The sequence below is a fragment of the Passer montanus genome, unplaced genomic scaffold, assembly GCF_014805655.1.
Source record: "Passer montanus isolate IOZ18808 unplaced genomic scaffold, ASM1480565v1 scaffold11, whole genome shotgun sequence".
Classification (NCBI taxonomy): Eukaryota; Metazoa; Chordata; class Aves; order Passeriformes; family Passeridae; genus Passer; species Passer montanus.
The window spans coordinates 14,773,558-15,061,915 of NW_024357613.1; the positions used below are offsets into that span (position 1 = coordinate 14,773,558).

General features: G+C 37.9%; 6 protein-coding genes across 20 annotated transcripts; 3 read left to right on the forward strand and 3 right to left on the reverse strand.

The window, feature by feature from the left end:
- Positions 1–24,751: 24,751 nt before the first annotated feature.
- Positions 24,752–48,501, forward strand: HMGN3 (high mobility group nucleosomal binding domain 3). Of its 9 annotated transcripts, XR_005629947.1 has the most exons (7): positions 24,969–25,532; positions 39,463–39,513; positions 43,526–43,555; positions 44,205–44,252; positions 44,666–44,751; positions 46,573–46,645; positions 47,194–47,255. XR_005629947.1 is itself a non-coding variant. In XM_039730130.1 (6 exons), the coding sequence occupies exons 1-6, from the start codon at positions 24,948–24,950 to the stop codon at positions 47,205–47,207; spliced, it is 231 nt and encodes a 76-aa protein (XP_039586064.1). In that variant the 5' UTR covers positions 24,752–24,947; the 3' UTR covers positions 47,208–48,501. The 9 variants fall into 9 exon arrangements, 8 of the variants coding, with proteins under 8 accessions (XP_039586064.1, XP_039586024.1, XP_039586053.1 ...); XM_039730130.1 differs by lacking the exons at positions 24,969–25,532; positions 44,666–44,751 and adding an exon at positions 24,752–24,962 and having other exon boundaries at positions 47,194–48,501; XM_039730090.1 differs by lacking the exons at positions 24,969–25,532; positions 44,666–44,751 and adding an exon at positions 24,787–24,962 and having other exon boundaries at positions 46,573–46,686; positions 47,194–48,501.
- Positions 48,502–55,934: 7,433 nt separating this feature from the next.
- On the reverse strand, positions 55,935–63,836 carry LOC120512074 (translation initiation factor IF-2-like). 4 transcript variants are annotated; one of them, XM_039729996.1, is made up of 3 exons: positions 63,045–63,836; positions 62,599–62,719; positions 55,935–56,602 (listed from the first exon to the last, which is right to left on the reverse strand). In XM_039729996.1, exons 1-3 carry the CDS (start codon positions 63,799–63,801, stop codon positions 56,572–56,574), a joined length of 909 nt encoding a protein of 302 aa, XP_039585930.1. In that variant the 5' UTR covers positions 63,802–63,836; the 3' UTR covers positions 55,935–56,571. The 4 variants fall into 4 exon arrangements, with proteins under 4 accessions (XP_039585930.1, XP_039585953.1, XP_039585938.1 ...); XM_039730019.1 differs by having other exon boundaries at positions 56,566–56,602; positions 62,599–62,681; XM_039730004.1 differs by lacking the exon at positions 55,935–56,602 and adding an exon at positions 60,947–61,116.
- Positions 63,805–171,360, forward strand: LOC120512061 (pleckstrin homology domain interacting protein). 3 transcript variants are annotated; one of them, XM_039729983.1, is made up of 40 exons: positions 63,805–63,940; positions 64,050–64,108; positions 64,289–64,318; positions 64,476–64,535; positions 74,339–74,489; positions 74,603–74,701; positions 85,368–85,528; positions 90,611–90,832; positions 91,398–91,498; positions 97,650–97,720; positions 98,494–98,594; positions 98,711–98,751; positions 99,820–99,918; positions 101,851–102,004; positions 102,949–103,083; positions 118,144–118,272; positions 123,377–123,602; positions 126,531–126,668; positions 127,789–127,972; positions 128,633–128,756; positions 136,502–136,642; positions 137,438–137,514; positions 138,189–138,420; positions 141,434–141,553; positions 145,115–145,222; positions 145,660–145,784; positions 145,991–146,073; positions 149,204–149,315; positions 149,537–149,598; positions 151,158–151,313; positions 153,297–153,417; positions 155,191–155,316; positions 157,327–157,399; positions 157,794–157,844; positions 158,137–158,286; positions 159,763–159,915; positions 161,900–162,063; positions 162,539–162,816; positions 163,216–163,377; positions 165,150–171,360. In XM_039729983.1, exons 1-40 carry the CDS (start codon positions 63,895–63,897, stop codon positions 165,794–165,796), a joined length of 5,472 nt encoding a protein of 1,823 aa, XP_039585917.1. In that variant the 5' UTR covers positions 63,805–63,894; the 3' UTR covers positions 165,797–171,360. The 3 variants fall into 3 exon arrangements, 2 of the variants coding, with proteins under 2 accessions (XP_039585917.1, XP_039585907.1); XM_039729973.1 differs by having other exon boundaries at positions 165,153–171,360; XR_005629932.1 differs by lacking the exons at positions 163,216–163,377; positions 165,150–171,360 and having other exon boundaries at positions 157,798–157,844.
- A 4,083-nt stretch (positions 171,361–175,443) lies between these two features.
- LOC120512100 lies at positions 175,444–186,680 on the forward strand. Of its 2 annotated transcripts, XM_039730046.1 has the most exons (8): positions 175,444–176,227; positions 177,561–177,645; positions 178,155–178,322; positions 179,546–179,635; positions 181,476–181,546; positions 182,321–182,484; positions 184,355–184,465; positions 186,477–186,680. In XM_039730046.1, the coding sequence occupies exons 2-8, from the start codon at positions 177,641–177,643 to the stop codon at positions 186,570–186,572; spliced, it is 705 nt and encodes a 234-aa protein (XP_039585980.1). In that variant the 5' UTR covers positions 175,444–176,227; positions 177,561–177,640; the 3' UTR covers positions 186,573–186,680. The 2 variants fall into 2 exon arrangements, with proteins under 2 accessions (XP_039585980.1, XP_039585986.1); XM_039730052.1 differs by lacking the exon at positions 177,561–177,645 and having other exon boundaries at positions 175,445–176,227.
- A 115-nt stretch (positions 186,681–186,795) lies between these two features.
- On the reverse strand, positions 186,796–199,233 carry IRAK1BP1 (interleukin 1 receptor associated kinase 1 binding protein 1). The gene is made up of 4 exons (XM_039730033.1): positions 198,946–199,233; positions 192,393–192,458; positions 188,291–188,421; positions 186,796–187,293 (listed from the first exon to the last, which is right to left on the reverse strand). Exons 1-4 carry the CDS (start codon positions 199,210–199,212, stop codon positions 187,023–187,025), a joined length of 735 nt encoding a protein of 244 aa, XP_039585967.1. The 5' UTR covers positions 199,213–199,233; the 3' UTR covers positions 186,796–187,022.
- An 18,308-nt stretch (positions 199,234–217,541) lies between these two features.
- On the reverse strand, positions 217,542–218,308 carry LOC120511167 (nucleoporin NUP42-like). The gene is given in 4 exon segments (XM_039727887.1): positions 217,542–217,729; positions 217,899–218,192; positions 218,195–218,278; positions 218,281–218,308. Coding segments are annotated over 4 exon segments (594 nt in total).
- Between the last annotated feature and the right edge of the window lie 70,050 nt (positions 218,309–288,358).

The window sequence follows — 288,358 nt, forward strand, 5'->3', positions numbered from 1 at the left end:
CATTTGGAGACATTGTCAGTGAAACAGTTTATCCTTCTTTTATTCCATATCAAATACATATCAGTTAGCTTTATGAGTGTGTATATTTTTGTTGTGGTATGCCAAGTCATGCATTTTTTACTTACTTTGTTATTTTTACAGATTAAATGTGAAATGTCACTTTAAAAATCAACATAACAGGATCAAATCTATTTTCAGTAAAGTCCTGTTAGCTGGTATTATATTCTCTGTTTTTAATTCTTGATTAATCAAGTCCCATATCAGTCATTCCATTAATTCATCCAGGATTGATATCAGGATGTCAGAACTATAATTAGCTGGGTCATCCTGTTTGGTTTTAGTGTAAAAACTGGTCACACTTTTCTCAAGTTATCATAACTAGATTATGCTCACTCTCTTCAATTGAAGAAAAATTCATTAGCTATGTGATCATTGCTGTAAATCAGAATTTCTTCAAAGTAATCTTCCAAAGCAGAGCTGTATGGTATTAAAGCATCACATTAACTCACAATTTTCTTGTATCCAAGAGAAGCATTCAGGAAGGATGTTCTCCATGCTTAGACTGACAAGGACTTGGCTGTAGCTTCCCTTCACAGCCTTTCTAAACATAATCACTTGTGGCTGTTTGTGAAGCTGTTAAGGCAACCTCATCAAGCACAGAGACTTCTCTGCTCAGCCTGATGAGAGAAGAGACAACCTCGAGAGGCACATTTCCACACTGCAATCCAGGTGCTGCCCCAGCTATCCTTGGCTGCCAAGTAGAATTCAGAAGTTATCTCATACTCATGGTCAGGAACGGACAATGCTTACAGTATCACAGAATCTTTGAACCATTTAGGTTGGAAAGACCTCTAAGGTCTTCAAGTCCAACTGCTAACCCAGCAGTGCCAAGTCCAACACTAAACTATGTCTCCCAGTTTCTTTTAAATACCTCCAGAGATGGAAGTAATCTGCATAATCCACACTCATTGTATCATAGGGTACATCCCTGCCCATTTTCTTCACTGTCTAAATCATGGAGTCATAGAATCATAGAGTCATGATCTGGCTGTCAGATCTTTGGCCTTAATTTGTCCAGCCTCATTTGAAGCTGCCCCCACAGTCCCCTCTAGCAACAGAAGTTCACTACCCAAATATGTAAAGATGTACTTTTTAAAATCTGGGTTTTAAGATGCTTTGTCACTTGTTTCAGTGGATTTCCGTAGTTCTAGTATTGGAGGTTTCAGTGATTACCAGTTCAATTTAACTAACATCTACAAGATTTTTTAAATCCACCTTAGTTTTCTCCTCTCCAGATGGAAAAGTCCTGTATTCTCACAGGATTTTTAGCCTCTGGAAAGGGAAGAATGGGAGGTTTAAGCCTGTCACTCTCCATTTTGTGCCATTTCCCACTCCAGGATGGTCATCCTTTCCTCTCATTCCATGTGTGATGGAAAACCAGATAGCACTGAAGTTACTGGGGAAAGTGGGAGGCAGGGGTTCATAAAAGAGGTTTGACTTTGCCTGTGGTTGTGGGACAGCTCACAGCCTTGTTATGTGCAAGAACCTTGTTGTTGACAAGGCTCCTGTGTATATCCCAAGCTCTGTACCTAATCCCTGCAGACACCTATCCCCACAGGACTGCCGTTCTCAGAGGATTTGTGAAAAGGCAGTTCATTAAACCCAGAATGTTGACATAAGTATGAATGAGAGCCTCAGTACACTCGTTCCCCATCCCCACTCTGACTGCTGAGACTGGAAGCTACTCATGGTGGTGCTGGTATAAAGCAGCTTTTCAAGGGTGACAAGTGAGACTCCTCATAATAGATCATCCTTTGAAAGTCCATCAGTTGAAGATGGATATGCCTCTTTGTCTTTATTTTTTCTTTTAAACTGCTAGTGCTTAATGCTGTCTAGCACGTGCTTCATAATATATTTTTGGCCAATTTTCCGCTTGCCAGTCTGGAAAATCAGCATACAGTCATCTTTCAATATTGAGCTTTGTACACAGCTAATGTTAATGGAAAACAAGGGACTGTTAACAAAGACAAAGAGCATGAGCTGACATTATTTCCTTCAAGCTTCATTCAGCAGGAATGCCCTGTCAAGTGGAGCACATTATTCCCAAAAGCGTTTGGAGAATGAGTGGGTGAACATCCTCTATCATTCTGTAATACTTGTCAAATATTGACTGTGCTGCCAAGAGGGATATTCAACATTAAGGGTGTGGCTAGAGGACTGACACTCCTGGGCAAAGAGCAGCACAATACCTGTAATTTTTTTGCTAGCTCTTTGTAAAATAAATAAAGAATCATTTCAGGGAGTAAAAAGCTAGACAGAATCTGGCTCAAGTTTACAGCTGAAAAGTATGCACAGGGAAAATAGAAGACAGAGTCCTCTGTAAGAAAAATGATCTGCCTGTATTTGTCATTGAATCTGCAGTACATCATTTACAAAAGCAAGGGTCTTACAAATGTTTCCTTAATGGTTTCCTAATTATTCTAATTAACGAGTGTCTAGTAGGTTCCATCAGTCATTGGTGAACTCATGTGATATGTTTCTACTGCTGCTTTGTCTTCAGAAATTCTGTAAGACAAGACGTCAAGAATACAAAACAGTAATGAGGAAGGATATAGTGAGTAGAACTTGACAGAAAAAAAATAAATAAAAAGAATTATCATGATTCAAAATGTAGGTACAGTGGTGGAAAAAAGCAAAACTAGAGAGGAAATGGTTTACTGTCTTACTAACTGGCATGATTAAGTGTGCTGTGGATTTCTTCCCCTTTTTCCTGGTCATAGTGACGACAGAAAAAAGACTTGACAGAGCCTTCTCATTCTGTATATATTAAGCTATAATCTCCCATTTTAAAAACAGCAGAGAATAACATATTACTTGACAATTTAATATCAAATAATGAGCAAACATTTCAGGAATAAATTAAAATCACACTGAACTCACATTGCTGCTTAAGCTGAATAAGCTATGAAAACATAATTATGGAGGAGTTCATCTTTTCTTTCTGAGTAACTCTAAATATGTATTTCACAAATCAATTTATAGTTTGTTTTATTTTCCTTCTTTTAAACTTCCCAAAGCCAACACAATAGAACATGAGAATATGGACGGTATAACAGCACCATGACACATAGACACAAGTTCATGGATTTTTTCTTAATGTCAGTCTAGAAAGAATACTCTATCATGTTACAGATTACTAGGACATGATTGCTTTTCCATGAAATTCTGGTTGTCTGAATCAGTTAGGTGACATCAAGGATTTCCAGATAAATGCAAATCAACACAAAAGGGGAAGATGGTAGTGGAAGAAGTAGGTTGTTAGAGGGAGAAGTTTGGGTCACAGGCTTTCAGATACTGGGGTTCTATGGCATAATTAATCTTCATCTTCCCAACAAAAAGCAGTAATCTGCTGTAAAATACTACTACCTGTTTTTTTCTTTAGGAAGAAAAATGTTCATGGTAGAAGTCAAAAGAAGCAAGGAAGTCATTAGGAGATACTAACAAATTGGTTCAATCGTATCTATTCAGAACAAACCAGCAGTGGGGTTTTTTTTTTGCTTGAAAAGAGAAATGCATTTTTTCCTACAGACAACATCTGAGTCCCTGAAAATCATAGCTAATTGCACAATCTGATCCATATTAACAGTCTTACATGAATGAAATATGCTCCTGAAATTCATGCTGTTAACAAGGGTCCATTATGCTGATCACCTTAGAGAACCTGGTCACCAAGGTCAATTTCCAATTGATCAGCTTAGGCTTGGAAAAAAGACATTATTATACTGAAGTCAGCCTGAACATTAGCAGCACCAATGATATTAATTCAAAATAATGTTACTTGCAAACAAAAGTAGTGTCTCCATGATCTGATCACTGGTGTCAAGAGGACACAGTAAGCATAGCTGAAATTTTAGAGCAGGCAATAGCTCTGTACAGCTCACTAGCTGAATTATTTTCCTTTTAATGTCAAACCTAATGTGCTGCTAGAGGATGCTCAACACAGCAACACTGAACATTGCATTAAAGCTTTGCTTAGCAAAGGCTGAGCCTCCAAAGAAAGATGGATAGCAATAGCCAAGAGGTAGAAATTCATCCCAGTGAAATCTTTCTGTCTGTTTCTCTCCACTTCAGCAAGAGCTTTTGAATTTTAATCACTTGGTCTGAATTTCACACACTCCTCTTTCAGGTTTAGATCAGGACATGCAGCATGCAGGCTGTACATGGCTCATTCTGGACCCCAGGTATAATCCATGGTCTTAGAGACAGACCCATGTCAGTTTTAATTTCTCTATTTTCCTTCCATAATTACCAGCAAAACAATACAGTGATCCTAGGAGTAAACACAATAAAGCACTTCATTTCTGCAAGAACACAGACGGAAACACTCAACAATCTCTTATCGTCTCCTCAGCTTATATGTACCCATTGCCAAAACTGAAGAATTTCTGTGAGGCATCAGCTTCTAGGATTGTACTGAGATGCTACAGTTCTTCATTTTCCTTTTCTCTTGTTTCTTGGGTTTTTTGTTGGGGTTGTTTTTTTTTTGTAATGTACGTTTCTTATATTTGTACAGTTTCTACTCCTGAAAACTAGGCCTGATTACATCTAGCCATTCTAGAAGCTAGAATGATTCAAAAGATTTTAAAATTAATTTAAACAATTTTTAAAATTAATCTCTGAATGCCTCATACTGGGGAACCTTTACATGTATTTGGTTAGAATTAATTACAGCTTAAATGTATGATTCTTGTTCCAAATAATGACTTCACAAGTGACTTCTAAATATTCAGACCTCTGCTGTCCACACTGGTGAGGTCACTGCAGCCAGAAACTTATTAAGATAATGTTGGAAAATTTTCTCTTAGCCAAAAATGTTAAAACTGATTCCACAAAAATCAAAACTGAAGAGGGAAAGGAACATCCTGTATCTCCAAGTTCAACACAGAGGACAGGCTGATACATATGGGTTTGTTAAGCAGCAGGAGGACTTAGGGGATGACCAGGGACTTATAGAGAAGACAGAGTTTTATTCTACATAGTCAGAAATAAATATGAGAGGCAACAGGTACAAAGAACTACAGAGAAAATCTGACTGAATAAAAGGAGAAAAAACCCCAATCAATTCACAGGAGAATGGTCAAGTGCCAAACAGCGTTCCCCAAAGTGGTTGTGGAATCTAATTCCCTGGAGATAATTTCAACTGGACAAAAACCTGAGCAGCTTAATCTAACTTTGAATTTAGGCCTGCCTTTGAGAAGGAGATTGAACTGAGTGGCCTTCAGAGATCTATTCCAATCTGAATTATGGTACATTTCTTCTTATTTTGCTAAGCTACACAAGACAAATGTTTTTGTCCCCCTCTCATAAAAAAAAATAACTTCAGACTCATTATTATCTATTATCAAAATGGTAGATAATATTATTTTCCTGTGTCAATCAAGAATTTATAAAGAATGGGGTGTATTAAACTCATGTAAATGCTTGTAAGGAGTACATTATCCTATTTGTAGGTTGATATAAAATAGAAGCTCAGTAGATGGAGACACTTCACACTAAAATGTATGCAACAGATTAATGACAAAGGGAGATGTTTTACTACATGTGAAGTCAAAGATAGCCTGGTATGTATGACACCTGTTTCAGCAGTGTGACATTTTCAGCCTTGAAAAGGTGACTCTATTCCTAAATCAACAGGATGAAGATCATCTCTTGTACAACTAAATAATTTTTGGTTGGTATTTCTGAATCTGAATGGATTCCCTGGAAACTTTTAAAGAAACAGTGGCTGCAGGAGTTAGGATGGTGTACTAGTAGGTGGGTGCCACTGTGGAACACAATATGTGAGAAAAGCAAAGAGAAAGAATCAGTGGAGAGAGGGGTGCATCTATGCTAGTAAAAAAAGGAGGATTGTGACCAGTGCTTGACCTTGAGGTAGATATTGTGGATTAGTAAAAGAGCAAAATTCCCCACTGTTTAGGTCCAGTCCCCCCTAGAGAAATCAGTTATGTACAAGCTACAGACTGTTTGGCATTGAGTCTCCTCTGTATCTTACACATCACCCACAAGATCTTATGACATAATTATTATCTTTTGTCTTTTTAAAATTTTAATCACAAAGTCTCTGAAATAACTTCAGGACTATATGTCAGCCTGCCACTTTCATGTCACTGGCGTATGAAACTGGAGGGTTTGTATCGTGTTCTCTAGGAAGAGAAAGTGTATGAAGACTATTAGAGGACTTTCTGGGAGCTAAACCTGATAGTCTCATCCTAAGTGACTGCTAGATTGATTTCTGGATTGAGTTACTCCCAAAACTGTGTCTGGGTTTTTATGTTACAGAGAATGAGATAGAGTGGTCAAATGCAGAGCTGGGGGTAAGCTGACAAACAATTGCATATCCACATAGGCACCTTCCCCTTAGTTTCCCTAAAACTTCTAACAGGACAGCCATGGGGTTTAGTGTCAAAGCACACTCCCTGGCCCTGTGTGTTTGCCAGAGTAGAGGAGTGTCTACAAAACTCAGTGTGTCTGCAAAGCAGACTGTTAACAAGAGATTTTTTTTTCTTAGATGTTGTTTTGGTACCAGTAGATTGGATAGTTGCTTTTTGTTTCTATATACCCTTGTAATTGTGACATCTACTTTACATTGGAACTAATAATTTGTCTCTTTCTTTTGACTTACATATGCTATCTAAATAACTGGCTAAAAGTCAGTGGTCCCGCACCTCTTTGATTTAGCAAGACATTCCTTTAGATTGGTTACAAGGTAACTGTTGGAATAAATTGTTTACTTAGGATTTCAGCAACTGTCCAACTTTTCTGGGATAGCCAAAGGAAAAAGAACTGTATCCCCACAGTAGCTGCAAGAGCTGCTTTGAGAGTTTCCATTACTATGCTGGTACTGTCCAGGCACAGAGGAAGCCTGTAGCAGCTCTCCTCACAGAGAATCACTTCCCTGGCTGATGTTTTCCCTCCTCACAAAAAATCAATTAAAGCAAAACCAGCACATGTACAAAATTTACAAAGACCAGGAAAAGTCTCAGTCACAGCTAGAAAAGTTGTCTACATCATAGCGGGGTAGTAGATGCTGATTGCAGAGCATCCACGCTGCCCAGTGAAACCTCCCCAAGCACAGGCTGCTCCTGCACACACCTCACAGTACCTGAGCTGGGTCTCCATGGGGACAGCACAGTGACACTGGGAGTCTAAAACATCACCTCTGTGTGTGTGGGTGGGGGGCAATGAGGTTTTAGCTCCAAGTGTAAGGATTATGCTGAATAGAGCCCACCAGAGTGTTGATTTCAACACATGATTGTGAAAGTACCTATTGCCTGTTCTGGGACTTGGTGTAGCCCAGTGGAGTTTAGGGATGTCTTGAGCCTCCCGGGATAGTGTTGGAAGAATATGAAAACTCAAGGAGGGGAAGCCTGGCAACTCTGTCTGCAGGGAACAACTTTTGTCACAAATGATGACCAGAATTAGCCCAAAGAATAGTAGTCCATCCAAATAATCCAGGAGCAGCTTTGCTGTATGCATTCACATTTCCTGGAATCACATCTGCCTCTCTCATGGTCGTATCAGGACCACACAGTCCTGTGGTCGTCTGATGAACACTTACGTAACAGCAGAGGTTCCTGTTCTCTGTTCCCAAGCCTACTGCTTTGCATGTCATATTGTTACATGACATTAAATGCTCAAACTGTTCTCCAGTTCTCTTTTATGTCCTCAGATTCTGCTTTATACTGTCAATATCCAAATCCTTTTCTATGTTAATGTTACCTCTCAATTTTGCATCATCATCATCATCTTCCATTAGGATATGCACATTTTCCCATGACAATAGATACTACATGATAATATTAAATTAGAGATTCATACGGACCAACACTGTTTTGGAGGAAATTTGCCACACACTTCTTTCTAGTATTATAACTGGTTTCAGCACAAACTCCTGTGATCTGTGTTCTAACTATCCTCTTTTCACTTACACATAGCTTCCTCTTCATAAACTGATGTTTCTCGGAGTGGAATAGAAAGTGAGTAAACAACATCCAAATGGATTAAAGCTATTGCATTTCAAGAGGAAGATAACACAGAGAAAATATTTTTGTCCTCAAAAAATTGTGTTGCCATCATATAATCTACTTCTGATGAACACAAGCCACATTTTGTTTCATTTATCCCAGACATACTGGCAAAAAAGCAAGTAGGATCAGCTTTGCTACAAAAGATCTGCTGCTTTCTTTTCTGTTTCACTTTTTGTTTATAAGAATATATTTCAAATCTACTCTTTTAATTGCTTACAAGATCTTATGCATCTAACATCCAGCAATTTTTAATTTAGTCTACACTTTTTGGTGTCCAGGAAACTGTTCAGTCTGGTTTTGTGTTTAACTAAGAGTTACGGGTTTTTTATATATACTTTTGATGTGGTTAATTGTCCACCTTGATTCTGAACATTTTCATACAAGTTTCTGGTTAAAAAATTCATGCTATTTTTTGCAGCTTTGACTTCAGAAAAATCCAGTTCAAGCATTCCCTTCTCTTAAGCATTCCATCCGTCCTGCCTCACTATATAGTTTTCTCAGCTTATGAAACTTTGCCCATTCAAAATCCTCACTGCATGTACAGATCACTTTTGTTAATCTTTCCATTTCATCATCAGTCTTTGCCACAAAACAATGAGCTCCTTGGTGAATTCTCTTAGCCTAAAAGATGATGAGCTTCGTTAATTTTGGCTGTGGTTTACATGTCCAGATGAATGAGTCTGAATGAAGTCGTTTTACCTGAGGCACCTCCCCTGCATTTTTTTGCAGAGAAGATGAATGCAGTGCCCCCAGCTTTCTTGTCCTACTGGCATGTATAGACGTTTGTTTTAAAATACAAGATCCTGTGGAAGGAGTCTTGTAAACATCTCTGTCTGAGACAGTCACTGCAGGTTGCTCTCCAAGTTCCTGAAGGGAAGCAGAGATTTTAAGGCTGCAAACCAGAAATAAATATTTCTAGTCCTACCAATGACTAATTTTGCATAGAGAGGCCAAACATTTATCTCGGAAGTAGCTTCTACAAGGCACATAACTGCTGTTAAAGGAAATTAATCAAAATGCTGCTCTGCTTTAACCAGTTGCTTCTGAAACAAACTATTGCACCCATTTTAGTGCTAATGAGGTTGTGGATTCTCTGTGCTACCTATTAACACTGCTGGAGACAGGATACTGGTTACTTGGGCCTTTGGTATGATACAGTGTGACTTGCTCTTATTGCAGACATTTTTCAAGATAATTATGTCACTTAGATTTTGGTTCACTGATAATTAATAGTAGTGAGATTCACTTGCTAGATAATAATTAGTATTATCCCTCAATAGTCTTTTATAAATTAAGTACAAAAGACAATGCTTGGTCAAAATGAAGCACTAGTCTGAATACCTGCCTTAAATCATATATTAGATTTTGTACAGAAAGTTATCATATTGGAGACCTCTATAAAAAGTAGTGCATATATGGTGGTGTGTATTTACAGAAGGTTATCTATTAAAGATAAGTTGATGTGCTAGTAAACATACACATATTTGTCTAAAACTTTATAGCTCATTTAAATTTGCATGGCCATCAAAAAAGCTCACAATTGTTTTTGTCACTCTGAGTCATCCTGATGAACCCTGTTTTCTTATATTCTTAGATAAGCAGCCAATAAAAAATCGGAAATTTAACACATCTCCCTTCAAGCCAGGAATGGCTTTTCCTCTGATCATCCATACAAAAACTTATTAATGAAAATAATAGTCTAAGAGGAAATAATGCAATTAGGTCTTGGGTTTTGTTTGGTTATTTAATCATTAGGTCAAACATGTATTTTCTGTATGTCCTGATTTGTCATTAATCAGATATGTAAAGTAATAAACTATTTCTGAAGAAATACATCAACTTGTACTGTAAGGCTAAGGAGAGCAAAGAAAACTGCACTGAATTATTAGATAGTAATGAGTAACCTTGACATCTGAACCACTTTATATACTCTTATGTCTTCAGGCTGACATATAGAAGAACAATAATACCAATACTAAGCAGTATAGATGTACCAAGTGGTACTGACATTTTGACATAAGAAAGCTTAAGGTGATATACAGATACTCAGTGCCAAAAGATTACCTGGTTTCCACAAGCTCAGCTGAGGCAACAATTTAGTGGAAGAAGAGGTGAATTTCCCCAGCAGCTGATGTGCAGTGATGAAAGGAAGGAGGACCACTTCCATTTCAGCAACAGGAATTTCTGCAGCAGGAAAGTTGCTCCCAGACTACTGAGCTGTACAGTCATGATGCTTTTCAGGTAATCATTTTTCATCAGTTTAAGCCCTCCTTATACTTGTGAATATTTTAGCAATATTCATGACAGCATTTAGGTTGCAAAATTTGCAGGGGTATTTTAAAATTCTGATTGATTTTTTTTTCCCACCAAAACTGTGTCTCCATTTTTCCATGTTATAATATACAATATTATAAGCTCACTATTGTCTGGTTTTCCCTTGTGATAGGTAAGTCTTCACATCCTTTCTAATGATTGATTAGAGAGAAAACCTTTAAAACAGCTAGGTAGAAAATAATGGATAGCAGGTACTATTTGGGAAAAAACAGGTTCTTTTTCTATAAACACAAAGCTACATCCATGAGGGATATTCTAATGATTGTGATGAGCATTTCAAGCCCCATTCCTTCAAAAAACATTTAGATTACAAGTCCAATTGCACAAGGCAATTCATTGGAATTTTAAGGTTCATAAAAATCCTTTTCTGTAGCTTTTGGTATAAAACTGGCTTGAACTTGAACATGACATGGAATGAAAGTAGTCAAAACAGATTAGGTTTTATATTTGGTTATATCAAAAAAAGAGTTTAGCCCGAATTATGTGGCATTAACAAACAAAACTCAGAGCTACTTAACATAAATGTGCAGCAACTCTATTACACACATTACATGGTATTTGTCAGTAAGTGATCTTTGAAGATTAGCAGCCAGGGAACTTAACAATCAGATGCATTAAATTCAGCTGTCAAGTAATACAGTGACTCACAAGAACTTAGAACAAATTTAGGAGAAAAAATCCCAAGTAATTCCAGTTCAGTACATGTGTGAGGAACAGCAGACTTCTGCCCATTGTGGCTGTGGTCTCAGGTACTAATCTGAAAAATAAGTGAATACTTTACAAGATTTCTAGATAAGAACCCAGGAGGCTGAGAGGAAGGACAACTAAAGTATTCTATTATTTTTTTTCTCCTCTTGAGTTTTCCTCTGTCTTAAAATACAGTAGCAGTGCCTCAGGCCTTTGAGCATCCTGTCAATTACTTTGAAATTTAACTAAACCAAACAATACAATCAGTTCATGTTTTATTACCAGGTGGTGGCTCCATGCATGTGTCTGTGTGTTATTCCTCTCACCACTCTTCAAAGGGAAACTAACAAAAACTGGGGTGGCAGGAGGGGGGGCCAGGAGGCAGTGCCCCAAACACTGCACAGAGAATACACTCCCAGTTCTGCTGCACTCCAGCTAACAGTCTCCAGAATGCAACCTAGGTTCTCTTAGGTATTGCACATAAAGATATCCTAGGACATACTTGGCTCATGCTATTTATAATTTATCTCACTATGCTACTTCAGGAGAGCTTTGCTGAAGCAGACTCATGTGGATTTACCCCTAGCTGCTTGAAGATAGAAAATAATAATGGAATTCATAATTAGACAAATTGCCAGTTTCATTACTTTTGACCTCCATATCTCAGTTCCAGATAAAAGAACTACTGCTCCATGCTCATAGATGAAAAACCATTTAGATCAAGGCTCAGCAAGAAGCCTTGGACAAACCTGATATATCTATTTAGAGCCATGACAGAGAAGAGCAATTTATCAACATCAGTAAATCCTGATGAATGCCAAGACACTCAAGCCTCCTAAATCAAATGAGGGCTTCAACCAGGTTTTGTCTAATGATTGGTTGCTGAAAGCTGAATGCAAGGTAGGACATAATTAATTGGATTCTCCCTCCCCACAGCATAGCAAAGCCCTAAAGTGCAGACTGTGAAGGTTTAGGATGTCAAACAGGAACAGGAAATTAGCTTGCAGAAGATATAGGAATGGAATTCTCACCTTCTCCAGCAGGTAAGATCATGTGAGACATGATTTTTTTGGATTGACTTTTCCAAACCCCAAAAGTTATTTTGAAAGTCAGGAATTCTGCACTCCATCTGCTAATCCATTGTCCAAATATTGTGAAAATTTTATATCTACTTGGCAAACATGAGAAACCCATATTTGGGTTAGGTACTACATGATAATTAATTCCACCACAACAATGTACTGATCTAGAGATTAAAGGGCTAAGGGACAATTTGGGGCTTATTAAATTAATTGATGCACTATTTCAGCTTGTGAAACAAATTAAACCTTGCTCTGCCAGGGAACAAATGTCATTCTCCATGACCATGAATATATGTAATGTTGGGCAAGTCACTTACACTTTCCTTCTGCTCCCTTTCCTTAAATGGGAATACCACTGCCTGACTTCAATGAATTTATGGACAATACATTTGTTTAAAACTATAACTATGCTGTAATAGAGAATCTATTAAGAATCTTCCACATAGAACAGTGACACTTTTATTTCTCTCACATTTAGCCAATGTACAGAGCATGTGGATGAACCTCTAGGACTTGTGGCATCCAGCAGGTAGCAGGAACAAGTGAAAAAGAGAGAGCCATCCTTATATTCCTCACGTTTCCTTGGGACATAGGTAATACGAGAAAAGAAAATGCTGGGGTCTGCACCTGATGTGTTTGGGTTTTGCCATCAGGATAAAAAAATAACACACAAATACACACACATATCTAGAGGAAGAATTCAAAGAAATAAGTGAGCTTGCTTTCTCTTATATCAGTTTCTCCTCTGCAGAGGGAAATGGAATCCTAAGAAACTCATTTTCCTTTAATTTGCCAGGAGACAGCTTTGCCTGAGAAACAAGCTTTCAAGCTAGAAGGCAGACCAGCTCTAATATTCACCCACCAGTAATCCCCTGTAAGGATTATACATTTTAAAAGGAGAAAGGTGTACATTCTGTGATGATCCTTTTACTTCTCAGCATTTTTCACAGTTGTTCTGTCAAAAAGTACTGCTTCTTTGAGAACACAGTCCTTCTGTAAATGTGCAGGTGACTAAGATTGTTGATGCTTTTCAAAACCCACTGGTAAAAATCCCCAGATCTCAGAAAAACTAATTCCCAGGCACACAAGGCAATAATAGCCAAGATGCAGCTTATGCAGCTTACCTGTCTAAAATGGAGGAGTTCCTGTTGTAAGATTGTTAGTCTCATTCTTGAAAGCAGTCATCTTAGGGAAAAAAAAAAAAAAGAGAGAGAGACGTGATACATAGGCAATATAGTCAAACCTTAATGAATGTTGAATTTCCACTGACTTGTGCCAGCATGTTGCTTGTGCCAGAAAAATGGCAGAAGATGATGTACAACACAATTAGTGCCTAGCTAGTAGAAGAGAGATTAAAAGAAAATTTAGGGAAAAAGCAACTGGTTTTTTATTTTGTGCGTGAGAAAAGCCCATGGAACCCGCGTCTTGTAGCTACATATAAAGTCACTTAAAATTCCTGTACCATTGGCTGCTACTGTCAATAACAAGCAGGACTGTTACCAATATTTCTGCAGCCACACTGTGCTGTGAGAGGTGGGACACTGACATCCTGCCATTGTGACCTAAGTGAAACTTAGGGTGAGTCAGTCCCCTCTGAACGGGAACTCCCCAAAAAGTGTTTGGAGCTCAGTATTGTGGCTTCCCCTGCGTGATTTATATTACCCTTTTCTGGGCTCAGTCAGCTGTACAAGGCAAAAATGAGCATTTTATAGGCTGAGTAAAACCCTCTTTAAAGGGATGAATATAACAACTACTATTTGTTCAAGTTCATAGTTAGGAACTGCACGAGGGGGCTCAGACCAAAACACTGCCACACGTTACCACTCCAAACAAACTGTGCCCTGTGAGATCCCACTCAAGAATTTGAAGTATCTGGGTGGAGGGCTTGTATACGAGGAGTTTCTGTGAGTATTCTTGTGGATATGTGTGGGTGGGACAGAGAGAAAGAAAATGGGAGAGGGAAAGAGAAAGGCAGGAGGAAGAAGCAGGAAAAGAGCAGAGAGGATACGTTGACTTTATTTTTCTTTTTTATAAACAGATGTGAGCTTGCTTTGGTTGTGCTCCAAGCAGGCACACTTGTTGTGCCCACACTATCAGCAAAGGCTTAGCAGCCCAGGCTTACTAACCATGGCTACACTGTTTATGGTTTGGAGCTGACTCATACCCATCCAGAGTAAAGGCTGACAACAATGCAGTTAAAACCATAAGAGATCTGAAAAAAATTCCAGACACAGGGAGAATAAGCAAGTTGTGTCTCCTCAGAAAAGCATAAAGGTCTTAGACTTTCAGTGGGGCGCTGTCCATAAAAGTTTAAATTAATCTTAGCACTGAGCTATGGGAATTCATCTTGCAGTTCTTGTCCTTCAATCCAGTAACTTAGCTACATGTACATTCTGGCAAAACTTCTCTTAAATCTGAAACTGGAGCACACTCTTCAGTTATCTGCTCCATAAGTGAACTAATCCTTATTATTAACTGGTTTTGTTGACTTCAGCTTTCAGCCATGAGATTGTGTTTGTCTCATTTTTCTGTTCTCTGACATTTCATCCATATTCTGTGATGCTGGCTAAATCCAGCTGATGTGCATCAAATCAAATACCAATATACCCATTAAAAAAATCAATTATTTCAGCCCTCAAACTTGGATAAGGTATGTCCAAGTTTAAAATGAAAATGTGAAACAAATCATTCAGCTTTCTTCTGAAGGTGTATGTGAAGTGTAACAGCACCTATGTCACATCTGCACCAGATGAAGTAGCAAAATTGTGATGTTTCTCTATCTCCCCAAGAAGACAGAAGGAATATAGTCAGGAAGCCTAGCTGGCCTTAGAGAAACATCTAAAATCTGCTTTAGCACTCCCTGCATTTTATAAAAAGCAATCAGTGAAGAAAATTCAATAAGAGTTCTTGGAGCAAAAACTAAAAACCTAGATCTTCCCCCATCCTGGGTAAAGGACCTAAGGCTCTGAAGCCTAGGATCACATCTTCTTTTCCACTGGGTGGAACTCAAAGGCTTTTTTCTGGTGCTGAAAAATTACTGGCAGCTGCAACTCCAACAGGTGGCAGATGCTCAGAAAACACAGCTAAAAGACCACTGATTTCAAGTTTGTCAATCAGCTCCTATTCTTAAAAAGACATTTCTGCCACATGTCCTGAAGAGAGGACACATCCCTGTTATAATGTCAAGTACCTAAGTGCCAGAGCAGAACTGGAATTACCATCAGCACTGGTTAGGTGCAGACAAGCCAAAACCTTAGAGTGTACTGCCTGTACCTCCTAGTGCTGCTTTCCTCTGACCACACAGAGCTCAGAAACCTGACATGAGTCCACCCAACAATTTCAGAACTCCTGCACAAGATAAAGGGATTGCAACTTTTTAATGCTGTGATGTTCACTTATAGATACAGATGCAAGCTCCCAAGAAAGATATTGATTTTTCAGCTATGGTGGTTGTATTGCATTTGTCCTGAGAATATATATCATTTCAAGGGCAAACACTACAGGTCTTTTCACATGTTGATATGTCTTATGAATGTTTCTGAACCCTACATTTCAACAACCTTCTCCAAGGACAAGAGTATAATTATTCTGTATCTTGTGCTTTGAAAATTTGAGCCTAAATAATTTAATGAGAGGTTTGGTGTGTCTTTTCTCCTTAGTTTTAATAAGGATAGGATTTCATTCTTCATATGCATCTCACAGAGTAATGGTCAAACCTGGCAATATTTTTAGTCAGTGATGGAGAGCATGTCTATGTGTTCCCACATAATGAGGGGTGTTACATTGGGCTAACAAGCAGAGCTGACTGAAAGCTGGTTGCTTCCTGCTGAAGCAACAGAGGTATTACCTCTGCATTACAAGGCAACAGTGATAATAGCAAATTTCTTTTTCATAATCTTGCTGCATACATAGCTGTAGATAAGGTATTTAAAGGGAAACAAAGCAGCAGACAAAGCTGCAGAGGTGGGCTTGAAGCTGTGACCCCAATAATTTCCTTTCTAAGACAAGCTTTCAATTAAGAAGCCAGAGAAACCTTAAATCAACAACGTAACTTTTTAGCATATATCTTATTTTGTATCTGAAGTGCAATATGTCATATGCAACATATATTACAATAGCATACTACAGTATATGTGAGGTAATATCTCTTATTTTACATTTTCTATTACGTGTATATTTTGTATACATGTGCATATATAAATAATTGTATGCTTAAATATAAAATCAAGTTAATATCCTAATCTAAGGGAAGTTTTAAAGAGAAATGGCACTCAGTATAACTGAACAATATTACCTCTCTTCAAACACGTCTCTGGCATATAGAGGTACTATACCAAAACATTGAGACAATTTGACTTCACAAAGTGTAATGCCAAAATGCCTTCAGAATCCACTAGCACACTACACTCCAGCAGCTTTTATTTCTTCTTACAAGAGTTAAGAAGAAATTCACTTAATCAGTACAGCTAGGCTCAGTTTACCAAGTTCTTTTAATACTTTATCACCTTTGTTGAAAACTGCACTGTGAACCCTCAAAATCAATCATCACAACTCCTGCTGGCAACTAGGATTAAGGAAATTAAGCTCAGGAGACACACTAGTTGTACATACAAAGCTGATCCCCATGGGGGAGATTTCTTCACCTACTAGAGCCTGCCAGAAACATCTCTTAAGGCTTTACATCATCACCACACTGGAAAAAAACCAACAGTTCTATAATGTGGCAGTATGATATATGTTGATATATGTTTTAGGCCTCTGTAATTTTCAGTTAGATGGCTTGGCTTTAGCATTGCTACATCAGTAAAGCCCATACCAGGTACATTGCCTCAGCTATGGTACCTCTCTGTTAAACAGAAATGAAGTAATAAAAAGAGATCATCACTCCTACAGATAATTCTCTTCTCACTAAAGTTCTCCAGAGTTTAAATTCCAGATGCCGAAATTAGCAAGTACAGGATCCCTTCAGCTCATCACTGGAAGCACTTGTTACTCTATTTGCTGACTTTCACTGTTCACCCAGCTGCACAGGTTCCCCTAGGATCACAAGTCCTGTGATGGATAATAGTTCAGCATTTGGGGAATAGAACAAGCAATACAAATTTTCAGAAAGACTGAGTTCTTTTCAGTTCTAGTTTAGATTAGTTAGTTTCAAGGCCTTTACAGAGTGAGTCAGGCAGGTTTGTAAACAGTTTAAGTACCATTCATATTTTCAAATGCTTTATGTCTTTGCAGTTGTCAGGGAAAATATGTATTGAAAGGCTCAGCTTTGGCCTCACTTTTCTTCTGTCAAAGGTAGTAGTTCCAATGTTTTCAGTGGCAGCAGATAGTTCACATGAAATCTTTGGGAAATCCCACTTTGGGAAATCCCACCAATGATGTCTCCTGGGTCTGAAGATGATGCGTGATGTAAAGTTTTGTGGGTTTGTGGGGTGGCGATGCTTGTTTTTGTTTCAGTTTTCTTTGGTTTTACTTATCTCAGGGTGTTAGGAGCAACATATCACAGAAAAAGGATGGACTAATTATATTCTCATATATGGTTTTACTAGAAGCAATAATTATAAGACTAATTCAGGGAAAAAAAAATCTGCACATAACTAAAAAACTAAAGAATGTGTGCAAGCATGATGTAAATAAAAAAAGATTTGTAAAGACAGCCATATCTAAAATGCCAAAATTGTTATAAATATATATGATTAGACTTTGCCATACCTGCATGTATATACAGGGTTTGTTGTTTGGAGTTTTTTTAACAGTGACAAAATTCACCAACAAATGCTTTTTCAGCACAAAGACTGTATACTGTTTACTATACAGAACCATGCATTCCTGCAGTAATGGTTTTCAATGATGACTGTAAAGCAGCACTCTTGAAAATTTTTTTAAAATAAATGTTCAGAAGCTGCAATTTATAAACGCCATAAAATTATCCCTAATCTTTATTTCCTGGGTCTCTTAACTGTTCCTTGGGTGTTATGACTAGACTTTGATATATCAACAAACACAATTTATGACATAATTCATGTCTGGTTGATATGCTTACTTACTGGTTGATATGTTTACTTACAGGTTAATAGGTTTACTTACTACATTATCTAGTAGTTGATTTAGGATTTCCCCTTTAAATTACCCTGTCTATTTAGAGGCCTTATTTGACATTTCCCATTGCATTGTCTTTTTCTTCATGTCAGCTGAATCAATAATTTATTGGTATATTTTTCATTAAATAAACACAAAAACTGATAAGCACAGTTAGCCCAGGAAAACACATGCAAGGAAAATGGAAATACTTATTATATATTTACACTACTTCCTTGCTACAAAATAGCCAGTAAACTAACCTCTACATCCCTAGTGCAGCCTTACAAAAGATTTATTCATATTTCATCTAACAGAAGATTCTTACCCAGAAGCAGATACAACTTCAGTGTAGAGGAAAGAAAAGAGAAGTTTCATTGCTGCAAACTCAGGCCAGACCAGTGCAGCTACAGTTTGTGTTCTTTTGCATTCTCTCCACTTTTTTAGTTTGAGGCAGATGAACAGATCACAGAGAAACTCCAAGCAAAGACTGAAGAGAGCTAGTAAGATGGGATGCAGAGAAACTGCTTTTTTTTTTTAGCTGGTTGAGAATTTGAACAGAACTTTAGGAACATTGACTTGAGCTGTTCAAAGTGTCATTAAATGATGAGCTCAGAAAACATTGTTCCCGTGTTGCAGCATTTTGTCATTAGTCAAGGTGGACTCTCCATGTTTTCAATTAAGATGAGCTTTATACAGTGTGTATATAAAAAACCAAACAAACAAACAAAAAAAAAAAAACAAAACAAAATAAAAAAACCCAAACAAACAAACAAAAAAAAACCCAAAAAAACCAAAACCAAAAATCCCTTACATTTTAGGAACATAAATAAATGTATACATACCACATTTAGAAAATTTTTTAACAACTATTACATTTTAGCTAATCTAATTTGGTTTTAATGTTTCTGTCCCACAGTTTAATACTGTGGGACAGAAACAACTCACTAGTTTGATTTTTTTTCTCATTGTATGTTAAGAAAGGACCTACCATTAACATAAAGTTGTCTTAAAATTTATTAATTTTAAAATTTAAAACACTGTTTTCTCTATTTTTGTCAATCAGATGTATTATTTCAGAGAGCTCATGGAAATGGTTTTCTAGAAAAATAATAATCTAGGTATATTATATTAAATAATATAATAACTTTAATAACAAATTTATTGTGTTATTTAATATAATACATTTAACAATACATTTATTATATTTATGTGGGTTTTACAATTTCAGAGGGTGATTCAGAACCTTAGCAGGATGAAGAATATCTCATAGCCACCCAACTCTCCATGAATGAAAGAGGGTGTTCAGGGATGCTGGTTTTCTGCAGACACACTGTGAGTTCTGGCTGCAGCTAGGCTACCAGAAGAACACTTAGGGAACCCTTAGCTGTTCATTACCACCCCCACCATAGATTTCCACCTTCCAGGTTCTGCCAGTGTAACTTGTCTGGCTGCTCCCCAGCCTGTGTTGAAATGAGCCAGGCCCACTCACTTTCAATGACAGGTCTTTGCAGGTCCACCTTGGTTTGCCCAAACTAACACAGAGAGTGAGTTTTCAAAAGACTGAATTGAGGGCAGCACTTCTCAGAGAATTTTTATGGTCAAAGGGCTGGAGGAGTCCCTTGACCTAGCAGAGCTGCCACTGAAATGGGGCAGTGCTGCAGGTGCCTTATCTGACAGCAAGAAGGCAGGACAAGTGCTGTACTCCAAGTGCAGCCTGATCCAGTAGGAGCTAAATAAGGTCTACTGCTCCAGCTACAGATTTCTTCCCTGTCTCATTAACTGGATCTTAGCATATCCCCAAAACCCACACTGTAACTGGGCTTGCTCTTAGCCTCATTTTTTTAAAGTACTTTGATTAAATACCTCCAAACACTTGTGTTTGTAACCTAACCCACTTTGATAAGTAGTGAACTAGGGTGTGGCCACATAAATTGATATACTGGTAGACCTGATAGGGATCTTTGGTTTCACCTGGTTAAATGGTAGATGAAGCAACACCTGAGACCTTTGTTAAAGCCTTTTGAAGAGCAGTTATGTCTTTTTCAGTCTGCTTGATATAAACTCTCTCCTAGAAATTGCTTCAGGATAGTTCTCTTTTCTAATTTTTTAGCTACTTCATTCTAGAAGAACTTAGACATGTTAGGAATAAATGTGGAAAGTAGTGTATTCCAGCTAAGTTTCCTGCATTTATAAACCAAATACTAACATCACACTGGAAACGTGAGCATATATGTTCAGAAAGGGCTGACACAGAACTAGAGACAGAATGCTGAAGGCAGGGCTACTGCAAGTAGAATTGCTCAACAGAAGATTTAAGATGATAGAATCACTTCTCTGAATTCTTGTGTAACTGAAATGAAACTCTTCCCCTGTTCATCTAGATGAATTCAAGGTTTACTACCTTTAATACTACTTTATCTCAAAAGGTGGAATCTTTCTTGGACCAGCTTTTGCATGCAAGGAAAACAGAAGGTAAGACCTTAGACAAGAGAGAGAAAAAACACTGTGATAATGTTATCTGTCTCAGCTTAGTGTTCATATTAGTACTTGGAATGCCTGGGCTAGTGGTGTTACTGAAGCTGAGACAGATGAAAGCCTTTGCTCTTGCTTCAGCAAATCATGCAAAACAATGAGCTTGTATACAGTGGGCAATGAGTTGTCTCATGGAATTATGTAATAATGTTAGAGAGCTTGAATGGCACACAGTTGCCTTATTTGACAATGGGCTGGATGTGGTGTGCTTCTTACTTAATTTCAATGCAATTGAATGTGGTGTCTGACCCTGCTTTCAATAGAGGGTTGGAGTAGAAAATATGCAGAGGCCCCCTCCCACTTCAGTCATTCTGTGACCTTAAAAGTTGTGTGAGTCTGTGATCTTGAATGCTGACAAATCATCAACTGATCATAGCATGAAAGTGTCCAAAGCAATCCAAGTTCTATGACGTTAGCCCACTTCTACTCCAAACTTCATTGATCTGATTCCTCTTGACTTGTATGGAAACTGTGTATACCAGATACTCTGTTCCTGCTAATAATCAGGAGAAATTAATGGAAAAAAATTAATTAGGTTTCTAAATTTAACTGCCTTTCCAATATGTGTGAAACTGATTGCACTTTTGTTGATTAGTACAGTGGAAAAGTTGGCTTTGTTTCTGTTTTGTAGTAACTAGCTACTAAATATCTGTTTTTTGCTATTCCCTGTAGTATTTGTGCAGAGGACTATTGAATGAAAGTTCAAGAGGTTTAAAGTGTGGTTGTAGTACTTTGAGGTGGTAGAGATGTCCATGAAACAGAGGTAGAAGCAGCTTTGCTGAATACAATGATATGTTCCAAAAGCTTGATAGCTTGAAAAACATCATTATAGTAGTTTGGAGTGCTTGAACATTTGTCTTATTTGAAGATAAAACGTAAAGCTGTTCTGAAATTTATTTTAAATTGTTTCTCTGAATTTCTTCCTACCAATTGAACTGCATGACAGGTTTATTTTCAAAGGTAAATGTCATAGATTATTTTTACTTACAAATAACAATTCTGAAGTAACAGAAATTTCTATACAGCAACAGATGTTGATAATGATAATAAAATAGTTACCAGACTTCAGAGTGCCTATGTTTGAAAGAATGGAACAAGAAGTGTGTTGAGACTGCTTAGTTTGTATCTGTAGCCCCTTATCATCACAATTTGGAATTATTTGCCTTCAGCCACATACTCATTTACGAGGAACTGACAACAATGTCTCTTTTGACGGTTCCAAGGTTATATTTTAGGGTGGCTCTGTAGAGCAACCAGCATACCTTTGACACAAAATGTGATGTAGAGCTAAATTACTTTGATCTGTGTTCTTCTTAAATGTTGTTATAGAAAAGTGATAGTGTGTTACAGTTGCATCCCCTAATTACTAAAAAATAGAAACAGTTGTGAAGTTAAGCAATAAACTAATTTCTATGACAACCAAAAATATGGTCAAAGCATGGCTTTTCTAGCAGAGCCTACGTCTGTGGTACAGAAGTTTTCACCACATATTGGAAAGGAGCATTTTTGCCTTTTTCCTCTGAATTCCTAGAGATCAGTGTTTCTCTTGTTAGTATCAGATCTTTTCAGACCAGAGGCATCTTTCAGTGGGTCAGGTATGATGGAAAAAGACAACAGCTGCAGAAAGATAAAGCTACCTGATAATTCGTGTGTTTTTTAACTGAAAGCTGTAGCAGCAGGCCAGCCAGCCTGAACATAAATTTTGTTACAGAGAAAGTGTCACACAGACAAAGAGGGAATGAGTATATACACAGCAGAAAAACAACTTGCTTCTATTCTCAGGTTTTGGGAATTTCACCTGCAACCTGCCATTGTCCAGAGACCAGATAGGACTTGCAGTCACAGAAAGCAAACAGAAAAAAATAGTATTGATGCAGAAAATATTGAGGGAGTGAAAAAAGAGACCAACTGGACTCTTCTACCCATCAGCAACTTTCCTGAATGATTTCACCCTGAGGTACAATGTTTCCATTGAACCTGAATTTGGTTCAATTGAAGAAAAAGGGCATTTGCAAATAAGTTATTGGCTCTACCAGTCCTTTCTCTTGCTGTCTCACTGCTAAAATTTTCCTTTTCCTTCTTACTGCTCATTAGTTGTAGATAGCTATAAATTAATTGCTTCTCCCCTTTCCATAAATCCAGGGAAAATTACCTCTTCAAGTCTACTGGACTTCCTCTCTGCCTGTTACCAGGCTCCTACTGCTCTCATGGAATTGTTGTTGCTGTCTCCTAGCTGCAAATTTAATGAAACTGAAGTGACTGTGGAAATTGGGTGGGGACAGTTTTAGAACTGAGCTTATGCATATGCAGGGAAAGAACCAGCAAAGGGTGTCTGGAAAGATGATGGAATCTGCTTGCAGAGACATTCTGAACTTGGCAAAGTCTTCAGGTGCCTGCTCTAGAGGGCAAAGTAAAGTAAACCCTCTGCAACAGAGGGTTTTACTTGACGTTCTCCTGAGATTCCTTTCAACCTGAATTATCCTGCAAGTCTAAAAGTAGGGAGACAAAATGGAAAAGACATATAATTAAATAAGGAAGGTAACAATAGAACTAATAAAAAATTCTAATTTCCCCCCCTCCCCAGGTTATTTGGGTTTGGAATGACATGTGAGACTAATCCAAACTTTTCGGATGTCATAGGAATAAATCCCTGCACATGTGCATAATTTTCCTGTGGGTGACATTTCATCTGCATTAATGGAAGGCTAGCTCTGTTTTCTCCTTCTGAATGGATGGTACACAGTGAAGCTGCAGGGGGTTTCTCCCATCATCCATGAATGACTAAAGATACCTGGGAAAAATGGAGAACAGGTGGGAAAAGAAACACGGAAAAGTTAAGTTACGGAGTAATTTTGACCTGTTTCTTTCCTATGTTACTCAGTACCAAGGCAATATACTATGTTAAGGTGAGCCTTAATTTCTAATTAACACAGGCATCTCCTGTTACAGGCCACATTTCCAGTCTTTCTGTGTGGAACTATACCCCTTTGTACAAACTATTTAAATATACATGAATAGCACATAAACAAGTGGGTGTGACCCCCTAATTTGGTGGTTTACACATGTAACTGGGAGCAAACCCAGCTGAGTTTGAGCCCTGGTGAATTATTAGTACAAATTATTTAATTAGTACAAATTGTTTAAGCTCAACAAAGCTCTTGAAACCTTATCAACACTAGGATCTAACCGCTCCTGCTCCAGAGATGCCGTAGTCTGTTGTCAAAATAACATTGTGGGAGAACGAGAGGTATAAGTTCAAATGCCCTCAGGTAAAGAGGGAAAATGAGGTCTATGACTGCTGTATGATGCTCCATGCACATCCTAACCACAGCTCTTGGTTAAAAGGCAGGAGGCCAACCCCTGGGAAAACCTTTGGGTTTTGTTCTGCTTCTTCTGCAGGTACTTGAAAGGGATCGCTTAGTTTCAAGATGTGAACAAGTCAACCACTTGTATTTTTCTCAAAAAAAAAAAAAGGTAGCTGGCATTTTAACTTCACATGAAGAATTGATTGTAATGGAGTGTACAAGAAACACCTTGTAATGGAGTGTTTCTCTCAGCGGCACTGGTTTGTCTTACTACTAGTGATTTATCAGGGCAATGTAATGAGGAGACCTGATAAAACAGCATGCTTGCATCTGGAGCATGAACGGATTTGCACAGCAAAACAAACCCCCGGGTTGAAAAAGGCAGAACAGCAGCGATGGAGAAAGACGGCGGCTGATTTCAGTCGAGGAGGGGAAACCGGAACCTAGCGAGAAAACGAAGGTAAATTCAGACAGGCTGAAATAATGCACCTGTACAAGGACCACTGCAGAGCTTTACGAGCGGATGCTGTTCGCCGCTCACCACACGCAACTTGCCCGACGCGCCCAGACCTCCGCCTGGTTCGCCTTCCCGACGGCTGATGGAGAATCCCGGGCCCGTGATTAGCCGCTGCCGCCGGGGCGGGGGGCGCGGCGCCGCCGGGGGAGCCAATCGGGAGCCGCGGCCGCCCCGCTCCGCCCGGCACCGGGCGCGGGCACAGCTGCGGGCACCAGCCACGCCGGTGTCGCCGCCGCTGCCGCCGCCACCGCCGGGCGGATCCCGCGCTTCTGCCGGAGCTTCTTTCGGTCGCTTTACTTTGGCGGCCCGGAGCAGGGACATTATGCCGAAGAGAAAGGTGAGGCGCCCCGGGGGTGCGGCGGGTCCTGCCTCCCCGGGTGGGGTCGGCGGGGGTCGAGCGGCGGCCGGCGGGTGAAACGCGCGACAGGGGCCGGGGGCGCCCGCCGCTCTCCTGCCGCTCTCCCGCCGCCGCTCCGCGCTGGGGTTCGCGGATGGCTCCCGAGCCCGGGCATTTTGCTGCCTGTTGCAAGCCCCCTCGCAGCCCGCCCCGCCGCTCCCCGCCGCCTGTTTACTTTCGCGGTGCCGCGCGGGGCGGTGTCGCCCCGCTCCCCGGGGGGTGAAGTCGCTATCACAACTCCAGCCCCCACCTTCCTCCTCCCCCTCCGCCGCCGGGGAGAAGCGCTGCAGCGGCTGCAGCTTCGCCCCTGGCCCCCGCGGGAGGAGTTTCCTGCTCGCAAACTCCGGCGCCGCGGCGGGGAGGAGGCAGCCCCCACCCGGGGCGGCCGGATCCCGCCGCCGCCGCTTCCCGCCGCGCCGGAGCGATGTCTCCGAGTAAAAGGGAGGAGGGGAGAGGCAAGCCATGTTTAAAACAAACTACACCCTTCTCCTCGCCTCCCGCGGCAGACCCGTATGTACCAACTCCGGCGCCCATCCGGGCAGGGCCCCCGGGGGCGGGGGGCGGCGCCTCCCGAGGGTGCGCCCGCGGCCCCGCCGCGCCGGGGGAGCCGTGAGGGGCTGAGGGGCCCCGCCGCCGTCCGATTCCTGCTCTCCCGGCACCGCGGGGCGGGCAGCCTGCTCTTCGGGAGGGAGCCGGCCGTGAGACCGCCTTCCCCGAGAGACAGAAACTTGGGCGGCCCCTGAGCCGCCGGGCTCGGTGCCGTGGGGGTTTTTCCGTGCCTCCGTGCCCGCTGGAAGCGGAGCCGGGGCTGCGCGGCCGCCGGGAGCGCTCCGGCGCTGGCAGAGGGCGGGCTGAGGCTGGAGGGTGGCAGCGGCCCCTCCGCCCCTGCAGGGCCCCGCGGGTGGGCGGCCCAGGGAGGCCCTGCTGCTGGAGATCCGCGGCGAGCACTTGCCGCCTGCCTTCCTAGGCGCTAACAGAGTGTAACGAGAGGCTTGACACTAATACATGCAATGACAAAAAAATTATAGCTGCAGTCCTCTAATTTTAACTAGGTCAACCGAGGCAAGGCAATTTGTGTTTTTCCCAAATGTCACCTGTGACCTCCTAATACACCATTTCTGGGCTGGGGCTGAAATCTGTCTCAATAAAGTTACAGGTAGATGGTGCCTTCCAGATAACTTGGTGTTTGCTTGTCCTTTGCTTATTCCTTATGGGAGGTATCAAAATGTCAAATTGTCAAGTATGCTACTGAATTATTTAATTCGTAGTTGAGGGCCTGGTTCTGGTTCTGAAAATGGATACAACTGTGGGGTTGGTTGGAGTAACTGGGCTTGAAGTCAGTGAATGATGGGCCTTTTTTGTACTTGCTCTTCTGTCATTGCACCCTCAGTGCTTCTGTGCTTTCAGTGCTCTTGCTTGTTGCCAGGAGAAACTAGAAAATTATCTTGTATCCATAGGACCCCCCAACTTTTCAAACCTTGTGAACTTCTTACCCCGTTTACTTTGCTCTTCTGCATTCTTACACTACAGATGTTTCTGGCTGTCCTAAGTGCAGGGAGAGTTAAAGATACTCCCGTATGTTTTTGTGGTCTGTTGTGAAGTGTTTATTACGTGAAACTACCTTTCAGTAGTAAGTTCATAAGAAAATGTCTCATTTCTAGAAGATTATTTAAAATAAGTAATACAAAGATTGTATAGGGGATGAGAGCAATGGAAATGAGTTTTAACAGCATAGTAAATTTTATTTTGATTAGCATTGTATTGGTAAAGGTTTATATTTAAAGATTATATACAAAGTGTAGGTTTTGGGAAGCACTGGTTCCAGGAAAAGAGTGTGATTAATGGCTTTGCTTTTTAAGAAAAGTGTAATTGTAGTATTTTACAATAGTCAGTTTTATTCCAGAATAACATCCACAGAGTAAGAAGTTGGTGATGCAGCAGTAACTGAATAATTACACCAGCCAATTTTGACATGGAGACAAAACCATCACATACAACTAATAGTCAGTTCTTCTCTTAAAATTTCTAACTTATAAAAAGGCTTCTAACAGGGAAAATTTTGTAAGGAAATAAACATCAAAAGTCAAAATGAGAAATTTTCACTGTTACAAGGGTAGGTAAGTAAATAATATTGCAGAAAGGGCTTAAACCCTGTATCTATTTTTGTGTATCTGTAGTTATCTAAGCTGTCTGGTCCTTTTTTGTTTGCTTTTCTTTTAATTTCTAATGTTTCTCATCTCTGTGTAAACTCAAGTCACTTGCTAAGTCCCTGGCCCTATGTTCATTATGAATATTATGAACAGAAAGTGTAAGCTGCCTCCCCTTCTCTAGAGGGCTGTGCCGTAGAATATCAGGGTATCATTACTCATTGTTTGAGGGTCACAGAGAAAAGGAAGAACATACTCTGTGTTGAGATGGTGTTAAGTACTGTGCTAAAGCAGAAAGGGGTTGAACTCTGGACTGCTCCTGTCAGGTTCCTGTACCCTTCATCTGTTGTAATAACATGCTGTGGTGTGGACATGGCCTTTCTTAAGAAGAATGGCACGTCAGTGTGGGATAAACCAGAATGCTTGTTGTGGTATTGCTAGAAAGAACGCCTTGAAATGGTTTGCGGTGTTTTGCTTTTCACTTGTCTTTGTGGAATTAGCTCTGGGGTCATACTGACAAACTCCTTGACCTTGAAACAGCCCCAGTAAAAATATCTCAGTGTTATCCATAAAAGGATGAAGAGCCATTCTGTACCTGATGACAAGGAGAATCGTGGTATGGTCACATACAAGTGCATAAGCACACATCAAGATGAATGACACTTCTCTCATGAATGTGCATCATGTCTAAGGGACATTAATAGGTTAGTGATGACTTGTCCAGTAGTGGATGGGGAGCCTGTCATTTAGTTGGGATTGCACTCCAAAATGACCCAACGAGTTCTTTAATCTGAATATCTGAGTCTGCAATACTACCTGCATCTCACTTGTTGTATTGAAAACACTTGGAGTTGAATCAGATAAGAGGACTAAGTGCAACTTAAGTCATCTCTTTTTTATTAATAATTTCCCATCTTTGAATATTGTTATTGTTTCAGGGAAAATAAAAAAAATATTATTGTCTAATTAGCCATTTCAGTTGGTTGTTTGCTGGCCCCTTGTAGTCAGGAATGTAGTTTCTGCAGTACAATTGATGCTGTGAAGATATACTAGAGACCATATGGGACAGGTTCCTGTTCTGCTATGCAAATTCACTTTCTTTAAAGTCAAAGGTACTTGGTTATATTTACTGCTGAAAAACAAACCCACTGAGTATTTTGCTTGTAATGCTGCTTCTTTAGCAGAAGTCAGGAGGGACCACATTGTTGTTCTACCATAATGCATTTAGTTACGTGATCATGTAATTTTTTTGTGAGACCCTTACTGATTATTTTGCCAACCTGGTATCTAATCAATGTATTTTCGAACCTTTGGGGTTAAATGCATGTTCTTACAGGTACTAACTTAGAACTGCTAAATTCTCCTTATGCTTTTTTTGTCTGGACCTAAACCGAGTTCTCTTTCTCTAAATTCTTCTATGTGTTTAAGTCTTTATTTCTGAATTGTCATGAATATTCAAAGAGAATATCAACCATATTTATCCACTAATAGGGGAAATGAGGCACAGAAATAAAATTGCTTAGTTGTTGGAATGGTCCCTTTATCTTAAATTCTCAGGTTAAGATGTCTGTCCTGGTGTTTTATTCCCACTAATAAGCACCTCCTGCACTTTTGAGTGGCACATTTGTTGTTACTTTGCCAAATTTGTCTTCTTGCTTTGCACTGTGTACATAGAAACTGAGGAACTTGCAATAACAACCAGTTCTCTAAAATTTTCTTGGAGCAACTTGTATGAGATCAAACGAGTAATGAAGCTGAAGTCCTGCTGGTGACAGCTCTTTGCTTTATCTCTCAATGATCTTGCTGTTGCTCTGGTCTGTGGAATGAAGTCCAGGTTTGTGCAAAGCATAGTAGCAGCTGAATTTATGTTCATGGTGTAGCAGTATGAAGTATAATCAAGTTCTGAGCAGCTCCATTTCACATCCCTTTCCATGTCTTGATACTTCAGCTGTGATTCAGTCTGCATCATTGTGATATACTATATGTAACATAGCAGATTTTTTTCAAAGGTTCTCTTCATTTTGAAGCTATTTGACAGGAAAGAAGCTCCAGTGATGTTGTGGGACCTGCATCTTCCCAATAAATTGTCGGAAGCTGTTTCTCTGTAGCGAAGCCACTCTTTAGTTCATCCTAGAAGAGAGCACAAGGGAGTCTCTGTTAGCAGTGAGACATAGAAGTGAGGGAGGTTCTGTATTTCATGTCACAATCTGTGGGTGATTATAGAATAGAAAGGAAAAGAGAGTCAGTACCAGATCCAGATGTCTTGGCTGCTGCCCTCTCCCCACTCCTATTCTGTCCTCTTCTTTCTCCAAATTTTTACTTGGACTCGCTCTGCCTTCATGCTGACTGCTTTCTTCTTTCTCCCAGGCCATGAGACTTAAAAGTCAGAGCTCTGAAAAAGGTAGTTTCTCTTTCCACATTTTTGGCAGGTCACTCCTAGACCATTCAGTACCTAACTACTGGAAAACAGGCTAAGCAGCAGCAGAAGATGCTCTTCTTTGCATCTGTCACTGACATGCTCCTGACTTTGACAAATTTCTGTCTAAGATGTCAGCAGAGTCGTCAGGTGGACTTCCACCTTCAGCATGCCTTGCAGGGACAGGTAAAATGATTGCTGTGCAGAAATGCACTTTAAATTCAAGCAAGACAAACAGAGCACCTGTGCCAGAGCATCTTAAAAGGTTGCAGGAACCTAGTAGTGGAAGGGAGAAGGGTCTTTTGCCACTAACAATTTTAGAAATTGTACTGGATTTGTAACTGTTGCAGCATTTTAAACCTTGAGGTGTATAAAAGCAATTGAAAACTGCCTAGTTGGCTTACTTCAAGAAGGCCAACAAAGTCAGTTGACCAGACTGACTCAAAGGATCTACATCTTTCATACAAAAATTAAGCAAAAAAGATCAAAAACTTTTATCTGCTCGTGAAATGCTTGGATACAAAGCAATGTAGCAGTGTTCAGTAGCACTAAAGAAAAAAGATGTTTGAGCAATGCTGCTATGGCACATTGCAGTAAATGAAGTTTACAGGGCTATTAAATACATGCAGCAAATATTTTTTGATTTTTTATATTAGAGACTCTTTAAATTAGAGCTAATTATGTAATCTTATCTATTATTATTGTTGTTGTTGTTATTCACTTATGGAGATTAGAAGGTCATTGACCAAGGATTTAATGATCTAAAACATTTTTGATAAATTTATACCAGTCTGTAAAGATCTGACTCATTTATTAGCAATTGATGGCAATGTATGTAAATTTTCTTCTTAGAATACACTAAAATACAAATGGACTTAATGGGCAACCTAAAAATTCCAAGGTTTTCACTGAATTGTCAATTAAAAATTATTTTTCATGCTTCTTGAGCACATTAAAGCATAGTAGTACAATCTTTGTAAGTCATCAACTCTTTGTAAGTCATCAACTTCAAAATTGACTAGGTGTATGTAATCTTTCTAGATATGGTAGTTCAACACTCAGATATGGGCAGTGTGCTGGAGTATCAGTATTGTTAAGTTTAAAAAATAATGGTAGTTCAACACTCAGATATGGGCAGTGTTCTTTTGTGTGCTGGAGTATCAGTATGGTTAAGTTTAATAAATAAAAAGCCCAGTGTGTAAATGGAATATAGCTATATATGTAAGTAGAACATACCTATGCATTATTTAGTTTAAGGTTGCTTTTCTTCTGTGCTACCTACTAGGAAAACTCCACTTTCTCTGCAGTTTTAAACCCAAACAGTAGCTGTGTATAGGAATGGTGTGTTCCAAGGTGTATCATTCCTTTAGAGAAGTTGCATGAAGTTGAAGTTTGCTGGACAGGATTGTAACATCGTCTTTTGCCTAGAGTGTAAGTAAACCAAATCAAGAGATTTTTCTTGGAAGTTTGTACTTGGTATGATCATCATGGCCACCATCTACTTCCCATTCTTTACCTGCACTATGCTAGCACTGTGATTTATCCCATGGTCCAGTAGCCAAAAAGGTGCTTCAATATGCTGGAATGGCCTTTTGGGCCATGACTCTTAAAGCTTGTCTGCTGAACAGGTTTGAACATGATTTGGATTTTTATTTTTTTTTTAATTTTGGGTGATTTTACTGATCCAAGTTAGAGATGGTGCACAGTGGCACAATGATTGTGTGGTTACCTATTAGAAAGGAATAGGCTGGGAATGAGCAGCTGGCTGCATGCAGGAAAGAGGTATGGTCTTATACCAATTTTATTGTCAGCAAAATTGGCAGTGTGGGACTTCACTGTTTCGACAGCAGTTCAGCAGATACTTCAAACTGGCATATACAGGCCAGAAGCAAAAATTCCAGATGCCCATTCCTGTCCTCATTCTGATTTAACCTGTGGGATATCATATTTGTTTGAGATAGTTTTTGGGCAGATCTGACTGCTGATCTGGTTTCCCATACCGTGACACAAAGAGTTAAGCTGGAATTGGCAGGAATGATTAGGTGGGGAAGGGCAGAATGCTTCTTAGCAGCAGCCAGGCATTCATCTTTGATTTGATTGTCCCTAACTCAGATTTCTAGAGGAGTATTCTTTAATTCATTAGAATAATCAGAGCAACTCAGTGCTCAAATTGTATGCTTGCAGCACCAGAGGGAGGAGGCATCAGGCTTGGTTTTTATTTTGTGGGTTTTTACCCCGTTGGTGTCTTTGGAAGTTACCAGTTTTTGGAGATACAGCTCCTGTCTTCCAATAGTAAAGAGTGGGTGTTCTTGGTAACGGTGAAAGCTGCAAATGAAAAATGCTGTGTTCCCTAAGAACGTTGGAATCTGTCTGCAGAAAAGAATTGTGTATGTTCCCATCACTGCCAGCTTTGTTGGGACTATTGGTCTGTTTGCTCATCTCACATAGCTTTCTCCATTGACCTAATGCTACCTGAGTTAATAGTAGCTTCCATTATTGAAAATTAAGATCTAAGGACATTTTTAGCTCTGCAGTGTTTTGCTCCTCTCAAGCAGGGTTGAGATATGTCTGTGGTCTTGTTTGTAGAAGGAAATCATCCTTTACCTCTGCTACGTCATTTCTTCCTTATCCCACCTGTGTCCACTTTTAGCCATTTTAGTTTATTCTTCTCTTGAAGCTGCATTTTGGTTGCTTGTGAAGCTCTTCCTTCTGGCTGTTGTAGTGGAGCAATACTGCTTTTAATCACAGCTGTAATTATGACTGGGATGTGAGAGATGGGTGTATCTAAAGCTTTGTACCAGTTGTGGTTTTGGTACCTGCTATCATCATCTCAGTGGTTTAATGTTCTGTAGTACCAGTTAGCTGAAACAACAACAAAAAAGGTCCTTTTTCTAGATTATTATGGTTTTTATCACTGTAATGTCCTCTGATAGAAGAGGAATTAAACACCTCTTTTCAGTCCTTCCCAGTATTTTTGTTTGTCAGAAGTGGCTATTTTAGGGAATCAGTTGTTATTGAAAGTAATTATCTAAATGTAATTTCTATTTTTAGATAATTTTTTTTCCAGAAGTACTGTGTGCTAGTTTTACTTTGCAAATCTGATCAGTTCTATTTAAATACAGATTTTGGAACATAATCTTGAAGGTTTTAAAAATTGCCTCTATATGTAGACTTGGATGAGTTCAGCAGCTTCATCTCACTTGCAGAACTGTCATCAGCTTTGAAAGTTAGAGAAGTAATATTAGGGACTGGATTTCATCCATCCTTTTTTTTTGAATCTGCCTTTTTATTTTACAGTGGCAGTAAAATGGTTAAGCAAATATAGAGACCAGAATCTACTCACTACCTAGCTGAATTTTCACATCTGGTGTTCAGGGGTAGCTGAACAATTTCAAATGCTCAGTGCTCTCTGCTCCCATGGCTGATCTGTATTTTTCAAAATGCAGCTGATTACTTCACTGTCTGAAAAGTGAACTGTGTGTCTAATTTTAAATTACAATGACATATATTTTTTTAAAGTCTGAGCCTCTAAAAACTGCTCTTACTTTTTCACTTTGCCATAGGTAGATGTCATGTTCAAAAACTGACTTCAGGGAAGAGAAACTTGGAAGGAAAAATAAAAGCCAAACCAGTTGTGAGATTCTTTAAAAATGTCCTATCAAATATGCAGTGTGTTTTCAAAATGAATTTTGCAAAAATGCAATGCATTTTCAATTATATTTGTCAATCTTTGACCCTCTTTTTCAAATGAAAAATTTTTCAGTGGGAATAGCAGAAGCTTAATGTACAATGAAGGAATTTCCTCTTCTGGAAAAGCACTTATTGTGTCTGGTTTTGGTTATCTGGAAATACCCCATTTTTAACTTGATTTGCTGTCTTGTCTGGAAGTGCATAAAGCTCACAGAAGTCACCTGTCTTAAGAATTAAGAATTAAGGAATTTAATAAACTGCATTTTCTACACCTATTGATTTGATTTATGGACAGATTTTTGTATTCATATTTTCTTGTATATTCTTTGAAAATGCATTGCATGTCAACAAGGCACTCTGCTTGACTTGAATCTTTAAGCAGGAGTGGAAACCTTGATCAGGAAGTGTTTCCCCTGATTTTTCCCAATTAACATGCAATTAGCATATTAATACAAGGGATATTAATGCTTGTCTTTAAATTTAAACCTTTAAGTACCATTCATCTTTTCAGAATTTTATGATCTTGACATTCTCCCCCAAAGAATTAGAAAATTAGGTATTCTGCTCTTAATGGATGTAATATGGAGGGATTTAGATTCTAAAAATGACATTTTATAATATTCTAATAATTATTAACAAAATATTAAAATATTATGTACTTAAATAATAAATACTTAAGCAGCATGGGGTTTTGTGTAGTTGATTTTGTTTGTTTTGAGGGGTTTTTTTTTGTGAAAGACTTATTTACATGAATATACAAGAGAACCCAACCTCATTTCTTGGAAGAGAGCAAGACAGATATAATTTTGGATAAGTATTTAAAAAATCCAGCCTGCCACTAAACAGTTTTATGCTGTACTTCCCTTGTGGTTCTGGCAGAATTTATTTTTTTTAAAGTAGCAGCATGCATAGTTTTTTCCTCATCCAGGATCAGACTTTTGGTAGGAAAAAGAAATTAAGATGTGTCGTATGAAGATTTCTTAAAGCATTTATTAGGGGAAATTAATTTTACTTGCAAAGCTAATTCACATTGGCTTGGCAGTGAGCACTGAAAACAGATCAAAGAACTAGTTGTAAACAAAGGTTAATGATAAGATGTTGGAGGAGCTAAATGAGGAAACAATAGTTAGAAGGGTATTGCAGGAGTTGGTTGGTGTTAAATTAGTCAACATGTAGTCTTCATTAATCTAAACCAAGAAATAAAGAGCATTTTAATTACATTTATGAACTGGCTCAAAATTCAGAGCTGTTCTGAAGATAAATAATTAGAAGATATAGCATGTATGGGGAAACCATTCAAGGCATTAAATTTAGTCTAATGCATAGTTAAAAGCAAATGAGGAGTAGAAAAATTTTAGAGAAAGAGTGCAACAAACCCTGAAAAAGACTTCAGACTTGATACATCTGTTCCTCTTGCAACGTGCTGGTTTTTTTCCCCAAGCTTTTACCTTATTTTAGTTGGTGAAAAAGATTGTAGGAGGAACGACCAAAAGCATTACATCATGGAAATTGCAGCTGCAGGAGTGAGCCAGGAAATCTATGGGCAAATCCCCTTGCAGGCAGTGTATCAAGATGTGGCTGAACCAAACAGCTTGCAAAGAAGGGAGGAAATGCTATTCAGAATGCTCATGTGCTAGCACAGTTAAGGCTTTCTGCCTTTCTAATTTCTAACTTCTTCATGTGGTAGTTAGAATGAAATTTGCATCTTCTTTTTTTTGTTTGTTTTGTTTTCATGGGGGTATGAAAGGACTAATTTCTCTCCCGTCAGAGCCAAGGTGTTGAGTTTCGGCTTGTAATAAAATCCTTTAGAGAATGAACCATCTATTTAATTTTATACCGACCTTCTACTGACTGCTACTTCTCACCTAATTGTATTCTCATTTTTCAGTCTTTTTAATGTACTTCTTTTTAATAAATCCATTCATAATAGTGCAAACAAAATATTCACCCAGAAGCTGGACATTGCAATTTCAAATGTACATCTTTGGATTGCTCAAAAGACATCAGTATCTTCACTGCTTTGGGCTACTGTATTCTCATCATATACTGCTTATATTTCAGGGTTTTGGTGTAAAAAAAATGAAGCTTTATGTTTCTTTTGTGGTGCATCTGTACCAAGTAGCCTTGCCTTAAGAACAGTAAAACCAGGAAATTGACCTGTATTTTCTGTTAAATGTTTACTTAAAACAGTTGTCTCGTTTTCTCTTTTCAACCTAACACTTCTGTAATGATGTTGGCATTGCAGATACTGCAGTATTGCTTTGGTGTGTAGAAGCACTGGTTCTTATTATGTATACTTCACAGCTGGTGAAAGAGCTGTGTATACAAATAATATCAATTAATATTCCTTCAAGGGTTTTTTAGTATTGTCTACCATCTATTAATATTCCTTTGTTTTCTCCAATCCACTCAAAATAATTTTCTAGATTGCTCTTAAAAATAGCTGTGGTAAAAGCAAGTGGAAAAAAAAAAGCCAGTCGCTGTTAGGCAGTCTTATGGTTGGAAAGTTATGCAGCTGTGACAGATCTTGCAGAGCATAGCTACAGCTTAAGTTGCAATCTTATTGCCAGTATTTAGTGCTAATTGAGATGTGACACAATGTGTGGTCATCTGAACCTAAAACTTGCTTGTAGTTCAAATGTCAGAATCATATTTAGAGATAGCCAGTCATCTTCTTTCCTTGTGTGTACCTCCACGAGGAAAAAGGAATGACTGTTGTCTGTGCCCTTATTTGCTTTTTAAATGTTTTGTCTCTTGTAGGCGTCCATACAGTATCACACACAGCAGGCCTGTAGGGACTACTTTATATTTATAATAGACATATGATGGAGTACAGCTGAAGACTTACTGAGGCCGGAGTGCTGCCCTTGTCAAGTGGTTCAGTGCTTGTACTGGTCTTGGGTTTTACAGCACAAAACTTGCAGCGTGGGTATTCCTGCTTCTGACTGGTTTAGGATGTACAGCACGGTATCCAGGGTGCTTTCTAATGTGGCTGGGGTGTCATGTGAAGTATGGCAAGCCATCACATTAGATCATGAGGAAAAATGTGCCAAGGGGAGGGCTTACTTAGTACATTTTGTTGCTTTGAAACCAGAGGTTCTTCAGTAGTTTGTCACTAGGACAAAAAATGGGGGAAGGGTTCCTGTGGAAGAGTTAAGGGCAAGGCTTTAAGGTTTTGGTGATATCTACATAAAAGTCTTGTGACTCCAGATAGGAGTGCAGACAGTCTCTGCTTGTGGCATGCCAAGTTCTTTGGGAACTATGCTTGGCTCAAATCCATTTGTGTATAAATCTCTCTTTTCCCTGGGGAGAGGAGAAAGTATTGCAAAAACTGGTATGAAGAGCCACATCAGCTGGGACTCATCAGAACTCTGAAAGGGGAAAATAAGTTTCTATTCCTCTTTTGACAAATACATTGTAGCTATATCTGACATGTGTATTTTTTGGATGTGTCTATCAGCTGCAATACATAGAATAGATGGAGTCCGAGGCTGCCTGCAGCTGCCCCGTGCCACTGCATTCTTGTCTGTTGTACTGACTCAATTGTTTGTGCAGCTGTGCAGTAAAACGATTCTGCTGGAGCAGGGAAGACTATATATTTATAATTTGTCTATATGTTAGAATATTTATGCATTTGTTTAAGCAGCAGGCTATTTTTCAGCTGGATCAATTACCTTACTCATGACATGGCCTCCCACGCAGCTCTGCCAGCCTAGTGGGGAGCCAGGGCTGGGAGGATGAGCCCAGGCACCAAAGGCCTGGACTTGCAGTGATTGCAGAGAGGAGGGAACAGGTCGGAAATGGAAATGAGAGCATGTCAGAACCCCTTACTGCTTATTCACACCTCTGAAATTACAATTATTCTCCATGGAGAAAAGTTATGTGGTCTTCAGAGTTGCTGTTGGATTTTCTGACTTGGGAAGGCTGGGAGAGCCCAGTGCTGGGCTCATTAATTATCTGACTTAATTGAAGTATGTTATGTAATATATCACAGTAGTTAGTATACAGAGGTTGTGGTTGCATTAAGAATATTTTAATATTATTTTTCCCCCCCTGTGGTTAGCCTCATGAGCAGTTTTTTTAATCTGTTGTCTAGCAGTAGTATTGGCATCTAAAATCAGATTGCCCTATCTATCAGAAATGCGGGAGAATCCTCTTTCATAAGTGTTAGAGAGAATGGGGTAAATTACTGTGAGTTAACTGTGCAGTATTGCAGGTGGAGAGTTAGCTCTTGTGCAATTCCTGCAAGGTTGTTGGCAAGTGGCAGTGCCATCTTGAGATAATTTAGCCCTCTGTCAGAGCTCTATGATTCCTAAAGGTGAAGCTGAGTAAAACAGCCTGATTGTGGAGTATCAGTCAACTTCATTTAGTTTGTGAAGAGCTTTTTAGCTTGGCTTCCAAAGGAAATGGATCATGCAATCTTTCTGTCCCTACCCCTGTAAATCTAAAGTCTCTTTACCACTGCTAGGAAAAGATTATAAAATCTTAGAGAACTTCCATATAAGTAGGTTCTGCCCAGGACAGGAAGGATGCTATTTGAGTTCCTCTTGGGGAAAGGGTACAGCACAAGTTTGTTAGGATTGAGAAAATTCATATGGGAGAAACATCTTATGAACTCATGGACAACAGAAAAGCTATACCCAGAGCATATCCTGTATTGTGAGTCGAAGAGGAAAGTTGTAGAACACAGGACCTGGTTACTGACAGGAATAATGGAAGAGCTTGTTTTTGTTTTCTTTCTGACTTCTGATGCTCCCAGCGTCACAACATGAAGCTGTAGTAACTCCTTGGTAACCAAACTGAGATTTTTAGAAATGCAAACCTGGAACAATCCTGCAGGTGACTGGTGAGGCTGCAGTTGCATAGGGAACAGAGAGGCTCCATTTTGGATGCCTGCCTGTTGCTATTCTGAGTTGCTCTACGCTGTGCGATGCTGCTTAACTTCCTGCTGTTTTCAAGCTACTTACATGATCAGTCCTCGGCTTTTTTTTAAAGCAGCTGCTCTTGTGGTATGCTTCCTTTCTGTCGGGAGAGTGCACAGTAACAAAGCCATGTTTTATTCCCTGGTGGGGGGATGTCTTTCTCTAAGTACGTTAGAGCCCAGTGCCAGGAGAAGGCACTGGTCAACTGCTGCAGACGAGCCGGTCATTTTCTCTGCTCCAAACCACAGCTCTCTCACTCTGAGACATCTTGTGTCAAAATCTGTGAGGAAGTTTGAATTAAAATTGAAATAGAAAGAAAACGGAAAAGATAACTAGCCTATTTCCTTACTGATTGTAAAACAAAACAACCACCAAATTGCCTTCTCTGCTGCCTGTAATGTGCCTTTTTGAAATATGCCATTCTTGTAGTTCTCCTCTAAATGCTGCTGCTTGCTCTTTATCCAAGTATTGCTTGCTCCTACCTAGAAACACAAATGTTTGCAAAATGTGAAGTTACACATCATGAGTTGTAAACAAAAGAGAAGCTTGATTTTTACCTGCCCTCCCTTCTTTAATTTAACCAACCTTTTTCTAGTACCTATGCAAGATTAGTTTTACAACGTTCAAGTTGATACTTTGTTCTTGAGAAGATGCATGTTTGTCCCAAGCTTTCCTGTCAATATCTCAGTATTTTACTGATTTATGCTCTTCTGATGGAGGAGGTGAAATATGATGTAAGGAGGCTTTTAAAACTTCCATATGAGTGAGGCTGAGAGGAAAAAGGAGTAAAAGAGGTAAAGAAATCATTCATTTCAGTAATGCGGTGGTTTTTTGGTTCATCTCACTGCATCTCATAACGGGTTAAATTCACGTTTGGGAAAAAATGTGTTAAATTTCTTGGGTATGTCAAAAGCCATCATAGAGCAAACCTCAGATTTCCAGTTCCTACTGTTCTGCTACCAACAGCTGATGAGATGGAGCTTCCACTGGAGCCTGTGGGTGCTTTAGTTAATGGGCTATGGGAGCTCTGAGGGGTGGTAAGTGATATGATATGTATGTATCTGGTGCTCAGTCCTCAGATGGTTTTGGTAAAGAGACCGGTTTGAGTACCAACTGCTGTTTGTACATACAAAAGCAGATTTGTCAGGTTGCTTTAAGTTGTTGCAAATGAAAGAGCAGTCAGTCTTCACCATAATCTTTATTTTGCTGTTGTCTGCCTGCTTTTAAGTTTGTAATAAAAACACTGATTTAATATTTTGTTTCAGTCTCCAGAGGGTGCTGAAGGCAAGGATGCAGCAAAAGTAACTAAACAAGAGGCAAGTATATATATATATTTCATTTGTTTTGGCATGTAATTATTTAATTGGAGATTTGCAGTCACGTATATCAGAAGATTATGCATTTCTGTGTCACTTCTGGTGAGCTGTTTTCAGTGGGAATAAAGACAGTAAACCACATTTGTAACCTATCTGGCTTGATTTTGTCTTGGTGTACTGAGGATTTATACAACTTAGTAGTACACCAAATAAATTTGAGAAAGTTTTAGGGCTTTCATAGACAAACTCTGGTGGATCTTGTGGTAGTAGTGTTGTATCTTACTGCCTGGAACTGTTGTCTGTCTCTAGTGGGTTGGCAGAAGAGGGTTAATGCACACACCTCAGCCAGTCTACTTCAAAACTATTCTTAGCTTAAGTGACTGATGGGAGGGTGTCTTGAATTAAGATACTACAGTCTGAACTGGAGCAGCTGACACATTTGTGTTTTCTTTGACTGAATTTGTTTAAAGGACACAGTACATTCTGTCAGAGAAGACAGCTGGTGGTATCTTGGTATCTACAATAAAGTTCACTAGTTTGTTTGTCATAGCCTTTAATGTGAATTTAAAAAACAGGTAGAGAATGATGAGAACTTGTTTTCTTAGGTTGCCTTCTTTTGTGGCAGACAAACCAGGACCTTGAGAAGAGTGGGAGAATATTTAATTGCTCTGTTTGTAAATCTTGGAGCACATTTGATCAGGAAAGTAGCAAGTAAACAGACCGTATGCGCTATAGTTTACTTGCATGTAAAAAGCACTTTTTTGTGAGGTTCCCCAAGGATCATAAAGAAACTGGCTAGTATTGAAGATCTTTCTAAGAATTTCTGACATTTAAACTTATGAGAAGAGAATGGAGGAGTGAAAGTTAATTTTCATAAAGGAGGAGATTATCAGTAGAGTATTGGATTCTTTTTTTGGGCTTTTGCTGCTGAATGTGTTTGTTAATGGTCTCTAGGAGAAAAGGTACTAAAGAATTTACAAAGTTTGCTGAAGTTTACTAAAATTAAGAGGCTGAGAATGCCTGTTATGTCATTGACAAATAACCAAGTGATAAAACATCAAAAGAAATTAATTATGGAGAAACGCAAATTAATACACAGGCAGGGGAAGACCCAATGTTGGTCACGAAGCTGTTAATCAGGGGAGAGATTGTAAAATCACAGTGAATAGTTACTAGAAAATGTCAGTAGTTCTAAACAGAAAGTAACTAGAACATAGGAAAAAATGCCAGAGGACAGAGTAAGCGTCAGTGTACCACAAGATTAATTTTTTTGCTCTCAAATAAGGGAGTACTAAGTGAAGCTCTCCTTATAGAGGCCATGGTAGAATTAAAAGGATACCAAGTACAGTGGGACAAATAGAGGATGTACAGCAGCTTTAAAAAAGGGTAAACAACCCAAACTAAAAAACCAAACAACACAGTTTTTCTAGGATTCTTCATCTTTTATATAATGGAGTTGTGACAAAACAATTAGTAACTAAAAGAAAGACAGAGAATTACTTTTCATGAAACCTGTAAACAAGAGGAATCTAATGGAAGTAAGAGGCAAGAAGTTAAAAGGAGGGACAGTGGAGGGTGAAGATTTTGCTTTTTGTTTTCCACATGGTGCATAATCCCATTATGGAACTCATTGACATGAGATGTTATGGAAACTGAAAGCGTAAATGTGTACTACATTATTAAAGAGATTTGTGTAGAAAATAACCCTTGGGGGCTATTTAAACACATGATGTGTATATGATATGCAGGTTGGAAAGTTGGCAGCTTCAGATTGCCAGAAGCTGGTGCAGTGGGAGAGTGCTCAGAGTTTTTCTGTCTGCTCCTTTCATAGATCCTTTCCATAGATGATTGCTAGCAGGCCAGTGTCAAACAGACTCTTGGGTGAGCTGCTAATTTCTGGGTTAGCGCAGCTGTTTGGAGGGGACAGAGGTTCCCAAAGCACATGAAAATGTGACCTTTACTGACTTGGCTCTAGTTCCCTCCTTAAAATCAGATAACACAAAAATACATACAAACCTCAAATAAGAATTAAAATTATTTAGCTGTCAAGCATTTTTGAAGACCTTACGGTTTATGCTGACTTTCTTATGGCAAACAAGTTACGGAACAGGAGGTAGGGGAGAGAATTATAACTTATCTAAATCAACATATTATCCTTTAAAAAGTAGATGCTAGCAAAACATTTCAGTTCCTAAATGTTAAAGGGGTAGAAAGAATTGATTAAGAAAGCAGATTTGTAAAATCTGAGTTAGAGGTTCTTTGATTACCTGACCAGCTGAAATGTTTTTTTTTTATCCTGTTGTAAAATAATGGTAGGCTGCTTCTTAAGTGGTTGATATGCTAAATTGCCAAGAAAAGAGAGGTTTACCTTTTTGCTGTTCATGATGCATAAATATTTCATAGCTGAAAATATCTTTAGGTATTTTTTGATTTCTATTTTGCTGGATGCAGACTTGAACTATTCACTGCTGCTTTCCACGAAGAATTCTTGAATGGCTCCAATGAACACAAATTACAGCATTCTTCAGATATTAACAAGAGCTTTTTCCTGTTGCAGGATGTGCCGAACCATGGTTTTTTTTAGCTCAACTTAAATGCTTAATATGTGATTAGAAGTATTTTTCATTCTCTTTTTAAGCTGAGTTATGTTGGATATTTGTTGTAGTTTAGTTGTCCCTTTATTTTGACCACAGGGGTAATTCTAGTTCTATGAGTAGACCAGACTTCAGCTCAGTTTGTTAACCATGCTCTGTAACTGGGTGAATCTGTTTTAATTAATTAAAAAAAATGTGAACAAACTAACAAGTATTTTTAAGACTTCAGTAATAAATTTATGACAAAAAGCAGGATGAAATGAAATCTAATAGGGAAAGTATGTTGAAGTGATAAAGCTGGAGAAAAGTAGAATCTCTGGCTCAAGTCTTTCCTTTTGAGATTTGTGTTTAAATAGAAGAAATAATTTCTCTCTCTCATCTTGCAGCTGTCTTTGTGCACCTGGACTCTCTGAGCAAGTGTGTGGAGAACTGAGGAAGTGGAAGGACTTAGTTTCATGTTTTGAAATTTTAGCACTCTGATGTCCTCTAGAGAAGGATGTTAACTTTATTCAGCTGTTAATCAGATGGGATTTGTGCCCACTATTAGAAGTAACATTTGCTAGATTCTAAAAGCATCATGCTAAGTCTATATGAAAAAGGTTCAGTCCTTTGCACAGGTAGTCAAGCTTGCTGGATTTGTGAACCTTATATAGACCAGGAAGGGACTCAGAAGTAGTTGTAAAAGGGGTGTGTGTATGTGTGAGGTATTTAACTTTGTGGAGCTTTTGATGCCTTAAAATTTTAGCTTTTATATTTTTCATATATTTGTAATCCTGGAATTCTTTAGTGTATAGCCCTAAACTCCGTATAGGGTGTTAGCTGCTACTTTCCCATTTTGGTCAGACAAAACAATTCCTCTCCAGGCCTGGAAATCAAGGACACCTCACTGTCTCAGGCCCAGAGAAATGTAAACAAAACTGAGTTGGGAAGGAGCAAACTTGGAGTAAATGACTTCATTACCTGAAGCTGTAATTGGAAGATTAACCCCCAATATGCAAATGGAGCAGACCTACAAAAGTATGGAAACCCCTGACCTGTCATCCATTTTGGGTGTAGCCCCTGTCAGGTACATTTTGGGATTTGTCTGCCCGAAATGTACCTGAAGGCCTTTGATAAATATAACAGCTTTTTACTCCCTTAATTTTGTCGGATTTCTGTTTTTAGGTAGTCCCAAGAAAGCATCAGTTTAGATGGTATAATTCCTGCACAACTTTTATTTTTAACTTTCATATCACTCTGTCCCTTTAAAATTTTGATTGTCCAAGGTGAGGGAGATGTGAATTGTGTTTGGCAATAGACACATATTTTGATAGATGCATATTTTATGCTGTCCTGTGGAATGCTGATACTATGTTGCTTTGGATACTTTTTCCTGTAAGCCTGTAAAAATATTCTTTTTTGTCTTTTCTTTTCTGTAGCCCACAAGACGATCAGCAAGACTGTCAGCTGTAAGTATGTATAGTACCTCCTGGTATATTCTTTTCTAAGCACATATGGTTTCTCAGACCAAACAAGTTTTTTACATTTTGCTTGATTCAATTTTTGTTCTTGTCGAGGGGTATTTAAGAATTCTAGCAATGAAGTTATCTTTTGTTTTTTTGGTTTCAGGTTTTCAGGTTGTTCTGACAAAAGATATATTTCCCCACTTGAGTGCAAAACTGTCTGTTAGGTGCAGTATTGACTTTATTTCATTTTGCAGGCTGATGTTAGTTGTGAAAATGCAGCTACTTCTCTGGGAAGGAGAAGGAGCTGTGTTTCAAGGACTGAATTTGATGCCACTGCTAGTACTTGGTTTTAGTTCCTCTTCTCTGTTACAATATAGCTGATGGGGGTTTTGTAACAGGTACTTCTAATCTCCGTGTTTTACTTGTAGAGTGACCCCCAAATTACTTTCAGTTCTAGATGAGTGAACTAATGCAAACAGGTGTGTACAGAGATGAGGTGCATTTGTGCAGTAAGGTTGTTCAGACTTTTTCTAGATGTATACTATTGAGCAGGAAGTAAGGGAAGATGCAGGGTGGGGGGGAAGCAGGGTGTGGAGGAGGCTGGCTTCTGGTGGTGTGTCTAACATGTTGTGCAACTAAAAATGTTTTATAGAAACCTGCTCCACCAAAACCTGAACCCAAACCAAGGAAAACAACAAAGGTAAATACTCTTTCTGGTTAGTTCCCATCTTTTTAGCTCATAGTAAGCAAGTACACTCCTTCTTTATGTTGCAAACAGTTCAATTCACAGCATTTTTTTTTTGAGGCATGGGCTTCCCTGCCCTTTCTGCAGCTCCCTGCCCCCCCTCCCTGGAAAAAAACCGCAAATTAGATCATTCTTTTCTTTCTGTTCCACCCCTTCCTGGCCTCATTACTGGCCCAAAGAAAATGTCTTGCCTGTTTGATATGCAGACCATGTTAGTTTGTAGTGAATTGCTAGTTTTAGAAGAATTTTTACCTTTACTACACCTTTCCTGAAAAGTACAGGCTTGGTTGAGTAAACTCTTCCTGAGACCTAGCAATTTCTACAAAAGCATTTGAGATTACTCTGTATCATTCTGTTTCCTTGTCTAGAGGTGCAGTACTTCATTTTGTACTGAGAAACTCTTATCTGTTCTTGAAGCCTGGCTGCTGCTGAGAATGCACAATTATAATTAAAGGTGAAATTAAATATATTTAAATTGAATGGTTTGGGTTTTCTGGGCCAGTTACAGTCAAATTAAAATCTTATTAGTGTTTGAAATACCTTTTCAGTATTTTTGCATATAAATCATGTACTGCAGAAACTGTAGATTTATTTGTGCCTAAGGGGAATGTTGAATAATAGCAATTGCTTTATTGCGGGAAAAAAGCTCCCATGCTGGACACTGAGTCTAGCACTCCTCACAATTCCATTTTTTTCAAGTGCTTTTATTGTCATCTCAGTTGGGCAAGTGCCAGGATACAAAGTCCACATGTGAAAGTAAAACTCTGACTTTAAACATTGTGTGATTTATCATACAAAATTACCAGTAAAGTCTTGCTGAGTCCATCCTGCTCCCCTCTTAAAAAGAGTATTAATAAAGGAGGGAATGTTATAGCTTCTGTAGCTTCACATACCTGTGGGATGAGCTTGGTGTCATGGACCCCGTCTAAGATGTGTGAGAGGCATTTGAAGCTTATTTTGGGTGTCTCAAATCCTTTAAGATATTACTGTAAGTAACTTTTTAATACAGTAATCCTTTTTTTTTTTTCCAAACCCTAACTGGATCACATTTTTAGGAGTATCTTAATCTTGGTCTCTACAACAGAAAACAGCAAGTGTGTACTCTGAACTTGCTATTAAACAATGAAAGATGGTGCAGATTTGAGATATTTTTTATTGTTAAAAGCTTGCATGCTATTAATTTGCTAAGTCAGTTCCTTAGTTTGTTCTTTCGTAGGTGAAGAGTTATAACTGTGCTCGTACCAGCTGTAAGCTCCCAAATTAAGCTGCTGTGTAACATTGAAGCTGAGGGTCGAAGGAGTAATTCAGGCTGCCCTGGAACTGGGATTACTGGTGCTCTCTCCTCACTGTCCCACTACTGTATGGGCATCAGTGGCGAAGAGTAGTAAACCAAGAAAGGCAGATATTAGGTGTTCAAAGCTACTATTGCCACTTGCATGGAGAATTTGGAGCAAATGGTTGCATGAAAGAATCCAGTGTTTATCAGAACTACTTTAAATACTAAAGTAAAATAGAAATGCAATACCATTTAAATTTTATCCCATTGCACTTTAAATATTTAACCTATGTCTGTGCTAAACTTTAGATCACAAACATAAATAAGTACACAGAGAAAGGATTTATAAAAAAATAGTAGACTGTACATAGAAATTAAGAACAAATCTCAGAATGAAATTGTGGTTATTAAAATAGTACCTTTTGATAAATTCTCTGCTTTGTGTTGCTGCAGATGGACTTTTAGCAGTTTGTCTCCCTAGCGTGTTGGATGGTTCTTTTGTTGACATGGAATGACCATCACAGATGTTATCAAAGTAACAAAAGGACAACCAACAAAAAAAAGCTTAATTTTTAAAATCTAATTTAATATTTTATATTAATTGAAAGTGTAGTGCTGTAGTTACACAAACAGTGTGGTGTTGGTGTTTGGCTGAATAAGCTTTCAGTATACTGTAATTGTGTTTGTTCAAACAGATATCCTGTATATACCTCATAGGACAGCTCTACCAAAGTAGTCTGGCAAGGTTTTGTATCCCTGAAAAAATTTTCAGAAAAACTAAAGAAGGAGACACCACCATTTTCTAGAAATGTTGAGTCTCTATGTAACTTATGTGGGTTTGCAGTTTCCAGGTAGCCTTTAGATGGTTTTCTGTTTCAGTCCAGCACATGAAACTTGCCAAGACTTGCTGTTTAGTTCATATGAAAGTTGTTTTGATAAAGATGCAGGGTTCTGGCTACTCATACAATGTCTATGGCCATGTTTTTAATCTTCTGTCAGAAGGAACCTGGAACAAAGGCCAGCAAAGGTGCTAAAGGGAAGAAGGATGAAAAGCAAGAAGCTGCAAAGGAAGGTACTACACCATCTGAAAATGGTGAAAATAAAGCTGAAGAGGTACTTTCCACACATACCTCCTGCTGATTGAATCAGTGTTTTTTAATTATTCAGCCTTTCAGACATTGTTAGCATGTTCATAATGTTTCTTTTTATTGCCCATAATGTTATTGCAGATTCTCATCTCGCTCAACTGTTAGTGTTTCAACATCCAGAGGTGCCCCACCCAGCACACTGTCAGTAAAAGGGCAGATTGAAACAGTGAAAGTTAAGGGTGCGGTAGAGCATTCAGCATGTGTGCAGTGAATAGGAACAGGTGGTAGTGTGGTGCTTTTCAGTGTGAACGATGGAAGCTGACAGGTAAGGCTTGTATTGCTTTTGAAAAGCTGGGACCCATGAGTTGAGAAAAGTGTGTGACTGTAACTGTTCCGGCTGCATAGATATCCTGTGGACACAGGTTTGGAGCTGTTGCAAGTAAGAAATCCAAGGAGTGAGGATAGCTTGGGCATTTAGGTACCTAATGGCATTTCACTATAGTAATTTAGTTTCTTTCTTTCTTCTCCACAGGCTCAGAAAACTGAATCTGTAGGTGACAAGAATGAATGAAATACCATGAAAATTTTGGGTTGATTTTATGTACCTCTTGGACAACTTTTAAAAGATATTTTTATCAAGTATTTTGTAAATGCTAATTTTTTTAGGACTATGATAGTTGACGTATTAAACTGTATATGAACATTTCCCTTCTCATAACAGTGCTTTTAGAAATTCCCATTGTTGCCAAGTAATATAAATATCAACTTAATATTGCAAGGTATGTGTAAAATTGGATCAGCATTCCATACACTTGCTTTAAGAAATTATGTCTTGTGCATATGGTGATGTTTTTACTGTGTGTATTGGAATTTTTCATGCAGTTTTTCTAGAGCAATAATCAGTGGTGCTTTTGTACTTAGGTTTTATGTGATTTTAATGAAACATGGATAGATGTGGCCACCTGCTGACTATTTTGGGTTCTTTTAATGGATTAAAATAAAAGGTCTCCTTGCCCGCAAAACTAAAGACTCCTAATGTTTTCTCTTAATCTGAGGAATGCCGTACTCACATCTTTGACTGTTACAAGGCACACTAAATGATTTAGTAACAATTGTTTTGCATGCAGTGTGTTTGCTTTTCTTTGCTGATGTCTGATTAAAAACCACACACACAGGAGCAGCAGACTGGGATTTTCAGTGGCCTACAGTTTAGGAGACTTACAGATAAATTCTTCCTAGATACATTCATCAAATACACTGTCACAGGGTGAGTAGAGTTGCCACACTCTGACAGGATATTGTGTCTTCAATGAGCTATCAGTACAGAACAAATTGCTTGATAGAGACGTACAGTAATTTAAAAGTAGCTTTGTTTCTCCCTACTCTCTTTTCATTAATGTGCACTGTAGTCTATGGAAACCTTTCTTTCTATCTGTAGCCTCAAATTTAATATAAATAGTAATTGCTGTTCTTCAGCTGAGGACAGTTGTTAATACATTGAAATCGCTGTTAAACAGTGCTATATATTTGGTACCTGGTGGAAGTGGAACAATGAAAGCTGGTTTTGAGGTAATAGTGGTGATGTGGTGGATTAGCTAATGATTTTTTAGTGTCCATGTTTCAACTCTGCAGCTCATTCTAAGTACCTTTTATGATTTTTCTCCTTCTCTTTTCTCTAGGGGTCCTGGTGTTTCTATTGTTACTTCTGGGATGGGAGGGGTGAAAGAAAAGATGTTCCCTGTTCTTCAGTAGCATTGATTTGTATTGGTCAAGTGGTAGCCATTATGTCTGAGGATACCTTTTGCTTGTTTAAGTCAATAAATAAATGACTGTTGTCTGACCTAGCGTTCTGTTCATTATTTGGGAAGAAGTCTCTAGTTGTCTTTTTTAATTAAAACCAAAAATAAGCCAAGCATATCTACACTTGAAAATTGAAGTTTGATTGCCAAAACTCTCTCTGCTAGCTATAATAAGAGTTAAGACCTGCATTGATATAAATGTCACTTACACTTTTTTGATATGCTTGCTACACCCACAGAAGAGGAGGCTGTTCTCTGCAGCATGAACTTAGTTTTGTTAGAAAATTTAAATCAATGCTCTGCTTTTGGTGGCAGAGGGCTATAACAGAAACTGTAGACAATGAGAAGGGAAGTCCTTAGTGTTACCCAGTGATATGTGTTTGGTAATCCTGCAAATTACTTCTGATTTGCTTTCTGATGGACCCTGTTGAAAATCTGTTGGAGATTATGGTTGTAGGAAGGTGAACCATCTGAACTCTTTCATAGAATCATCAAAGTGCTAGTTGTAAGCATTTTTTCACTTTATGAGTTTCTTGTTCCTCTGTGTGTGTATATACATGCTCCAATAATTTTGTGTGGATCACCAAGAGATTGGTTGCCTAATCCTATCTAGACACTTGAAGCTCTTGAAATGACCCTTTTAATTTAGATTTTAACTTAGGCGTGAGCATCAGAAGACACTTGTCTGGACAGTCTTATTTAAGGAGAGCTCTTTCAGTAAATGGTTAAAAGGTGGGCAAAAGTTGGGTCCTTAAAACTAATTGCACAATATCTTGACCTAGTAATTTTGGCACAAAATTCTTCTGTTGTCCCAACCGGATTAGGAGATTCCGCTCAGTGCCAGAATTCCATTGGAAGCACTTAACAAAAGATCCACTTGGCTAAAGTGCAGTGAAACACACTACCCTGCTGATTCACTTAACATTTGATTTTTCAAAAGTGCTTTGTAAATGTCATGCTTACCTATATTTTTTCTCTACGTGTCAAATTCTCAGAGAAATCTTCAAGGCACTGTATCAAGTTCTAGAACATGTTTTTTTAAAATTAGAATGGTCACACATTCAGACATATGTAGCAAGAGTCTTCGTGGGCAGGTGGTGATCTGCAGAGCACCTTCAGGAACCATGTAAGTATTTTAGTTTTGAAGTGGCAGTTGGAAGTGCCAGGTGTCACATCTCTGCCATAAGGAAACTTGTATCATCAGTATTTAATGACTGACTGCTTCACACTTGAACACAAGGTTTGGAGCGATCCCTGAAAGCAGTATTTGTCCTTTGTGGGATGTAACAGATGGGTAATTCAAGGTACATTAAAAAAAATTGTGAGGATGTCCCAAGTTTCAGCCAAGGACAGGGTTAATGTTTTGCAGTAGCTGTGAGGGGGCAGAGCCTGGAGCTGTGTGGGCAAGTCCAAGACCCAAACTATTCAGTACCATCTTACCTCATGGCCAGGGTCACAGGCTTGGGGAGAAGGGACTCTTGTCTCCTCCAAGGAGAAGCATGTTCCTTTGCAGTGGTGGGCTTAGGGTTCATCCCTCATTGTTTACTTATCTCAGGCTTGGTGAGCATTTTGTGTGTAAATCACCCACTGGGTACACTTTTGTCATTAGTATTGTTGCTGTTACTGTTCTTTTCTTTGCTGTTTCCAGTAAGCTGTTCTTATCTCAACCTGTGATTTTAACCTTTTGTGCCTCCAATTTTCAACTCCATCCCTGGTGTGTGAAGGAAGAGGGGAATTGAGGAGAGTGAGGAAGTGGCATCTGGCTTGGGAGAGTCTCAGTGGGGGCACTGAATTTGGGAGGACCATTCCTAAACCATGGCAGAAGGCCGGCCTTTGTTTTTTTAGGTTTAAAGGAGGCAAATGCATCAGAAACAATGCAATTCCCCTTGGTTGTCACTTTTCACTATTGCCTTATCATTGACTGACCTTGGGCTAACTGCATATGTCAGCACAAGGCTACACTTGGTACTTTGTCTGTTCAATGGCAAAGATAGCTTTTTCTGACCTGCAGGTAAGATGCAACCAATTAACAGAAATCCTAATTGAAAATTAACCCATGTGCTATACAGCAGTTAAAATTAAGTTGTTTTGGTGCATCTTGCTCAACCCTTAAAAGTTTGAGTTATGTGGTCTGTTCATAACTGCAAAAGGAAAAAACAGGGAAAGAGAAAAGGACTAGCAAGAAAATAAAGATCACTTACTAGAATAAATTACATGCAAGTTAAATTTCTAGTGGAATTGGGAAAAGCAATGATTTAGCCCACAATGTCCGTTTATATTAAATAAGACGGTAAACTTCTGCATGTGAATTAAAGCACTAAATATACAGGAGACTGCCTGTAAACAGCTCCAGTACAGCAAGAACTCTTGTCACCCTCCTGGCTCAAGGTTTGTTATCTTTCTTGTATTTGTAGGAAAATGTGAAGAATGCTTTCACTCTTAGTTAAATTGCTGCATACATAGTGGTCAGGAGAGGCATTAGAATGTTCAGTGCTATTATTTTTGGTAAAACAAGAATTTTCTACTCATGTTCTCTCTAATATACATACTTTTTGCTTTATTTTAAAGCTTAGCTATAGCCAGATTGGTTTGCCAAATTGCCAGCAACTGCTTTCTAGAATGTCTGGTTCTGCATTTATAATAGATCAGAATGAAATAGTTCAATGGTTTTCCCATAGAAAATGGACAGTATAAGAAATAAACTGTTTTGACACATTATGGCCTTTGTGATGATGGGGACTAACAGGTGTTTGACTAACACAGCAAAATACCCTCACAATCATCTTCAAAGTGGCTATAAATGAGTTCTGGTGAAAGCTGACTTAACTAACACTAGATTTTAACTTTTTCTATTGATACCAATCATAATATGAGCAGAGAATTGTATTTGCATACCTGCTAAGATAAGGATAAAGCTAGTAATTCAAATCTATGCTCAAAAATTAAACCTGATTGTGTGAGGCCATTGTGCTTAGTTTTAGTACTGCGTTTATGTCACGGTAGTATAACTTGTAGGAATTGTTTTATCACTGTTTCCATTCTCATTCAGAAATAAATTTCAGACTTGAAGCCCATAAAAACGGAATTTATACCGGACAATTTCAGGTACTAAGCTGTTTGATATGAATCTTCCAATAATGAACAATTTAATGGAGAGCAATATAATTTAAGATGACAATGCAGTGACTGGAAAGAGTGATCTTGTCAAAGTCCTCAGTCTATTTCTAAAATGGCTATAAAATATTACTGTAGTTCCTTGCAAAAGAGAGATTGTAGAACAAGAACTTTTGCCCCATTGTAAGACAAAGCTGGAAGGCCATTCTAAGCTTTCTCTAGAATAGTAATAATAATAAAAATAATAAATCTAATTTCTAAAAACCAAACCAAATCCTTCCTAGTTTCTAATGTCACATATATATATGTACATGTCAGGCATATTCTGTAAGAAGTTAGAAGATGTGAACTCTTAAAGGGGTTCATAACTATTGGAGACAAAGCATGTGATGTATGTCAGGTACATCTAGAATAACTGAGTAAGGAGTAGCAGTAGTGGAGAATTTCTGTGATTCTGTTCATTGTCAACTTATAGACAGCTGCACGTTATTCACAAGAGGGAGGAGTGCTGCTACTGCAGCAGCTGGGGGTCATCCCAGAATGAGCTTGGAAGAAAGTTCCCTGGTGGTTGAGTGCAGGAGCAATGTGTGAATACTCCATGGTGGTTGTACAGCAGCAATGCTTTTGGAAGACAGTCTGGATGGGTGGGGGGCAGGGGGCAGAGCTGGGAATGCAGGAGGGAGAAAGTAGTCTGATCCCGTAATCTGGCTGGATGGGTGTGGAGGAAGATATCTTGCACAACATAGGAGAAACATTTTTCTAGGAATAGGAGCAAGAGAGAAACAGCAAATTTTTTTGCATGTGCAAGCAAGCCTTGAATGTCACTAGATTTATTTTTTTCCCCTCGGGTCCTTTATCAACAATCCAGTTACTGAGGGCACAGTGCTTTTGTTTTGTTCCCTCTGGGATACATTCCTGGTAAAGCTTGTAATTGTAGGGGTTTTTTTTTTCCTACTTCCTTAAAGGCATTTTTGCACTTAAGTATCATTTGTGTATTGGTGCCAAATCTCCACCTGCAGGATAGCTACTGGTTGTGTTGATGAACTTCTGGAGTCTTTCAGGAAGCTTTGCCTTCTTTACCCGCAAGGGAAGTAGGTGAGTAAAGGTTTAAATGTATGGTAAATCTGAGCAGCAAGAGGCTACTGGGGAGTCTGCTGTCTACCTCGGTGACAATAGATACCAGAATTTGAGGTGAGATGGAAGAGAGAGAGCCAGAGGAAGGCCAGGTGAGCATAGCACCTCTACTACTGTTTTGAGACTTCTTTATAGTGGCTATACACAAAATGAGGGTTGCTTGGCCTCAGCAGCAGAGGGGAGGTGGGGGCCTCAGATTCACAAGGTGAGTGCAGTGGTAGTTCATCAGAGAAAATGTGAGTGGCGCAGGTTGTTCCAGTGCAGAGTAGCACAGAAGAGGCACACTTCCAAAAAGTTGCATAAGGATAGATTTGGTCATGACATTTTTGGCAGCTGGTTGTCTTATATGACTGTGATGAATCAGAAAGTTGACAGTAGTTATTCAAAAATAGTGAATGTATACAGTGTAAACAGGAGTTAATGACAAGAGATGGCTAATGCTGTGCTATTACATATACTATTAGGACTATGAGAAGTGTATGAAATTGGTTTTAAATATTGAGTTGCAATTGCCAATTATAGCAGCAGTTGAATGTAATTGTGAAGACATCCCAAAAAACGGCAAAAAAATATTTTTATTTCCAAACAGATGTCATCCTCAGTGATGAAACTGCAAGGTGAATCACTGCAATACAGGTTGTAAGCAACTTATGTTAGAGCACTTGTCTTTGGCTCTGTTGAGCCACTGTCCCATTCACACTTGAATGATCACAGGGGTGTCCTAACTTATTTTTTAAATGCTGTCTCCTTTAAATTTAAACAATAATAATGCTCCTCATCTGATTAATGCTTCAGCATCAGCATTGGATCCATCCTTTCATGGTGGGGTGGTGTTTTAGGTTTATAGATCCTACAATGCATTAGGTAATACACAGAAAGAAGCCAGCAGCACAAACATTGCATTCTTACAAAATTCAATGATCAATTCAGTTCATCATTTACAACAATAGACTTGGTTTATACCAAGCATGGAAAATACTGGCTGTCCCTTTATTCATCAAGCAATTAGACAAAGCATTTGGTATCATATATCTCTTAATAGCAGTGCATCTGGCATGTTTAGCAGATTATATTATTGTTGGACCATGAATAAAGGACTCAGTTATATATTACTTCTTTCAAAAAGGCATGTTCCACCTTCCCCTTCATAGTTATATTCACACCAGATAACAAGCCAGTGGCAAGAAGCTTTATGGCCAAACACTGTTTGAGGATTCTTTTCAGTGCTTTCCATGCACAAGTCTTCCTGTTCTCAGTAAGGTCTGACAAAGTCTTTGACAAATTAGAGGACTGGGCAATCACCTAACTGTATGAAGTTTAACAAAGGCAACTGCTGGATCTGTACCTGGGATGGGCAACCCTGAATGTACCAACAGACTGGGAATGAGATGCTGGAAAGCATCACCCTGTTGCTCTGTGGTGACCAGAGACAGGACCTGAGGGAATGGCCTGAGTTGTATCAGGAAAGGTTTAGGTTGGATAATAGGAAAAAAGTTTTTCCCCCGAGGGTGTTTGGGCATTGGAATGGGCTCCCCAGGAAAGCGGTCACAGCACCAAGCCTGACAGAGTTCAAGGAATGTTTGGACAATGCTCTTGGGCATCGATGAGGTATTTGAGGCAGACCTATGCAGTGCCAGGAGTTGGGTTTTGATGGTCCTTGCCAGTCCCAACTCAAGATATTCTATGATTCTAAGATGTAAGATGTCCTTTGTGACATCTCTCAAGCACCTTTAAATAGATTTGTTGGGAGCAACTGCAGCCAGCGCTTGACTACCGCAAACTGTAGGTAGTTATCAGGTCAGAACACTGTAGCAATAATTGAGATATACTGTGAATCTCTCTGACAGATGTTAATTTGTTTACCTCCTTGTAATGTTACATTATTTTCTTTCAACTTCTCATCAGTTGGAGACTTTGTATTTTCTGGTTTGTTTTCCACATCAGCTCTTCCTTCAAGGATCTTTAGTGTGGCCCTGAGAAGCTTTTATTTTCATTTTAAGCATTTTAGCATTTTCTCATTATTTAGTGGACAGAATAAAGTCTCAAGTAATTTGGAGGCTGAGCAAAAGTGAACTGAGCTGTCTTAGGGTTTGTTACAAACTAGCTAGGCTTTATCTCTGCTTCTAGAACTTCCTAGCAAAAACATTGTTGTGGAATGTATTCTGTGTTTTACATACTATACCTTACTATAAAGATATTTCAGTTTCAGAAGTAAAGCATAATGGCAGCTTCAGTTTTGTTTGTTGCAAAAGCTGTGTCTATGCTAGCAAGCTAAAAGGTGCCAGGGCACAGAGCTGCAGACTTGAAGCCCAGAGCTGACACAGTAAAATTGTTAACAGCAGAGTTCCTGCACTAGGTCCAGGACAAGCAGCATTCCCCCAAGCCACCCTTGGCATGGCTCGGGGGGTAGCTCAGGCCCAGCTGACAATGCAGATGCCACTGTCCTGTTTTGGAGGTTGAAAGAGCCCAGTAATATGGATATGGCCACTGGCATGAGCAACTGGCCAGAAATTGAGTGGGCAGTAGTGCTCTTCTGATTACTAATATGGGTAAAATTCAAAACTGAGGAATACAGCAGCAAGAACACCTTACCTTCTGTGTACTGGAATTTGAAATTTTGTTGTCTGCAAATATGTCATGACATGTCCTCTTACAGAGTCCTACGCTATTAGAATTATCCATCAGTGAATGAACTGAAAGGCATACACACCACTCTCCTGGGGGAAGAGAAAAATGTAAGTATGCTGGCTGCTGAAAAATTTCAACTGAAAAATCAGGGTTGGGAGTATATGGGAACAACACAATTCTGAGGTACACTTAATGTGGTGAAATCTGGAATGCACCAAGACAGGTATGTAGTTAAAACCATCAGAAACTGCTATGCAGGGTCTGAGGAAAGCACTTTCAAACATATATGCAAAAAAAAATTTGATACATGGACTAAATAGACATTGCTTTATTATAACAACTATATTAAAAATAAATTCCTATATATTTCTTCAACCTAGTTTTCACAGGATGTGTTTCTTTACATTAGCTGATTGACTTTTAGTGTTATTTGATACTTTATTTATAACGGTCTGTCAAGAGGTAATTATTAGTAGTCAAATTTGATGCTGGAAGATCAAGTTCAATTCCTTTTTTATTCAATCTTGGAAGTTGTATTTAAAAAAAAATTCACACATGCAGAAACTAGCACTATGCTTGTGCTCCAGAGCTTATTGGACGAACACCCATCAGTGATGAGGTGAGAATGTGCATGACACTACACTATAAAATAATCTTTCCATTGTTTTACCATTTGAAATATAGATACGCCATTTTCCAACAGTGAGAGTTTCTGAGTGTCTAAAAACCTTCTTAGTTTGCCCAGCACTGCCTGTTCCAGCTAGGTCATGATCCACAAATCTCTGCTTGTCTTGTTTGTATGCCCTATACATGGATCATTTTCTGAGCATGCTTACCAAACTAGGTCCTAACCAAAGAGTGGATTGTGCAGTTTTAATTTACTCTTGTGTGCAGGAGGATCCCACTTCAGTTCAAATTCTTCCAGGGAAGAGAAATCAGTATTTTGTACCTCAGAACAGACTGAGCTAGCCACCTGGGAAAATATTCTCAAGAGAGGGTTCTTCTTAATCTCTGTTAATTTTCTGTTAAGAAAGCTGCTCCACTCTGCATGAGAAAACTACCGATTAGTCCATCTAGAATGATCACAATCTTTTAATCTTGTGGCAGGGCCTCACCTGGGAAAAGGGAGTCACGTGTGCCAGTCTTCATCTTACATCAGTATTTAGTTAAAAACAAGGAAGCAAACAAAAAATGCAACCAGTGTCACATACATGCAGGGATCATTTGTGGTCTGATCACACTTGTGAAGCACTGGTACTCCACAACCTGTAAAATCAAGAGCTTGGTTCAATTACTTTAAATCAGCAGTTATCTTACACAATTTGTATCTCAATTAGTACACCATGCCTATGTGGCTCACCAGAGCTGGGCAAACTGAAAACATAAAATAATCCTTTCAAGGCACCAAGTAGATGCTATACAAGAATACAAAATGTTGAGAAATCTGGATCAGCAGACCAGTATTTTCTCAGAAGACTGAACAATAAATGGAGATCGGAATCTCAGTGATGCGTATTTCATGGATGACTGACAAATCACATATGCTACACAAAGTAGGCACTGTCAGCCAAATGGCTCAATGCTAACAGCCCTGAATTTTTACTGTAAGTGCAAATATTGGTACTACTCATTCTACATCATTGCTATTTTGGGGAAAGTAGATATTTCAATTGCATAGAAATAAAAATACTTGGTAGGTCTCAAATAAAACAACATTAGAAGGAAACACTTGGGAAAAACTAAGGATGGTCTTTAGGCTGGCAACAGAGCAAGGCTGTGTTGGATCAGACTAATGAGCTTTATAATTATGTATCTGTACTATCACTGGCTGTTCTTACCTGTAGAAGTATCTGTTCTTCTAAGGACTGCTAAAATCCTTGCCATTGAGACTTCTGAGGCAAAAGTGAAGCCCAAATGGCTATATTTTGTTATGAGGAAGACCATAGTTTTTAATTTGAGATCTTGCAAGTGTTTCAATTCTTGAACTATGTCCTAGAGTTTATAGAGGGTCTTGCTTTGTCTTCTCTGAAACAGAGAAATTTTATATGCACTGATTGAAAATTACTTCTTCCATGTATCTTATTCCTTTTCCTTGGTCTTTAATCCTATTCCTAAAGTATTTTTCCTTGATCTTAATTTTCTCCTGAACTCTAATTTTTTGAGATAAGTTGAAAGAATTAATGCAATATTACAAGAGAAGATGTGTTTTTGTTTTTTTTCACTGGCTTCATATTAGAGTTCTAGAAAAAAAATCACCATATTCTCAATGTTGAATATGTAATAAATAGAATGGTCTTTTAAAAATATTTACTACTGGCTATCAAATAGAGGGTTTTTTTCTCCCCCTTATATTGATTTGGAGCCCATAAGGAGCATGAATGACTCATATAATTTCTTCAATAGATTATTTTGCATGTACATCATGAAATTATACCTACATTGTTCTGCTCATCTCTTCCCTCGGTAGATCTCACTGATATTTCTTACAGCCTCCTCTACTTTTATCTAAATTGCATATTAGCAAGTTTATCAGACTGTATGTCTGATAACAATATAACAGAATCCCTTAAGTTATTACATAGATGTAAATCTTTAACAGTATTTTGTATTAACTCAGAGAAATTCCAAGTCTATATGAAAGCTAATGATAGCCAGCATATTTGTGAAAAATCAGGCAAATTACCTCTCATCTGTATTTTTAAAAGTTTCATTTCTAACAGGCACGACAGTAAATGAAAATGTCAAATCCAAACCCCTAATTGGAAATGAACCTCAAACTTGGTTAAATAGGAATCTAAATTTTCGTTTAGAGAAATGGAAAGACAAACAGTAGCTGAAGGCCACTATTAAATTGTGCCTTAACAAACTTTATAATTTATCAATTTAAGTAAAATTTGTCACTTAAATCCTCAAGTAAGTCTTCTTAGACTCAGAACACTAATATGAAACCATTGAAACAAATGAATGATACATGTTATTTTGAGAATCTTCTGTCCAACAAAAATTGCCTTAGCATATTAGAACACTTTACTACAAAGTGAAGTACCAGCAAACATTTTCAAAATGTTTGTAGAAGTAATAATCTAAGCAAATAATTGTCAATATACAAAGCAACATAATTCCTATTTTCATTATGGAGTGGCTCTCCTCTGAAACATATCCTGTGCATTAATTTTTTGAAAGCTTCCCTTAAAAAACTTCTACATAATCCTTAGAAGGCTCAGAAAACTTTGGAGATATCAAATAGATGTGAAAATAGACATGGCAAATATCCAAGAGTCTCTGTGAAGAAAAGCCCAATAGTAAACAATTAAGTGCAGCATTTTAATAATTTTCTCAATATCCTCTGGATAATTAGGGAATGGATTCAGCATAGAAAGTTGAAATGTCAAACAGATCCAGGAAATTTAATTGAAAGTCTTTTACAAAATACAGGAAGACAAATAAATTTGCTTTAAAACAAAACAAACCCAAACAAAATCCCCACCATGAACCAGTAGAATTCCTCTATTCAGTAGGAATAACATAGGCCTTATTCTTAGTTTCTCTTTGTAAGGGAAGGTTTTGTACTCAAAGATATAACAGTGAAACCGAAAGAATGTCAACGCTGGTGCAATTCATATTTATTTGGATAACAGCATATTAAAGAGGTTTTTAGGTTCATTGGATGAACTCCAACAAGGTTCATTTACTGCTCAAAATATAAATGACATGTAGATCTACTTTCAAAAGCCTGATAGTAGATTTGCAGCTAATTATTTGTTTTTACACAAAATTGATAGAAAACATTTTCAGAGGCTAATCTATTTGTGTGCTTTTTATAAAAATGTTAATTTGTCAGTGTTGCTGGTGGTTCGGGTAACACAGGTGCCTAATTCTATGCTCCTCTTCACCACTGGTGAGAAGCAAGCAGGAGTAACAGGAAATATTTTCAAAAATAGTGGAATGGGAAGACATGCACATTCTGTGGTGAAGGGCACACTGAAATGGGAAATAAAGTAAAAAATAGAAGCATACAGTTTACTATTTAATATCTGATGAGGGCAGAATACAAAGCAGCTAAGCACTCTGTTAGAAACTTCATGGTAGAAAGTTCAGGTAGGTTACCAGTGCAGGGTGCAGAAAAGATATGGATGTATTCTCGGCATGAAGCATGAAAAAGTGAGTATTTAAATGAATTTTGATGTAAAGCTACTTAGTTAAGCTCCAAGTTATTGTTTGAAACTACAGAAGAAATTTCCTCATATTAGTATTGTATTTTAGTACGTGTGGTTCTTTCTGCGTGAAGTTAACACAAATGATAATAAAAAAAAGTTGCTGGCCTCACAAGCACTCACTACACGCATCTTGCCCTTGTAAGGTTTATGGTTGGTTTCAAGAGTAAGAATTAACAAGTGACTAGTGGTGATTATTCTCATTTGAGGTGGAAAAATCTCACCAAAAAAGCCCTGTTCAAGTAACCAACCAACCATCCAAACCCGAGGAAAACTTAGTCACTGCTTTATGTTGCTCTCAGCCACCCCCTGCCAATATCATGCTTCAAATATTTAGCTACATTGTTCAGCTTGACAATCTACAAACCCTAAATACTTTCCTTTGTCTCTAGAGAAAAGGAGAAGAGCAAATTTCAAAAGAAACAGAAAGGCTTTTCATGTCAAGTACTGCCACTAGTAGGGTCCAAAAAATGTACTTTCCAGGCACAAGGTATAAAATCATACTGACACAAAAGAACACTGGCTAAAATATAGTAGTAAAAAAACAAACAAAAAAACCCCAACCCCCCAAACCAACTAATCCCAAAAGTGCAGAAAGATACCAGAAAATTCAAGAAGAAACCAAAGATACTACATTCTTATCTGTCAAAGGTAACCAGTAATTCAAGAAAATTCTAATATATCTGTATTTGGATACTTATAGAGCTTATAGCACTTTTTAGGGCGGAAGAGAGGGATGGAACAAAAAATAAAAAAAAAATAAAAAAAAAAAAAAAAAAAAAGGTCAGGTTAGGGTAAAAAGAGACATCCCACACCAGCAACTCTTAGGATCAGTCCATTACTTAGTATACCTGATGTGTAAAATCTCCAGCAACAGGAAAATCTATGAAATATTATTCTTCCTTTTTCTTTTTTTGGTAAAATTAACTATTCTTTCTTTCTTCCTTTTTTTTCCTTTTTTTTTTTTTTTGTAAAATTAACTTAGCAATTTTGTGTGAATATTAACATTTGAAAGTCACAAAAGTCACAAAATGAAATAATTCCATTACTATTTTTTCTTTCTTTTTTTATGAAGATCTTTCAGAGTAATTTCTCTTGAAAACAATAAATCTTGCTGATAAAGCAGGACTGATGTATTTTATTTTAGAATAACGTAAGGTGAAAAAATTGCATGAAGGAAAAGGGATTATTAGAAAGCAAAACAATAAAGATAATAAAAATTCAAAGATTACATTTTTCTTCATTTGTGTACATTATAAAATAAAATCTTAATTTTAACTGAAAGAATAAAAAAACCTTTAAAAGTATCCCCGAGAAATGAATGGAATATTTATTACTGTTGCAGGAATTCAATCTAATGTGTATCACCAAGCAATAATAATTAGGCATTTTGTCTTGTATGTGACTTTCATGTTGTGCCACACATGCACATAAAAATCCAATCAGATTCAATCTGCAAAAAGAAAGTGGAATATGTGTTTGTAAAAGCTGTTAATTAAATATTGCTTGTAGTACTGCAGTGCTCAAGCTCAAGTCTGGGACTATGATTCCATTTTGCTTGGTGATCTAAAAAAATTAAATAAAATACACAATCCTTATTTTATTGTCAAAACACCAAGAACTTCTTCATTCTGTGGGCTGTATTTTGAACTGCAATAGAAAAAGTTATAAGTTGCCAAAAGCACCAGGAGAGTCAATATATCTAGGAGAGTTTTTCCTCTACTTTCAGACTTCTTAACTGATAAAATTTTTCTATTGCTTGGTTTACAGTTTCAGTGATGTCATATGTCATTATACTTTCTTTTATGTAAACATCAAGGGAAATTAAAATGTTAATCACATTATTCATGTAGCCCTTTGTTGTGAGAATCACCTATGAAAGATATTACAATACACATTTTACATGGCTAAGAAAAGATTCAAGTCACTTTATTTTTAAAATCTTTATTAGACATTAAATATTATTTCATTTCCTTTTTGATTATTTAAAGTGTGGATTTAAAATGAAGCTGAAACAGAGTGGTTATTATAACAAATCTGGGGAAAGGGAGATACATGTACATTTTTAAATGTATAGTGATCATAGCTACAGATACAGTGATCAAATCTAGTACATACAGTCTTGCTTTTCTTTTTATTAAAAAAAAAAGAATTTATCCTACAAAATAATTTACCTTAATGATAACAAATTCTAGATTAGGATTTTCATGATTTTTTAGGACATGTGATAATTCTATATAAAAATGCACAGCATCTAGACATCCACTCTATAAATACAGCTTTTGTAATAAGACAATGGAAATAAGTGATGTTTTAGCCTCCTTTCTTTAACCTTTCAGGGTAACATTTCTTCAATAAAGCAGAAGGGTGATTGCAGTGAAGCTTTCTCACCATATCAAGCACAAAGCTCGAGCTCGTACACTGAGCTTGCAGGCCTTGGAAACACGTATAAAAATGCTCAGTGCTGGTTACCCTAAGCTGCACAGAAATGTTGTTCAAATTTAATTTTGTTGAAAGTTAGATAGTTGAGAATTTCGGGGGGTTTTACGTACAGGAAAAAAATAGTTCTTTGTCTAGTTTCTGTACAATTTCAAATATACTTTTGTCTTTGCTTCACAAGTTGCATCAGTTAATAACTGAGGCTAAAGAAATATTTAAAAATTAGAGCTTGCCCTGTTTACATTGATCCCTGCTATATTAATTTTTATTGTCCACAAATACATTCGTTATTGCAAGGCCCCAACTCGACGAGAAAAAGCACAGACACGTTGCAAAACATAAAGACAACGAATCATGCTCCTTTAAATCCCTCATCAGATATGGATTTTTTAAAAAACAGCTAATTATCGGCGGACACCGGCTTTGTTTTTATTTTCTTTTGACTGTAAGGAGCAAAGAAACAGTTACAGCACAAACCAGAAGGTTTTATTCAGTATCCTCAAGGTAGCAAACATTAAGTAAAGAAATTATTTAACCGCTAGCCGGCGTCCGTACAATGTTGCAGCTTTCAGGAACCTTCGGTAGGTTATCGATCCGCTAGTGATTTACCTCCAGTTCAGCCATAGGTTGCAGGCATCACCATCCATCGCTCGTCCTCGCGGTGACAACACTCCTCCTCTTGCCCATCGCTCCTGGAAGGCAGAAGATTCGTCAGTCCCGCATGTCTGATCTGCTTGGCGGCAAGAGCAATGAATAGAATCGTTATCAGCTGTCGGGGTTTGTTTGGTTGTTTTGGTTTTTGTTTCGTTGGGTTTTTTTTTTTCTTTTTTTTTTTTTTAATTTTTTTTAAGGGAAGTTCTCAAAGCAGGCGCCCTGCGAGCCTTTCACCCCCCCAGGCGGAGCCGCCTGGGCAGCCCGGCCGAACAACGGAGCAAGGCGCCCTTCTGGCTGCTGGGGGCTTGCTGGGATTTCCCCCCGCTCCAGACCCACGGCAGGAACCGGGGCGCGATGTTGCAAGAGTAAGAACCAGCAACGCGTGACACTGTGGCACTTACGCGCAGATGCCAAAGCCCCTGGCAGCGCCCCGAGGACCCTGGCTGGCTCCGAGGGAGCCACGGGCCGGGGGTGTGGAAGTGCCGGGCCTCCCCATAGGGGCCGCGCTCCCCGGGGGCATTTTGGCTTCGCTCGCTGCCCATTCTTGCGACGCTGGAACTCGGGAACTTCCAGCGCCGCCGCCGCGGCCCCGCCGCCGCCGCAGCCCCTCCTCCTCCCCGTGCGTCGTATCCCTCCGCGCTCCGGCACAGCGCAGAGAAAGCGCCTTTCAGCCGCCCGCCCGCCGCCTTCCCGCCCACCCCGCCGACATCTTCTGCCACAGCCCGCCCGCCTTCCCGCTAATAAACGCGTAGCGCTCGCCCCTCTCTCCCCTCCAGCGCCGGACAGCGCTGGGGGCTGCCGCGGCAGCGGGGCGGTAGCCGGGGTCAGGAGAGTCCGGCTCCCCCGTTCCTGCCCTGCCTGGCCGCCCCCGCCAGGCAGCGCCGGGGACTGGGGGGGGGGCGCGGGGGAAGGGGCGGCGCGCGGGGCCGTGGGGGCTGAGGAGGGGGCGCGGAGGAGGAGGGGACTCTTTCTCCTGGCGGAGGGATCGCGCTCGCTCGCGCTGGCTGGCTGGCGACGGCGGCGGCGTTGGCGGCGGGCGGCTGCGAGTTGTTGTTTCCTCCTCCTCCTGCTGCTGCTGCTGCTGCTGCCCGTGGGTTGAATGGTGGAGCCGAGACTCTCCCCGGTGAACGAGCAGTGACAGCGACCGGGCGGGCGCATTTCGCTGGGACCCGACGCTGCCGCGGGAGCGCGGCCCGGGCAACCCCCCTTCTCCCCCTTTCCCCCCCTCCCCTCCCCGGTTTTCGCCTCGCCATGTCCGGGGACGGCGGCAGCCGGCACACGGCGGAGCTGCGAGCGGGTGAGTGGTGGCCGGGGGATCCGGAGAGGGGCGGCGGGCAGGGGGAAGAAAGGGAAGCCCGCGGGAAAGAGGCGAGCTCCAGCCCTGACGGCCTCTCCTCTTCCCGCAGAGCTCTACTTCCTCATCGCTCGCTTTTTGGAGGACGGACCGTGCCAGCAAGCGGCTCAGGTAGGGGATGGAGGGATGGATGGATGGAGGGATGGATGGATGGCGCCGCCGGGCCTGGTGGGGAGGGGGCGGCCGGGCAGGGCGGCTGATCGGGCGGCGCGCTGGCCGCCTCGTCCTCCTTCTCCCTTTTCCCCTCTTTTTGAAACCTTTTCTCACGCCCCGCTTTTGTTGTTGCTGCAGGTCCTGATCCGAGAAGTGGCGGAGAAAGAGGTAAGAGCGGCGCCGTGCACCCGGCGCTCGCCCCGCCTGCGGCCTCCCTCCCCCTTCCCTCGCTCTCCCGCTTCCCCCGCCCCATCCCGGGCGCTGCCGGGGGGCTCCTCGGGGGAGGGGGAGCCGCTCACGGGGCGCCCTCTCTTCCCTCCCTCAGCTGCTGCCCAAGCGCACGGACTGGACGGGCAAGGAGCATCCCCGGAGCTACGAGAACCTGGTAAGCGGAGCAGGCGCTGGTAACAGGAGAGAGCGCTGCGGCGGGCAAAGTTGCTTTTCCCCCTCCCTCACTCTCCTTGAGCAGCCCGGTAAAAAAATTGAATTTCCCGCAAAAAAAAAAAAAAAAAAAAAAAAAAAAAAAAAGACAGCAACTTAGGGGGAAAAAAAGCGACAAAACTTTGGATTTTTATTTTTAAATTTTTAAGTTTTTCTGACAGCCTCTGTCCCTCCCTGCTCCCCCTGTCAGTGTCCCGGGGCGGGCTCGGGCCGGGGTCCGGCCGGTGCCCGCCCGAGCGGGGTCAATAACAACGCGCGCGCCGGGCCCGGCCGCGCTCGCTCCGCGACCGCGCACACAATGGCCGCCGCCCGCCGGCCCGGCCTGCCCCGCCGCGGGCTGCCCGCGCCGCTCGGGGGCTGCGGTACGCCCTGTAGCTGCTGCGCGGGAGGAACCGGCATTGCCAGGGTCGCATCACAAATTTGACTTACGCGGATTCTTGATTTGTTATTTTTTTTTTGAAATTTCCTAGTGTGTGCTTTTCACCTCGGGTTAGATCAGTGTTAAAGTGTTGCTCGCAGTGATGTAGCTCTGGCTGTCAGAGAGGCGCCTGGATAGTTTTTATCCTAACGTGTTGTTAACTGCAGCACTTGGGACAGTGCTGCAGCAATTAAGGTGTCTGAATTGTGTCTGTTAGCAACTTGTTGCTAGTATCGTTTTCATTGCAGTTACACTGTTGTATAATTTAGTCTCTGAATTTCTGACAACGATTTAAGAGAAAGGCTGTGCCCTGTTTGTGATGCTCATCAAAGAGAGGTTTCCCTTGCTCGTTGCTTATGGTATTTCTGAGCTCCAGCACTTCTGAAACACAGATACGTTGAGAACTTATGAACTTACAGCAAAGGAGACAGAACCATCTCCATTTGTAATGCCCCTGATAGAGGCTGTTGCCATATAAATGTTTTAAAATTCTACAACCAGTGTTATAGTATGAAGCATAGGTATTTATTGTAGTTAGAACAGGTTTACTTACAGCATTGCTTTTTTTCTGTAGCAAGAGTTGCATTGGCACCGGCATTTTCGTGTGTATGTTGTGGAAGAGTTGACAGCAATTAGGTTGTGGAAAACACAAGAATACATACCAGTACTTTTTAACTTTCTTGTAATCAAATATGAAGAAACTCTTCTGGGAATTTCAAAGTGCATGATATGTTATGCTATTCTTATTTACTTATTTATTTGTAAGGCTGTGAGACTGTTTTAACCATTTCAAGGAGTTGCTTGGTAAAACTTATCAATAACCTTTCTCTTTAATCCTATAAATTGTGAAGACTTGGAGGTACAGTCTTAGTGTAGTATGGACTTGAGTTTCTTCTATATAGTCAGAGTATAAAAGAATGTGAAAAAGTGAAAAGTGAGGAAAAAAGACATTTTAAAATTTGAAGTAAGAAGAGTTGGTGAGAAATATGTTCATTCAGACCCTTTCCAAGAAACTTATTTTCTTTGTGGAATGCAGGTAAATACCAATTTAGTCAGCATAGCTATGTAATGACATAAGATGTGCTTCCCCAAAACTTGTACTGGAGAGGATACTTATACTCAGAGAGGTGATGCTAACTAGGTCCTTTCTCTTTTCCTAGTCTTCTGTTCTGAACAAAGTTTCCTTAGACTTCCTTATAAACATTTCTAAGTGCTTTCCCACCTTTTCCCTACCTAGATTTTGGGGGAGCGTGTGTGTGTAATTGGATACTTTGTTCCTGATGCTTCCCTCCATCCTGTATTTGTTCTTGCCTCAGTTGTCAAAGCTGTGTGAACTTTGTATTACTTGACATTTTAGGCATGTGGAAGCTGGCACGGAAGTGTATTTGCAGCATTACAGTTACATTTTATACAAAAGAAGAGTTTTTCACTGTGTCCTCTTTCATTAAACAAAAACTTATTTGTCTCAAACCAAAGAATTCTTAGCTTTTGAGATAGAGAATGATTGAGCTAACATTGTTTTGTTTATTTTTAGTCTTTCCAGTGTTAAGATGCCAACTCTTCCCTCTTAAGGTGTCATGTTTTGCCATGTTTTGATACCTTTTCTCAGACATGAATGCTGTAAGCTTTCATGAAACTTTGTAGAGAGGTCTGAAGGGATAAAAGGCTAAAAAATAAAATTACCAGTAAATGTAGTGTTAGATGTCTGACTTTTACTCTGGGAAGGAATAAGGGCTCTGTGTAACTGGGATGAAATTTTATCCCAAGCTTCTCTTTCTTTGTGTACAAAATCATGCCCTTTGTTATACCCATATTTTTGAAAAATAATTCCTTTAATGTATACGAACATATTTTCAAGAGATGATTGTTCTGATTTTGTCCTCATTTGAAAGCATTTATTTAAGAATTTTTATTTGAATTAACTTTTTATTATTAGACTGGAATTCACAGCCCTAGATGTTTTATTTCTCTTAATTTGTGCAAATAAATAGTATTAAACGTGGTGTAATTTTAATCTTGCAAGTTACTTTCATTTTTCTGTTTGGCCAGTGAAAGTAAATGTTTCATTTTCTTAAATAAGCAAATACCATGCTGTGCATGCTTGTAATGCTACAGGCAAATACATGAGTTTAGAAATGCTATTATACTTATATTACGTTCTTAAATGATTTTTCTTGAATTTCAGTATTCCTATACTATATTTTTCTAGAGTCAGCGTGTGTGGTTAAATAAATAACTTGAATATGGCTTTGACAGTGTAGCCTCTTATTTCAGAGAGCTGATCTCATTCCTATATTGCCAGTATTAAGATTTCTATTTGTGCTATAACCTAAGACCCTGTGACAATTGAGTCCCTGGTAGACTGCTTTCAACATAAGTCTACCTAGGATGGTGGGACTCCTCAGTAACAGATCTCAGGATGTCTTGTGTTCTTGGTTTTGTTGTGAAAACTTGCAAATTGTAGGATGGCTTCTTTTCTCTCTTTTGAAAGATTGAGGTTTTCTCACTATGGGGAACAGAAACTGAGAAATTTTAACAGCTCATTTAACAGCAGAGCAAGGCAGTCCTGTGAAGTGTTTAGACATTGTGGATAAGATGTTTAAGTGTTGTGTTACATGTTTAAGCTTTTCAACACCTTTGTTAGGGCCTTTGTTACACAGTAAGCTTTGGTGCATCATTTGACTCCAGGGTAATTGTGTTTTTCATGTTGCACTTTTCCTATGGGTGTAGCTGCTCTAATTGTATGCTGTGGATGAAAGCTGTGCAATTCTGCTGCATCCTTTGTGCAGGCACGAGTGCTCATCCAAATGTGTGGTTAGTTGGATGAGGCAGCAGACCTGTCTGAAAAATGAACAGTAATTTCAAGATTGCTCAGCTCTTTTTGTGTGCTACACCATGGATCTTACCACCACCGTGAGGGGGATGATAGGAGTGAGCGTGGAGGGGATGGAGAATGTGTTGCAGTTGCTTCTTTTGGGAGCAAAGTAGACTTCATCTGAATGAAACCAACTGTTGAGATTCACTTTGACAATTTAGAGCTACCATAGGGAATGTTGTGGGTTTTGGAAATTTTTTTGTGTGTGTTTGTCTTTTTTGTGTTTTTGTTGTTGTTGTTTGTTTTGTTTTGTTTTTAAGGTCTTCTATGGTACAAGCATCATAGTGTAGATGATCACAACTATTGTGTAAATTTTCTTATCCAGAATATTAATGTAATTGTCATTCTGTTGAATAAGAATTTTATTCACTGTGGTGATGGTGGTTGAGAAAGGAGAAAGCTGGGACTTCACACCAAATAGGATGGCCCAATATGTTTAATAGGCAGTATGTTTTGGTCTCAGGAACTGTTGATGATTGATTTGCTGACATTTGTGCCTTTCTCTTCTCCAGACCACAATTATTAAATGTGATTTCAAGTGAAAATTACAAAACACTTTTTTCAGGCCATTGCACTGTTGTTTTTTTGTGGTGCAAACCTACATGAAGTTACAAAGAATATTTGTGGGACTGGGACATTGAGTACATTGATACTGTGTTTCTTTGTTCATGTTAAGTCTTCTAGCAGAATTGTGGTTACTATTTAGAAATTGTTTCTTAATAAGTAACCAGATACTAAGTGGTTTATTTCTTTAGGAAAGAAAGCTTGTTCTGTAAGGATATTCAAAGAATTAGGGAGCAAAATTGAGTTGAATCAGAGAGCTGCATGATCACCTAGATTTTATTAACAGTATTTTGGGGACAGTCTATACAATATTCTGGAAGGTGTTCTGAAAAACTTGGCACTGTGGCTAAGAAAACTGAAGTGTTCTGATTGTTATCCTTAGCCAGATTTTTGGTCTCATTAACAATGCTTCTGTTGGACTTATATCAACTTAAAAGATCCCCTCTGAGTTCTAAAAGTTCTTCTGCTCTACAGACTAGTCCCATAGTTGAGAACTTGGGTGATGTTAAAACCTATTCAAACAAGCTATTTATATTTTGATATGGGGAAACACTTGTTTGTCGTGGGTAGCACCACACATTGGTTTGTTCCACAGATAATCAAGAGAATTGGCCAAGCCAACTGTTTTATGCTCGTTCTTTCAAACTGCGACTAAGAAACACCATTGAGAGATGGGATGAAGAGGAATATCAAGTTTCTAAAGTGTAACTTCAGTCTAAAAAACCTGAAACTCAACAAAACCCACAAAATTACGAGCGAGTTTAAGAAAGGCAAACAGTTACAGGTCATTTAACAGTAACAGGCACAGCTGAACATCTTAGTCCATAAGGCAAAAAATGCTGCCTCTGCTCACACCTTCTCATGTGTTAAGCTTGTGTCAGACTGTTTATACTAAGGCTTGAGTTTATCTGCTTTGGCCTCACACCTATTAAATAGCATTAAAAGCATTCATAGTTAATAATTATTAAAAAATAATGTGTTCTTGGGATGGCTTGTTTCATACAGATGTATTTAATTAGAGAGAGTAATCTCACAGTAAAATAATAGTCATTCTAATTGGAAATAGTGGTGAAATATTAATATAGTTTTAGCTCAAGCAGAATTAGAGAGTATACAAGAAATAAATATGTTTTGGGGAAATGGTTCTCCCTCCCTGTTGGTTGTCCCTGCCCTGTCTCCTCAGACCACCCCCCACCTCCCCCCTTAAAAAAAAGAAAAAAGGGAATGAGAATTCTTCAGAGAAAACTACTTGCATTTTGTTGCAATTCCTAATTTTAAAGTGATAAGGCAGTGGCTGATGCTCTGAGTGCTCTATTAGATTGATTAACTGATATAGTACAACAATTACTGTAATTCAGCGTGGGGCTTGTTTTGGGTAACGAGTTACATAGCAGGGTAGTTAAAGTGGAAGAGCTGCTGGTGTTAGTAAGACTGGGCTCTTACATCTTGGAATACAGGTAGCTGACTGCCGCAGGTTTTGTTGTTAAATATCCTTGTGTGGCAACGTATTTTTCTGAAACATATTTACAGCCAAACCTGGTAGTTGAACATGTTGACTGTTAGCAGGGTGAGGGGGGAAACTAACAATTTTTGAGAGAATGTTTCAGTGTGCGGAGTATTTGAAGCACTAGAATAAGGTCATATTTTACTTGACGTCTAAAACGCTGGTGGTGAATAACTGCATTATGTATTGCAAATTTAACTAAAGGCCCTAGGTCAAATCACGATTCTTTTGTTTTATTCATTGTGATTCTGATGCTGAATTATGCTGCAGAGTCATGCAGAATGGAAATCTAAGCACTTAGGTCCATTTCAAAGGTGATAAAGATTTGTACGTTAGTCCAGATAGGTGTGTAGCTGCATTTTGTGTATTCACGTGCTGCTTGTTTGGAATGGGGGTAGTTGGTAAAGGGAGAGGTTTGAGGGTAATGCTGCTTCTGGTTTTCTAGTAAATAATATTTATGCTTAAGGTCTGAAAATTTTGTACTTGCTAACAGAGTTTAATTTATGTTACGGTAATAGTTGAGACGCATTAACTTATGTGGAAAGACTGTGAGAACAAAAAGAGGTTTATTATTTTACCTTAAAAGCACGTCTTCTGTGCGTTTCTTTTGGGAGAACAGATAGAATTAGACACTGAAGAAAGTCTAATAGGACAAGGAAGAAAATCAGCTAGAATTTGAGCTGAGACTGGCAGAGAAAAATTCTTGTGCTTTTTATGCTGTTTGACATCACAGTTTTGGCATATAATTTTAAAATTCCTGTTTCTAGAGTCCAGTTTTCACTTTCATTTAGAGCTGTATGAATTTTAAATACTTGTACATCTGTTATTTTTTTCCTTTTGCTTTCCTTTGTCTTTGAATCAGAGATTGATATCAAACCAAATTTTATTCTGTTCTCATTCTATTAATTTCAAATTTCATTCTGAATTGCCTTTAGCTTTTCTGAGAAAGCTTCTCAAGTTACCATTAAAACAAAAATTTATTTTGTTTTGTCTCAGTAATCTGGCTTGAAAGTAGTCTGGATGTGGATTTTTGTGTTGTAGGTACATTTTTGTTGATTCCAGGTTCTTTTTTCAGTTGTCGCTGCAAGCGTTTTTTCCTGGTAGACTGCACCATGGGACAATCTGAATAATTTTAGTTTAATGTATTGAATAAACTTGTCTTGTCTTGTCCTGTTGCTACCAGGTTGTGGTTATCTCTTCTGCGATTCTCATTTTTCCTTTTTCTAAAGGGAGAAATTGAGTGAATTTCTGTTACACAGTTTTTTAATTAGTGACTTCCACTATAATACTCACACATACAAATTAGCACTGGAACAGACTTCCCAGAGAGACAGTTAAAGCCCCAAGCCAGTTGCTGGCTGAGACATTTGGACAATGCCTCTAATACTGAACTTTAAGTTTTGGTCAGCCCTGAAGGGTCGGGCAGTTGGAGTAGATAAAGCATATCACCTGGAGAAAATTAATAGCCTGTTTTTAATAAGTTATTCAAGTTTCACATTTTACTTTTTTTGTAGAAGAATAAAAGGAAAAATTAATCAGTCCAAAGAAAGACTTTATTAAATAAGTTTTCTTGTGTGATTTTACAGAGAAATGAAGCCTGCTTTTTATTTAAGTTTCTTGTGTGTACTTTAGCTTTATGGAGGAAAATGAGGGCTGAATGTTGACTGTGCATGGTTCATGAAATAGCTCTATAAACTTCCTGCCGCTGACAAGTGTTTAAATGGGCAATGCCACTTCTGTTTTGGCAAAGCCGACAGCTCGCTAAGGATTGTTGAATCAGTTTGTTAATGAGCTGCTGCAAATGCTGCTTAGTAGTGAGCTATGATTACTTAGACAAATACTGTGAAGAAGCATCACACAACTACTGCATAATGTGTCATAAATAGCTCTTTTCACACAAATGGACTTAAATGAGAAGAGACTTTAGTGTGGGTGTAAGGTATATATTGAGATCTTTAATACAGATGATCAAGAACAAAACAGACAGATACCTCTTATCAAAACATTTGCTTCAAAAACTGCAAGAGGAATTGAGCCTACCTAGTTTCTGCTAAAATAAAAAGTGAGCACATGGCTGATGACAGATCATGAGAAATATGACTCAAGATATCAGCTTGCTGTAGTTTTGGAATGTGTCAAAGATTATTTACTTCATTTACTTTAGATTTTGTGCATTTCTTAGGTTGTGTAAAACTGTAGGGTCTTGAGCAGTCTAAAATGACAACTGTGTTGTGTATTTAGTTGTGTTATTCATGGTTAAACCAGAAAAACTCAGTAGTTATTAATCTTTGAGAGATGAAGTCAGATTCTGCAGATCTAATTCTGGTTTCAGATGGAATTAAGCAAAGAGCCGTGCTTGTTAATCTTTTGTGCTCCTTTAGATAGTAAAGAGGAGAACAAAAGCTAAGGAAATTGATCAGGGCTGTTGATGGCAAAAGTGTATACAACTTCATAATTTCTAATGGCTATTTAGATATTTTAAGGCTCTTATGCATTTTGACTTTTAAGTAGAAAAAAACATGTTGATTTGCTATTCTGATTAATTTTTCTTGTCATAATTATTCTGAATTCTTTTTTGCCACTCTTCTCCATGCTTGTCTGATGACATTGAGTTTAGTAATTTTAAATTAACTGATCTTTATGAAGAGCTGCATTTTTATTTAAGTAAAATAAAATTTTAAATATTATTTAAGAAAAGTTTTTTTCACTTGTGTGAATTTGCAAGTTGTTTAACTTTTAGGCAGCCAAATTCTGACAGTTTGCAAGGCTTTCTACAAATTTAATATAATCCACAGAAGGAAAACCCCTCTTTCCTGGAAGCAGATAAACATTTGCTTGCCGATGGGAAGTAGTAAATTAATTCTTATTTTGCCTTGCTTGCTGTGCAGATTTTGCTTTACTTATTCAACTGTTTGTTGTTTTTTGTTTTTTTTTTTAATTTCAATCCACAAGTTGGGTCTTTTACCCATCTGATTTTCTCCACCTTTCCACTGCAGTGAAAATGAGCAAGTGGATGCAGAAGGCTGAACTACCCAGTGTTAGAGCAAGACAGGAGAGAGAAAACTTCCCCTCCTTCACTAGGAGATTGTGGTGGTGGTGGTAGGAATTACTGGTGTAAGCAAGGTTTTTCCAGAAACTCGGTTTCAGACATCAGCACTCTTTATGTTAACGAACTGCTGGAGTACATTAAACGATTGTGGTGTGTCAGCAAGATAGGAGCACATTTGATGAAGAACGAGGTATATTCTGTTAATTGGGTGTAATACAGAAGCATCATTCTGTGTGTCAGTCAAGACCTCCTCTAGTTACAGAATAACAAAACATCACAAGCTTTTTTTTTCAGTATTTTGCTGTTTTTTCTCCCTTTTCTGTGAAAATGTATTTCAGGCTGTATGAAGGACAAAACGACTACCTGCCAAATTCTATACAAGAACTGGATAAATTGAGTCTATTCTCCCTCTTAATTTATTATTTTAATTTGTTTTTGTTATAGTCTGAATTGGCAATAGCTTTTGCATTTTAAAAATGCTATTTCTTATCTAAAAGCCTTATGTTACTAGGATTTTTACTGTTGTCACATACATTTCAAAAGCATTTTTCCCTCATTGTTATTTAAGACAGTTCTCTGATCTAGAATTATGGTAGTTCAAAAGAATAAACTGTTTTTATCTGGCAGTCATTAAAGGTGGTTTATTATCAAGTGGTGAGAAATTATGTAGCTGATAATAGGCGTTTGTTTTCGTACTGTGTAATTATGACCTGTTGCAAAAACTTGTGATGCTTATAGATGCAATAGGGAAGGCATATACCAATTAAAAGTTAAATTACTTAAGCCAGCATTTTTGTTCAAAAGCTTTAGTTGTAAAACAAGCCAGTTGTGAAGTTTCAAGGTGTTTTAACTTGGGTAATGCAGAATGCAATGTTTTTGCATTTTCTTTTACAAAGCTATGTTATTTATTTGGTATTTGTGATTCTTGAAAGAAGTAAATGTTCATGTCTTTACAATCTTGGTCTCATCTTTAACTTACAGTAACTTAAATTGACCAGACCACTACCTAAATGTAATATTGACTATATACTTTACATTTTTTTACTGTGGTTATAAGGGAGCTTATTAGTGTGTGACCAACTGTTCCTTGAAATGAGAAAGTAGTAAATACCGACAATTCTCCCTACAAAGTGGCATGTGCTGAATAAAAGAATTAATTAGGACCAGCTGGAATGAATTATTGTACTTAAAGGTCATTATTTCTTTTTGTCCTTTATTATCCTATGATTTTGTTACAAATTTGTGTAACAATCTGGGGGGGGGAGAGATTAAACTAGTAATGCATCAAAAATATTGTATTCTTTCTCAAATGTTCTGTTTGCTCTTTGTTGTAATAGGTGAAATACTACAGACACTTGGCACCTGATCACTTGCTTCAAATATGCCATCGACTTGGACCGCTTCTAGAGCAAGAAATTCCACAAAGTGTCCCTGGAGTGCAGACATTATTAGGGGCTGGCAGACAGTCTTTGCTTCGTACAAACAAAAGTATGAAAATTTCATGAGAATTTTAAGAGTTCTTGATATTTCATACCTTTCCTGTGGTTTTGCATGAAAAAGCTCATTTGCCTTCATTTTTTGGTGTGATTTTTAACAAACAGGTTGCAAACATGTTGTATGGAAGGGATCTGCTCTTGCTGCACTACATTGTGGAAGGCCCCCAGAGTCCCCTGTAAATTATGGCAGTCCACCTAGTATAGGTAAGTCAATTTTATTCTGGCACTGCCATTTTAATACCTAACTCTTAGGGTGATTGATTATTGTGATGGTGAGAGATAAATAGTAGTTCTGTTTATATTTACCATTGTTAGTGTCACATCCCTTACTCCTAGTGTTTTTATTAAGATGCTGTGTTTCTATATTGCAGCATTTTCTCTGAAGCTAATTTTGTCTTTGAAGTATGAAATTGAATGAAATGTATTTAAACAATGACTACATACAAACAAAATTCTTTCTTAAAGATATAATAAGGCTGCCAGTAGATAATTAGTATTGTAGGGCAGCAAGGCCTATACTCATTGTTAGGAAAAGTAAGTCATGTAGACTGGTAATGGTTTCTTTTGGAAAAAAATTGAGTCTTGTAGAAGTTATTCTTTTTGCTCTCTGGACCATTCACTAATTTTGTAGCTGTCCTTTAGCTTTCTCTGCTGTGCTGTATCGTGAAGGATGCATGTGCTGTCTGTACTGTTGAAAAATTGAAAGCTGGAGGTCAGAGGTATTCCAGTTTTTATTTTTAAGCTCTCACATGGTCACTGAAATGTTTGTTAGCTTTCATGTTTTAAGAACAAAGATACACATTTGTTTAGTTGCTAGAAGGATCAAGATGTGATGTTTAGAAGATTCTTTAAGGAGCACCCTTTCTCTTTTTTTCATGTATAGAAAAATGAGCAGAATCACTGGCATCTTTTCATCTTTCTCTATTGATGTCCACTGAAGGGGGAATGATTAAGTCCAAATTGTCTCTGTGGATGACACCAGAAAAGGGCTGGATTTTTTTACTAAAATGGTAGTTGCAGATAGATGTGCAGTGTTGGATGAGAGTGGGTAGAGAATATCCAGTTGATTGGCTCTGGATCAGGTGCAGCTGCTGCTGCAAAGACAAAGGTTTCTGTCTTGGCAAAAAAAAGAGAAGATTTGCAGATATATTGGGAAACTAATATATAACAAAATATGTAAAAAAATATATTTGCATACATCCTATATAGTATCATGATATAAATATATAGGCAGACACTATTAGGAACAGAGACTTTTTTAATGTGGTAACTTGCCATGGCAATTCTTCAATCTCTAAACTCCTTTTGGAGGCCTTTGGTAGCCTATAAGCTTTTAATGGCTTGAAATAGATACACATAACATGTATAAAATATAAAATCAAGAGAAGTTAATTTGGGCTATTTTTGTTTTTCCTTCAGTTGAAGGAACTCAAAATCAAATCTCAAAATACACACCATTACACTTAATCCAGAGAATTATAGTTCTCCCTCAACAGCTGGAGCAGAACCATGCTATAGCTAAACTCTCAGGTTCAGCACAGCCAATTTTGACTCGGTCGAGGGATGAGTATTTAGTGTCCTAGTAGCATTTCCATTTTAAAGCACAAGTAACATGCTTTCCATGATATTTCTGTAGATGCTTGAACTGTAGGATGAGAATGTGGTTTTGTTTGCTGTTTAGAGCTGAGGTTTAAGAACCCCTCAGCTGGTATGTGTATTGATCAGAAGTGTTCACTTAAACCCCAATGTAGTGCCTGAATCATTCAATGTGGTTTTGTTTAGAGCCACTAGTTTTGCATTTACTTGGAGTGCATTTTCTGTGTTGTGCTCTAGCTGTGTGGGAGAAAATACTTGTTGCTGGTTAGAAAATTCCCTTCTTGAGTGGTTGTGCAATGGCTTGATGATAATAATCTTGGAAAACCTTGAGCTATTTTTGCAAGGTGACTGTAAGACTGAGCTTTTTAATAGCTAAGATTTCTGTAGTGGTTGCTTAGCTTTTCTTGTGAAGAAATTTTAAAATGTTGGAGGACTCTGAAAGACAGAGGACTGTTTTATGTTGTACTGCTTATAGTGTATGGTAGCTGGTGTGTACTTTTTAAAGGGAAAAAGATCAGTGTATGAGATCCATGGTAGCTGAAGTTCAAAGAAAGCTGTAGATCTGCTGTGGTAGTGAAATAAAATGTTAAGAAAAATAACTTTCAGACTCTTTTTAGAGAAGAACAAGTCAGGCTTTCTAAATAAATGTTATTTTTATTGAACCTTTTGCAGAGCACTGAATGTTTGCAAAATTACAGTTATTTCAAATACCACTTTTTTCATGACCAGTAATTTCCTTTTCCAAACATTCGTGTAAGTGCTGGTAACTGAATATTTTCAACTGTGAAGTGTATTTGAATTTTTGGGATATTTGTTTCAGAGCAGTATGCTAAAGCATTTACTTTTGATGTGTCTTATTCTATCTACTCTGATCTCTCAATGAAATAAGGAACCTGAATAACACTTCTTTTATAAATTGAATTAGAATTCTTTTTTTTCTGTTTCCTTAAATAACTTCCAGTTTTCCCCTGGGAAGACGATGTTTTATGTAAAAAAAAAAAAAAAAAAGAACCTACTATTCTTCAGGCTGTATGTATTTCAGGTAGATAACCTACTAATGTTTAAGGAACAGGAACAAAGACACTGAAATTCTTTTGTGTTGTCCAGGAAAACTTAACTTACATTTCAGTGAATGTATAAAGTTGTTAATTTATTTCCTAGCCTTGTTAATCAATGCAGGTATGATGCTGATGGGGTATTATTTAGAATTATTTTTGTGTATGTTGTGCCACCTGCCTTGTAGGTAGTTGGCTTATACCAATTAAAATAGATCTGTACAAATAACGTATTTCCCCTGAAAACTACAGAGTGTCTGTGGATATGAAAAACTTGAATATGGAATAGTCTTTGTTCAGTTGGGCTCACTTGTGCAATATATTTTATTAAAAAGTTGCTGAAGTGCTTAGTAAAGAGCAAAAGCAGCCAAGTCATATGCTAATGTGTTTTGTTAAAGGTTTCATTTTTGTGGATGCAGAAAGAAAAAAGCTCTTTTTCAGTAATTTTTGGGAACTGCTGAAAAGGACTAAACCTAAGCATAAACCTTTGAGAGCTTTGAGCTCAGAACTCTTGGGAAAGCTGACCACTTGGGTGTGAGGATCTGAATGAGACTGGCTGTTTGTTCCAGACAAAGAAGATTTTTTTTTTCCTTACCAGCAAAAATATCTGCCTTCCAAAACCAGTATTTCACAGTTTTGGAGAGTAATCAATCTCAAGAAAAGTTCTGAGGCATTTTACACTTTTTTCAGTATGTTTATTAAGTGGTACTGGTGTTTTGGCTGTAAAGAGAATGCCTGGTTCTGAAAGCAGTGTAAATGTCTATTTTTAGAAATACGTAAATACTTTAGGCCTAAAAACTAGCTTCCCAGTACTTTGTGCAACTCTATTATTCTGTTAACTATAGGAGGAAAATAAAGGCAAAGACTGCATTTCTATTAAAACATCTGTGTCAAAGTAACATCTTGTTGTACATGTTAATTCAAATCTTGAGTGAATTATACTGAAGTAAATGACTTGTTAGTGTGCAAGAATAAATAATCGGTAGAAGTCATGGAGCTTTGAGTAAAGTACCAATGGAACTACATAGTGAAAGCAAGTGAGGTATTACTGAAGTTAGGGAAGTTTTGAAGATTGTGTAGCATTCATTTGTTTTTGTCTTCTGCCTCTTGAAATATCTCACCTTTTACCCCTCTGAATTAGGAAGGGTTGGCAGTTGCTTTCGTCAAGCAAATGAATATTGTATGAGAAGTTTGAGGTGTCTATAGAATTTTTGTGTTTTCAGAAATATTCCAGTTTGGAGTTGATATTCTTTTACCTTCATGATTTGACCAGGGACAAATTTTGGCTTGATAACATAGTGAGCTTAATCATGTTACTTGGCTGACAGTCATGTCTAACTCAAGAGACTTGGAGTACTGTATAGAGTTCGAAAGCTGAACAGAGGAATGGTAGGAAGTTAGAACTCAGTTCAAGCTAGTTTGGTTATTGTTTTAGGTTTTTGGGTTTTTTTCGGGTTTTTTTTTTGTTGTTTTTTTTTTTTTTGGTCTTTGATGTCTTTGAAGAAAGCAGAAAAAAGCCTTTAACAGCACCAAACCGAATGCTTGATACATTAAGTCTTACTAGCCTAGAGAGTGGAAGGAGTTGTCTAGCAGTCTCTACTATTATTTTTAACAGCTCTGAATTCTGTGGTATTCATTAGAGGCCTGTCTAGCCTCTTAAGTTAATGAAACTTGATTCAATAAGGGTAAGAGTTGTAAGTGAATTATATCCTTTGGGTATCCTTCCAGGATTCTTCTGAATCTGGTTCTATTTTTGTGTGACTGGAAGGCGAATGAGGTTGGATTCTGGTTTTAAGAACAGAACTTCCATTAGTTAAATACAACTCCAGAAAGGAAGAAAATGAAACATTGTGTATGCATTTTAAAAATGTAACATATATGTGGTACAAAATTAAGATTACTATCCCCCATCTTTAAGGCATATTCTATATTCAAGGATAAGACCATGTAAATAAGGGCATAGAATTTATCATTTTGGTAAAATTAGAAAGTAAGCCAAATGAAAAATAAAAAGGCTAATACTGCCATATCTTTCAGACCCCCAAATTTATCATCCTTTTTAACAGGTTTCTGTTTTTCTTTGAGCTGCCTGTTCTGTTTGGGGTGTGAATGAGTTAGAGAAGTTCTGAAACTTTGAAGGCATTAATTTGGTGCCTATTGCATGCCTTTTGAGTGGGAGAAAATCTATACTCTTTTGTAAGTTCCACTGAAAACTCCCACCACTTCACTTCCATCAGCTTTGTTTGATTTTTACATTGTTCCACAGGAAACCAAACAAATAAGGTGGTTTTGACGCTTTAAGATGTGTGGTTTTGAGATTAAGATTGTTGGCAGCAGTGAATTGTGACAGCAGAAGCAATATTTTAAGAAACAAATTTGCATTTTAGGTTCCTGGCTGGCCCTTATGGAAAAAAGGAATTTAAACTCTTACACTTAGAGCCTTTTGGTCAAGAATGGCAGGTTTTTTCTCTATCCCACTTGGTTTTTTAAACTTTAGAGATTAAAGATTCTGAGCAATATTTGGCCCTTCTTTCAAAGGAGGGTTAGACTGGATGATTTTTAGAGGTCCTTTCTAACTTCAACCATTCTGTGATTTTGCAGTAATGGAAGTTGGAGTTCTTCTGGCAATAAGTATGGTGAGGGATATGAATCAACACATCAAGAGTTTTTCAGGTCTATCAGCAGTAGGAGGAACAGTAGTCCTGCTGCTGAATGGGACAGGGAACCTGCAGTAGGATGAGAAGGAGACTTTGTAGAACTAAAGGTGGGTCCTCCTCATCTGAGGCCCTGGGCAAGTGATGAAGTGAATATTTCTGGAGGTCAAGGTAGGAAAAGCCAGGTACATGGTTAAAAGTTGTTGCCATTGATCTGTGAAGAAGAAATCATGCCTGATTAGCCCAATAGCCTTTTAAAGGAGATGAGGGGCTTGGGGACTAGGGGACAATAGTGAATGTTACTTATCCCGAGTTGAGCAAGGCTTTCTGAACAGACTTCCATAGCATTTTCAATGACAAACTGAAAAGATATGACAGAACTTCTGGGGTCAAAGGGCTGTGATCGGCAGAGTCAATTCCAGTGACTGGCACAAGAGCAAGTCACTAACGGTGTACTCCAGAGGTTGGTGCAAGAGCCAGTATTGTTCAGCATCTTCATTAATAACTTGGATGATGGAACAAAAAGTTTGTCAAACCTGAAATCCAGGAGTAGTGAATGATTGAGGAGGACCTTGACAGAGTGGAGAAATGGGTCAACAAGAATCTAATGAAGTTTCACAAAGAGAAGAGCAGAGGTCCTGCCCCTGGGGAGGAATAACTTCATGTACCAGTGGATATACTGCGAGTTGACTGTTGGAATGCAGCTGTGGAGAAAACTACCTGGCTGTCCTGGTCCTGAATGTGTCAGACATAATGTGACCTTGCACACAAAACCCAAGCAGCATCCTGGGTTGCTGGAGGGCAGTGCATTGCCATTAGGTCGTGGGTGTTCTTTCCCCTCTACTCAGCGCAAATAAGATCACACCTGGAGTGCCAGATCCAGCTCCTCAGAAAAAGACCTACATGGGCAGTCTGTTAACTGGTTAACATAGCTGTTAACTGGTCTCTCAAAGGACCAGAAAGGTGATGAAGAAATTGAGGTCTCTGTTATACAAGGAGGAGCCAAGAGATCTGGACTTGTTTAGCCTTGAGTGAGAAAGCATGGCGTGGGGCAGGATGGTGGTGGTAGTATTAATGGTTATAAATACTTAAATTGGAGCATGTGATGAAGATGGAGCCAGACTCTTCTCATTGGTGCATTCTGACATGACAGAAGTCATGAACCAAAACTGAAATAGAGGAACTTCAATTTAAACATAAGAGAACAGCTTTGTGGGGTGGTAAGATCTCTGGCACAGGTTGCTCAGAGAGGTTGTGAAGTCTCCATCCTTGGGAGACTCAAAACTGGACTGGATACAGCACTGAGCAACCTGCTTTAGCTGACCTTGCTTGAGCAGGAGGCTTGGAATAGGTTACCTCGTATAGGTTCATTCCCACCTCAGCCATTCCTTGCTCAGAGAGGTTGTGAAGTCTCCATCCTTGGGAGACTCAAAACTGGACTGGATACAGCACTGAGCAACCTGCTTTAGCTGACCTTGCTTGAGCAGGAAGCTTGGAATAGGTTACCTCTCTATAGGTTCCTTCCCACCTCAGCCATTCAATGGCTGGGTGGTAGTAGACCATATCAGTCTTGGAGGCTGGTAATAGTATATAAACATAAGCCCATTTACTAAAAACTAGAAGCCACTTAATTTCGTTTGGAACCAGTTAGTAAAGAATTGTTAGCAAATTAAAATAATAAAATTTGTGAAAAAGTTCTGAAATGTCAACAAATTCACAGCTTTCTCAGACACTGGCTTTCACTGATTATTAAATAAGAAGACTTCTGGTTTTGAAACCAGAATATCATTTGGGAGTAAGTGGTGGTTTATCATACTATGTTGTGTAATAACCACTTAGTTGGTTAGAAAAAAACACTGTTTTTTTAATCTGTTTTCTATTTTATTTATTTATTTTTAAAACAGGACCTTATGTGTAAGTAGAGGATGGGAATTTAAAACTAAGGCAGTATTAATTTCCTTGGTCAGCCAGGCATTGGATAGTTTTTTCAATGCATTGTCCATTTCACAGTTCCCTTCCAGTAAGGACCATGCACTCTCTATTCTGGTATTTTCTTCTTTACAACCCTTCCCTTTTAGTTGGTTGATTCACCCTAGGGCCCAACCAGCATTCTCTAACATCCTGGGATGGCGTATAATCTTCCTTCACTCCCTTATGTACTTTGTGTCTCCCACTGCAACAGTTTAACTACTTATACCTTGTCATTCTTCCTGTCATTAACAGCTTTGTTCATACTCACTCCTTTGTGTGAGGCCAAGCAAAGACAGAAAAGTGCTAATATGGCTAAAACAAGAGAGATTAGACTTGCTGTAGCAGAGATTTCTAAATTCATTGTTTTCCAAATGCAGTTAAAATCAAGCTAAATAGCATAGAGACTTGGCAAGCATTGATGTAACAATTGTTACAAACCCAAGGGCCTGCAATTTGTACAAAGGCATTATTATGAACAGTGGGTAACCTTTCTCATCTTGGCTTGGACAAGAAAAATCAATTTTATTGTTTGAATGCAGGAATTTTTCACACAGGTATTTTTGATTTTTTTACCTATACTCTGGAGGGATAAAAAAATAGCTAGTGTCCTAGCAAAGTTTACAGGTGCTTGGAATAAATGGTGGGAATTGGTTAGAGAAATCAGGATAGGTTGGTGGCACTTGGAAAAGTTCATAAGAGTAAATAGAAAAGTAGGTAAATGAAAGGGATATTGAAAAACAGTGGTGGATGTGAGAATTCCTTTTTAAATAACCAAAAGATACCCCCCAGTTTGAGAAATCATAAAAGTTATGTGCTTATGGATAGGGTTTAAACCTGTGGGAGATTGATTCTTCTCCTTCCCTCTAATAATTGCATGAACTAGGTTAAAAAAAATCTTCCCTGAAACTGGAAGTTCATAATACTGTGGAGGGTTTTTTTCCATGTCAAATTGCTTTTTAATTCACTTAGTTTTATTTTTAACCAATTTTTCTGCACATTTTAAGTTTTGATCAAAGCTAAAGAGTAAGATGGATTCCAGTATTGTTTCTAGTGTCCCAGTATTCCCTTTTATATCCTCTGGTAGATTGATTGTTACTGAACAAGGGGTATTTCACCTGTTGAGTTTCCCAGGGATATGTGAATTAAGAGCAAGTTGCCCATTGGTGATTGGCATCAGCGAGATCATTCTTAGAAATACTAGCTTGTGTTCTGCTATAATTATCTTCTCCAGTGTTACCAAAAACTCCCCAAAACCAAACAACTCACTCCCATAAAGCTTGAAGCTGATCTCAAGTACTTAAGAATTTTTTTATAAATTCAGGTGTATATTAAAAAATGCATTCTTATGTAAAGTCATTTGTTCTTTTATCCTAAAGTCTTCCTGCAATTTTGTTTAATTGACATATCTCTACAAATTAAACTTTTAGTTAAGCTTTTTTTCAGTTTTTGTGAGCTATTGTTTCATTTGAAGGCATTGAAATATCCATCAACCATATCCATCTTATATTAAAAGTAGACAAAAGGTAATTTCTGTGTGGGTTGGGATTATTGTGTGAACTCACTTTGTTGGGACCAAGACCTTTATTCTATTTGTGCGTGTGTACTTGTTTGGTTTCTTTTTTGTGTGTGTGATTTTTTTGTTGAGGATTTTTTCTAAATGTAGGATGATTTTTCAGATACCAAAACTAGATTTATCTTGTGCCTGAACTAATCTTGGTTTCCTGCTGTTCTGCAGTAGGCTGCTGGCAAGGGAAAAATTTGTCATAAAGCATATGCAACTGCATCTTTTTCTGGTGTGAGGGAAGGGTGAAGATACAGTAGAACCTTAAGACAGCAATTGCTCCTTGACTAAAAGTGCCTTGCTCTGCAGCTAATAATTCCATTTCTTCACAGAGCTTCTTGAGCTAGGAAGAAAGCCCTTGAATTAAGGCTAGAGGCTAATGGACTTGGCACTTGGCTATAACACAGGAAGCTTCTAGTTCTTACAGAGTTGCTGCAATCCCACCGTAAAAATTGGCATATCTGATGTAGTTTGACCTGTGCTGGCTTATGAACCACTGTTATGTTGGTCTGGGCCAAACCCGAGCGCTGCAAGGGGTTTATAGCTCTTTTGCAGCTGTTACTAGGGAGCAAGTTGTCCATGAGCCAGCAGTGCCCTTGTGGCCCAAAAGGCCAGTGGTAGCCAGGGATGCCTTAGGAAGACCATTTCCAGCAGGTCAAGGGAAGTGATCTATCTACTCAACCCTGATGAGGTCAGTCTGGAGTGCTGTGTCCAGTTCTGGGATGTCAGCACAAGACATGGAGGTCTTGGAGTAGGTCCAGTAGAGGGCCATGAGGATGATTAAGGGACTGGAGTGTCTCTCTGAGATAAATATGACAGGCTGAGAGAGCTGGGCCTGCTCATTCTTGAGAAGCAGCAACTGAGAGGTGGCCATATTCATGTCTGTTCATATCAGAAGGGAGGGTGTCAAGAGAAAGAAGCCAGACTCTTCACAGTGGTGCTGAGCAGTAGGACAAGAAGGATCACGCAGAAACTGATGCGCAGAAAATTCGACCTGAATCTGAGGAAGAACTTCTTCCCTGTATGGGTGATTATGCACTGGAACAGGTTGCCCAGAGAGTTTGTGGAGACATTCAAGAACTGCCTAGGTGCAGTCCTGTGCCACGTGCTCTAGGATGACACTGCTTGAGTAGAGAGGTTAGATTGGATGACTGCCTGTTGTCCCTTCCAAATTTCTTTAAATTGTCCAACACCATTTCACGTGTGAATGTTATATTACTTGCCTTCTGTAGATTATGAAATTATCACCATTGCCATTCTTTGGTCTGATAAGGATATGGAGTGTGACTAATATTTATGTATCCATGCAGAGAAGTATTATACTTTGTTGCTTTGGTATTGCCTGAATAGCAGTTTGAAATTAATTTCAGTGAGCTTAATTTTCTTCCCTGACTTCATATGGAAGATTTCCATTTTGTTAAACTGAATTCTTGCTCTTGGAACTTGTTATCTTTTAAACTTGAAAAATATCACCAAGTTCTTTGAAACAAAGTTTTGTTAGTCAAAATCAAAAATTTCTGTAAGTTTTCGTAAATTCATTTGTAAATTTTTGTTTGATGGTTTTGTGTGTGTGTGTTTGTTTAGCTTTGGCTTCTTAAAAATGAATGGTCTTACAAGTGATTGGTAAATGTTTGAGCAAACCTCAAGAAGCAGGTTACCTTGGAGAAGATTTGAATGCATGCTGACCTTCAGTTAATAGCTATATGGAAGCTTTTACACTTTTTATATTTGAGGTAGGTTACTCCTTCATGGAGTAAGCTGCCTCAGTACTCCTGAATTTGGACACTTCAAGTTGGAAGTTATAATGCATCTTCGTATTATGCCTTGCAGTTCAGTCCTTTTTCCATGTCTGTATCATAGGCTACTTTTGTATGTATTTTTCTCTAACTAGGGCAAAATGAGAATTGCTATAGTAAGCTGTTCGTACGGGCAGGTGATCCAGTGTTAAAATAAATTTTCCATCCTTGTCAAGTGTTTTAGTTTATGAATGCAATATAAATGTGTCTCTTCTTTTTTCTTTACCCATTTGGTAGTGGATACCCTGTTTTCAAGAAAACTAAATGGAAAATACAGACTTGAACGCCTTGTTCCAACTGCAGTCTATCAACATATGAAGATGCACAAGCGAATTTTAGGACACTTATCTTCTGTGTACTGTGTAACTTTTGATCGGACTGGCAGGCGAATATTTACTGTGAGTACAAAATCTTTATTTTTGTAGATATTTTTCATTTTTAATTACACATAATTTGTCACCTAATTGTTTCCAAAACCTGAATATAGAATAGATACAGTCAGATAGATACTGATTATTAATGAAAAGCAGAATAATTCCTTTACTACTGTTCCTCTCATATTTGCTTTTTAATAGCCATGCTGGTTTACACACTAAAATAGTTTTGGCATATGTATCTGAACATTAGGTGTGATGATGGTTGCTGATGTGTGCAGTTCATTGAGAAAACTGTTCATTTTCAGTGGGAAGGATTTACCCTGTATAGGTTCTTTCTTGTGGCTTTGTTTTCTCTAGCAAAAACATAAGCAAAACAAGGAACTGCCACCACAGAATTAGATTAGGAAGTCAGAGAGGGAACAATCACATGGTGTGTTGCAACAAATGTTGGGTCACAACAAATTGTCTTTATGAGATCCTAGGAACTTTTTAAAAAATGCTAGTTTTTTTAGTATTTTTAACTATTTGCCTTTTTTTTAAATTGTTGTTAAGTCATATATACTAGACAGATGTCTGAAATCAGTACTGAAATTGCAGGTTTCCAAAGGGATGTGATTTATAAAAATACATAGATATCAGTGTGATATTTAGATTTCTTGGTAACTATTCAGTTTCAGTAGAGGCAAAGATTTCATAAACACACTTCATGCCAGTCCAGGATGCTTTGGCTGCATTTATTGCCTTCCTACAGACACTGGATGTGATTGATACCTGTGTAGATTCTGGAACTTGATTGTGTCCTTTTAACCTCATGTCAGTTAGCTTGAACAATGCTGATAGAAGTACAGTTCAGGTTTTTGCTATTTTGCCTTGCAGTCCTAACTTTTAAAATTCTTTCAAGGCAGTTGTAAGTATGAGTCTCCCTTTTGCCCACATATATCTTGCTTTGTCTCATGGGGAAATGTGTAGTTGAAGGAATGGAACACCTTGCAGTGTTCTGAACAGGCCTATTTATTTGTTTACTTGTTACTTCAGTCATAGAAGAGACTCATTTTCATATTTATTTTATTTTTGTCAGCAAGCTAAATCACAGGCATTAAAATCTTATGTCCTGTGGTTTATACATGATTTATTTGCCAGGAAATGGGCTCTGTGTTGTGGGTTTATTTTGTATGTGACATGGCAGAATGCATGAAACATTTTATGAGAGAATTCTCTTAACTGTAACAGCAGTTTTTTTTTGAGGAGAGAAGTAGAACAACCTGAAATAAAATGGGAGATGGAGAGGGGCAATATGTTTCTGTAACCCTGATTTTTGCTGGCATTCCTTTGCTGACTGGTGTCCTGGTCTAATTGCTTGAAAGTTTCCAGTTTAGATCATGATGACTTAAGGTGTTAAATAAAGTGGCCATAGATATTAATTGTGGTTGCTCAATTTTTATTTTGGAGGGCCTAGGACTGAACTTCTTATCTCTGCACTTTTAGATAAATCCAGTATTCTTCATGTTAAGTGGTTGCTGACAAATGGTTGTATTCCACATTTCAGTAAAATCCAAGTTGGTCTAGCTGGCCCTCTAGTCAGTGGATAAACAGTCATGAAACTGTTGTGTTGTAATTGCATCTGTATAATTAAATGGTGCCAGTTCTTTTCAATCTAGACCACTGCAACTACTAAAATATCTAGTGTGGTATGTAAATTTGCATGCATCAGTAGGGAATTGTTCTTGCCTTACATTTTTACTCCGCAACCTTCAGTGTGATGTTAGTAATAGTTGAGTTGTTTTAGATTTGTAGTTGGTTTTGGAAACAGCATCATAATAGTTTCCTGTTCCACCTGACATCTAAAGGATTGAAAGCCTCTAAATTCAAGCTTTGTTCATGTTCTGTTTCAAATTAAAAGGAAAAGAAGGTATTCTCAGCACGTTTTTGAGTCATAGTCATCTGGGAGATATTGTCCTTGCTAGAAAGATGTTACTTCTATTTTGCCTAAAGACAGTGGAAATGGGACAGTATACATTTTTCCTTACTAGCTTACTTGGTCTTTATTATGTTCACTTAGCAAGGTTATGGTGCTGGGGGGGCTTCTGTGAGAAGTTGCCGGAAGCTTCCTCCATGTCCAGCAGAGCCAATGCCAGCCAGCTCCAAGACAGAGCCACTGCTGGCCAAGGCTCAGCACATCAGTGATGGTGGTAATGCCACTGTGATAATGTATTTAAGAAGGAGAAAAATCCCAGGGCGGCTGCAGTTGGGAGAGAGGAGTGAAATATGTGAGAGAAACAGCCCTGCAGACCCTATCATGACTGAAGAAGGAAGAGGAGGAGGTGTTTCAGGTGCTGGAATAAAGATTCCCCTGCAACCTGTGGGGAAGACTGTGGTGGGGCAACTCCCTCCTTGCAGCCTGCAGAAACTTTATGTTCTGGTTCTACTGAAAAGTATGACTTGCAGAACCCATGCAGGGTAATAGAAACAAATACTGTCTTCTCTAATTCCTGCTCTACTTAAATTTCTGACTGCAAAAGCCTCCTGTTCTCCTCACCTTTATTTTCCTGTCTCAGCTAAGATTATTCTTTCTAGGGAATAATAAACAGCATTGTGTAATAGTCTGTGTAAGATTTCCAACCCAATATTAATTTGTGTGTTGCTTGGCAGTTTCACTTCATCCCACAAGTGTGTGTAATGGTAGGAAAATGAGCCAATTTTATTCCATACCTTGGTAATGCACTCATCAGTTCTCTCTCGGTGCTGAAGTTGTTTTAGGATTCACTTTTGACAGATGCTTTTTAATAGATATATAATTTGTAACAGTTGTGAATATAACCTTGGAAACATGACTTGTGGTGTAAGCCAAATGCCCTTGCTAGTAGAATTGCAACAGTATTTTAAGAGTTGTGTATTGTCCCATTCAGATCAGATAGTAACATATGAATTTGTTTGGACTCTAGTATTGATGTCTTGCCAAGGAGCTACAGAATTTACAATTTTACCTTAGTTTTTTTCTCTTTTGTTTTCCTTTCCTCTGCCTTATTTTCCCTCGTTTTTCTTGTTGAGACTTGGCTGACATTATTTTTCCTCTGCAGTGGAGATGTACATGTGCCTCTATAGTGACACTGTAGCCAGCTGGCAGGGGGCAGGCCTGTTTTATGCTGATCTTCTTGCCTTGCTTTGCTGTTACCAAAAAAACCTCTGGGGACCCTCCAGGTGGTATTATGTGCCACAACTATTTTTTTTTCCTTGCTGACCATTTTACATCTTTGTCTGTAACTGATTTCTACCTTTTTTAGTGTTGGTAGTGTTGGGTCTGCCATTCCCTCCTCCTACTTGCAGGTCTCTCTTGAGTGGTGAGGCTCTTATTTGCAGTTTTACAGCAAATGTGTGTGCAGCAAGCACACATACCCTTCTGTCTCAGCTTCTTGGGTTTTTTGGTGGTGATTGCATTTTGAGAAGAATTTGCAAGCTTCTTCATACTGTAGTCTCATATCATGATAACAGAACCGCATGAGCAGATACTATCTTTCAGATAGCTGCAACATCCTTACTGACAAACTGATGATGTACAGGTTAGATGTGTGGACTGTGAGACTGTCAGTTTTTAGGGCATTTTCAGGTTTGAAGGGTTGTGATTAGCAGCTCCAAGTGCAGCTGGAGGCCAGTCACTAGTGGTGTACCACAGGGTTTGGTGCTGAGGCTGGTACTCTCTCGTGCTTCATTTAAGTACCTGGGTGACCGAACAAGAGGGTGCCTTCCATAGATGCCTGGAAGATAACAAAGCCTGAGTGGTGGATACAGCATCATGTTCTTGCTGACCCTGCTTGAACAGGGAGTTTGAACTAGACCAAAGTATCTTCTCACCTCAGCAATTCTGTGATTCTGGCCTCTACTCATTGCTGTAACTCAGACTCTGGTTGTGTTCCCTGGTCTGGCACTGTGGCAGTCTAGCAGTTTAGAAGCAAATGTGTTCCACACAATTTCAGCATGGAAGTTTTATGCATAGGTAGAAATAGTATGGACTATATCATTGCTCTTCTCACCCAAGAGGCAAAAAATATAATTATGAATAAGCTTCTGTAACTATTTCCTTTGCCTAGGAGACCTGGTTCTATTTTATAAAAGGTAGATGATAGTATTGCTATGCCTTCTGCTGTCTTTAAAGTGTAATTGCTAGATTACAGAGGCAGATGTGCAGAGGCACTGTAAATAGATGGAAGAGGAAAACCTGGTGAAATTTTATAAGGGTGGTGTCACATTGTAACTTGTTGTAGCACCTGTGTGTGTCCAGTAGCAGATCAGTGCTCTGGATATTAAAACCCAGCTTTGTATTGCTTCTAAACCTAAGTAATTGAATTAAATGTTTACAATAAATCTTGTCTGTCAGTGTGTGTGCAGTGTTCAAATGTCATGGTATTGAGCCATGGTGCGGTGCAGATGCTCAGACTTTCAGGAAGGCACAGAAATGCAATTAAAAAAATGAAGGAATGAGTTCTGAATTTTTTGTTAGGGCTGGTAATATGTTGTACACAGGCAAGTAGCTGTTAGAATTGTGTGGGAAGACTAGCCAAACTTTAATTAAGTATGAATATGTAGATGACACCTCTTGAGTTTGTTGAGAAAGAATGATCATTTTGATGTTTATGTAAATGTGAATATTTAAGCAGGTTTGTAGTAGTTTGACCTAATAATGGAATAGCTCTTTACCTAACTTGTGGTAAGTATGATGGTGATGAAACTAGGAAGATAAGGAAAATATGTGGGTATAAATGATAGAAAATACCAGTTTATAATTAACTTCCACTTTTAATGTAAATCTTTATTTTAATGTCTTGCAACAGCTTCTTCAGTTTGTGCTGGATTTTTGGAAAAAATGTCTTACTGAAGCATCAACCAACATGCTGTAGGATTTATGATCTGTATTATAAATGCATCACGATTTGTATATACTGTTGAGAATCAATTGTAAAATTGTGTTTTGAATGCAGCGTGGAAAACTGTTAAAAGCATGGGTGGGAGTATCTGCATGTCACTAGTTCTGTTTTTCATTTCACTGCGCTAACTGTAGCATCAAAGCAGCCCATAGTGTGGTTGAAATTATTTCTACCTTACTTCTAGGGGTCAGATGATTGCCTTGTAAAAATCTGGGCAACTGATGATGGAAGGTTGTTGGCTACCCTGAGAGGGCATGCAGCTGAAATATCTGATATGGCAGTAAACTATGAAAACACCATGATAGCTGCTGGAAGCTGTGATAAAATGATCCGAGTTTGGTGCCTTCGAACTTGCGCACCCTTAGCAGTCCTGCAGGGCCACAGTGCATCTATAACGTCATTGCAGGTGGGTTTTTACTTTGCAAAAATGAGACATGAGAATGTTCAGTGTAATAAAAATGCATGCTTGGCAAGTAAGCTTGAAGTGAGAAGGAATTTTCATGGTATGCATAGTGAAAAAGCACATTTATTGTCAAAATGCCTGACCTTTGAAGAATCCCAGACATAATTCTTGTTCAAAAAAATTGCATGACACATGTGGGCAGTTCTGTTTTGAAGTACCATTTCTTTGCAGGCTGTGATTCTGAGCAGAGGTGCATTGATTAAAAACTGTGGTCACTGGCAGTACTGTGGTTTTGTTTGCATGAGTTACATGCTATTGTGCAACTTGGGTGGTGGGGAGAGAGGAGGAACCTGGAGTGCTTTGGCAAGTAACCCAGGAGGGTTGTTCTGGAGGAAGTTGACAGAGCAACATTTTGTTATTTTGGTGTTCATTCCGATCAGTTTCCTTTAAATATGATTTGATGCTTGACTTCTTTTTTTTTGTTGTTGAAACGAATTGTGGAACTCCTTAGCACATCTGGAACAGGTTAACAGGATTTTTTTTTCTTTTTTCTTCCTCCTTTTCCCAGTTCTCTCCACTATGCAGTGGCTCAAAGAGATACTTATCTTCAACCGGGGCAGATGGAACTATATGCTTTTGGCTGTGGGATGCTGGCACCCTTAAAATAAAGTTAGTTGCTATTTTATTTATTGCTACTTCTGTTTATGTAATTAAGAATGATGTACAAATATGGAGAAAAATTTGACTAAACCAAGCTTGTCATTGACTACTTCAGTATATGATTGTTGGGTATGATCTATTTCTGATGTAGCTATAGCTTGCTTGCTTATCTTTTAAAAACTAAGTTGATAATACAACATTTTGTGGAGTGATAATGTGTATCTGTTAATTTAGAAAATGAGTCTACTGTTGGGGTTTTTTGTTTAATATAATGTCAAAGTTGGCACTGCATTATTCTGATGTCATCAGAATTTCAAATGAAATTAAAAATATGTTGATAAAATTATTGCAATTTAGATTGCAAAATTCACTTTTAAAGGAGACAGTAATGTCCTAGTATAAATCAGGATAGAATATTTTTAATGTTTGTTGTTTTCTTACCTTTTCTTAGTTGCTCTTGGCTGTAACATGGCAGAAGGCAGAATTCTTGGACAGCCATGTATTGATGGCTGAAATTGTGCCTGAAATTTCTTTCTTCAAAGATACTAAAAATGTTGTCAGGACTTTCTGACATAGTTTTTATAAATCAACTTGCTCAGCAGCTTTCAAATGTTCTTTACTCTTTATTTTCCTTTATCACTGAAACCTATAGCTTAAAATTGGAAATAGTTGTTTTAGTAATCATCAGTGATTTAGCTTTGATGATGGGATGTGTTCTTATGGATATATGCTCCTTGCAGGTAAGTTCAATTTCCTTGTAGTTTTGGTAATTGCTGCTATAATCTTTTTCTTCCAGTGTGCTGAGGTTATGCAGAGCTTGCAGGCACACTTGCATAGGTACTTTTCTAGTTGTTTGGGCCTTAACTATTTTGATGTTCCCTGGATGTTTTGTCTCTCTTTTTGTACTGTAAATGAAGATGTGTCTCAGGTTCTAACTCCTCCGTTGCCTAGTGCATGCTGTAATCAAATTAAGACTCCCCTTTTCACTGAGGGCAGGAGGAGATAGCTTACATGCTTGTTTTTGTGTGAAGGAAAGCAGTTGCCACCACATTATTTTTCTTAAGGCTTCCTAAGACTGAGGTCTTGTTGACAAGGCTTTCATCTTGTTGACAAGATGAAATTTTAGTCTCTCTGATTGGTAAACCTTTTGAGCCCACATGTTTTTTATTCTTATCTTTCTCTTTTCTTTCTTTTCTTCTCCTTTTCCTAAGTAAAGTTTTAGTCTATGGAATTGATTTTTGAAACTAATTCTGTCATTAGAAAATAGTGAATCCTTGAGAGTTAGGTAGATTACAGTACATAAGCTGGGAGATTAATATTTAGCAATTATGAAAGTTTGAATCAATCATTGAATTGGATGAGATTTGTCTTGAGATTAAGCTTAGAGAGGGAGAAAATTGGTACCAATTCTGGTAGGGGATTCTCCCATGGTGATATATAATTGTAGAATAAAAATTGTTAGTGACATGCTCAACAAATATTAAAAGAGAAGATATCAACATATCAACAGATGTGATTAGACAGGGGCATAGTAAAACAGATCAGTTGAGATGTCTTGTGCAGCACAGCAAGGAAGTGGTTTGGTAACCTAAGTCACGCCAGTGACTCGTGTTGCTTAACAACAGAGAGCAGATTAAAGTTTGAGGCTGGAATTTTTCTACTGCTCTTACCTTCTGTTTTGGAAATACTTTTTATGTTGGGTTTGAGAAGAGAGAAGAAAGTCATTAAGCTGTATTTCTTCAGTCTGGAAAAAAAACCAAATACATGAAGATGAGTAATGTACAGTCATGAGTGTGTTGAAGAGGGAATATAATGAGGAATTTCTTGTGGGCCCTTATGGTTCTATAAGGTATCAAATGAAAGTATCAATTTTTAAACTGCAAGAAGATGGTTCTTTACAAAACTCAGTGCCACATATTAGGCATTGTATGAAGGTACTAAAAGGCATCACTGTGTGCTTTTTCTTCTTTCAGATCTTTGTTTAAGCTTAGTAGAACTGTAATGTATTTGAAGTAATTGATGTTTTTTAATCCAAACTAAAACTTGATAAAAATGTCTAAATAAGAAACAGGTATGTCTTTTGGGAGTGGAGTATAACTCCGTGCCATTTGTGATATCAAAACAGTTGGACACACAGGTCTTAATTTCCTGAATTGAACAGTATACTAGTTTAGGGAAACTGTTAGTTAGGTGAAATTTTACTCAATGTGCCTAAGGTGTAAACTTTTCTAACTGTGCTTATCATGATTGTTCCAGTAAACCAAAATAAATTTTACTGGAAAACTTGCAATCCAGTGTAATTTTTCACAAGGCTGCATTGCATGGCCAGTGCAGCTCAGCAATGGGTGTTTATTGTCAGAACACTTTTCAGTGACATGATTGCACTTCTTACACACTTGGATGTGGTTCTCCTTCCAGAGTTGCAGAAGTGCAACATCCTCTACATCCAGTCAGTTGTGTGCTGGGGGAGAACAAGTACCAGCAATATAAGAGCATCAAGAGAAAGAAAGGTGTCTGTTAATTTTTGTCATAAGGCCTCTTTTGAAGTTATATTAAAAAAATATGATGTGTAGGCCATCTGGAAGAGAGTATCACTGGTAAAGTGGGAAGTTTATCCTTCCATTTATCTGTGTAGTAAAAAATACAGGCTTGCTTCTGTTCAGTATTTTTGAAGAGGAGGAAAGCTGGCAGGGACAGTAAGATCTTACCATGGTTGTTCAGCCTCTGAGCTTGCTGCCCTGTGTCTTGGTTCTAGTACAATTCCCACCACAGGAAGGAGAAACTGGAGCTTTCAAGCAAGACTTAGAGTTCTGAGTGGTTCAGGTGAAAGATGCTGTAACACACTTAAGTCAGGACTTGAATTCACGTTCCTCCTGATCTTGACTGCAGCCTGCTCTACAAGGATGCAATTGCTATCAGTGAGGAAGGTGTGGTACTAAATTACCCAATGCTTCAAATGGGCACAGGTGGTAAAGTCTTGAAATTTTAGCTACTTTAAAGAAAAAAAAAATCAATATATCCCACACCTGCTTTTGGTACTCGAAACTATTTGAATTACCTGGTGCCCCTGGTGAAGGGCAGCCTCATGATGATCATGTGGTTGATTGTCATTTCAAGATGACTGGCAGTGCCATTAGTACTTTGCTGAACTTTTTCATGGAATATGGGAAAGGCAGAGTTGGTATTGTGGTCAGTGTGCTCTCAAATTAAAAAGAATCAGTTTTGTTCTTAACTACACTGAGCTGTACTTTCTGTGGGTTTTTTCTTATCTTTATTATTTTTCTTATCTTTATTATTTTTCTTATCAGATGTTTATTTTGTTTCATTCTCAGATTGCAAAAATCTTGTAACTCAGCTTTGCCAACAACTCTGCTGCGGTTAATATTATTTAATTAATATTATGTCTGAAATTAGGGGCTTCCCATGTTGGTCTCCTATTTTTTGATAACCTTGTTAATTGAGACATGTTCTGTGTTTGTGTCAGACACATAGCCTAGTCTGGAGCTGTTAGTGACAGCTTTGTTTTGATGAACTGCAAAAGGACATGTTACAATAGATATAGTGTTATAGGATGAAAGAGACATTGGTGCAGCTGACCACAAAATTCTCAGGTTGTTCAATGGAAAGTGAGCAACCTTGTTCACATGATTCTGTGATCAGTGTGGATGCATGTTCTTTAGTGTTACAGGGGCACCTGTGTGCTCCTCTTCTTTCCTTGAAGAGATTTATGACCAGGAAGCTATCATGTATGTCTAAAAGCAGTAACATTCCAGGTAGATTAATTCAGTTTCCAAACAGAGGAGGATTGGTTGTTGCTGCAGGCAAGGAATTCATAGAATGTAGCCCAAACAAGATTAGAAAACAATTGAAAATTTAGGCAATCAAGTCTCACCCTGGGTTTAGTCTTCTTTTACTATTCTGGCTGGTGATAGTAAACACAGGAGTTGTTTACTATCAGTTTGCAGTAGGGAGGAGTGAGAAAGTGTGCTTCATCAGAAACAGAATAATCATGTGCTTCATTCAAGTTTAAGGGAGAATTATTACAACTGGTCAGTGCATCACAGTTAAGTTAGTTGCACTGTGAAATATTTGCCTATGTATCCTTTCAGAGGAAGACACTGAGTTTCATTTTTCTTCTGACACCTGTTTGCATCACAAGTTTCCAGTGTTAGTCTGTTACTGACAGACCATATGAGCAAGGCAGCAGAACTGTCTCACAGATTTGAATAGAGGAGCTTGGTGTACTGGTTTTCTTCTTATCTATTTATTCTCCCATAATTTTAAAAAGAGGGGAAAAAACTCAGGAAAAACACACACTGATTTTGACATTCCTGTTTTGGACAGGACACTGATTTCTCAATTATCAGTGTGATGTGATATTTCCTATTTGCTTTCTTATGCAGAAGGCGCTTGATGTTAAAGGGGTTGGTAATATATCAGAACTCAGACATGCTGAGCCTTTTTCATTACCTTGTCAACAAAGGCTTAAGTTAGAGGTTATATCACACGTCTGTTTTCTGTGAAGAAGTCTTCTTTAACTGCTACTTGACCAGAGTTAGGCTAGTTTGCAGGTTAGATTAATAAACTAATAAAACACTTAATAAATGCATTGAAAAGATATTTAAAGTGAAACACTGTCCTGGGGAGAATCAGCTTTTGTCCCCTTTCCACACTTCACAAAAATACTGATTGCCCAACTCATTTTGCAATCTGCTCTATTGTAGAAGAGTGCTGTAATCTCGTCTCCTAATGCCTAAAATAGCACACATTGGAGAGACGTGAGTTTGAGAATTTAAATTGGTTTTCCAAACTAGAATGTAAGTGCATACTTTCTCTATTTTCTAGCTGTCCTAATGCCAAAGGCAGAGTTCACAACAGCCTTTTTATCTATTTACATTTGTTCCAAATTATGTAAACTGTGTATTGAATTGTTTGATAGTTCTTGTTAGTATCTCAGTTAAGGAGCATTTCAGCTGTTTTGTAGGAAAGATCTTTGTCTTGTTTAGTGTATCTTGATAAATTTCCTTGTCACAAATCTGCATGGAGTTACCTTAAAACTCCTGCAGGAAAGGTCACAGAAACAGCCTATAGTGAATGGGTAACTTGAAGAAAGATTTCTTAACTGGTGTTGCTGATGTTTATTACTTTGTTTTATGCATAAACATCAACAAGGTTTAACGCTTATTACGTTTTTTGAGATAGCAATAACTAATTAGTGGAGAAAGATCTCTTATGCATCTGCCTTCAGGTAAAATTAATTATAACAGGCCATTGTGCTTTTAAAAGAGAACATTTTGAATAAGTTCTGAATATACATTCTTTTATGTTAGAGCGAATCTTTAGTGATGACACTCGTGGGTGTAGTGCTGCTGTTCTCTCGTAAGTTAATTCTTTGAGGGAAGATTGCAGATGGCATTCTGTGCAAGACCACCTACTGGTTTGAGGTTGCTGTAATGCATGAACAGAATTGAAATAATGATTGAAGAACTTGATCTGATTTGTTTTGGTTTTACACATCCTTAAAGTGCCAGGTTCACCTAAGCTTTAGTTTTGCTTGCACATGAGATTCTGAAATGCCTAGAGAAAAATGAATACCATAAAGTAAAATCTTTTACAAACTTCTAATCTTTGTCCTGACATTTTGGGTACTGTTTGAAACTAGCCTACAAGGATGTGTGTAATTTGAAGAAACTCTTACATTCTAATACTGTGAAAACCTCCAAATTTATTCAAATTTCTTTAATATCCTTGTCTATATAGAGCACCCACCTCTGTTTCTCTCTTGTAAAAGCAAACATATGCCACAGGAGAAAACCAGTACACCTAGTGGTGTAAAACTGAACATCATGGGAAACTGTCTCCATTCTGCCTTGCTGATAACTTCAGGAGAGTGTTATGTATGGCAATATCAGAAGGGAATAGGATTTAAGTTATGTTACAGCTCTCCTCGATGCATGGATTACTTAGTCCATCTGGATGTCTTAGTTTCCAAAGATCAGACCATGAAGCATAGTCACACAAAATTGTTTATAAATGGGCAGCCATCTGTTCTTTCATATTTAATTTTATCCTTCTGTCCTTTATTTCTAAGATACTGACTTGTTTCTTGAAACCCTATTAGGAAATTATCTAACTGTTTTTTTGGTTTTTTTATTTGTAGTCCAAGGCCAACAAAGTTTACAGAACGTCCTCGGCCTGGAGTCCAAATGATCTGTTCTTCTTTTAGTGCTGGTAAACAACTTCTTTTTTCATCCTCTCCTTGTATGCATGTAGGAAGTCACTTGAAGTGTAAAAAAAAGTACAGTACAGTTACTGTAGCATATTTATTTTTAATGAGATGGATTTGAGTTTAAGTAGCTGTTAAAAGACCCCAAATATTTAAAATAGAAATTCAGAATTTATGCATTAATACTTGCTGCTACAGAAATTCCTAGAAACGGTTAAACATGAAATGTTGTAAGTAAGTCTCTTGTGACTGCAAGTCTTTTCAGAACAGGATAGATATATACCTTTTTTGCAGAAAAATTGGGAGAGTCAGCTTTATCTGAGGTGTAATATATGGGGATTTGTACAAGAAGGGGCTGATTACAGAGTTCTCACGATCTGGGTTTCATTGATTCTAGAGCTGGTAACTGAAGAATGCTACATAAATAATTGGATAAAATACCAAAATGTACTGGAGCTCTAGTTCTGTTTGAATTTTTTTAAGAGGGAGGCTTCTAAGGGCTTAGCTGCAAGCAAATTTCTCTGGTCAGCTAATCTTTTGGATACACCTTCTGATGCATATTTACTGACAGCAAATGTGAGGTAATTCAGCTCCAGTTAAACTTCGGAGTTTCTAAATCTTGTTTTTACTTAAAGGTCTGTTACAGGCATAGTTGAAATGAGATACAGCTATAAATTTCAGAGAATAAATTGAAATATTTGATGTTACATCTCTTTGAAAATACTGTAATAACAGTAGATTGCCCTTTTTTTAAGACTTATCTGTTTGTTTTTCTCAGGTGGAATGTTTTTGGCCACTGGAAGTACAGATCACATCATTAGGGTTTATTTCTTTGGATCAGGTCAGCCAGAGAAGATATCAGAGTTGGAGTTTCATACTGTAAATACATTTTCTAAAATTACATATGTACTCGATTAAAGTAATAATTTGGATAAAAAGGGGATAACTTGGAGAAATTTGATTTCTTTTTCTTTTTCTGCTCTTTTTTTATATAGGACAAAGTTGACAGCATTCAGTTTTCTAATAGTAGTAGCAGGTAAGCACACTATTCAGAGCTAGCTTTTTGACCTTGTAGACATTTTTAAATATCAGTTTCCAGAGAGAGTTGTTAAAAAAAGAGCTTTATTTTGAATTTCATCCAGTAAAATTGTCTATAACTATTGGAATCTCAGTGTTTCTTTTTAATGGTACTCCTTAGTTTCACAGTTTCATTGTGTTGGTAAAATTATGGGTTTAAAAATACTTGAAACTTCTTCCTGAGAAATATGTATGTGTGTGTGCATTCACATAGCAAATACATGTACTTTTAGATACATTTTAACATGTAAACCTTTTTTGAGTTAAGTGACTGCTGCATATAGAGAAATTATTAAACTAGGTCTAACCATGTTTTGTTTAGCTAACCTACTGCTTTTTTTAATGTTTCACTTTAAGTTCTGGATGTTGGATATGAAGGATGCTCAAGCAAATAGTTTGGTTTATTATGAAGCATCTGACACTTTACTCATTTGATGTTCTAATGCACACTTTTATCATGATACAAATAGTTGCAAGCCAAGCTTCACCCACCTCTTTATCCTCCTCCTACCCCTGAACCTCTAAAAGGGGGACGAAAAGGATGGGAGAGAAACTCAGGCTGGGAAACACTTTCTTTGTATAAATATCATAATACCTACTCTGTATACAATGCTAACTTATTTGGAATAGGTTTTGCTTTAATTCATGTCTGTACTTCTACTGGCAGGCCTCTCCTCTTGACCTTGTGTTATGGGGTCTGTCCCTTGAAATGTTCATTGGGTTGTGGTGTCCCTCTGCCAGTGCAGTGTCATAACTCAGCAAGGTGCACCAAAGGTCATAGAACAGTTAGTTTGGAAGGGGCTCAAGACAGGGAAGCAGATTTGTCTTTTTAGAGGCCTTCAGTTTTTTTGCTGGTATGGGAAGTGTTTTTAACCTCAAACCACTTGTACAGCTTTCTGACACTGTTTGGACTTCTTACTCATACCTTCTGGTTTTGAATTCTAATGTCTGGGACTTCAATTTTCAGATGTCTTTTCTGCACAGATCTGCCTTTGATCTCTGAGTAACTTTTCCCCCCTTTTGTTAGATTTGTGAGTGGAAGCCGTGATGGAACAGCACGAATCTGGCAATTTAAGCGAAGGGAATGGAAAAGCATTTTGTTAGATATGGCTACTCGCCCAGCAGGGTAAGTGATGTAAAATGTTCTGCTATCACATAGATTCTTGAGGGCCTTTAATATAATTTGCTGACTTACTAAAAATTTTTTTAAGAAGAGTGAAAGAAAGGAAAAAGAGGAGGCTTAAATTATTATTGCTTAAATGCACAGTATGCTTATCTAGTTCTTGAAATCCAACTAAAATAAATATTTGACTACATATTCAGCTGTGGAAATGAGCTTGTGTCCTGATAATAGTGCCACAGATACTTTGATTAGATTAAAACAATAAAAGATCATAAAAACCCATTGAAGGTCTAATTCATATAGGGTTGTTACATAGATATTTATTTCTGGAGCATGAAAATCAGGGCAGGTCTCTTCTTGAGACTGCTTGTATTTTAGTAATATTTACAGATATTGTGGAACCTGCATGCTCAGAAAAGCAGTATTGGGTCCATTTCATACAACATGCCAGAGCAAAGAAATTGCTGACTCTGTAATAGTTTTGTGTTTGTTAAAACAATATGAGAGTTTACAAGAGTTTGTAGGTATGGGAAACTTCTGTACACTAGAACAAGCAACAAAAGATGCTTGAAGATGGAGAATGACTTAGTAGGAATTGCGGCTTGCACCTTTTTATTTTGGCATGAAGATATTTTTCAGCTGATGTAAATTAAAAAGATTTATAACAGGTTTAAGGAATAAGCCTTTTTCCCCTATGTGAGTGCTTTGAAAAATATTTAGTAAAAAAAAACCATAACAGTTTCAGGAGTAATCTGTGGTAAGATATCTGAAAGACCAAGAGAGGGATGGAAGAGAAGGCTAGATAAGCTGTAATTTAGTTAGATGTTTAGATCAGACATTATCTTTTCAGTTATGGACAGATGCAACAAAACATAGGTTGTCAAACTGTTGGACTAGAGTGTATAAAATGCTGCTACTTTGATAACAGACTGAGTTACTCTCAGTAAAAATTCTCAATTTTAATTGCCACTGGGCAACAGAGGAATGAATTCTTCTTCATTGTGGTTATAAATGCTGAATTTATCTGAGAAACTGAAATACTCTTTGTAAAACACTCTAACAGAATTCTGTTTTGTCCTTTTGATGAGAGGAATAAATGCAATTCCAAATTTGATCTTTTCTGCACAAGAACTGTTTTATCAAAAAAATTAAATCACTACACTGAAAGGAAAGAGTGAATTCAGCTTATAAAGCCTGCTGGATTCTGCATTGAATCTAGAAGGGAATTTGGCTATAACCACATTTTCTACTACTGAGCAATGTGGTGTTGTGCTTACTATATGGAAGATTCTGTATTTTGTCTGCCTACATAGTGGTAACTTGCTATTGTTGCATTTGTTTGATGTTTTCTTAGAAGTAAATGTGCTAGAGAATTCAAGGGTGATTATTCTTTAAATCACACTGCCAAAATGTAATTTTTGAGTATTCTGATATATTATATTATAGATTACTGTTGTTCGGGTTTCGTGCAAGATTAAGTGCCATTATTACCAATAGTAAAGTGATGCCAAGGTAGTGGTGTAGTTCTAAATATTGCCTGAGAATTTAGATAATTTAAAGATATAGAATACTTCTCTCCATATTGAGAACTACTTATTACAAATATTCTTTAGGACAATTTGCTGTTACTTGGTTGATAAATTTGGATTTTTGTTTTTTAGATGTCACAAGAAATACTGTAGCTATCAATTTAAATTAGGTCATGTATCAGATGGGATTTTCTGGAAGTTCCTTTAGTCATTGTTTAAGTATTTACAGTTCTTTGTGATTGTACATGCTACATTATGGAAGACATCTTTAATTTCTTTTAAGAATATTTCTCAAGAAATAGTCTTAAAAATACAGCAAAATATGGAAGTTTTTTCACTTGTTAGTAGTGTTAAACTATTTTGGCAAAGTAGGATTACACTGAAATTTTTTACTTTTTTGTTTTAGACAAAGTTTTCAAGGAGTTGAAGATAAAATCACAAAGCTGAAAGTGACCATGGTGGCATGGGATCGCCATGACAATTCTGTTATAACTGCAGTTAATAATATGACTCTGAAGGTCTGGAATTCTTTCACTGGCCAGCTCATTCACATTCTCATGGTAAGGTGTAGCATATTGATTTATCAATCTTGAATGCAAAATTTATTTATACATCATTGACATTCTTCCTTATGTTTTTTTTTGCATCTGGAAACTGCGGTGACAAATGTTTGCAGATAGTTGAAGTGTAATAGAGATGTCTATCAGCTGCTTATTAGAAAATAAAAGCTTAAAGTTACAAGTAACCACTGCATTGGGTGTTTTTTTTTGTTTTTTTTTTTTTTTTAATGGAGTACTATCTTGAAGGAGAGAAGAAAATGATTGGCTTTTTAATCTTTATTTAATGTGATATTTTAAAATACTGTTAATGGGTAAATTTAATCAGAGACCCTCTTTAACCAGAGACACTTCTGCAATCTAATAATTCCATGAGTACAAAAATTAGTCTTCTAACTAAAATAAATCAACAGTTTTACTAATCTCTGACACTTCTGTAATTGAGAAAATGGTTAACTGTAGGTAACTTGATACTCTGCTTAGAGATGGACATACTTCATGCAAATCTCTAAAATATAGCATTAAATTTGAATATATTGTTCTCTCCTTTAAGTTATATATTTCATTCTTTATGAGTTTAAACTAAATTTTTAACTGATACTCTGCTGAAAAAAATTGGAAATCTGTAGAATATAAGACCACAAGATACCAAGTGTTTTGGACACTAATCTTTTTTAAATCCTGGTGAAAGTATTGGGACATACTTGTGAAGGTGACATACTTGGCAAACTACTTAGGAAGGTAAAATTGCAACTGGAAAGAAAAGAGTGTAATCCACTGCTACCAAAAATAAAGTGTGGTTAAAGTAGTTTTTTTGCTGCGTATTTTCATAGGTTAATGTGGCAGCTGCAGGTTGAGTCCTTGTGTCGTTTTTGAGACCATGTTGAGTCCTTGGGTAAATATTTAAGACAATGCTCTTTTTCATTCTGCTGTGTTTTTATTTTCAGGGACATGAAGATGAAGTGTTTGTGCTTGAACCTCACCCATTTGATCCAAGAGTTCTCTTCTCTGCTGGACATGATGGAAATGTCATAGTTTGGGATTTGGCAAGAGGGGTCAAAATCCGGTCTTACTTCAACATGGTAATTATTGTGCTTTATACAGATATGCCAAAGCAATCATTCTAAACCTTCTGCTTACATTCTTGTGTAAGCCATCTTGAAGTATGATTTCTGTATAGAGCAAGATCCTGTATCTGATGAAGTCACAAAAAATTCCTTTTCTGTTCAGTAGGGCAAAGAGTAAATGTGTAAAATGTTAAAAGTTGTTTCTTTGACTGTATTTCATATGCTTGACTGTATTTCATATGTTTTATTTTCATATGCTTGATCTACACAAAATTGGAATGTTAGTTACATTGTCAGAGGTCATGTGTAAGAGACAGGGTGACAAAGACCCTCCTTTAGTGCTCTTTTTCCTGCCTGGGGAGCCAAGGTGGAACTTGGTTTATTTTTGCATTATTAATTCTTAGTCTGGCTAAAGTTGTTCAGGAGTCCCTGATCTCATACAAAGTTGTTGTATGTTGTCTTGGCCTATTGGATGGAATACTGTCAGTCTCTCTGTGTAGAGCTCCTCCACATGCAGGTTTTAGATTTGGTCTGTTCTGCACTAGACTGATTCTCCTGCAAGATGAATGCAATAGGTGTTTTCATCTGTTTCATGATATTAAGTGGGTCTTAGTATGTATCTTTTTCCACAAAAAGATAATGTATTGTGTAATTCAGACTTCGTCTCATGGACAAAATTACAAAAGCTTTTGTAGAATATCCACAATCATTTGGAATGCTTGAGAGTAGACAAATGGGCTTCAGCTGTAGTGGAATGGCAGTCTTGGAGACCAGCATAAAGAAAATCATCTGAAGAAGAGACCTATCATAGATATATTCACAAAAAGATCAGGGACACTTAGAAATAAACTCAAGCCAGGAAGGTCACTGAACCTAAAGAAAGGGTTTGAGATTTGCATTAAAGTAGAGTTCATAAGGTCTTTGAGAAAATTCAGCCAATCTGAATCAGCAAGAGTGCAACCTAGATTCCTTCAGCAATGGCCTGGGTTAAATAGTGTTCTATCTGCAGTGATTTCTGTAACTGAGCTTATGAAGGATCCATGATAATTATATTACAGCTATGAGCATGCATCTTCATTAGTTGGTGCTATTCATTGTTGCCAGTTGAAGTGTATGTTCTCATTTCATGGTTAGCTTGCATTTCCAGTGCTACTTACAATGGATGTATGATGGTTTTCATGGAGTTTAGGTCAGAAGAGTCTGAGCTAATCTGCTCTTTTTAAACTAAGTCCATTTAAGAGCTATCAGAATCTAAATTACAGATGCCTATGATATTAGGCAGCCCCCAAGACACTGAAATATTTATGTCAAGAGTGCGATGCAATGTAAACACCTAAAAAGGGTAGTAATCACATACATTGTAAGATCTTTGGAGTCAGAGAAATTTGTAGACAATCAGAAGATCTCAGCAGCTAGTAATTCTGTGCTTTATGCTAGAAACTAATATGAGAAAGCCTGCCTGCTCTGTGAGGTGAGGGGGAATTGGAAGTCTGGCAACCAGTTCATCTCAAACCAAGGAATTGCACTGTATGAGCCAGGTATGCAAGAGAGGCATCTCTCTATGGACTGAATATTTCACCACTGTGTTTGATGCAGAAGACATGGGTAGAAATTACAGGTTTTCTTAGGTGATGGGTGGCAGGCAGAGGACATTGAGCAGTCACCTCTGCAGAGCTGCACAGTTTAAGTGCTCTGGTTTACAACAGTGGGGTAAATGAACTCATACAGAGCTGCCAGTCTTCTCTCTTTACTAAATGGCAAATGAAAAATCTCATTATCATTGCCTAGTCTGTGGTAGCAGAAGTAGCACTTAGTGATTTTTTTTCTTAACAAAAGTTCCTTAAAAATGTTGCAGAAGTTGGGGGAGTTGGTTGAATTAGCAAAATCATAGATGGCTGTTGGCTTAATGTTAGTCCAGTCAGGTATTTTTATCCTAGATGGATTGCTTTGTACATCTAAAGCCTTGTGGCAAATCCCTAAAGTAGAGTTGGGGGTTTTTTAATTACTTTCCACCCTGCCTCAAATGCCTTCATTGTCAACATAAAAAAAACCCCCAGAATAAACAAACAAAAAACCCCCAAAATAAGAAAAAAAACCACCAAAACCAAAGAGGAAACAAAACACCTAGGGATGCAAGCAGTGTCAGTCTTAATTCTTTTATCCAGTCAGTGAATATGAAATTGCAAAGAAAATCATAGTAACCAAATATACTGTTTGTTTTGTATTTAACTTAAACTTTGATTCCTCCATTTATTTGTTTCTTGCTGGCTGCAATTTGGTCCCACTAGGTGACTCTGGTGGTCCTGCAGAACATTGTTTTCCAGGTTTTTAAACTGAAGATTTGCTATTAAATTATTTGTCTTAATTGTGGTTAATTTGAAGCATCTTTGGACTGTTTGAAGCATCTTTGGTCTGTTAGCCTGATTTTGGTCTTTATCATTAATAGTCACCCCATACTGTCACATGGGGTGCTCTCAGTAAGTATATATGCTTTATATATTTCATGTTTTCACCTGTAGTCATCATTTCATTTGGTCTAATTGTATAAGTATTGCATAACTTGGTGTTGGAGTCCATGGACATTCAGAACTGGTTTAATTCAGTGACTTGAGTCCCCTACACTCAGGGGGTGTTTTCAATATGCCAGAGAGTGCAGTTTGCCATAGAAATATCAAGAGTGTGAGATGGTTAAAGCATTTTGGGCAATTTTGACATTTAGCAAGATGATGAGATGGTTTTAAATTGCATATGTAAATACAGGTGTTTGGTTTTTGGCCTATGTCATATTCACACCAGGCCTGACTTAATACAGCTGCTAATGAAGATTGTGTTCTTGTTGCAATACTAGGACAGTTTTATCTGCAATATTTCCCAGGTACAAAGAAGCATTCTGAAGAAACAGGGTAATAATTCTTAAGTGGTTCCTTTATCCAGCTGTTTCAGAGTTTATGTACTTCACAAAACAGTGTTGTTGCTACAGAAGAACATCGCAGACTCTTGTAAATGTTTAAATTGTAATTAATTTTGCTGAAGAATGTATGAGCTGTAGGTGTCTTGGTGGATGATCAAGGGAAAAATACACTGAATAATAGGCTGTCTGGTGAAAGCAGCTGCATGATAATGTAACATAAAGATATATTTGAAATGCAGTCCCTTACTCAAAGCTGCAGTGAGGCATCTGGATCCCTTGAATGGTACGGCAAGTTTCCAGCAACCCAGGGAGATCCTTGCTTTCCTAAAGTAGCCTACAGGAGCAGGTGGCACTCATTTTTTGGAATTACCTTGGCTGTTGGAGTCAGGAAATGGAAGACCTAGATTCTGTTATATCCTCAGTAGTAAAGGACTCAATGCAACATCTGCTGCTTACTCAGGAGAGCATCTTAGCCATAAATGCCTAGACAGGACTTCTTCCCAATTTTCCCAAATTGTGCTGCTATGGAGAGAAGTGAACCTGTTGCCTGTGTGTTAGGTACTGGGTAGTTTTCTTGGATATACAAATCATTCTAGGTAAATGAGAAAGTGGTAGAAATTCTTTGCCTTCAGGCACGCTTTTGTATTTGCAGGATTCCTGCTCTGTCAGGTCATAAATAGAAGCTGTACACCACTCAGTTCTTAGTCATAGCATTTGTTTTCTTTCAGGTGTTCCCACTAAATTACTTCCTAGTAGATCTGATGCTGTTGGTTTGTTAGGAATTCCAGGGTTGACACTTGGATGGTATGTGCTGCAGCTTAGCCCTTAGGCTTTAGACAGAAGTTTCTCAATGCTGAGAACATATGAAGGCAAAAAAAACCTACAAGGATATAATATTTCAGATCTGAATGGAGATGTCAGGTAATGTTAAGTGAATGCACAGGTCTTTGGTTTGGTGATTGGGTTTTTGTTAGTATTATAATTTAGACATTAAGTGTTGGTGTTCCTTGAGTCTGACCCTAAATAGGTTTGTGGTGTGATGGTGCTGCCCTTGATTGTTAGTTTTTGGACTTTGGCAGTTTCACTTCAGCACACTTTCCTCTAAGAAGTACCTCTTGGGGATGGGTTCTGCTGACTCAGACTGCTTGCAAAAAGCATTTTGTCTGTGGCCTTGGAGCATAGGTTTCTCCTGGTAGTTCTTGTCCTATGAGTGGGCTGCCCTAGAAAAGAATATTGAAAGATGTTTCCTAAAAGATTTTAGGATATGTACAAGCCTGTAGTTCTGTTCTTCATATTTTTTTGTTTGCTTGGTTTTTTGTTGTTGGTGGGTTTTTTTTAGTGTTTTTTAAAAATTTTTTAAAGAATAATTTGGTTTCTAAAAGATTTTAGGATATGTACAAGCCTGTAGTTCTGTTCTTAATATTTTTTTTTTGCTTGTTTTTTTGTTGTTCGGTTTTTTTTTAGTGTTTTTTTTTAAATTTTTTAAAGAATAATTTGGTTTATAGCATAGATTTATGAACAGTTGCAGGAACATATGGTGACTCCTATTACTTTAAAGTATGTTTTTGAAAGTATGAAGACTGTACTACAGTAGCACGAATGAAAGATTAGGGGAGAGCAGGCATTTTAAAAATGTTTGTTACCATAGAAGATTGAGTAAGAAGTAAGAATTCTTACTGTGTCTTTGAATGTCATTGCTTTACCTGAATCTGATACATGACTAGGCAGATTCTGTAGGTAGGCATTGCAATTACTGAAATAGGAAGCCTGTGTTTTGATAAAGACGAGCCTTATGATGTTTAAGAAATCTTTGTGTAATGTAGAAAATAATCAAGAAGGAATATTGAAGCCTTTAAAGAAAAAAAAAATATTCTGGACAACAGATTTCAGAAAAATACCCAAAGAGAACCAACCACAAAAGATCTTTCATAACTAGGTGTTGTTCTCCTGTCTTATTTGATTGACTCTCATTGTGAGTCACTTCTTTGAGAAGGCAGGTTCAGCTGTAGCCAGCAGTCAGCTTTCTTATGTCTGACATATGTGTGCCTTGGGTGCCTCCTGTGTGCCTGACAGCCTGTCAAGGTCAGCCTTTTGCTTATTTGTAATCTTAATGTGTTGCCAGTTGTGAAGTGTTCATCTGGACTGATTCTTGAGAGATTACCTTAGTGCCTAAGAGAGTCTATCTGAGCACTGTTAGTGTTAGGGTATCCTTAACGTGCTCTGGGTGGCAGTTCTGGAACTCCCTTGGAACTTAGGGCTAAGATGGCCGTAGCTCTTTCATCGTATTGTGAGGAATGCTTTGAAATACTGATACGAAAATAATTTTTTAGCAATTTGGTATTAAATTCACAGATCCGGGTTCTTCAAAGTCCCCCTACCTTTGCGAGCATCTGAGTTGCTGAAAGGCTAAGCCACCTTAGCCTTTGACACACATCACAGTGTGTATATCTCTAACTGTTGAGAATTGTATGATGAGTCTTTTTCTAAAAGGCAAAGCACATTTCATGAGAACATATAGAAATACCAAGGGTGTTTCAGAAATGCATTAAATTTGAGCTCTGAACTAGTCATTTGAAAAAACCTTATGATTCTTTTGGAGGAGGAGGAAGAAAAAAAAAATTCTAACTGAACCTGCTCTTCTCCTTTCCCACGTTCAGTTTCCCTTGAAATGACAAGTAACTCAGTTATATTTGTGAAAGAAAAGCTTTAATCTCTCCCAGAAACACCACTGTTCTCCTCTGTGTAAATGCTCACTCTCCACTTAGTAAATGCTGCTTGCCCTAGAAAGCAGGTTGGTAGTTCAAAAACAGCAGTGTAACTCTTAGTGCTTGAATTGGTGTTTGTCATTCTTATGCCCTCCTCCCAGTTTTATGGAAATGGTCAGGAAAAAGAAATAAAACAAAATAAACCTTTAAAATGACAAGGCCCGAGTGGCAGGCTGGCATGCTTGTTGCATTGCTACTGGAGAAGATACAGGCTACAGTTCTGTTTCTTGGCTGTTTTTGAAAGACTCTGATCCTGGAGGTAAGATATGCACTTTCACTGAGACCTAGAAGGACCACAATGTCTTTGGTAGCTGTAGTTAGCGTAAGGTAGGATGAAGCTTCTTATAGGTCCTAGGGAAAAAAGTAGTTATTTAATTTTTTTTTTATCTGCAGCATATTTTGCTCTAAGTCTTTATATCACAATTCTAGCTGTTTTCTTTGTTTCTAGGCAGTGTTCTGTTAGAAGCTCATGATGAATAGTCCCACACTTTCATTTAAAATGCATTAGTTACATTTTATGTAAATAGACATTGTATCCAGAACTAGAAAGCTTGTGACATGTTGTGATGTACATGTGTTCTTTACAATATGTTTTAATTTTCAACAGGTTATGAAACCTAGACCTTAAATATGAACATTTTGTAAGCAAAGTAAGACTTTACACACTTTTGTGTTTATTTAAAAAGAAGGTTTAATAGCTTATTCCAAGATTTGGTAAGTGTGATGAGCATAGTTTCTCCCATATGTGTCAAAAATCAAATTTAAACAGGTACAATGTAAGCAGCTGAATTGAAAAGTTAGAGTTTTCTAATAAGTTAGTTTTGTACTTGCAATTTTCATATAAATTTAGCAGCACATTATTTTGTCCAACTCCATTTAAAATTGTCAGCCCAGAAGGAAATTACTTAAAATTTTAGGATAAAACTGGATTTAACTCAATTAACAAAGTTGTGATTCTTTTTTTTTGAATTTTTATTCTTTGAAATTAAAATCCTGACAGCTAAAAGAGAAATGGTGAAGAAATTTTATTTCTGAAAGGATGAAGGAACATATTACTAGAACCTTCTGTAAATAGTTACAGATCCTTTCAGCAAGATAAAGTTAGATGACTTGGTATTAAGTTACAACATCGAAACATTAATGAACTCATTCTGTTTAACAACTGTATTAATAGGGAATAGCAACTCTAAAGTTCTTGGTACTGAAAAACTCTTTAAAGAACTTAAATATGAACTGTACAACAGTGCAATATACAGTGCAACAGGTATAAGCTATTTTATCAGATCTAACAAACTTGGAGGGCTGATTTTTTGCTTATGTTCTTGGTTGGAGTTAAAAAAGTACTGCAGAAGTTAATAATCCTTAGGGGAAAAAAACCCCAAGCCAACAAAAAACCCAAAAGAAAAAAAAAAAAAAGAGCTCAGGGTAAAATTGTTACTGACTCTACAAACATTTTATTATTGGATTATAAAATACAAACATCTTCTACTTTTAACTATAGATTTATAAAATTTGAATGTCATATCCTGTCTTACCAACTTGACTCATAGCTTGAGTTGGCTTCTCTAATGTAGTCTCAAATATGATGGTTCAGTGCTTGTTATCAGAAAGATGAAAATACTGAGCTGTGGTTGAGAAAGCTGGTCAGGATTTCTTAGCAAGACATGAGCACCAGGTATTTAGCATGAGTGACTTATTGTAATTGTTTTACCACAAATTCTGGAGAAAATACCCCAAAGAGGAAAATTTACCACAGCTTGTTTATGTAGTTTTCAAACCAACAACTGTTATGCCTCTCTAAGTGCTATTTAATTTTAGTGAAAAGGTTATTGGTACATTAAAAATCAACTAATTGTAAATTAAATTTTTAACATCTATATATCAATGTCAGATACATGAAGTGAGACAGTTGTGTAAATAAATTTTACTAGACATTTTTTAAAAGCTGTGGTGGTTATATCTGGTTATTCCTGAAATACTGTTTGTGAAGAACAAAACATTTACTTTGCTGGGAGATCTCTGTTACTTGAGAAGATAAGACTCCAGCATCTGCTTTTTCACTTTAAGGGTTATAACATGACTATATTTCTAACAGTTACTGCTGCAGAAGTTAGGTAGAAGAAAAGGTGTGTTGGAAGGATCTTGGAATGGTGCAGGACCACTCATTAAAACCTTGTTTACTTTTAGCACTGCTGTAGTAGCTTTCATTTGACTGCATTCAAACTTCTTATGCAGCGAAGAGTCCTTTCATTTGACTGAGAGAATATACTCACAAAGTTGTTTTTAGATCTCTTGATTTTCTGGCCAACCTTGAAGTTAAGACCCAAGCTCTTATGACTTTGCTATAGTAAAGAAAAAACCCTGACTTGTATTGGTCCTTAGTTTTCTTTTTCAGGTTGCTTCTTTGTTGAGAAGCCTTGGGCTGAAGAAACAAAAAATTACCTTGATAAGGTTGTTTTGAAGGTGATCTCTGAAATTCCTTTATTTTACTTGATTGCCTTTGAAAACAATTGGAGCAGTAGAATCAGCAAGCAAATACTAACCTACCTTGTAAGGTCATGCTTGTCTGGTTATGTGAACATTATAGTTGTGTCTCTTTAAATGCTGCTATTATTTAAAACAATGTGGTAGTGAAACAGATTATATTTAGATATGCTGGTATAAAAATCAGGAAATGGGGTGATACATAATTTAACAAAGTAATTATTGTATTTAAAACATTAAACTTGTTTTTGAAAGTGCGTATTGCCATGCATCCAGTGAGAAAGCTTTGAAGCAAGTGAGTACATTCATGCTAATTTTGTTTTATATTCACTACATGAAGTTACCATGGTGAATATATGCTTTTTCATAGACAGATACAAGTAAATGTGTGTAAATGCAGATAAATTTTTTATATTATATATTTAAAAAACCCAACCAAAACACACAAACTCGAAAAAACCTCAACCCTAAAGTCATCTCACACAATGATGTTAAGATTGAAAGTTATGGCTACACAGAAGTTAATGAATAAGATGGCTGGAGGTAATGTCCAAGTGTTTTGTCCCCAAGTCTGTAGTGAACTGATTGTCTAATGTAAAGTTGTCCGGTGCTATTCCTGGTTCCATGTGTTTCTTTCCAGGTCCTTAATTACTTTTCTAGGATGTATGGTAGTTGCATTGCATGATTCTTTTTTAAGCTTATACATTTTCTCCAACTTTGAAACAATGTACCTTTTGAAAAATTTTAATAGAAACGCTTTCTTAGCTTTTGAGAGCTTTTGATATGTTTTGTATTTATTTGGAGTTATTAGCATAAGCAGTGATAGAAGTTGTCATGTACACAACTTGGCCATAAAAAGGTCAAGTTGAAGCAAGCTGCGATAATTTTCCTGATTTCTACTATGGAAATTGTGGAGGGTGTAATTTTGATCCTATTGAAGGATGGTCTGCAGTGCAGTTGAAGAATCAGACTGTCTGGATGCAGTGATGTGTTGGTTGTCTACTTGCCCAGTCTCTCTGCCCTCTTTACACATTTCATGTTTTTTATATAAATCAATCAAAAATATTAGAAACCCCATGGAGGTTGTAGTAGGAATGTACTTCATAATGGCAATGATGTCTAGTTTTTGTGAATTTGGGCACACACATTCCCTGTTAATGACTGTTTTAATGTTTTAGTGCAGTCTAATCCTTGTTTTGTTTAGAATTTACTGTCAGTGTTATGGCATTAACTGATTCAGGTTAAAAGGGTTTCTTCCTGCAAGTTGTCAATCAAGCAGAGACCACTGAGTTACAATTGGATTTTTCTGTGTGCTCTTGCTCCTTCAGAGAGCTGGTTGTTGACTGTCCTTTATTTTTAGCTTTAAGTGGACACTTCATTGCAGGCACTTCCTATGCTATGGCTACTTATGTCTGTGTACCTTAATGTTTTCCCTGCCCCATCTTCTGAAGTCTGATCTTCCACTGATCTGGTTGATGTGGTTTCTTATTCTCTAATGCTTACTTCTACTTTCTATGTGAACTGGCAAACTCTAAAGCCATTACAGCATTATCGTATCACTTACAACATTGTTTCCTTTCCTTTAAACCTATCAGGCCTACCTAGGTCTTTGTTAGCATTTAGCCTAATACTTAATTAGTATTAGGCTAAATGACATACCAAAAGATTGGAAGTTCTTGTCGAAAGATCAGGTTCCATTTAGAACACCTCAGCAGAATGCTCTGTGTGTGGATTTTCTGCCACACAAGGTGATTTTTTTTTGACTAATGTCTCATGAAAGGCATGTCTCTTGCTTATATGAATTTCCAGTGGAAACTAGACATGTGAAAACAATATTTCTTATGTTGTGGCCTTCATAAAGGCTTTCACTTTCAGTGGAATTATGTAGGATTGTATTTTTAGGTCAGGTTTTGTAGTTATGTGAAATACAGAATAATCTAAGTAAGGTTATGGATGCATTATTTTGAATCAGTTTGTCTATAGTCCTTCTGTAATGGTTTGAAATATTTGAGGTTCCACCTTTGAATAGCACATAAGAGCACATCCTGAGAAACAGACTCTGGAGAACAAAACCAGCATAATGCTCTAGTAGTTCAAATAGAAGAAGCCAGTACTAAGTTTGCAGGATGTATAGTAGAAAAAAATCTTTAACAATTACAAAAATGCAGTAAATTTTATATATAGTGCCTTTATATAACTTCAGGCATCCACAGGGTGGGTGACCTATCAGACCTTTTAACTGATAGATTTATTTTTCAAGACGTGCAGCATTCCTGAATAAGTAACTGACTTGGCTTGTTACTGGATAGAAGCATTTTTAGTAAATATATTACTCTGAATTTAATTATTTCTTGTCTTCTTCCTACCATTTCATCTCTTGTTACTGCTCTGGGAGCAATGTAGAAGATCTGCTAGTTTTTTTAAAAAATTTTTGTAAACTGGCTTAAAAAGTAGATCTGCTTTCCACTCCTCCAAATGAGTAGCAACCTCCTTTAACTTTCCAGAAAGTCTGTAGATAGTTTTTGCCTTGTGGAAGCATGTTATGATTGAAGATTTTTCCTTAAAGCAAAGGAGAGCACAAACCTACAAAAGGTTCATCAATTGTAAAAGAAATTTTAATAATAATTAGTGCTGCTTTTTTTGCTAGTTTTTTTCTTTGTTAGAATCTGAATTTCAGTTTTGAAGTTTGGATGTTGCTTGTAACTTATATTCATTTGTTCCTACGCATGTAAGTAGAGAAGTTCTTATCCTCTTTAAGGTCTTTTAGTGTAGTAGTTCTCTTCCTGCTAAAGGTCTTTTAGTATAGTCATACAAAATAGTCCTCTCTCCTTAGTGTTCATATAAAGAAGCTGAGCTCTTAGATTTTGTGTTATCATATAAGTGACTCTGTAGCTGTTCCTCTTGAAACGTATTCATCTTGAACACGGGAAGCAAAAAATATGTACTGCTTTGGAAGATTTTGTTCTTAGCATTGTCTATTTGTCTAGCACATATGCACTTTCTTTTCTAGATGCACTTCTGGTCTGGTTTAGAATTGCAGTTTTCTTTTTGTTGCTGTGTTATATGTAATGTATTGCAAAGAATACACAGTGATCTTTTCCCCTGTATTTCCCACTGATTGCCTCAGTTCCTTAACATGAAGGGTGGATTTTACCTGAGGCTAGTAGAGGTTTTAGTTCACTGATTTTTATTTGTTTTTTTAAACCTTTTTTTTAAATGTGCTGGTGACTAGTGTTGGGAGATTTTTTAGAAATGTGTAGTGTTATTTTATGTAGACAGAGTTTCATTATTTTTTCTGGCAGTAAATGTGCTAGTAAGTTATTTCTAATAATCTTGTTAGGTTCATGCTCTGTTGCATTTTGTCCTGTTGGCTTTTAATTGCTTCAATTGATATCATTTATGCTGTCCCAAATTTGTTCTCTGTGGATGATTCCCTAATGTTCATTTCATCAAAGGGCTCTTACTTTTTCTTTAGTCAATAAGAGAACGGCCTGACTTGAGAAACTTTAGTGATAACATCCTTTTAGCTCTGTATGTCTTTCTGAAATCAATGACTGTTAACCTTTCTTTGTAAAGTTTGCCTACTCTGCATTTCTCCTACTAATCACAGTAATTTGAATCAAATTTAAGTATCATATTATGCCTTTGAAATCTAGCTAGGTTGAATGAGTTATATTTTCTTTGCATTAAAAAAATTGTTATTTTTCTGAAGAGAGTCTGCTAAATTTCTCTGATACTCTCTACTCTATTAATATTTCATCTTACTTGAATTTTTTACTTTTTCTTCCATGTCTTATTCTATTCTTGAAAAGTAGGATTTAGATGTTTCATACCAGCTGTTGATAATGGGTCAAAAAGGCTTATTACTGAGCTTGCTATGTAAGTGTTATTATTTCATACAACAAAAAATTTTTATGCATTTAAGACATTACTTTTTGTACAAGCTTGACAGCTCTATTCTCCCCGGTCTGGGGCAAACAATAAGCTTTCCTCAAAACTGAGAGGAAAAGTCTTCCCTTTTTCATTTTCTTATTTCATCATCATTCCTCCCCTCCCTTCTGGATATACAAATGTCCACAAGTTTTCTTGATAGTGACAATATGAGCAAATGGGGCTTTTAATTCTTGGAGCTAAAAATCTTGATGTAGTCCTCATTGTATAGCATCACTGGTTCTTCCCTGTTTAGCTGAAAAATCCTGAAAATGAAAAGCTTTGCTACCAGGAGTGTCTTGTTCATTTTTCACAGCCTTTTATTGTGATACAGCCTTTGCTGAAGCACTGGAAAAGGACCTAAGAGCAATTGGGGGCTCCCCATCCCAGGGAAGTGTTCAAGGCCAGGTTGGATGGAGCTCTGAGCAATCTGGTCTAGAAGGTATCCCTGCCCATGGCAGCGGTTTGGAACTCTGTGATCTTAAGGGTCTTTTCCAACCCAAATAATTCTGTGATTCTGTGACAGCTCTTAATTAACCAGTGCTTTTTCTGTACTCCTGAGCAGTCTCTTTCCTTCACAATTGATGTTCTTATATGCAGCAGGGGAAGGTTTAAGACAGAATAAGCACTCTAAATGTCTTTACGTAGTTCTGGCATCTTTGATTTAAAAGGGATGGACAGGGGGGAAGGCAGCTTCCTTCTTGCTGAAATTCTTTATCTAGCCTGCTGAAGTAACAGCTTCACTGAATTACTACAGTTTCCCTTTTTGCAACTTAATGTTTAGTTTCTGTTTCAAATGACTAGCTTTTCTGTGTTAGCTTTATTATGGAAAAAAAAAAATCTATTGTAAGTTGTCACTTATTAATCCTGAAATAGTTTTATTGAAAAGAAAATTCTACTGGGTAGAATTTGGTTCTCTGGTCACTCTGGTTGACTTTGTTTTTTAATATAGAATAGTAATTATATCTTGGAAGGTTATCCTCAATGGTAGGTTTTGTTCCTATAAGAATCTTTATTTCGAAGTATTTGTACTTCAGACTTGAAGGTTTGTACTGAAAGGTCTTAGAGTTGCCCTTTCTGGAAGCACTTTTTAAAACCAAATTCTGGGCACGTTTAGATTAAAACTATTTGCACTGTACTTGTCCCCAAATAGTAGAACACTATTCTTTTACTTTACATAAGAAGGGAATGTTTTCTGAATAACACTCTAATTTCCAGGGGTTTCTTGAAAATGGTCCATCTAAACCATTTCCTGGTGGAAAGGATTAAAAAACCCATCATCTTATTGGTTGGATTTCTTTCCTTCTGTTTCTAATTTTTCCCCTCACCATGGTTAGCAAATATTTCTTCCCACAACATGTATTGTTTTCCTTGTAAAACAAAAAGTAGTCAAAACTTAGGCTGAACCGTGAAATTCTATTTATGAAGGACTTGAACATTAGGAAGCTTGATACTGATGTTCCCATTGTTGAAGGAAGGATAAGGGAACAGAAATCTCTATGTATAAAATTTCTTTTCCAATGTTTAACTGTGTTTCTGCAAAGCTTATTATTGTGGTGAAATTCTGTCTGCTTTCCACCTGCTTTCCCAAACTGTCTCCCTTTAATACAGTGAGCTTTCTATATGCAAAAAGCAGCACAAAGTTGTAACTTTGCTGTGGTAGTTGGATCTTGCTTAGACTAAATTAATTCTGCATTCCTGACTGCTGTGATTAGTGTCACTTGCTTGAAGTTCTGTTTTTATTTTCCATCTCTTTCTGTGAGATACTTCTGTTCATTTCTTCTGGAATAATGGGCAAAATAGAACGTAAGACTTGCATTGGTTTATGTTCCTCTTTCACTAGCCCAGAAACTCATTTGACTTTTAGGGAAATTACCTGTAGTGAGAAAGACCTGAAAGCAATAGATGTAGCAGCCTCTCTCACTGGGGGGATGTGCAGGGGTGTGGATGTGTTGTAAGACTGTGGGGAAAAGATTTAGAATTCTTGCCTTTGCCTCACCCTGTAAGAGAGTGAAAACAGTACGTATCTCACAGGATTTTTGAGGCTTTGTTAACTTTTTAAAATAATGCTGATGGCCTCTGCAAGGTGCTGCAGAAGTGCACAACATTACTGTCTGAAGGCTGAATATCATTGTTTTTTGTTTTGGTTTGGGTTTTTTCCCCTTTCCTGGCAATATATAGGCGTACCACAGTTAGGGAAAGAATTTTGTTTGGTGTCTCTTTAAAGAAAATGCAAAAGTGCTTTGCTGGGGAGAATAGAAAGGGGCTTTCTGAAGAGGTGCTGAAGACATGAAAATTCAGAGTGGTGATTGGTCACCTCTGCTTGATTGACAGGTTGCAGGGAAAAACAAAAACCCATTTGTTCTGGCTTAATGGAACTGGAAAACAGAAAATGAGTATCAGGTAAAAATTCCTTTTTTAAAATCTTTGCAGTTCTCCTATAAAAGGTGGAGTTTTTACACAAATTTACTCCTTCCCCACTCCAATAAATTAGGAGTAGGAATTACAGAAACAGGTAGCTGCTAAGCTGTGTAATGTGGGTTGTCTGTCAGTGCGTGTTCCAGGGGGCAGGTGCTGTGGAACACCCCGCAGCAGCCACTGCTACTGGGGTAGCTTAGCAAGAAGGCAGAGGATGGAAAGGGTGCAGTGACTAAGCCCTGAACTGGGCCCAGCTCTCTGGTAGGCTCATTAGCAGGACGTTCAAGGGGAAGCTTTTATTTTCACTTCCTATACTGTGCCTGCTTTGTGGATAAAGTCTGTCCGTTTCTACTGCTATCAATTTGGAATCTTTCATGAGCATTATTATGAAATTCACTGAAAAGTGAATAGCTAAAAAAGTAAGCTTTGTTTTAAAGTAATTTCCATCTAGCAGTATACTGTCATACAGATTTTATAATAAATTTCAATGTCAGCACCACAGTTTTGAGAAGCACAATTGAAAATTATTAATTTCTGTTAATTATTTTGTATGTTGATGTATTTCAGATTGAAGGACAAGGACATGGTGCAGTTTTCGACTGCAAGTGCTCTCCTGATGGACAGCATTTTGCATGTACTGATTCCCACGGTCACCTTCTGATTTTTGGCTTTGGTTCCAGTAGCAAATATGACAAGGTACAGTGCAAGATGTAAATCACAATATTTGTCTGTGTTGAATGCATTTGAGCAAACTTCTTCAGAGCTCCATTTGAAGAGGGCATGTCTTGACACAATTTTGACCCATTAGAATGGGATGTTTTGGGTGCCTTTTGTTGACAATGAGATTTTTTTCACTGTCTTTTTCTTAAATTATAGAAACATTCTGTTAAGCTACTATTTACATGGGAAGTTCAAAATAATAATAATAATTTTTTAATTATTTAAAATTAATAAAAAGTTCAAAATAATAATAATAACTTAAAAACAGAATTCAAAATTAACCAGTCACTGTCTACTCTCTTAAGTGACAAAGTTACAAATATCTACTAATGGATCAACATGGCTAATGGGAATAGCTACATTGGAACTGATAATAGTTATGCATTCTACTTTAATTTTTTTTTCTGCTTCCTACTAAGCCCCAAAAATGGGTGTGTAATAGAACTAATTCCTGCTATCTGTATTTAAATATCGCATAGCCTATGAGAGAATTATTTACAAAAAAGGTGCTATGTTTTAGTTATGCAATTTTATGTCTGTTAATGAAGTACCATCCTGGACACCTTTGTGCTTACACAACAATATTCCACCTTTAGTGTATTTAAATATTATATCTTTATTCTAATGTCTATTATCTAATGTCTATTCTAATAGTCTACATTGTGTATTCTGAGTGTGGGTGTCTTGCCACAGACCCTCATGACTGTAAAGATATGTGGTGTTCTTTATTCTCCTTTGTGGAAGAACGTGCTCTTGGAACAGGTTTGGAGTGTCCACAAGATCTTAGTTCTTCATTTAGCACCCAGGAAAGAAATGAGGTGTGTCTCTTCTCCCTTTTCCTAAGACTTACGTAGACCTATTTGCTCTATTTTCATCTCTGCTTCTGGTAGCTGACACTTGAATGCTGTTGGTAAAGTGCTGTTTTTTGGATCTTGCCTCCTGCTTTGGGTATTTCGGCTCAGACTGGTTTTGAAAGCATTTTGGCAAACAGCAGTGCAGAGGAACCTGAAGGAGGGAGTGCAAAAGGAATTTTAATCTTTATCTTGTAAGCTACTGGATTTCTTTCTGTAGTCTTACAGAAGGATTTGCATTTGGGGATTTATTTTTTTCTCCTTGTTTCTCAACTATGATTTGAAGTCCTCAGTACTAAGCTACTGTTGCTATCCTTCAGTTATTACTATCTGTGCACTTCCCCTTCCATTCCAAATAAAATAAGTAGAGACATCACAAGCAAGGAAAATTAGGATTTTCAGATAATTTTCTTTGTGTTTCAGGATTCTTACCATTCTGGACTTTAAAGCCTGTTGTAATAGGAACATTTTTCTTACTATATCCATGGATTGTTTCAGGTTTCTTTTTCTCTCTAATTGTTTTGGAAGAATGTAGTTCTCTGCTACTTTGAAATGTTGGAAATTAAATTGAAACTGTGAGTCTTTTGGTCTTTGCTGTATAGATCGGAATTTTCCTTTACACTGGTATTTGAGAATTAACCTATGAAGGATTAAATGTGTTTGTAGAATGAATACAAATGAATGAATACAGTTGCTTTCCCCTGCTTGAATTCTACAGGCCCTTGGCTCTCTTGGGGTTTTTGCTGCAGCCCCTGAGAAAAGATTGCTTTTAACTTTTCACTTATTGAATGATTTAAAATAATCCTCTACAGCTGTTGCTGTGCCAATGTTACTATTGGCATTCTTCATCATAGAAGAAATGGTAGCAAATAGGATTTATTTGTTACCACTTTAATCTCAGTCTTCCACTCACAGAAAACTCAGCTTGGAAGTGTCTGGTGTCTTCCATGTGTGGTTTCATCACCTCTGTTTTTGTCTGACCTGATTTATGGGAAAATGCTATTACAGGTAGGTAGGTGCTGGAGATGGGGGTTTTTTCCTGTCTTTCTCCCCTCAGATACTGGGGAGGGCTTCAGACATCTTGTCAGACTATGATCTGGTAGGATATGTGTTTTTTGGCCTTTAAAGTGTTTCCCATCTCTGGGGAAATGAATTTTACAGAAGAAAGAAGTATGGTAACCTGTTCTGTATTCCTGCATTTTGGAATTGACAGTGATGATAGCTGAGCTGGTGTTAATTCTACTGAGAGAACAAGCTCTTATTTTTCTATGTCTTTGTTTTTTCATGTTATGTTCAGATAGTATCTACACTTCCTAGTTGACTGGAACCAATGCCTAGGCTTTTTTTCCTCTGCAGTGTGGTCTTGGCCACAATGAAGGTGAATGGGGTGGGGTGTTGGTTTTTTGTTTGGAGTTTATGGGTTTTTTTGTGGGGTTTTTTTGATGATACATATTTTTGTGAAGTAATTCTTTTGTGGGGGAAAATAAGAAGAATACATGTGCTGCTTGTCTAGGGTTGCTTGAGCCAATCTCCACTGACATCTGAGTGTGTCATCACCAGAGTTGAGCTCAGTTCACTGTCAACAGGGCACGTGCACTTCAGAAATTCTTGATTAGGTGGAAACTTCTCCAGGAGTGACTAGCAGTTCTAAAGAGTAAGGTACTATTCTGTTGATTTTAAAACATAGAATATTCTGAGTTGGAAGGGACCCACAGGGATCAAGACCCTGCTCTGCACAAAGCACATAATGTGCCTGAGTGTATTGTCCAAATGCTTTTTGAACTCTGGCAGGCTTGGTGCCATGGCCACTTTTCTGGGGAACCTGATCTCTGAGCATCTGTTCCTGCAGACTGCCCAAACCACAGTACTTAGCTGCAAGTTGACAGTTTGTGTTTGGTGGATTGGTGCAGTACTGGGGAAAACCTCTTTGTGTAACTGTGCCCATTTGGAGAAGCTGAGCATTCTGAGTGCATGATTGGAGGAGAATCTATCTATAGAGCTCAAACCTTGTGGAAAGCTTTCATGCTCATTCCCAGGCCGGGTTTGTGAAGTCATATGAATAGAAGATTCATATGCAAATGGTGATGTGATACCATCTTATTGTTATTAATTTGATCTCTAATAGTATATAAACAAATAAGTCTCATTGTTAATACTTCTGGCTGGTTTTCTGATGAAATGTCTAATTCTTCTAATTTTTCTTAGGATAAGATATTTTTCTTGATTCCAGTAGAGATATTCTACCTGAGATTTGTTCTGAGCCTGTGTTCTCCAAGAAATGCCACATTATCTTATGGAGCAGAAAATTGTTATTTAGTCTCCTATTATACTTGATTGCAATATAAGGTACACAGAAATGTAATTGCAACAAAGTCCCTTGTGATCTTGTACAAGGTCTTCCCTTTGCTCACAAAACCTGAGATGCAGACTACACTGTACAGCCAAGACACAACATAATAAAACTCCCATGTTGTATGACCTTGCCATTTAAAATTCTTTTTTTTTCTCAGTGTGGGATGTACTTAGTAGGAAGACTTATACTAGGTGTAAGTAATGCATATTCTATTATGATTTCGCAGACATTGTAAGTCCTCCTAGGGGACCTCTGTCTCTATCACATTGAGCTATTGTGAGATGAAGAAACAAAGGTGTTAATCAGGCCTTGATTCTGTCAGTCAGACACATGAAAGCACTTTTATCTTTCTCATTCAGCCTCTGTTAACAAAAAATCTAGCAGCAAGATTTCATCCAGTCAGTTTTTTTACTGCAGTGGGATATCATCTTATCCATATGTATTTTTAAGGGTAGTCTTTTGAATCTCTGAACTTAATTATTTTCCATTGCATCTTTCTTTGTATATTTCAAATTTCTTCCTGTTGTTATTTTTCTGAGTTTTTGTGAGGTCTAGAGCCCATCTCTGATTTTTTTTCCTAATTCTTTTTTTAAAATCCATATCACATGGATGCACTTTCTGATGTTGTAATTGACAAATGTCTGTTGTCATCTTTGTGCCTGGTCTTCTTGCTTCCAGGGTGGGAGGCATTTGTCATTGAGAGACCAGACCTCTGACTAGCTGCTATAATGTCTGCCTTACTGATTTCTACTTAACAAATTACTGGAAATGATGTTATGCATTGGTCATGATAGAGCATACGCTCCAGAAATCAGAGGATGTTCTATGACAACTTGGGCATTCCTCTCTCCATGCTCCAAAGATAAGCTTTTTTTGAGATCTCTATGCATCGAGGCAATCATTTAATTGTTTTCATACTGCACTGGGAATCTTTAATTTGTGTGACTGATGATTTTATGTTTTGATTTTCACTTGTTCATTCAGTTCAACTGAATACATGAGCTGCCACAAGGTTTGCTTGCCAGTAAGTGGTCCTGGGATGTGTAGTATATGCATCAGCTTCTCTCCTATTCACTTTTTCTTTTCTCCTTCAGCTTCAATATCTTTCTTATTGCACAATACTGAGATACCACAGCCAGCGAGGGATGGAGCATACATCTTTTTATATTTATTTGGACAAAAATATTCTTCAGTCTTGAGGGTCTGTGGAAGGTCATCTATAATAAATTAGGAGCAGGTGGACAGAAATAAAAAGAAAACTACAGTTTTTATTTTGAAAAAATAAAGTGAGAAATTCAGTTTTTATTTTGGCTTCATTTTATCAACTGAAACTTTTTCTGATATCTTTATATTATAGTAAAATATCCTTACTATAGCATTATAGTAAGGATATATATATGTATATATATTGATGATGTTAAAATTTGGCAATGTTCTCATGCAATAAATATTTTTCCTAGTCTTCTGCCTGCACCATATCTTATAAGTCTGTGACACAATTTTTTATTAGCAGATAATTTATTCATATATTCAAACTAGAAGAAAATTTATAAACTAATACATTAATGCTGTATTTGGTTAGATGTCTTCTAGTAGTTAAATATTACCCCATTCTCTTATTCTTTAAATGCTTCTCACCCTCAAACATGTAGATTATTCCCTTTTCAGTGCTATATAGAGAAGAGTACTTTGAAACAAAATAATAATGGAATCATTAAATTTTCCCCTTTACACTGAAATAAACACACCAGCTTGTAGCCCTGTTTTTTGCAAAACTGACCATGAGTACCACTGTTAAAAATACTTTTAGCAGTTCTCTTCTGTATGCTTTTGTAATAGGTTCTTTTAAAAAATTACAAAATGACTTTATTTGCAGATAGCAGATCAGATGTTCTTTCATAGTGATTATCGGCCCCTTATTCGTGATGCCAACAACTTTGTCCTGGACGAACAGACACAGCAGGCTCCACACCTTATGCCTCCCCCATTTTTGGTTGATGTGGATGGGAACCCTCATCCTGCAAGGTATCAAAGACTAGTTCCTGGTCGTGAGAACTGCAGGGAGGAACAGCTTATTCCTCAGATGGGAGTGACATCTTCAGGTATGGAAAATTTCACTTCACTGACCAGTAGTCTATCTAGTTACCTTCAGATGTTCTACACTTTCACTTTGTCCTTTTTCTTCATTTATGGGCATAGTAGTTCATGTAGTGTGGAAGAATTGTGTCTTTGGCACTGATTGCTTGTGACAATTTCATTTACAGTATTGTCATCTATCAAGTTGGCACTAGTTGATGCTACAACACCAGTTAGCTTGGAGTTTGTTTCATTACTGGAGCAATGTATAGTGCTGTCTGAGCTCTCAGTTATCTCTTTGGGATAAGATTTCCTGCTTTAGAAAACCTAGGAGATAGACTGGTCTTCCACAGATCAGTTAGAAAAAGTAACACTTAAAAGAACAGAAAAATGAGGAGACATCTGAAAGAAGCAAAATTTTCTTCCTCATTAGTTGAAGACAATCATTAATTTTAAGCTTTGGTAACTTGGTTAAAGAGCTGAAGACTTGAAAAAAATACAAAATCTAGGAAGTTCCTTGAAAGTTTTATTCTCATGCACATGATGTGAGAAGAACATGCATATGTAGGGATAATGTCTGTTTGAAACTGCCTAAAGGTGTTTCACATGGGTAGGGATGGAAAAATAATTTCTACTTATTATATGTTACTATTTTGATATTAATATGAATAAGCAAACAATGGTGAAAGTAGCTTTAAATGTTTTCAAAATAAGCATGTTAACTATTTGGATTTTCTTGAAAATATGTGAAAACTGACTGTTCCTATAAATTGCAGTTTATATGTTCATTATACTTAAACTTGTGGTGTGTCAGACATTCCAAGAAGCATAACTGAGAGTGTTTTTACAAAAAAAATCTCTTTATCCTTATTTGTAGGCCTCAGAATTATAGGGCAGTGAATATTTAAATATTTTTAGGGAAGGATTTCCGTATTCCCTCCAAAATTACAAGAAGTGGTGCTACTTGAGAAGAAACTGTAAGAAGGAAAATATCCTTCCTGGTGAATGTAAATTTCCTAGTTAGTGGCTTTGAAACAAAATTTAGTTTTCAGGGAAGGATGTGACTTTACTTCATTGTTCAAGTGTGAATCCTTTGCATTGTGAAATTCTCCAAATTTGAAAATGTCCTGGGCACATTCTTCAGTGTATCTCGAAATAAGTCAGACTCTGCACACAGACCCAACAAAACGAAATTTAGAAGTGTGTCTGCATGACACATGAATGCCTATAGGGAGATGATATCCCTAACATTTTGTTTAATAGCAGGGAGCCATCCATCAGCTTGACAAGTGGTGGACAGACACAAGACATTTTTCTAGCTTTTTACAATATAGCAACAATGTGGTTGTATGCAGACCTAAACAGTGTTTATATAGTTTATATGTTCCCTTCTACTAAGAAAATTCCTTTTCTTTCTGAAGCTTTGTTGTGGGATTTGATGCATCTCACTCAGAGCACTGGCCATTTATTTCTTGTTAAGTTTTCTGTAGGGACTTCTAAGAGTAGGGGGATTTCAGATAGTTGTACTTCATTTACTGCCTTGATGAACATGAAGCTCTTTTAAACCAGATGTTTTGAAAAAATCAAGTGTACACCAGTGTCTTTATTTCATTTAAGAAGAAACCACTTGCTGTTTCTTGCTAAGGTATTGTCTCACAGGCTAGATACATAAAAGCATTCATTTTGTTTAGAAAGCAGTTTCCTTATTTGAGATCATTCTTGGGTTATTAGTAGTATTTCCTGTTGTTCTCAGTAGACTGTATGTCTCCTCACAAGATTGACAAATTACTGTCTCACTTACCTGACTCAGAAAACATCCAACTGTAGTTATACCAGAGCTCATTCTGTTATTCCAAGGTTCTGCTGCTTTAGGGAAGTTGACTTCAATAACCTTTAAAGCCTGAGAGCACTATCTTAAATATTTATGATTTTTGTGCATACTGTTAAGAGATAGCAGTTTCTGTTCAGCCACATCATCAAAGCTCTTCATTTCATAGCACAATTACTGTAATATCTAGTCTTTGATCTTGCAAAGTGCAGTTTATACTGTGATATTTCTTTGGAATCATGCTGGAAAAATAATTTCTATATCTTGTCTCTTTGAACACTGTTACTGCTCATTAAGAAGTTTTCCAAGTTCTGCTTCTCTTGACTAGAGTTTCTCACCATTCCACTCCACCATCTCACTATTCTGTGTGGAGATGTCTGACTTCTTTTTGAATCAGTACTGTAAACCTTGTATTTTTCTCTATACCTCTCTGTTTTTGGTGATCATTGTAAGTATGAAAACAGGTTTTTTGTTGTTCATGCTTATGTGCTGTGTCTTTTGCTTGCTGCTTAGAAACAGTATTATCACCTTGTAATCACTTTGGAACTGTTTCCCATCTTCTATTCACAGGACCTACTCAAAAGGAGGTTTCTTGACTGTTTTACATACCAAAGAAAATTACCGTTACTTGATCTGTGCGGTCATTATGTCCATGTGGAGCTCAATTAAACATTTTTACTGCTTCATTTTCTACAGTATAGATAATTATTTTCTAATTCAGTTAGACCTTCTTGACGTGGTTCTTTCATTGAAGCTTATAAGTGTTTTTAAATGCATTTGAGGCAGGCTAATCTTGCATTTGAACAATTTGCATTGACTGAGCTGACAAACAACAGTTGTATTAAGCTTCTGTGGCTTGCTGGCACTTGATCAAATTTAACCTTTTATTAGAAATGAAGTGTGGTCATCTTGACCCTGCTCCAGAAAATATAATGCTCTGAAATATACTAAGAAAAGGAGTTGTCCTGTTTTAAGAAATGACTGTTAGAACAATAAGCATTAGCTCATAGTTACATGTGATAATTTTCTGTACTTGTTTCAAAGCTAAAACTTAGATGAGCTGCCTGTAACATTAATTTCCTAGACATTCACGTTTGTGTGTTGTTCTGTATATTTTACTTCACAGGATTAAATCAAGTTCTTAGTCAGCAAGCAAATCAAGAAATTAGTCCATTGGATAGCATGATTCAAAGACTTCAGCAAGAGCAGGACCAGAGACGTTCTGGGGAGGCAGGAACCAGTAGTACCAGCCGGATAAGCAGAGGTACATCACTGCGGGCTGGGTGTTGAGGCTGCAACTTGGACAACTTGGAAAACATAAATCCCTTTATATTATCCATGATCTGTGCATTTTGTTGAACTGGTAGAAAGGAGGTATGGAGCTGTAGAAAACAGTACAGCTTTCCCATTGGGGTTTTTTGGGTGTTTTTTTTTGGTTGTGTTTTTGGGTTTTTTGGTGTTGTGGGTTTTTTTTGGTTGTTTTTTTTTTTTCATTTGCAAAATGTTGGGCTTCTTAACAGTACAGATTTATCTTTGTTATTGTCTCCTCACTCAGGGAAATGCAGCAGCTGCATTCCCTTAGGGGTAACTACCCTGCTGTTTAATCTGGAACTGGCTATCTAGTTTTTTGAAATCTGACTTCTTTCAAATAAGGACACAGGAGGAAGAAAAGTGGAAGGAAATACTTATTTCTCTGCAGAGCTGTTCCATGTTTCAGTGTCTTGCATTAGAGTACACAGTAGTTTTCAACACTTTAAAAATTATAGTTAGCAATCCACTAGAGTAAGCAGGATTAGCTTGTGTGTGTAAGGATATGGAAAAATGTTGATATATTGCTACTGTGTAGGTGTTGGAAGGCTCTTGCATGTGTGTGTGGTTTTGTTTTGGGTTGGTTTGGTTATTTTTAACCTTTGACCGTTTCAGTTTTTTGTCTGTAAATTTTACAGCTTGATTCCTAATTTCCAGGGTTGAGGGATCCTTTTTTTTGAAGGTAGAAGACTGTTTAAGGAGCACACTGAGCACTGAGTCAGTGAGATAGCTCACTGTTTTGTAATGCAGATCTAGAGTGCAGTAGCAATAGTTAGATTTGCATAAATGTTTTCAAAGCTATTTTTAAAGAAGCAAACATTTGCTTCACTTCAGATTGTTGGTACACCTGGTTCTTTTCAACATGAATTTTTGAACAGGGTGCTGCAGCCCAGTAGCTGTTTATGTTGTGTTGTGGTCACTGTAGAAACTGCTGAAATACTTACACTCAGTTAGTATGATTTCTTTTGAAGTAATAGATTGAGTAAAGTTATTCTTTCCATTTCATTCCAAGTCTTTCTGTTCTGATGCTTCCCTAAGAATTTCAGATCAAGAACTATGGCTTTTTAACTTTTTAGGATCTGTAAGCTCTACCTCAGAAGTACACTCCCCACCAAATATAGGGTTAAGGCGCAGTGGACAAATTGAAGGTGTGCGTCAGATGCACAGCAATGCACCAAGAAGTGAAATCGCCACTGAGCGGGACCTTGTGGCTTGGAGCCGCAGGGTGGTAGTGCCTGAACTGTCTTCTGGTGTGGCCAGGTAAATAAAGATGGTGAATTTTACTGTGGTGAACTTAATTAAATGGAACAGTTTTGAAATTCCTGTTGCCATTCTCATCATAATTTGTTTTCTATTTTGTCATCTCAAATTTCTTATAAAATCGGTTTCAGTTTGAAGTCACTTGTTGGTATATCACTTGAAAATTCTTGTAATTCCAGAAAGATTAGGAATAAAAATTGTCCTTTTAATGAATGACACAGTAATTGAACTTGTATAGGCAATGGAATCTAGTTGCTTCAATATCTTCTGACTTGTAGCATAAGATTATATCCTGTCATTATGTGGTGTTTTATCGCTAGAATACTGACCTAAACTATTAGATGCCTGAGATGAATTTTGATTTTCAAACTGGAACTTTAATTTTTTTTCAGTAATTACTTCTTGTGATGAATACTTAAATTAGCAAGTCAAAAAACCCTCCTTGCCATAGTCCAGTATAAGTAGCTCTAGTTTAATGAAATAAGATGAAAATCTTTGTTTGAAAAAAAGCTAATTTTAAAGCCATATGCTAACTGTAAAGGGAAGAACTTCGGCTCAAAGAATGGTGTAGATGTTGAATGTCTATTCCTTGGTTTGGAATAGGCCCTCTTAGTTTTAGTAATGTCCTTTAAATTTAACATCTCCATTTTCTTTTTTCAGTAGGCAAGAAGAATGGAGAACAGCAAAGGGAGAAGAAGAAGTAAGGGTGTATCGATCTGAAGAGAAAAGAAAACATGTAATGAGTCACATTCCAAGAGAAAACAAAATACCTACGTTCTCTAAGGTAAGCAGTCCACCTGTACCTTATCACAGAATGAAGTATAAAATTTAATTCAGTAAGTTGGGTCACATAAATTTACATTCCTTTCCCCAGTTTTAAATTTACACACCAGGATAGGGGAGTTTGTTTGCCTCCCCAGAATGAGGAAGCCTGTCTGTACTGATGTTTCAATATGTTCTTAATAATAAACAACATGGATTGCTTTCAGAAGTGGGGAGAAATCCCTGCAAATCTGGTATTAGGGACATGATTTAGGGAGTCTGTCACTATTAATCAATACACCCTGCTGCTCTTGTCTACTGTTTGACATACTGTTCTGTGGAAAGGTTGTATTAAAACTCAAGTCACAGTTCTTAACTTTAACAGATTAAATACATCTCCAAATAGAGATCGGTATTTTCTTTCATAGTACCCTAAAAATCATATTTTGGGCTGTTATGGGCTATATCTAAGTCATGCTTTTTGATAGAGCTGGGAGTACGTTTTCAGGAAAGATGAAAGCAGGATAGGTTAAGTAGAAGGAAATAAGTTGTATCAAGAATTAGATTGTCATAAGTGACATGGTTTTTTAAAATATCACTTGCAAAAAAATTCAATCTTGTATATTCTTGCTGGTTAAAAAAATTGAAATATATATGTTTTCTGTTTACAGAAATAATTTTAGGTCTTCTTTGTTTAAAATTCGTTTTATCTATTAATTGCACATGCTTATCTATGCTTTTCTAGCTAAATAGCCAACTATGTTTTTATAATAAAGGAAGTAAATTTTAGCAATGGTAAAGGAGAACCCATGCTTTGGGTTTCATAGTATGCTTAATATGGAGGAGACTCTGTTCATCCTCAATCCAAAGCTTGTAAAATACACCTTTCAAGAACACCTGCAAATTGTGGCAATTGCGATTGAAAAGTAAAAATCACTTATGGGATATAAGGTGCAAAAATAAATAAACAAAATGAAATGAACAAGTCAAAAGCCTGAAGCTCTTAAATTCATTAGAGTACCATACTTTATGTCTGTAAAGGAAGGAACTGAGATTGAAAACAATCTGAAAATAAGTAAATTTCAGATGCTTTGTAGTGATTCTGTAATTTTTAATAAAGATTAATTCATTTTATATGTAGTAGAGTAAGTTTGAAATGAACAAGTTTATATTTGATATTAAATTTGAGTATTGTTTTGCTACATTTTTCATAGCCAACCAAAGTAAATATTTCAAAAGAAGTTATGTGAACAGTCCCCTACACACAGTTCCCTAATAACTTTAAATTTCTTTATTAAATTTATTTCTCACTTTTTCCTTAATTCTCTTTTTTGTATTAAAATTTCAATGCATTGCTATCTTAAAAAATGGTGCTGATGCACTCTTTTCAGTTCTGCAGGCACCACCATTGTGTGCTTTTCCAAGATACACTGAAAGAAATTTGTTCACTTTTGTCTCCAGCTTTTATACATAGAGGGGGGAAGCTTTTATGTCATACGACAGGACTCATTAGTGAAATACCAGGACATCAGAAGTCTTTAACTCTTATTTTTCTTTTGGGAATAATAGCAAATGGGCCTGACAAATCCAGATTTTAACAAAGTTTTTTCCAATTCTTGAGGGAATGTATTTTGGTGCTAAATTATACACTTTCTTCTAGTTTAGTTAAACAGTTGCACTGCTCAAGGGTTTCTATTTCTTTTTCCTTGTCTTTCACTGCAGCCTAGTCAAAAGATCCTTCCTGATAATGTGAATTTATACCAAATTACCATTACATTTCTAATTGGGTTACAGTTTTCTTCTAAAATATCACTAGGACATAAAAGTTTAAGAGAATAGGCTAGCTGGTCCAGCATTGTGGCTTTAATAATTACTTTTATGGTATCTCTGAAACAACGAAACTTAAAGCAATTTTTTTTTTAAATCCCGTTTAAAATTTTTTTTTGGTCTCCAAACTATAATAGTAGCACTATATCTTTTGGGCCCCATATTTGTATTCCAGATATTTATGTCCCAGAGCAACTGCTACTTAGGAATAACTTTCTTCAGTTTTATATATTTACACCTGAGGGGTTCTGTGAACTGGATTCTGGATTCTCAGAATGTGAGGGAGATAACTTGGTAAATCCTTTAGTCATTTTCTACCTTTGTTCTGAGGAAATAACGAAAAACCCCAGGCAACTGAGGTCTTTTCATATGAGTATGTCAGTAAATTTTCTACATAAACATTACTGATATACTTAGTAATACCTTCAGACCACTTAAAGCCTTCATAAACCCTACTGAATACTTTTTTATAACATCTTGGCATAAAAAAGTGGTATTCTTCCACAGCTGATTCTTCATTAAATGCATCTCTTTTTGGAGGACTTAGACTGCTGAGAAATGTACTAATTCAAATCTCTTGAGTAAAATCTCAGAGGGATTCAGAAATAAGTAGATATCCCATGGGCTTTAAATAAGCACGTTTCAAGAAGTAAAAGGTGTTTGATCTTGAGTGATTGAATCTCACAATTAAATTAACTGCTCAGATTTTCATGATTTTTGTTGTTGCTTACAGTTCACATGAGCAATACTTCTGCTCAGGAGTGTCTGAGCAACAGGAATAGTGAATTGGAATTGTCATCTTCTGTAGTGTTCACAATAAATTCAAATAAACACCTGGGAAGAGAACCAAGATTGACTGCAATCCAAAAACTGTTGTGCAATATTTTTAGGGGTGTTTTAAGTAGAAATTAATGACTTCAATATAGTTGCTCTTCTGTTGCTGTTCTTTTACAGTGGCAGTGTTATTTGAAAGACAAACTGTGTTAGGGTGAAAATAGAACTGGAAAGCACAGTGTAAATCTTTCTTTTCCTTGAGAACATCCAGTAGGTTTTGATTCTAGGGTGAAAATAGAACTGGAAAGCACAGTGTAAATCTTTCTTTTGATTGTTATTCCTTGTAGTTACATTACAGTACCATTGCAAGACTATAGTCCTTATTGCATAGTGAATTCTTACAGGTTTAACGAGAGAATTTGTGAGCTAAAGGGGATGGGGAACACATCCAACAAAATACAGGGCATGACATTTTCTTCCAGTAATCTCTAGACCTAAGAACTACATCATCAAGAATTCTAGAAAATGTCTCACTCTATAGAACTGCCAGCTTCTCTGGGAGCAGAGTAAAACAAGGCCTGTATTTAACATATTGTCTTCATAGGAAAATTCAGTTGTAATTTATACCAGTAGGAAATACTGGTTTTTGTATCAACTTTTGAAATTTATCGGGTGTATTTGTATAATAATGATAATGATGAAATAATATTTCATCTCTTCCCCTCTTCCCTTCTAACTGAAAGAAATGAAAAGAAGTAAAATGAAAAGATGGGCAGGAATTAATGTTAGCATTTTGGATTGCAAGCTGAAGTATAGGTCAATAAGAAAGAACACAGAGCAACTGTAATTACATTTTGAGGAGATGCCAAAGTCCTATTGCTGATTTTTAATTCAGGGTCATTGTAGGGTGTGTTAAAAGTAGCACAAAATTATAGCTCAGTCTTTCTTCTTTAACAATATCTGCAATTTAAACAGGAGTCACAGAAGTGTTCTGCTATTGAAAGCCCATGTTTCTTTGACACAGGTCATACAGAAAAGTGTTTGTGCATGATTGCTTAAGAGACTAATGGAGTTGTGGGGGAGAAGCTAAAAACTTGGGTATTTTGACCTGAATAGTACTTAGTAAACAGTATTTAGTATCACTGACCTGCAGGCTGAATGATGAACTTGGTTTGACTTTCATAGTCATTGGTGAGGAATAGGGTTTTTTCTATTATTAAACAAAAACACTTAAAGCAAACAGCAGAAACTTGAACATCCAATACATTAATAGAATTTTTACATCTTCAAAATGGAGCTGTATTCCAAATTACTTGTTTTCAGGAGCAGATGAAAATTGAGATAAATAACATGCTTAGGTAAATATTCCCAGTCCAAGTACTTAAGAGGATTAGTCTATTAAACTACTGGGATTAGAGCATTTCAATAAATATTTAAGAGTGAAATTTTTTTACACTAGAGGGTTTATATGATGTGTGTCCTAGTAAAATGTGACAAAAATGAAAATATTCCTCATTATCATTAAGTGGAAATGTTATGCCAAAATTTGCAGGAATTAACATGGGAAATAGTTATGGATGGACAAAAGTAGGCGTAGGCCTCTGTTGTGATGGGTGCAAATGACTGTATTGTAAACTTACTGAACCCAGGGAGGAGCAACATGTACTTTGTTCTCCTGAAAGTGGCTTATTTTTGTTCCACAGAAATAAGTTTTTCTACTTACATGTTATTTAAACAATACTTCAATTAAATCAGCAAGATGTTAAGAGGAAAATAATCTAAAACTCCAGAGCCTAACACTTAGTCCTTAGTGTCTGATATCTTCACTGCTTTTGGAACAGTTCTTACTAATTTTTTACATACATGTGATATGGTAAGAGTAAAAACTAAGTAATTACAGACACTGATTCAGACTTGAAGAGAGTGTGGAAGGGTGCTCTTTAGCCAAAGAGAAAATGCCAGAGCAAGAGACCTATTTATTTGGGTTCTGATACTGCTTGTGCCTTGCCCCTGTTAAACTTCCTAGTAGAATTTAACTTCTGTTGGCATTAAAAAGATTGTTTTTTTATTTTCACATTTTAAAAAAAAAAAAGATTCTGCTGGTTAAGAAATACCATGAAATTGCTACAGCCAAAGCTTCCCAAAATTGCTTCAGCCCTGTGTGAGACTGCAGCAAAGCTGTGCTGCCCAGTGCTGTCAAAGTCATAAGGACTGTAGCATGCAGTGTGGTCTGAGTTGTCAGGACATCATTGGCTTTCCACTGTATCTCTCACAAATGATGTTGCCAAGACCTCCAGCAGTGTCCAGTATCCCTCTCAAATACAGGAAAAACCATCATTTTTATTTCACAGAAAAACTTCTGTCAGGAGCTGTAATTTCTGGTATATCAACAGATGTGCTCTGATACTGACTGGAAGCCTTGGACAAGGTACATGGTACTTGTCAGCATATATGACTGCTCATCCAAGTGTTTAGAGAGAAAGTGATGATTGAACCTCAAATCATAGGTTATCTTGGCTTTATTTCCCAGCCTACTGTTAGAGTTGAGAGTACAATTCCAAGCTCTTTCTTTAGATTACATATTAACATGTTACATATTACATTTTGTCAGAAAAAAACCTATAGTTCTTTATAGTCAAGCCTCTATATTCAAATCCACCCCTCCCCAAATAAATAAAGTTCTGCCTTACAGCTTCTTTTCAGATTTTGAAAAGCTAAGTTGAATAAGAATGATGTTAAAAGGCTTTTTTTTTGCAAGATGAGGCAATTGTATACCATTTCTCTCATCCCTGCTTGGGTAGTGGGTTTAGACAAGGTGACCTCTAGAGATCCTTTTCAACTTCATTCTATCATTCTGTTACTCATGGATAAGTACTTGTGGGTTTGGTTTTTTTTTCCCTGTTTTTCTTTTTCTTTCTTCTTTTTCTCCTGTTCTTGTTTTGGCATTGTATCTTTCCCAAAGCATCACTATGACCCAATTTTTATACAGTGATATTACTTTTTTCCATGTGGGAATGATTGGGGTGGAGGGGCTGTTGTTTTTTCCCTCAAGCTTTGAACTGCCAGAAGAAAAGAGCTCTTTTCAAAATCAAAGAGTAATACAAAGTGCTTCAGTTTTCCAAGCATCGGTACTTCTATTTGAGTAGGGAAAAGCTGTATTTATGGTAACTGTTTGAGAAACCTCACCTCTGAAGAGAAACAGAGAAGTAAGAATTTTAGGACTTTTGTTTCTAGAGAGAAGACCTGAACATTGCAGTCAGGCTGTAATGTATCTTCTACAAAATATGTCCCCTTATTGTAATGGATACTTGACTAATTTGTTTCACAGGGGTTATGTGATGCCATTCAGTTGTCCCTGCTATGTCCCTACTATGTTTCATGGTGAAAAAGGCACAATGCAGTGGCAGAAACAAGTTACTATAGCGCTGGCTTTTGTGACCTCTTTGCTTCAATAATGAATCTTGAGAGCTTGATGAGAAGTGAGCGGCCCCAGAAGGCTGAAGGACAGAAGGCTGTGTGAGGGACTCAGCTACTGGGCTTAGGGCTGCCTTGGAGCTTGAGGACATCTCTTGTGCACTGCCAGTTTGAATCCAGAAGCAGGAATGACTGCCCCAGGTCTCAAAAGTCTTAGGCAATGTTAAAATGTTGATAGCTGAGCAGTGCCATTAGAAGTGTCTCTGGTAACTGTGCTGTCAGTGATAACTTCCCCAACTAGACAGAAGGACAGAACAACAGAAGCACAGTACTCACTGAAATGAGCATGGAGCAGTTTGTGTTAGTCCTCTGTGCTTTGACGAAAACTGGAACACAATTTTACAGAGTGGTGTGCTGGCTTACTTTACTGAACTGTTGCAGTCATGCTTGCAGAAGGTGTGTATCTTCTAACAGGGAGTGTGGGAGAAAAACTAGTTACTAGACTTCTGCACTTCAATGATGATTGTTGTGGCTAAGGAAAACTAAATCTTAGCTAGTGTTGATTAGCCAAGTTTTAGTACAGCTTTTACTGTAAAAAATGGGAGTTATTTTCCTCAAGAAGAAAATTTAACCTAATGAACCAGCTTTTATCATACATGGTAGGAAAGGTATTTTCTTTCCTGCAAAAGAAAAAGAAAAAATCAAGAGGAATAGGTACAACCAGTCTGCTCTACTAGAAGACTGTCAAAATATTAGTACCTTTCTTTGTTTTGTTCCAGTTCTGCATTCTTCATCTCTGGGACTGTTTTTTTTTTTTTTTTTTCAACTATTATCAGCATCTAGTAGATATCCGAGGTTTTTTTTATGGCAGGAGGATAACACTGGAACAGAGGGAAGTTTACCTGTTTTTGTGACACTTAGTAATGTGCCTAAAAAATATTTTGTTGGATTTGAGCTAGGGTGAAGTTCGACTACACATGCCAAAAAAATAGAGCACAAAACTCTTGAAATTGAGATCATGACTCTTGGGTTTTTTTCCCAGTGATTGGAGACTAACACAAGATTGCACACTTGATGTAGAGAGCAAGTGTTTCCATTATATATATTCTAAGGAGGAACAAAATCTCTTAATGCTGTAGCATAAGTATTTCTAAATTACAGCTTTATTTCATTCTTTTAAGCTTCATATTCTTTCAAACTGACTCATTCATTTGAATTCTTCAATGCATCATCATACTATTTAAAGGTCTGTATTTGCTAAGAGTCATCTCTCTATGCTAAGGGTTCTATTACTGTATGGGTTTCTTTTCTAACACATCTGACCCCTTGGCTGCAAAATAACACTCTGGACTTCTGTTTAAGAGTCTTCTTTCCTTAGCCATTTTTAGTGTAATTCTAAGCTTTTACAAGCCCTTAGCAGGCTATCAGTTATTATGTTTTAGACCTTGTTTTAATCCTTATTAACTGACATTTACTTTGCAGAGAATGAATATTTTTAGTAATTGCAGATTTAAGAATTGTTTTTGTGTCTGGGAGAAAATTAATTATTTCCAGAATACACATATCTGTTTGGTGCTTATATTCATTCAGCTATGCATGTGGAGTGTTTTCTTCAGCAGCTCTTTAGTTTTGGACTTGTAACTTTTTGCCAATGCGAAAATTGTCTCCTGGAGTAGTATTATTAAAGAAAATGCTATGTATTAATAAAATTTATACTCAAAATAATGTATTTTGACTTTTATATCTTCACAGAACCATTCTCATGACAATTTACTGGATGCTAGTGACTCAAAGAAACAAGCAGCTAATCAGCACAACTACCGTACGAGATATGCAGCAGAAGAAACTGTAAGACCTGCTGAAGAGTTGGAGAATGGACACAGTTCTTCAGATGTAAGAGCTTTATTCTTGAGGCAGTCTTACATATTCCCTTTCTATGCATTAAGTTCCTGCTTCAGCTAGTGAAACATTGTTTTAGTGGAAACTCAAGTTACATTTTTCATTGGGCGTTTCCTTTCACATCTTAAAAAAATTATGTTGTATTAGGTTTTCACATGCTGTTGTATATGTTTAGCTTTGACTTAAAAAGTAATTGACAAAGGAGAAAAATGCTCATTTGTAAGGGTATTTTGCAAAGTATATGTGCAATTTGTAAGCCTAGTCAGTACTGCCCACATGACCTAGCAATGTGGTCACCAACTTTAGGTGACCCTCTTTGAACAGGGAGGTTGGATAATATGACCTCCAGAAGTCCCTTCCAGCCTCAATTATTCTGTGCTTCTGTAACTATGGTAGAGAATGAGTGACAAGTACATAATAGTTCATACTGGGTTTTTGTTTAATGTTGAAAAGATGTGGAAATACGACATTTAAAATACTTAAAATAATTTTTGAGAAGGTAAACTAATCTTGTCAAATGGTGATGAAAAATGTTGCTCTACACTGCATCTGGCCAGGCACAGATATCTTCATACTTCTTTATATAAGTCCACTAAAGTAAAGGAACTTCCTGCAAACTAAAATTCCTTTTTAACACAAAGCTTCTAGAATGCCAAATGATTATAACACATATAAAGCCTAGAAAAGTTTTCATTGTATTGTCATATATTATAGATTGAGCTCTAAAGAAAATCCTTTATTTTTCTTCCCCCTCTGCCCCTTCCCAATGCCCTCTGCTCTCCTTATTAGGAAGGGGAAGTCGTTGTTGCCAGTGGTGGAACATCAGAAGATGATGAAAGAGCATGGCACAGTGATGGCAGTTCCAGGTAAGTGACAGTGTATATAACATGCAGAGAAAATTCTTGCTAAGAAATCTTTAATAATTTTTGCTGTAAGCAGTTAATGAGTAATAACTAACACTTGTGCAGATTTAGAAGAAAAAAAGTGAACAAACCCACGAAACTTTCAGGATTTAATTTTCTGTCATATTGCTAACTAAAATTTAGGGAAGGTTTATCCTTGTTTGCTAGAAGCAGAATTGTTTTGCAGGAAGGTATTTCTTTTCAGGCACACAAACACTTCAGGCAGGTAGTAGCAGTTTTATATGGCTCTCCATCTAAGCTGTGATTCTTGGTTTGAAATTAAAGAGCAAATAGAGTATCCATTATTTTTTCATGCAAAGCTATTCAAAACCAGAAGTCTTGAAAATAATATCCAGACTTCAGTGTTTATCATCTTGAATTGATGAAGCAAACACAGTATTTAATGGATGCTATAAGTTAAGTTTCTTGCAAGATCAAATGATGTCAGGGCTTTTGGTATATTACCATTTAAATTGTAGATAGAATATAGGGTTTTAATCATCAGGGTTTTAACTATTAAAACTTTGTAGTTAGCTAGGCTGTTAACTGTAATCTTTTATTGGGTTATATTATGTAATCCAATGCACTTTTTAACTTTAAGGGTTTAATTTCTTTTTTCTTTGTTATATCAAATATAGTGACTATTCTAGTGATTATTCTGACTGGACGGCAGATGCAGGAATCAATTTGCAACCACCAAAGAAAATACCTAAAATTAAAACAAAGAAAGCAGAAAGTAGTTCGGAGGATGAAGAAGGACCTGAAAAACAAAGGAAGCAAATTAAAAAGGAAAGGAAAAAGGGTATTGAGGAGAAGGATGGACCATCAACATCACCAAAGAAGAGGAAACCCAAAGAGAGAAAACAAAAGGTTAGATGTTCTTTGTGTATTACAGGTTGCTCATTCCAGCTGACTTAGAAATAAATGGATGAATAATTCAGTTACATATTTTAAATTTTAAAACACAAAATGACTTTTGCTCTTTACAAATGGTACTGAAAGACCTCTTGCAAGACAGATGACTATGATATGCTTTCTGAATGTGATACATTTGATGTAAGGAGCACTTCTAATGTCCTTATTGCTATCCTTGCTCACACCAGAAACTTCCTTTCTGTGGAAGTAGAGTATTCAAATTCCAATACAATTGAGTGTTGTTATGAAGTGCCAGTATTTTTTACAGCTGTGCTGACTTGTCTTTTTATATAATTGCAATTTCTTTTAGATCTGCACAACCATGTAATTTTTTCTGTCAATTCTGTGATATATGATATTTGCATTATATTTGCCAATATTGACTCCATCAAGGGAAATATGACTTGATCAGGATTTTGTTGTTGTCCCTATTTTGTTTGCTTTCTAATATAACATAATTGCATTTAGATCAGTACATAGAAGTTTCCAGTGACTTCAGTTATTTTCAGTGTGTTTTTTGAGAGGTTGTTTTGTTTTTAATTGTCAAATCTGAAAACTTCATTCTTCCTTCTTTCTTTACAGAGACCAGAAGTGATCTATCTGTCAGATGTTAGTTATTTTTGTAAACTTGTAGCTTCTATTTTTCCAGTACCCAAAGAAGCTAACTGTATAATCTAAACTAAGTACCTGTATTTTGTTTATTTATTAGGTTAGGTGTCCTCAGCATTCTTTAAGATAATTATTTCAGTGTTTTAGCCCTCATTAGAAGGTAGACTGACAAAACAGATGTTTGAAAACAGAGGTTGGCACAGTGTCAGTTCAGCTGTGAATCTCTGGTATGGCATACAGGATGTTAGGTGGTAATCTTTATTCTTTGTTTTGGCTACTTTTTCTGTATTGTACATAGTAATTAGTTGCACTGTCAATGCTAATAGTATATTGCTATTTACACAGTCTGAAACCAAAAGAAGGTATCAGAAGGAATAAGAAAGCAGATAAGAAAAATAGATGGTGGGGGACTTTTTAAATGATTGAAACGTCTAGTTTAGCTTCTTATTATAAATTAAAAAAAATGGTTGACAGCCTAGTATTTCCACTTGGATTAAAACTAAATGGAGTGTTTTGGGAATCGTGCATCCATTTCAGTCCCAGTTACTGAGATATGGGATGTGTTTGAATCAAATAGTACCAGGCCTAGATATTTCAGACTTTGAAAGCTGACCTGCTTATTTCTTGAGTCAGAAGAAAATATAAGGCCGGAAGTAATTCCTCTATCCCTAGGTAGCATTAATTATACCTGTCATTCCTGACAGATGTTAGTCTTTGAAGTTTCTTGTGGTGGACATTTGACCTCTTTACTGAGCAGAGAGCTGACAGGCCTTTCTGGTAGAAAGTTCTTCCTCATTCCGATCCTGATTCAAACTTAGGTCTTTCCATTGAGGAAAGAAGTTCTGACTTACTTTGTAGCCACACACAGAATCCTAAAATTAAAAAAAAGGAGTAGAGAAAAATTGACATTCATCTCTATTAATGCATGGGTTTAATGATCTTGAATAGTGCTTACATTTCTAATCCTCCTCTACCAAAAATTAATCTAAAAAATGATACAGCTGTAAAGGACAAGGAAAGATCACCCAGGAAGATCAAAAGTACTGAACTTTTTTTTTCTTTAGATCAGTCACAGAGGCTGACTCTTAGAAGGGAGAGAGTTTGGAAGAGATATGATGAAAAAATTGATATAAAACCATCATGGTTTAGAAAGGAATAAATGCAGAATTATTTCCTTCCTTATTTTGTTACAGTGAGATGTTGCGCCTGATGACAAAGACATAAAGCTCATTTTCCCATTATGCATCTCCCTCCCACCCCAAACCCACTTGAGTGTGTAGTCAGGTAGTGGAACTAATTACTAAAGGATTTAGTACGGTTTCAGAAATTATTTAATAAAGTCACTGGGAATAGTCCCTTCCTGATGAGTAACTAACATCAGACTTGGCTTCCAGAAAGCTTTAAACTGATGATTAATGTGTAAAGTTATAACAAGGGAGGGTTCTCTGGTGAAAGGCTATTTCTTACCTTCCCATAATTCACCAGTTAGCTAGACACTTTGCTCTGATGCAGTCTATCAGTTTTTTGCAAGACAGAGCTGCTTGAACCTCAGAATTCACAAAGCGCTTCTATGTTATTGACTTATTACAATAGAAAAGTTCTGTTTTGATTTTTTTTTTTTTTGTGGGCTTTTGATTTTTACTATATGTGTGGTTTTCCCTGTGATACTCACTGGTGTAATCATCACAGTGCTTCTTGTTGTGTGGAACCACATTTGAATTGGTGTGGCATATCCTATTTGCAGTCTGGAGATGCAGTCCTCCAGCAGTGGCTGTATGAAGTGGATTTCTGTACAGATGTCCAGGGTTGCTTTCTGTACACACACACAAGATCCTGTCAGGAATTTTAAAGCAGGAATTTTAATTTGCTTGAATTGTTTTATCTGCTTTATCTGACTTACTGGATACAGACACACAGTGTGTACCTGGGAGAAGCAACTGCCTTGAGTGTCATTGCTTACAAGTATGTGATGTGGAAATGCATTCTGAAAATGCAGTTCCACAGCACAGCACTTTATAGTAAATATGCTAGTAGGTAATGTGGGTGTGCCAATCCAGGTGATTTTCACATGATTTACTTCATAAATCTCTTCGTCCTTGTTTTTGCAAGGTTCTTTAATTGGAGGCAGCTGTATAATTTTAGTGCCTTTTTTGCCAATGCAACCATGTGAATTTGGTTCAAGAGAATGACATGCTTCCATTTTATCTCTTTGGGCATGAGACATAATTACTGGACTTTTACTAAATTCAGTTTTTGTTAGAGTTCATCCCCACACACCCCCCAAAAAATCTCAAAAGGTAGTTAAGATTAATCCTCACAGTAACAATAATTTTGCACTAATCCTTTATGTTTTCTTCAGAGGCTGGCTGTAGGAGTTCTGGCAGAAAATGGTTTGACGCTGGAAGAATGGCTGCCTTCAGCATGGATTACAGACACTGTTCCTCGGCGGTGCCCATTTGTCCCACAGATGGGAGATGAGGTATTGTAGTTTTTCCCTCTGTGTCCTTGCTTCTCTCAGTTTGTTTTTGCCTTTTATATTTTCATCTGTGCATTTTTTTCCCCAAAGACTTATAATCAAAATATTTTGGATTTTCTTAAAAACATTCTTTGGTTTGGCTAAAATCTTCTCTCACTTCTTTGTACTTAGAAAATATTCTGCATAGTGTTTCTTTAACTTTTTATTATTATTCTATGCTGTTGCAGTAGTGTTCCTTCTTGTATGGTATTCAGTCTGTTGATTTCCTTATGACACCTGTAGACAAGTTGTGTGAGGTGCTTTATGTTGTGAAATATTCCTTAATTGTAGAGCATTTAGTATCCTGAAGAACAGGTAAGAAATCAGATATGAAATTAAGTCTGGAAAACATACTTCAGTTTGGGACTTGAAAAAAATCCCAGGAATTAAGCCTCCTGGGGAAGGCTGTGGGTTTTTTTGCTTGGTATGATTGTTTTGATGTAATTAAAAAAAAAATCATCTATTCTGAAGAAAAACTCTGATATTGTCCTAATCATTGTGTTCCTGATATAAAGAACTTCTTCTCATCACTTAGAATGGAAAACCATGAGAAAAGTTTCGTATATATGTATTTTATCCAAACCAGACTGTAAATACTTTGAAAACATAACCCAGATGTCTCAAAATATGGTAGCAATAGGATACCTACCAGTTTCTATTTTGAAATATGTAGCAGTTGAACATTACAGTGAATTCTATGAATAAGTAGTATTAGGTAGAATGCAGTCTTGAAAGCCAGAGTCTGTGCATGTTTCTTAAAACCCCCTCAGGTTAAAATAAGAGGAAATAGCTGGCTAATGCTGTAATGGGCAGTGTGTGTTGTCTCTTTGGGGAGCAGCATGTTTTCTGAGTTACTAAACAGAATTGTTGTATAGCTCACACCTTCAGAATGCTGTTAGAGAAATACTTGACATGGTGGCAAAGTTGAATAACTTTGTTCACAAGCTAAAGCTTTTTGTGGACACCACCTCAGAAATGGAATCAGGAGCAGAGGCTGCATGTGCATGCAGTTTTGTTTTTGCTGGATCACTTCACTGATCCAGTTCACAGCATAGTTATACTAAAATTACATCAGCACAATCTAGTGAAGGAGGGAAGGAGCATTTCAAGTTGAGAGTTGCAGCTAGAGAGAATGCTTATAGATTGATACCTTCCAGGAAGCATGTTTTGGAGACTCTGCTGTTCAAAAGATCAAGTCCAAATAAATATTTTTGGTGCCTGATACCATCTGGATGCAGTGAAGCAGCCAAGGATTTATCAGTACCATACTGCTCATGAGACTTTAACATTGTATTGGTTTAGTAAGATAAACAATTGTGTTTGATTTGGCACCTGCTGAATACTATGTACAGTGTGTACTAGGAATATCTAAGTAGGGTACATCCTTTTGCTGAAAATGCTTTATGTGGGAAAACAGGAAGTTTTGTGCCCTGTGCCTAGAAAGTAGCAATAATTGCACCAACAGAGAGTATGTTTGTAATCCAGCTGCTCGCTCTGAAATTCCATCTCTGATACTTGTCTTCCCTGGATTTACTTAATATGTGAAAAAAAATTATTCATTTAGAAAGTTACTTTTGAGATTCACAGAAATAAAGGGTTGGTTTCATTAGAGAATGTTGTGAGAAGAGATATTGTGTGGCCTTCAAACACTTTGTTGTATGGTAGGTATGTTTTATAAGATTTGGGGGGAGATACATTTAAAATTTGTTCTCAAGCTGTACAAAGAAGTAAGGAAAAAACTAGTGCTATATTTGGTTACACTTAGTGTATAAGAATAGCACATACCATCCCATTTCCCTTTCTGAATAGTGCTGTTTACAGATCTCTGAGGAATGGTGGAAACACACCAGAGAGATGGGGTTGCAACTTCGCTGTCTGAATACCCAAATATCAGGCATGTTTGTTGGAGTGTTCTGCCCTTAACACAATAAAAACCAGTTTTGTCTGGGTACTACAACAAACATGCAGAAGCAGGAATTCATCAAGAATAAAAATATTATTTCCTGGGAAAGACATGAATTCTTTTTTTTTCACAGATATCTTTCCGGTTTGTTCTGCCAGAGCACGCAATGCTTACAGTCATTTGCAAAATAAAGAGTATTTCACTTCTGTAAACAGTGGGTTGAATTTATGTAGTGGTTTAGCAGAAACACAAAGTGTAGCAGGGATGGTTTGTAGCCTGTGCACTTTTCTTTGTTTTGATACACTGGAACGTATGGGAAACAATCATCACAATGTTTAGACTGTAATGTAAATTTGCCTTCAGATGTGTCTCAGTGGCCTCTGTTCCTTTTCCTGACAGATAGATTCTGACAGTGCCTAGGAGAGTCTCACTGCTCTCACGCCTTTTGTATCTGCTGTACGTTTTGTCCCTATGAGGATATTATTTATATTGAATACTCTAAAAACAGGGATTAAAAAAAAAAAAGTGGTGCTGAGTCCTCTATTTAAAAAAGATAAAATTTGCCACGTGACACTAGGAGTTCAGTACCTGTTAATGTAGAAACCTGGCAAAGAGTTCTTTATAATGTTTTGTGATACAAGAATTTTGGAAAGTAGGTAGGAATACAAATATTAGTGTGTTTATTTGTGTATTTTAAAACTTAAGAGCGATTTCTGCTCTCCTTTTTTTTATCTTGTATTAGACCTTTACATTAAAGCTATCTTTCCTTTGTGCTATTAGATGGAAATCCCATGTTGGGACACTTGAAGAGGATCTTTTATTTGGCATAAATTGTAGCAAGAATACAGCCATTTATCAGATCTTTGTTCTAACTAGTTTTTGGAACCTCTGTTTTGTATTTCAAATACATTCATTGAATACATGTTAATGGGTTTCAGCTTACTAACTCATTAGAGTGATGGCTTATAATAAAAGCATTCATCCATGTGGTATGATATACAACAAGATCAAAGCAGAACTGGATTAGACTCTGGATGTCTGAACCATGGAAATTTATACTAGAAGGATTAAAAAAATTAATATGCTTTGGAAATGTCTATTTTAGTTTGTGGAGGCATTTGTTAGGCTATTTTTTCAGTGATATGGAAGCAAATACCAAAATCTTACCAGAACAATAACAGACTTTTCCTTCTAGAATATATTTCATGTTTAAAAATGATACGCTAGATTTAGTAATACTTGATAATTAACTTAGGGCTGTCCTGCAGTGATGTATAACCAGGTAGATTAGTGGAATTCTTGTTGCTGTCATATAATTGCTCTGTGGTGTAATGATAAATGGATGGGTTTGTTACTGATTTTGTTGGCCTCATTCATGTGTAATTTAGGATATTTTGTCCATACAGAAAATTACCTTCTAAGTATTTTCTGATTTTTTTGGTAATTGTTTCTATAATATTTTTAAATTTTCCTTCACTTAATTTTTGAGAACCTCTGATTTTGGCAGGAAAACAGACTGAAAAGTTGATGAAATAGAAACTACACACATTGTATGGCAGTGACTTTTTAGCATTTCAGCTCCATAGAGTCTTTGTAGGATAACTGTCACATTTCACTTCTAGGTTTACTATTTCCGACAAGGTCATGAAGCATATGTTGTAATGGCCAAGAAGAACAAAATTTATAATATTAATCCCAAGAAACAACCATGGCATAAAATGGAATTGCGGGTATGACGACTTCTTTTTTGTTTGTATCTTAATATTACAAAAAAAAACCAAACCAAAAAAAAAAAAAAAAACAAAAAACGAAAAAACAAACAAACAAAAAAAACCACCTAACTGGAAGTAAGTCCCTGATACAAGTAAATCTAGAACTCTTAATATTGTAAGATAAGGGGGAACTTTTAGTCAAATGAAATCGAACCTTAAACTGTACTACTTTTTGTATCAGCTTGAGCAGATAAAATGGTTATACTTCATAGCAAAATATTTTCAAGTATATTGCATTGTGAAATAATAGCTCGTTGTGGAAGACTAAATTTCAGATTCTTGATTTTCACATAATCTGGCAGAAATATAGTACATTCAATTACCCATGTTTTCATGTTTCAGAAAGCTATTTCAATTAACTTCAGTGGTGGTACATAGTATTTTGTTTATTCCAGGAGCAAGAGCTGATGAAAATAGTTGGGATTAAGTATGAAGTGGGATTGCCTACTCTCTGCTGTCTTAAACTAGCTTTTCTTGACCCGGATACGGGTAAACTGACTGGAGGAGCCTTCACCATGAAGTAAGGAAAGCAATATTGTATGCAAATTGGGGGTTTTCTTGGATGGGGATGGCCAGGGGGGTGTTGAGGTTGAAAGTTAAATGATGACATTAATATTGACCACGTGCTTTTCAAGTGTTGATTTCAAAGTGTTAATTTTTTTACGTGCTTTATGTTATGCTTTTGCTGTTTTATTGCTTAATAGTTGTGTGTTCTGTTGTAATTAGGTACCATGATATGCCAGATGTCATAGATTTCCTAGTTTTGAGGCAGCAATTTGATGATGCAAAGCATAGGCGATGGAATATAGGTGAGTTGTGGGGAAAGTTGTGTGCTGTTGTTTTGTTTGTTTGTTTTTGTAAGTGTCTACCTATTTTCATGATAGCTTTCTTAAAAGTAGGTTATGGTAAAGAAATCCTAATACTATACTGAAGTCAAAGAGTAAGCTCTGCACATAGTTAGCTGGGGAGTTCTACTTAGTCCTTGACCAAAGTGGCAGGAAGCAAGCTAAATATTGCGGGTAATCTTCAAAAGAAAGTGCAAAGAAAATTTCATTTGTATATTTGCAGAGAGAATAGTTAGGGATAGGCTTTAGGAATGTGGTGTTTATTGCTAGCTGAAAACTTCTTGTAACCTATATATTGTTTGTATCTATATTTTTTTTTTTTGAATTGAAGGCCCTCCTACAACTGCATTGCTACTAGGATTGTTTTTTACCAATTTCTGAAATTTCTGCTAAAAACGTAGGAATACTTCTTCAAAAATTGCAAATTGATGTCTAGATTATACAAAAAGAATGCTCTTTCCATCGTCTTATACTTTTGGAATTATTTTCTAAACCCTGTGGTTTAACTTCACTGAAGTGTATATAGTTAAAATTCGCTGCCAGATGATGAGGGAATGACTTGGATTCTTTTTACTTTGCCTGTGCCCAGTTATTTTGGAGTACTGGATATTGGAAAAATGCCCTTGAGTAGCAGGTCCTCCAGTCAGATCTGTTTCCAAATCATCTTATCCATATGATGACAAAGATCACCTTTCAGCCATATAATGAATTAATCTCCTGTCCTTTGATGTCCTTAAGTTGTATGCCTCAGCACTATCCTTAGGTTGGGTACTTTCTAATGTATAAATTACATGATGCCATAGGAATAAGTTCCATATAATTTCATACTTTACGCTGTGTTGTCTGAAAAGACAGCTCATGTTTACTTCTATAGGGAATTCAGTAAAGATCCTAGACTTCTGATCCAATAAGAAATGTAAACCTTGATTTCTTCTCAAAGATCATTTTGGTTTAAAGATCTCAGAAGTGACAAGGTTGATGAAGACCTACTAAAAGGTCACTAAGCTTTGCTCTTTCCTTATGGTTGTGGATCTGTGGTCTTGCCCTCCTCTGCCATGCCATGTTTTTGCACAAAATCATTGCAGCAGCAGAATGATTGCCATTGTTTGTGAACAGCCTAGCCAGGCTTCCAGAGCTCATTCTCTATTTAAGAAATTTGCAGTCTGGAATAAATCCAAGCTACACAGAAAGTATTGGAAGTACCAGGACCTTTTATCAAGCTTCCAATGCAAATAATGTGAATTTTTGTTGTTGTTTCAGCTTTGTTTTAGGGAAGAATATCTGCATATCTGTTATATTTTTAATATTACATTTATATAACTGTATGACTCCTTTTAGAAGGAACAAACAAAATTTGATATTACAGAGTCTTATTTGCATTCAGATTCTATTTACTGCATATCTGTATCTTACTATAGTTAAACTTCAAGTTTAACTATACTAAAATATAGTTAAACTTCTGTAAGCTTAGCCCAGGTATTAAAGAGTTTAATACTTGGGCTAAAAGCTATTCCAGAAGTATTCCTGCAACTTCAGCTGCGTGTCTTGGACAGGTGTGCATGCCTGTCTCTTACATAGCAGCCACTGTGAGTTGCACATACATTTTTTGTTATCTTCAAGTGAACATTATTCAGGGATACTCAGTTCTTGAAAATTGTGCTAGAGCTGCCTTCTTCTGAGACATTTTGGACTGCTCTCTGCATAGATGAGGTAGCACAGAGGACATGGGGAAAGTAGAGATTAAGGAGATGGTTCTTTCACTGATGTTGTTTTCTGCTTTAGCATTCTGTCTGTACGAATGCTGTGGCTCTTGAGACCTTAGAAGCAGGTGCCAGTATATGCCTCTTTAAGTAGTTTTGATCTGCTTAATATTCAGCTCAGTGAAGTCACTCCTAGTTGTACCTATGGACATTTCTTTGTAAAACTGATCACTAGGGAAGGCTGTATTGGAAAACTGTAGTTTTATAGCTCTTCAGAAAATAAATTATTCTTTCAAAATAAAGCATCAGCCCTTATTTACATTTTTGATCTTGCATTTCAGATATTTCTGGTTTACTTGGTTCTCTTCAGCACAAGTAGGATTATTAATAGAAGCTTTATAATTGTCCTGAATTACTAGTGATCCATTAAATTCAATTTTTTTTTAAATGCGGTAAAGAAAGCAGACCATTTTTGAGAATACATTTACTTCCTGTTATTTCAGACAACTTCAGCAAGCATTTGGGCAGGGGGTGGATGTATTGAAATGGAACAAATACTGCAGCAGCTGAGAGTGTGTGTATATTCAAATCCCACATAAAAATGTATAGTTATTGGAATATCAGGCTTAAAAAATGACTTTTTTTCTTGTATTTAACAGAATACTACACTAAAATGGTTTCTTAATCTTGTGGCATGTGTTGTAGAAAATGTTAGCATTTATGATGGTGTGTAATACATGCATTCTCATGTGTAATTTTTTTTAATAATGTTTCTGACCTTTTTTCTCAGCTGTGTGAATGCTTTGTGGTAGTGAAGCCATTGCAAGTCACAGTAAATTACTTTGCTAACCTTTTGAGCAAGCTTTAATAAATTTTATTCTATTATCAGTCAGATTGCCTGCATAGTAAAGAGAATGAACCTCTTGAGTTACATTTGCATTGCTGAAAAAGCACTTCAGAAACTAAGGAGGACGAACTCAGCAGCTTGTAAAATATTCCCCATACAGAAGTGTCATAGTGCTCAGTTATTTTAAGGTAGCATGTAGTATTTAATGCAAGTAGATTTGAGTTTTAAAGGAGTCTTAAAGCATTGAAATGTCTTACCTTTTATATGAAATTAAGAAATAAATTCATAAGTAAGGAATATGTAGGTAGATTTGCAAATCATTATTTTTCTAAAATGCTATATTAACTTTCATTTTGGTTAAAAAACAATTTTCAAAAATAATAGTTTTGTTAGTTTTTAACTAAGCATTGACTGATGCTTGCCTGCTGAGGCTGTAAATATTCAGAAGGATTTCTGTATTCAAGATCAAGCCAGATCTCTCTAAACCTGCTTTTCTGGGAGGGTAGCATGCCTTATATTGACAAAGTTATTTTTTGTTCTTACCTAGGTGATCGTTTCAGGTCAGTGATAGATGATGCTTGGTGGTTTGGAACAATTGAAAGCCAGGAACCTCTTCAGCCTGATTATCCTGATAGCTTATTTCAGTGCTACAATGTCTGGTTAGCAAATTTATCTTCAATCTTTTTTATGTTAATTAGTTACTTCATTTGAAGTACTGACTGAGAAACTTACTTTCATTAAATTCAGTCATGCACCTCACTGTACCAGTTTATTTTTTATAATATTCTGTGGTGTATAAATTAAAGTTTTGTTACAAACATTAAATAATTACATTGTTGAAGCAATATTAGTAGATAATTTGAGTGTGGTTATTTTTAAGCTGGGACAATGGTGATACTGAGAAGATGAGCCCTTGGGACATGGAGCTGATACCAAGTAATGGTATGTTACCTTTTTAATATAATTTGCTTTACAAGTGTATTTTAAAAAGAAAACATATGTCATATGGTTTTACATAAACAATCCTGGTTTTGGGGGGGAGTGGGAAGAAGGCCCACTTTAAATGCAAACCAGTTGCATTTAAAGAATATTGTTAAATTGATTACTAAACGAAAAAATAATTAAGATAAAAGAACTGGGAAAAACCAGCCATGCTAGATAAACTGAGTGATGTTGAAAATAGAAACAATACAAAAATTGCTATTGATAATGTACAGTTAAACTTAAGTCTTTGTACAATTAGGAAGATAAACCCATGCCCTAGGTCAGCTTGGAGAAACTGCTGCTTGAAGATATGTCAGCATTCCTGCAGCTGTTCAGTGCATTACAGATGCAACCTCTGCCTGTGAGAGAGTTTGGTAATAGCAGCATTTTCCTCCCCCTCTGGCCCAGCACATGTAGCAGATACAGATGCTGCAGAGTGGACAGCATAGCATGGGCACTATTCACATGTTCACATTTTTTTGGTTATTTGGTTGGGTTTTTCTAAGATTTCATAGAACTCTTGTTAAAAAGCAAAGTAGAATCAGCATTTTTCCATCTGTTTTCCATGAAACGTTTGATAATATTGTCTCTTGAAAGTAAGCATAAATAATTGATAATTATTTTAATTTTAATTTTGTTCATTTCAAGTTTTTATTTTGGTTCAATCCTTGTTTTAATAGGCATCTCTGTCATAAGTAAAAGAGAGGTGTTAGAATAACATTATTAAAATAAATAATTAAATAGACTGCCCCTGTTTACTTTTTAGTAGAGGGCAATTCCTGTTGTCTTAAGAAAGGAAAAACCATTTTCAGATGGTTTAAGATAACTAAAGATGATTAAGATAACTAAACCTGAATCAGGTTTTTTGGGTTTTTTTTGCTATATTCACTAATATCAACATTTGTTATACTTCTTAAAATTTTTAATTTAATGTAATGCTTAACATTATACTTGAAAAATCTGCTGTTACAGTATAAACTGTCAAAATTGGTAGGTCCTCAAGGATGCTAAGATGATATGACTATTTGCATACTCAGGAACTGTGGTTTTAGTATTTGACCTCAAAACTGTGGCAATGTAGAACCACTACCTGGAGAATGTTTTAGCAGCAATGTCAAAGTTTTCTTAAACTCTGTCTGAAAACCATCTGCCATTCCTTCCCAAAATAACTTATTACCAAGAGTATTGGCTTTTAAACCCAGAATAACTCCAAAACCAAACCACAAGCTTTAACTGTTATAAATGAGTGTCTTAGTTGGTTCTAAAATAAATTTTACAATTAGTATTTGGAAGAGGATAAATCTTCAGGGAGGACCTCTACACCAAACTGCATTGTAAGGATTTAAATGTAACACAGAATAATATACAGGATACTGGATACATCCAAAATGTCTTTGAACAAATCAAGAGCTATGCATTTATAAAAAATTATTTCATGGTATCTTTGATTTACAGGTATATGTATTACACAAGATACAAACATTTATGTTCTATTTCATTTTCATATTACATTCCAGCTGTGTTTCCAGAAGAACTGGGAACTAGTGTTCCTTTAACTGACGATGAACGTAGAACACTGCTCTACAAACCTTTGGATGGAGAGTGGGGTTCCAGGACCCGAGATGAGGAGTGTGACAGAATTATTGCAGGGATAAACCAGCTTATGACTCTAGGTAAATTCTGAATAATATGGGGAATGTTTTTGGTTTATGTTTTTCAGATTATGATCATGTGCACTTCTGACATTACCAAAATGAATGTGATAAAATACACATTTAACCTCTTGATTAACAGTAACAAAACTTTCTCATTGAATATTTTTGAAGTTTTTTTTATAGTGAGTACTTATGAAACCTACATTTTTTCCTGTTTTCCAAAGTAACTGTCGTTTTTTGGTAGATAATTTGACATATGCTAGGGGTTTGGGTTTTATATCTTAAAAGCAAGTTACTTGATTTTTTAACTTTAGCTACCAGAATCTCATGTTGGGGTTAAAATTAAAACCTGTATGATTAAATGAATATATGAATATTAACTAAATTACAGACAGATGGGAGGAGGAGAAAAAAGCATAGATTTACTTAGATAATGAATATCTATATGTGGATTTTCCCTGTATTAGCCTTTTCTAATGCCTGATTTCTTCCCCACATTTCCTTAATTACATAAAATGTTGAGGGAGAAGTTATTTATCTTAGGAAAGCTACTTGCTCTTTGGTTGTGGAGCAATTGTTCTTTACAGGCAGCTTCTGAAAAAATAATTGTTAAAATGTTTAACACATTGCTGCAAAATTTACCTGATCACAGATGGATGTCTGGATGGAGATCCATCAGTAAATACAGGCTGAATTATGAGTCTTCTGTATGTCTTTATGGGGATCAAAAGATGTTCAATCAGCAGTCTTAGGTTTTGGGCTAACAGTGGTCATGCATTAAATATAAAAGTCACAGATACTTTGTTTAACTGAGTTTTGAAGCACTTGATGCAAAGTAAGATTTATGTTTCAAAAAAAGCCAAAATCCTCTTAACTCTTGAAATAATTCTGATTACCTCTATATTCCATATGGTTTCTTTGATGACATACTGCATAAGAAGCCTCCCTTTGCTTCCTAAACAAAGGAGTTATCTGTACAGTGTAGTAGGACAAATTAGAGATTTGTGTTAAAAAACCCCAAAATTGTGGGGAAATGAAATTTGAGCTGTTTTTGCTGTAAGAGTAAGCCAAGGGTAATTGTTTGATATATTGCATTATGATGTGCATGGTAGACCACTTAGTTTGGGATTCGGCTATAGCAGGTGTGGTGCATATCGGTACAAGGTAGCAGTTGCTAGAACATTCAAAAAAGTAAACAGCTTTTAGAAGAAGAGCAGTCTTTTAGCAGCAGCATATAAAGACTTGATACTTTTAAAGGTGTTTTTTTTTTTAATGGTTTTGTATTGCAGTATTTTTTCCTTGAGATACAAGATGCTAGAATGATGTGTCTAAGCCCTCATGATGATTCTAAATACAGGAGGGGAAAAAGCAAGGTTTTTTAGGTGAACAGACTTAAATTACTCAGCAGTTCTCTAGCACTATATTGGATTGGCTTTGGAAGGCTTCTTTGCTTTTAGGTAGGGACAGGAGAGAGTGTTTCTGTACTTTGAGTGTGGATTTTACCCACATCTTACAGAGGCTGAAATAGCACTGTAACTTTTATGGCAGGAATTTAATGTATTGCTTTGTTTAAAGATGTGAGAGTGGCAATATAAAGTGAAATGTTATGAGTCTGTGCTGTAAATAACAATATTGAATTGCATGCCTTCATCTGTGTATAATTTTTATACTTTTCAAATGGGTATAGTTCAAATGTGCACTTGCTATGCCTTTGGGGAGTGTGGTGCTTCATGCATAACATAATGGGAACCCAGTCACTGCAGCAATGGGATCTACAGCACAACCTCAGCAAGCACTCTAAATAGAATATCAGAAATCATTTGGAATATCTAGTTATTGTTATTTTTGGGAAACTCTTGTGCATTTCAAAAGTGAAGAAATGGCTTATGTTGCAGGGGGGGTGAATCTTGAAACTGCTATGGAACTTTGTGGTATATAACACTGGGGGTTTTGTGGTTTGCTTGTTTTTTGTTTTTTGGTTTGGTTTTTTTTTTCATCTAGATATTGCTTCTGCATTTGTGGCACCAGTGGATCTTCAGGCTTACCCAATGTATTGCACTGTTGTGGCATATCCCACAGACCTCAGTACCATTAAGCAAAGACTGGAAAGCAGATTTTACAGGTTAGACCCAATTCTCAGTTCTGCTGTGATCTACTAGCAGCTGTATTTTTGGTAGCTCTTTGTCTTGTCATACCAAACTAGGAGGTGGCTATGGTTGCGTGCTTTTACTTCTTTTCATCTTTTATCCTTGATCTAGGTTTGCGTTTTCTAAAACTCAACAAAGGATTGAACATCTCCAAAATATATTTTCAAACTACATGGCATTTAAATTCCTGATTATGTAAATTACTTATTCCATGTCAGATTCAAATTGCAGGGTTAGTAAAGTGACTTTTAGTCCAAAGGATAAAGTTTCCACTTAATAGTTTTTAAAGTACTTTCAAAGTTTAATAAGAGAAACCTTAGAAATATCTCAAGTGTTTTTTTTTTTGTCCTGATGTGCTTTAAAAAAATATTCTTGTATCACTTAAGCAGCTGCATAGAATCTGACTTCTTGAATTATTGATGTTGAACTTCTGAGTTGTTGTACAACAACAAAAAAAGTTTATACTTTTTGATACTGTTTTGATATTTTCTTAAACTGTGATTTTGAATTATTGATGTTGAACTTCTGAGTTGTTGTACAACAACAAAAAAGCTTATACTTTTTGATACTGTTTTGGTATTTTCTTAAACTGTGATTTCAATTGCTGTGGGTTTTTTCTATTTTTTTTTTTTTTTTAAGTAAATATCTATATGGGAGTATAGTTCTTTAAATTACTTCAGTTTCCTTAGTTTTTGTTCTATTTCTTGTTTTAAAATCAGTGTCATTTTAGTTTCTTTTGAATAAATATGGATAAGATTTTGGTTTCGGCCCAATTTCAAAGTTCATTTTTAGTGTTTTATACACATTAAATGTTTATTACATATACATATTAAATGAAGACTGAATTCTAAACTAAATTTGCTTTTTCATTTTCAAAATAGCGCCTGTTTTTTATCATTCTATTGCAATATTGAATTCCATGTTTATTGTGTCATATGAGGTAATCCAGCTTTCTCTTCTATAATTCACTGCTTTGCTGTCAGATGGATTTTTGCTGGATTTTGTTTCTCTTGTCAAAAGAGAAAGCAATTATTTTTGGTAATCAACACACCTTCAATAAATGGGCTTTTTTACTCTGTACTATTGCTGAGACCTAGTTAGGTAATAACTACCCACATTGTGTTGCGCTTTGCAGTGATTTATATATCTATATATTTGTGGATTGTTCAGATCACTTTTGATTTTTGGTGGTTTTTCATGAGGCTTACCATAAAACTGTAACTTTTATGCCGTCAGTCATTACTATCTTTTTATTTTATATTTTTAAGATTTGGATCTATTTTTTCAGTTATTCTGCTTCTGTGTATAATTTTTTATAATGTGGCTATTCTATAGCTAGTTTATTAAATCAGGGGAAATCTGATTGTTGTCTGTCAGAAAAAGGTATACTCTAAAACATTTTTATTACTATTTTGTTAATCCTTAACTGAGTTCAAAGGTGATGTAGGATGGGTTATATATATCATAAAGGAAAAATAAACACAGCTGAGTTTTCCTGAGGGTTGTCAGCTGTATGTTCTTAAAGGCATTTGTATAGATTACCTCAGAATATAACATAAGAACGGGAAGCCAGAGGAAGCTGCCTGCTGCTGGTCACTGAGGGCAGCGTATCCGATGCGCACATTTTCTGATGTAATGGGAAACAATATGCATGAGAAGAAGGCTGGTTTTTTCCCTGCTCATATACATTGTTAGAAATTGTCCTTATTTCTTTCTCCTTTTCTTTTCTGCCAACTGTTTTGATGCAGGCGCCTTTCTTCGTTAATGTGGGAAGTCCGGTACATCGAACACAATACTCGCACATTTAACGAACCTGGAAGTCCTATTGTCAAATCTGCCAAATTTGTCACAGATCTTCTGCTGCACTTCATAAAGTGAGTTGCTTAGTAGGTCTGTTGTTATTCCTATCTCTTATCAAGGCAAGAGCCTTTTTAGATCTGAATTTTAAAATAAGATAGTTTTACACTTTAAATAAACCTGTTGTCTGCTGTTAGGGCAGAAAAGAATAGAGCTTATGTTGACAAAGAATTCATAAGTTTGAAAAACAAGTTTTGTAATACATTGAGTGGCATAGATTGGCATGGCATTTTGTTTTGAGAGATGTTCTCCTAAATAATAAAAATGGGTTTGAGTTCATGGAGTTACAGATCTTCATGAAGTTACAGATATATTCATTGGTAAGCTAGTAGTTCTAATTTTGAGTTTAATGCTGGCTATGTTAACATAATTCTAAAATCTGGATTACAATTTACAATAGCTTTGAAAATGATGTTTTATATGTTTGCAAAATAAAAATTAAAGGCTTTGCAGACAACTGAAGTTGTAGCTGTCTTTCAAACATTCTGTTATTATCTATAGACAAACTCATTGACAAATATATGATTTTTCAGTCAGTTGACACATCTACAGAACTGAAGTTTGTAAGAATTTACTATGCCCACAGCCTTGGTTTGCTTGTACACAACAAACACTGCTGTTTCCACCTTGTAGACACAGCAAGATACTTCATTAGTTTAACAAAAATTGTGACATTTTTAGTGATTTAGTTTGTCAGTGTTAAATTGAATCAAGTTATTTTTTATTTGTGTGTTCTTAAAAAAAATTAGAACTCTGTTTAGTAATTGGAAATCTAGGACTTTGAGTCCATAAATCAATCTTCAATTTCTCTAGTGCCTGTGATTTCTGATATTTTTTGGAAAATATAAAACACTTAACTGCTTTAGACATTAAAAGTTTTAGTGAAGTATATATTAGGAACAGATACATATCTAAAGGGCTTTTCTGTTACTAATTTTATTCTTTAACATCTTTGTCCTACATGGGTTTTTTTCTGATTAATTAAACAGTTCAGGGTTGTTCAAAGTGTATGTAGCTCAGAGTTTTTCAAAGTGTATGTTATTAATTGGCTTAGTTAAATTAGTGGATGTTCTTGGATATACTTATTTAATAATGGGCTATAGCTGGAGTCTGTTAATATTAATGTGGCTTGAGTCTATTAATTTAAGTGAACTAGCAATTCATGTAAAGCCCAGACTTTATGGTTGTAACTGTAAGGTAGAAGGCCTAGACAATGGAAAGTAAAGCCCATGGTTCTAAGGAGAATGAAATATCTAGATGCCTCTGAGAATATACGTCTTAGTTTCTTATGTTACCCAAGTACCTTAAAGAGCTGAAAATGGGTGGTGGGTGTTGCAGTTAGTTTATCTTTTTTTAACTTCTATCACAGCTGTTCTAGTGGTAATGGCAGTAGCCTGTATTAGGGATTCTGATTCCATGTGGAGTTGCTGAGTGTTTACAGTTACAAGTGGTAAAAGTGTTACAAACCACTTTTCTTCCCAAATGTTTATATTGCTACATAGTAGAACACCTTTGAGCTTTCCTTTGTAGAGGAGTTTTACCTGTTAATCAAGAATTGAGAATCAGTGTGTTTTGCTGATTTCATTATGCAGGTTTATGCATTAACAGTGTTAGTCCTTCCACACTTGCATTTCAAATGTCATACATTGTGAGTGCTAAATTAAATTATTAAATTTCACTTTTGTACAATAAATGTACTATAATGCTCCTTAAAAACTAGATGGGCCTCAAATCTTTCTATATAGTACAGGATTAGGTTTTTCTGATGCTGGCAAATGCACGGTAAAGGATTATGATTTTTAATTTTAAAACATTGACACTGTTAAATGATCTATATTTTACAACTTTTTGAACAGATGGTTAGCTTGACTTAATAGTTCAATTTTCTTAATATTCATATAGCACTAAACACATTCACATTTTATTTGAGAATGGCTTCATAAATATTTTCCTTTTCCTAAGCAAATTACAGTTTATTCCACAGGTGATGATAGAAAATAAACATTAGCTTATGTTTCTGTTTACAGAGACCAGAGCTGCTATGACATAATTCCATTATACAACGCAATGAAGAAGAAAGTGTTGTCTGACTCTGATGAGGTAAGTGGTTGTGTCTTGGGCATTGGCATTGATATGCTGGAGAAACAAGACCACTGTCTGTCCTGTGGAGGATCAAAGTACTGGTTTCAGTCACTGCTGGGAAGTGGAGTGTATTTTCCGTCAGTACAATGTTTCTTCTTGTCAGCTGGGAAACTGGGTGAAAATCCAGCCTCCTGTCTTCCTTTAGTGCAGAGAGCTTTAATAGTTTGCTGGAGAATGCTGCTTAGATTTCTGAGAGGTTCTCAAAATTGACAGTCATATGAAATGCTTCTCAGAGGGATGGGGGTAGGACTGTAAAGACTCAAATTATAAGTTTAAAATATAAAAGAACTTGCCTACTCATATATGCTTATATTTTTTAACCTTTTTATGCGACTCATTATCTTGCTCAAAGGAAGAAGAGAAAGACACAAATGTGCCGGGGACTTCCACTAGAAAAAGAAAGGTAAATGTTTTTAAATTTTTATATTCATATATTTAGTACTACAATTGCTAAAATGTATTTGTAAACAATGGAATGTAAAACTGAAATATTTCTAGTATCAGGTAGTGTCAGCTTTTTGAAGGTTTTGAACTTAGTGATATGTTGTTCTACTGAAGTGTTCAATGTAAAAGTATTTCTGTCTGTGCTGCTGCATGTTATGAATTCATTTATATCCTGTGGGGTAACTCTTCCATTAGATTTTGTAAAAGCAGCTAGTTTATTTAATATACACCAGGCAATATTGTCATTTCAGGACCATCAGCCGAAGCGGCGGCTACGTAATAGGGCTCAGTCATATGACATTCAGTCATGGAAGAAGCAATGCCAGGAGCTGCTGAATCTCATTTTTCAGTGTGAAGACTCTGAACCATTTCGACAACCAGTGGATCTTCTTGAGTATCCAGTGAGTATTTTAGAACAAGATGACTGGTTATTATCCAGTTGTTAAGTGGTGGGTTGGTTTGTTTTTTTTTAACTTTGACCATTCCTTTAGTTCTTTCAATTGAAACTTCAGGCAGCTGTAGTGACAGAATTCTTTTCAGCACTTCATTGTCACTTGTTTAATAATGTTTACTGTTTTTTTCAACTAATTTCAAAATAAATAATACTTCTCTGCTCTCTCAGATACTTTTGTTGGAAAATATTTTATATTCAGGGATGCTTATGTTATTAAGTAGATAGCTTTTAAAGTAAATTACAATTTTTGCAATTAAGATGTCTTTCCTTTTCTGACACAAAAATGGTGATATATATGAAATGCATATATATGGTTGCTGCATGTGATGTGTTGGCAAGGATCATTGGTTTCATTTCAGAATATAAAAACTGAAAGTAAGACTGTATGAAAACTTAAAGTAATAAAGATTTTGCTTGCTTTCCTTCTAGCGTATCTTAAATTGTGTAAAATATGACTCCAGGGTGATTAACTTGGGCAAAATTAACTGTCTCAATTAGAGAAAAGAAATGCTTCTCTTTCAGAAGTCACTAATAGATCTGTCTTTACACTTCTACAGCCACCGGGTACCATTATTTTTTAAGTAACCTAAACTTTATGCTGTGGCCAACTACAAGTGGCCCTATATGTTTGAGATCCTCAAATGAGCTGATAGAGAGCACTCTACTAGGCTTAGGCATGAAACACACTGCTCCCTGGTGTCACAAGCCTGTTTAACATGCAGAGGCACTCCTGCAGGTTCTATTTGCTCTGATGGATGAACTTTTTGGTTAAATTTGGTATTTAAGCTTTTTCTTGTATGAGCATGTCTCTGTTTCTTCCATTGCCTGGAAAAAAAATTTCTGTCGTTGACTTGACTTGAGTCCTACCTAAGCCTGTGGAGTTTTTGATACTTCATTACATTTATAAATTGTCAGGTCTCCATTTGGCAAACTGCTCAGGTTTCAGAAAGGATGTGATAAGCCTCTGATCAGGCTCAAGTATTCAAACTTCATATCTTAAAGCTAATATGTGAGAACAGTATTAGTCTTAGTCCTAAGTTTGAGCTGCTAAGCTGCCCAGAAGGCTTGTAGTCACACTTTCATATCACTGTTATCTTCATGTCAGTGTGTCAGTAATGCAACCCTTGGGACACCAAATTCTGAGCTCTGCGTTTCAGTAAATAGATTTATAAAATCAATTAAATCATCTATCAGTTAACTTTTAACCTTGACCCTGCTGAGTATATACATACTCCTGAAAGGGAGGTATGTTGTATATTACTGGAAAGGGGAAAAATGTCTTCAGCACCCTTCCATACCTATTTAAAGAGGACATTTTGGTTAAACAGGTTTATCAAATGAAAACAGGTTCATCCTAATGAAAATTATATATTAAAGGCTTGGGAGAAAAATTGTAATAAATTGCTTTGCTATTTTCAAACAGGATTATAGAGATATTATTGACACTCCTATGGACTTTGCTACTGTTAGAGAAACACTGGAAGCTGGCAACTACGAGTCACCAATGGAGTTATGTAAAGATGTGAGACTTATTTTCAGCAATTCCAAGGCCTATACACCAAGTAAAAGATCAAGGGTAAGATTTTATTATTTTCCATTGTTGTTGTTTGAAACTGAAAAATATAGGACTGAAAAAGCAGAGAGACAGTGTAATTTGATTGCTTTTAAAAAACAAGTTTATTTCTGTTCTTAAAGTGTTAATATTTCAGAGAAACTATTACAGCTTTATACTTGAAGGGAAAGGAATGTGTGCTTTTTAAATACCAAAAGTTCTGATGTTCTGCATGTGTGTTTCAAAAGTAAATATTAGAAAGTGTGTCTAAATGGAAAACCACACGGATGAATAGTTCTGTAGAAGCAGGAATATGAGTACAATAGTGATATTTAACCAATATTTTTGAGAAGAAACCAGATTTTCAAAACAAATACACAGGGAGCTTCTTTACTTTGAAGGTTGCCTCAAACTGAAATATCCAGATATAGACAGAAGAGGATGTTGAAATTCTGTGCTGTTCACTAATGTGCAGTAGGATTGTAATGAGGCTCTTAGGAGTTCTGGGAAACAGGACAGTACAAACATGACAGCTCTTCATACTGAGATGTCCTGCTAGTAGTAGGTGCAGTATCTGATAGCAGTTAAATTATGGATGCATATTTACATGGGTTCAAAGCTTCTGTGTAGCTTTTCTTCTGCTAATGTGTGTTAGGCTTTAAGACCAGAATTATTAACAGCTTTTAAGTTTGGCTGCTCTAAATAGCAAGTTAATCATTAGGACTTGATTGTTTTAAGACCTAGGCACAAATTTCTTAGTAGGTGACTAGCAGGATTGGTGATTACTCTTCAGTCAGAAGCAGACAGGCCCACTCACTGTTGAGGCTGCCATACCCCATAAAAGAATTACTCTTTCAGTTGCAGCAAATGGCAGGGCTTTTGGGGCAGGTCTGCATTCTTTTATGGTTTTTCTTTCTCTCCTTGACCTCATCATACCTGACATTAGCTTTCTGTAGTTTTATAGATTCTTTTGTTTTTCATGTTTCTTCCAAACTGGTATAGTAATAAATTTGTCTTTTTGTGTTTTACTCAGAAGAGGAAGTGGAAGGTTCTTATGTCAGGAGTCTTAATATTCTAGAATCTATGTGCTTTCAGTGCATACAACATCTTGTTGAATGTGATGTTTTTACTATGTCATGCACTTATATTTTTAGCATCTTACTTGGTGTCACTGATGCTTATTTGAACTGATATCAGTGATGCTTTCTTGAACAGTAAACCTAAAGTCATCAGATTTTTTTTTTTTTTTTTGCTTGGCATATCAGACACACATTCCTTTGTATGCTATCTCCAGTAACATGTGCAGAATCTGTCAAACCTGCTGAGTCTGGTGCTCAGATGGTTTGGTGTGTCATTACTTTGTGTTTCATTGAAGGTGCTGTGTCTCCTCAAAGTACAGGTCACTTTGGTGTTTTTTTCTGTTTCCAGAATTAATAGCAACTGTGCTCAAATAATTACTTGTGATCTAAATTGAATTTGGGAGTCTCTGTAAATCATCTCAGTCTAGAGATGGAAAAAAAAGGTGCACCTGCATAATTCCAATACATTGATTGTACCTCTTGCAGCCAACTTACATGTAGCATCAATTCATCTATAAAAGGAATAGACTGGTGTTCAAATATAGGATACAACAATCAAGTTAATAGAGCAGAAAACAAGATTTCTTGACCCTAGGTATGATACAGCAAAATTACATTAAGGATCTCTCCTTGTGATTTCTGTTGAAACTAGAAAGGGATACATTCTAGAAAGGCAATTGAAAGACTCCTTTTTCCAATTCTTCCTTTTCTGTGTCATCTTCAGTTGTGATACACTTTTCAAAACCATTAAAATAGTTAAAGCAAACCTACACATGGGTTAGCATATATTTATTGAGACAGATTGTAAATTTCCCTCAAACATTTCTATTTTAATCACTTTTTACTTTTCTAGCTATTGTTCGCTGATAAATAAGTAAAGGAACACTTTGGAAAAGTATCAAACTTGTTTACTGGCATTTCTTTTTCAGATCTACAGCATGAGCTTGCGCCTTTCTGCTTTCTTTGAAGAACACATAAGTTCTATTTTATCAGATTATAAATCTGCCCTACGCTTTCATAAAAGAAATACAATAAAGAAACGAAGGAAAAAAAGAAGTAGAAGCAGCTCAGTTTCCAGTAGTGTTGCATCCAGGTACATTAATTCCTTTACAGTATTCATGAAATTATGTGAAATTTTGACATACCTAAACAATAAAACTTAGTGTGTTTTTTTCTTAATACTTCCTTTACTATTCCCTATATTGCAGAATGGTAGCTTTGACATGCAAGTCCCTATGATGTGGAAGAGTTTTAAACTTTACTTAGAGCTATCCTAGTGTAAGTGCTTAAAATTCAAATAACTGCTAAATGTGTACAGTAAAACAGCATCGTTAGGATAGTGATGGCATCATGCTTTATCATATAACTATAGTATTTATTGTAAAGATTCACTTTCCAGAAGCTCACAACTTACATGAATTTCCACAGTAAATGCCATATTTTTAACATACTTCATGCAGAGGTGATTGTTTTACTCCCACAATCTCAGACACTAGCATTTAATTTTATTTATTCCTGTAAAATGACAAGGTGGTCATCCAGGATACAAATTGTTACTCCTTTTGCAGCCCTGAAAGGAAGAGGAGATTAATAAAACCTCAGCTGAAGGCAGAAACTTCTGCCACTTCATCATCTTCTGCACCTGCACGGTCGACAGCGCTGAGACACGCTCCGCCTCAGATGAACGGAAAAGCCGCTGAGGCCTCCCTTGTGCGGACTCGAAGCAATAGGGGGATAACAGATGTGGCTGTTACAGAGCAACCATCTACTTCTTCAGGAGCAAAGCCTTTAACTATAAAGCCTTTAATTACAAAGCCTAATACTACTGCAGGGTCAGGAAAGTCAGGCAAGTTCGGGTGCTTTTGGTTTTGGTTTTCTATTAATTAAGCCATAAATGTTTTTTAAGATAAAACTAGCTCTTTGTAAATCTAATATATTTCTCTCAGTTAAGACTGGGTCTGTTTTCAAACTGATGGGCCTTTGAGGCTCTTCAGAGGGAAAATGAACACGTTAGGCTATGTTGTTTTATCTAGGCAGCTTTCTTCCTTTTGGATCACAGAGTCAAATTGTTTGTAGCAGAACATGAGTTCCATTTTAGCCCAACAATGTAGTGTCAACTACTTAAGTTGACATTTTTTAGAGTCAAATTGTTTGTAGCAGAACATGAGTTCCATTTTAGCCCAACAAGATTGAATGTAGTGTCAACTACTTAAGTTGATAATTTTGTTTCTTTTTATCCTTCTAGTACTGGAGAATTCAACCAAACATTCCAAGAACCAGAATATTGTATCAAACCCTTCCCCATCTGATTACAGTCATAGCACTAGGAATAACTCCACGAAAGAAAATCCCGAGAAAGAGAAGCAAATCAAACGCAAAGTAAAATCTTCCACTGCTAATCCACAAGGTACCAAATTTCTCTGGAACTTCCTCCCCACCCTCAGAGTTATTGATGTGGTGACTATAGTGTTGTACTTTACCTGTGGTGATTTAGGGATAGGGAAATTAGAATGCATTACAATTTAGCAGAATAGGGAAATCTAATGGAACAACTCAGTCACCATTAGTTTCCTTCTTGATGAATTAGCACGGTTTTGACTACTCTTAACACCATTTCCATGATGTGATAACTGTTGTCTAGATGATTTTGAGGTGTTAGCATATCTGTACTTTAATTTAAATTATTACAAATATCATGTTAAAAGTTCCTAAATTCCAAAACATACTTCTGCATGGTCACACTTTAAATCTGTGTGTTTAATCACATAAAACTTCTGTGGCTTGTATTTGGGTCAGTAACATTGAATGTGATAACATTCTGTGCAGGACCAATCATAAAGATCAGAGGACCCCAGCTGCAAATTCATTCTTTCATTTTTTGGCACAGCAAAAAAAAACCTATGTAGTGTTTACTGCTTCTTTTGTTTAGTATATTTGAATGGCCTGCTTGGACCTAGTTCATGAAATCTCCTGAGTGAGCTTGCTTGGTCTTTTGATGTCAGAATACCTTAAAATTCAAAGCTTCTGTGGAGGCTGAAATAAGATCTCCTAGTCAGAAAGCTTTCCTATTTATGAAGGAGTTTTGAACTGATTGGAAGATGCTTGAAGCAGGTAGATCCACTAAACATCTTTTCTCTGAAAATGGGGACACAGTATTCTGCAAATTGTGTCCCATCTAATTAATCTGCCTACTCCTTGTAGTCCTCTCCCCAGGGAGTTCTTTCTTACTCATCCATGCTTCTGAAAAAGTAGCTCATGGTCTCATAAGTTAAATCATCTGTTCATTGCTTGTAAGCTTTCTCACAAAGGCCCCAGCTGTTCCCACACTGCATGGCTAAATATGTTATAGCTGTTAGAGGATGGGATGTCAGGGATTTCTGAACGTTGTTGACATGGTCCTGCCTCCTTGCATCTACTGATAGGACAGAGGAGGCCTGTGCTTTTAGTGCATGATGGTGCACATTCAAACACAGCAGAAGTTGTGAAAGGGCTGCAGAAACTATCATGCTGGCTGTGAGCCTGTTCTTTGCCATATTTTAGGCAAGGCTGTGGTGTCAGAACATTTTTCTAAGAGGTCCAGTGATGTGCCCCTCTGAGAAAGTTGATTACCCCTCATGTAATGAAAATTCATACCCTGTAAAGGTCTTCAAGCAAGTACATTCTGCTGTCTGTTAGTGTGAGAAATCTGTAAAAATTTGATACAAAAGATGCTACCTCAGGTTGAAAGAAAATCTTTATTTCTCTAGAGATGACTTACTGTGAAGCATTCCCAATCCTTGCACCATTCCCAGTGCTTCTTGAGCAACCTTTTGCTATTGCAGATACAAAATAGGAGTTTTGTTCACTGGTGTTGTATCATCTGAGAAAAACCCTTCAGCCCTTCCCTTTCTTCCCCTTTTTTCCCCCCTGCATTTTTCCTGGCTTTTTTTTTGTTTGTTTGTTTGTTTCTTGGGGATTTTTTCCTTGCAGCTACCATGTGCTAAATCCAACTAGTAGTCCTCATTCCATTGTAGAACAAAACTCTGAGCTCAACTTTGGGTTTCTTAGATTTTGACAGATTGGCAATCACTGTGAATCCATTCAGATATTTTAGTAAGAGTTTTATTAAGGCAGTGTGAAAATTAATGTAAATGCAAATCTGTTATGTGACGTGTACATTTCTGTGCCATTTCTTTACAGCAGAATGCAAGAATAATGCTTTGGCATCAGGAAGCATTCAGGTAAATGGACATGGAGGACAGCCTTTGAAACCTCCAGTTAAAAGAGGTCCTGGACGGAAGCCCAAGGTGGAGACTAACAACAGTAGCTGTGAAGTGGTGGTGCACAAGAAAAGGGGCAGGAAACCAAAAAAGCTGCAAATTGTTGAACAGCAAAAGGTTGCAGAGCAGAATACAATCCAGACCACAAGGGATATACCAGAGGAAGCCTCTGTTTCTACTGCATGCAATTCTCTTTCAGAAAATAATGTGAAGGAAGACTTGTTACAAAAAAAAGGCCGAGGGGGTAGAAAGCCAAAAAGGAAGATGAAGAGCTGCCAGCCAGGCTCAGACCTCTTAGCTCCTGCAAATGTTAAAATGCAAACAAGAAGCAGGAGGAAAAAGACACACGAGCCTATGGAGGAAGGTTCTGAAGAGCTTAAAGATTCTGAACCTCACATGAGAACTAGAAACCAGGGTAGGAGGACAGCCTTTTACAATGAAGATGACTCTGAGGAAGAGCAAAGGCAGCTATTGTTTGAAGACACCTCCTTAACTTTTGGAACTTCAAGCAGAGGCAGAGTCCGAAAGTTGACTGAAAAAGCAAAGGCTAATTTAATTGGTTGGTAATTTTTACCAAGGGTTTTACTTCAGAATGCTATGAAGCAGGTACAGTTAAGGAAGAGCAGAACAGACTTCTGCTTCCCTGCTGCTATTATGGGTTAGAAGAGTATGTTCTGATTTGAGGAGAAAAATTTAGCAAAATGATAAACTGAAAGAACATTCTTTGAAAGAAATATATATTTTAAACTTTTGCTATTTATTGCCCTCCAAATAGGTTATACATTTCAACAGTCATTTTGTTCACAGTTAAGAATAATTAAAGCAATTTCTGACTGACGTACAGAGATAAGAGCTACACTGCTCAAGTAGTATGTAATATCTCTACACAATTGAAAAAAGGTAATAGAACTTTTAATTGCCACAAATTGAAAACAGAAATCTATTTTTGACCAAGCAAGATACACTTTGATTGTAAAGTCAAGTCAAGTCACCTAGGAAGGCAGACTTTGGCAAAAAGAGGCAGTAAATTCACTTTCATTTCTATTAATTAATACAATACCAAACTTTGCTAATCTGAAAAAGTTTAATTTCAGTTGTGATGGAATGTTCAGCTGCAAAAGAAGCCTAGCACAGGCCATTGTTTATCCAAGTTCTGCCAAACATAGCAAAAATGTAATCACAAATATATATATCCACATTGGAAAAAGTTTGACTAATGTCTAATTTTTCAGACCTTGATTCTTGTATCAATCACTAAATCTCTGTTTATTGTGCCAAAGACTGAGAATCAGTGCAGTGGAAAACCTTTTTTTCTTTTTGAGTGTCAGTACAGCATACCATTTGCAGTGATAAAAACTGTGTCTTGTTTCAAATAGTAAGTTGTTAACATTGTTCTGAAATGTATCCTTTTGGTACTTCTGGTAGAAAATAATGCACTGGTGGGGTCCTTTGACAGAGATGTTTTAGTCTAAATGTATAATTGGTTAAAGGATTCAAGGAAATTACAGGACAGGTATGGAATTATGATGTTTACTTTCTGATCCAGATTGATTGTTGTTTCTACAACTTTAGACATGCTTAAGAGGCTGAAATAACCTACAAAGAATAGTGTATGTGTATATATTAATATATACATAAACACATATGTCTAAAATATTACCCAGGTATAAATTTTTTTCAGGATTTTTTAGATAGCACTAGAACTGAAAATTTTAAAATGTCATACTTTATAGTTTAATTTTAAGGGGAAGATTGGTTATTTTCAATTATTAGGGTTAAAAGGCCAAATCACTTTTTATGCAATCATGTTTTATACAGTGGTCTCATTGCACATTGTGTTTTTCTGCACTTTTTATGGTATATCACGCTGACATATGTCAATATACACCCTAAAGAAAAATTCCATTTAATGATTGTGCCTTGTATTCTATTATTTCTTGCATCCTTACTAAAATTAAGTTGTCTATTGTAAATGATAACTATATGACTTAGGGGAATGTATTGTTATATGTACTGCTCTGGAAAAGAAAAGCAGTTATTTATTTGTTTATGGTACATTTAGTTGTTTTATACCTTTACAAACAAACCTTAATGCCATTTTCTATCACTTGAAAAAAGTATTGTCCAGTTTCAAGGAAAAAACATACCTAAGTAGTCATATTTACTGAGATCTGGTATGGTACAAAAATGTAACCAAAATTTTCTGGTTATACTTTGTTTTGTTTTTACACATTATCTGCAATGTCTGGAAGGGAAGACATACAGAATTAAGATCTTAAATTTGCACAGATTCTGTGTATGTATTTGAGGCCCGATTCTTCACTCTTTATTTTCTTACCAAAAAAAAAAGTCTAAAAGTTTGAAGAAAGAATATTGGTATTTGCCACCAATAGTAACAGAAATAGGCTACTGTGGGTAGCAGATTAGTATCCACCACCATACCTAGTTTTAGGTAGTTATTGCTACACAAAATGCCTGAGAAAATTTTCCAGATCCTCTTTGAATTGTTATGGATTTTAATTTGGGGGCCAGGGATTAGTTTGTATTTGATTTGTTGGCATATTTATTTTTTCTAACAAGTATTTCTTTATCATCTGATTAAATGGAGTCACTAAACATGTGGTAAGATAACAAGCTACATTTGTACAGTTGCAATACAGCTTCTCTATTCAAAACTGATTGATTCTACTTGTTAATTTTGTCAAATCTCACTGATGAAGGCAATCATTTGAAAATGTGTAATTTCCTGATGTTATCTGCATTGTAATATATAAAATAGATTATATCTAAAATTCATCTTCTGTATTTACTCCGTTTGTAATAATGTTTTATATGGCATGTTTATGTATATATTTATATATCAAAAATACCTTGTGTGTAAGTTTTGGAGACTGAAATAATCTGCGTTCCCTTAACAGTAGGCAGAGGAGTGTACATCTTAATTGTACGAGGGTAGAAGGCCTTACCTGCAGAACATGGGTACTGCTTCCCACCCAGTAATATTGGTGACTTTAGCCAGTAAGTTTTTGATTCTTATTAGACACATTAATGTTTTTTCTTTAAAAATAAACTGTGGATAATTTGGGTCAATTTTTTATAGAAGCAACACTAGACATTTATTAGAAATTAATACCAGATTTATTTAAAAGTTATATTTTTTATAATTTAATTTCACTAGGTTGCAAACTTTATTTATGAGACTTTAGTCACCATCAGACTGTGTTTTGGTTGGGAAAAAAATTATTTGAGGTGGTTGTGAGATACTGTATCAATACAGAAAAAGAGCTTTTGATTACAGAGTCTTAGGTTTTAAATGTGAGCAATAAACTATTGGTCAGTGTTCTGAAATAATTTAAGATCTATAGTTATATGCATGTTTTATAATGCCATCTCAAGTACCTAACAACTGGTTCAGAAAATGGAGTATCAAAACCTCATGTGATTGTTTTACAGTTGCATTGTAAATAACATAGCTTCATAGTCACATACATGCAAATGATCTGGCAGCAATTAATTCAGTTTTATTCATTAAATTCATTTATATTTGACATGGATATAAGGATACTGTTCTGGTACTTCTACGCTATACTGGGAAGCGTTAAAATTGGTATTTGCTGCTGAGTGGTATCTCGGTAACAGTGTGTTCTTTAACTGCCAGTGAGGAAATACTTCTGCTTCTGTCATAAGTGTGCTCTAAATGTTAAACAGGAGTCATTGTACCTGTGCCTACATACTTAACAACTCTTTAGCCACTCTGTTTCTGTTGTTAGTGTGTTCTCTGGGAACTGAACTGAAATCTTACCACTGTAGTGTTCATTATTATTGTCAATATTGAACTAGAGCTCTTTGTCACTTGGCAATGACCAGTGATACAACTTTACAGAGAAATGTCTTCCTCCAGTGATTCGACTGCTGTGATAAAGATTTACAGATGTTTATTTGTACAGTGTCTGGTTTGTACCTGTGATCAGTTTGTTGATAGACTTGTAAGGTTGAGTTGGTTGAGTTGAATATTACTATGGCTTAATATTTGTAAAGCTATTAATTGACAAAGGACCCTGATGCAGCACGTATAGATATTAATATCTATTAAAAAAATAAATTGTAGTGTAGAGACAGCTTATTCACTATACTGCTGTGCAAATATTTTTAAGTACCAATTCTGTGCCAGAGGCTTTTGTCTTACCAAAAAAAGGACTACACGCAACACAAAAAATAGTCTGTCCATTCAGTAATTTCAAGCTTGTTACAATTTTTACATCGCATTTTAAAATATTTTGCTCACATTTGTTGGATCGAGGACTACAAGTAAATGCTTTAGCATGTAATTTGAATTTAGGCACATGTTAAATAGTTGATTGGTTCTATAAAAGCAATAGGCTTAACTGGATGGGACCCTTTCACCCTGTATTTATATAGTGAATTGGAGGTGAGAGGTTTTTAATCTCACTTTCATCAACATTCACAGTTTATTTGTAGCATGTGAATCTTGCTGAGGTGATTTTAACATCACTGGTCAGTTAAAATATACCCATACCACAATATTTACATTGTGTCCCGTCTCCTTACCTTCTTCTAAAATAGTATATTTTGACAGCAGATTGTCAAAGGTTTTTCCTTTTGCTTTTTTAACAGTGTTTTAAAATATTTAATCATAAGTCTGCTACAGTGCTGTGATAGAGAAGGTAGAGGATTTTGAAACCTCACCTAGAAACAGCAAAAGCTCATTTTCTGTTTACGACCTAAATGAAGACAAATGAACTGTGTAAAATGAGTATATATTTTCTTTTATCCCTGAAGTTCTTGTAACAGTTTGGTTTCCAGGGGGACCTAGATATTCAGCTGATAAAAGGGCTGTTAGTTTTCTGCTGTAAATTATTGTTTATACATGTTTGTTCATATGCAGAGGAAAGTGTATTACATTTCATAAATCTGGCCAGGGCTTGACAATGTGTTTCAAATAACAAATCTGGCATTGACAGCTTACGTAGCTGCTTGTTTTTGAATTGTGAATACAGCTTACTCACTTTCTATGATGTCTGGGGGAAAACAGCAGGTAGCTTTTAAACCAGAGCTAACCTCCAGGTGCTCTTGTGTTTCTGCAGATTTTGATGCGGGAATTCGCCATGTCAGTTTTACAGTGTGTTAGAGAAGGAAACATGCCAGGCAGCCAGATTAAAAGACATCTTAAATTGCAGAAAAAGGTGATTAGCTGCTTCCCCCTCACCACCCCTCCTCCCCACTTTTCCCCAAGGTTCTAACAGCCTCAAGGCACTCTAGAGAGAAACCTTATATGCTGCAATAAAATAAGGGTGAGTAAATTTAGCTTTTAGGAGGTATGTAGTGAGACAAATAGTCATTTGGGTCCTTTTTAATGCAGATAAATACATCAGGAAATTCACTTCAAATAATGCAAACAATACATCTTAGGGAAGGAAAGTAGTACTATACTATGACTTTCTACACTGAAAGAGCACAGAATGAGGTCACACAAATTAGGAGTAGAAAGAAATAGAAGTACCTATCATGTACTGTGTGATGTACATGTACTGTTTTGTGGTTACAACTGTGCAGGTTGGTTTGCTAATGCATTGAGACCATACAGAAGTTACATTTTTGGACCATACTAAAACTGCAGAAGTGTGGTGGACAACTGGATAATGATCACGTGTGAATTAAATTCTGTCATAATGTTTCAATATGTATAGAGTGGAGCTCAACTTCAAGTAAATTACCTAGAAAGGTTAATTTTAAAACTGACAGATTTTCAGATTAAAAATTACACTTATTTTGTACAGAATTATGTAAAACACAAATCTGTTGTATGTAATGAGTAACAGTTTTGAAAACAATAATTCTTTAGCTTTATCAAGGCTTTTTTCCTTCCAGAAATCTAGATTATCATGTTATATATAACCTGAAGTATCTCACCAGGATAACAGTGCCCTTTCTTTTTGTACATATGGATTGGAAATTTCTTTACTGTTATGTGGACACTTTCTATGTTAGTTTTGATGCATAATACTTTGAATCCTTTTATACAAACTAGAATGTACGTGTAAGAATTACTGTCACTGCAATGTAGTAACTACAAACTTATTTTTAAATAAATAGAAAACATGTTTTTCTAAGCTGTCCAACAGTGTTTGTTTCTATCTGGTAATTTACTGTGCTATGGGATGATTGGTTGTGTGTTTTTCAGAACTCCTTAAATTCAGCTCCTCTTGATTCCTTCTGGAATATGGAATATTTGTATCTGGTAGAACGGTATAGTGGGTAAGTGAGAACAGATAAAATTGGAACTGGAGCACTTTGATAATCAGAGATCAGAATTTGCTGTTTGGCAGGGGCCTTTGCTAAGCCCTGCAGTTCAAGAGGCACTATAAAGGCAGTAGCGTCTGGCACTGAAGACACCTTGTTGAGTCCTCTTAGCTCACTTTCACGTGTGGACCAGGGCACCTGCCTCTAACCCTCCAGGAAGCCTTCCCTGTTCAGGTGACAACTGTTTGTACCGGAGCTACATCCAGTCCATGGAAATTTCTGCTTCCAACAGCTCTAGAAGAAGCTAGAAACACTTAAGCAGAGAGAATCCCCTGCCTCCCTCCTGTAGAGTACTGGTCTGCAGCCTAGCTGCCCTGAGTGGGTGATGCCAGGAAAGGCAACATAGGATGTGTTTTCACAAAACTGCAGGGTTGGTTTGTTTATTTCTACATTTTTTTTTGTTCAATAGATGAAAGAAAAAAGAAATGTGGATTCTGTTTAATTTCACATTATTTGCTTTGTCAGATGATTTCCTTACGTTCCTTACCTGAAAACCCAAGGAAGTGATGGAAGAGACCCTCACTCACCTCACAGATGAAGGTATGTGTGCTTCTGGGCGACGGGAATGTGGAATGAATTGAGTTCCCTGTGACTTTCTAGACTCCATGTGAAGTCTGGCAAAAGTGAGACTTGTTTTAGCAACTGATGAAAAATCTCTGTCCCAAGTGTGTGAGTTTTGCTCATTGGCGCGTTCTGCTTGGAGAAAATCACTTAAGAATACTGAAAATATGACACACTTTGGTGCTGCTTTTTGTCCTGGAGGTGGTAGTTCTGTTGAATGTACATTTCCAGTATTGCAGCACAACAGTAATAGTGGTGTGCTCATCCAAGCATAAGCCACTCCAGGTCCAGGGTTTTAGTTTTGTTGCTGAGAATAGTCTTAAGCAGTTAACATTTTCTTTGTTTTGAAAATATCTTAAAAAATCTTCTCCTGTGTAACTCTACAAAATACCTAAAATACAATAGTATCCCTGTTCCCATTTCTGTGACAGGTATCTTTTGGAAACCTACTGTAGTTCTTTCACTTTGTGTACAAATCAAGGCTTTGCTTAGTATTAACAGATGTGAAATATTGGTACCTGGCAATGCTGTTGGACCATGTGCTGATTTTAACACATTTTAATTTCAGCAGGAAATTAAACTCCAAACAAGCCACACCCCAGCCCCTGCCCCTTCCAGTAAAGGAGAGACAAAAGAGGAGAGACTATGGGTAGAGATAACAACTTACTGAAACACAAAATGATGGAATAAGACACCCACAGTACAATAAAAAAAGAGAAGGTGCTTTACCCACAGAAAGGTATTCACCACCAGGAACAAGAACAAAGGTGGGGGACGGACACTCCCCATGGGCTGTGTCCATGCGGTTTTTCCAAAGGCAAGAGGATGATCATTCCTGCACGCTGCCCACATGGTAGTTGGGAAACAAAGGCAATGTGGTGGAGGAGCTCCCATGGCTAATGTTTCTCAGCCTAAAATAATGAAAACAGTGATAGACAAACTCCCCTGGAAGCTGAGTCGTCTGAGAACGGATTGCTCTGCTGCTCTGCTGAGCTCAGTTCTGTGCAAGTGCCTTTGCTGCCGTTTCCAACGCTCCTGTACACCGGGGCAGGGGAGGATGGTCCCATTGGGGTGCTGGCTTCCTGCTGTCCCTGATCACTGTCCCTGCAGTGCCACACATGGGAGCCACACCTCAGCCTTGCCTCAGCACCGTGTCCCAGAAAAGTATCCCAGGATGGAGTCTGCAGGTCCTTTGCTGTCACCCTCCTGCTGAAGCAGGAGAGGAAAAAGTGGCCAGCTTCCAGCAAGGGCGCCTGGCTTTTCCTGCAGAGTCCATGTCCCGGTGATGCAGTGTGTGACACAGAATAACAACTTGGTCACACCCACACTGCTGACTCCACCCCCTCTCTAACCAGGACAGACCATAATGCTCAGTAAATGAAGGAAATTGTGTGGTCGATGAAGTTGACCGTTTTGCTTTCAAAGTGAAAAGTTTTTGTGCCAAAGCCTGTATTCACTGCTCTAGCCATCAATATAAGCTTTGCAAAAAATGTTTGTCATTTTTTCCAAAGATAAATGAGCAAAGTATAATGGCTTTAAAAATTAATCAATGTTGCTTGTTGAAGCAAATGTGAAAATAAAGCAAGTGCCAGCAAGCAATGGACAATGTGACTGGAATTTAAATAGCATAAAGTTGAGTTACTGTACAACAAATTATAATGCAAAATATAATTTTTGTGGCTTTTACTACTGTTAACAGGAAACTCAAAGCCCAAAACGTCTGGTTGTTTTTCTAGCTCAGAGAAATATTGTGCAAAGAAATCTTTGCAAGAGGCTTAATTTACTGTTTGACAGGACTGCAGTGAGAATTTATGAATGTTCTCTTATACTTTGAAATCTGTGTGAGTGCTGAAGGGAGGACAGGGTAGAGAATTTGGGAATAATGTTCCTAGTCTGGTAACAGCCATATAAACTTCCTTCATGCTTCCTTTTCTTGTCTCTGAAATGGGAAGATTTTACCTAAACTTGGTCTGTTGGACTTTCATTTTAATTTAGCTCAATACGTAAATACCAAAAAAAACCCCACCCAAATGAAAAACCAAGAAGGAGGAAGCAAGAAGCAGGTAACCAAGTCATTCAGCATCAAATTTCTGCAGAGGCCTATTCCTTGAGGTACTGACTTCAAACAATGTTAGCATTCAAGAGCCAGGAAACCTCAGCTGTTAATTTGTGCTTTGTCTCAGATCTTGGAATCTGACTTTGAACAAGGACATTCAAAATAATAAAGACAGAACTTAAAATGCAAACCTGGTTAGAATATGATTAAAATATTAGAAAGAATTACTGTGTTTGTATTCTGTAGCAGAGAAATCTAGTGGGGTTATTTTTCTGAAATCTGAGCACCTTATTCAAAACTTGAATTCTCTTAACTATTAAGGAAGATGGAGTAAGCTTCCATGAACTGCTAAAAATTGGAATACAGCTGTCAAAAACTTTAAAAAAAAAAAAAAAGCTACTTACAATCCTTAATTAATGATTGCCTCTCAATACACTACCTATTTTTCCCCAGCTAGAATCTCAACATGAGGAGCTGGGTAAATGTGCAGTCTGTACTGCTGTTGTCCTTCACTGACACCAATTAGTCTGCATGCACAAGTACATGGGGAAAGATTAAATATTTAGAACTCAAAACATTTATGCTGTTTAATGCTTGTAAAATGTTTGAGGCTGTAAAATGTGTGCTAATGTTAAACTCTTCGGATAGATAAAGTTTACAAGGCAATCAGTGGTTAAGTTATTTAGGAAAAATTACTAGAAAATTCACATAAGCTTTGTCTTAAGAAAGGGCAGATCATCTGAAATTGTGTTATGGTTAGGATTGTTTATTTTTTCTTGCATGCTAATTTATGAAGTTGTGATTTTCCTCTGGCTTTGGCCTCTTTGCCCCCCTCTGAGTCAGAAGCACACAGGGCTGGTTTCTTTCTGGCTCTTGCACTGAAAATCTCTGCTCAAGCACATGGGGTTTTACAAAAACCTGTTTTGTAAAAGAAGCATCTTCATCTTGCAATTTGATTTACTTTGTATTAAGATGTCTTAATGTTTGGGTAGTAATAAGTTTCTTGAGTCACTTAAAAACCTTCAGCCTCCCTGAGGTAGGATCAGGTGTTTACATGGCTCCTGAGGTTTTGCTCAAGGGAGCTGGTAGGTCCCAGTGTTTACTGCAGCCTGGGCTGGGTGATGCAGACACAGCCACGATGGCCCCAGTGAGTCTGTTCTCCTTGGGGTGGGCTGTGTGGGGCAAATAGGCTGCTCTGAACCACCTGATCTCGCTGAAGATGTCTCTGCTTATTGCAGGGGGTTGGATTAGGTGCCCTTGAAAAGGTCCCTTTGAACTCAAACCATCTAAGATTCTATGATTAAAAAACTATTTTTCTTAGGGTAGAATTTGTATTTCTAGTCTAGGCTAATATTAATGTGAGTTTTAAATTGGGCATTCCTGCCATGTTGCACAAGTTTAAATCTATTAAGAAAATTTCATCCTAGTCCTGGCCTCTTATTTCCCACGTTTTCTAGGCTTGATAACATTTTTGGGTTTTTTTCAGTCTTGTCCTTTGGAGGGCTGTGTTCAGTGAAAAGTGATGGCTAGAACATTTCCTTTCTCTTGGTAAGGCTCAACGTTTACTACTGATGAATTTGTCTTCTTGCCTATAATGTTCCCATTGCTCCGATCTCTCTGGATCATTTGCAGTTTGAGTCTGCCTCCTCTGTTTGCTCCCACTGTGATTTGGGTGCCATCAGCAAATCTGCTTGCTGTTGTACTGGCACCACAGAAATCCGTGACACGGATGAGGCTCCTGGCCGGGTTTGACGCCCCTGCAGCAGCCCAGCAGGGGCAGCCCCGCAGTTTCTGTTGCTGACACGTGCGCTATGGAAACCACTGGGGAGCTCCTGCTTCAGCTGTGCCGGCATCCAGCTGTGACAAAGCCGGGCCAGGGGCTGCACCAGCTGCTCTCTGAAGTACCAACAGCGTTGTGGGAGGCACGACATGAGGCTGGCTTACAGAGCTGTGCTATGACATATTTTGCATAAACTTCACATGAGAGAACTACCACCGGACTTCTATTCATAGCCGGTTCAAGCCACTTGTTCATCCACATTCACAGAAAAAATACCTAGGTAAGGAAATTGAAAATGTTACTTTCTTTGTTAGTCTGAAGAAATAAATTTAAACTTTTTATTTCTTTATTTGAATCTCTCTAAAACTGTCGGAGTGTAAAAAATCTTTGCGGGTGTTTGTTGCGTTTTGAGCTTAAGAAATTCTGAATCCTTCTGCCCTTAGAGCTTTCTGTGTGAGGAAAAGGTGAGAGCCTGGCCCGCGTTCAGGCTCGGCTCTCGCCTCTCCGGGGTGCTTTAGGGAGTTGTTGTGCAGGGGAGGGCACAGTCCTCCCCTCGGGCCCACCTGCAGCCCGCCTGGGCGCGCAGTCGGGCCGGCCCGTGCCGTGCCGTGCCGTGCGGGGCTCAGCGGGGCCGGGACAGGAGCAGAGGCGCTGCGGCTCCCCCGGCGCTGCCGGCTCGGGGCTGCTGCGGCTCGACCCCCGCTCCGGGGTGCAGGCACAACGCGCTTCTCGCGGGCGTTCGGGTGCTTCCAAATATGCACAGAAATGTTTGGATTCGGACAAACTGTGTCCTACCGCATCCCTTCTGAGGGATCCGGCTGCTCAAAATGCCGATTTTAGAGACGGGAGGAAGATGTGCAGCGGCAGAACTTGTACTGCCGCACCGTGTAAGTGCAGAGGGCAGCGCGGCAGCGACCCCCGGGTCGTGTCCAGCCCTCCTGCCTCGCTCATGACTCTTTGGCTGAACTGTGACTCTTCCTCCCCCCACAACACACAAGGCTAACCAAGTACTCTACAGCTACTGATAACATCTAAAAGGCGATTAGGAGATGTTTTTTCTTTACTGGTGGTTCTAAAGCAAATGATGCAGAAGTGAAAAATACAGTTTGTGGTAAGGCTTCATCACACACTAAGATGTTTTCATATTCCTTACAATATTCTTTGAACCTCCTTTGGCATTGTTTTGTGATCTTAACTGCTTTTGTTGGGCAGTTTTCATAAATCTACCTTTTCATGTGCACATGTGCTGCATATATTACAGTAACACAAATTATTTTGCATAGTACATAAATTAGGACAGCAGGATATAGAAGCAACTGGGATCCTGTACTGAATTGCTTCTGCTTGCGGGCTGAGTATTCCACTCCAGGAGAGAGCAGGAGCTGTAACAGCTGCTCCTGGAGAACAGAGTGGGTGAATGCTGCAGTAAACCTGGGTACTCTGAGAACACAAGTGTAAAAGACTAAAGTCTCAAATTTCAGCCCATCTTAGTTCTGATTTGAAAAAGCCTCCCAGATGTAAAGACAGTAAATGCTCCTCAGGTGAAGCTGAATATCTTGATCATTTGGGGAAGGAGGAAAGAGTCATGAATATGCACTGGTATGGTGTTCCAGGTGCCTATGGGAATGAGAGGTGATGCCAAATCCTTTTCTAATCTAGTGGTGGGACTGTGGCACATTATCAACCTGATACAATGTTGTAAGTTGCCTTCAGCCTGAAAGAAAAACCCCTTAGTTCTGTCAGATGTGCAATTATCACTGAATCCAAACAGATTATTTTTGAGGCCATCAATCTGGTATGCCAGACATGTTTAACGCACTGAATCAGGTGACAAAGCAGCACAACAAATTTGGTTTACAGACAGCAGCTTTTTACTGCAAATTGGACAACCATACAAATTCCCAGTTCCTTTTTCTTTTTTTCCCCCCTCTCTGTTTACAGACAAAAGAGATGCCTGTATAAATCTTAAAAGCAGGGTTTTGGTGTCTTGTGTACTTTAGTCTTCTATTAACTTTTATAAGTACCATGAAATTTAATGCAGTTGAAGTGGCCTAAATTAAGTGTGCTCCAGCTGTAACCAAAATGCCTGAGTACAGATTGTACATAATATTGTGAACCAGAAGGAAACTTTTAAGTTCCGCACATCTAGCAAAGCTCACAGCTACGTATTTTGTCTCTTTTTAAAATTTTTCTCTTCCTCTTTTCAGAGTAGGGAGCAGTGAAGTGTCTTTGACGAAACTTCCTGTTGGAATGCCTCACATCAATGCAGCTGCAGCTCTGCAGATTTCCATGCTGCTCTTTGCTCTTCCTGCACAGTATTTAATATCTCAGTGGTACGGAACAGATTCTGCCGAGCGCATCCAAATAACAGAAAGGTTGTAAGGCTCCCCTTGCCTACTGCATTTATTTGTAAGAGAGTTCTCTTTCTCATCCCCAATGACACTTTGTCCTGGAAAGCTGAAGTGTGGGTGGGTTGGCTATTCCTATACAGAACCAACATTTAAATCACACCTCAGGCATTTTTGTGGCTTAATATGACTGTATTTAGTTTCAAAATTCAAACAGCAATTGTTGATTTCTTCACATAAAGATCTTATCACATATCTGCATGAGTGCCTTAACCTCATTATTTTTTGGGACATTCCAATATACGTTACTAAGGGTTATATCCCTTTCAAAAGATGAAAATTAAACATTTGTTTCTAAGTAACAATTGTTCTAATTTTCCATCACCTTTTGACATGTACTGTTATGAAATATTTTCTTGCATAGTATGAGTAGTACAGACTCGTAACCTATAAAATTCATTCACAGTAAGTGACTTAAGGCAGTGACAATGATAAGAGCTAAGTAAGGAGTGCCATTTTGTCTGTGAATTAAGAAGCTGTGTATTGACAGAATCCCACACACATATCTCCAAGTAAAAAGTGGAGACCATTACATCAGGTCCAAATTTTTGATTGTGGTGTCCATTGGCAAACATTGGCATCTTGAAAATGAACCATGCAAAGAGAGACTCAGTTGTACATGTGGCCTGTGCAGTGCACTGCCTGTGTGGTTCACCTGTGGAATTCCACCACATGAAGCAGGAAGAGCAAAAGATTGGTCTGATGAAATGAGAACTAGGCTTGGCTTATGCATAAAAACCCAGAGTGAAATAATTTTCAGGCCTCACAGAATGAATCAACCACTTATTATTTAGATTTATGTAAAAACCTGTAAGCTTTTTTAATAGTCTTTTGATTATGTACACCATTTAAAAAATATCTCATGCTCTCTATTCTCGAATAACCATTGAAGTTGCAGAATCTGAATGTAGTTTAACAATTCCTATGGTCTGAGTACAGGAAGAAAGCAATCTTGTAATGAAAAATGGTATTTTCCAAAATTTACATATGATTTACTGGTACAAGTGATGATTGAAAGAATATTCATTTGCAGTGTTGATATTAATCTTGAGGAGAAATTGTTCATGGTCACTGACCCTTTATTCTCTTTGCTACGGAAGTGAAACTTCTAAGTTTAAATATTAAAAATCTGTATAAGAATACTAGAGAGGGTTTTAAAAACAATATGATGACCATTTTTACTCCTAAAGGATAATTGCCTCTTGGAGCATCTCAACAAGATCTTACTTGCATCTGGATGCGTGGGCAGATTGTTTAAAGCTGTGGCTCTCGAAGACAAGGTAGGGTGTTACTGTCTGCACCTAGGAGATGTCAGCCATGGTCTGTTCTGAGCAGGAAGGTGTGCTGTGGGGGAAGTATCTCTCATTTGCTTCTCAGACTGATCTGGAAGTTTCTACACAACCATCATAACTGAACTCCATGTGAAACTAAATGTAACTCGTGGCAATATTCCTATACATGTTATCCTCAAAATTTATCTGACTCTGAAGGCAGAGCAATTAGCCAAATTAATGACTGTAAGCAACTACATGTTTGTAGGATCAGATGCTTTCGCATTGGATGGATATCTTATGTTCTATATTGTAGTTCAAGAAAATCTGAATTAGGAATCATAGACAGAAAATCTGTGGGCTAAGAAGTAGTGAAATTTTGATTATTGGTCATGTAACAATGATTGGTCTAGAAAAAGTAAAATTATATCCATTCATACATACACACCATTTTAATTTAAGAAGACTTCATGGACTTTCGGTTTGTTGAAGGGCTTATTTGTGAGATTTAATTCTTGTACAGTAGAAATATTCAAAAGGTTTTACTTTGTATGGACCTTCAAAGGTCCTTTATTCTTGATCCATGTACAACAATCAAGGATGTCAAGTCCTCTGAACTGTGAAGCATCCTGACTTAGTTTCGCTCCCAGCAAAACCTAGGGGAATGGTCTATGAATGGAATCAGAAACTGCTCTTCTAAGGTTCACCATACACTGCTTCTCAACTTCATGGAAAGCTCCACGCATATCTAAAGATAAAGCCTGCAAAGATCAAATGATCCATTGATTATCTGTATATAGTTAGAGCTGTTTGTGTCTTCTCAATATTTATGTTTATAAAGAATTGGTTATCCTAAAAATAATGTCATTTGAAACCTTTTATATTAGCTGCTGTTTTAACAAACCTGTTAGACACATTAAGATTTTGCCCATTCCTCTTTCTGTTAAGAGGTACTTGTCAGCCTTAAGTCTTTCTACACATGTAAGCTAAACCAAACTTTTGAAAAAAAAACCAGTTTGCACAGGAACCTGCTCTCACTTTCCTCCAGGCAGGGTGAAGGGAGTGAGACTGAAAGGCACCATCAAAGAGGAAGGAGACAAGGACAACCTGTAGTTCTTTGGCACCAATGGTTTGCTGGCTAGTATGGATGCAGAATGTTACCCAAACACCTCTGCTCATTGACTGCTGCTGTTACATCGACAGCAGAAGGAAATGTTCCACTGTTTTTTTACACATTTACACATTATCTTTATCACTATAGCAATTAAAAATGTTAGTAATTTCCCCTTTCAAACATGTCTGTCCCCTACTGCCCACCTTTTAAATTCAGATGAAATTCAGCCTAGTGCAGAAGGAAAAGCTACACCTACTGCAGCCTTAGGCAGGGACTCATTGCCAGACACCTTGTCCATACCAGTATAAATCAATTTTTGAAGACTTTACAAAAGATACTGAAGAATCATGCTGTTAGAATGCAGAACAGTGTTTTCTCACCTCTATAAAATTAGTTTCCTCTTTTTCCTGTTGAATCAAATTCCTTTTTCTTCTGTATTCCTTAAAAGTGTTTTTAATGTAAAACTCTCGTGCAGGCTTCAAATCAAATGCAGAACAGTGTTTTCTCACCTCTATAAAATTAGTTTCCTCTTTTTCCTGTTGAATCAAATTCCTTTTTCTTCTGTATTCCTTAGAAGTGTTTTTAATGTAAAACTTGTGCAGGCTTCAAATCGTAGAGAAGTTTGTATCTATGGCTTTGCAGTATCCCGCTCAAGATAATAACCTTCTGATTATTATTACAACTCATCTTCTAAAGAACTTGTTTGCATGTTGAGTTATTAATTTTACATTTTAGGAATTGGTACTATGGAGAGAACAAAACCGAAAGCGGTGATGATGAAGCAAAACCCCATTCTTATCTTGCAGGTATTGAAATGTTTGCAATCCTTTTATATTTGACTCATGATGCTGTCTATAAGGCTTCTTAAGTGGATTTCTTTACTTAATTTGTAAATGGCAGACTGTTTTCCTTTTTTCGTCTCTCTAAACATGATTGATAATATTCAGTAAACAAAACAATAAACACAAAATCCAAGACCTCTTTCCCGTATTGTGTAATAGTATCAATATGATGTAACTATATGTATTTTACTGAATACATCAGTGTAAGTATTTTGTACTGACCTATGAAACAGTGGTACAGCTTTCACTTGATCAAATGAACTGATTTAGACCAATTTCATAGAAGGTAAAAGAAATAGCTGACCACTTTGTTCCTGGAAAAAAGCACCTAATCAGTCTGAATACAATAATTCTGTGACCTAAACTGGCAAAAAAGAATGTCACAGTAAGTTACCACATGTAAGCACTGTAAAATACTGTATGTAAGGCTTAAGAAACTGTCAATGCACACACCTGTTAATGCTTTCTAAAACTCTGTTAAGATCCCTATGTCAAATGCATACAAATAGAAAAGTGTCTTTCTTAGTGGATGTTCCTTTGTAAAATATAGTAATTTTATAAAAATATTGTAAAATATAGTTCTGGCGGAAAGAAACAAAGCACCCATTCTTCTTTAATTCCCCTATTAATCTAATTATCAGTTCCCTTCAGGTAGAAGTCAGAATAATTTCTGTTAAAATGTTTAATATATCTGATCAAATTTATATCCCTGCTAAGTCTCTTTTTTTGTTAAATTAGAATCAACTCAGGTTCACAGTCCAAAGCCTGAATATGTTAAGTTCTGTGTGGGCCAGGTAATAATTCACAGAAGATTTGGCTACTCAGGAGTCATTGTCGGATGGGATGTAAAAGTTAACACTCCAGAAGAACAACTACAGCCTAGATATCCTCCAGTGAAACAGGTTTGAATATATGAAATGCTTGCTTTATTAATATATACACAGAATAACTCAGGTTAACATACCCTCAGGAACACTGGTACAGACCAACTTCCTGCTATCCTAGTGGGAAATGCTCCAGAGTTCTGTATCACCTGTGCAGCTGAGTGGTACCTTTGCTGCTTCTGCACTGTGGTCCCAGTATAGCTTGGCTTTTACACCACTGAGTGGCTAAGCTTCGCTGGTCACGACTGTAGTGGCCATATCTCAAATTAAAACTTCTCACTTTGTATTTAAAGTACCAGTGTCAACCTATGACATCTGAATGGATTTCTCCTGCTGTGTCATTGAAGTTGAGAAGCTCTTAAGTCCTTTTCTGGTTAGCCATAATTGGTGGCATCTTCACTGCACCTAAGAAATGCAAATAATCTTCTGTGTTTAATCAATTTCAGTAAGAAAGCAATGTTGTTGAGGATCTGGTTACTTGGAGTGTAAATCTATTTAAAACCATATTTTTAGAATTCTTAAAGCCTTTGCATTTCTCTTGCTTAAGTCCTTGTATTTGAAAATCAGATACTAAATCTTTGTTGACAGTGCTAATCTGGTAATACAGTGCTGCATACTCTGCATACCACCAACATGCTGCTTAAGTGGCAGGACGACACGAATCATTTAATCAGAGATCTGAAAATGAGGAAAATGTAAAAATATTCGCCTATAGCAGAAGATTAATGCTCAGCTGGGAACTGACATTCAGTCCCATTTTGTGCATTTGGTTCCTTCCCTGATGTAATTTTATACAACTATCCCTTATCTTTGGCTTCTAAAACACCTGCATCCTTGCTTTCTTTTCTCCTCTCAGTAGTGTTATCACCACCTGAACCCCCAAGAATTTCCCAGCAGACACTGATTCTTTTTATGTACCTTACATTGTTCTGCTGTCCCAGTGGCCTTGTGTTCATCTTTATTGTTTTAATTTCAAAAGTGATGAAGGAGTGTAAGCATCTTTTGTTGGTTTTGAGGTTTTAATGGCCTTTGCCTATCATGTCATAAGCACTTTGCAAAATGCCTTCTGACATTAGGCTTAGGCTGCAGCTTTCTGAGCTTGATCCTTGTAAATCCCTCAAAACATCAGCCAGGTTTTCAGCCTAACTTTTCCTTGCCTTCCTCTGACTTCCAGGTCTTTATGAAATCCCTGAGCAGTGGCCACTGCCTGTTCATTGATTGATACTGACTGCTTCATAAACTTCATCTGTATTCATCCATCACTTTTTTGTGTTTAAATCGTGGGTTACTTTGGGCTGGAATGTTTATGGATAGCAGTGAATATCATGGCCCATAATCCCTGGCCCAGGATTTGTTTTCACAGGCACTTCTTTGTTGGAAGATCCATGTTTATATACACATAGAAGTTGCCTTAGCTCTTTCCAGGGACCATGGTTGTTGGAGGTGGCACTATGTTCTGAACTTGTCTCTTCCTCTCTTGGAGTTCAGTTGTCACTTGTAAAGTAAAAAGGGTGGTAGCAGATGGCCATTGGGCCTATGTACAAAAAGCAAGGTTATTGTAAGTCTTGTTTCTTGCAAGGTGTGCAAGAAAAAAGGCTAATTAAACTCTTGACTCTTAAAAAATGTTTCAGATATGCCAAGAACTTCATGTGCTGCAGTTCTGATTCTTTATATTTAATTCTGACATTGGTAAAATCATAAAAACTAACTGGATGTGTATATATATATATGCACATATATATGTACACACACATATATATATACATACACACGTGTATCTCAGGTGGATTTAGGTTCTGTAAAGCCACTGAAAGTTAACTGATTATAATATGTAATCTTTAGTCATCATCTCTCTTTGAGGCTATTTATTTTCTTTCTATTTTTACAGGATCTAAAAGATACTCCTCGCTATCGAATTCTAATTAACAAAGCAAATGGATTTGGCAAATCTACAGCTTATGTTTCTGAGGAAGAGATAACAGTTATTATGGGATTAGAGGTAATATTTATTTTTATTCAGTTGCAAATTGATTGTTGTCCTATATGTTTAAAAGTTGGCTGACCTTTGGCTTAATAGATGCTAGCTAGGATGCAAAGTTAGTGAAAACTAATAGAGAAAGCAGATAAACAAATTACTGCTGTACTTCCAAGCATAGGTTTTTAAAGCTGAAAAATGACCAAACACAGGTAATACTCATTTTAAAGTATCCAGCTGCTGAGGTTTGTAAGTGTTTTTGCAACTTGGTTTCCATTATATATAGGCTGTTACAGACAGGCTTTTGTTTTGTGATTTCTGGGGATCTAGCAAAGTATGCTGGTTTCTCAATTCTACACTGAAAAAATCTCCATTTCAAACAGCTCCTGCTCAGCAGCTGCTCAGACTGAAGAATGTCTCCTTTCTTAACTGCAAAACTCTTCGGGAGCCAAAAATTCTGTTTTGTGTATCAGGGTTGAAGTAGCTTTTGATTCCCGGCTTATGCAAGGCACACCTGATTTTTAGACTAGTCTGAGACTCTGAGCCAGAAAAGAGCCTTCAGGCATGCATGCATGCAAGGTGGCTTTTTGCAAGGGACCCCTATGCTGTTGTGGATGCCTTCTCTGTGGACAGTGGCAGGGTCTGTATTTAAAAAAACAGTAAGTATATGAACCATTCATCTAACAAGAGACACTTGGTCTAGTCAAACAGAGCAGATTAAAATTGGCACATTCCTCTGCCTTTTGGGAAAACCTCCCAAAGGAATTGTGTAAGTCAGATTGGCCTGAAGACTCTCCATGCTCTCTCTCAAAACGGTGCTGCTGCACATAAACCACAGTGTGACACAATCACCTCTTATTTAGGCGAAGCCTTAGTTCAGTCCGTTCTGGTGTAGCCACCAATCGTAATATAGAATATGCCAAAATGCCTGAATTTAGGAGCAGAAACTATGCTGTTCTAGATGAGTATCATAAATATTTAAAACTGGATTCTGCCTACACTGTCTAGAAAATGCACTTTCCACTATGCCAGTTAGCTGGCTATGTTCAGTTTCCTTAATACTCCATCAGGAGAAACAGATACTTCATCTTAAATATTTACCTTGTGGAATTAACTTTTAACGTATCAAATAGTTTTATTTGATATGTGGCATGTGGCAGATTAATTCTCCACGCAGATTATTAGAGAAACTATTGGTAACAAACTCACAAAACCAGGTATTTCAAAGTTGTCTAGCTGAGATTAATACCAGATGGTGAGTCATGCCTCAAGTTCAAAAGCTCTGTGGACTGCCCTCACTCATGCCTCAAGTTCAAAAGCTCTGTGGACTGCCCTCACTCAGCCTTTTGTACAGCCTAATAGGCATAGTAATTTCTTGAAGAGTTGAGAGATCAGAAAATGCTTAGACTTGTCATGACCCCTTCCCAGCTGACAGTTCTGAGCCACTCATTGTGGGCTTCCTGCATCAAGACAAGGCTTGGATTGTCCTTGGTGGGTTTGCATCTTCATGTTGGACCTAAGGCCATAACCTGGGTCTGTCTTCATCATTTCCCTCACCACTTCTTTACTGTTCCTGCTGCCTCATTGGATTAGATAACTGATCCAGCTAAAAGAAATAACAAATATCTAACAGCAACACAAGTGGAAACTACTTCAGTAAGAAACAATGCTGATTTTAAACATGGATGCTGGTGTAAATCTAGCTTGTAACATCTCATGAGAACAAATACCTAACAGCAACACAAGTGGAAACTACTTCAGTAAGAAACAATGCTGATTTTGAAACACTGATGCTGGTGTAAATCTAGGTTGTAACATCTCATGAGATCTGTTCAACATTTGTAAAGTACTTGGAGAGAGCTGCTATTCTGATGGTTATGGTTACGGTACACAGAAAATGCCATTGAAATTACCTCTACGTACATTAAAAATTCATCAGGAGTTTTCAAACAATGTAGTAACTTCAATACTTAATTTAAGTATCAGTTTATTGTCAATTCTGATGCTTCTTCAACTTGACATATTTTTTTCTCAGGTGTATCACCCTGATATGGAAACCTACTTCAGTGGATATGATGGATCAAAATACATTATGCAGCCATGGTTGAAAAAACTCTACCCACATGACTGAGTACTTCAGTGTCTGTACGTCTAATGTACATCCATACAACAGAGCAAACAGACACCAGGACAAAATGTATATTTTTTCCTATGATGAAATAAAACATTCCTAAGCAGGTTTTATGTTGGACATTCACTTTTGTCAGAAGCAAACACAATACATGTTCAGTTTGTCATGACTCAGCAATGGGGATTAACTTCCTTCCAGTTTTGGGAGGAAAGGTAAGTGCAGTTTCAGATATAGCACAGTTTCAGCCAGGTCTGCCAAATGTTTGGCACATCAAATATCTTGCTGTTTTACAGGAAAAAAAGAAAAAAATCAGTTGTGAACTGTACTTTCAGAATTAACTGTAACCTTAATTTTAGGGGATAGACTTACCACAAGAATGAAGTAAAAAAACCATCAAAAACCACAAGAAAGCATAAAAATTTTATTAAGATGTGTAGGATTTCAAGGTTTCTAGGGCAACTTGTTTCTCCTGTTTTCTTTTCCCTTTATCTCAAACACAGCAAACACTCTACAAGAAGCATAAGCAGTAGCATTCTGGATTCTTTCTTGCAGAGTCTGTGAATCAGCAGAGAATGACAGGTGACTGTCTATGTGGCCTCCCCATTCTTTTGTTTCCTCTTCTTTTATCAATAAAGGCTTTCCCAATGCCTGGCCAAACAGTCGACAGACTTCCTGGGCTTTCCGGCGCGTGTTTCCAACGGCAGTGACACACACTTGGCGGCTGAGAGGTGGAAGCAGCAGCACAATAACAAGCAGGTTCAACTGATGTACCAGTGTTCCTGCCAAGCCTTTTGTTTTTAACGTCGCGGGTTTTGTAACTGCAGAGATGCTAAGGCACATCACCTTTCCCCAGCTTCTGAGCCACAGCTTGGGTATTGAGGGGACAGTGTGTGGAGCAAATGTCAGCATCCTCACTAATTCCGATGAGATCAAGCATTTCTAACACCTGCATGCTGCAGGCATCCACGCTGAGTTCAACCCTTGCTCCAGGCATTTCAGTGGCTCAGCTGCAAGGTATATTAGCACCTGCTTAACGTCACTGGCCATGTTTCCTGATCTCCTGTAGATACCTCTGACATTCAACTTTTGGCATCTCTGGAACCTTTAACAGCAGCTAATTAAGCTTGCTGCTTGGACCAGGCAGTTCTTTTCTCACAAGAGGCAAAACCCCAACCAAGACTAAACTTCCTTCTGTCCCTCCCACTTAGTGAGAGAAGACTGGACTGTGAATAGTCAATGCTGAAAACAGATCAAGATTGTGAGCTTCAGGGCAGCATGTTTTGATGCTGAGAAGTGCTACACATGGTTCTTTCCAGATCATGCCAGCTAACAGTAATGGGAATTGGCAAAGGTACTTGAAATTATCAACACCTGGTAACACACTTGCACCCTCCTCATGAATAAATACAAATGAAATCTATGCATGATGATGTAATCAAAGCCAAATTCTGTTGACCTAAGATTCACAGCAGATTATACTCCAGTGAAAATCAGTGGGAAAATAATTTTTATTACATTCTGCTTTTGCACAGGGACAAGAACAAATTCCATCTTCTAGGCTGAACAGCATTAATTTATAAGTTATACTTAAATACTGAAATCTCTAACATAAATATTAATAGGTGTGAAGGAAACTACTTGCTCCCATTGCAAACAGCATAAATTATGTATTCATATTAACTGAGGCTGTAAGATTTTTGGTGTGTGAGAGGACTTACCGAAGTGTGTCTATGGCTTCAGGGGTATGGTAGAAATGAGGTGGATTGATGGTAACAGAGGTTCCTAGCTTTTCAATGAGTAGATTGCAAACATTCTGCATTTTTCCAAAATCACTGAATATGATACAGACCTGGGAGTGAGTGAACAGACATCACATGAGTAATATCTTCATTTTCCACTATTACTCAACACTTTTATTTAAATCAGTATAAGGCCAGACATCTACAAGGTAATTAAACATACTAGTGCTGTATACAACTCCAACATTTATGAACTTATAAGACTTTTATATAGCCCTAGAGACTAGCATTAGGTTTGCAACAGAAAGAAGTAAATGCTTTAAAACTGAGGATTAAGAAATCCATTCCTCAGGAAATACAGAATTCTTGGTATGCAGACAATCTGAAGAATGAACGTGCTCTGGTGCACATGACTAGATGCATCCTGGTTTGTCCCTTCTTAGATTGCTAGATATTAATTATGCAGAAGCTCATACAAAATGATGTGGAAAACATTGCACACGAAGGAAAAATACATTTTAATTCCAAGCATTAGATTAAAGAAACCGCAGCTATGAGGTTAAGTTAAGCCACGCCCAGTTCAGCTTGCAGTGGGCTCTAAATCCTGTACTGTCTGAACAGACTCACTGCAGTGCTGAGAGGGAACTGGGCACTTCAGACTTAAAAACAATTTAAACACCTAACAGTCTCTGGCTTTAAGAAGCATTAAATGAAGATACACTAGAAAGTCAGGTCCTTCCCAAATGCTATGAAACAGCAATCACTATCAGCCCTGGATCCAGAGCCCAACAGTTTTCCTGGTGGAAAGTCCAGCCAGGCAGCAACTTTCCAGGCAGAAGCCAGTTTTTCTCTGTGGCAAAGCACAGCTGCCAGGACTGAAGCAATGACACTGAGCTGATACAGCATTGAGGAATCAGAAATCCTGGATCCGTAACATTTTTTTTTTTAAACTAAAACCTCATCTTCTCTTCCAGTACAGCACTCTGACCATGAGTCAGGTTCACCTTCTTTCTTATCCCCAGCTCCATTCTTTTTGCATACTAATACAGCTTCCACAGGAGTGGAAGAAAAAACCTGCAGTAAAGAAAATTCTACTGCCACCACCTGGGACATAGAGTTGCCCCCATGGCTGCTGCAGTCTATGTGACTGCAAGTCACAGTGAAGGGATATGACACAGAAATCCCAGTTACAGCATGTCAGTGGCACTGCAGCAGCTTCCTGTGTGCATACCAGAGATTTACCTTGTGCAGAATGAGGTAATTCAAGGAAGCTGAATCTCTCAGTGAGTGAGGAGGGAGCTACTTCATATGCAGAGTAAGGTAAAAAGTAATTAAGGCTCCCATCTTGTTACCCTTGATAGCCTTTTGGTGCAGTACCTGAACCTTACCCTGCCTTAGATCCTTGCACTGGTTCAGTGGCTCTGAAAGGTGCAGTGTCAATTGAACACAGACTGAAGATGAGGCTACACCTACAGTTTTTTCTTCAGTGGGAGTTTTTGCCATACATATAAAAAGCCTACATCCCCCTGTGATGTTTTGCCAGGAAACTGTCATAGCTGTATTTTGTGGAAAGTCTCACTATGAAGACTGTCATAGTGTTTTCCAGATTGCCATCAGTATTTACAAGATTTATTCCTTCTAGGAGATGAAACAAAAAAATGATGAAACAAAAGAACTATTGGTCTTAAGCAGGAAATAAATTATCAGGCTGGGGCACTTTCTATGAGGACTGTCATAGTGTTTTCCAGATTGCCATCAGTATTTACAAGACTTATTCCTTCTAGGAGATGAAAAAAAAAAGATGAAACAAAAGAACTATGGGTCTTAAGCTGGAGATAAATTGATCAGGCTGGGGCACTTCTGGGCACTCAGGAACTTTACTGTTAAACAAAAAGCATTTGATCAAGTACCCTCAAGAGCAGAAAACAACTGAGCAATAGCTGATTTTGCTGTCCCCCCCCCCCAAAAAAAAAATCACAATTTTCATTTAAAGCTACATCTAATGCATTCCACTTACAATTACAGAGAATACTTCAACATTAAAATGCAAATAACTGTTTTAACTTCATCAATTATTAAGGTTAAAAAGTGTGAAAAAGTAACATGAAGCTATGCAAAACTATTAGAGACATTCCAAGGTTTGGATAAGGCTGCAAATGACAAGAAGTTATGGTTTATAAGGAGGCAAGTGTATTAAGAAATGCACAAAACCAACATAATCTTCCTCCCATGAGAATGTCATGCAATAAATGAACTATTATGATAAAGATATTAAGCTTTGTGATCTTATACACAACTTGATTCTTCTGCATATTTTCCTTTGTTATAGCATGAATTAAAATTATCTCCTTACAGTTGAAAGAATATCTTGAATTCTTCATTATACTTTTAAATAGCTACACGCCTGGGAATTTTTCAGTCTTCTAAAAATTCTTTACAGGAGACAAATGGTAAAGAATTTACAGAATGAAGTAAAATAGCACATCCAAGACTTTACATATAACACAGATATAATGGCAAACTTTAACAGAGAAGTGAATGGAAGTGGGTTTTAAATTCATTTATATTGTTGAAGTAGGCAAATATGCTTGTCAATGGAACCTCACTGGATTATGAAACTAAACTAATAAAACAAGGATATACATACAGGGAGAAGCAAGGAGAGACTGATCTCTGCATTAAGAGTGGCCACACTGCTACCTCAGCGTGCAGGGCAGCCAAAACAGCAGCACTGTGGCTGGATTCTTCCAGTTCCAGCCCCTGGGGTCCCAGGCAACCACAAAACTTTGCAACAGCAATTACGGCTGGTCCAAGCTGCTTACAAATCAAGAGTAAATCTAAGCAAGTAGTTTTCCACATATAATCCTTGTTGTATAAAAACTAATAGCAGAAGATGGATAATTGGTTAAGTGACCACTTAAGACTGAAGTTGTAAGCCTAAGCTTGTCTGCAGCCTAAACAATAATTCATACAATAATTAATAATAGGGTTTTATTAATTTTTAAGTACAGGTCATCTACAAAACACGGTGATTTAAGCTCTCAAGGTAGTAGGTGTCTCCATGAGGAAGATTAAGTAATTCAGAACATAACACTGATGCACACCAATTAAGTATCTTAAGACTCATTTTAAAATCCAAATTTTGTTCTCCAAATTCTCAATCATTTCTGCATTTACTGGTGTTATTTAGATGAAAATATGCCTTAAAGCAAGCAAACTAAGGAGGCTGAACCTGTTTAAGAGGACTCTAAACCACAGCTCTATAAACCAGCTATCATTTTATTGCAGGTTTCCAGGTTTACTTTGTAAGGATCTCTAAATTTGCTGGGTAGTGATTAAAGTTTTATGGTCTAAAAAATACATTAGCTGAACACACATAATTTCCCTCAGTGAATGTTTCAGCACAGCACTTATTTCCTACTATGGCATGAATGTGCAAATACATACTTCCCTTAGCAGATACTGAAGTAAATGGGATTATTCCCACAATATCTACATTTCACAGAGCACTTTTTACCTACAAAATTCTGAGCCAATTACCCAGGAAACAATTACCTTTACTTTACTTAGGCAAGCTGATGGCAGAGTTGCACAGAACAGAGCAAAATCCAGGTGCTCTGCAACTGTGACCTAAGCACAATTTGTATTTGCTCCCAGTTCAAGGAGCTAAAATAATGAAAAAAAAAATAAAAAGAAAGCTGAGCTGAAAAAAAAAAGGTTATTAACTGGGGCAGCCTCCTGAACTCACCAACTCCTTGCAAGAAGCAGAGGGTAGGAAGGGCTATACGTGAAGGAAAGTTCAGAATTGTTGGTTTGCCCATACTGCCCCAGAACCAAATATGCCAGTCTGTAGCATCAGGTAACATTTGAAAAGCACACATTCACCTGAGAAGAAAACAGTTCTGCACACAACACAAGACTGCAGCTGAATTCTGCTATAAACTGCAGTCCTTAAGTAGTTTTTTTGGACTATGCTGCTGTTATGTTCCTTGGTCTGAGAAAAGATAGTCTGCAAATTTTTATAGGTCCTTGACACACTTTTTATTCTATAATTTTATTTTTGGTTAGGTTGAATACATACCTCTGCTTCCATTTGGTAAGTATTTTCTACTCTACTAAAATCTTCTGTTACAGTCATATTTTCTTCCTAAAACAAAGTAGAGGAATATAACCTTAAAAGACAGAAATTAAGCATCTGCTGTATGTACATGGTGTCCTATAAAACCTGAACTGTTTTGGCATATTACTTATGATTTTGCAACAGAAATTTTGAATTTTCCATGCAAGTATCTTCAGTTAAAAACAAGCACGATGTTAGAGATTTCTTGAATTTTTCCAAGTCAATTATACAGTAGCTCTATAATGTGATTTTGCTGCTATTCCTTTGAAGAGAACAATTAGGTCATAAAAGTGGCTGCTAGGTAGAAGCTGTGTGTATTAGTGTGTAACTGTAAATTCACCTGGTACAAGAAATCTAGAAGCTTCAATTGCTTTTAGAAAGTTAGTATGTGAGAAGTGCTTTTTAGGCCCCTATTTTAAGATATTTTAGCAGCAGCAGTAGCAGCAGCTTGTATCAAGGTCATATGAACAAAGATTGAACAGCTATTATTCTGGCATAATGGTAACCCTTGAAAGAGGCTGTTCCACCAGTGATGCCTCGGCATCAACAGCAGCTACATTGGTCAACATAATGGCTGCACAGAGCACTGGCAAATCCTGTAGGACACATAAATAAGATACTGAACTCAGGAAGATACAGAATAACTGCAGTTACATGTGCATATTTGACCAGCTTGCTGCTGGTCTAACAGTCACATATCTTTCACCCACTTTGCTCTGCAGTAAACACTTTGAACGAACAATTTATTATGAAATTACTCTAACATAGCAAAAAAAAGCACAGCCTACAGTTTAACTGCAGCTTTGTGTGTAACACCCATGAACTGTAGTAAAGCAGATACCCAGCCTTCCAATTACTAAAGAAGTTTTATTTACTAGATTTATTTGCATAGGAAATATTTGCCTTCAATGTTGACATTCAAAAGATGCTTTGTGCCGGAGTATTTCCTACAGACGCTCAAGTCTTCAAGTTTATCATGTAGCATGCATAAGTTTATGCAAATGTTATTAACTATGAGAAGCATTCTCCTTTTAAAGTATTATATGGTTTTATTACCATTGAACAAAAGTCTACAAAAAACTGAAATTTCAAAATTTGTACCATGATTGATTGGTAGTGCTCAAATTTAAGCACAACAGTCCTATTTTTAGATATTTTCAGAAAGTCTCTTCTAGTTAGGGCAAGGATTAGCAAGGGCCAGTAGCCCATAAAAGCTGTATTTTTTCTTTTATGTGGCTAGCTGGGATTTGCTAAAGAGTGATCAAGACAGTCTAGCAACAACAGCTCATTTAATTTACAGGATGGAGTAAATCTTACTATTTATGGTAGAATTCAATTACAATTGCCAAGAGAGATTTTCCCCCAGAGGTTTCATGTATCTTATAGAAATTACCACCCAGAAAACACAAACTACTAGAACTCGTATCTTACAGAAATAGCTGCGCTGTAACACAATTGTAAACATAGAAAAAATGCATTTGCTTTCCCCTGTCCCCTCTCCTCAATCCTTTTTTAAAAACAGGTTCTCTTTCCTGCTGAGAGATCCAAGCCTTGGAATTTGGCTGTGCCCTCCCAAAGTTCCTGTGTACTTAAGGACACTGCCATCCCGTGGCACCGAGTGCTATGGCAAGATCAATATGCTATGGAGTGAAAGATAATTTTGCACCATGTATTACAAAATTTCCTTCACAGCTAATTTTAATCCCACCAAATTTGACAGTAGCTGTATGTGCTACTGAAGATAAATAGAAGAAATAATTGCTGAAGTCATAACAAGGTGGCCTTCTGTGATACATTTTCTGTTAGATACTTCGCTTCTGTTTCCGACTGTGCTCACACAAAGATATGGAAAAGACAGGTAGGAGACAACAGAATTTTAAATTGAAATCAAGACTGAGACTACTTCAAAAGCAAAAATTTTTCTTCCCTACTGTTTATGTCTACTATTCATATTTTGGCTGAGGAAATACCGATTTGATTGCAATAGCCACAGAATAAATACTTTTCACTGTGACTTAGGAAAGCTGCACTTCAGGTGTTCTGGACATATGGAATAACTTTCTCCACTTTCTAAATCTGTGGGCCAAGAATCACAGAAAATAATTAAACCAATATAACAATACTGATATCTCAATCACCCCAGAAGCCATTGAACAACTCTTAACAGAATCACACCTGTGAATTCTGCTTATAAAGCTTAATTTTTATGTGGCATGACATCACTGCTTCAGGCACTCTAAAATAAAAATGAAAAAGATAGACAGTCAATATCCCATTGAGCATGTCAAGTCTAGAAATTGCTTTGCTTTATATTTTCACTGTTTTCAACTGAACACAACCTTTTATAGCCCCTCCTCCTACCTGCTACTTCTGAACAATGTCATAGTCACAGGACCATCGTGCCCACCCTCATGACACTGGCTGGTTATAGGAATTACTGCTCTTTTCCCCAGAAGAGAACAGGGACAAAAATAAATGTTAGCAAAAGCACACTTCAAGGAGAGAAATATGCAACAACACACTGAGAGAACAGCCCATCTGCACATAAAATTATGTTCTGCTCCTGGCTAATGACTTAACAAAACTATGAGACCTTTTCTGACACACAAGCCAAGCCTGAGCAAGGCAAAGTGTTTACAGTTTGGAACGTATGCCTGTTGGTTAATGTATGCTGATATGTGTAACTGTAAATAAAAAATACCTGCAGACACTTGAAAATGTCTCTTGCAGTCTACTTGCACATTTGAACTGATATATCCAGTATAACTTCACATTATCAAAAATAAAGCTATCTGAACAATCAAAAGAGTTAGTTTCTTTCATCTGATCATGGCATTTTTGTTCTTGGCACTATGAAAATGGTTAATGAGAGTGTTCATGTACGCTCCTGTCTCCTGACAGTCATCCACAGTGCCTCCAGATAGTTCAGGATGTTGAGCACCTTCTGGGATTGGGTAGCTGTGCTCCAGCCTCTCACCCCCACACTCTGTCTGGTCTATTTGGCATGAGATGACAGAATGATACCCCAAAAAACAATGGTGAAAAAGTTTCTGCTGAATGAAGAAGAAATAACGGAAGTATATGTAACAGTTATTACAAGAAAGACAAAAAGCAGATTTGTACTCAGCAAATGCAGGGTACTCTGGAGATATTTCTTTAAATATGTGGTAATATAAAAAAGGTGATGCCTTACACAGGTTTTTACCTTCAGTCAGGGATAAACTGACATTGGAAGATTTTGCAACTAAGTGAGCAAATTTTAAAACCTTTTTTAACTGATTGTATGGATGTACATCCATAACTGTGACTCCTGAATAAGTTTGAAATATGAAGAATATTGCACATAAATCCAAGGGAGGTATCCCAGTTCAGACAATCTCTAACCCAGAGCCTACCAGATATATTTTGCTAGATGGTTTGCTTTGTTCTGTAACACTCTGACAGGTACAACAAATATTATCACTGCTATTTTAAACAAGGTGCCAATGCCAACAGTTAGATAGAGCCATTAAAGAAAGCAAGTGTCATCTCCACACCACTCCCCAAATAAATCACAGCTGGAAAATATAAAATCTGTTTGCTTCTAGAGAAAGAGAAGAAAATGTTACTTTTGAGCAGCTGGGCTGATTAAGGGAGATTGCTTTGAAGGCCGCAGGGAAAGTAAAATCAATGGGGAAACCACATTCTGTGCTCTGAAGTGCTGCATATACTTACAGCACTCTATAAATAAATGCCACTATGTGCATCTATTTCTGATTAAAATCCTGTGTAAATGTATATGGAAATCAGGTGCTGCCCCCAGGCCTCCTGAGAAGCTGCTAATGCAAGCTCCTGCTGCTGCAAAGGTTATGCACTTCTGATCTCACAGACTTTCTACCATAGCAACAATAAGGGTTAAGAAAATTGTTCTGTGGATTAATTAAAAATAAATATATAGCATAGTTAGATGATTTCTAAAGAGGCCTTAGATAGGCTTGCAACAACTAGAACCATATGGAGACTGTGAAGAGAGATTAATTTTACAGTTGTCTAGAATGGTATTAGCTGCAAGTGAAGTTAGCAAATGCAGTTAAGAACAAATTGCCAGCAGTGAGAGTTGTTAGTGGAAAAGCTGCAAGGCAAATAAAAGCTCCAGTAGAGTGATTTAAAACTGGATGAAACAAAGCACTAAAAATTATACCGTGGGGAACTACTCTGAAAAAAAAATAACTTCATGTTGTTTTTCTCAGAGTTCCCTAGAGCTAACACTTTGCTAACACTGAGAAACACACAACTCAAGCAGCATTTCACAGTCTCTCAACTAAGTGGAAAGAACATTTCCATTCTCCAACACATAGCATCTTAAGAGAAAAAGATTACTGTGAAATTATTGTAACTATAATAAGACACCGAATACTCTCACACTGTAAAAACAGCCCACTCTCCACCCTGCTTGCCTGCTCACATTACTTTTCTGAACTTGACTGTTATAAACCCAAATAAAATCATTTGTTTGTCCAAGTTGTACATCAGTTTGCAATCCCTTTTTCTAGCCTGGAGTGGTGCACACAGCCCCTCTAAAGCACCCTCACCTATTTAACACCCTGGCTACTCTTGTGTGCCAGCCACTACATGTTGGATGCTCCTTGCTGTCCCAATTCAATCAGTATCAAGTCAAAACTGGAAGTCAGTTTTCAGATTCACTGTAGGGTAAATATCTGCAACTTTTTTAATATAGCCACGCTCTGAAGAACTATTTAATTACAGTCAGGACAAAAATGCCCCATAATCTGACAGCTCACCATGGTGGTGGATACAAAGGTCAACATTTTCTCTACTAATAATAATGAATGCATGCTGAATTGCTTTGTCCACTCCCATTCCTCTTAAAATCCACCACTCTAAACTACTGTTAACTAACTTAACAGACACTGAAGGCATTTAACCTGTAATCCCTTTCAAAACTGCACCAGTTTTGGCTGAACGAGTCATCCTGTTGGCAATGGCACCCAGGACAAATGCTGCTGTGACAGACAGGCACCCAGCCATGATCAATACCTTGCCTAAAGCAGCCTCCATGTCCCCTTGTCATCTAGTCCCAGAGCTGCAATATGAGCTTTTTCAGGGGCTAAGTGGTCTTCTTTACTGCCTTCTTTATTCCTGAACAATTTGTATAGATGCTACAGCAACAGCATAACAGTTAAAAAAACCCCATGGAATCCTATTTTGTTTGGGAAGTGAAAAGCTGGTGCCAGTACTTATCTTCAAACGCATGCAGCACCTGAAATGTGGGCATGCAATTTCACTGTGGGCACATCACTGTTTAGGGTGAGTAACTTGCTCTCTTACTTTGCATTTACTAACTCTGGCCTGCACTGTAACATCACACAGTATCAGGAAACCCTTCTGCAATTCTTTTTTACTCCACTGAATAATATGGTGTTAATAGCAAACTCTATAATCTCCCTTTTCCCCCAGCTTAACTGTGAATACACTCAAAAGGCACAAACCTCCTAGGGAACTTCAGTAAGAAGTAACTTTTGAAAACAAATGCTTATTCCATAAAAGACCAGGTTCTTTCTGTTTTTAAGAGCCCTGTGTGTGGAACACTGTCCAAAACTCTTTTGCGAAATCCAAAAGCATCATCAGCACAATTGTTAGGACAAATATCACCCTTATGGAGCATTTACTGTTTGGACACAGCTTTAAAGGTAAGTCTATGCTTTTTTCATTGCTGCAAAATTACTTCCAGAGGCTAAAATACTCATTGTGGTAAAGGAACTTTCTGGGTCCAAAGGGCTTCTGTCACTTCTGGAGACTCCAGAACTTTTCTGAGCAACCCAAGCTATCTTGATCATACCCCATGTTTTCCACACTCTCTACTTAAGTAGAACAAGAAAGAGAGAGAGGAAAGAGCTCTGTATGTATTTGCTGCTAAGCTCTGGTAATCACAGTGACTCTGACACACACAGGTACAGGTCATGCTGCTGTGTACAACTTCATCGGTTTCACCCGCATGCACGGGCGAATACTGTATTACACGAACAAATCACAGAATGAAGTTGGAAAAGACCTCTGGTATGACAGAGTGCACCCTTAGACCGAAAACCACTATGCCAACGAGACCATGGCACTGGGAGCCACGTCCAGCCTTTCCTTAAACGCCTCCAGGGCGGCGATTCCACCACCGTGGGCGTCCAAGCAGGATGGCTTCCACATGCTTAACAAGCAACCTGTTGGAAAGCCCGGGTAGCGACATTCCACCTTTTCCTGCCTGCAGCCTTCCAAAGAGCGGCAGGCTTTCCCAGCGGTTCCCGAGGCACCGAGACCTCCAAACCCGTCACTCCCCTGCTTCCCGCCGGCACCAAGGCCCTCAGGGCCGCTCCGGCGGGAATGCACCGCACCCCGCCGGCTGCCGAGCGGGACCGGGAACTGCCCCGGGAACCGGGAACTGCCCCGCCTGCTGCCCCCCCCCCCTGCCCCGCCGTGCCCCTGGGGACGCCCCGGCGCCTCAGCAGCGGGCCCGTGAGCTCACCGGGACGCCGTGCAGGCGGGCGCTGTGGGCGATGTACTGCAGCCGGCGGGACACGCTGCTCCGCGCCGCCACGGCCGCCTCCTTGCGGCTGCCGAGCCGCAGCGACACCCGCGCCCGGTCCGGGCGGGCGCTGAGCTCCGCGCTGCCGCTCACATGCACCTCCCGCCCGGGCAGCGCCGCAGGCTCGACGCGTCCCTCCGGGGCCGGGGACGGGGCCAGGTCGAGCTCGGCGAAGACGCGTGAGGGGGGCGGCGCGGGCGGCGCCATGGCCGTGGCTATGGCGGCCCCTCACGGCACCATGGCAACCCCGGGGCGCCACGTCACAGCGCCGCCCGCTCCCGTCGGCGACCGCCTCGTCACGGCGTCGTTAGGGGTGGAAAAGACCTCTGGGATTATCGAGTGCGACCTATGACCGGACACCACCATGCGAATTAAACCATGGCACAGAGTGGCACGTCCAGTCTTTCCTAAACCTCCCGGGACGGTGACTCCCACATCTCCCTGAACATTCCTTTCTGGTTTATAATCACTCTTTCTGTGAAGAAATTCTTCCTAATGTCCAACCTAAACCTCATTGGTGCAGTTTAAGAGTATATCTTCCTATCCTGTCGCTGGTTGCCTGGGAAGTCCCTCCGCTCCTCACGGAGGGGGCGCTGCCGTGGCAGTGTCCGAGGGTGGTACCCCGACATGAAAGTGACTAAGCACACGACAAAGGACAAGGTTCATGGCCGGGCCCAAACAGGGGCAGCCACAGCAGGTTGCCTAGGTCCATGTGCCGTTGCATTTTTAATATTTCAAAAGATGGAGACTCCAGAACCTCTCTGAGCAACCCAAGTCAGCGTTTGACCATACTCGGAGTAAAAATGTTTTATGTTCACCTGGAGTGTCATGTGTTTTAATGTCTGTTCACTGTGTCCTGTCACAGGGCAACACAGAAGGCAGCCTGGCTTCCATGTCTTCCATCCATTGGACATCTAAATATAGACTGATGAGATCTCCCTGATCTTTTTCTAGGCTGTGGTTCCAGCTCTGTCAGCCCTTCCTCCTAAGAGAGATGCTCCAGTCCCTTCATCATGTTCACAGCCTTTTGTTGCACTTCCTTCATTATGTTCGTATCTTCCTTGTGTTGGGGAATCCAGGCAACACTCCAGGGGTGCCTCACTAGTGCTGAGCAAAGCGGAAGGATCCTTGACCTGCTGGAAATGCTTCCCCCAATGCACCCCAGAATGCAGCTGGCCTACTTTGCCATGGGGTCCATGATCCACCTGTTGTCCTTTTCTGCTTTCCAGCCAGTGAAGCCCCAATATGCACTGGTGCACAGCGTTGTTCCACCCCGGCTGTAGGTTTTGGTGTTTTCCCTTGCTGAACTTCATGAGATGCTTTTCAACCCAGTTCTTCAGCTGGTCAGAGTGACAACGAAATGAGTAGCTCAGTGATTAGCTCTGTATGTCTAGTCTTCTTGGTGTGAGGATTCTTGGGAAAGACTCTAGTAAACTCTTGCTGTTTACATTTGTGATACGTTGTGTTTTGATTACCTGAAATCTGTAATCTAGCACAGAGACTGGAATGGTACTTTATGTTTGTACAGGGTCTTGCAGCCTTCAGAATTCCCATTCCAAATGTTGGAAAATCTGTGTTACTGTGATAAGTCTATGTCTGATAAATATTGCTATATTCTCCTCCTAGATAAAAACATGACATGCAAAGACATCAAGATCTGATTTTAACACTCAGATGAAGATTCCTTAGAGGTGTCAGGAAGCTGAAATATTGAGGGAGTTGAAGCCCTGTCTTTTGTCCCCTTCATAAGTCTGCTTGGTTTGTGTGTGTGCACTTCATGTCTTGTCATTAGACAGCTTCTGTACAAATTTCCTTTCTTGTCATTAATATCATATATGCCTTAAAAGATGTCAGTGGCTTCTGCCTGCTTCATGACTTTTGGAGTCTTCTGCCTTTGAATCTGGTTTTCTCTCCATATTTGCTGAACACTTAAAGCTTCAAATGAAACAGATTGAACCTCTTAGGTATTCATTACGTCTGGAGATGGCACTCCATGTTTCTCAGCAGGAACAACCAGAAGTAGAGACTCCTAAAATTTTGAGTGCAGCTGACTTTGATCAAAGTTATATGACAAGATAAGGAAGAAGCTTGTAACAGAATCCAAAAATATCAGTGCCTCGTCACTTAAAATAAATCAGTTTGAGAGCTTGTATGAATAAATTCTTGGCACTGCTAACTTTAAGAAACAAAATACAAAAAGGAAAATGAGTACAGGAGGAATCATAAATGTATATTCCTCAGAAATAAATTATTTCATTAGGCAGAGAGTTAAATGCTTTTGAAAGTAGTCTGTCACATCTGTACTTACATTTTTGTTGTTTTGTTTTTGTTTAGCCAAGATGTTTGTAAAGGAATTACTTAAATATGTAATAGTATCAATCAACATACTCTTAAGTATTGAATGGTGCTTATCAAGAAATCATTATTAATGCTTTTAAAGAACTCTTGGATAATGTAATGAAGCAAAATTCTGTACTCCATTTTTTTCATGTTCAAGATAATTCTGATTTAACTATTGGGTAAAAGTGATTTGCCTTCTTATGAGACAGCCTATCTCAAACAAAACATGTTGCAGTATTTATGATACTCATAATATACACTCAATGTGTATATCTGCAGTGAAATCTCATAGGTGCTACGTACTTCAAAATTCTGTGCTGTGTGATCTTTAAATTTTGGGGAACACAGTGTGTCTCATAGAAATATTACATAAAGATATCAATTTAAGAGCTTAATTGGCTGAATCCCAGAAGATCTTTCTAAGGCCACATATCAAATTACCTGAAATGCAAACTAATCTATGGAAAAAGACCTTTCTGTGAAACAAGGTCAAATGTGAGTGAGTGGTTAGTATGCACTATAAGAACATCATGCACCAGGGATCATTTAATTACTGTAGCCACATTTTTGCTTTGCACTCTTTAAAGATACATTGCAAAGCTCAAGTTTAAGTGTGTTGAGAGTCTGTCACTCAGAATTTTAATATAGAGCCAAATCTACAGATAATAAGCTTTTCCTGACTTACATTTTGAGTAGGAGGCATCTTTGAATGTGATAGATTAACCTGTTGTTTTAGTTGGAAAATCTAATTTAATTGTGAATATCATTCTGCTAACTTATCGTTGCATTAAGAAATTGAAAACTTAACTACAGACTGTGAAGAAATAGAGATGGTGCTAAATGGTGTGTGGGATTTGGTTTTTTCCTTGGGAAACAGATGATTTTATGTTTGGATCTATTTCTGTATGGTAGCAGTGAAGTGCAACATTGCTTATGACTTTTAGCAATGGATCTGGATTTGTTTAGTGAGGTAAGACTTTTAAGGCTTGGAATGTGTTTGATGAGGAAATCTCTGTTACAGCTGCTGCCAAATGCTGCTTTTGTGAAAGGACAGTTTGCAGTAGTGATGTTGACTGATGTCTTTCTGTTGTTATGTGTCTTCTGACTTAGTGTGCTGCAAAACATTTATGACACAGGAGGCCCTGTGCCATACTTACGTATACTTGGTTATTCCTTGCAATGTTTTTATGCAAAATCAGTCTGTCACTCACTACTTACATAGCACTGACAATTGCTCTCTAGGACAAATAAATATCTCCTGTAAGCCTGGTTTGTTATCTTTCCAGAACCATATAAAACTTAAAATTGAGAAGGTAAGATCCAAACAAATGGAAAATAATCCTTCAAAATTTAAAATTATTTTAAAGAATAGAATTCTAAATTACTGAATTCTAAATTATTGAATTCTTAACGACAAACACCAAGGAGCTTTAAACTTTTACTTGAGTGTCTTTTAAGAAGAAACATGGAAGAAAAAGAGACCAACACTAGTATCTCTCTCCCTGCTGAGGTTTTATTTTCAAGATCAACATTTACTGGATAAGATGAAGCCAGTGTACAACTTAGATGATTTCTGTAAAATCTCCTATATTAAGGAAATGTGTGTCCTCAGAGGGTTTTTTTCCCCTCATGGACTAATGAGAAAAACACACTTGCCTAGGCTTGAGAGGAACATGCTATGGCTCACAGGAGTTGAGGCTGGTGAGACAGTTTTCCCTTTACAACATACAGAGGTCTACAGAGAAAGGGGAGTGCCTCCAGTCCTCTCACTTTGGCCATGCCTCCAGAATTTCTAAGGGCTGTTAATGATTTCTGTAGCTCACAGTGTCAGTCAGTGAGTCTCTGCTCTGGATGTCGCTTACTGGAAGATACTCCAGAATTTGCAGTCAGAGTAGAGGAAGTAGCTGGAAATTTTTCCAGTATTGCTGGAAAATATGAATGGATTAATCAAATTTTTATTTTACTTTAAAGAGTAGTAGTGATTTGACAAGATAATTTGCTTTGGACGTAACTCCACACAAAGCTACTGTCTCAGGCTGAGTGCAGATGCAATTTGACTTTTTGTAGTTTTAAATTGGTCCTATTAATGCAAGAAGAGATTTCTTTACTCTGCTTTTCACAGTGAACTTTAACATATAATGTTAGCAATTATCTTGTTCTATGATTGTAGTTAGCTGTTGGTGTTGATTTAATCTGCTGATTGAAAGCCCACAGTACAAAAATGTAATTACATCATTCTTGTCCATTTCTGTAAAACTGTTAAAACTGTCTCTTAACATATTTCACTAGCAACTTAATACAGTTGCTAGTGAAATCAGTTAAGAGACTGGTTGTCTTCAGTCATGACTGAATGAAGCCCTAAATCTTGGAACATACTGGTATTAATAATGCTGTCAGAGAGAAAGTTCTGTTTAAGACTAGTAGAGCTAAGATTTAAATCTGTTCTCTCTGGTAGACATCAGTGTCTCATGTTCTGTGTTCAGAAGCAGCTAAAATTTTAAAATGTCACAGCCTCTGTTCAAGGTTATGAACACTACAGAAAGGCTAAGTGACTCCTTGAAGTGGTCTTCAGCATTGCATTTGCAAGGAATTGTTCTCTGTAAGCAATAAATCTTTACCAAAAATGTATGTGTAATATTTAAAAAATAAATTATAAATAAAATCATAACTTGAAGATAGTCCTACAGAATGTAATAACTACAATGTAATTTTAAGATACTGGCTTATATTAAACTCTTCATTAAAATTTACATGCTGAATAATTTTAATACAATTTATTTAAAAATGTTTTCTGAGCTTTTGTAAGTTCTAAAGGAAACAACACATATTTTCTCCAGTCTATAATTTTATATTTTCTTAGAAGCTCACAATAACTGTAAATGAACAGACATGTATGCTTCTCATATAAAAGCACTGCTAAACATCTGGGTGTTAATTTTCCACAAATACTTTTCAGCAAGGCAATAAATCTTGATAATTTCACCACCAAGAACCTGACAGTTACAGCAATTATATGTTCAGAAGGAACATTTTAGAGAAGCTTTGTGGAGACAGCCATACAATTGAGGAGAATTATGCAATGTTGGATTTCAAGAGCAAAAGTAATTCTTGTGTCGTGCCCTCTGTAAAAGGCCATGCAGCTTTCAAAAGTTTAGAAGTGAGTTTACCAAACTTTTTGAAGACTCTGCTGTCTTGATGGAAAGATTTCATATTATGGAATTCCTCTTGATGTTCTTGGGCAGATCTTTATTGATTAATTATTCTGATTGATACAGAAGGATGAAATTATATGTCACCTTATAAACACAAAATGCAGACTAGAAGAGGTTGGAAATTAACAAATCTATTATTTTCCAAGCAGTTCATGGCAGATTTTAGGCTACTCACTTCTAAAAAGAACCTCTGATATTACAGCATGTCCTTATCTGTCCTCACCATCTCGTGTTTGCTTATGTCTTTTAGGTTCAAGGAATGCACTGATTCAGCTCTTAATTATAATTAGCATCAAGGAAGAAACACTGTAGTCTGTAGTCTCCCTCTTTCCACAAGCAGAGGTCCTTAATATCCAGCAGAATTCCTTCTGCACTATTTCTGTGACTTCACTCTCTCACAACTTTTTGCAGAGACCATGGTCCCCGCTTCAAAATGCAGAGGAAAGGAGTTTTTATCCCAAATAGATTTATTTCTGGGACTCAGTTCTTAGACCCTGTTCTTTGTTGATAGGTATAGTCTGATTTGCCAGCAAGCCTTAAACTCTGAAGGGTCTGTTTTTTCCCTAGGTCAGCTTTTATCAGTTCTATTAATGGAATTTGTCTGGTCATTCAGAGTTCTTTTAATGTAATGCAAATGAACACATAGAAAATAGGTAACTTTTAAAAATGAATGCATACATTTGTTTCTTCAAGCTTGAATTAGGAAATATAAGAAAAATTAAAAATCATTCCTTAAGAATTGTTTATTTATTTAACTATACTGAACTTGTTTCTTCAAGCTTGAATTAGGAAATATAAGAAAAATTAAAAATCATTCCTTCCTTAGGAATTGTTTATTTATTTAACTGTACTGAACCTATTCCACTGTCATATCACCATGTCACAGACAAAAAACCAGCTTCTTTTTCTGCAGGGAAAGTTACAGTTTCATGTCTTGAAGCACAAGATTAATTGAGTATAGGATGCAAAAAACGTTGGCTTTCAGTAAATTACCCAGACATTCTTTATTAGATTTTATGCCAAATTTTGAATCTCCTGAATTGAGGAAATCCATATTTTGACTGCACACAGGCTGAAAATTCCCTTTCTATAGTCTTTCTTTTCCAACCTATCAATTCAGATGAAATCTTGCTGTTGCACAGTTGATGGAGGGAAAGGTAAAGAACTGATCACTTTAAATCTAGACCAGTCATTGGGTGATCTTCACCTTTTTTGAAAGAAAAAAAGAAAATCAGAAAGAAAAGAAAATCACACATCATCACTAAATCTAGGCCAGTCATTGGGTGATCTTCACCTTTTTTGAAAGAAAAAAGGAAAATCAGTACATGTAATCAGATCTTTTAAATATTTGCAATAAGATGTAACTTTGGTTTTGTTATGGATCTTCGTAATGACCTTTAGATTACTGTTAATTATGTCTATTGATCTGAAATAATTAATAAACAAAAAACCTGCAAAGTTGCATGTGACAGATACTTCTTTCAAACACAGGCATCCAAAGATCAAGCTGTAGATGATGAAAGAAAGAGATGTGAGAATAGCTTTGGTAGGTGTGACAATTCAGAAATTAGCTGAAATATGGTGTGCAGGAGTTTGGATGCAATGTGGAAGCAGAGGTGGGAGGCTCAGACCAGGGCAGCTGACAGCAAAAGGTTGCATTTGCTTTTATATACTCAGGAAGATGAAAGTTAGAAAGAAGACAGGTAGCAACACAGTGACAGCCTTAAAAGAATAAATGGAATGGTGTTAGAAATGTCTAACTTTTGTGCCAATGCTTTTTTTCTTCACACATTAGAAGTTACTGGAGAAGGCAACAAAAGTTCTTACTCTATTTTTGGAAAGCTTTCATTAATTACCCTCAGATTTTCCATGATGACCCTGTATTTTGTCTATGTCCTCTGGGTTTTGCTTCCCTCCATTTCTTGCTCTCTACTCAATCCAACTGATGTGTTTTTCACCTTCATCTCTATGTTTTGCAGATTTTACCCTCCTTTCTGGAGTTCCCTCAAAGGCTAAATTCACTCTGTTACCACCCTCTTCTTTATGTCCTTCCTCAGAAATTGTTTCCCTGGAAACCCTAACCCTGTCCCTCAGAAAAGTTAATCCATGCTATTTTTCTCTGTATTTACTCTTCCTCTTTTTGTTTTAGTAAGATATTTATTTAACTAAGTTTAGATCTGTGGAGAAAAAATAAAAGCTCCAATATTTTGAATGAACTTGAGTATGTATGACTCTAACATCCTTATTTTACAGGAGGGACCCTATTTTTACCTCAAAAGATGATTTAGAACTTTAGAAAGACAGACCACAGAGGCATATACAAATACTAAGGAGAACAGATAATTGCAAGAGCAACCATATGGTTCTGAATATAGCAATCTGGCATGTTATGGAATTTTTAAGGTTGGATTCTTCACTCTTTCTCTTTGCAACTAAGCAGAATGCAGCCTCCTTTAACTTCAGATTCCAGCACACTGTAGTGTGTCCCAGAGCAGAGGGTCATAACAGGGCCCCAGGATCACAGAATCATAGAATGGCCTGGGTTTGAAGGGACCTTAGAGATTGTGTAGTCCACCACCCCTGCCATGGGTAAGGACACCTTTCATTAGGCCAGATTGCTCAGGGCCCCATCCAACCTGGCCTTGAGCACTTCTAGAGATGGAATATTCTCAACTTCTCTGTTCCAGTGCCTCACCATCCTCACAATAAAAAATGTCTTTGTAATATCTGATCCAAATCTCATCTCAGTTTAAAACCATTATCGCTTGTCCTTATCTTCACAGGCCTTTGTAAAAAGTTCCTCTACAGCTTTCCAACAGGCTCCCTTAAGATACTGGAATGCTGCTGTAAGGTCTTCCTGGGGCCTTGTCTTTTCCAGGCTGAGCAATACCAATTCTGTCAGCCTGTTTCCATGGGAGAGGGGTTCTGTCCCTCTGATTATTCCTATGGCCCTTCTCTGGACTTTCTCAAGCCAGTCAGTGTCCTTCCTATGCCAGGGACAACAGAGCTGGATGTGTAATCCAGAATGGAGAATATCACATCAGTTTGTCCTTTTTTTGGGTAATAGTTGTCTCTCAGGAAACTGAGCACAGAAGAAGCTAATTTTACTTTTAAATAGTAGCATCCTACTACATTAAATAACACTCCTGTGGATGTATTACTGAGATACGGTAATTGCTACATTTTTAGAGAAAGCCAAATATTGGGATATTGGTCCCATTTGACTGTATTGTCCTTGAAAGTGATCAGTGAAGTGTGTTAAAAAGGAGTAGCATGTATTGAAAAATAAATACAAATGTTAGTTGTCTTGCAAAATTGTGCTATGGGATTGTAATAAGTAGGAACAGTTGAAGTTAATGCATGCTACAAAGATGGAGTCTGTGTGTCATAAAATATGATTGCTCGTTATAAACCATTATTTTGCCTTGTGCCTTACTCATTTTGGTGTTCTTTCATTTAGTGCCGTTTCAATCAGCAACTTTAGTAAATTATTTTTGTGCAAACAATGTATACCATGAATCTGGTTTCAGCATTTATAAGGAAGGCATCTATTTTTTTTTTAACAGAAGGAAAACTACAATCCTTTCTTCATTTATTTTGTAATCCCTGAGCAGTACTGGGAACCGTGGAGTCAATCAGTGCAAATGAGTCAAGCCACATATCTGAAAAGCAATGAGCTACTGAAGAAATAGTTTTGAAGAAGTGAGCTTTTTATTAACCTTTCTAACACCACTCTGAAAGGTGCTAGGGATTCTCAGTTCTCATCAACTTCAAAGACAATTCAGTGTTCAATATTTTCTTGCAGAACTGGGGGTGCAGAGATGAGGGCCAGATGATAATGTGCTGAAAAGATCACAAACACTTGTGAAAGGCAACGCTTTATGTAAAAAAGCATTTTTTTTGCCATTTTTTAGCATGCCATGGATTGTGCAGTGACAAAAAATGGCATAAGATGGCAGTAAGAGATTGCAAAATACAGTGTTTTGGTGTGACATATTCCAGTGAATCAACCTACTGTCTTGCAATATGGATGATTGTATAACAGGTGGTAAATGGGGATTTCTGGGCTCCTTCAGGACATTGTTTTCTAACTTTCTCTTTGCATTTTTCTTCTCCTCAGAGGAAGATCTCCAGTTTATTTGGCATTTATACTCTTTTATCTGAGTGTAGGAAAATGGAATCGTTTTTCACACTGCATTGCCATCTGTGTGGAAGTGCTTGAAATTCACTGCTCATACTTTTTTAATCTGTGCTGTATGAAAATCACTCCAAATTTAACATTATATTAAATATGGTTTCATGTGCTGATAGAAACAAAGTAGGAGTGAAACAACCATCTCAGTAATGCACATGCAGCTTTGTAGCCTTGTTAGTGAAGCAATATGGACAAGGGGCTGTTCAATTTATCCACTGCTAAACTCCAGCAAGGAAGACAGGCTGCTTTGGGCCCAGACTGGTGTTGGCAGCTGTAGTCAAACCCCAGAAGGGTGGATCTGGTGAACCCTGTAGGAACTTTTTTAGGTTCTCTCATAACACCAAGGCTCTAGGGTCTTCTCATAACTTTCTAGTCCAGGGCTATGGCCTGGTGACACAAAACTGCCTTCTTTTGGCTAGAGAAATGACTTTCGAATATGTAAATAATTATTGCCTGTGATACCGGTATGAAGACCAGAGAGCTTTATTTCTGGAGGCTGATTCCTGTAAGATTTGTCCAATTTAAGAACTGCTAAGATAAAAAATGTATGGATTATTTGCAAAATATGGGTGTGTAATTTCTCAGTGCTAATGATTTCATTAGGTCTGCGTTTAAATTTTCAGTAACAGCTTTACATTAGTACATAAAGCTATGTTCTGCACCCCCAGTGTATACTTAAAGTTTCTCTGAAATAGAAATATTCACATTTTCTGAATCCTTTCCAGTGGTAGTGATGATAGCATTTTTAGCTAGTGCTTTTTGTCCTTAGGCCTGAAAGTGACTTATAAATGTACATACCTCCGACCAGAACAAGCTTTATGTGATCAAAGTAAAATTAACATCAAGCAACAATGAGCAATAAATGTCTTCTACAGTGACTGGCAAGGTATTGCCTGAGCTCTGATTTAGTGGGGAAAGGTAGATTTGGAAGAGACCTTTATATTTGTCTAAGTTCATTATGACTTTTCCTCGATAAAATTATTCTTTTTCAGCATCTGTTTTAATGTAGTTGCTGGGGAGTTATGTGGTTATGCATGATTTTTATCTGATAGCTAAGCCAGAGGTCAAAGCACAAACCTGACATTTAGAAAGATGATGTGGATTTGTTTTGCTCCCTGAAGGCCTTGGTCTTTAAGCCAGGAGATGGATTACAGGTATGAATAATTTCATCTTTCACTGTAGTTCACATGTACCTGATTGAAATCTTCAACATTTTAGGAGATAAAAAGCCAAACTGAATTGATTTTCTTCTGTGTTCTTTTTTAATAATGATGTTCCTGGGAAGGTGAAGTGGACATTCCATCATATGTCTTTTCAGGACAGCGTTTGATCACATGTGGCATAGGAGCATCTCTGCACTGTAGAACTGGGTGCACCTTTTAAAACCTATGTGTTCATTAAAAGAAAACTAGTAGGAAAAATGAAGTACAACTAGAGGTTTAAATCATCCATTTACTCCAAATTTCTGAGAAAGACAGAGTGGCTTTAGAAGTAATATAGTTCTTTCTTTCCTTTTGTTAATATTTTTGTTTGGTGTTAAAATCCTACTTCATTATAATAGTAAATTCGTAATAATGAAATTATAGTAATGGTACCTTTTACTGCGTCTCTACCCCATTAATTCTAATGAGAAAGTGATAAAGATTCCTCAGTTTTGATTCAATTTTTTAAAGAACATCAAAATTGGGGTTACTGAAGTTCACATTTTTGTGTTGAACTTACATGGATTCATAGGAGCCATTTTCATTTGTAAACATACCTGAACTAAAAGTGTGAATTGTTTTCCTTCAATCTGCTTAGAATTTTTTTTAAATTTTGAATAGGTTTTCTTCACAAAATTGCTGTTATTGTTAATATGGTAGATTTTTGAAAATTCAAGTGCAATGCTGCTCTTTATTGTTATTCTTACCCTTTTGAATCCACAGAATTGGAAACTCTCAGGTAGACTTCCATGGCTTTTTAGGATTTAATTGTTTACTAGTCATTACCCATTTATGAAGATGTTTCCGTATTTCAGGTTCATATTCTGATAATCACTGTCTTCCAATGAGAATTCTGATAATATATGGAAATCAGAAAGTCATCTGTACTTTTTATCATATGTGAAGAGAAAATGGATGCTCTCAAGTCAAGATCTTTCTCTTTTTTTGCCATTTTTGTCGTAATCAATACAGTACCATGATTGACAACTTCTGTCTGCTAATGACGTGTTTTCAAGATCATTTTAGCCTCTGGCTTCTCTTCCCCATAATTTTGAATGATTTTGAATGATTCAAGTATTTTGAAGCCCAACACAAACTATTTCTGATTTCAGTAAGAAATCCTTGCTGTTGCTCTTACAATGGAAAATTTTGGTTTTCATACATTGTCACTGAATGCAGCCTCACAATGATTGCTTTCTTGTGTACTGCTGTGTGATACTGGAAATAGTTGACTGTGGTGAACTGGTTCTCTTGTCAGGAGCGGGCAAAAATCACTAAATTAGTCACGTGATTCCACCTCAATGAACATGTTTTAACAACAACATTTTTATGTATTACCCAAATCTCTTCTGATGAATTCCAGAAGAGAAGGAATTCTAGAATTCAGGTTGAAAGTCCATTTTTCCTCAGACTATTGCAGAAAAACTCTTGCACTACACGTTTCTGAGAGAGTCTTGCACATTTGTTTGGCCTTTTTACTGGCCAGAAGGGAATGACAACCATATGGAGCAATTTTGATGCAGTTTATCAGGTTATGCACAAGATATGAAGTCAAAAACTGCTAGACCTTCTGGACTGAAATGGGATAAGCAATATATTGGCCCTGTCTTAAAGATTCAAGGGAGAACTTTTCCTGCAATGACTGGACTAAACTGTTTTGCTGTTTTCTCATAATCTTGATGAGTGCTTTTGCCCTCATATTGATTTTCTCTTAAGGTCTGATCCAGAGATCGTTCACAGAAAAGAGGATCTTCCAGTGGGCTCATGTCAGTGAGTGAGGTCAGGTCAGGCATCACAAAGCTTGGCAAGAGAGGGAACCAAGTCACAAAGACCACAAAGGCAAAGAATATCCACAAGTGGCATTTCACAGTGTAGTGAAAAATGACACTAAGTCAGAATTAATCTTGACAAAGTCAGACATCGAAAAGTTACCTGTCATATTTTCTTCATAGCCATAGGATAAGAATGAAACGAGTTGTGATTCATTGAACCTGTCTTAGATATCTAGGTTGAGATGAACTGCCTTCTGGAGGTGCCTCTTTCCCTCTTTCAGCTATAAAAGGAGCCCAGGGGACCACCTGACATTTAGGGAGCTGACTTTTAGGTGATAAAGTTAGAAAATTCCTGTCAAAGGAATCTGTGGAAGTATCTCTCTTTTGCTCTCTGTCCTTTACTTCCTCCTACCCATTCAGACAGTATTACAGGCTTGAAAAGGCACCCTCCTGAACCTTTTGTATGTCTGGAGACTATGCTTTCCCCTAGAAAAATCTCAGCTAGGAAATAGACATCACATCCTTTGACCTGGAGTAAGTTTTCCTTTTTCTGAAAATCAGGATTTTTCCAATTCAAGAGTAATATTTACAATTGAATCACTTAAAGTGAGAACATTTACAATAGATCACTTAAAGTGAGAATAGAGCTCAAGATTCAACTGCACCTCTGTTTTCTTCCTAAATAGTATAAATATCCCCTATTATTCCTTCCATCCCTACTAACAATATGTTAGCATGAGTTTAAATAAGGTTTTCCTATATCCCAGCTGCTGCTATAACTACTGCACTAGAGGTAACACATTCTTGTTGAAATCGAAGACTCAATAAGTTGACTTTGTATTTAATGTGTGTCTACAAATCTGGCCCAACATTTCTTCAGGAGAACACATGCAGAAATAATTTTGTTTCTTTCCTCATATTGTTATATAAAACAGAGTATAACTGTGTCCTTCACAGAGAAGAAAAGCACTTCAAAACAAAATGTACCTTCTGTTTAATTCCATAGAGGAGAAAAACTGACACCTAATTTCTTCAGACCCTTTGTTTACTGGGTTGGGCTGAGTTAACTTTTTTCACATTTTCAAAGGAGATATTTTACAAGTAGCTTGGTTCTTAAGGGTATTTGGGTTCAAAAAATATGAGTTGCTCTACAGTGGGGTTTTTTACCTCATACTGCCTTTTTAAGAACCAAAATATTTGGTAATTGATAGTCAATAACATTTAAGCTTCTAAATTTAATAAAAATGTATTTAGGCTATTAAGGGAGTTAAATTTTAGATTATTTGGAAAATTTAGATTTGTATATTGAATCACTTTATGATTTTGTACTCAGTTTTGAAAGAAGGTTATTTGATTGGAAATACTGTTATTTTAAGTGGACCATAATTCTTCATTCAAGAGTTACATTTTGGTTCATTGCAAACAAACGTCTTCAGAAAATTATTAGTGCAATTGGAGGCATCTCTTGTAAGACACTCATAAGCTGTTGTGGAAATGATCATCACTTTAGATACAGACTTTGGTTTCTTTACTTTTTTCCTATTTCTTTTTAATCACTGAGATAGAGAGAACAAAGTGTTTGTTTCAGCAAGGCAAGACAAGAGAAGAAATAACTTCAAATAAAATGCATCTGCTCATGAACTGTGAACATTGTGGTGGGACCATAGGTACTTTGAATTTGTCAATTGCTAAAATATATATGGATCCAGATTCTCCAGAATCAGATATGTAACTTAAAGTTACTGTTTTTGTAGCAAGTGGGGTTGGAGCCTACCTATGCTATCTATTAAGAAAATGTCAGCTCTGGAACAAATAGGAATTTTTAATTTTTTTTATTTATTTACATGTTCAGTGTTTGATTCGTAACCTATGGATATATCAAAAAATAGAGTAAGACATTTAGTATGATTGTGAAGACATGCTTCTTCCTAAAGTTAATATGAGCTGTCTTCAAAATGTGAATGCAAAATATATAAAATTATAAAACAGTCCACTCTGTATTTTAAAATATGTTAGAATGTTATAATTAATTAAAATGCTCATAAGTAAAAACATTTGCCAAACATAAAATTAAGCTAGTTTATTCTCAGTGCAATCCTCTTTTGGGTTAGCCAGAATTTTAAGCACTTCTGGGAATGCTTCAGTGTTAAAATATATGAAGGTGTTTTGCTTTATCTGTTTCATTGTCCTAAGAAAATGCCTAGATTTCTGATCTCCAGAAATATTCTGATTGGTGCTCATCAAAACAGTCTTTTAATATCCTTTCTGAATCCCTGCATTAATTCCTCCAAAGCTTCAGGATTAGCTTGACTAATAAACTCAGTTCTGAATAAACTTAACATTGTTCTTCATTGCTTATAAACCTATCTGTCGACAACAATGAATCAGACAAAAGCAAGAAAGCCAGAAGAAAATTAAAATCCTTTCTCATATTTTATCAAGAAGGAACAATATTTTGCTTTCTCTCTGAAGTTAGTTTTGTGGCTAAGTCTTGAAAAAGTGCTAACAATTCTCCCTGGCGAGCACTCTCTTCCCTGTAATCCATGCAGTTTCTGAACCTGAGAAATACAGAGCAAAGAAGAGCATAATTTACAAATGTAACTCTGAAAATTGCATACACATTTTCCTCCTTGAGTTTGAACTGGAAACTAGAAATATCTTTATGTAAAACAGTTATAGCCATTCCTGTTGATTTGCCACGCTTTACCTCTGGTAAATCTGCAGCATGTAGTCCATGCTGTGTTCAATGAGAAAATTTAAAGAGTTTGCATACTGTTGTTGTCTCTCCCTTGATGGATTTTGACCACAAATACAAACATTTGATTCAAACATAAGCCTGGCACATATCTCCTGCTCTAAGAAAAATGCGGTTGAATAGTTTATTAATAATGTGAACACACAAAGTAAAACTGATTCCAGATGGCTTTGTAAGCTCCAGTAACTCAGTGAACGTTAGATAAATTTTTCTGTTCATTAGTTTCAGTAGATGAACTAAGCTATTAAACAGGAATACGAAAAAAATCACCTATTATACATATAATTTTGTTCTGTTCAGAATTTTCTGCTCTCATGCTGAGCCCTTAGGTTAATGCAAGTGCAATGTTCTGGTGCGGGGGATAGAAGACTGACTCTGCTAGCTTGGTTTTGGATTTCATACTGATACAAACAACCCTGGTTCATAAGAGATAACAATTGGGAGTAAAAGTCACAAAACAAGGTGACTTTGTTTGTTTACAACTTTAATATTCAATATCTGAATATTAAAGTTGTAAACTCCATGAACCACAACTTTTTTTTATGATTACAGAAGCTGGGAGTGAGTATGGTGGATATAATTTACACAAGCAAACATTGTCACCCAAATATTGAATGGGGCTTCATGTACTTTTGTGTCCTTAGTCAAATGCTTGATATAATTCCAGCAGCAGTTTCCCAGCTGGAGGTTTTGACATAAATGACCGCTTCACTTTCTGAAGGTGAACGGAGCTGTGTTCCCTTCTATGTTCCCTTCTAGGAGCACATTCAGGCCTTTGAAATGCAATTTTCATCTTTTGAAACCATAATAGGAAAAGTGTCCCTTTGTCTTTGGTAATGTATATTTTACCTTTAAACTGTGGCTTGAGGAATGCTCCTCTGTGGGCCTTTCTTGATGCTGATGTAGCTGCTGAATTTCAGCCATTCCTTTGCTGTGTCCTGGGTTAGAAAAAGTAATGTTATGTCAAGTTTGCAGGAGCAAGAGAAAGTTCAAGCAAGAAGAGCTTGGTAAGGGACTGTCATTTGCATCAAGCTGGCTGATTCTGTCCTTGCTCATCCAAGGCATACGTCCAGGATGATTTCCCCCAGTGTGTACATTTTTTTACAATCCCTTCTTTTCTGCTGCTAAAACAGTTTGTGGTGGGCTGACAGCTTGGTCTGGGATGGCATTGTTTTCCCTTTCCTTATGACTGTACTTCCCACAACATTTAGGGTCTGTGCACAGGGCACAAAGCTATTTTGTGCCAGATAGCCCAGGTGAAGGGCTGCAGTTTCCTGGGCAGAATAGCTGGGGTGATGTGGGAGCCATTCTTGTTGAGGAGCAGAATATCTAGGCTATGATAATGGTAATATGATCTCACTGTTCCCATTGACCAAGCTAGGCTGATAATTTGGGTAACAAACCCATCTTAATTTGTACCCTTATTCTTTTGCTTTTTAGAATTGTTGAATAAAATTACTGATTAAAAATCCAAGCATCAGTAAGTTGTCCACACAATAATGCATTTAAATAACTATTCAGTCTTAAGTATGAAAGTCAATCCATTGAAAGTGTGATTGCTATGGCTTCTTTAATGGATTTTGCACTTACTGTCTGTAAAACACAGTACCTATCTGTGATCTCCACACAAGGTGTCTCCAGACTCCCAGGGAAGTGATATTCAGCAGTTCATGAACAGGCTCTGCACCCAAATCCTGTATCATGATTTACAATGGACCCAGTGTTAAGTGCCTGTCCTGGAAATATAATTTTTAAGCTCATGTTTTGTACTAAATTTTGTTCTGAATTTAGTAGGGACCCTTGGGTATGTAGGATTGGTATTAGCAAGTGACAGCCCACAGGGATCCATTGAAACAGTCTGTGGAAATTGAATTGTCTCACTACCTCCCCACCCTCTTGATGCTGGGGTAGGAGTGGGATTTGCATCCTAGAACTACTTAATGAGCTCAGGTGATGAGCTGTTGGATAAGAAACATAGGTGCTTATTGGGGAGGAATAGAGGTGCTTTTCCTTTTTGTCAAAATTCAGCACTCAGCCAGGCAAAATGGAAAGCACCCTTCTGCTGGGTCAGTAACCACTCTAAGCAAATGCTCTCTGCAGTTTTCCCATCGCAGACAGACCCCTGGATATCCAGTAGTGTAAGCTTCCAGGGACACAGGGGAAAAAGGGACCCAGCAAAGTTGGGTAATGGTAGGAGCCACAGTTTGGCAGAAAAGTGTCATTTCTATCACTACTTATGTGTTTTATCTAACTGTGTTCTAATTATATGTGTGTAAATATTGTTGGAATAGAGATTATTATTTTGGACTCTTGGACTCTTGACACTGTTCTGGTTTAAACCCAGGTATCAACCACACAAGTGCTCTCTCACTCCCCCATGCAGTCCTGGTGTGGTGGGGAGCAGAATCAGAAAAACAGGTAAAACCCATGGGTTGAGATAAGAACAGTTTAAGACTTCAAATAAAGTAAAATATAATAATACTACTGCTAATAAACATGATAATAATAACAATAAGAAGAACAAAATTTTATTGAAAAGGAGAAAGATGTATAAATAAAACCAAAGAGAAATAAGTTATGTACAACACAATTGCTCTCCACCCACTGACTACTGCCCATCCCATTCCCAAGCAGCTGCCTTCCCCTCCTGGCCAATTCTCCCCAGTTTAGATACTGGGCATGACATTCTATGGTATGGAATATCCCTGTGGACAATTCAGATCAGCTGTCCTGGCCTTGCTGCCTCCTGTCTTCTTGTGACACTCCTCACTGACAGAGCATGGGAAACTGAAAAGACACAATCATAGAATGATTTGGGGTGAAAGGAACCTTAAGGATCATCTTGTTCCAACTCCCCTGCAGTGGGCAGGGACACCTTCCACTAGACCAGGTTGCTCAAAGCCTCATTCAACCTGGCCTTGATATATTTTTTTTTAACCTCAGAGTTTATTACTGCAGAAGACTTAAAGATGAAACAGAAATGAACTGAAATGGAAACATTTTGTTTCATTGCTCAACCGCAAAAATATGTAGTTGAGTTATCAGAGAAAATATATTATTTCAAAATAAACTTAGTCCCAAACATTTAAAAGTTCTACTAGGTGGCTTAAGAGGAATTTTTCCTATTGCAATATTTTTTGTTTCAAATTGTTTCAATTCTTCAGCTGCTCCTTGATTTAAATAACTTGTTTCATGCATTCTGGTTTGTGAGTGCAGAAGCTGCTGATGTGATGTTATGTCCAGATACACTATCCAAATGAAATACTACTGGACTGTGAGGCAGAAGTTTCTACTGCTGCATTAAATGTTCCAAAGATTGTAAGCACAGTGATGCTGGCAGAGTTCACAGCAGAATTGCTAGGCAAAGACAAAGCCTCAAAAGCAGGAGTATTACAAGCAGCAGAAATGCTTTCAAACATTTAGACTTTCCAGATGATGATGCACTGGCAAGACTGGAAATCATTGTAAAGAAGAAATTGGTAGCACTGTTACTACTGCTGTCCATGGGAAAGCTTGGCAGCCCAAAGCTTGATGTTTGCAGTCTTCCAGATCCAAAGGAAGGCAAGGGTTGAATGATTTTTTTCTTTAATTCACATGGCACAGCTGCTTTTGTCAATGTACTTAAAGCTTTCAACCGAGGCAGCTGATTTTTCCATTGTCCATTCTCTTGGACAGAATTTATATAGAGTTCTGAATGTTTGCTGTGCAGTCATAACGCTCCAGATGGAATTGTTCTGGCAAGAAATCTGAGAAGCCTGAGACATTCTGTTTTTCTTTCATTGGTAAGATAAAACTATCCATTGTCCTGAAGATTCCCAAATTTCCATGTCTTTCACTACAGAGTCAAGAAGTCTCTTCATCTTTATAGCCATCAGCAATATGTTGACTGTTTGTAAATGCAGAAAATATGTTCTGTAAAATGTCCTTGACCTAGGGTAAGAACTAAGCAACAACCAAAACATGAGTGTGTTATCAATATTATTCTCATACTAAATCCCAAACCACAGCACTGAATAAGCTACGAAGAAAATTAACCTTATCACAGCCAAAACCAGGACACTCTCAGAGTGTTACTTTACCCAAGTTCCGTGGGATTTATGTCACAGTGTCATCATTCCTGACATAAAAATAGTAACTGAAGAGCAATGATTCAACTGGGGATAAGACTCAACTCTTTTAATGTAAATTGCTTTGGAGTTAATTGTTGAGTAAGAAAGTGATCTAGGCTCTAAATTGTTGAACAGAGAGACAAATTACTCAGCCCATCCTGAAATGGGAGATGCTGATGAATCACTGAGCAGAAGGATACCTATATCAAAAAATACTCCTTTGAGTATGGAGGAAACAGGGAAAATTTGCTTGCCAAAATTTTTGAGCTTGAGGACAGATGAAGTGATGGGAGACAAATTGCATCCCAGGTTTGCTGTAAAGCAGGGTTTGGGTTCCCTGTGAGTCACACCAAGAGTGCCTTAATGTGATTGATTTTAAAGAGCAGATGGGATTTCAAAGGAGGAGTCCAGTTCTGCGAGTGTAAAACTGTCCAATCTTCCTCCTGCATATGTGAAAATTAAATGATTGCCCATGTATGGAGGAGTTGCACACCACAATAGCCTGAACGGCATGGGAAGCAATTCTGGTGTGTACAACAAAGCTGCAGCTGAAAGACCAGGCAGCTTTCAGAGGTCTGGAGAGCCTTTTGGAATGTTAGCCCTTCACATAAATTCAGTATATATATGAGGTGAAGAAAGCCATTATGGTTATGTTTTATTCATATTTATCTTCTGCAGAAAGGTAGCATTTTTAGGAAGTGAGACATGCTGTGCCCCCAGGGAAAATTGTCCTGTAGATATCTCCTGTACGGGCAAGGACAGAGCAAGTCATCTGGTGGTCACACTGCATATGTGCCTTGCTTAGTGGAAAATTGCAAGTTTAATTGGGTTTTCCTCCTGCTGTTTTTTTAATAGTACTGAAGCTGTCACTATGAAGGAAACATTGTATATGAAAAATGTCCAGAAAAGATTAAGGTAAGTGGCATCCTAGTGCATTGTTTAGTGCTTAGGGCATAAATAGCAAATCTCAAAAGACTGACAACAATAGCAATAATGTGTAAAAAACAAAGCAAAAATTACCATATCATATAGCTTAGTTGTATGCAAATCAGGCAGCATTAAATGTCAGTTTCCTAACATTTTTTAACAAAGAAAACACAGAGCCAACAAACAATGTTAAACTTTCTGGTCCCAGTGGTGACAGAAATCCTTTCAAATCCTGTGTGGAACCAGCAGCAAGGTAGACTTCTGTACATTCTACTCATAGTGTGTCAGTACCAACCTCAGGGCCTCTTCAGGAGACACAACACAGTGAAGTGAGCATTGATCTGGGCCCACCAGCAGATTTGGGTGCTGGAAAACTGTGTGTCTCTGTGTATAGTCCAGCTTTAAGGTTCCTACTGCCATACAGGAATCAACAGCCTTACAATACCTGTCCTTTCTACCCCCACAAGGACTGAATGTCTCATAAGGAACCCACAGTCAGCACCTGGAAGGAAAAGTTGTTCTCAAATCACTTTGAGGGGCTATGGGGAATAAGCTTCCTTCTCACATCCTCATCCTTGACTGGACTCAAAGTCATCCTACCTGTACCTCCCACAAGGTTCTTCTTTCCAGACACACTGAAGTAAGTAGATTGTCCCAGAAATTTTCTTTAGAAGTGGAACAGTAGTCACCTATAAGGCAAAACCAGAGGAAATATCAATGACTTCCTTACAGGTAATCTATATAATGTAATTCTGAGTGGGCAGAATACTCTATATGGGATACAATTCCATTCCCTTCTCCACCTGAAATAATTCCAATCGCTTCCCACCACCTAGGTGAATGTCCCAGCTAGCAAGGTATTGGGGCTCTGGCAGATGTTAAAGGAAAGAGAAGGGAGAAGAATAGCAGGAAGAGGGCTGCTAGTTACATTTTTTAAAGCATTACCTAAAATTGAATGGGAGCAACTTAATTTTTGATATTTCTTAAAGGATGAGGGTCCAGGGAAAGAGCAAAACAGCTTGTCCAGTCTGGGATTAGCCAAAGTCACACTTCTGCATGAAAAGCAAAGTTCTTTCACACCGCATTTTCATGAAAACTTCAGAAAACTTGTGAAACATATCCACTTCCTCACAGTTAAAAGATTGTAAGACTTAAACAGCTTCTTTTACTGTCATTCCATTTTTCTGGCACACCTTACTTGGAGATACATGCTGCATAGGTCTCTTCCATGCCCTTTCTCCCTGTTTTTTCAGTGTCTCTGGCTAAAGCTTTTAGCAGTCCTTCCATTCACAGCGCTGTCTTTGATGTCTGTTTATTCCTGGTACCATGCAGTGTCGCATAATCAGATGCAATAATGTCGCTGAACAAATCCTTCCTTCCAAGCAGAAAGTATTTCATGCTGTTGGACTTAGATAAAAGTATACTCTATTTTGCAGGACCCATATTTCCAGTGTCATTTTTGGGCAGCTAGTCCCATAAGGCAAGTTTTAGGAGTCACAGAAATAGTCCCAGATAATGATTTTTTTTTCCTAACACATTTTTATAAGAAAAAAAAAAATAATTTGCAAGTCCAGTGTGAAAATAAAGAGGCCCTAGAGACAAAAGTAGAATTCACAACAGTTGTTTTAATTATTTTTATTATTTTATACTTTTGTCTTTAAATTTTAATGAACTAATAGAAAAATTTTATTATTTAATGTCAAAATAGCTGCTATGGGTCTTCTGATAACTTCATGCCTTTGATTTATCCACAGATCAGAGCTTAGTGGTATGACAGGTGTCATGAGCAACCATAACTGTGTGTTTTGCTCCAGAGAGTTTTTAACTAATGACAAAGAAATAACAGCATGATTTCAGCACATATTCTGCACAAACTTAGGAATTAATTTTATGAGTTACCTGCAAAGAATTTATTATGCTTGGGAAGCTCTATCACTTACAATGTTCTCTGCAGTGGGTACAAACCTGCAAGAGAAATGGATATATGGATATAATACAAATTTTGTGTATAAAATTCACTTCTGTGGAGAAGCCTAATGAGAAGCCTAAATACCACTTCTTGTTTGATATTACAGAGAACTTGAACTTTGTGTTTACTACGTGTTTGTCGTTTTATATTTAGTTAAATTAATATACCTACTGCATGCTATATCACAGGAATGTTAAAATGCTGGGAATTTTCTTCTGCTGATGAAGAAGAATCCCTGTCTGAATGTATCTTTATACACATATGGTTCAGCCATTTGATGTAACGATTTTTTTCATAGACAACATTGATTAAATTTGGAATTTTACTTCCTTCTCTACTTTGTGCTGTTCTCAGATGATGATGGCTTCATTTGGCAAGGGCTGACAGTGTATGTGTTTTATTTCAAATATGCCCAAATATAACCATAATTTGGTTTAAGGAGAAACTGTTACAAATATATGTTTGACCTGCTATTTCTTTATACATACTCCACAAAACAGGCTGCTAATTAATCGATTTCATTTTTCTTATTGCATTGCTTTCCTGTGTATTTTTGTCCACTTATATATCAGCTAGAATCTCTGTAAGGCAGGGACTAGTAAGTTTTTAGGCTGCGCACATCTTGAGATTTTTATCCGTGACTTTATTTTTGTAGCACTCAAAATAATAAGCATAATTTATAGTACTTGTCTGTTTTGCCATGTTGAGTTATTCCATCAGATCTCAATGGGAAAGTTGCTTCAAAATGAAACTGCTGGTTATGAATACAGAAAGTTGTCAACTTGTGAAATGGTTTGACTCCTGAAGAGAACATTCCTGTTTAAAAAATACTTGCATCCTTTTGTAATATTTTTGATCTTATGTTGAAGATTTTAAATTGGCTTTTGAACCCATGTTTGGCATTTTATAGAGCTGAATTAATTGTAAGCTTTAGTTTTTCTTTTTCTTGAAAGATTATTCAGTTCCTTTTTCTCCTTACAAAAATGCCATAAGGGGCTCCCATGAGTCCACAAGAGAAAATGAAAGCTTTCAGTTAATAAAATGCATTTACCTGTGTGTGTAAGCTATGACTGACTGAACTTCCCCCAGCACTGCTGTTATTATATACCATACATCTCCCACAGATATACAAGACTCAGGGTCAGTGGGGAACAAAAGTTTTTGTAGAAATGCTGGTATGCAAGAGTTCTTCATCTTCTGAAGCTGTTGTGTCTGAAGTGTGAAATGGCCATCAGAAAATTTGCTAAAATAACTACTATTTGCCTGTACTGCTGCTTCTCACAGAATGACACTTGCAGTTGCAAAGGGTTTCTGTGAACAGGTGCAAAATGGTTGTGTTTCAGCCCACAGACATTTAAAGGTAGAGGGAAGTAGAGAGAGGAAGGGAAGAGAATCATAGAATGGCTTGGTTTGGAAGGGGCCTTAAAAACCACCTCGTTCCAACTCCCCTGCCATGGGTAGGGACACCTTTCACTAGACCAGGTTTCTCCGAGTCCCATCCAGCTTTGCCTTGAACACTTCCAAGGATGGGGCATCCACATCTTCTCTGCGCCACCTGTTCCAGTGCCTTACCACCTTCTCTATAAAGAATTTCTTCCTAGCATCCAATTTTACCCTGCCCTTTTTCAGTTTAAACCATTTCCCCTTGTCCTATCCCTACAGACCCTACTGAAATGCCTTTCTTATAAGCCCCTTAAGTACTGGAAGGTTTCTCTGGAGCCTTCTCTTGCCACACTGAACAACCCCAATTCTCCTAGCCTTTCCTCACAGGAGAGATGCTCCATTGTTGACTTGTGCTTTAGCAATGACCTGGCAAACTGAGGTTTTCTGTGGAAGTATCGCTTTGTCTTAGAGATGATGATCTGCTTATGTACTTACATCCTTTTTAATTCCTCAAACCTCTTTCAGACTTGATGCATCTCAATTTTTTATGTCCTCCAAAGGCTTCCACACAGTCATTTCCTGATTAGTAATAATTTAAATATAGTAAATAGTACTGGCACTCTGCAGCTACCTTTAAAGTCTTACCATTTATGTGCCTAAATTCTCTGCCCTTTGTATCCTTTAATCAGTTTCAAATCCCACTACAGAGGTTTGACATTTAACCCACAACTAATTTGTTTGCCTAGCAGTCTTAAAAAGAACATAATGACAAATCAAAAAAAAATTTACCATATCAACCTGCTTTACCTATTACTAATATGTTAGTAGAGACATAGCTTTCTCCTGCAATTGTTTTGTCTCTATTGCCTTCCCTCTCAAACACACAAATAGTGGAAGCCACACCTTCAGAATCACTGAACTAATTTCTTTGAAGCTGTGCTAATTTGCATCCATTGAGGACTTGACCAGAAATACACAAGTCTAAGAACCTCATCAAGCAATCCCTTCTCATGCAATTAGTCCTTGACTGTGTGAGTAACCCCGTTTAGGTTAGTAGTGAGATAGAATCATATATTTTGGCAGCTACAGCTATTTTTGTGCTGAGGTGAGTCACAAAAAGGTGCCTACATCTGCAGAAACATTTACTTAGGTGAGACATCTCAGTGTTTCTCCCCCAGTGCTGGTAGCTCTGTGAACTCCCAGAATTTTCCAAGCTTGGTTGTTGTCTGCTCACACTGCTAAGGGATGAGATGCTCAGAATGGAGGCCCTTCTCCCCACCTTTGGCCTTTCTCTGAAGGCTTAGCTCAGCCAATGTTGTTCATTAAGGAAATGGGATTCCCCATCCCACATACCAACTGCTGGGTAGCAGACCTACCCTCTCAGCGCACGCAACCTGGGCTATGTCTCTGACCCACCTTGAGGGAAGCGAGCACTTAAACTTGTGCTCCTGTGATGCCAAGTGTGGATGGGTGGAATGTAGGAGAATAGAGATAGTGATGAAGGTAATCTCACCCCTAAGGAGTTACAGCTGTGCTAATTATCAAGCATTAGGAACAGGCCTGCCCTTAATAGGCCACAGCTGGATCAAATTAGGATGGGTATTGTAAAAGAGTAGGTTGGCTGGTCGAGAAGTTGATGGAGTTTGTTGGCTGTGCTGAGAAGGAGTCAGTGCTGTGTAGCCTTTCCTCACAGGAGAGATGCTCCATTGTTGACTTGTGCTTTAGCAATGACCTGGCAAACTGAGGTTTTCTGTGGAAGTATCGCTTTGTCTTAGAGATGATGATCTGCTTATGTACTTACATCCTTTTTAAATCCTCAAACCTCTTTCAGACTTGATGCATCTCAATTTTTTATGTCCTCCAAAGGCTTCCACACAGTCATTTCCTGATTAGTAATAATTTAAATATAGTAAATAGTACTGGCACTCTACAGCTACCTTTAAATTCTTACCATTTATGTGCCTAAATTCTCTGCCCTTTGTATCCTTTAATCAGTTTCAAATCCCACTACAGAGGTTTGACATTTAACCCACAACTAATTTGTTTGCCTAGCAGTCTTAAAAAGAACATAATGACAAATCAAAAAAAAATTTACCATATCAACCTGCTTTACCTATTACTAATATGTTAGTAGAGACATAGCTTTCTCCTGCAATTGTTTTGTCTCTATTGCCTTCCCTCTCAAACACACAAATAGTGGAAGCCACACCTTCAGAATCACTGAACTAATTTCTTTGAAGCTGTGCTAATTTGCATCCATTGAGGACTTGACCAGAAACACACAAGTCTAAGAACCTCATCAAGCAATCCCTTCCCATGCAATTAGTCCTTGACTGTGTGAGTAACCCCGTTTAGGTTAGTAGTGAGATAGAATCATATATTTTGGCAGCTACAGCTATTTTTGTGCTGAGGTGAGTCACAAAAAGGTGCCTACATCTGCAGAAACATTTACTTAGGTGAGACATCTCAGTGTTTCTCCCCCAGTGCTGGTAGCTCTGTGAACTCCCAGAATTTTCCAAGCTTGGTTGTTGTCTGCTCACACTGCTAAGGGATGAGATGCTCAGAATGGAGGCCCTTCTCCCCACCTTTGGCCTTTCTCTGAAGGCTTAGCTCAGCCAATGTTGTTCATTAAGGAAATGGGATTCCCCATCCCACATACCAACTGCTGGGTAGCAGACCTACCCTCTCAGCGCACGCAACCTGGGCTATGTCTCTGACCCACCTTGAGGGAAGCGAGCACTTAAACTTGTGCTCCTGTGATGCCAAGTGTGGATGGGTGGAATGTAGGAGAATAGAGATAGTGATGAAGGTAATCTCACCCCTAAGGAGTTACAGCTGTGCTAATTATCAAGCATTAGGAACAGGCCTGCCCTTAATAGGCCACAGCTGGATCAAATTAGGATGGGTATTGTAAAAGAGTAGGTTGGCTGGTCGAGAAGTTGATGGAGTTTGTTGGCTGCGCTGAGAAGGAGTCAGTGCTGTGAGGAGCTGCCCATGAGCTATCACCAAGAAAGTATGAAACCTTTACAATAAGATGGCAACAGCCAAGTAAGTGCATGCTTTCTCTATAAATTCCCTGACCCTCACATTGGTTTTGTAGTTTTCCTGTGAGCTGCCTGAGAAGCTTGCAGGTACGCACTAGTTATTAGTGGTGACCAGACTCTACTTGCTTTCAAGATAGCTTTTCTCTGTATTGAGTGTGAAAGTCTTCTTCAGGGTTTTAGCTCAAACCAAACCTGCAAGCAGCATGCTAGTTGTTGGGTTGTAAGAGAGCTATACTGTCAGGTGAAAGGGAGATGTTTCCTTGAACTCTTTATATTTGAGCAGTCTATCAGTGCCCCCAGGGAAGATGAGGCCATTGTGCATGACTAGTCTGTCAGGGGTCTGTTATGTGGACCCCACTAAATAGCACCTGTGTCATAGGGTGGTTTGACCACTAATTCAGGGTCACACGCTGACAGTGTCCTCACTCTTTATGGATTATTATCTGTTTTGTCAAGCATGTCATCCCCTGCAGCAGCTGCTGGCACCCTTGAAGGACTCAAGCTCACACTTTATGGAATAGCACACTTTATTATCAAACACACTGGTAATAGAAGACTGTGATAGGGCAAGATTCAGAGATTGCCATCAGTATGTGTATGTAGACAAGCTCTAATCACCAATGAAAGCTCACTGAGGATAATCATTTGGTGAAAATAAGGTTCTTACCCAACTGGCATCCCTATGGGGACAAGACAGGTTCAGCCCACTGATGGATCCTGGAAGTTACAATGAAATCTTCTCTAATCTTTCCCCTATTTAATCTATATTATTTTTTTGTTGCGGGAGGAGAAAATGTAAAGTTACAGTTTCATGCTTAGGTGGAATTTTGAGTGACTTTACTCATTAGCTTATGCAGGGCATTAAAAGTAGTATGTATTTTTGAGTTAATGAAGCACAGTTCAGCTTTTGATTACTCTCTGGATAATTCTTTTGGCATAGTTTCCCTTAGCTGCATTGTTTTCAACAGAGCATAAGTGCTGTGCTGCTCCATCCTTTGTTTCATATGTGCATTGATTTCAACAGAGCATGACTGCAACACTTTCGAGTCACTCCATCCTTTGTTTCAGGGCTCCCTTGGAGTGATACACCCACCTTTCTCAGAGTTCCTGCCTCAAAGGTATGCAGGCACTTTGTACCTGGTAAACTATAGCCAATACATACACTCCTTGCTGAACTTTGTTTTTTTGGTTTCTCTATATGTTATGTGTATATTTGTGTGTCTCTATATGCTTTTTCCCTCCACTGCTATTTGTCAATACTTGGGTGTGCTCAGGGTAAGAAGTAAGAGCTGTAATTTTGAGTTGTTGATGCCTGAGTGGTGACCCAGGGGATTAATCAGCTTGGTGGTTTTGTGCCTCAAGCTGCTGAGAATGAGCACAACCCCAAGTGGACTTCTTGAGTGGGGGGCCTAACAAAACAGCTTTGCGTTATACAACAACATATCAAATAAAAATATCAAAATGGGTCTGTTTAAAGCCAGAAGTTTCTCAATAGAGAAATATGTCTGAAATGATCACCATCTTGTTTTTTTAAGAGGCCTGGGTAAAATGACCATTAGAGTTGATAGGTCTAGACATAATGCTGCCATAAAATATGTACTTAAAAGTAAATGGTTGCAAATGCTGCTATATGTGTAAAAATATTTGGGGATGATGAATTGTGAATAGAAATAATTTGTCAGCTTCATTATTAAACCAATATCCAATGTTGCTATCTGGTGAAACAAAAAGTGTCTTTGGAGAGAGAGAGTGCTATGTTTCTTTTTTTGTAAGTAAGAGCTACCATGGTGGTGGTAAATTTAGCCAGGATATTTTGTGTAGTTTTAAAAGGATTCTTCAGTACTTTCATTCCTATCTATTGGTTCACTTTACAAACGGCAGCTAAAATATTTTCACAACTGCAGATGAGCAGAGAGCATATGCCATGAAGTCTCTAAGGCAGGAAAAATCACAGCATGTGGCAGTATAAATATGACATTGAACATTTCCTTCTTCATTTAAGACTATACCTAAATAATGTAGTCTTCTAAGTTAAATACATGAGGTCATTTATTTGATTTTTGTTTTTGAGGGGAGGGTGAAGGAACAACTAATTTACAGAAGAGTAAAAGAGCTAACTGTCTTGAATTTTTAATTTGTGGCTGTTATCTTTGGGGTAGTTAAATCTTCTGGGATGCGGTATTCCTACACTTAGGCATAGGATGCTATAAAACATAAGGCTGTGAAATTGATCATGTGTAGGCGAATATAGTCCCTTTTTTACTGCTCAATATTAAAAATAAAAATCTCATAAAGCATAAGACAGAAAACTCAATCAAGTTCATATGTACTTTAAAAACTCCTATGAATATGAATACTTTTCTACCAGTAATAAAAGTCTAAAATGAAGAGGTATGAACTAGAGTAACTGATTTTGAATGAAGATACTGACATCTCAAATTCAGCAGGAGAGAATTAAAGGGAGCCCAGAGAAAGCAGGGAACTAAGCTTAAAATAAATTCTTTTCATTGGCATTCATTGGGGAATATGCCCAACCATAAAACCTTCCTTTATAGGAGGCAAGTCTGAGGAACTGTCTCAATATAAAAAGACACCAGAAGAGGTTTAGAAAATTCAGTGGAAGAGGAAGAATCAAACTGATGGTATCAGGCAGTATGAGCCAAGCACATACCTGTTGAACTTGGGGTTGAGTCTGTTGAAGAATTAGTTGTAGCTTCCACCTTGTTGTTTAAAATGATTTTTCCTTTTGGGTGGTTCAGGAGTGGCAAATGTAACACCAGTTTTTATCAAAGGGTTGCAGAGAGAATTCAAGGAACTACAGAACAGTAGCTCTGACTTTTGTGTTGGACAAATTGGTAGAAACTGTTACAAATGACAGAAAAGAGTAGAGAGGTGAAATACAGCATAGAGGAGAAGGGTCAAAGCAGATTTCATAGACCGAAGTCATCCTTCACACATGTATTCTAGTTCTGTGAAGAATATGTATGTAAGGGTTAATACAGTTAATAAATTTTTTTTAAAAGACTTTCAATGATATTTTTAGCTATGGAGTCTTGATGATATTAAGATGTCACAGATTAATTAATTGGTTAGATGAAAGAAGCCGCAGGGTAAATGATCTCTATGTCACAATAGAGAGGAGTATGCATAGCTCCAGCCTCTGTTCTGTTTAGTGTATTCATTAATGATCTGAGAAAGGAGATAAGTGATGTGGTGATAACTGCTGCTCGAGCAAGCAAAATATTCAGAATAACCAAAAGTCAGACCAACTGCAAAGAGCACTAGAAGGATTTGTTGTTATTAACTGACTGTAAAATAGAAATGGCAGATGAAGTCTAGGGCCCAGATGTTTTGAATAATGCACCTGGGAAAACCAGTCCCAAATATATGTATGAAATTGTAATTTCCCTATTAGCTATGTGAATTTTAAGTTATTATGCATACATTTCAGAGAAAAAAAATCATTATAATAATTATTGATAACTGAAGAGCAAATGGAATCTTGGAAGTCATAAGGAAAGAAATAGAAGATATTTTATCTCTTTGTCACTGTTACATATATGGAGTGTTGAATAGAGAGCTCATTTCTGATCCCTTAGTCTCCAGGGATCTGGAAAAGATAGAGAAAGACAATAAGGTTAACCAGGAATTTGAAATGGCTTCTGCACATGGAGAGATTAAATGAATTATGGCTTTTAGCTTGGGGAAGTGACTACTGAGATGTATAGGGTGCAGTTCAGCTGGAGATGATCATTCCCTTTCTCTCCCAGCCTGTGCAGTATGGAGAGTGTAATGGTGCTATTAGACATCTGGCCCAAAACAAACAGGAGGACACACAGTCTGTAATAGAGCTCAGGAGCTCATTGCTATGGGATGTGTCAGATATAAAGCTAGAAATGCAAATTGGATGGATCTGGAGAATCAAGGCCATTGAGAACAAACTCTGGCACAGAGCAGCCTCAAACACCTGCTTGCTGGGAACATCAGCTGTGGTCAGCAGGGCTCTCTGTGTGTCATGTTCCTGGCAGGAGCATCTGCTGATAGCCACAGGCAGACACTGGCTACAGGAATGAATGGGCCTTTTGTTTGACCAAACTATCTTAAAATATCTGTGCTTATAGCCATTCCATCAGATATATGGAGTTGATGCTGTTCCTCACTATTGACTGTGACTCAAGACCTACTAGCAGGAGGTTGTGGCTCTGCTGAGCTGAGCACTGCTTTCAGGCTTCCCCAGCACTTCTGCTTTGTCACTCTCCTGGACTTTCTTTTTCCCTCCCAAGCCTTGATTTTCTTCACAGATGGGTTTTAAGTTTTGTTCTTTGTAAGGAATACAAGTACAAGGTGGTGCCTTGAGGAGGCACATGAGCATGATTCCTGCGTATCTGTATGTTGGTCTTGTAGCAAAATACCTTGTGTTACTTCCTGGCATGCAGTGAGCAGTGCAAGCTCTCCCGTCAGGATCTTTCTCTGCCTGCTTGCTGTGGAGGAAGGAAAGGTCCCCACTAATGAGACATGTGATTCATTATGGTGTGAAACAGACTAACTAGGGCTCCTTTGTAAATAACTTCTGGCTGTGTTTCCTGTCAGACAGGTGGAAGCCCCTTATTTGTATGCAATAATGACATGTGCTTATCAAAAAGTGATAATGCAAACAACAAAAAAATGACATTTCTAGTATTAATATGTAAATTACATGCTAAGAAGAAATGATCAAGCACTCCTGAAATACAGCAGCAAGCACTAATTGCATTCCTTGCCCTTCAATATGCTGTGTGCTGTAGATAGCACTTTTCCTTAAATGAGCATTTAAAGCTTTAATTTTTTCTGCTTCTTCATGCCTAAAGATTTCAGATACATTTTTTTTTCCAAATTTGTTGCACTGTTTGCATATACTGCTTTACTGTACCTCAGAGAAAGGTGATGTGACCAAAGGTTTGCTAGAACAGCCCTTGTGTGCTCCGATTCCCTAGAAATGTCTGTAAGTTATTCCTAGCTTGAAAACACCAGGCAGAGTGCTGAGGTGGATTTCTGTGTGAGAAACCATTGCAAATAACCCTCTTTTACAAACACATTCGGCCCCATCTTGAAAATTGATTGGGGATTTTTGTTTTGTTCCTAGTACATTTTTTCTGGAAATCTATTCCAGAACTTCAGTCTCCAGATGGCTGGAAATCTCATTTCTTAATAACCATTTTTTCATGTGTCATCACTAACATATGAAATTGGAGAGGTTTTCTCTTGTGCTTTCTCCTTGAAGCATTTGTAGTACAGTTGCACCCTCTATCTGGATGTGGCACCTTTGCTTTTTTTGAGCTGAATAAGTAATTTCACAATAGTGTAATAAGATGAATCCCCATTTTTCCAGTGTTCTATCCACTATTCTCTGAACATGGGACAGTCTGAGTTTCTTTCTTTAACACTGGCTGTTAGGAAATGTATGTGTTGTGTGAAATGAGGCCTTCCTTATCAGAATGTAACCCAATAATGCTGCTCCTCCACTGTCCGTGCATAAGTAGGATGACTATGAATCCTATGAAGATTATGGAGACTTGTACAAAATATCTTTCCAGATCAAGCATGTGAAAAGATCATGGTAGAATAGGAAAAAATACCTCAATATTAAAAATCAGCTGTGTTGTGGTGGATGCTCCAAGTGTGGGGACACGAGGCTTGACTCCATTTTTCTCAGAAGGCTGATTTATTATGTTATATATTATACTAAAATGCTACATTAATACTATACTAAAAGAACAGAGAGAGAAGAACGATTAGAAAGCTATAAGGACCAAGAATAGAATAGAATGCACAACAAAAATCTTGTGACTGTTCACAGCCTTGGCACAGGTGGCTGTGATTGGTCATCAATTGAAAACAATCCACATGGACCAATGGAAGATGCACCTGTTGCATTCCATTGCAGCAGATAGTTATTGTTTACATTTCTTTCCTGAGGCCCTCAGCTCCCAGGAGGGGAAAAATCCTAGGGAAGGATTTTTCATAAAATATCATGCTACACAACTACATGTAGAGTATCCAGAGCCAAACTGAAAGAACTTATGTAGGACAATTCAAGTTCATCCTTGTTCCTGTCCAAGTGACTTATGCAAACCCAGACTATGGCCACCCAGCACGGTGCTGTTTTGGGTGACTCATGACTGGGAATGTGCAGTATTCTTTTTCCTTACTGTAGCAGTGAAGAAGGATTACAAGGGTGAAAGATTGACAACCTCTTCTAGCAGCCACTTTTGTTGGCAGAAGGAGTGAATTGTAAATGATTTCCCAGCTCCTGTGTTCCTTTGCCTGGTCATTGGCATTCACTAAGGAGAACTGGAAAAGGAAGGGCCTGGTGTGTGAGGCTAATCAGAAATTTCCCCTGCAAAGAGAGGGAAATTTGTATTCAAGCTTTATTTATGTTTTTACTTTACACCCTGCTGTTTATTGTTGGAAGTGGTATAAATTGGTTTAAGAGAGCATATTCCTACATGCAAGTAACAATGACAATTAGGCATTGGCAATGGCAAGAAGCAATTCCTACATGAAAGGCACCTGAACTGCTACACCAGCCTTTGCTTTCTGAAAATGTGAGGTACTATTTGCTCCCACTTGTAGCAGGCACAGCGTTGCTATGTGGTAGTAGCAGCTATTCAGAAGAGTAGATTAGATACACCTGGTTTAAGGTAGTTTTAAACCTCCTTCAAGCTCAGTCAACTCATCTCTACTTATTGCCTTTGTGCTTGCTGCCTTAATTTCTTAAAGATGGCTTTTACACTGAGAGACTAATAATTTCCTTTTGCTTTAAAGTCCCACTTCTGAATGTAGCAGTGAGGTGCTAGAAGGAGCTTGGGAGGGTGTTTTATTCATCAAGAAGCTAAAGGGAGACTTGAGGTGATGTCTCTGCCTCTGATGAAATTCATCCCCTTATCTAGAAGCTCTTAAATCATTCCTGGCAGAGGTGACATTATAAAAATAATTCTGAAGAACAAAAGTTCTTGCCCTTGGAATACACTGCATTGCACCAAATGGTGTTTATTGCCTTTTTTTTCCTAGTAGGGAGTCTAGATGGATGCTTCAGTTTTGTTTAGATTTCTTTAATCACTTTTTCAAGCTGAGAGATGTTTTCCCCTCTCAAATGAATACCCTGTGAAATAAGCTGCACAAAGGATAGCCAGAGTGGTGGCTGATAAACCCCAGAGATTGGCTTGGGACACTTTGAGTTCATCCCTGTCCCAGTTTCAGGGGCTTTGGGGAACTCAGCCTTGGCTTGCCATTCACCACCTCTGAAGTGGTGTGATGGCCTTCCTCCTTCTGATAGTATAAAGATATGGAAGCTGACACATTCAGGTAAATTTGTTTCTAGAACAGAGGCAGTTTATTGGTTTGGGTTTTTTTTTTTTTGGTTTGTTTTTTTGCACTGAAAACAATCTTTAAGATGTGCTGAAGGTGAATTATGGGCATGAGGGTATATGGAAAGCCTGCTAGTTAGAAGGACACTGACATCTGTCTCTTTCTGCAGATTATTAAAAAAAATCCCCAGACTCTAGGAGACAGGAAAGAAAGGATGAAGGTAGTGAGTCTATGCCATTATATTAAATAGGGGTCTAATTCATTCTGGATGGTTAGATTTCTGCACAGGTAATATTATTTTGAAGCAATTTATGGTTTTTTGTAGTGATTTTTGAGGACATATTTTGGAATATCCCTTGGTTTGATTTGTTCTGGAGTCATGCCAAGTATGGTTTAATGAGCTGGTTTAAATTCTGGTCAGGAGTTTTCCCCCCCTCTTATAACAGACTGTTTGAACACTTCTATTATGCAAAGCATTTAGTGTGTGTGTGAAAACTTAAAGCTGCTCTGCAGTTCAGCAACAGTAGTAAATAGTTTACTGGTTTAAATTTTGTGTGTCACTAGAGACAGAAAGGGACTTTTGGGTGGCTTATGGCTCAGGTGACAAAGGTACCAGCTCAGATTTTAGTCAGGAAGATGACACCCATTTTAAAGAAAATACACAACTTAGCCAGGAGGCTTGGCTGCAAATACATCATACGGTCCAAGAAGCAAGTAGACAACTAGAATAACCTGATTTCTATAGTTTTTATATTTATATATATATATATTTTAGATCATCAACTTGGTGCAGCTGTTCCTTTTATTATTTTTCTTTATATTGTAATGATTTCTGCCACATAGTTTTGATAATGGTTTCCAGAATACCACAAATTGTTTGAAACAGGAGCTGAGAATGACAATGTCTCAGCCACAGCAGCTACTATTGTCCTCTGAGCAGCTGCTCAGTCTTGGTGACAACTGAGGGGTTCTAACAAAAAAGCCATTTTACTGTGTACACCCCATTAATTTGCCTGATTTCCAGAATGTAACAGGTAATCCTCACCTTCAGATCAGTTTTGGGACATGGTAAGACGTTGAGATGCAGTAAAGGTTTTAGCACAATCTAGCATACAGTATGGGGTGTTCTTCAGCATAGCTTAGCTTTACAAATTGACTGTCTCTGATGTTGATACTCTCTCATCTGGACTGTGATAATGGTGAATTTCAAGAGTACTCCTTGTATCTGATAAGGGAAATGCTATTTGGGGATCTGAGGCCAGTAGGGAACAGAGGTGTCTCCTCTAGGAGACAGCTTCCTGCTGTCTGGACAGTGTGAAACTTTTTTTTCCCCCCCCAGGCATTATGGAATTCAGGTTTGTTCAGGGAACTTCTGCATAGGATGAAAGCATTGCATCAGCTTTACCTGCCTCCTGGTTGCTGCTTTGTGGCCCTCAGTCCTATAGTGGTAGAAGTCCCTGGATACCAGGTGGCTTTGGAAGGGGTGAGAAGGGAGGCTGCTCTGACGTGCATGGCGGTGGAAGAAGGCTGTTCCAAATATTTTGTAAATCTCTACTGTAACCCCTAAACTATACACATTTCAGCTTCACATGGCTGCTTTTGTTAAAAACTGCCGCTGATGTAGCATTCAGCTGGATGTGACACTTTTAAAGAGCTTTCAAGTGGGGAGGGAAAGCAGCACTGTGTTCAGAACTGCCACCAGGAGTCTATCAAGCCTGAAGTCTTAATGGGGCTGAGGCTGTGCTGCTCTGTCCTAAAGGAGATGTGATCATGCATGGGAGAAAAGCCACTGGCAGCCTCCTAAGGAAACATGGGAAGCTGGACATCCAAAAGGAGTCTTGACTGCAGTAGGCTCCATGTAGGGAGTAGCCTGTGGAATAATGCTCTGCACTTGTGAGGGAACGGAGAGCTTGCTGTGTCATCAATAGAACTGCTGTCAAAGACACCGGTGACTTTAGTGGAGTCCTATATGCACATTGGGCCACTTGTGTGAAAGATTTCTGTCCCAAATGTGATAATGAGCTGATATTTCATTATTGTTTAGGTTTAATTTTTGCATACACTAGTGTTTCTGGTTGAATTAATCAAGCCAGATAATGAAACTGAGACCTGGGACCCTGGTCTGTGTCCCAGAACAATGGCCTGGACAAGGTCACAGTGGCAAAATTCCATCTGATTTCAAAGAGGGCTGGCTTTCATCCACAGCAATAAACTACCCCTGTCCCTAGCACTAATAGACTAAAACCATTTTTAGCTTAACTTGTCATGCTTTACCTACCACTTTATTATCAAACATCTTTCATATTGTAAGCAATTCTACAAAGTATATAGAGGTAGTAAAACAAGCAGTGATTCTGTAACTCCTAAAATTGACTTAGAATGATGACATATCATTATAAGTTTTATTTCATGTGACTTCCAAGGGGGAAAGAGCCTTAAGAGTTTTGTGGTTGAATATTTTCCTTAAAGAGAGTTTCTCTGATAGATGTAAACTTTTATTTGATCCTGCTATTTCATTTTCTCTAATAATGTAATTCCCTATATTCAGGAGAACTAATTCAAATCACTTAAAACCAAAATATTCTCCTAATCAGATACTAAAAACTTTAAGATAATTTTTCCTTGTCTACTTTTGATTTCTAAGGCTTAAAAATGCAAATAAAATGTGAATAATCTTGTGTGGGGAAGCTCTGTTGTAGGAAGGTCCAGGTGATTTTTGCGAATGGAGAGGGTATGTGTGGACGTGCAAGACAAGTATGTGTGTGTGTATATATATAATATGTATACACACATACATACAGGGCAGGGCTTTGTAAAGAATGTAACAAATAAGTTTAAAGAGGAAGGAGACAGTAAAGGAGGAAAGAACGTGGGAATGAAACCAAAAGATTATATAAGTTATCTGTAGGCTCAGCGTGGTGTTTATGAGTTATTGCAAAACACCTTTAATAAGAGGTGTGGGTTGTCCCTGACTGCTGTTAACGTGTGAGGATCATTACCTGGCTGAAAGATGTCGCAGCAGAGGTAGGTCTTGAGGAGAGATTTGAAAGAGAAAATTTCTCTCAGATCTTTTTCAAAGGGTACATTTTTTCCTCTACATCGGTTGGAGTTCCCAGAGCTGAATCATTAATAAGCATTTTTTTCTGATGAAGTTCAGAGACCCACGGCACTGAGAGTGGGATGAAAGTAAAGCTTGAGAGATTTGCCATGTACACAACCCCACAAGGGCTCACTCTTCTGATAGTTGCCTTATGTTTTCTGGAGAACTGTTGTGCATAAATTAGTCATGGCCTTGCAGTATAATTCCCCTGCTCAGCACGTTCTTGGGGTGTTTTTCAGGATAACATAAGGCAGGCTGCAGTCATGGGATTGTCCTGAGGAGGTTGATGCTGCCAGTCCTGATAAGCAGAGGGCTGAATTGCTGCAAGTCCTGCAGCAAATCACAAAGTCTGGATGCATGGCAAGGCTTTTAAGTACTTCAGGAAGTAAAACACCATCTGATTTCTTAGGTCTGTGAAAACCCATGTATGCTGTTCTTACAGGCTTGTATCTCAAGAAGAAATGTTGATTTAGTTCAGTCTCCAAATCCCTGTTAAAACTTTGACTTTTATGTCAAGGTGGTAAATTTTAGTTAGAGATGGATGGAGCAAGCAGGAGTTTCTTTTAAAATTGATTTGTTTCTTTTAAATCGGGTTTATGTTTTTAATCTTCAGGATAGGATCTCCTCTGTACAGCTTTAGGGATCAGAGTTTTACAGGTAAATATTTACAGAACTTGCTGAGGATGGTACAAGGCAGGTGTCTACCTATCACTGAGGACATGGATTATAAGTAACACATTTCTTCCTTTCTGTGGACAAAGGCAGGAGATCTACTTGAGCTCACATCTAGCCTTCTATACCTTAACCTGTGTCTGCTCATGCTGCTGAATGAAGGATTTATGGACACCTTTTTTGTCACCACAGCTATCATGCAGTGAAACTGGGGTCCTTTTCTTACACTCCCTGCCTCCATAGGAGGAGAGACTGAGTTCAGCATTTCCAAGGGGAAGTGGGGCTCCTACATTTGGGCTTGGCCTACCAGGACTCACTGTGGAAGACGATTGCTACTCTGCTGTAAAATATTAGTGAGACCAGTCTAGATTTCTGCCTTGAAATTGAGCCTGCTGAAAGCTTAATGTGATACAGATTTTGGCACTAGTTTGGCCCATTTCTAGCTAGGATGGTACTCAGATTTACATGTTATTCAAAGACCCAGATAGGTGAGACTGATCTTAATTATTAAAGTGATAATAAAATGTTATAGATAGATTAATTTCATACAGGCCAGCAGACCAGCACTAACAGAAAATCGATTTGAGTCAGTTATTTCCCAGTCCTCCAAAGGCTTTCTTTTTGTTCTTATTCAATAACAACCACAGTCAAGCACAGTGCAACAGCCAGAGAAACTCTGGAGCACCATTGCCCACTGAGTCAATGATTCTACTCGCGCTGTGAGCAGTGGTAACATTCAAACACACATTTATCATAGAATCATGGAATGATTTGGGTTGGAAGAAACCTTAAGGATCACCCAGTTCCAACCCCCCTGCCATGGGCAGGGACACCTTCTGATAGACTGGTTTGCTAAAAGCTCCATCCAAACTGGCCTTGAACACTTCCAGAGTTGGTGCATATCCTGTATAGGAAGTCCATTACCTCAACTGAATGCATGTTCATGAAAGATGTTGGTTGCTTTCTTTACTCAATCAGTTTATTGGTAAGTAAAAGCAACAGCTCTCTGCCTTCTTCTTTTATGGACCAGAGGAAAGAGAGATGTTATTTAAATGGCAAATGTCTTTGCCTCTTTTTTTTTCCCCTCCTTTGTGAGCTTCAGAAGTTTCCTGAGAATCGTTTAGATGAAAATTGTGCTAACAAATGAGTGACAAGAGAACTTGGGCATAAAGCATCTATTGTGTCTGTGACTCCTATTCTCTCAGCAAGTGTGTTTCAGACCATTTGTGGGGTGGAGGCCACAGAGTTTTGTGTTCAGGCTGCTGGAAAGTGCAGTCCTGCTGTCATTTCCAAAGAACACAGCAGTAGTATTTTTCCCCGTTAGATAAAGAGTTTTTCCCTCTTTTTTTCCCCCCCCTAATCTCTATCAAAACTCTATCTCTTTGAATCCTTTCTGAATAATTTCAGTGTCATCCCACTTCATTTTTTTGTCTATCCCCTACTTCCCCCACCCATTTATTCATAAAAATAACAGCTGTGTCCAACTTTTGGTTCAAATACAGCTTTTATTTTAGCTTGTTTTTTTTCCTGAGCAAATATGAAAACATGCTGCATTTGTCTGGTGATCAACTATCCTCAGTCCTGCTAAGACTGACCCCAGACAGCTGATTTCATCCAAGTTTGTCTGAAATCTAAAGATAAGAAAAATAATAACCACCTATGAAAATAATAAACCTCTGTGTGAAAATAGTTGGTCAGGTAGAGGAGGCAGAGTGTTCATGCCCCATCAGGCCAGAAGCTAATGTGAAATCATGTTGCTTAGACATCAGAGGCTTGAGATGCAGATCTGCAGGACACAACGTTTCATCATATCTGCTGCTTATAGAGTGAGGGATTTGATTTGTCTCTTCTGAGAGAAACACTGAACTACTCTTCTTTACTCCTAGGGTTGCATTTGAATATTTATTTCTTTAATAATTTATGTATATATTTATTGAACTGTCAGTTATGATTAATTTAGGTTTTGTTGATGATGTTCATTGCATAGAAAACTTCTGACTGTGGCATCTACAATGTAGGTGGGCAGGGGGTGTAAGTGGGGCAGGGGACGGAGCCTGGTAACTTAAATCCCTGATATTCTGTAGACACTGGAAAATCACTGGAGCACAAAATTCAGAATTGAGATATTAAAATTATTACAGTAACATTTAACAAAGACAGTACTGATTTTAGCCCAGAACACATGGCTAGAAGAAGTGGAAAATGTCACAACTTTAAGTGATTTGAGAGACCTTTCAGCTTTGAGATGTTTAATGAGATCACCCATTATTGTAGCAGAACAAGTAGTGCCAGAGAATAATCCACATTAGTGCTCAGAGGCCAACAGACACCAGCTCTCCCAAGAGCCCCACAGCTATGTACAACTACCTGTATGTCTCTTGGTGCCTTTAAACCTCAAGACCAGCACTGGTATGGACCCTTTACCATTCATTTTAACTTCACCAGGATTTTAAAGCATTTTGCATTTATTTGGATTTTGTACCAAGGTAAATGAAACTGGACCAATAGGCTAGGAAGTAACATTGGCATTTTTGCAACAAAATTTGTGAACATATGTCTTAAAATGTCATTTCTCCAGAAGTCAACCTGGAAGGGATGGACAGCAATGAGAACATTCAGTTTAATAACATGTACTCATCATCTCTTTTTAGTTCTTCTAGGACATGCAGAGTTCCATAGTATCTTCTAGAATTGTGCAAGTTAATTTTAGGAAGTATATTATCTGCACCAGAAAAACTCCTTGCAAGTGTAGTTTCTTGTCCCAATACATAAGCTTTGCTTTATCTGTTTATCAGCCGTTTTCATCTCAGAAATACTACTTGTTGTACTATCTGAAGACCTAGATCAAATTTGTCAAATTTGAATGGCTCAGATTTGACTCAAATATACATGTCTGGGCAAATAAAGAGATAAACAAAGGTGTTTGAACTCCTGAGCATATGCAGTACCTATTGATTCATTGAGAAGTAAACAGAAGACATTTTATGCAACATTTGTGTGTTTTAGTAATATTATATTTGTGCTGCTAAATTCATTGCTTTATTATCATGAGACAAGGTTTAAATGAGACTTTGTCGCACAAAATATCATAAGGACCAGTGTGCTTGCTATCCCAAAGTCCATTTAAACAACTTTGCATTTGAGTACTTCATTGATCCCTCATATTTATTGTAGGGTTGGATCTGTTTTTGTCAGGTGAACTTTTTTTGCAGGATTACCAATGTGATAAACTGGGCAGTTGGTCTTAAAACCATTGTTTCATACCACAAAAAACATAGATTAAAAACTACAGCAATGATATTTTTGTGTTACAGGCTTTACTTACTGTGAGCACGTGGAGGTCCGTCTGTATAAGGACCGAAGCAGTTAGGGTTTTAAATATTCTTAGTACTACTAAAAGGAAGAAAATAACAGAATTAAAATCCTAACAGGAAAACCCCCCAAATTTAGCCAGCAACCCAGGAGCAATATTTCATTCCAGTAGTTATCCAGAAATCTGGTTTCCTTTGTTTTGTGTCAGGAACTTAGCATTATTGTTGCAGTTAAGGGAACTTTATGAGAATTATTAAAATAAAACTTCTTGGAGAAGAGGTGCCACAAGAGACTGCAGTATCACTCAGGAAGTCATTTATCTACTGTGAAAACACAGGTCTCTCGCTTTATTAAACATCTTTGTACAACTCTCCTTGATGTCTGCAGCCAGATATTCACCTGGCACAGTTCCACCGAAATCAATGGACCCATATTGACTTACACAAGCTGAAAAACTGAACCTCTGAGTTTATTACAACATCACTAAAAGGGGCTGATTAATTGTAGGATGTCATTACAATATGATAATGCTCAGAAACCTCTCCAGAGTGGAATATAAATTTTTTATTTCTTTCTGCAGAGCAATTGTTTTAGGTAATCTACCTCTTTTTCAGTTGTGGGGGAGTTTTTTGTTTTATTTTTGAAATACAGATGGTAATTGTGTTACCATCTCTGGTTTACCCTGCAAAAAACATCATGACGTGGTTGTTTGTATTTCCTGAAATCTTGATTGTCACTGGGTCTCAGGCACACCATAATCCTCTTGGAGAAGAGTATACATTCTCCATTTGACAACATCCTGTAGAAGAGCTGGTCTTCCTGTCCTGCAGCTCATTGAGTCTCAACCTCTGCCCTGAGTGAGGGGCTTGCTGCCTGTGCTGCTGGCCAGTCCTAATATGGTCCAACTGGGACAAAAGATACGCTGGGATCAGGCTTCTGGGGAAAAAAAACTATGCAGGAGAAACATAAACTCTGTCAAGGCCTTTCCCAGCTTTACTCATGCATTTAAGCTGCAGCTGTTTTCCTTGATTCTTGGAGGTATGCCTGTTCCTGGCCAACATCCTGACCTCCTGATTTGACCTCAGACTTTTCTGGACTGTTACAGACCCTGGTTACCATCACCAGACCTGCCCTGTTTGCCTTGCTTAGGCACAGTGAGGCTGACCCTTTCTTATGAGAACAGTGTCCTACCCCCTTGCCATTACCCCAGCTCTGGCTTGCCTTTCCTGCTCTTGTTGCTTCCTGAGAAGATGAACCCTTAAATACTGCACAGACACTGCTACTGCAGCAGGCATAAAGAAAAGAGATACCCTGTTTCTTTTCCAAAACTCAGATAAACAAATGTCCCTTACAGGATCGTTCTTATTTAATAATATATTTAGCAGGAGTAGTAAAAATTGAGCCTCTCTCTTTGTTTTGCTATGCTTATTTCTTTCTGCAGAGCAATTGTTTTAGGTAATCTACCTCTTTTTCAGTTGTGGGGGAGTTTTTTGTTTTATTTTTGAAATACAGATGGTAATTGTGTTACCATCTCTGGTTTACCCTGCAAAAAACATCATGACGTGGTTGTTTGTATTTCCTGAAATCCTGATTGTCACTGGGTCTCAGGCACACCGTAATCCTCTTGGAGAAGAGTATACATTCTCCATTTGACAACATCCTGTAGAAGAGCTGGTCTTCCTGTCCTGCAGCTCATTGAGTCTCAACCTCTGCCCTGAGTGAGGGGCTTGCTGCCTGTGCTGCTGGCCAGTCCTAATATGGTCCAACTGGGACAAAAGATACGCTGGGATCAGGCTTCTGGGGAAAAAAAACTATGCAGGAGAAACATAAACTCTGTCAAGGCCTTTCCCAGCTTTACTCATGCATTTAAGCTGCAGCTGTTTTCCTTGATTCTTGGAGGTATGCCTGTTCCTGGCCAACATCCTGACCTCCTGATTTGACCTCAGACTTTTCTGGACTGTTACAGACCCTGGTTACCATCACCAGACCTGCCCTGTTTGCCTTGCTTAGGCACAGTGAGGCTGACCCTTTCTTATGAGAACAGTGTCCTACCCCCTTGCCATTACCCCAGCTCTGGCTTGCCTTTCCTGCTCTTGTTGCTTCCTGAGAAGATGAACCCTTAAATACTGCACAGACACTGCTACTGCAGCAGGCATAAAGAAAAGAGATACCCTGTTTCTTTTCCAAAACTCAGATAAACAAATGTCCCTTACAGAATCGTTCTTATTTAATAATATATTTAGCAGGAGTAGTAAAAATTGAGCCTCTCTCTTTGTTTTGCTATGCATAAATATTCTGTTTACTAAGAGTTTATACTTTCAGAAGCCAATTGGCAGAGAAAAAATTGCACCCAAAGCCCCTTAGTCTGAGCAAATAATTTCTCTGCTTTTGCTTAATGTACGTGGGTAGTGGCATGTTTCCCACACTGTGGGTGTGTCAGCTGTCCTGCATGAGTGTGAGACACACTGAAGGGTTTACCCTAGCCTATTGCTCTGAGGAGTCCCTGTAGCTCCTGCAGCTGTGACACAGTGCCCCAGTCTCCTTTCCTCACCATGTGTGAGGAAGATACAGAGAGCAAAGTAGACCAGGTCCTGTGGTATAGAAAAGGTTGAGCCTCTTCATGGGACATTCCACACAGAAGTCACAACAGAAGAATTGTTTAGCACCCTGCATCCTTATACCATAGTTCTGTCACAAATACACCTCTTTCTGCAGCATTTCCTTCTGGTTAACTCAGAGATACTCCTTGTTCAATGCTTTTGGTTTAGGCCTTATTAGAGTAAATCAGTCCTTTATCAGATTTAGTTCATATATTTTACAGATAGTTTAGAATTTTTTTGCATCAATGAGTCATGACAACACATATAAGAAATGTTTATTCTTCTGTTCTTTGTTTTGGGAAAATTATTATGTGTTTGCATAACTGGGGTCAATCTGACATCTAACAGGCAATTTGCTCCTACATTTTCTGACCTTTCTGTTAAGTATAAAAAAACCCCATAAAGATACAGTGTGTAGTTGGTTATATTTAGCTGTTATCCTATTTGTATTTAGTCCTTATTCTCAGAATTTTAGATGTATACAAAGGGCAAAATAATTTACACAACAGAAGCTTGAAATTATGTGTTTAGGGACATTCCACATGACTTGCACTGCTTTGTGTTTAGAAGTCCTCCTTTCTCTGTATATCAGAAGACATCTTGGAAGGATCCGTTACAGGGACTTACCAGCTTAGTAAAAAATGTGTAGCTTCAAAACTCAATTTAAAATCTGTTCAGGTAGTTGTTAACCTCACTAAAAATCAATGGACCAAATCTCATACATATTTTATATATCTCCAGAATGCCACTTAAATCAAAGAGTTGCCTTAGGTAAGTGAGGAAGGCATTTGTCCAGTAGGGATGTTCATTCAAGTAATCCTGAAGGCTTATGTCTGTCCTTTTTATCAGACACTCAGCAATGCCAAGTTAATTTATTTCCTTTCAAGTGTTTTTTCCCCCCATCAGTGAAAGAATTCCATGAAATAAGCAAGGAAAAACTACTGCAAATCATTAACACATAAAGATAAGTGTCTTACCTTCTGTTGTGGCCTGCAGTCTGCTGCCAAAGAGACTGAGAAAACAGTACCAGTTCACATTTGGGGCATACCACATGACAGCCCTCAACTACAGTTCTTATTGAAGCTTTAGCATGTCAGGCACAGCAGCATTCTGTGATGGTGTGACTTACATTAAAGCCACGATAGTCCACTGTTAGTGTCCATTTTCCATTAGACCTTTTAACTGGCCAAGTAGCATTGTTAAAAGGTGAGCAGGTCCTGCTGATGACTCTTGGCTCTCCAGTCAACAACTCAGCTTATGGATGGGAGCCATATTTGGTGAAATACTGACATCTGTGCAATGTTCTGGTAGCGACTGGTACCTGCTGTTCTTCGACCTTCAGCAATTCCACAACACAAGGATCCTCTGAGAGACTGGGCAAGGCAGACACCTCCCTAATATCCTCTATCTGCAAGACAGCTATACAGAAAGCCCAGCCTTTTGGGTCCTTGAAACACCCTTTTCTGAGTAGTGTTTCAAGGACTCATTTCCAGTGAAGGTCACTTCAGCCTCCATATGCTGTTGGCACACTCTGGTCATTCCAGAAATACAAATGGGTTCTGCTTCTCTGTAGCTTGGTGGTATTAAGATACACTGTACACCAGAATCCACTAGACCCTTATACTCCTATTGGCCATTGAAATCACACTGTCCAGTAGACTCTCTTGTCGCCTTACTCCACCAGGTTGGAGGGAGGGCTGCTCTAGTCCTGATCATCATATCAAGTTACTCACTTTTTGTATGTACAAAACAGAATTCTCTTTATTAAGATCAGAGTAACATCAGCTCCTCTAGTCTGGGAAATTGCCTGCTGGAAACTGAAGCAGCAGTTTTTCTGAAGAATGCCATTTTATAGTTGTTTTTTCTGCAAATCAGACACCCATGAGGGTGTCAAGGTAGATTTTCCACCTTACTTTCTCATGTCTTCTCTGTGGTCAGTCAGGTGAAGCCACAGGATAATCTGTGGTGTGTAACTATCTTGTCTCTTGAGCAGCAGAGCTCTAACTCTTTATAGCTGAGATAATGGTCCATACAAGCGTGGAGTAGGACATTGTGTCTGAATTGCTAGAACTCTTGGAAGACTTTCTCCACAGCTGAGACACAGCCCCATTGGGGAAAGAGAGAATTTCTTCATGTTGCTGGAATTGGACAGCCAATTCATCCACTGTTTGTCTCTCTCCATCTTTCCCAGGCTATGAGTTGGTATATAACAGTGGTGAACTCCATGCAAACTTCAACCACTTGGATGACATACACTTCATGTCATCTGGATGTTTCAATAATTTCTCATTGCTCATCACAAGTCACTTCCAGCATGGCTAATTCCCTCAGGTACTGGATACCTTTCTCAATGGTGATCCATTTCCTTGAATGACGTAACACCTTCCTTGTAGGGAGACCTTCCCTTACTGCCTAAGAGAAGTCGCATTTTTTTTAGGGGTGAAGTTCTAAAACATTGGAGATGTCCACTCACCTAGATTCCTGCCCATACTATCCCACATATCCTGTAATTCATAACTATCTAGCCTTAGATAGATCTCTGGGTGGAATTCTTAAATATTTGTTTAATCTTAAACAAGACCTGAGGCCTCATTCAAGAGACAGCAGTAGGAACACGCTTATTTGAACATCCCACGGATTCAAAATTCTCAAGAGCTATCGTAACTAGCCTGGAGGAGAAGGGAAAGGTGAAGTAGCAGGGGAGTGTTCCCTCTTGTCTCCCCCACAGATTGGCTCTTTGAGGAGAAAAGGTGGAATGTAATCATTAATAGTTTCTGAGAGATGGTTCCCAAAGTACAGAGATGACCGTAATGCTGAATACAAATACTGGATTAGTCTCATGACCACTAATTTTATGATAAAATAAGCCAGTGTTACACAGTAGAGCAAAATGATAACCTTAATCCAGCCCCCAGGGATGATAAACAGCACCACAGGGAACACATACAGCAACTAAAGTCCTACATAACATAACCCTGAGAACAAGCATAAATTCTCTGAGAGCAGATAAATCAACAGTGTGATCAGCAGCTATTAAACTAATATAATGAATTTGTAAAACAATTTTTTTTTTAACACAGCTCTGGTCAGATCTGTCATCTCAACCCTTTGAACTTGATGCAGGGTACCAAAAAGAATTGTTGGGGTTTAACCCCAGCCAGCAGCCAAACACCACATAGCCATTCTCTCACTCCCCTCTAGTGGGATGGGGGAGAGAGGGAGAGAAGAGGGAAAGAGGTAAATCTTGTGGGTTGAGATAAGGACAGACACTCTAAAGGAAAGGGAAAGGAAAATATTATTAATTACAAGAGAAGATATAAAGCAAGTGCTGTACAATGCAGTTACCCACCATGAAATGACCGATTCACAGCACATCCCTGAGCAAAGGGCTGCCCCACCTTGTCAGCCAATTGCCCTTAGTTTTATTGCTCAGTAGAGGCTGCTCATAGTATGGAATATACCTTTTGGCTGTTTGGATTAGCTGTCCTGGACATTTACCCTCCCAGCTCCTTGTGCAACCCCACCTCCTCACTGGCAGGGCAGCATGAGAAGCTGAAAAATCTTTGAGTCAGAGTAAGCCTGCTTAGTAACAGCTAAAGCATCAGTGTGTTATCAACATTATTGTCATCCTAACTCCAAAACACACCACTGCACTAGCCACTAGAAACAAAAATAACTATCCCAGCTAAAACTAAGGTACTAGTTCTTTCTCGCTCTCTTTGTTTCCAAGCTGACAGCTCTGAATCAACAGGATTATCTAGTATCTCTAAAGCTTTAGGCTGACTTAAACTTGGTTCCCACAAAGGGAAGAGGCCAAAGAGTCAAGCACTTAGGGAGATGCTGTGGTGAAAAGAAGTAAGGAAAGGCCAGCAGTGGAGGAGTGGAGGGAAGTAATCACAAAAATTAACTTCAGCCTGGGGGATACCTGACCTGTTTCTCTAAGCTTCTTTATAAAGAATGGAGGATAATTATGGAATAGACAAGTCCAAGCAGAAACCTAATTTTAGGCTGTTTGAAAGTGCAACCCCAGGGGAACTTCACTCACCAATATAGAGCTCCAGTGTCCACATTTTAAAAAGGGACCTTCTAAAAGTAGTCTGTGAGCAGAGCTGAAACACAAAAATCATTTAAAAACTGGAGAAAATGTTGTTCTTCTAGCTTGGTCTGTTTATCTTATCAGGAAAGAAGACTGGGATGTGACTAGATTAAGGTGTATAAATGCTTTCATGAGTAAAAAATACTCACGTATGAAAGCAGACTTTAAACATGCAGAGGAATACACAACTAGAACCAATTGTCTGGAAGCAGAAGCTAGAAAATTTAAATTAGAAAATAAGCATACATTTTTAACAGGGAGAGTGAGTAGGTACTGGAACGTACTACAGAGGAAAATGTTAGATTCTCACCATATTCAGATTTTCAAGTCAGGACTAGTCTGAAAGAAAAGTTTCTGTGAAACTAAGGATCTTAGTGCAGCATCATTGTCTGATACTGAATGGCCCATGATATTCAGGAGATTAGATAGTCTCTCTCAACCTTAAACACCAGGGAGATTAATTCTATGAGTCTGTACCAGTCACCAGAGATATAGGTTTTGTATAAAAAAATACTCCCACATTCAGCTCAACAGTTTGATAACTTCTGGTATCTTTCAACACCAACCAATCTCTGAAAGATTTCTGGAGGGAACACCACTTCTGCTGAGAACTGAAGAGTTGAATGTTTGCTGAATACAACCGTTGAAATAACTGTTTATTAATAATGTTTTCTATTCTTTTATGTATAGTTCTTGAAAACAATAAGGTGGCTTGGCTGTAAATTTATGGTATAAATTATCATATTTATGATAACATATATGATATTTAGCAGCTGTAATTTGCCTAGAAATCAAGCTACAGAGAGGGAAGCAGAGTATGAGTATATTGTTGTGATTTGCAAATATTCATTAATTGACAATCACCCTAATGCTGTGAAGTGAGTAAATATTATTAGCAAGATTTTACAGAACTTTTCATGTCTAGGGCAATTGGCTTGTTCCAAGTTATGTGTGTGTGTGTATATATACATATAAATATATATGATAAAAATAATTTTTTGAAAAGACAATGAGGAAAAGAGTATCAAACCCATTGAGGAAGTGCTGACCCTCTTGATGTAATTTGAAGATCTGAGGGAAATAAACTTTAAACCAGCTTCATATCTCAGCTTAAAACTAAATCTATCCTAAACACAGGGAAATATTTTTCATTCATTTGGTATCTGACCTGAAAATCTGTGCTTAAAGAAGTAAAATGATCACTTCAAATATATTTTCTCCTTTTTCTGCACTATGTCTTATTTGACAATGATGTTGAATTACCAGATAAAAAATTCATCACCCTCTGCTAAATTTATAGTATTTTAAATATATTTCCCATGGGGGTAAAGTGAACTAAATTCTGCTAACAGAAACATTTGAAAATCCATAACAAAAATGTCCAGGGAGATTGATATTGGGCCTTTTTACCAGGTAAACCAGTTTATTTCAGATACTATTTTCAACTAAGTAATCTGATGCTGAGGTTTTCCTTGTATTTAAAAAAAGAAGCCCAATATTAAGACAAAACTTGTGAATTAAAAAGGTTTAATGTTAAATAAGAAGTAGCTAAATGACTTGGGATGAAAAATATACATTCTGTAACTTCGAACACTCTAATAGAAACTAACTGGATAGGAGAAAGAAAAAAGGAAAGGGAAAGGACAGGAAATCTTGTGCAAGAGAAAAGAAAGACTTAAAAACACTCTGGAAAGCGAACATGATCAAATTAATTGCAATTAAAGAAAAAAAAGAAAGTCACTAGATGTCCTATTTTTTTCTACAAGAAAATGGACCTAGATTACATGACTTGCAGTACAAAGGATGAAAACATGCCAAAACTAACCTGACAGATGCTGCAAAAGTAGAGGAAAAAATCAAGGAGGAAGACACAACCTTGAGGGGAAGATATGAGCAAAATGGCATGGATACTGAAGTAAAAATACTTCAATCTTTGCTGAAAGGAAAATCATGAAAAGGCATGGGATGCCATGATGTGCAGGGACATGGACTGAAGCTTGCCCAGTTGATCTCCCTTAAAATCTCAAAAAGAGAACAGAAGGAATTAGTAGCACTCTGGAAAGGAGATATGGTCAAATGAAATGCAACTGAAGGAAAAAAAAAAATTCAGGAATTTGGTGACTACCAGGAAATTGACCGAGATTAGATAATTAGATTTATTAGTTGTAGTGGAAAGGACCAAAACATGAAAAACAAAGCTCACAGATGTTGCAAAAGCAGAGGAATGGGAACAAAATGTTGTTGAGATTTCAAAGAGGATCAATTGAGCAAGCTTTATTCCATGTCCATGCCCTTCATGGCATCCCATGCCTTTTGGTGTCTTTCACATTAATGAAGATTTTTTTGGCTGTGTCACTCATATCTTCCCCTCAAAATTCTGTCTTCCTCCATGAATTTTTCCTCTGCTTTGGCAGCATCTATGATATTAGATTTGGCAAGTTTAGGTACTTTACACTGCATCACATTTCCTCCTAGACCATTTTCGTGTAGTCAATATATTTACAAATGTCCTCACTTTAATGTCAAAATTGCATTGTTTTTTTGATTGTATATTTTTTCAGTGAGTTTGTAAGTCTTTCTTTTCAGTTTATAAAGAATTCGCTTCAGTCTCAAAAGGAAATCTTCCAGGAAAGAGAACAAAATCTTGTGATTTGAATACGAATCAAGAGGGCAATCTTTGGTCCATGTCCCTACAGTTCCTGTCATCCCATGACTTTTCATGCCTTTGACTTTGGCAATGAAATTTTCTTTTTTTATTTCAGAAACCATGCGATGTCTCTCCTACCTTCCCTTCCAAGTGCTGCCTTCCTCCTTAATTTTTTCTCCTGCTTTTGCAACGTGTCTAAGATTACTTTTGGAATGTTTTGGCCCTTTGCACTGCACCGCATATAATCCACATCCATTTTCTTCTAGACACAAATTTCCCAATTTTATTTTTTTTTTTTGGTAAATATTCATTCTGACTCACTCATATATTCCCTTTAAAGATCTGCCTTCATCATCGATTTTTCTCTTCTGATTTTGCAAAGTCTCTGAGGTTAATTTGGGCACGTTAGGCCCTTTCCTCTGCAACTCATATCATCCTGGTCCAATATCTTATTGTCACAAAACCTCACAATTTTTTTTTTCAGTACCCAGGTAATGGATCTGTTATTTTCCCCTCAGTGATGTGTCTTCCTCCTTTGTATTTTGCCCCGCTTTTGCAGTATGTGTCAGGTTAGTTTGGGCATCTTTTTGTCTTTTGTGCCGCATCTCATTTCCTCCCAGACCATAGCTTTGAAATTTATGGTTTTTGAATTTGTTTTTCATTCACATTTCATTTGATCGTATCTCCTTTCTAGAGTGTTTGAAAGCCTTTCTTTCCTGGGTCGTAAGATGTTAACGGGGACCAACTGGGCTCTCCTTTGTCCATGTCCCTGCACTTGACATCATGCCGTGACTTTTGATGGCTTTGACTTGGGTGAAAATTTTGTTTTCTTTTTTCACTATCCTTCCTGTGTTTCTGATATTTTCCCCTCAGTGATGTGTCTTCCTCCTTTGTATTTTGCCCCGCTTTTGCAGTATGTGTCAGGTTAGTTTGGGCATCTTTTTGTCTTTTGTGCTGCACCTCATTTCCTCCCAGACCATATCTTTGAAATTTATGTTTTTTTGGGGTTTTTGCAGTTGCATTTCGTTTGATCGTATCTCCTTTCCAGAGCGTTTGAAAGCCTTTCTTTCCTGGGTCATCAGATTTCTGTGGAGATCAATTGGGTATCCTTGGTCCATGTCCCTGTAGTTGGCGACATCCCATGGTTTGTGTTCGTTTTGAATTGGACTATTAATTTTGTATTTTTTTTCAGTGGTCATGCCATGTTTGTGCTGTCTTCCTTTCAAAATTTTGTTTTCCTCCTTGATTTTTTCTCCTGCTGTTGCATGGTGTCTGATGTTGCTTTTGGCATGTTTTGGCCCTTTGCACTGGACCTTCTATAATCCAGGTCCTTTTTCTTCTAGACACCAAAGTGCCCTTCTTTTTTTTTTTTTGTCAATGGTCATTCCATGTCACTCATATCTTCCCTTTAAAGTTCTCTCTTCCTCCTTGGTTTTTTTCTCCTGCTTTTGTACCAGCTCTGAGTTTAATTTTGGCATCTTTGTGTCCTTTTCGCTGCACCTCATTTCCTCCCAGGCCATTTTCTTGTTTTCACTAATTGTCCAATTTTATGGTTTTTATGGGTTTCTTTCTGGAACATTTCATTTGGTCCTATCTCCTTTCCAGAGTGTTTTAAGTCTTTCTTTTCTGGATTGCAAGGTTTTGTTTCCCATCCCGAATGGAAATTTTATTTCCTTTCAGGAAGGGAAACAAAATCTTGTGATTTCAATGGGAATCAAGTGGGCAATCTTTGGTCCATGTCCCTGCAGTTCCTGGCATTCCCATGCCTTTTGATGCCTTTGACTTTGGTGATGAAATTTTTTTTTTTCTTTTAGTGTGCATGCCATGTCTCTCCTATCCTCTCCTATATGGTCTGTCTTTCTCCTTGATTTTTTTCTCCTGCTTTTGCGATGTCTTAGGTTAGTTTTGGCATGTTTTGACTCTTTGCACTGCACCTTATATCATCCTGGTCTATTTTCTTGTAGACAGTGTATTTCTGAATTTTTTATTTCCTTCAGTTGTACTTCCTTTGATCATATCTGCATTCCAGAGCATTTCTATCTCCGTCTTTTCTGTTTCCACGGTTTTCGTGAGGATATTTTTTGGTAAGGTTTTGTCCATATCTCTGCAGTTTATGACATTCCATGCCTTCTGATAGCTTTCTTTTTGGCGAAGATTTTTTTTTTTTAAGAATCCATGCCATAGAGCTCGTATTTTGCCCTCAACTTTTTGTCTTCCTTCTTCGTTATTTTCCCTGCTTTCGCAACATCTATCAGGTTAGTTTTTGCATGTTTTGACCCTTTGCACTGCCACTCAGTTCTTCCTAATCTGTCATCTGATTTTTCTCTATTTTTATGTCTGTTCATATACCAGAGAGGAACGAATGGTAGTGCTCCAAAGAGGGGAAATGACTGGTAATGGATTAGGTTGTGTCAAATGGGTTGTGAGAATGAGATAACCAGCCATAAGAGGGCTGAGATACCCAACAGCAACCGCTATAATCCTGAAATTTATTGGCAGCAGGAATGAGAGTCATAACTCAGAAAGGAATGTAAAATTATATACACTCAAATTTTCTATGGAATAATAGTCTCATTCCTATGTTTTCTCTCAGATAAGAAATAAATTTTTAACATCACATCTTTTTCAAAACATCGTTTGAAGATAAGAATAAGTGATTTTGTTGGTATAATGTCTATTTCCACTGAGAGATCTAGGAAGAGAAATCAAGTAGATATCGTTTTTCTGAAAACTCAGATTAAAATCTGCTGTCTGCCTGTGCCTTCTAAATAGAACAAAGTGTTAAAATGTAAGACTTGTTTTGTTCCTTTAAAAATACATGAATATAGCTATGAATTTACATGCTCACTTTAATGGGGTCCCTAACTTGTGCTTTGGAAAAAGTTGGCAGTTAAGCTTTACTTTATCAGAGTTTTAGGGACATATTTCTTTGGTTCTCACTGGACAAAACTTCAGCTTTCATGGTGTCAGACTCAGTAGGACCAATAACATCTAATATGTAAAGTTTTCATTAAGTTTTTAGGCTTTAAAATGCTATAGTAATTAATTTCTTCTGTCTTGAGTTATTCATAGTAAGTTTGTGGCACCTGGCAATGATTCAGCAAGGTAAGGGTGCCTTCTCCTGCACAACAACTTATTAATGAGCTGAGTTAATGAGACGTTTGACTTCTCTCATGTAGTATTTTTGTAGACAACCTTCCTTGGCAGACTTCAACAGATCAAAATAGAGGTAGAAAAAAGGGAATATGTCAGTGAAAGCAAAGATGAATAACATGGTTAAAGTTGGTAAGAAAAAATTCCACTGAATTTTAAAATTTTATTTATTTTTCAGAAAACTCATTATGGAGAAGAAAGTTGGTGCCATGTCAAATATCACATTGCAAGTTGTCTCTACCTGTGACTTCTATGTCCATTGTACCAAACTATTCAAAACTCAGATATCAGAGAAAAAAAAATATGCTGATCAGTAGACGTGAGTATATTCAAGTCTTAAAAATTTTTATTTTGGGTACAGAGCAAAATTAAAATCTCAAAAATATTTAGGATTAAAAATCTTTGGAGCACACAGCTCAGATAAAAGCATAGTTTTGCTTAAATTTTAAAGCAAAGTACTTTGAACACAGAAATTTTACCTTTTTTCCTCAAATAATATCTAACAACAATTTTTAGCAAGTCAAGATGGGGATCTTTAATTGAAAAATTTCTCACCTGCTCCACAAAGAAGTCTTAGATGGCTTTGATTGCATCTGTGAACAGCATTCTCTGGAACGAGCGAGTTGTGCTCTCTGCTCCTGCTTTCATCTTCATGAGAATGGCTACTGCACACTCAGAGCTTCAAACAGCCAGTGCTGCCACTTTTAAGAAAAAACAACCAAATTAACTGCATAATTTATCAAGATATTATAAAAATTTCAAGACCAAATTTTTGAAGAATGTTTTGACTCATGACCTCTCTGTTATGAACTTAGTTTTATAAGATATTGAATACAAGTTAAACCATTTGGAGATGAGTCAATAAAAATTTCTGGATTAATCAGGACTCTGAGTAGCCAGGCATGTTTCCTTCTTACACGCTCCTTAACAATTCTGTTATCAACTGATAGTTGCCAGCTCTGCTGTCATGTATCTATCTAATTATTAGTTAGTTAGCATCATCATGAGCCAACTTCCCCTGTCCTAGTGCTGCCCAAAAAGGGAAAAAAAAGGCAGGCTCACACTTTTTTTTTCTCTTTGGAAAAAGAAAAAGGAATTATCTCTGGAATAAGAGTGACAGGATCAAGCAATATTGTAATGGTCACAGTCAAAGCGAAACCACTGAATGTGTAATTTTTCAGTGTGAACTCTCTGAAATCTGTCTAGCCTTAGAGCTGAAATAAGTCCACCAGTAAAATAACATCTTATACCTTAGAAACATTTCTGGCTATTAATCGCCAAGAGGAAATTTTTCATCTTAATTTAATCAATCATATCAAGCTGATATGAGAGTTTACCAACTGTTGTATGTGCTAGACACAGAGAAGGGGAGGTAATTTCTGGCACAACTTTAAAAAGTGGCTTTTCCAATCAACAGCAGATTTCTGTGAACAGAGTAGGCATGGTTACAAAACCTACAAAAAATAAAATGCCATTTTTATGCATAATGGTGCTATTTGCACTAGAGAATTCTGCATTTACAAGAGCTGGTTCAGAACTTGATAGTCTTGTCTCCATCAACCTTACTTTTCTCTGCATAAAAGATGTTAACTGGGTCCTATAAAGTAAATATTTAAGGATCTTGGGAATCATCCCTTCAAAATTTTACGTGAGCTTTTTTCAGTGGCATCATTTTTTGTCAAGATGCACTTGCAGTACAAGAGAGGAATGATTTTCCCATTGGAAACAAGGAAGCCTTAAATTATTTTATTTAATTCTGCCCTTGAGAGAGAACAATGTTTTTTAGGCTTTGCGTAGGCTACATTTTTACTCCCTGGGAGCACCCAGACCTGCAAAAAAAGAAACCGCATTGCACTAATTCAGTTTTCTTGTTTGCTTTCAAGTTTCAGCATCATGACTGTGCTTGAGCATCTGGATCTGACTTTTTGCACTTCTGCCAGGGGACCAACTCCCACATGCTCTTCCTTCCCTCACCCCTGCCTTCTTCCTCCTTACCCCAACCCAGAAGTCACTTTTCTTGAGAAATGGGAAAGCTATCAGCATGTCCCCATGCTTCCAGGACAATTTACAATCTCTCTTTGCTCTCAGAGGTGGGTGACATCTCCTTTCTTTTATGGGCTGCTCAGAAAGCAGCAGGCCGAGCTGACTCCAGGGAGGCTGGAGCTGTCCCTGTGCTATGTAGGGAACACACATGCCTGGCCGTGGAGAAGGACTGATGGGAGGTTGCGGGTGATGGAGCAGGGCCCAGGGCCACCCATGGCCAATCTGCTCAGCTGAGATGGGCCTCAAAAGGCTGTAAAATCTTGCATAGCCAGTGAATGCTGGCAGAGAAAAGGAAAGACATCCAGCTGCCATGGCAGCTCTCTCTCTGGAAGAAAAAGCTATAAAGTACAGTTGTGCTTTGAGAATGACTTATTGTTGTCTTGTTTCCCTGCCTGTGAAAGGCATTTGTTTCTCTGCCTTTAATAAAAGTATACCTTGGGAAGACATTTGTTTCCTGTTTGCCAGTGGGGACAGTTTGTTCCCTGAGTCCTTTGCTTTGTTCATTGCATCAGGATAATTTTCCCTGGTTTGTGGGTGAGGACTTTTGCTGCTCTAGCAGTGATTCATTTTAAATGAGAACCCACCTATTACCATTTCCATTCAGGTCCTGGTAGAATGGTGAAGGAATGGTTCATATCAATCACAGTGTGGTGCTCAGTGTTTATCCAGTACCTGTTTAAGTGGTGATGGTTAGTGTTGACTGCCAGACTCACCCAGACTTGAAGTGACAAGTGGAAGGAGAAAGACTCTGTATCCTTCTGCCAAACTGAGGATGGCAGTCTGTGCTAGAGGAACATATCTGAGAGACAACCAGACCCAAAACCTTTGAAGGTGAGGTTTCTCTTGCACCTAGTCGTGCTTTACCTGCTGAAAGACTTTCAGTGAAACAGTTGAAAAGAGTATGTTAATACCCTTTCACAGTGTGACAGAGATTTAAAGCACAGATTTTTTTTTTTTAAATAAACAGAATGTTGTTGAATTTCTACCAAAGCTTCTAACCCTGCTTAGAATTTCAAAACCAGCTTTGGACTGGAAAAAATAAATCCAACAATGAAGGAAAATATTCAAATCCTCCCCCACACCCCCCTAATAAAACGAAAGAGGAAAAAAGTGATATGTCACTTTAATATTAAAGTTAAAGGGCTTTGAGAGAGAGCAGAACTTTGCAGAAGAGAAAATGATGGGGGTGACAAATCTTTAAAGAAGGGAAAATGGAGTACTATTTTAAAAATTCTATTATTTTCAGATTGTGGTATTTTATAGAGCCTTAGAGATTACAAAGCAGCTGCTTCCCCTGAGCCTCACAATGCTTTCTCCACACACCACTGGGCTGGTTTTTTCTCTTTTCTTTTTGTGTCACATTGATCTTCTCTTGTTGTGCTGTCTCTAACATGCCATTAGGTGCCTCTGGCTGCCAATAGTGAGGAATATCAGGTTCTTGTGGGTAAACTGCCATTAGGCTCTTCCTGACATGACTTAAAACATTAAAGTTTGTGTTTACTCTTTGAAGATATTTTGAGAGGTTACTGCCACCTTGTTACTGTTTTTACTACTTGTACTGAAGGAGTTTCTAGGGACCCTTGTCCAGATCTATTGTACTGGAATTGCACAAATGGAAATTAAAAGGCAGCCCCTGTCTCCCAGAACTTGCCTTCAAATGAGTGAGACATAAAAAAGGGAATTATTATCCCAAATTTACAGCAGAAAGTTCACTGCTGCACAGAAAAAAAATAAAAAATTGTACTACAAGCTCCAGATAGAAGTAATATGGGCAAAGGAGAATGATACTACATCTATCCTAAAAAACCCCACCTTCTTACAACCTTTAAGGTGAAATGATGTGTTAAAGCAACAAAACAAGATACTCACAGTGGCTAACAAGTGCAAAGAGTTAATCAGTTATATGAACCACCTTGGCAGCTCTCATTAATTCTTAAGATGTTGGTTGCTGCGCCTGGTACCCAAAAATCAGTATTACTTGCTCACCTCTTTTCAGGGGTACACCAATAAAGCTCATGCTGTCCAATGCACTGCAAAATAACTTCTGTGAATATGTGCAAAACAGCTTTATTGTCCCTCCCCTTGAATCTTGCCTCAAAATTTCCCTCTGTGTCTGTAATTTCTGCCAAGACTTGATGAGGATGTGCCACTGGCGTGTGGATGCTGTTGTCTGTCTCACCAGTCGATACTGTCTGGTGGGTTCCTATCTGCCTCTAAGGGCCTGTTGTCTCTTGCTAAGTTTGTGGGTGGCCAGGACAGCACTTCCAACCTGTAGAGCTCTTCACACAACAGAAACCTAGTAAATGTTGGTTTTCTAGGTCCTGAAGTATATACAAACAATAATAACAAATAATAATAATAAGCACAGAGAAATCTTTCTTCGACTGCATCTCTATGTTTGTGTGCTCAAATACCCTTCTCCTGCCCCTGATTTCTGCCACCCTGGAACATACTTAAAAAAGCTTGCCATGTATGGAAGGAATTTGCAGCCACTGATATTAAGGATGCCTGTATTTAATAATTGAAAAGAATTAGCATAATGCTTGACTCATTGAATTTCTGTGGAGAAACAGTAACCTCCAGTGGTCATTTAGAGTCCAGTCATGTTCTAACAGACTTCAGTGAGTACAGTATTAGGTCCTTAATTTATACTTGGCTTTAACATTTTCCTTGAAGCCCTAAATTATACATTCATAACCAATTTCTCATAGAACACATAGATGCTAGAACTGTGCTCTTCAAAAGATTTCTTTTGCAGCTATTTACCTTTGCCAAGGGCCTTGAGATTCAGAAAAAAAATCCCTGTGAAAATGAAATGTAATACGAATTTTTAGCGAAAACTGAAAACTTTTTTAAGGAAACAGTACAATCCATACCATGTCTGAACTTCGGAATGTCATCTAAGTGCTAGGTGAATAGATCCTTTTAAAGTGGGAGACATCCTTCAGCTAGAGGTAAGGCTAAGACAACTTATGCATTGTAAATTGGTTAGAGGTTACAGTCTGAAGTGAGACATGGATTCAGGAATGCTCTTTGACCAGTCAGCAATCATAGGGAGCCGGGGTGGAAGAGACCTTGGGACAACTCCTGTCCTGTGTCCTTCACGGCTGGGTTATCTCTGGTAAAACTGTGTCACCCCTCAGCTTCCTGCCGGCTGCCTTCCCACAGGAGAGGGAAAGGGAAGGTCAGTAAGGTTTTATGTTCCCTTGTGGTTCCTTCTTGTATTAAAGACCCTGACTCTGTCATGGTACTGGAGCTGCTGTGTGTTGCTGATAGTGGAAGGCTTGCAGGAGCTGCCACAACCATTCCGTTTCCTTCAGGGAAATTACTGCCTGTGAACTCAGAGGCTAAATCTTCAGAGAGCTACCTGGGGTTGCAACACATTAATCTGAACTAGCACAGCATAATTAGCTTTTCTATGACTGTGTTTTCAAGGGGTTGAGGGTATGACTATGACTTGGGTGGGGTCACATGTACTCCTTCAAAGGTTTTAATAATGTTTGTCCACAGGGTGAGGTAAACTGTTACCATCTCCATTTGAAAACTGAGGACCATGCAAGTGCATGTGTTTATATTTATGCTCCTGCTCCGGCAGTGTCTACATAACTCCTGCAAACTGCTCAGAGTTTAGAGCAGGCCCAATCTGTCAAACTGGGAATCAAATATATTAAGCCCTCTGCAATTCAGCTGGAAGTGCACACTCAGGTGGCTGGAAAGGCACAGGGAGAGCCAGCAGAGAGAGATCTTATCTGATGGCAGACAGCCAAAATGCCTGCTCTGTCTGTGCCTTATTCCCACCTCCTGCATGGACAGTCATCCATTTCTGCTTTTTGCAAGTAGTCAAGCTCTTCCCTGAAGTCCACAGGCTCATCCTTGTTGCTGGCACATCTTGGTCATCCACCACAGTAAAAGGCACTCTGCTGTGCCTCCACTGTGAAGCTGCATTCTGCTCATGCTGGAGAGACCTCCTGCACTTGCATGAAAATAAGGTGGTGCTTAGCTGCAGCAGGGAAATGAAAATACTAACAAAATTAAATTTAAGTGCAGATAGCAGATGAAAGAAAAAAAAGAGAGAGAAAGGTAGCAAGCTGTGATCAATATGGGAAATAGGTAGCAAAAGGAGAAAAATTAAAACTTGAGTAATTAAAAAAGACCACAGGCAGCACAGTAAAAAAAAAATATTTATGCCACAACTGGTTTTGCTCAGGGAGAAAGCAAAGGTGAAATTCCTGAACTATGAGTGCTGATCTCTCAGTCCTGCTTTCTTTCAATTAAGGATTATTTCTTATCTTTATTTTTTCTAATGAGGACTGCAAACGCCGATTAGGGATTTACCAACAGTTTCCCTTGATTTTTGTTGTTTTTCTTGTCTTTTTTCTCTATGGCATCGCGATACTTAACATCTTTGCCTCTCCTTAAATGGGTCATTTGCAGGAAAATTACAATATATTCCTGTCTGAAGTACCAGTGAATTGAACACTCAGAAGACAGCAAGTGATGCTCTTCTTAAATGCAGGCTATAAAGAAAGCAAAAAATGTTCTGGTGAGATTCCTGGGGTGGGTGAGGATATATTCCAAATTATAGACTAGTGTCAACAAGAGGGATGTATGGTTCAATTACATTGGGGTTTTTTGCAGTAAATGTGTAGTTCTCATTTACTTGTTAAATATAACAATTCCTATGTCATCTGGCAGGAAATTTAGGTTTCAATTCTGCAAAGATGGGATTGAGATTCCGTGTTACTAGATGCTACATGGAGCCTGGAAATATGCCTTCATATAGGTGGTCTTTTCCTAAAATATATATGTTGGAAACAGGCCATTGTGGACCAAAAAACTCAGTACAGTTGTAAGCACTATACATGCTACTTGCAAATGGGAAGAAAGATCTAACAATCAGCCTTTCTAGGCTGTAAAGTAAATAGTACCAGTCTTCTTCAAGAGTGATCTGGAAATGTGCTGAGACAAACTGGTTATATTGATGTCCTGAGAAGATTCCCTGACACTGTCCATGGAATCCAATAGCAAGAGTAGTTACAAAGCTGTGTGCGAAAATCTCTTTGGACTATTACAGGAATCGTATAGGTTTATTGAAGTCCTTCTCCCTCCCTCTCTCTCTCTCTTTCTCTTTTAAAAACTACTGCCTTCAGAATTTAATTTCTGTATATTAATGGCAGATGTGGAAATGATGGAAAATCAATATGGTATTTCTGGATACAAAGACATACATAAATATGACTTTTTCCATGATTAGGAAAGATTTATGTTTATTCAGCCCCTGTTTCATCTTTCTGCTCTCTGCACAGTCCAATGGCAACATAAATAATATTAAAACAATGCACTGACTCACTTTCATCCATGTTTCTTGTTAGTTAAATTATTAATAAACACTTGATGCAAAACTGATTTTAGCTAAATTTAGCAGTATGCAGTGCATACGTGCATACATTTATATCTGATTTAGCTTTTTAGGGCTCCTTTTGCAGTCAGTGTGGGGAAAAGCAATCCCAAGGAGTGATGCACATCATGAATTTTAGGTTCATTGCTTAAATGAGATGAAGTGGGCCTAAAACACTCATCTTCCTCCAGCTAGATCTGTTGCAGATGTCTTAATTTGTAGACATGAACTTTACCCTTTGTTCAGACAGTGTAATTTCTATGAGTACCTAGATCATTACTTATAATCATGTCTAGCCTGAGGGAGCTGAAGGCACTATTCTCCTGCGGCATGAGGTGCTGCTGGGAGTGATCTCCCTTCATGAGCACTCACTGGCTGATAAAATAGCCACTTTTTTTTATGAGTGTCCTTGGTCGCTTTTGTGAAGGCATCCAATTCTGCTCCTGCTGCATTAAATATCTATTAGATTCAGTCTTTCAAAAAAAAAAAAAAATAGAAAGAAAAAAATGGCAGAAGCATGCTGAATGCCACTCAGGTTTCCCAGATGTGGGAAAGGGGTTCGAGAAGCTCCTGGTGAGCAGAAGCTGGAGCAGCACCTCCGGCACTGAGTATACTACAGTAGATGGGAGGGTGCCTTGTGATGGTAAATGGGTCCAGGATTAAGCCAGAGCAGAGAGGGATTTTTTTAAAGAAATTTTTAAAATTATGGTTTGTTTGGAGCTCTGTTAATTTTGCCTCAGCCTCATGTCAGTGGCTCAAGTCCTTCAGTGGATATAGCTGTTAATAATATTTACAACACAGGGATTTATAGACACATTTGTTCTGGAGGAATCTAATCACTACATTGCTTTCGTAAATGTAGCTTTATCAGAAGCAAACAGTGCATGAATTATATGTCTCGGCAGGATTGATCGTGCCCTTAGGAGCTAACAGCAGCACCCAGAGAACAATTACATTCTCCTGCTCCCAATAATGAAGTATTATTTAGAAACAGAAAGTCATTATGTAAAACTTGGAGAAATGATACAATTACATTACATTACACATACTTTTGTCATGGACCTGGCTTACTATATAAAATTTAAATGCCTTCTGAGAGGGTATTCTGTAGTGCTGGTTTCCTGCTCTTGTGCTCTGAGGCACTTTGCCTTTTCTGTTAAATGATGAAAGAGAACTATTTAGGATTGGAAATATCATATACTCTGAAAATTCTAAAACCTCATTTATAAAAAGAATTAGCACTTGAAAAAAAACAGTAATCATGTTAATATTTAGTCAATTTCATATTAAATAAACTGTTAATTTGCCAGTATCTATTTCATATTTTGGTTTACCATTTTATTACACCAATATGTAACTCAAAGAAGTGAACACAAGCATGATTATTTCTAAGGTTATCCATACTGATAGTAAACATGATTTCTTCTTTAAATCTGTAAATGTTTACAAATTTAGATTTAAGCCATAAGTTTTTTTCTTCTATTTGCATAATAGTTGGTCTTTGTTTTGCGTGCTGGTTTCAACTGAAGCATGGCAGGAGCTGTGTGATGGGAAGGAAAATGAGCTGTGTTAGTCTGGCTAGTGCAGCATTCAGTAGTCCCAAGGCAAAGCTCTGGTGAGAGGCTGAAATGTGGGGCTGGGGCAGATGCCACCAATGCATGGAGGCAGAATTGGGAAGCAGGCAAGCATCATGAATGGCCAGGACAGATCTGCTCTTTCACAACCTCTTCTGCTTTAACTATAGAAAGTGGGGGGCGGGGATAAAGTGGTAGGAAAGGCTAACACAGCATTTCCAAAACATGTCAGTAACACTCCTAAATCTTAAGGATTCTTACCTGAGGCTAGAACTGCAACAAACATGAGTTAGTGCCTGAGCAACCTGGCATTGTCTGAGTGACTCTCATTGCTCTCACTAGCAGTTTTTGTTTACACAAGCCTTTCCTTGAAGGGGAGAGATGTTAGGCATGTTTCATAACAACCTTCCTATACCCTTTATTTAACTAGGACTCTGCCATAGTGTGAAAAGAGCTCAATGCTTGTTCTTAGAGAAGCTCCCAGGACCCCATAGGAAAAGCCATAGGAAGCTCTGTACTATGGAAAACAAATCAGGAACTGTTTCAAGTACATCAACAATCTGTTATTTAAAGGAAGTTGCTTTTGTTCTTCTATTTCTGTCTCAGTAATTGATTGTGGATGGTTTCAGCAAATGTGTTGCATCAAGAACTCACCAACATGAATGGAATTGAACCAGGGTTGATTTTTTCACCCACTATCTCCTAGTATTTTCTAATGGGTTGTGTTGCATGTTGCTTTTTAAAATAAATTCTGTGGCAACCACATTACACTAACAGCATGTGTGTGTGTATTTGCACACTGGGAGAGTGAAGCTCCATCAGAAAACTTGTGAGAAGCCAGGTACTCCAAGGAAATCTGATGAAACCTGGTTAATCATTTACATGTTTAAGATTTTTCTGCCTAAGTCTTACAGCACAAAAACACTGAAGTAGTTCCCCATCATAATTGATTACTTAAGGAGGCTGCTAAATGCCCACAGCACTGGAATAATACATAAACCAGTCTACCTTACCCTCCCAGGAGCCATTTTCCAACATTTTAGTCACAAGCATTGCTGAGAGCTCTAAAAATGTATTAAAATTTTAAATAGGTATAAGCCCCCACAGATTTGTTATGAGAACACCACGGTTGCATTTTGACAGTATTTAACCTTTATTTCAATTATTCTCATGAATATAATGCCTTATTTACTTCTAGATCCTACCCAAGCTAATAAATTGTTGTTGAAAGCTTGCATTGCAGAAGGCTGTCATTAGCATCTCACATGAGCTGCATTTTTGATGGCAGTCAAACTAAATTAAACCATACACAGACAGTGTGATATCTCAGTGACTACCCTCTTCCTCATCATCCCATGTGGTGACTTTGTATGAAATTCAGTGCCATAGAGCTCCTGATACCTTCCCATTTGTTTTTAATCCAATCCTTTCTATGATCCCTGGCATAGAGATGAGAGCTTTACATACACTCTTGTTTCCTGGATGTTGACTCTCTCTGTACACATCTTAGTTCCTGAATTTCTGATGGTCAGGTTATATTAGAATATGCTCAGGTCCAGCACTGCTGGTGACCAACACTTGGAGCAGCTCCAGATGCTGGACACAGGAAGCTGCTTCAGTCCCTCAGCTGCCAACTGATGTCAGCTCTCCTCTATGCCTGCTAACAAGTGTGAGATGGTTTTTGTTTTCTTCTGTCTTGTGTGATAAAATGTTTGTGTAGTTCCCACTTATTTCTGGAAAGCTGCACACATTTCAAAATTGCCAGCTCATTTATGAAGAACAGTAGTTTTCAAATTATGCAGTGGGTTTTTTTTCAGTCAAAGGCTTTGCTCCTGGACACAAGTCATTACAGGAGATTATTCACTTACTTTGGAAACAAAAATCCAACCCACAAATAGTCATTAGTTTTAGTGGTTGCAGTGAAAAACCCAAAAGTCATGACTCAGATTACCCCAATGGCAAATTAAAATGTAAGTAAAAATTATGCAGTATTTATTTTTATCAAGTCCGAATTCCAACAGAATTATATATAAAAAAACCAAGGTCTTTTGTCTGCTTCATAGTCTGAATATTTGTAATTGATAGGCTGATGTTGATAGGATAGTGCTACACAGGACCACACACTCCTTATGTGGTTTTCATTTTTAACCCCCTCATCTGTCTGTCTCTCCTAGGGAAACACACTGTGCCTCGGGAACCGTGTGGTTTCATTTAATAGTGCTGGAGCTTCAAGAAAAATAAATTTATAGACCAAAAAGATACATGAGGCTAAATGTATTGGTATGTTCTTGTGCAGAAATGTTCAGAAAACTTGGATAGAAATGACATAGAAGGAATCCCTGTAATGAAAGATTTTAAAAACAAGTCTGGCAACCCCCTTGCAGGAAAGGCATTGGGACAGTGAAGCATTTGGGCAGGGATGGACTAAGTGACTTCTTAGTATCTTTTTAAATTCTCTCTTTATTTTCTCTTTTTGGACTTTGTGAATGGGTTTTGCAGGATGCTCAGAATTTGAGGTCTTTCCCCTCTGAAGATGATGTTGAATCAAAGACAATAATAAATTTTTAACGTATTATGTCTATGTAATTACTTTAATCTACAAATGGTGTATTAGAGATGTAAAACTGATTTTGATAGCAAGTTGTCTTTCATAAAGCCAGATTGATGGACATTACTTCTGCATCTGATTTTTGATTGTTTCATACCTTCCTAAATGACCCTGTCATTTTGCTGAGCATCATTTTTTTTTCTGTATTTCTGGTTACCCTTTGGGATAATGGTGTATAATTAGCAATTTTCCAATCTCCTGAAAAGTCCTTCAGCGATCCAAATTCTATCAAATTCACATCCTCAGATAGGCTTAATGGCTTATTTTCTAACTGGATGCAATGGCTTTATTCTAAGTAAACCTAATGGAATTTGTAGAAATCCTGAGTTCAATTCTTGGAAAAGTGAGAGGGAATACCTGAAAGATGGGGCTGCTTGTATGCACACAAATGAAATGCCATGGTCAGAAATATCTTACTTTCTGTGGTAACACAGGAACTTCACACTTCAGTGACTTGTGTGCTTATATACCTGTCCAGCAGAAAAGGCACCTTAAAATTTCTTGTGGCATCTGTTTCACAACAAAAGTTACTGCTTTTTCAGAAAACAGCAAATGGAAATATTTCTGGTTTGTTTTAAAGAAGTGATAGTCTTGAAATCTGAGTGTGACAGCACCAGAGAAACAGCTTTCATTTTCTGTATTGCTGAAGGGGATTGCAGTAGTGAAATAGCAGAAATCAGTTATAACAGTTGTTTTTATTAAAATGGCATTTACCTTGCTGCTCTTTCACTGGCTATCAATCTTAACTGGATTAAAACCAACGCAGTGGCAAGTATTCATTATTAAAATAATTTTCCTAGTATGTTCAGTGAGATGAGCAACTGTGTGTGCAGCATGCCCTCTTTGACAGCAAAAATGATATAAGACTATGCATAGTTGTTAATTATTTTCATTTTAATAGTGAGCTGGTATTAAAGAAAAAAAAATTAATTTTCTCTTCTGCCCTGTATAAAGAATATAAGTCCATTTCTCAAGACATTTCACAGTACTGTGACAAAGGAGATGTTTGTCAATAAGAAATTTTCAAGAAAGACTTATTTACAATCTGCAAATCTTTGAGTTATTTTTTTCCCATCTGAGGGGCTGAATTTGGATTTTCTTTCCTATCCATATTGATACATTTTTCTAAATGGATGTATGCTATTCACTCTGAAAACCCACAGACATCCAGGAAACATCTAGGTAACTTGCTCAGGTTTTGTGAAAAACATTGAGGACCTGTGCAGTAGAGTTTCTGTAAATAAACCAGTAGTGTGCTTATGAATATATGAATTGGGATTAGATAAGTAACTGTACGAAAATTCTAGGACATTAAGAAAAGTTAGCATTATTCAAAACTTTTTGCATATTTAAATTCTCATTTGTTTCAAATGGTAAAAAGAACTAACAATAAAAGACTTAAAGTGAAGAGTTAGAAGAACAGATACCAGTTTGCAGCTGGTGTGTAAAGAAAAATAGTGTCAAATATTGGATTTAGACATCACAAAGATAGCATCCCATTCTGCTCCCAGCAGGAATGTTGTGATTGATCTCAGTACTAATAGGATCAAACAGAAATACATAAGGCATGTAGAAGTGGGTAAAAGCAAAGTGGAAAAAGAACAAGATTAGCAAAATGGCCTGCACTGATACAAAAGGATGGCAGTTCTTATAATCAGTCTTTGCAAAAAATGCAACATCACTGTTCAAAATGTCTAATTGCACTAATTGCAAAAGAATTTATGTGCATAAGTGTTCTACCTGCCTCATGACTATAGTAATAACTGGGTTATGTAGATGTGTGTATGGCCACAGCTCTTTGGTGTTCTGCATAAAATAATTGTTTGTCAGTAGCCTTTCTAGCAAATAAAAAAGAAAATTTGAAGTATTTTGCAATAAAATAGACCATACCATAGCTAATCCAGCAAAATCTTTCCAGGGCTCAATGTGAAACAAGTTCCACTCATGAGATCCTTTTTAATTTATCATTTGGTGGTACACAAGCACTTCATTAACATTATTCAGCATTATGAGAGCAATAGTACCAACAATAAAAGATAATGAAATAGGAATTTTATTTAAATTTAGTTTTGATTAATGACATTGTTGTAAACTTTTACCACAGATGAATAGAAATCAGCAAATGGAAATAAAAAGGTAATCTTTCTTCAGTTTACATTGTGAGAGAAGACTGAAGGAGGCTTCAGTGAAAGGCTTTTGAATAAGAAGTGACTTTGTGTGTGATACTTCCTGGTGTAGAAGGGAACATGTAGAAAGATTTTTTTCTGACTTGTCTTAGAGGAAAACCCATGTGATAAGGGTCTGAAAGATCTGGTAGCAGCTCTTACCTTGGAAAAATAACGGCATAATGATTCATTCAATTTACTTTGGAAACTTACCTTGGGATGAGTATTAGTCTCTAAAGAACCCAATTGTTCTCATGGAAGAGGAAGCTTCCTAACTTAGACTAAAAGTCAGCCTTAAACTTTCAGCCTGCTAAAGTTAATGTTTCTCAATATAATTTGATGTTATTCACTTTAGTCTAATTTATGCCTCACTGTCACATTTCTCTCTTGCAGCTCAGCTTCAAGTATCATGTGGCTACCTGGCTGCCTCATCCAAGCCTCTAACATGAAAGAGAAAGAAGCCTTTACCACCTTTGGGCACAGAAACACCAGATGCCATGTTTTGGCTGGAGGCTGCTTCCATGGGATTTGCTGTCTCCTACTCACCACCTTCTCTAAATGATATTGGACTAGCAGCTTTGGTTCTATTAAGAATTATGGTAACTCCACCTATCTCCATACACAAAACCTTTGCTTTGAAATCAAGTTGGAGAAGATATGTAATTTAATGAATTACCTACTTTGGGAACCAGAGACATAGCAGCAGCCCTAGTGCAGAGTGGTGAGGACTTTTGCAAAGCTGAATGCCTTAGTCTTATGGAAAGGACAAGCTGATGCAGCTCCAGGCATCTCTGATTTCTTTGGAACTGCTTTCTCTGGATTTTCTGTGCAGCACTGCATTTTTTCAAGTAGAAATATTGCTTAAGTTAATATATGCCTAATAAGTATATGTAACCAATGAAGAACAGATGAGATCATTTCATGTAGAGAAGTTTCTTAGAACTGTGGATCTTGTAACAGAGAAGCAGTTAATTCAGCTGAAAAAATATATCTAAAAAGACACAGCATCTGTTTGGAAAGGGAAGTTCAAACTGTATTACTTAATCAGGCATCATGAAATTTTTGAAAATATTTTGGCAAGATCTCCTGACATATAACAGATAACTTGCAATTTCTATTGTGTGCACTCCAGTAATAGTTCTGGGAAAAAAAAAAATCTCTGGTTTAATTAATGAAGTTCACTTTCTTTGGAATTCCACTTTTTCCTGGGTCACAGGAGTGATGATAAACAGTGTTGAAATAAAAAGGTCCAATCACTGAGACAATGAGTAGTTTCCTTTCCCAAATTAGGGAAAGGAATAGTGTGTAAATTTGCCACAGACCCAAAGATAGCATGCGTGGAGATTGACTGAAACTACCAAATGTACGAGTCATGCCAAGGTGTGAGATTTAGGACAGTCTCCCAGACCTCCAGCTGTGGTTGGTGAAGAGATGGGGATCCTCTGAAGGTAATTAACAGCTGGAGCCTAATTTTGATTCCTGAATCACCACCCAGAAGTACCTGTAGAAGAGATTTGGCCCAAACCTTACTTTGGCTGGCTTTCAACCTCAGGGGAAGTTGCAGGTTAGAAATTATGCCTATTTCCCTGATCCCTTTTGTGCCAGCATAGTAGGTTCTCCATATGCAGACTCTTCTAGATCTGCTGATAATGCAGTGATTCTTGGCCTTGACATTTGCAATTCAGGGACTAAATTCATTTTCTAAGACTAAATCCAGATTTTCTGCCAAGAAAAACCTGTTGAAAATGCTGGTTTGAAAAACTCAGCAATTAGAGGGGGATGGATTACTAGAACTAATTTAATGTACCTCACAAAAGTTGCTGAATAAGAAATTATGACAAAGAGTAACCTCAGTGTGCAGGGTCACTTCAGCATCTTCTTCTTATATATGATAGGGATGTAGAAGTCATGACCAGTCCTGTAGGCTTGTGAGCCTGCTGCTTGTGCTGAGGCAGTATGAATATCCATTTGTACTGTTCATCATAGGAATCATTATGCAGCTGAGTAGATTAGGGCAAGATTTCTGATTAATAAAAACCTTCTGTAGTGAGGTATCCAAGGAACAGAGAATTCCTCTGGTCTTTAAAAGGATATTTATTTTTGCTCGCAATAAGGGCGTCTCACAATAGTTGCTTTTGTTTTCCATTCTGCAATGCAAAACTCCTTCCCAATGTGTCCATGTGCTATATTCTCATTAGGGAAGTAAAATTAATGGTGAGCTAGATGAGAGATGAAGTCTTCCTTTGAGGAACCTAAATCTTCCTTGAAATTACATTTCTCTCCAAATAACACCTTCCAAGGAAATCTTAGGTACTAGTCCTCAATAGGTCTGGAAATAATTTTGATTCAAGTTTACATTTGTACAGAAGGATGAGAGGAATCTTGATAAGAGCTTTTGATTTTTATTCTCTCTTTTCCTTTGTTGGTACTAAACTATTTATGCCAGGTACTTTTCTTGTGAGTTTGTAATTTTAAGAGAGACATTCCAACTAGATATCAGTTTATTACTTTATTTGCATGCACCTCTCTGAGGTAAGAAAGTGAGCTAAAGATAGAGAGCTGAAGTGCTCAGAATGGTTCATCATCATTAGATTTTGCATCCTAAATAGCCTTCTGAAAACTGCCCAGCTGCTGCATAACCTGAAGATGTTGAACAGTATGGAAGTTGATCAAGAGTAATCTGCTTTAGTTTGATCTCTCCTCTCATTTACCAGGTTGCGAACAGCACAGGGTCCTAGATCTGGCTTGAAAACTCTGGGAAGGCTTCCAAGAGGAGTCCCACTCTGACCTGCCTTTGCAGTGGGCTCAGGAAGTTAATTCCTTGGGAACATGCCAGGATGGAGTAGCAGTCACATCATGGGATATTGTAATTGGGAGCAAATTCTTGTAATCCTGAGCTGTCCCCTGAAGGACTGGCCAGCGTAAGTAGTGTTAGAAGAGAGACATGAATTACTGAAGTTGTTCCCATCCCAGACGAAGTACTGATTGTAGTTTTGCCCATTTCATGGTGCTGGAGGAGCAGCTACGCATGGAGTTTGAAAGGCTTGTTAATGGAGCAAACAGCCCACCACACACTTCTGGTGCAAAGGGCCATATAGGAGGAGTGAGGACTGGGGTGTTCTTCACAGTATCTTAATAAGAGTCTGTCTAGGATGTTATCAACCAGACCTGAATCACATGGTAATTGATGCTGAATCAGAAAAGGCAGAGTGTATTTCTCCCATTGTGGGCAATCATCTGAGAGGTAATATACAAATTTGTGCTTTGGATGGAAATATAGAAGGTAAGCTAATGATTTCTTATGATTCCCTTGGCCTTTTCAGTGTTTTTGACTATTTGCACTCATTTAGTGAAGGCAGCGGATAGAACACACATGTGTTTGCACAAGCAATGTCTTGGGACAGAGACTGAGCCAGAGTGTGAGGGCCAAGGCGAGCTGTGACCATGCTGAGCTCTCTGTTGTGCAACTGAAGAATGGCTTGTTAACTGACTGTGGTTTTATTCAACAACTCATTTAAAGAATTAAAAAACTGTGTTTTTCAGTTGATATATTTGCTTCCCCCAATGTAGATTTCAATTTTTTATCAATTTGCTTCTCATTTTTCGTCATACTTCCTGATTTTTTTAAAACCAGCCAAAGCTGACAGTTGTTTTAAAAAGGTTTGAAACTGGGTTATTACTTCTATACTGTCAGCCGTGGAGTCTATGTGCTTCAAAGTATATGCATACATATATTTATTTCTATATTTACACATATTTCATTTTACAGCGTGAAATTATAAGGCAGAAACTATTCATTTAATACATCAAAATGCTATGTGCAACTCTTGCACTATATCATAAAAACAATAAACAGTATGTCACATATATTTTCTTGTATATGACAGCCTATTTAAAGCTGGACTCTCACCTACTTCAGTTTCAAACTAATTAAAAGTTGTCATTTAAAACTACTGAACTTAAGTTTTGGCCCCACAGCAAATCAGAGTTTCAAGGTTCTGTGATTTCAAGTAGCATGGAGTGTGTAGTATTTCTGAACTTGCACAGAGAAAGAAAAGCAAAAATTAGCAGAAACATTCTGTAGCTAAGTTCCATTATATGTCACAGCTTTTATCTTTCCTCTTACTTCAATGTCTTTGGACTTCTTGAGCTGCTGCTCAAGACCCCAGTTTTAGCTCTTGTCCCTCTTTGCAAATAAATATTTCCACAGTGTAGACCAAACTGTAACTTTCATGTCCACTGGCAAAGGAAGAAGTGAGTTGTGCCCTGAGCCTGCTGTGCAGTGACTCCGTCAAGCACTCACCCTGCAGCAAAGAAGCAGGAGAGGGGATGCAGAAGACCCTACAGCTACATCCCCTTGAGTGCTGGCCAGTGACAAAGTGCCAAAATGAAATGCTCTGCACTTCCCAGATCTCCATTTTATATTTCTCCACCTGATAAATGAATGGTGTTTTATCATGACAATTTTGCTCTAATTTTCAGACCAGTTGTTGCATTTTCTCTCCTGATGGCAGAGGAGTCACTCTCAGCACCTCTCCTGGCTTTCATCAGGAGTTACTACCAAGACCAGGGCAACAGTGAGTCCGTGTAGTAGCCATGCTGTTGGGATGCCAAATGTGCCATCTAATGTGCTGAATGCCATGTTAATCAGTGTGAAGCCTTTTACTCTTTTAGCAGGTTTGTTTCAAGCAACTTATTTTCAGCTCTGCTTTTCAAATATATTCATTATGTTTTGACAATGCATAATTGCCCCAGATGTCCTGCTTTAACTTACTTTCATCAAAAGCATCTGACACACCTGGTGATACTTTCATTATTGATATGATAATATTCACGGTCAGTTATGCTTTTTCTTAGGGATTGGAGAGATCAATGATAGGACACAGCTCTTGTCTGAGGGAGGAATGTCAAAAAGTCTTTACTGATGGGTTTCTGATAAAATATTTTGACTTAACTGGATTCAGGCATGTGCTCTGTGCTGCTGTGCTGGCTGACTTTCAAAGCTCTTGGAAAATGTGCCATGTCTCTAAGTTCCTGTGCCAGTTCTCTAGCTGTTGTGCAGATCAGAAGGGCAAGTTTCAGGTGTTCTGCTCTCCATGTGCAGAGTTGTAATTTGTAGTGTAGGCCAAGTTAATAACCTGATTAATTTGCTTATACCTGGCCTTCTGCCACAGAGTGCAAAACATGAATCCTGAAGTAGGTGTCGGTGCATTTGCTCATGAAACACAAGTCACAAACTTACAATTTTTTCAAACTTAAATTCAATATCAGTATTGATTGGGATGGGGAGGAATGATCAATGCCTATGTGTAGTTAATAATTAATGTAGCACTCCAGAAGCGCTCTCTAGTGAAAAGCCATCATGATTTACTTATTTCTCAAAAAATTAGATAGAAATAGAGATATATATTGTGGGGTTTAGGGCCTAGTTCTCCAATTATGGTGAAATCTTAAGGAAAAAAACCTCAACACCTTAAAAGATTTGTACAGGAAATGTTAGCTTAACTGTTTCCTTTGCTTGAAAACAATTTTGTTTTCCTTCAGGCCTCATCCATGTTTACTCCTAGGCTTTCTATTACCACACTGACTTTCACCAATGTATGTCCTTTAAGACCTATAAACACAAATATCTCTGCTGCCCAGATAAACTGCATCTTTAAAATCCCAATTTTCAAAGTTTTGCACCCTGTTCAATTTGCATGTGCATACATCTATGCATACATGTAAACCCCTAAATAATTTTTGACACACTTTTAAGTTTCTTCTTGAATTTTTTTTCCTGGCAACAAATATTCTGAAGGCATCAGCTATGAATACTTATTCAGTCGATCTTAGATTTAGCTGAAAAGGGGATGAACATTTTAAAGCCAAAAGGTCATTTTAAAGCCAGAAGGTCATTGCTTCTGGGAGAAATGGACGGTGAGTTGTGCCCTGAGCACCTGCTGTGCAGTGACTCCCTCAAGCACTCACCCTAATGCTGTGTAAAGCATAGCAGGAGGCTGATTCTCTTCTCTGTCACTGACTAGCTTTCAAAACCTGGGCAGATACACACCTGGTGATACTTTCATTATTGATATGATACTATTCACGGTCAGTTATGCTTTTTCTTAGGGATTGGAGAGATCAATGATAGGACACAGCTCTTGTCTGAGGGAGGAATGTCAAAAAGTCTTTACTGATGGGTTTCTGATAAAATATTTTGACTTAACTGGATTCAGGCATGTGCTCTGTGCTGCTGTGCTGGCTGACTTTCAAAGCTCTTGGAAAATGTGCCATGTCTCTAAGTTCCTGTGCCAGTTCTCTAGCTGTTGTGCAGATCAGAAGGGCAAGTTTCAGGTGTTCTGCTCTCCATGTGCAGAGTTGTAATTTGTAGTGTAGGCCAAGTTAATAACCTGATTAATTTGCTTATACCTGGCCTTCTGCCACAGAGTGCAAAACATGAATCCTGAAGTAGGTGTCGGTGCATTTGCTCATGAAACACAAGTCACAAACTTACAATTTTTTCAAACTTAAATTCAATATCAGTATTGATTGGGATGGGGAGGAATGATCAATGCCTATGTGTAGTTAATAATTAATGTAGCACTCCAGAAGCGCTCTCTAGTGAAAAGCCATCATGATTAACTTATTTCTCAAAAAATTAGATAGAAATAGAGATATATATTGTGGGGTTTAGGGCCTAGTTCTCCAATTATGGTGAAATCTTAAGGAAAAAAACCTCAACACCTTAAAAGATTTGTACAGGAAATGTTAGCTTAACTGTTTCCTTTGCTTGAAAACAATTTTGTTTTTCTTCAGGCCTCATCCATGTTTACTCCTAGGCTTTCTATTACCACACTGACTTTCACCAATGTATGTCCTTTAAGACCTATAAACACAAATATCTCTGCTGCCCAGATAAACTGCATCTTTAAAATCCCAATTTTCAAAGTTTTGCACCCTGTTCAATTTGCATGTGCATACATCTATGCATACATGTAAACCCCTAAATAATTTTTGACACACTTTTAAGTTTCTTCTTGAATTTTTTTTCCTGGCAACAAATATTCTGAAGGCATCAGCTATGAATACTTATTCAGTCGATCTTAGATTTAGCTGAAAAGGGGATGAACATTTTAAAGCCAAAAAATACAGAAGGTCATTGCTTCTGGGAGAAATGGACAGTGAGTTGTGCCCTGAGCACCTGCTGTGCAGTGACTCCCTCAAGCACTCACCCTAATGCTGTGTACAGCATAGCAGGAGGCTGATTTTCTTCTCTGTCACTGACTAGCTTTCAAAACCTGGGCAGATTTGGAGCCAGAGGGACTGGCTTTTTCTGGAAGCCTGCTGAGCTACCACCTGTCTGCTGAGCCATGTCTCTTAGTTCATCTAATTTGCAAAGTCAAACATATTAGCCTAAAGGACCACAAACATGGTGAAAACATAGGACAAGAAGACAGTCTTCATTTACAAATTTCAGATAGCTGTTTTGCAGTACAGGGAAGATTACTAAAATGAGTAAGGGGGATGAAAGAGCTGCAGACTACCTTGGGCCTTCAATTTGGGAAGGCTTTGGAGTGTATGGCTAAGGCTTAAAAAATCAAGGAGATATTGTTAAGGGCACTGCAGAACTGTTATTTTCCTTAAATACAAAAAACTTGGGGAAGTCATCTAAACTGGTGAGAAACTATTTTAAAGGATGTAAGAGAAATTATGTCTTTATGGAGTGGGTATAATCTGGAACTCATAGCCTTGGGAAATGATGGAGGCAGAATGTGTCAGCAGCTTCAAAAAGGGACTAGACAAAAACGAATGCAGTTACAGGTACATAGATATATAGTAAAGGGAGTGGACAGTATTTATCCTGTAATTGATTGGTGAAGGAATATGGAGAGTTCATTTTTGTTGTTTTCTCACGGTCTCAGTTTTCTTCATATTCCTCAGAAAGGAGTTGCTCCAGGAATTAATTTAAAAAATGATGACATTCTACTTGACACTGCCTCTGCAGTGCTACACTAACTACTAAATATACATATTTATATGTGTGTATAAAAATGAAAGAGTCATTCTTCACAAATTTTTATGTTTTGCAGGTTGGTCCTTTTACCTCTCAGACCCAAATTCAAATAACTGCTGTGGAAATTATTTCATACTGGTTTTTGCACTGGTGTAATTGTGCTTGGTTAGTTCAAACTGGGCAGATGTCAGTAGTGTGCAATGACTTACACCCAGGTGGAGAGACCCAAAGGGTGCCAGTGACCTGCTCCCAGGGCTGACTGGGCTCAGGACAGGTGCAGCAGCAGGTACCTTTGCATATATAGATACAGATGTATACACTTTTGTCTGTGTGCATGTGGGTGAATTGATTATGGCATGAATGTTATCTTGATTCTATAATTAAGTCACTGTTTTAATTATAGTAAATCCTATTGAATCACTTTATGAATGTCAAAGTAGTCAATGATTAAGTTCTTGCTAAACCCTTTTGTACCCTTTTCTTTTTCATCCATATCATTTGCACCCTTCCTGGTCTCTGTGTAAATAATTTTGTATTGATTTCCCTTTGTGTGCTTCATTTATGTGGTAAATAATAGAGTGAACCTTGCCATTGAACTCTGTTATGTTGCACTTTCACAGATTTATATTAAAATCTGCTTTTCACCAATACATTTGATGGTGATTCTCCAAGCCTCCCAAACCACCCACTCATGACAGAACTGTCCCAAAAGTAGGGTCACAGTGCTGCTCCTTGCTGTGGGACAGGTTAGTTTGTTAGTCAGTGACAGCCATGTATGGGTGTGTTGAGGGGAGACACAGTCTGTTATCTGCATCTACCCTGATTTAAGTTGCTTATTGGGTCCCACCATGTAACTGGAAGAAGAAAGTTAGTGGAGGAGCAGGTCCAGGAGCCAGGTAAGCTGTATCTGGATCTCGGATGATGAGCTGGACCAGTCTCCAAAACTTGGTTTTCTCTGTCTCTCTGGTGGGATAACTTTATGAACACCTGAAAGTGCTCCCCCCTCATGAGAACTTTTGAAGAGAGAAAGAGTTTTTTTGTTTGTTTGGCTTTTGTTTTCCCTTGGGTCAGATTTGTATTGCTCACAGATGTTATTAAAATAGGCCTAATGAAAGCTCACAGTCCACCTGAAGAATATCATAATCTCACCAAATTTGTACAATGCTGGAAGCCCTGTGCAAGATACCTAAAATCTGAATGTGGAGAACAAAATGGGAATTCTTCCCCCTGTGCTTTGTGGCTGCAGGGGACATGTGCTTGCACAGAATATCCCTGGGCAGTCCCTGGGGACAAGGGAGGTCCATTTACAGCAGTGGGTGAAAGCCAGCAGCAGCAGGAGCTCTTAGGAGCTGTGACAGCTTATGTAAAGATGATGTGCATCCTCCAGGGAAATGAAACAGGAGTTCACCCACTTGTTCTCCTGTAATCACACATCTGTAAAACAGTCTAGAAATGAAAGACAAATGACAGCTCCCATGTTGTGCTGCTCATCTCCTGGTAAAGACAGAACCATGCAGCAGCTGAAATTTGATGGACAGATTTGCCAGAAATAAGAGGATAGGAAACCAAACGAATAGCTTTAGATGAAGGCATGGCTGTGAGTATTTTTCATCTGAGCTCAGTTTTCTGTGGGTGAATATGATTATTCCAAGATTTGAGGCTCACATCATTCATGCTAGCAGTGTATTAAAATCATACAGCTCATTGATGTGGCCAGGCAGAATGGGATAAATGATTTCAGGCTAACGGCTAATGGCTCTCTCTTCCTTATGTTCCCAAAGGGCTGGGAAAAAGCCCTATGAACCTTTCCTCTGTATTTGTCAAAGAATACTTTTTTATGTCCACTGGGCCTGAAATATTAGACGAATGCTTTGAAAGTATTGTCAAAATGAAATGTATTAGTTTGTTTAATTCTGCAGATCATGTGGCATTATTTCTGATGCCAAACTGACTGATGTGTAGAACTAACTTTCAGCAAGAGAACTGATGCCAAATTGCAGATGTAAGGGATTTATCTTAGGAATTTAGAATGATATGAGGTTAAACATTGCTTTTTTTCTTTTTTAAATTATGCAGCCTCATATAATTTTAGAAGTATTTACACAAAATTAGATGGCATTCATACAATAAATGAGTGTGTACATATGCATATGGGGGAATTTGACATGTTTACCTAAGGCCCAGCAGTAATAACTGGTATTTTGTAGTGCAAACATTCCAGAGAAAAGATCAGCAACACCTGTGTTCTTAAAAACACTGACTTGCTGACCTTTTATTTTCTATGAGATTCACGTCCCCCCTACCTCCCAACCTCCTGGTTTCTCTTTCTCTGTTTTAAGGTACCCACATCCTCTTGGAGATGATGCCTGGTTCCTGAACAGGCTCAGAGGGCATGGGAGCAGTTTGAGGTGTGTTGGGTTTGCTTGACCTAGCTCCAGAGACCAAAAGTGGTGGCATACCCAGTGCCTGCAGGCTGTGAGGACTCCCTGGCCAGCGTGGGGAGGAGGGATGCATGCATATATGAGAGTCCTCAGCACGAAGATGCACAGTCTGTAAAGGCTTCAAGCCTAAATGTGGAGCATGAAAACCAGGAGCTAACCCCATGTCTCAGAGCTCTTAGTACTCACTGCTCAGCACAACTTCTACAGCAGCAGGCTTCATGCATGGCTGTTGTAGATTTATTCCTATGATTTCCTGTAAAGGCTTCAAGCCTAAATGTGGAGCATGAAAACCAGGAGCTAACCCATGTCTCAGAGCTCTTAGTACTGCTCAGCACAACTTCTACAGCAGCAGACTTCATGCATGGCTGCTGTAGATTTATTCCTATGATTTTTTCCTTGCTCTCAGCAGTGCTGGCACATGGTGCAGGATTGGGTACCCACAGGTGCATGCTCTGTCTGACCTCTCTTCTCTTCACCCCATCAATTTACTGCAATGGCTCATGTGCATGAAAAAATCCCTGAGCTAAGAGGGTTAATGCCAAAGCCTGTGGCTGGTGGAAGAGCTGTGAGCACTGTCTATACCCTAAACCTGGCCATTCTGCACTTCCTGACTTGCATCTTCCTGTGGACATTGATATTGTTCCTGACGTGGTTCGTGTTCTCCTGACATCACACCTAACTGCCATGAAACCACACCCAGTTAATTTCAGCCATGGCTCCATCTCTTCTTCATCTATCTCCTGGAGCCCAGGCCCAGAGCTTCTAAAGTAAATAGAGTGGTAAGTGAAACTGTGTTCAGTTGCCAAAAAATTGTTCACAGTAGTTCCAGACAGTGCAGCATGGATTTACAGCTGTAGACTGGGGTTCAGAGGTTCAGGTCAAACTGTGAGAAAAATGACTTCAGTGGAAGCATTGAGAAGCAGCTCATAAGGACTGTCAGACTTCAGCTTTGGATCTTTTCCAGATGTGGCTCAACAGAGGAATGACAGACCTGAACAAATGAGGGTGATGGTCCAGTTTCTAAGAGGAAATTGAATTAAGCCATCTTCAAGCAATATTTCTACTTGTGATTGTCCATGCTCTTAAATCTTTGGAATGGTCATTTGAATATGTTTGGCCTGGGACTCATATCAGTGTCCTGAACCATCCCCAGACATCACTTGGGAATTAGCCTAAGCCATTCCCGATGCAGTTTAAATGATGCTACCTTATTTATAAGGGAAAGACAATTTTGAAGCATGTTAACAAGCTGCTCCATACAAGTTGTCCTCAGTGTTCAAGCATCCAGAAAACATATAACTGTCTAGATTTCCTAGGGTAGATGTGTCCTGTCAAGGGATCTAAAGTGACAACCAACTCAGATGTGTTTCCCTGTTGGCTTTGCCTCTGGTAAAGGCAATCACAGTGTGGCCATTTTGTTAGCTTTGACAGAGGACTAACAAAATGTGCACTTATTTACTGGAGCACTAGGATCACTAGTTTATTACATTAAAAGTTCTTTAACACATAGAAATGACAACCATTTATCATTGCTGTCAAGAGAGTAATCTAGTTGCGATCTAGCAAAGATATTTCTGAGGATTCTGCAGCAAAATACAATTTATCGTTGTCTTTCTCTATAGAGATGCAGCATGACGTTAAATTCAGTTAGGATATACAATAAGAGGGGGTGCTGTCACATAATAATTTGATTTCAAAGACCCAAAGTTTATTGTCTTGAATTCTAGGAGAGGGCTTTCCAATGAAATAAACATGAGACTCTGGCAATCTTTGTTCAAGGTAGTGTAGTTATTGGGCTCTAGTCTAAATGTGTCTGTAAACAAGTTGGTAATTCAGTGTTTTCACTTTAGAATTCAGATATTACTATCATTTAATTCTAGGATGGATAATGAGCATTCTCTTTCTGGATCAGACCAGGGCACTTAGTCCAACATTCTGTCACAGTCACCATCTAGGCTCAGAATCAGTGAGAGCCTGAGATTCTGGAAGCCAGTGGACATGACAGTTAGTACCAGATGGTATAGAAAAAACTGCAAATAGCCTTGAAGCAAGGGGTCTGAAATTAGAGATCAGGGAAACTCACTAAAAACATATTCAGACCTCTTTTTCTGACCTTTTCCTGTGGGTTTGCTTTGCATCTGAAATGTCTCCTCTGTTTCTGATCGTGTTCCCCATTACCAATGCTGAATGTAGAGGAGCTCTGTCTCCAGGATGCTTTGCTCAGGCTAAGAGGAAGGACAGCATGGTGCCTTGAGGCACAGCTGGCCTCCACTTCCCTCCTGAGGAAGGGACACAGACCAAGCTTGGCCCTGGGAAAAACTTGTGCAAATAAGCTGGTTCTCAAAGCTATGGGTAGAGCCTACAGGCAGTCCTGCCTCAAATGATTCCCAAATTGCCTTTGGGACTGGAACTGGGAAAAATGGATGTTAGCACAGGCACAGGATTAGCCAGCTCTTCCTCCTAAAACCCTTCCAAACAAGAAACTATTATTTCCACTCCAGCACTGGTGAAGTTGCAGCACTCCAAAGGTGCATGAGGATTTAGTGAGAAGGTTTGAATTAGAACTTGTCTTTTCTGCCTCCAGCCCTGAGTTCAGCCATGAAGAGCATGCTGCTTTCTTCTTCGTTTCCTCTCTTTGTCCCACCACCCACTTGGAAAATGATGATGAAGACATTGTGTCTTCTCTCCAGGTTCAATCACTGTATATTCACTCAGTTAGTGTGCAGATTTGCTTTTGATTGTAACACAGCATTCAGCTCATCATGCTGTTTGGTGGTTTTTTTTACGTGTTTTACTATTTCTAAAAGAAAAAAAAAAGATTTTTTTGTAGTGGCACTTTGCAGAAGAAACATTTAATAGTAACACATAATTACATTCTATAGTTGTCAAACAGAACAGTGGTTAAGTAGCTGTCCAATAACAGGCAGCAGTAATGCTATATCAGGTATTAATGCTGCTTACATTTTAGCTACAGTATAATTATTGCTATTTTAGTCTGCATTTATTCACATGTGAAATGCTGCTGTAATATGGAAAGTATTCTTAAATCATAATGCTTATCAAAGTTCATGTGCATCTGAGTGAAACTGAACATGTCAAATCACTTAGAAAATGGAGAATTGCTCATACTTTCTAAAACCAGTTGTTTAAAAAAAAAAGTAGGACTGTATTAAAGGCACCTGACTCTTGTGTTCTGGATAAAATTCTGCAAACATGTTATCTTCCCTTACTTTATAGAGTAATAGAAAGACTATAAAGGAACATGGTGCTTGAACATAGAGGGCAGTAGAACATTATAAAGGTCATTTGACACTACACAGACTGGTAAGCGGCTGATAGTACTCAGTCCAGCATGCTTTTTATATCACCTTTAATTAAATATCCAAAATTTTTAAGAGGTTGCATTTGAGCCTAGAAAATATGCTCTGGAAAACTAAGTCATCTCTTGCATTCTTAAGGTGAAGGTGTGTTTTCTGTACTGTTTTGAAACCTGAATGCACTGAGAGGTCTTAGCAAAGAAAGCCCCACATGTAAGGGTTTTGGGCATCCTAAGTATATGTTTCTATAGGGATTAATTTCCTTCATCAGGATAAGAGTGTAGGAATTTGGGGAGTGCAGCATTGTCCTCAGACAGTGCACATAGCTCCCTCGTCATTTGATAGCACTTGCAGCCAATTAATGTGTAATAGGCCAGACTCAAAATACACCTGACACCCTTTCCTACATTATTACACAAAAGCAGAGATGAAAATGCACCAGAAAATATGATAGCAAGTAAAAATGGCCCACACTAGAAGCATAGGGAGAAAAATACTCTTAACATCTGATCATCCCTTAAAATTTCGAGTGGCTGCGCATACAAAGGGTTTCTTTACTTACCCAGTGAAAGGATACTTGCCAAGCAATGTCTTCTCTATGTCTGAATACCTATATTCATGTCAAAATAGTCATAGATACAGAGGAAGAAGATTGTTGGCTTATTTTAGATGGATTTTATTTGTCCACTGTTTTTGTGCTTGAATCGATAAAAAGATTTGCCTGAGGAGCAGCAAAAGCATCATGTGAAATGTAGCCAGTCACATGTCACACAGAGATTAACTACCTATTTATGGATTACCTGAAAGAGGCATTTATTTATGTATTAAATTTGTCCTCTTGTTCTCAATAATAACTGACAAGACAGGATTGTTTGCAAAGAGGTTAATGGCTGAATGTGTCAGATTTATTCACAGAGAATCATTCAAAACAACCTGACTCAGATTTTTCCCCCCCTTGGAATAAAGAGGTGCTAATAGATGGAAAGAAAGGTTTACTGTCCAAAAGATGGAGCACAAGATACTGACGGGCAACCTAGCTGAATCCTTTTGTATGTATGTAGCTGCAGTAAATGTGCAGAAGTATTATTTGGTACATTGATTTCAAAGGTACTTTCAGGTTCTTTTAGATGGCAGCTGCCTGCCTTGTTATCCAATGTCCTGAAATGAGTAATGCTGTCTGTAAACCCCAGCTGTGACCTGTATATTCCTAATAAAACAGGAACTTTTTCATAGCTTTAGTAAAATATAGTGAATATTCCAGACCAGCAGGTGACTTGTGCAATTAGTAAATAGTGGCAAGAAAACCTTCTTTGGTGTTAAGTCTTCTAACAGCAAACACCGGGTAAAATCAGAAGCTGACTAAGCTGGAAACAAAGTGGACTTGCCTACTGAGTCAGCTCGTAGCTGGTGACAGCTCTGTCTGTATGGGATGAGCAAACCCTTTCTCACAGGCTTCTGTTTGAATCATAAGGTTGGAGATCACAAATAATGTAGCATCCACAGCCTCTCATCCCATCAAAGAAGGGAGGATAAAAGACCTGAGAATCAGAAAGAATTAACAGAAAATTTTCTGGTTGATTCTTCCATCCTTTGAAGCTTGTGGAATGAGGTCTTGCAGTTTTTCACCCGACATTAAGGTCTGATCATCCCACAGATTTTTCCCACACATATGCACATCAAAACTTCCTGGGAAGAATCACCCGTAACTTCAGCTCAGCTTCCCTTTTACTCCTGAGGAGTCTTTAAAACTTCCAAATTGTATGGGAGCTTGCTGGGAGTTCTTTTTACAAGAAAGCAGAGTCACTCTTAACTCTTTTATACCAGTACCCTCTTCCTTCCCTCCACCCTGGTACTCTGCTCATTCAATTACTTTTCTCCTCAGCTAGGATGAAGTAAGAATTTGGCACCAGAAGGTGCCTCCAAATTGTCATCAGTTGGCTTTGATGGACAATGGAAGAACAAATGCCTTGGAGAAAGACACTGGGGAAAGAGATCTTTCTGCTTTACAGCCCTGACCTGAGGCTGGCTCGGTTCTGTACAGGCAGAAGCTGACACAACTTTGTGCAGGCAGTTTTCTCTGGCAGAGTCAGCCCTGAAGTATTAAGTGCAATCAAACATAAGTCAGCAGGGCTATATAGTTCATTTCCCAGTGGTATTCTATTCAATCATGTGCTTAATGTTTTGATATATTTCAGAAGCATGGTAATAAAGAGATATATCTGTGCAATGACATCTTTCACTCCTTTCAGTGCACTCTAGGCAAATTCAGTATCGTCTGTCCAAACTGAAGCACAGAGTAAAATCAAGTAACTCAAAACCAGAAAAAAAAAGAAAAAAAGAAAGACTTAAATGCTAAGTCAGACATAATTCTGAGTTTGGACTGATAAGTCCTCATACTTGGCACATAAGTTATTTCAATAGGTGATTCAAGGATGAAGGCTATGACCAGAGCCTATTAAAAAATCAATGATGAAGTAGTTTAGCCAGCATACTATTTACTTCTTGGGCATTAATATAATGACTGATTAATTTAAAAATATACAAACCAAAAAATGTCATAATTTTATCTATTTTTTTCTTAATGGCTGAGCTGTGGTTTTTCCTTCTTGTAACTACTGTTCATTGATTTCACTTGTGTTTTCTTTATTGAGGTTTACCAATGACCCACTTGTATTGGTTCTGGTACAAGCTTTCTGTGTTACAATATCTAAAACTTTTCCCATTAAATACAATGCTGAAATTCCCAGGTTTTTCAGCAATCAGGACTGTGGGGTAGCTCTCAATTTGGTGACAATAGTCTCAGGTGCCTCATGCTGATGTGCATCTTCTGGCTGCAGATTCAGGTCCCAGAGGAACATAAATGGCTATAGCATAGAGTTATCAAAGTAAGAAAAACATTCATTATTTATTTACTAGGGTGGAACGGGAAGAGTTACAGTAAGGCTAAATAGTGTCTCAGATATATCCTTATTGTCTAATCTCAGTCGAAATTATACTGGAATGTGTCCCATTTGAGGAACTAAATTTAAACCATGACTTGACAGCAGAAGAACATTCCTATTGACCAAAATAAGCTTTTTTTTTCCATTCCTGCAGACTGCAGACTCAATTTAACTAACATGCTGGCTTAACACAAGTGGGGAGATTCAATATCTTCACAGTGACTTCTTCCATGTACCGAATCTTGGTTAAAATCTTTGGTCTTATCTTTAAAATATTTTTTTGAAGCTTGGATTTAAGCTGATTTGAGAGACTGTGTGAGCATTAAAGACAGAAGGAGGTTGTAAACACAGTTCCTTTACCATTATAGTGTCTGTGGAGCTAATGTGTCCTTTGCTACCTTCTTCCATCCTCATCTAAAGTCCATTATGTGCCCTACAAGCACAGCTAATTATTGCATTCAGCACACAATTTTGTCTTTTGTCTGAAGTGAGAGTGAGCAAACACCAAACACTGTGTTGCTTAATGCAGTAGCAGAAGGGATATTGACATTCTGGGAACGGTAAGGCTGCAGGGATTTCTGCAGAAGAGAATGAGTGGCTGATCACTGCTCCCAAATCCCTCAGAGCTTTGTACATGCAGCTGCTGAGGTTATAATGATGAGTCTGGTCCATTAAGAAAGGTTTTCAGAAATGTCACTCAGCTTTATTTAACAAACAGAGTTTACTGGCAAGTCTCATGGCATAAGAGAATGGGAGGTGACTGAATATGACCTATGTGAAAGGCTTTTGGTCTGAACACTCGGGTAAACAACAGCAAAACAGAGAGTACTTGAATGATCGAAATCCAAACTGTACAACCAAGTGACTTGGCACTTCTGTCTCTATAACAAATGGCTGGCTAGCAGTGTCACCCCAGCTGGTATTCAGAGTTCAGATGCCCCTAAAACTGATCCCAGAAGCAGCAGCCAGGACATCTGACCTATTTGAAAGTGCCAGAAAACTCTTGGGCTTGGCTGGCTTCACACAGAGCTGGTTTCAGCAAGAGGTAGATAGAGCTCATGGTTTTGCTCTGCAGTTTTTATGTACTGACAGTGCCAGTTTTTGTCCTGGGATTTTGGATACAGGCTGACTGATGAATTTAGCTTTTTATGCAACTTTTCATACACTGGCTGTTTCATGTTTGTGAGTTTTTTTTTTCACCAAAGGGGAATAAGATCTGCCAGCTGTTACTTAGGCACCATCAGCCTGTTTACATTGCTTGCTTCTGTGTCTCAAGCTTTCTGGTGGATGTTCCCTGACTGGCTTTGTCCAGCTGACTCAAGGTCACAGAATCACAGAATGTTTTGGGTTGGAAGGGATCTTAAAGATAATATTGTTCCAGCCTCCCTGCTAAGGACACCTTCTACTAGACCAGGTTGCCCAGAGCCCCATTCAACCCAATCTTGGGCATTTCCAGGGATGGGGCATACAGAACTTCTTCAGAAAATCTGTACCCATCCCTCACTGCTGTCTTATATCCTTTTTAGTTCACTGTGATTACTTCAGAGAAATTAATTCCTAATTAGAAAACTGACGAGATGCCAAACTTGGCTTATACTCACACACAGATGCATACCTTTGGGGCTGGATTTTCTTTTTATAAACACAGATAACAACATGCTGAACTATTTTTACCTGTGATTCATGCTAACGATAAGGTATTGTTATTTTCTCTCTTATTCCCTGGCCACCCATTACCACTCTTATATTTTCTAGTCCCAATATACACATTAAACAAAAATAGTGGGACCAAGTTAAGTGTAGGCAGAGGCAGCCATCTATGGTAACAGTCTATAAGCACTGCTAAGATTGTGATGGTGAAGAAAAGGCAGGATCCTGCTTCTGACATTGCCAGGGCTGGTGCCTCAGAGAACCAGGCTTGCTCTTGAAGAAGACATGAGGGCTAAGAAGGCAGAAGCTCCTACTAGGAAAAAGGAGTCTGTACTCTAGATGAGATTTTCCAGCTGATGAGAGGAGAGTGATCTCTGCCCTTGACCTGTCTCACCACCAAAATGCACTGAGCCCTCTCCTCCAGCTTGGTCCTCTTCTGCTTTGTTGCTGTGTCCCAATTAATTTTATTGTGAGAAGTAGTGGGCCAGTTTTGAGAAATCACAAGTTCCAACTATATTCTCTGCTAGCGTTTTTAATCTTAAATTACCTCAACATTAAGAGTTCAGTCCTGTTCATCCTGTGTCTGTGGTGAGAGGAGCCTGGCATTGTTCTCAGGACGTGGTCTGCAACTCAGATGTCTGAGAGCACATCTATTAAAATGCAACTTACCACCACAATGTATTAACAAACTATGAAAGACTATATTTTCCTTGACTTTAATCGGTAGCATTAATGTGATGCAAGTATGACCTAATGGAAAGAATATCAAATCCTATGGATTCTCAAAGTCATTGTGGATGCTGGCTTTGCTGCTGAAGAGTTACTCTTGTCTATGGCTTCATAGTAATTTTTCTGGCTCCTGAAATACAGGATGCATTTTAAATTCCTACCACAAATCCATGAAGAAATATATTTATAGGGCTTGTGGAAGGTAATAATTTCAGATATTTATTAAAAAACAAAAACAAAACCCCATGCCATTCTTCTTCTAAAATAAGTAAATTTCAATCCTCTATTTTTTTAAAAGTAAGCAGCATCACAGGGAATTTTGGTGTTTAATATTCTGTGCTTGTAGTCTTACCTAAAATAGCAAGCAAGTAAACTCCCTAACATTATCATTTTCATATTAGAAAGCAGGCATTCTTTACAATGCTGGATACATTTCCACCAAAATATAATGCATGTGGATATAGAAAAGTTCCTATATATACACACACAATATATTTTACATATATATGCCTTCATTTTCACAGAAGAAACCAATAATGTATGTATGAAAATTATTTGCCCAGAAAAACTAGCCTATTTATCCTCTCATTGGTGCACGTGTTCTCTGGTTCTGTGAGTCTCTCTGGTGGGCTTCAGTGGGCAGAGACCTTGAAGTTATAGTTGCCTACCTGATGAATTTGATGTTACTTACCAAGTATGGAGCTGAGTTGTCACAACCAGTCTTGACCATTCCCTTGGAGACCCCTGACTGACAAAGTATGTTCTCTTGTTCCTCTCCTTGATTAGTGTTTATCTGGAACTTCATCTTGAAAGAGTAATTAAAATAAAGGTTTTTCTGACTCTGGGTATTTGCAGAAAGTTACTAAAAAGGGATGAGGGCATCTGCACATTTATCTGAGAAAAAGACATCCAGTTGGAATCTCAGAAGAAATATGTACAGTTGTACACTTTAGATAGTTTAAGAGATCTGAAACTATTTTTTCTGTGTGTTATTTTTGCATCTCTGACTACCAGTAAGGAAAATTTTCCTGAACTTTGGCCATTGGCAGAAGTATCTGTGCAATGGCAGAACAGGAAGATATTGCTGTAGCAGCATTATAATAGTTATATTTTTATAGGCTTAGTAAGGCCAAGGAAATGGATCTAAAATATAATTTTTAATAGTTAATGCAAAGCTCCACTTTGAAAGAACATTAGTAACAAGTTCCAGTTCAGATTAATTTTGCTTGGTCCAAAACTGGAGTTACTAGACCTTAAACTGCTCAAAATTACTGGTCTGGGCTGTAGTATAGAAGGGAAAATGGGAGGTGCACAAGTCTTTGTGCACCCCAGTCCCTCTGCAGAAGATGAGAGCTTGCCTGGACGTGCCAAGAACTGTGTTTCACTGTGTGAAAGATGAACGAATATTTTTCCATCTTCCCATTGTCTGTGAGAGGACCACCTGTGGGTGCTGGACTGATCTTGGACCTGGTGCTTGCAGCCTCAAGACTTTCCTCTCTTCACTGGTCCCTGGGTTTAACATCACTATTGGGTTATCACAGCAGAAATGGACTCCCTAAACCACAGCTCACTGCAATGGGACCTTTCCATATAACTGAGATGTGAATTTTTTACTTTGATCTTGGCAGAACAAATTTTTGATTGTCAATCAAACTCTGACTCTTGAAGGAAAGAAAGCAAAATTGTATCTTCTGCAGGCAACTGGGCTTTCATTTAAAGAAAGACAATATTTATAACTTTTCATTTTATTAGCAACTTTTTCTCCTTCTAAATATCTGCTAACAGGTTTAAGCTCTCCCCCACCCCAAACCACTGGCAGGAAATCATATAAGAATTCCAGACCTCGGTTATAACTATGACAGCTCCATCTGGGTAATTGGATTTATCAGAAATTACAGCCTTATCAAACTCCCACACTTACTCCCTGTCTTGCCACTGAGCATTTTTTCGTGGTCAAATGCCTAATCATGGATGACAGAAATGCTGACTGTGTAGTGTCACAAGGAAAAGTTGATGCAGGGATGCCTCAAGGTACCAAAGTGGTCAGGGAAGTGCAGGTGATGTGGGTGGAATAGCCCAAATGCCTGCTATACCATACTGACATTATTGCAAATAACAACATATTACATATGGGTTTTCTGAGGTATGAAATGTCTTGGGCAAGTGGAAGCTGTGAGAGATCTTTTTCAGCTTGAAATATTCTCACAGCGCTTGTGTAAACAGTAGCTTCTATGTAGGTATTTCATTCTTAACAAGCAAGTAATATTCATGCAGATGAATCATAACAACTATCTTTCTAGTCCTTTAAAATTTCCTTTTTGCCATGAGAATTTGCACCAAAGCAAGTGAATCTCTGGAAATACTGTTGATGTTGTGTGACTGGATTCAAAGCAACAGCTACTGAGGTACTTTATTTTTCTCTGAGATTTTCTGAGGCTCATCTGGACAACAAAAGTGGGCTTTGGTACAGGCTGTACCTACTCATGCTATTTTGTCAGATTATGTGGTTATTTTTGAATCCGTGTTCTGCAAAAGGAGAGGATATGCTGGGCTGGGCTGTAACAGGCATAGATTAGAGTAGTTCCCTTTCCATTTGTCTGTAGGGAACTGTGTTGTAGCTCTGGCCTAGGCTTAATTAAAAAGGAGCTTAAATTC

Excerpts from the sequence above, each read along its gene's own strand:
- HMGN3 (XM_039730066.1), top strand. The coding sequence starts at position 25,485 with ATGTTTAAAACAAACTACACCCTTCTCCTCGCCTCCCGCGGCAGACCC. Across the intron at positions 39,514-43,525 it reads CAAAAGTAACTAAACAAGAG|CCCACAAGACGATCAGCAAG; the intron begins GCAAGTATATAT and ends TCTTTTCTGTAG. Across the intron at positions 44,253-46,572 it reads AACCAAGGAAAACAACAAAG|AAGGAACCTGGAACAAAGGC; the intron begins GTAAATACTCTT and ends ATCTTCTGTCAG.
- LOC120512074 (XM_039729996.1), bottom strand. The coding sequence starts at position 63,801 with ATGCGCCCGCCCGGTCGCTGTCACTGCTCGTTCACCGGGGAGAGTCTC. Across the intron at positions 62,720-63,044 it reads AGGGGCTTTGGCATCTGCGC|ATCAGACATGCGGGACTGAC; the intron begins GTAAGTGCCACA and ends GCCGCCAAGCAG. Across the intron at positions 56,603-62,598 it reads AACCTATGGCTGAACTGGAG|GTTGTGGAGTACCAGTGCTT; the intron begins GTAAATCACTAG and ends TTGATTTTACAG.
- LOC120512061 (XM_039729983.1), top strand. The coding sequence starts at position 63,895 with ATGTCCGGGGACGGCGGCAGCCGGCACACGGCGGAGCTGCGAGCGG. Across the intron at positions 149,316-149,536 it reads TTTCAGTGCTACAATGTCTG|CTGGGACAATGGTGATACTG; the intron begins GTTAGCAAATTT and ends GTTATTTTTAAG. Across the intron at positions 155,317-157,326 it reads CTTCTGCTGCACTTCATAAA|AGACCAGAGCTGCTATGACA; the intron begins GTGAGTTGCTTA and ends TTCTGTTTACAG.
- LOC120512100 (XM_039730046.1), top strand. Across the intron at positions 181,547-182,320 it reads ACCCCATTCTTATCTTGCAG|AATCAACTCAGGTTCACAGT; the intron begins GTATTGAAATGT and ends TTGTTAAATTAG. Across the intron at positions 184,466-186,476 it reads CAGTTATTATGGGATTAGAG|GTGTATCACCCTGATATGGA; the intron begins GTAATATTTATT and ends TTTTTTTCTCAG.
- IRAK1BP1 (XM_039730033.1), bottom strand. The coding sequence starts at position 199,212 with ATGGCGCCGCCCGCGCCGCCCCCCTCACGCGTCTTCGCCGAGCTCGAC. Across the intron at positions 192,459-198,945 it reads CCCGCCTGCACGGCGTCCCG|GAAGAAAATATGACTGTAAC; the intron begins GTGAGCTCACGG and ends ACTTTGTTTTAG. Across the intron at positions 187,294-188,290 it reads GAAGCCATAGACACACTTCG|CCGCCAAGTGTGTGTCACTG; the intron begins GTAAGTCCTCTC and ends TCCACCTCTCAG.